The following is a 284,551-nucleotide window of genomic DNA, read 5'->3' on the forward strand; positions in this document are numbered from 1 at the left end:
GGAACTCCTGCCTGGCAGGGCAGGGGTGAGGGTTGTACTAGAGGACACCCGTGAAGGAGTCAGCTCACCGAACGCCAGCTCTGTCCGTCTGAGGGCCTTGTCTGGAAGCTTCCCCCGGGACGGTCTCTGGGCTGGAAGGGAGCCTGCTGGCTGAAGACTTCCTGTAGGGGCTGGGACACCACACGGCCGAGCCCTCTCTCACAGGCCAAGGGCCCACCAAGGCACCCGGAGGGTGCCAGTGGCTGCCAAAGGTGCCGAGCCAGCAGCATTCCTGGTGAGGTCAGCGCCATGGAATTAGTCAAGCAGGCTCACCCCGAGGGGCTTGTGCTCAGCCAATGACTCACCGCCATGACGGGCCTTGTGGGCAGAGCTGCCAACCTGGGCACGGCCACAAGTGCACCTCATCGCCACAGCACACCTTTTAAGGAGGCACTCGGGCCGGGCCGGGCCTGCCCCGTGGCCTTCCCAGCCCTTCTTCCAACTTAACTGGCCAGAGGGCAGATTCCCACCTGGGTTTGAATTTGGCACTTCCACTTTTGAGACATGACCTTGGGCAAGTCGATTTCTCTGAACTGGTTTTTTCACTCATACTCTGGAAATAACACTTGCCTCACAAGAGAGGAATTAAGTGAGGTAATGTGTGTAGAAAGTGCTTGGCATAAGGTGCCTTTTAAGGAGAGGCAGTGGGGCACAGCAGGAAGAGCCCGGGAGCCCTGGCTTCGCCTCCTGACCCCACCTCTTATTAACTGTGCATTTCTGAGTTACTCAACCTCTACATCAGGTTCCTCATCTGTAAAATGAGCCGACACCACCTGCTTCATCGGCTCACTGCAAGATCCTCCACAGTACGTTTTCTGAGACAATTGGGGCTGGTGAGGGGGGAGCAGGGCCAGGCTGCCTGGCCTTGAATCCAAACCAGCTGCTTATGGACGTGCTGACCTTGGACCAGCTACCTCACCCGAGCTGCTCTCATGAGTAAAATGGGAATGATGATGCCCACGCCAGCCTGTGTGCTGCTGGGGCCGTGAGGGAAGGTGCTGAGAAGTGCCTGGGGCCCAGGTGCCCGCTTTCCTCCTGGCTCTGGGCCTCTGGACAACGCTCACCAGATGAGCTCCTTTCTCTGCCAATGCCTGGGTCTACCCTCCACGTGCCTCCAGCAGAGCTTGGACCTGTGCTCTTTAGGGGCCACAGCCCTCCACCTTGGAGCCAATCCCACTCTCTAGCACTCACATGGGCCCCCCCAGGCAGCCCTTGGAAGACCCCTCGAAGACCCCGAGTAACTCAGGCAGTTCTGATAGGAACAGGGTGAGCTGCAGAGAACACACATACCTTGGACACAGCCTCCCTAGGGCTGGAGGGAAGGGTACCAGGACGGCCCGACTGTTGAGCACCCAAGGCTCCCAGGAAGCTGGCAGCTCAGCCCCAGGAGGGAGGCAGCGGAAGGCTTTTTTACCTCGTGAGCCTGGTTTACCTGGCCTCATCCTCTATGGGCCAAGAAGAGCAGGGAAGAAGGGGTCCCCACGGGGATACAAAGGAAGGAGAGCCGGGCCCCTTCAGGGGCGAGGCCAGGAGCCAGGCAATGTAAAGGAAGGCCCAGGAGGACCAGTTGTAAGGGCCTAGACCTCAGAGCAACATCAGGGCAGCAGAGACCCTGCTGTGCCTTGCGAGGGCACAAGGATGATGGACAGGACCGAGGGGTCCCCAGAACAGTCTTAAGAACAGGAGGGGCTGGTTAAGGTGAAGAGGGTGGTGGAAGAGGCAGAGGAGGAAAGAGGGCCAGCACGCCAGCCCGGGGAAGGGCCATTTTGCTCTCTTAGTCAGACCAGACCCAGTGGACGCTCTCGATGGTGCAAACCCTAGTTTTACGGGTCTGCTGGGCTCAGTTAGGGCTCCTGCTCATTTTACACAGGGCCAGCTACCATGAGGGAAGGCAGTGTTTAAAGCCTTCCAGAATCAAGGCTTGGCAGGGTCCCCCCAGCTCGCCTGCTCTCTGCCCTTGTGCCTGGGAGGATGGGGGAGGGAGGTGGCTTGTGGATGGTGGTTACGGGGTAATTTCAATGATGCCCAGGGTCTGGTCTTCACAGCAGGAGGGAGAAGGGATCATAAAGTTCTCTTTATTACAGACCTACAAAATGAGAGAATTATATATTACTCTCACTTGCTTGGGGTTTTTTTTCTTTTTCTTTTTTACAAAACAGCAGCAGGAAAGAAAAACACAGGAGGCAGATGGGCCAGGCACCAGGGCTCTGATGAGAAGGGCTAAGCTGAGGACCAGGCACTACAGCCTGACGGTCACAGAGCAGGCGGCCTCAGCCACCAGAAAGGGCTGTCCAAGCCTCCTGGGACATGCCAGCGCTAAGGGGAGCAGACAGAAAGAAAGCGGGGGGAAGACAGATATCCCCAAATCGGCAGCAGCATCACTCCCGACAGCCACGCCGGGCAGGCGGTTGGCTCGGAAGCACTCCCAGCTCCCACGCTGGAGGCCTGGGCCCCAGAGCATGGGCTCACAGGGGCCAGGCAGAAGGGGGAGGCGGAAGGGCCACTACGGAAGGGCCACGCTCTATCGGGGCCCCTCCCCAGGACTACTGGGGGCTCAGGCAGGCAAGGGCAGCCGGACACCTCCCTGCTTGTCAGCCGATCAGCTTCTTCAGGAAGGCCTCCAGCTGGTCCTCATCCTTGATGCCCACAAACTTGTCCACCACGTCCCCGTTCTTGATGGCCAGCACAGTGGGCACAGCAGACACCTGGGAGGGGGCAAGGGAGGCAGAGTTGCCGGAAGGAGAACTCTTTTCAACTGCTGTTCCCACACCCTTGTGTGGAGGTTGGTGGCCTGTCCAGGGCAGTGCCTGCCTGAAGCCACAACTGGGGCCAAGGGAAGTGGCCCTTCCGTGGTCCAGAGGGGCTGCAGGGCCCAGGGTTCCCCACTGGAGAAACTGCTTCCATTCTGGGCGCCCAGCGCTCCCTTCCTCCCACAACCACACGACTGACTCACTGGCCCAGTGGTTTGGCTGGAGTGGCAGGAGGGATGAAAATAACCCACACAGCTGCAGGCCAGGGCTGGGGGCAGGGAGGAGCTGAGGGGCTCCGGCGAGGGACCAGGGCACGGGGGAAGAGTCTAAATCCTGGCTTTGTCCCTCACTGGCTGGGAGGCCTCAGCCAGGTCACGGCACCTTTCTGAGCCTTAGGGGCCTCTTCTGTAAAACAGGGATGACAAGGTCCACCTTGAGGGCTTGAGATGGGGCTTAAAGATGTCTATGTGAAGCTGTCGGGGACCAGCTGAGGCTCTGCAGCCAGCCGCGCCCACCCTGCTCCTCCCCGTCGGGTGGTCTCGGCAAGCCACTGCGTTACTCAGTCTCGTGTCCTCAGCGAATAAGGGCTGTCTGAAATGGTGCCTGGGTGTCGAAGCACAGCGCCTGCACAGGGCAAGGCTGCCAGTAAGTGCCAGAGGCCAGCTCTGGGCTCCAGGACACAAGGGGTAGCTATAGAGGAGGCGTCGGCAAAGCCTGGCACAGGCCCCCACGAGCCGCTCTAACTCGCTGCCATGAACTGTTAACCGGATCCAGAGGTTCCCTGACTCACTGGAGCGTGGGGAGGGCGGCTCCACACGCGACCTGTACCTTCACCCATTTATCTGGGGGTTGGAGGCAATGCTCCTCATCTATGAAGCACTTGCTCGAGAGCCCCCAGGGGACCCAGATAAAGCAGGGGGCATGCAGACAAGGCCCACCACCTCCACAGCAGCTCAAACTTTCTACCTAGGCTCCCAGCCTGGCCTCCATGGGCAATGAAAGAACTGTAAACAGAACAAAAACCACAGGCTTCTTTGAAACACGAGTTAACGACAAAGTCACAACAGCGGTTTACGCCACCACACCAGGTCTCCACAGACACGAAGGCTGTCCTGCCTGCAGGTCACGTGCAAACCCCACTTCAGACTTAGAACGTCCCAACTGTGTACGCCTTAGTTTCAGAAGGAAAGAAGCATTCCAGCGCGGCTTCTGGGCGGGCACCAGATCCTCCGGGCCCTGCACCCTAGTCCCAACGGGCACTCTGGGGACACGCTGCAGGGAAGAGGGAAGTCATCCTGGCTCCTGCCTTCAGGCCCCTACGAGGACTACCTGGGGCTGGTGCGGGTGACAGCTGACCAGCATCCCAGAGGGCATGTGCCCAGCAGTCTGTCCGACACTGGGCTGAACGCACATGCATCCTGGGTCCACCACTGGCTCACCAGGTCCTTCTGGACCCAGCGAGGTTGGCGGCACAAAGTATTAATACCAAGAGCCAGTGCAGGCCCCGCCCAGTCTCCAGGATGCTTTCCGCCTAGCCGTGCCTTCATGTATTGTTCTTTTGCACCCTCTTGTGGGCTGTGAAGACAGTTCCCGTGCCTCAAATCTGGCGATCTCAACTGAGACACAAAAGCTCAATATTAGCCGTTCAATTTAGCACTTACTGGATACCATCCTGTCCTGTTTCTTTAAAATAAAAACTTAATGTCATTAAATAAGAAGTGGTCTACTTTTTTTCACATGTATTTCTCTTAGCAGGACTCTAAGCTCACCAAGGCAGGGAGAAACACATGACTTAGTAGTTTTCATTAGGAGCAGTCCCGTCATGAACTCATTTGTGTACATTTCCGCACAGACTTGGACAAGCTGACATCAGGTACACAGCAGGCATGCTGTGAATGTGTCTTCATGACAACCAAGGTCTAGTAGTTACTGAAAAGTCTGAGCTTAAAATGTACACACAGGGTTGCAGAATTGGCTCAATGGATAGAGCATCCACCTACCACATGGGAGGTCCAGGGTTCAAACCCAGGGCCTCCTGACCCACGTGGTGAGCTGGCCCATGCGCAGTGCTGATGCGCGCAAAGAGTGCCATGCCACGCAGGGGTGTCCCCTGTGTAGGTAAGCCCTATGCACAAGGAGTGCGCCCCATGAGGAGAGACACCCAGCGCAAAAAAAAAGTGCAGCCTGCCCATGAATGGCGCCTCCCACACGGAGAGCTGACGCAGCAAGATGACACAACAAAAAGAAACACAGATTCCTGGTGCCACTGACAAGAATACAAGCGGACACAGAAGAACATACAGTGATTGGCCACAGAAAGCAGACAACTGGCGGGGGGGGGGGGGAGGCAGGACGGGGAAGGGGAGAAAAATAAATAAATCTTCAAAAAAAAAAAAAAGTACACATACAGAGCTGGGGCCCGCAGGAAGCTGGATTCTCCAGGGCATTGCCGAGATACTTGGGCTGTGACTATATTGCCCTCATCCCCAAGGAGGATGTGGCTTTGCTGAGCCTGAGTTTGGCTCACAAAATAAGAAGGGGCAAGTGCTTCCACTTCCCTTAAATGGAAGTGCAAAGCTCCTCGGCAAGTTCTTCTTGAATGGCGATAAGCCTAAGAGAGGAATCAGAATTCAGCTACTTTGTCAATTTGGACAGGACCCTGCCTATGTGCATGCACCAAGGGGAACCAAGAGGCTGGAGAAAACGTGCTAAGGTATGCTGCAACTCCACCTGGAGCTGCCCATCCTTGACAAAAGGCAGTGAGAACTCGGGGCAGGTGTGTGCACGAGAGGTCTCTTTCTACCAACCCTTGGCCACCTGCAATGCTTCTGAGCTCAGGGTCACTGCCAAGTCCTCTCCTGTTTTCCCCAGTTTCATCCATTTGTGAACTCTGTTAAGGAACACAGTACCGGGTGCTGCAGGAGATGGCAGCCTCTTCCACAAGTAATTGCAGAACAAAAGCAAAGAAAAAGAATCACTGTCACTGCTGCCACATGCTGGGTGCCCCTTCAGTGCCAGGCTTAACACGAGCATTTGCACCTGCCACTGCATAAATTCTCACTTACAGGTGAAAGACTGGGGCTCAAAGACCAGTGACTATATCAAGTGGCAGAGCTGGGATCTGTCTGACTTTGTTGCCCATGACATCAAATTGTGCTGTGCCTCTGACCAAGAGCAAGGAATTGGAGAAAAAGACTGAGTCCCAGTGGGATGAGTAAGAACATGGAGGGAAGCATTAAAAGGATTTCCCAGGAGCAGATGAGTGGATGTGGCTCAAGTAGTTGAGTGCCCGCCTCCCACATGGGATGTGCCAGGTTTGGTTCCCAGTGCCTCTAAAACAAACAACAAAACAAATGAGCAAACAAATCAAAAAAGCAACTCAGGGGAGCCACTGTGGTTCAGTGGCTAAGTGCAGGCTTCCTGCTTATTAAGTCCTGGGTTCAATCTCCGGCCCCTCAAAAAAAAGGGACTTCATGTTTCAAACGAGGAATGTCAAATGTCTTGTGAAAACTTCGGGCTACAAGAGGGTTCTTGGATCGGCTATTAGTGAAAAAATAAAATGGCTTGCAGTCGTTATTCATCTGTCTTCACTCAGGATGCCCCGTGGAAGGTGGAAGAGAGAAACTGGCGCCACCCTGTGAGAGCCCCATGCCAAACCAGGAGTCCCCTCACAGGCCTCCGGGCCCTTCCCCCACCCGGTGTGTGTAGCAGCCCTGCTGAATGTGGCAGGTGACAGAGGCTTTAAAAGAACAGCATTTCCCCCAGAAGGCCAGCCTGGGGCTTCAAACTTTTTGTGTCTCAAAGTTTGGTCAGGAGCCACCTGCATCACCATCACCTGGGGGCTTGCAGGAAATGCAGAATCTTGGGCCCTTCCTGGACCTGCTTTCTAACAATCTCCTAGGCCACGTGTATACATTCAGTCTGAAAAGCACTGATTTAGAATATTTTCAAGACAGAGACAAATGGGGATGATTAAAATACTACACATTCCAATGATGCAATATTATGTATTATTTAGAAAAACAATGTAGTAAAAAACCTCACGAGCTGTATTTTAAAAAATAGTACAAAAAATTACTTATACAGTGATATCTGAGGTTAAACAGAAAGTTAAAAACAAAAACATACAAATAGAAGACTCCAGTGAGTGATTTCGAATGGTGAGAGCTGTTGTGTTTAGACGGTGAGTTACAGCTAACTTTCCCCCTTACTGTTACTCGGCTCTATTTTCAAAGGCTTTAAAAAGTACTCACTTTTTCCACAATACGAAAAAGTAAATGCCTAATCACTACAATGCAGAGCAACTTCTCCCAGTTCACCCAGCATTTGGAAAAGGACTGGAGGCCGTGGAGGAAGCGGTCCCAGGAGATACTATGGTGCTCTTAGCTGAAACTTCCTCTGACTTAGAAAAGAACAGGTGTGAAGGAAGGAAGGGGTGGGCTGGAGTCAGGAAGAGCGTCCCAAGCTCTGCAATGACGCCAGCCAGGGCCTGGCCCAACAAGGAGGCTGAGGCCAGGTGGGGGCCCCATGGAAGGTGGCATGTACTCCTGAACCGTGACCAGAGGGAGGAGGGCGAGAAGATTCTCTAAGAGGCGCTCCCTGCCTCACTTCCTGGCTAACCCACAGGACCAAGGTAGGTGGGATGGTCCTGGGAGTCCCCGTCACCTGTGTGACCAATATTGGTAGGAACTGGGTTATTCTTTGTGCCCCTACTAGTTACCGTGGTTCCTGGCACATGGTTGTATCTACTGAAAAATGGCATTTGCTGAGGCTGAAGCCACGGTGTGAGGTCATGCCAGGAGGACGCCTGCCTGTGACTTCCAGGGATGTCCTGGGAGCGCCAGTCCAAAGCTCCTCCTGAAGGCCACACCCCACTCCTGTAGCTGCTGTAAACCCCTGGTGAGTGGGGGACAACCAGGGCAAGGCCAGGGGTGTCTTACCTGAGTGAGCAGTGGGAGGGCTTCTGAGTGAACAGTGACTCACCCCTCCCCTAAGCCCGTGGTAGTGGCCTTGTCACTTGTAATCGTCTTAAGGCAGCTCTGCCTGCCCAGCATGTACTTCTCCTGCTTCTGGTAAGAGCACCCTGATTTTCCTTCCAGTCATCTTCCCTCTCCAGCTCAAGGGGCAGCCAGCCTTTCTCATCCCCTAACCCCTTCCTGCCACTGTGATTGGCTGGAGGATGGGTGTCTTAACTTGAGGTCATCTACTGAGAGTTAGGTCTGGACTTTCAAACGCTGCAGAAAAACAAGGCCTGTCTTACAGCAGGGGTTGCTGATGGGAACTGTCACAGCCACCACTTGGTGAGAGCCTGAGAATGAAGCTAACATAGAGAAGAGCTGTGAGGTGGAAACAGATTCCTGAAGACAAGGCCTGAGCTCCTCAATCCACCTGAAGCATAATGCTGTGGGGACTTTCTGAGCCTGTGAGCTGGGACTGCCTTTCACAGAAATTGCTGGGTTTCCTTGGCTTGTGGCAGACCAAGTCCCGGCTCTTATACCATCTGGCCCTCAGGCTTGGAACCACCTCATAGCCTTGACCCTCTTTAGACCTCTCCATCTCACCGCTGCCAGAAGCCACTTTCCAAAACTCACATGTGGTCACCTCACACCTAGGCTTGAAATCTGACTGGTCCCCACCACCTAAACCAGAGGCTGCGAGGCAATGCTGTTAGTGGCGAGGGCGGGGATGGGGAGCTGGGCTCTGTGTGGCCCTGGCCTCCAGCTGCGTGGCTCCCGGAAGTGGGAAGTGTGCATGGTGTGAAAGCTCATTCTGCCCGGATCCAGGTATCTCAAGGGAACCAGAACCCTGGATTTTCACGTGAAATCTTCTGAGTTTTAAATACTGACACCTGTTTTTTTTTTTTTTAAATACTTTGAGGGTCAAACCAGATATGCCTGCGAGTCAGTCCGGCCCGGAGGGGCCAGGGTGCGACCTCGGCTGCCGAATACCACCACCCTTAGGGCAGCTACCCAAAGCCCAGCTACCCAAAGCCCCGTTCGTGGTTAGGCCGCAGCCTGCTTGCACAGCTGTCTGTCCTCCCACTTCTTGTTCGCCCTTTACTCTGGCATTCCAGCCACAAGGGGCTTCTCCCCTTCTCTAACCACGAGGGTCTCCCAGGCCCAGGTGAGGCCCCCACGCCTCCTGCTATCCCCACTCCTCCCCTCACTCTGCCCAGACAGGGCCCTCCTGATGCCTAAACTGGGCTGAGGGCCGGCTGGGGGCCTCTGCTTCTAACATTCCCTCTGCTAGGCCGCTCTGCCTTTGTTCACAGGTCAGCTTCTAGAGGCCTTCACTGGCCTACAAAGTGAAACCCTCCCACCACCACCCCCAGCACTTGCATCCCATTCCTGACTTATTTTTCCCACAGAACGCGTCATTATCTACAACAGGGGTTAGCAAACTGGCCCACAGGTCAAATCCTGTTGGTTTTTGTAAATAAAACCACACAGGAGCAGCCGCACCCATTCATTTACAAGCGCCCATCCCGATATGGTACTGCAATGGTGGAGGTGAGGAGCTGTAGCAGAGACCAACACCCGCCAAGCCTCACATGCTTATCACCTGATCTTTCAGAGTAAAAGTTTGCCAACCCTTGACCTAAAATGCTAGAACGGAGGCTCTATAGACAGGGATTTCCTCAGTTCTGTTCACTGGTTTCCCTCAGCACCAAGTAACAGTGGCTGCCATGTAAGGGACTCTTAATAAGTATGTGCCAAATGAAAGCACAGACCAACCACGTGAGGCTGTGGCAGGTCTCTATGTGCTGTTCCCTCAGCCCTTCCTTCTGCCCTGCTCAGCTCAGGGGGTCTCTCTCAGGTGAAGCATTCCCTGCCGCTCCTCCCAAGGAATAGTTCCTTCTTCCTGTGCCTTTCCTCTCTCACCCCACGATGAATGTTCCTGTCTACGTGTGTTCTCTCCAGCTAGACCAGGTGCTGCTTGGGGACCAGGAATCCATCTTCTTCTGCTCAGACCCAGGAAGGCCTGGCACACTGTAGGGCACACCAACGACTGCTGGCCAATGAATGAAGGGAAAAAGGAACGCACCAGAGAACTAACTGGTGCTTTGGGCCATACATTCCACTTCCTGAAGCCGGTGAAGAAGAGACAAGTGGCTCAGAAGATGAATGGATTCACATCTGCAAAGTGCTGTGCTCCTGAGAGTGCTAGAAAAACCCACATCAGTCCAAACAGCTGCCCTGTGACTCCGACCCCTCTGCAATCCCCATGACACCCTTGCACCAGCAGCGCCGCGGCAGCCCCGTCAGTCCGTACCTCATACTCGATGGCGAGATCTGTGTGGTCGTCAATATCCACCTTGGCCATCACCACCTTCCCATGCTGTTTGGCCACCATCTTCTCTAACCGTGGCCCCAGGATCTTGCAGGGGCCACACCACCTTGGAAGGGGAAAAAGGAAGCATCCAGTCTATCACAAGGGCGCTCACCACTCAGATCTACTGCTTCCCCAGAACCTTCCAAGCCACATCTTTCTGAGGGAACTCTTGCCCTCATTGGCTTGGTTTATGGTGTTTGAATATTAACCTGTAATGTTGACATGCCAATTGGTGATGCCAGGAGACTCTGCAACTGGGAAATTTTCCTAAAACTCACAGAGATTGTTTTACTTGTCCCAATATATATTAAAGAAATACACTGTCATATAGAGGACTATGGGATCTGACATTGAAAGGTTTGAGGTCTGGGAAGCAGACTTGGCCAAATGGATAGGGCATCTGCCTACCACATGGCAGGTCTGTGGTTCAAACCCCAGGCCTCCTTGACCCGTGTGGAGCTGGCCCATGTGTGGTGCTGATGAGCACAAGGAGTGCCATGCCACGCAGGAGAGCCCCACACGCAAGGAGTGCGCCCCATAAGGAGAGCCGCCCAGCGTTTCGAAAGTGCAGCCTGCCCAGGAATGGCGCCACACACACGGAGAACTGACACAGCAAGATGACGCAACAAAAAGAAACAAAGATTTGGGGTGCCGCTGATAAGGATAGAAGTGGTCACAGAAGAACACACAGCGAATGGACACAGAGGGCAGACAACTGGGGGGGGGGGAAGGGGAGAGAAATAAACAAAAATAAAAGTCTTGGGGAAAAAAAAAGTTTGAGGTCAAAGAGAAGCTCCTCAGTAATCAGCTGAATGTTTTGGAGCCTCAGTGTCCTCACTGGAAAAAGAGAAACTATACACCTCAAAGTTGTTACAAGAGATCAACACAAGCAATGTGGATAAACATGCTCTATGAACTGTAGAGTTACTTCAGATGCCACGTGGTCTTGGAACTAAAGGGAGGGAAATCAGTAGCTACGAGTGTTAACAATGGGCCAGTTACCATGCCGGCACCTTTCTAGCTCTTACTGCACAGAATCCTCAACACTGCAAAGGAAGAAAAAGCATCCTCGTAAAAACTGAGACCCATATAAATTAAGAAACTTGCCCAAGATCACAGAGCTAGTAAGGTGCACAGCTGAGACTGTGACCCAAGGTGGTGCTCCACATTTATGTTCTTTCAGCCCAGAGTACCCTGTGATTCCACAGCTGCTGTGCTATCAGCCTTCACTGCCCTCTACACAGGCAGTCCCTTCCAGTGGTGAGCTCTTTGAGGACAGGCACTTTGCTGTCATCTCTATGTATGTGGCACCAAGGACAAAGCCTGGCACTTACTGAACAAACTTACAGCCTACTTCCTTAATGGAGAAGAAATTGAGCCATCACCCCATGGATCATTTCTTTTTGAAGTCCTTTCTAGAGCACTCACCACATGAGGAGTGTAGCACAGCAATGTCTTCTTCTAATCCCTAGCTGCCAACTACTTTTAAAAAACCCTTTCCATCTAGAAATTTCAATTAATAACTCAAGACTGAAAAGTTCAGTCTGCAAGACCTTATCTCCTATGATAAGTGAAGAAAAAGAGGCACAAGGACATCAAATGGCCTGCCCAAGGCACCATCATGACTCAGAGAAAGAACCGGAAACAGAAAAAGAAATATGTCAGAGATTTGCCCAGAAGGCCTTCCAGCTTCTAACTCAGGCTACACTGGCTCTCCCTAGGGTGTCTCATTCTGAGGAGTTTGTCCAACCTTTTTGTAGGCAGCCATTGAGGCACACTTCAAGGTCTGTAACTGAAAAAAGAAGGCCAGGTGAAAAATCAGAAGGCCACAGGCATGTATTTAACCATCCCTAAAACTCACACAGCACGGAAAAGAAACCTACCCCTGCAAGCTCAGGCACCACTGCAGGGTCACTGAGAACTTTTTGCTAGCTCTTCCCAGTTTTGGTGGCCAGATGTTAAAATAAGATCAACTCTCTGCTGGGCTAGGAACTGGTATACACCAAAGTCCAGATGATGTTCTCGTCCTATTTTTCCTGCTTTGGTCTAGGCTGAAGATGACTGTAAGATATTCACACAATGAGATTCAGAACTCAAATCTGTCCCAGCACTAACTGCGGTGAGCTTTAGGCTGTTTACTAGTCCGTCTCCTATCAGACTGCACACTCCTTGAGAGCAGGGACTACGTCTTACCAGTTCTCGTATGACACACATTAGCATAGTACTGGAAACAGTCATGTACCTGCACAAATGAGACAGTCTTCCGCTGGCCCTTAGTACTCACTGTGCATGGAAATCCACAATCACTGGTGTTTCACTGTTGACAACGCGGTCTTGAAAGTCAGGGCCATCCTGGATGTTAAAGGTCGTTGTACAGACTCTGGTAGTGTATATTGTCCGGGCTGGGTTGGGTGTTGCTGCCTGGCCACCCGGACTGCACTGTGGGGTCTGCAAGGCCCCCGAGGTGAGGGGTGCCCACCGGCCTTGAGGGGGTTTCCTCAAGATGATGGAGGCCAGGAATCTCCTCAGGAGAAGCCGCTGAGCCATCTGTAAGGGGAAGAGTCAGGAAGAACTGGGGCAGACAAAAGGAAGTCAACACAAAGAAAAAGAAAGGGATGTGGGAGTATTGGGAACTCAAGAAGCATGGTGGAAAGCAGATATAAGGAAAAAATGTGTAAGATTTCTGGAGTAGAGGTGAGTGGGGATTGAGAATCAAAGGGAAGACGGAATGACAAAAAAAGAAGGAATGGCAAGCCAGAGGACAGGAAAATTGGATTGACAACCAAAAAGAAATAAGAATACAGGCTGAATTACAATAAAAGGGAGCAAGGTGGAATCGATATTAAAAGAACATGGGCTAAGAGCCAGGTGAGGTGCCTTTCACGTATTATTAATGCTTCCACATCAACTTTGAGAAGTTGCTATAAAGTCGTCCATTTTACAGGTAAGGAATCTGAGGCTCAGAAGCCCTAGCTCGCAGAAGGGCCAGCTCCCCCCGTCCGTGGCTTCCGCCCGCTCGGTCGCCGGCCCGTGTAGAAACGCTCCCGCTGGGCTCCTCAGCCGCGAAAACCACCTCGAGACAACCCCACGGGACTCCTACCTCCCTGCAGTGCACGCGGAGCGCTGCGCAGCCCGGCCCACCCCGCGCGTCAAGGGCACTCCCGCCGTAACTTCCTTAGGACAGAGCCTTTCTAGAGTCACTTCCGGGGATCGGCGACCCGGAGCGCGTCTTCCCGCTCCCTCAGGGACGGCCCGGATTTTCCACCAATGGGGACGGCAAAAGATGGCACAACTAAAGGGCCAAAGCCTTCAGCGTGACTCCGGAAGGGGCAAGAAGACCCTCGTGGGAAGAGGCAGGAAGAGGGGGGCGGGCCTTCGGGGAGAGGAGCCGGAAGAAGCTGGCCGGCTCCCGGGGGGAGGGACAGGAAGAGGCGGGCGGGCCCTCGGGGGAGGAGCCGGAAGGGGCGGGAGGGCCCTCGCGGGGAGGAGCAGGAAGAAGCGGGAGGGCCATCGGGGGCGCGGAGCCGGAAGGGGCGGTCGGTCATGCAGGAGGGACCGGAAGAGGAGGTAGGAGGAGGTGGCTGCATGAGAGGGCGGGTGCTGAAGGAGTAAAGGGCGAGTATTGTACACGCCTGTGGCTTCAGATTTCCACACGCTCTACCTCGGTGCCTGCCGACAACTCCTAGAGGGCTGGGAGTTTCTTTCCCTCCGCTTTACGGAAGAGGAGGCTAAGCTCCTCAAAGGCGTGTTGCACTTTAGGGGGAAAGAGACCCAGACTGGGGGTCAAGAGGCCACTTTGTGGCCCTTATGTGTGACACTCAGCTTTAGGATCTTGTCACTCTGCCCTTCTGTCTTGTTTCCCAGCAGGTGACACGAGGGACTGTACTTGTGCTCCCAGGCACTTCAGGCTTTTCTTTTTAGGGTTATTGGGGAGCTGGGTCGGGCAGGGCACCAAATGGTGGTGACTCTTGGTGGGGATGCTGCCTTTGAGGTCCCAGATAAAGTGTGGTGACCTGTGAACTGCGTGGACCTGGGGCCTTCCTTTCACACCCATTGTATTGTTACGGACAGTAGGGGTCCAGGCACATCTGTGCTGCAGGCTGGTGCCCCAGCCACTTTTTGTCTCTCCTGCTCTCTGTATGGTACATTTTGGCCGCTTAGGACTTCTTACTGTTCTTTGAAGACACTGGGGCCCTTTTCTTCCTCCATGCCTTTCCTTATATGCTTTCTTCTTTCTCCTCCTGGTAGACCACATGCTCGTCCTTTCTTGGCCATCTTAATTGTCACCTCTTATCAGAGCAGAATTAACTGTAGAGTGCTTATCTCTTCCATTACAGTGTGTACTTCTTGAGATTAGGAATTTATGGTTTTTATCCATTTCCATGTGCCCAGAGCCAGCTTTGTACAGTGCCTGGCTCACAGTGGATGCTCAATAGGTGCTCATTAAACTGAGTATCTTTGGGTACCTTGAGGAATGGTTTCTAGTCAGAGAGGTTACATGACTTGTCCAAGGTCAGGAGGCAGGTAAAGCGACAGAGTCCGATGTCACACCTCCATTTCTTACCCTACATTACATCCCCTGGGTTTCATCATTCCACAGTTTGCTGAAATGCTTCTCATCCCTGTACTATGTAGTTGCTGCTCCCTGTAACTGGAAGAACCTTCCCTCTACTCTCTATTTGGGAAAATGATTCCAGATCAGGCATTATCTCTGGAGACTGTGCCTTGAGCCTCTTGAGGGGAAAAATGCCCTCCTCTGGGTTCCTATAGCGCCCTGGGTATCTAGCAATCACTGCACACAATATTCTGTGTTGTTACTGGCTGTTCCTTCATTCCTTACTCCTCACTGTACTGCCAGCTCCCGGAGGGTCCATCTTGGTCTCCATTGCTTACCTCAGGGCTTGGCACATCATACTAGGTCCCGGAGGTTACTTGTTTAATGAACAGAGAACAGAGGTGTAAATTGAGTCTTAGAACTTCAAATCCCATTTGGCCCATCCCATTACTTGGCCCCACTGCCCTCTTCCAAAATCCTTGCCATGTCTTATTCCAGCTCATCTTGGCCACATCATGTTATTGTTTGTCCTCTGTCCAGTTCCACCCCCTCACCTTCCAGTGGGCAGGGTCACAGCCACGCAGGGTCCCCTCTTCTGGGATGTGGTAAGAGAATCCTTGGAATACGTGCACAACCCCTGGCCCCAGAGCCATGTCAGCCTTCCACTCCCTCACAGGCTGGAGACTAGGTGAGGGAGTGGGCAGCCATCGCCTCCCCACCCTGTCTGACCTCTTGCTTTAGCCTCTGCCTCCCTCACTCCTCCTGAGGTCATGCTTCGGTGCAGTTGTTCCTGCTAATGCCAGAGGCCATCTGGCAGGGACACTCCAACCCTGCTCATTTTCATTTCTGCTTCTCTGTGTCCCCGAACGTTCTCTTCCAGAACCACCTATTAATCCTCTTCAGCATTTCCACATCATTTTCCAGAGACCCAATTTCCCAGCTTAACTCACATTCCTAATTTCAAAGGATGACCAGTTCTGTTTATCTCTTGTCCTGTGAGAGACATAGAGAAGAATGAGCTCATGGCAGGCCACAAAGGTCTTCCCTGGCTCTCTGGTGGTGCCCCTGCCACACTTTCCCTCTGCTGCCCACCTGGCTGTCTGGCCTGGGGCTGGCTCAGTCCCAAGGCAGGCCCAGGGCATCGGTGTGAGGGGAAGGGAAAGAAGCCAGGCCTGGCATCTTGGGCTACAGGGAGAGCCTGCAGAGCTACTCCTTACAGATATTTACTTCAGTGCTTTTTCAGACTGTGGGATGGGAGCCACCAGTGGGTCATGAAATCAGTGTAGAGGGTTGCAATAGCCCTTTAAAAAAATAGAAGAAAATGGAAAATATCAGAGTATGTTGCCTGCAATAAGGGTTAAGTATTGTTTTGTGAAACATTTGTTGCAGTTAAGTATATATATCTGTAAGTCAGAGGCTGTGATATAAAATGTGTCTCTTCCCATAGGTCATGGTGAAAGTGTTTGAAAGTTACTGATATACTGAGTAGTTACTAAACACCTGGTACTGTTCTGAGCACTTACCTGTATTAACTCATTTAGTCCTCGTGACTCTATGAGGTTGGTCCTATTACAGCACACAGAGGTTATGTAGTTTATTTATCCAGCGTCACCCCTGTAGTAGGAGGTGGAGTTGGGATAAAAGCTCCCAAGCTGGATGGTGCTATCCCGCTCCTGGGGCATGGGCTTCCTCAGACCCCAGGCAGACAGGATAAAGCTGCTGCGAGGGGGTCTGAGCATTTCATGATTGGAGAGAGGCCCTTTGAGAAAAAAACAGGGAGAAGAGTTGGGGCCACAGTCTGAGATGAGAGTCAGTTTCTCTCCAGGAGATGGTGCTCCTTGGGTATCTTTGTTTTCTAGTTCCACTTGATGGCGATTTTGTGATTTTTTTTTTTTTAATGCTATGGCAGAACAATTAGAACTGTGATTTATATTTCACAATTCTAGGAGCTGGCTTCATGTGATTCACTTTCTGTCATGTTTCCAGCAGTTACACAATGTCCCTTTCACCTGTTTTAGGATTGTAAAATTGGAATGACAAATGAATTTACTAACCATCTTGATTTCCTTCAGCTTCCATTTTATGTAGGGAATTATAAAGAAGAAAGAGAGGGAAGTGGATGTGGCTCCAGCAATTGGGCTCCCTCCTCCATGTGGGAGGCCTAGGGTTCGATTCCTAGGGCCTGCTGGTGAGCTCAAGCTGGCCTTTGCGGCGTGCTGACCTGTGCAGGAGTGCTGGTCCATGCAGGAGTCCTGGCCCGAGTGGAGAGCTGGTGCAGCAAGATGACGCAACAAAAAGAGATGGAGGAGAGATGATAAGAGATGTAGCAGACCAGGGAGCTGAGGTGGTGTAAGAGATTGAGCACCTCTCTCCCACTCTGGAAGGTCCCAGGATCAGTTCCTGGTGCTACCTAAAGAGAAGACAATCAGACACAGAAGAACGCACAGCAAATGGACATAGAGAGCAAACAATGGGGTGGAGGCGGGGAGGGGTGGAATAAATCTTTGAAAAAAAAAAAAAAAAAAGAAGAAACAAGTTAACTGAAGCAGGCAAACATACCAATAATCCTTTGTGGTGCTGATAAAAATCCCTGTCCCAGCCTTGAGGAAGAACTGTAATAAAATTCAAGCTGATACCAGCAAAGTCTACTGATCTTCATCAAATGGCCACAATCTTACATCAACAAAAGGCCAACTTCACCAAAGGCCATAATCTAACATCAGCATCCTGGTTGCTGATTAACAACCTGGGACATCTGCTGGAATCCCACGCCACCTCCATCCTACACTTAGCTAGTCCCCATCATCCTCACCCCCCTCCATTCCCCTCCCTTCCCCAGCTTCCCTTTGTTTCAAGGAGCCATATATGCTACAACTCCAGCTCAACCTTTTGAGCTGAACCCTCTTTTAATGCTGCTCCTGCATTAATGCAACTTTAGCTCAGTAAACTTACTCTGCACCTCTTTTTAAACTTTTATTTTCAGCACAATTGAAGCAGGCTAGTAAAATAGAGAATCAATAAATAGATACGGAACCTGGCAGAGAATCCACATGGACATCAATAACCCCCAAGATGGCTGCAGGAAGACCCTCCCCAAGATTCTGCCATTCAGTACAGGTTTTCCTCCAGATGCCAGGAGAAGCCCCAGATATTCCCCAAGGACTTTATCATTGTACTTGACCAGGGGATTGATGGGTGGGGTAATCAATCAAAATAGTAAACAGCTGGAACTCCTCCGAGGCCTTTAGCAAAGGGGTGGAATAAGTAACAGCTCAAAAAAGCAAGCACAAGGTCCGAACCTGCTCTCTTACCTTTGGACCCCTGTTCTTGCCTTCTGTACCCTGCATTCACCATTTTTCTTCTGCCATGGTGGCCATGTAAATAAAACCCGAACATTTATAATCTATAATGGGGAATTATAGTCTGTAAATCTGCCCACTTTATCACTTTTCAGCCCTTTCCTCTTCAGCTGGGACCCATGGTCTGTTATTTTCTCCCATTTCTCTTCCCTCCCTACCTTAATAAATTATTGGGCTAACTCACTTGACATGCTCTTGAAATTCATTTCTGCAGCTATTCAAGAACCTAGACAAAATCCAGTAACACAATAGTATAATACCATAAGGACTTGGTACAGGAACCAGCAGCAGAACCTGTAACTCAGGGAGGGTGGATCTTGATTGTCAAGGCTGCGGTGTAGGTGGTCATTTGGTCTCTCAATGGCCCTCAATGCAAGGCCAATGTCCCCCCTAGACATATACAGGTGGGGTCCCCAGGGCTGCTGTTGGGGCAAGCTCTCACGTGCTTTTGCCTGGCCAGGGTTGGCCGGCTATGAGGGACTGGAGAAGGGAGGCCAGAATGGACCTTCCCGTATGCCAGATCTCTTTGCATCCCTCACCCTTTGACTGTGTTCTTGTTCCCAGTCTGTGTGAGCTGGAGGCAGCTGCTGGGCAGAGGAACAAGCTCAGGGACCAGAATTGGAACTAGGTCATCACCAGACTCTGCCTCTAACCCACTCCGCCCACTCCGGCCTTGGGCAAGTCCCTCATTCTGGCATTGTGCTTTATCTAACAACTCAGATCAACTCTACCTTTGATATTGTCAATAAGAGTTAAGATGTTCAAAACTCTTAGGAAAAGGTACCTTTTAGTGTAAATATGAGGTCGGGCAGATCACAGGCTCAAGCTGGGAAGGCAGGCCTCTGCCTCTGGTGTGCTGACCTTACTTTGTGGAGCCCTGGTGGGTGAAAGCAATGGACCCTGAGGACTAGATTTGAATCCTGGCTCTGCCCCTTACAAGCGTTGTGGTGTAAGCCTTCCAAGCTTGATTTCCTCACCTGTAAAATGGGGCTGGCAGTATGTACTGTGCACACTGGTTACAGAGGAGCAAGGCTGAGGCTCAGAGGGGTTAGGTGACTCACCCAGGGCGCACAGCTGGGTAGAGGCGAAGGCAGCCTCCCCTGCACATCCAAGGACCACAAGTCCCGTGATTTCCCTACTGACCTGCAAGGATGAGGTGGGGCTGAGGCTGGGGATAAGGATTTTTGTCTTAGTTTGTTAAAGTGTCACTGGCAAAATTTACAGTGAGGTCCAGTGAACTGAAAGGAAAGGTTTCTAGGAGTTCTTGGTTGAGAGTGAGGAGGGGGATCTGCTAGCTGAGCCTGGGGACACTGCTCAGCATCCATGCATGTTTAAACATCATGAGGCATTACTGGGACTCTAATGGAAGACAGGACTTTGGGCCTTGTGGGAAAGAGGTGAAAGTACCTGCAGCCCAGTTCTGCATCCTCAGTACTGTGTTTTTTTTAGAAGGGAACTGAATTCTGTTCTTATCTCAGTGGATGATCTGTTTTAATCTTAGCCAAGCAAATCCTGACACCTTCATTAGTGCATCTGTGAACTGGGGGTAATCAACATGCCTAAAACTTCTGGGCAATTTTCAGAGTTAGAAAAATTGTTAAGTGAAAGATTCTTAGAAAAGTGTATATTATTTGAATTATCCTTAAGTCATAAATGTGATATAAGCATTTTTATCAAGGTATAACTTACATATAGTAAAGTACACAATTCTTTTGTTTTTAAGTAAGAACTTTACTGAGATATAATTCACCTACCATACAAATAGCTCTTTTAAAGTGTACAATTCAGTGGGTTTAGGTATATTCACAGAGTTGCACAACCATTACCACAATTAATTTTAGGACATTTTCATCATTCCAGAAAGTAATCATGTATACCTTTTAACCATCGTTCCCTAATTTTCCCCGCTCCAGCCCCTGGAAATCACCAATATACTTTGTCTCTATGGATTGACCTATTCTGGGCATTTCATATCAATGAATTTATATAATAGGTGGCCTTTAGTGTCTGACATGTTTTCCAGGTCCGTCCATGTTGTAGCATGTACTAGTCTTTCATTTTTATGGCCAATAATTTTCCATTGTATGGCTATACCACATTTTGTTAATCCATTCATCAGTTGATGGACATTTTGGCTGTTTCCACCTTTTGGCTATTGTGAATATTGCTGCTCTGAATGAACATATGGTTTCATTTCTCTTGGGTATATACTTAGGAGTGGAATTGCTGGGTTATGTACTAACTATATGTTTAACCTTTTGAGGAACTGCAGACTGTTTTCCAAAGTGGCCACAGCACGCTGCATTCCTGGCAGCAGTATGTGACCATTACAGTCTCTCCACATCCTCAGCAACACTTATCTGACCTTGTGATTATAACTATCCTAGTTGGTGTATGCGTAGTTCTTAAATGTACAGCTGGGTGCATTTTCACATAAGTACACCCATATGCCTGCCACCCGGCTCAGGATGGTTAGGCTTATAATGGTTCCAGAGACTACAAGCCTCCTTTGTGCTCATTTCCAGCCACGCCCCTTCCTTCCTTACCAGAGGCAACCACTATTTTGATTTCTAATGTCATACATAAGTTTTGCCTGTCTTGAATTTTGTATAAATGGAACCATAAAGTATGCACTCTTTTGTGCTAGACTTCTTTTGCTTGAAATTTCATCTGGGGAAGTGGATTTGGCTCAACTGATAGAGTAGGTCCACGGTTCAAACCCAGGACCTCCTGGCCCACGTGGTGAGCTGGCCTAAGTGCAGTGCTGATGAGCGCAAGGAGTGCCATGCCACTCAGGTATCCCCCGCATAGGGGAACCCCACACGCAAGGAGTGCCTGTAAGGAGAGCCACCCTGTGTGAAAAAAGTGCAGCCTGCCCAGGAGCTGATGCAGCAAGATGAAGCAACTAAAAGAGACACAGATTGCCAGTGCTCCTGACAAGAATACAAGCGGACACAGAAAAACACACAGTGAATGGGCACAGAGAGCAGGCAACTGGGGGCGGGGAAGGAAGAGAAATAAAAAAATAATCTTTTTAAAAAAAAATTTCATCTGTGAGAGTCATCCATGTTCTTTCATGTAGCAAGAATTTGTTCTTTTTTATTGCTGTGTAGTATTCACTTAAATGAATATACCAGAATTTATCCATTCTACTATTGACAGGCAATAAGAGTGTTTCTTATCATTTATTTAACAAAGAGCATTTATTGAGTGTCTCTTTTGTGCCTGACATGGTTATAAAGCAGAATAGTTTGTCCCTGCCCTAAAGGACCAGGCTCTCAGTGTCAGGCAAATGGAGTGATTCTGCATGAGGGAAGCGCATGGCTCTGTGTGGCTTAGAGGAGTGGTAGGGAGCATCAGGTAGACTTCCTCTGAGCCCATGGTTTGAGGTTCAAATCCCAGCGCTGTTTATTTGCTGTATGACTTTGCACAAATGATAGCAGTCTTCTAGGGCTATTGTGAGGGATTAAATGGGATCATGCAAGCAAAGTGCTCACACAGTTCAGGGCTCACAGTGCTCTTAGATTTCAATCTTTTCAGATTTATCAGATCTTGTGTTATGGCTCAGCATATGGTCTGTCTTTGTGAATGTCCCATGTGCCCTCGAAAAGAATATCTATTCTATAATTGTTGGGTAGTGTGCTCAATAAATGTCAAGTAGATCAAGGTGGTTGATATTGTTTAGATTCTCTATGTCTTTACTGACTTTTTTTCCCCTAGCTCTTCTGTCATATATAGAGAGATGGATGTTAAAATAAACTGTATTTTTGAATTTACCTTTTTTTCCCCCTGTAAATCTGTCAATTTTTGCTTCATGTGGTTTTTTTATAAGTAAATAAATAACTTTATTTATGATATTTCAGATTTCATAAATGCCAAATATATAGCAAACCAAAGTCCTATAAATTTCAGCTGAGGCACAACCACTGATCAAGGCCCTTTGAAAAATCAAAGATGTTAAAGTGTCAGGGGAAAGAAGTTTTACTCTCTCAATAGAAAATTTAGTAAATGAACTTACTTCCCTGATCCTTAAGATTCACATTGAGAAAGCTTAACTGTCTTTTAAGGGCATCCCCAATCAACTAGTTCCATCAATCAACCCATAGTTAGAAAAATAAACTCCATAATTAAAAAACAAAACAAAACAAACTGAATGCTCTTCATACCCAGAATGTTATAAAACTTTGACATGAAAAACCTCGGCAGTCTTGGGTGTCAGTCTATCCATCAGCCTGTCTATCAAGTTCATCTGAACAGCCTCTACGCACCATGATATAGTTAAAAACTACATGCTAACATCCTTTTATTCCCTGTGGCAGTTGGAATCCTAAACTCTAAATACCATAGTAAATGCCAATAGTGAAGAGCAGCCTTCTTTATTGGCGAGAAGTGTAGATGTTGGAAGTCTTCAAATTATTTGTAGTAGTTCAGTTAGACAAGACAGATAATGAATTCACAGAAATTAGAAAATGGTTTAACTTGAAAAGAATTCTTGTGGCTGGTGTAAAATTTCATCACTGTCCAGGGATGGTAATACAAGAGAGGTGCAGATGGAAACAGATTCTGTCACATGCATCTTCCACAGTGAAACCATTCTCTTGATGTTTGGAAAAGCTTAACAGGTTTGGAATGAACAGGTTTTCACAGAACACAGAATTCCTACTACATCAGGCAGTAGTTCTCAAACCTTTGCTCATAAATTGTGAAGCATTTACAAATGGAATTATCTGGATGGTGGCCCTTTAATGTCTTTTTACATGTGGCTTGTTGAATAGATCTCTTTGAAAATTGAGCTGACTCCACGTTCATTTTCAGTGTTAATCCTGACTTGAAGAGGAATAGTTTGGGGGCTTTGACAGACATTGACTGTTTCTTTTGACGGTAGAACTGATATATCATTTTCTTATAGTAGCATATATTAATTCAACAGAAGAAATAAAAAAACAATGACTGCCTCCTTAAAGAAAAATCCATCTTTTTTTTCAACATTCTCCCACCCTGAGGATGGCGCCCTCATCTGTCTGCTTGTTGTTTCTGCTCGCAGTTTGCCCTTGTTATGTCTGCTTGTTGTCTACACTGTGTCGCTTGCTGTGTATGCTCATCTTCTTTAGGAGGCACTGGGAACTGAACTCAGGACCTCCCATGTGGGGGGCAGGCACCCAACCACTTGTGCTACATGCACTCCCTTCTCATTGTGTCAGCTCATTGCATCTATTCATTGCATCAGCTCATTGCATTTGCTCAACTTCTTTAGGAGGCACTGGGAACCAAACCCGGGTACCCAACTGCTTGAGCCACATCCACTCCCCAATCCATCATTCTTGATGTTTTTACAGCAATATAGTTAACCACAGTGTGCTCACAATAAAATGTGAAAAAAAAGAAAGAAAAGCTTTTTTTTTTCAGTGTTTGTCCTCTATTTCCAGACTACCTCAGCCATGATGAGGTTGACCTGTCAGCATCTCAAAGAATCTGTGAAAAATGGAATTTTCCTTGAATACCAAAAGAGTTGGGGATACAAAGTAGAAATCTACAGCATGGGTTATCAAGAACTGACTTGTGATTCCTTGTCATTTCTTGTTTTGAATGGAAAATAAAAGGATAAGTGCAGATCTGGTGGCTGAAAGAAAAACAGCCTTTGGATAAAGAGAAAACTGGTTTTATGGAGAGTCTAATTGTAAGACCTGACTTGTCATCAGGCTTCAACACTATCTCTAAAGCACAGAATCTCTGTGTCTGATTGGTTTATTTACCTCCTAGGGAGACAAAAACAACTGAAAACTTTTTTAAGCCAAAAAAATAGGGAGAAATATGTTAGAAAAGATAGCACAGAAAAACCGTGGCTTCAGCTCAACTTGACCTTGTCACAGAATCCATCACTCGCAGTCTTCAATTAATCCTGCTGGTCAGGCTAATTATCAGGACAATCAACTTCTGCCTCCCTCTTCCTTATGCCAGATCAGGGTGTGGCAGTGGTGGTTGTCAAGAGTCCCTGGAGATGTCCCCTCAATGGAAAGCATACAGTAGAATAGGATGGTACAGATACCAATAACACTGTCCAGGAGTGAGTCTTGCTGCTTCCTAAGGTTGATCCGCTGTATCAGGCTGCTCACAGCAGGGAAACGATTGGCCAAAGTATTCATTTTGCTCTGAATTGACTTCAACATTCCTCTCTGTGAAGTCTTATTTTCTTTCGTTGCCATAGCTATGCTTATTGCTTCCTCTAGCAGACGATCTGAGTTTTGAAGGCGGTCATGTTCTTTCAAAAACCGTTCAGTTTTTCTGTGGTTTACTCCAGACCCACTTTTATATGATCCAATATACTTTTGTGCTGATCCTGTAAGAGTATTGCCGTAAAGTTCGCTTTTTTGCTTTATGGAATTTATGTGTATGACCCTGCCAAGTCTCTCTGCCATTGTAGAGTATGCGTCAGTGCTGCATTCAAGAAAGGGGGCACCTGCACTGTTGCTCTATTCTGCCATTTTGTCATTTACTCCCATAAGTCTTGCCAAAAACTGTTCAATCTCAATCGCAATTGTTTCAAACATGCTGTCTTGGCTTGATTCATTTAAAAGGGTTGTTGTATCAGAACTGTAACTGACATGTCTTCCATCTTGAGCACCACGGAGACTGTAAATTTTACATCGTTTACTGAAGGAAACCAGGTTCAGGTCAAGTTCATTTTCCAGTTCTGGAGCCTGTTTCCTGAGATCTGCCAGGTCAGGGGGTGCTGCCTATTAGGCCAGCCTCCAGTTTGGTCTCCTCACCCCAGGACCAACGCCTCTCCTGGCTCTTACCAGGCAAGCACCGCCTCTCAACCCACCACTCAGGAGGCCTGGCTCTCTCTGTGGCCTCCAGGTGGATCCCTCCTCACTCAGTCTTGTTAGAAAGAAAGCTACACCTGTAAGAGAGCAAAAGCTCACCTGACTGTGGAGGAGAAAATAATGTTATTAACCATCTTGCAAGAACGGGTACAGCAACCTGGATAAATTGGCCGATCCCCAAACAACAAGAAACACTGACACTTATACCCTAAACCTAACACGCAGGTCCCTCCCCTGTTCCCCACTGACGGGGTACTTCAGGGGTTACAGCCTATCCAAGAGGTCTAAATGACCAGTTCCCGCTCTGAGTCGCTGCTCCCAAGTTCCCTACATTTGGGCGGGCTGTGCAGGCTCTGCGGGGCTTTCACGCCACGTGCTGCGCTTCAAATTCCCGGCCGCTTTCTCTGTAGGCCCCTCCCTCGCCTCCCACTATCGGCCGCCCTCGCTTTGACCCCGCCCTCGCTTCTCACCATTGACCCCCCCCTTGCTTTGACCCCGCCCTCGCTTTGACCCCGCCCTCACTTCTCACCATTGACCCCCCTTGCCTTGGCCCCGCCCTCGCTTTGACCCCGCCCTCGCTTTGACCCCACCCTCACTTCTCACCATTGACCCCCCTTGCCTTGGCCCCGCCCTCGCTTTGACCCCGCCCTCGCTTTGACCCCGCCCTCGCTTCTCACCATTGACCCCCCTTGCCTTGGCCCCGCCCTCGCTTTGACCCCGCCCTCGCTTTGACCCCGCCCTCACTTCTCACCATTGACCCCCCTTGCCTTGGCCCCGCCCTCGCTTTGACCCCGCCCTCGCTTTGACCCCGCCCTCACTTCTCACCATTGACCCCCCCCTTGCCTTGGCCCCGCCCTCGCTTTGGAACAACTTTTCAAACTCTTGGCGCCAAAGCCGCTAGAACCCCTTTCCCTTCTCTGTCCAACTACTGAGGTGGCTCTGGCTTCCCCTTTACGTGAAAATCAAAGTTAACACTTTCCTTACAGTCTCTCTGCCCCTTAGCAGCACCCACCCAGTGGCCCAGCCCTCAATCCCCACTTCCTGTGTTTTGCCACTCTAATTTTAGGCTCCTACACATTTATGATTGTTATGTCTTCCTGAGGCATTGACCCTTAAGTTATGAAATGTCTGTTGTATCTCAGGTTGTGTTTTTTGTCTTGAAGTCTACTTTACTTATAGAGCCACTTCAACTGTCTTACGATTACTGTTCACCTGGTATACCTTTTTCCATCCTTTTATTATTAGTCTATCTATGTTGTCTTAGTTTCTTGTCTGCTTTGACAAAAAACACATGTTGGTTTAACAATAGGAATTTATCAGCTCACAGTTTCAGGCTGGAAGGCTTGCTTCCTTCTGGAGTTTGGAGAATTCTGTCTGGCCAGCAATCCTTGGGTTTCTTGGCTTTTCCATCACGTGATTATGTTCTTTCCTTTCTCCTTCAGGTTCCTCCCACTGACTTCCAGCTTCTGGCTCCTCCTCACGGCTTCTCTTCATAAGTCCTCTTGTAATAGGTTTAAGACCTGTCCTGATTCAGTTGGCCAAACCTTTAATAAATAACATCTGGAAGGTCTTATTTACAGTGGGTTCACACATAACAGGAATGTTGGTGAAGATTAAGAGCATTTTTTCCTGGGGTATATCACTCAATCTGCCACATGTGCTATATATGAAATGCATCTCTTGTAGACAGCATATAATAGGATTTTGCTTTTTAATACATTTGATAGTCTCTGTCTTTTAAGAGGCATGTCCATTTACAATTCACTTAGTTATTGTTATGTTTGGATTTAGCTGTACTATTTTACTATTTGTTTTATGTTTGTCCCATGTGTTTTTTGTTCTTCTGTTATTCCCTTCTAGCCTTCCTTTGAGTTAACTGATTTTTTTTTAAGAATTCAATTTTAATTTATCTATTGGTTTTTAGCTATACCTCTTTGCATACTTTTTTAGGGGAAGCTTTAATATACAACCTTAACTTTCCACAGTCAACTTGGAGTTAATATTGTACACATAAAATGTAAGAAATTTGTAGCTCTATAGGTCCATTTACCAACCTTTCTTATCTTTTATGCCATGTTGCTTTATGTTCTATATCTACAGGTTAAAAATTCTACAATATAATGTTGATTTTTTGCTTTACACTGTCACATATTTATTTAAAGAAACTAAGAGGAAAACACAATCTTTAATATTTCCCCACATATTTGCCCTTTCTGGTATTCTTCACTTCTTCTTGAAGAGATTCAAGTTTTCATCTGGTATCATTTCCCTTTAGTCCGAGAATTTACTTTAGCATTTCTTATCATTCATGTTTGGTGGAAATCAATTCTCTTCATTTTAGTTTACCTGAAAATGTCTTTATTTTGCTTTCATTCTTCTGGATATAGAATTCTGGGTTAATAGTTTTTGATAGTAATTTATCAAGTTTGGGACAATTCAGGACACTATTCAAAATCTTTTCTGTTTCATTATCTCTCTTTTCTCCTTCTGGAACTCCAATTACACATATATCAGACCTTTGTGTATTGTCCCACAGATCTCCAAGGCTCTTTGATTTCCCCATCTGTTTCTCTGTGCTCTTCAGATTGAGTAATTTTTATTGATCTGTCTTCAGATTCATTTGATTCTTTCTTCTGTCATCTCCAATATGCTGTTAAGCCCATCCAGTGATTTTTTAACTTCAGATATTATATTTTTTCAGTTCTAGGCTTTCCATTTGGTTCTTTTGAATAGTTTCTATTTCTCTATTGAGATTTTCTATTTATTTACTCATATGAGCATACTTTCCTTTGTGTCCTTATTTTTTTAAGTTTACCCCCTCTTGTGAGATGGCTCCCTCATCTGTCTGCTCATTGTCTCTGCTCATTATGTCCTCTTGTCTTCTTTAGGAAACACTGGGAACTGAACCCAGGACCTCACGTGCAGGAGGCTAGTTCCCAACCACTTGAGCCACATTGCTCCCTGCTTATTGTGCCTGTTCATTGTGTCTGCTCATTGGTCAGCTTGCCTTCTTTAGGAGGCACCAGGAACCAAACTGGGGATCTCCCCTGTGGGAGGTGGGTGCCCAACTGCTTGAGCCACATCTGCTCCCCCTTTATGTCCTTAGACATATTAAAATAATAGCTGCTTTAAGATCATTGTCTGCTATTTCTAGCATCTGGGTTAACTCCATGTCAGGTTACATTAATGATATTTCTCCTGAGGATGGGTCATATTTCCTGTCTCTTCATATGTCTAATAATTCTGAATTATATCTTGGGCTTTGTGATTGATACATTGCACATACTCTGGATTCTATATATTCCTCTGAAGAGTGTTGGCTTTTTTGTTTTGGTAGACAATTAATTTGGATAAATTCAAACTCTGAACTGCCTAATTTGTAGTGTTTAGCAGCTGAACCCTGTTAATTTTATCAGCTTTAGTTGAAACTACCTGAACACATGGATAGTCCAGAGGTCTGCCAGAGATTTGTACAGAGTTTATATGCAGAATTTGGGGCTTCTTCTCTATGGTTCACTGTTTTTGAGAATTTTCTTTCAGTTTCCAGCTCTTTTTTTTTTTAATAATTTTTAAAAATTTATTTATTATTTATTTATTTATTTATTTCTCTCCCCTCCCCCGCCCCGGTTATCTGTTCTCTGTGTCTATTTGCCACTTTCCAGCTCTTGAACTCTTTCCTCTAGCTATTCAAGCTAACAAGGTTGTGGGTTTCTATCAAGTTTTAGCTGCTCTATGTGGAACCACCTGGGGTCTGTCCTCAGGTGAGAAGCTTTTTGAGAAATGGAAAACTGACACCATGCCATTTCCTTGTTCAAAGTGTCACCTTCCCTCTAGTGTCTGCCTACTTCTTTTAGTTGCTCTTCTTTAGATAAACACACACAAATCTTAGCCATAGTTGCTATCTGTGAGGGCATGTCCTTTACTTTTCCTTCCTGTTCACTCACGTGCACATGTCCTCTGTTATCTCTACTTTATCTTCCCAGAATCTCACAACTCTTAAAGCACAAGGTTGGTTCTTTCTTGGAACTTGAACGGTTTTTGTGTTTGAAGAACAGTGCCTTTTCTTTGTTGATAGCTTTTCCCAGGCTTCCCGGATAGACCCAGGTGGAAAGCAGCCTTCCCGGTGGGCTTTGGGACGTAGACCCAAGCCGCCAGGGGATGGGCTAAGATAGGAAGGAACAGCTGTTTTGGGGATTACGGGTCTTTTAGTAGAAGATGTCAACAGTTGTCTTAGTGGACCAGCTACTTGCTGCAGAGATCATCACGTGCATTATCCTCAAAAGAACTTACGATTGGCTTCTAAGGAGCATGTTGTGCCGCTCTTCTAGAGTTCAAGGCTTGATCTGACTGTTCTCATCATCCTCCATGAAAACTTATTGTTGGCCTACTAGCCAGGCCTCTGCAAGGCAGAGGGCCCACCAAGAGCAAAAAGAGACTTTTTTTTTTCTTTGAGACATAGTACTGTGCTATAAAAATATCCAGCCTTTGTAGTTGGTGAAAGTCCTAACTTTACCACATTTCAGGCTGACGATCTTTGGGTTGGTTACTTAACCTTTCTAAGCCTTGCCTTTTTAAATGTATAATGGGTGTAAAATTTAAATCTTATACAATTATGAACCTTAATTATGTGAATGTGAGGATATGTGTGTGACCATATCACTAAATGGAAGTTTCATAACAGATTACCTAAGTAACAGATTACCTAACTAGAAGTGACTTAAATATTAGAGATTTATTTTCTTACAGAGCAAGAAGTCTGAAGGCAGGTAGTTTGAGGGTGATGAGATCAGAGTTGAGTGATCTTAGGGCTCTGGGCAGTTTTCCTGTTATTTTTTTTGCTTTCTCTCCACCTCCAAGGTCAGGATGTCGGCCATGGCTACTAGCATCAAGTCCTCCTGGGAAGAGTGGATTTCTCCTCCACACTGAGCTACACCTGCCCCCCTATCCTGTCTGTTTTAATCAGGCAGGACAATACTTCCCAGAATCTCCTTATTTTTATATGGCCAGAACTGGGCAACATGGCCATTTCCAAACCCTCAGCAGACATGGGGGGATGGATTCTATCAGTTGGGGTTCATCCCTAAAGGGGGTCTGCCTTCCCTGAGCTCCTCCTGCCACACACACACTGAACAAAGTCAGGAAGCTGCTGGCGAGGACGAAGAGGGAGCATGACCACTGAGGAGGCAGCTGCTGTTATATTAGGTAGGAATGCTGGACAGTTATAGGAAATAGTAGATAAATTGCACCTTCTAGATAAGATGAGTGGTTCAGACACTAAGTGATAGGGAGGCCAGAAGACAGGAAAGCCAGTGGTAGGACCTTACGGAAAGGTTGCCTGGCAGAGACTTTTCCTGCACAGTAACAGAATTTTTAGGTGAGCACAAGCTTACCTTATGCTTCCCAGCCTCCTCCTTTACAGTTTTATTTGGTCATTTAATTAAGATGTGGGAATGGGAGTAATTTGTTCAATTTACAGGCTGTTTCCTTAAAGTAGGTTAAGTCAGCAAAGTTTTTCTTTATAGGGCCAGATATTCAATATTTGTGGGCCTTTTGATCTCTGTTACAGTTATTCAGTTCTGCTGTTGCAGTGCAAAAGCAAACATAGACAATACATAAATGAATAGGTCTGCCTGAGTTCTGATAAGTTTTATCTTCAAATCAGGTGGGTGGCCAGATTTGGCCCTCGGGGGGTAGTTTACCAAACTCTTCTTTATTTTTATTTATTTACTTATTTTTTAAGATTTATTTTTATTTATTTATCCCCACCCCCCCTTGTTTGCAGTCACTGTCTGCTCTATGTGTCCATTTGCTGTGTGCTCTCTGTGTCTGCTCATCTTCTCTTTAGGAGGTACCAGGAACCGAACCTGGGACCTCCCAGGTGGAAGTGAGGTGCTCAATCACTTGAGCGACCTCAGCTCCCTGGTTTGTTGTGTCTCTCATTGTCTTTCCTCTTTGCGTCTCTTTTGTTGCATCATCTTATTGTGTCAGCTTGTTGTGCTTGCCTGCCGCACTAGCTCACCTTCTCTGGGAGGCAGTGGAAACCGAACCCGGGACCTCCCATGTGGTAGGCGGAAGCCCATTCGCTTGAGCCACACCTGCTTCCCAACCGACCTCTTCTTTAAAGGGTTGGAGGATACCATCCCTTTGCCGCTAGCTGGGATGTGGATGTGCTGTCTGGAACTGGAATAACTATTTTGGCTGACAAGGTATAAGTCACGTGTTGAAATCAGCAGGGCAACAAGGTAGGAGTTTGAGTCCTGACACTGTGGAGCCATCAGACCCACTCTGGACTGACTGCTCACAGTCTGTTAAGTGGGAGAGGGATAAATGTGTATCTTGTATGTTACTAATATTTTGGGTCTTGTAATGGCTTAACTATCTCCTTTCATAGACTCTAAAAGGTCGTCAAATATAAGTTGCACCATTATTTTATTTATCATTAAGAAAGAAAAACTGCTGTGCCAGTTATTGAGCCATTGTTTCTCAGCTCCAAATCCCCTCTTCTAGATTCTCCTTCGTGATGCCAGGACTAGGAATCTGCAAACTACATTTCTTTGCCCGCTGGTGCTCAGTCAGTTTCTGCCACAGGGGGTCATTCGAGGGACACCGGAAGGCAGGAGGAGGGAGAAGGGGGGACTTGCTCCTTCCTTTTTGCTTCTGGGTCTTAGCTATCCCCCAGAAATGGTCCTCATCCAGGCAGCAGCAGTTGGTTCCAGCCTCAAGCTTTTTCCAAGATCTTGGCCCCAGATTCAGTGTCCTCCCTCTAGAGGTACCAAGTCGCACCTTCTCCTTGGAGGACTGGATCCCATCTACGCAGGGCCCCTCCTTCAAGCGTGGAGGTTCTGAATAATCCCGCCCTCTTCCCTTTGGTCCCCCAGCCCTAGGGGTGAGGTTGAATTTTGCAGTTACTCTAAGTTATCTCAGTGTCCCCTTTTGTTCTCTTCACTTCTCCAAATTCTGTATAACAAATTCCTTATATTAAACATCACTTGTGGCTTCTGTTTTCCTGACCAAACTTGACTGATAAAACTGCCAATTGTTACACTCTGGCACAATTTTTCTTATCACTTATGCGTTCTTGTATGCTTATCAAAAGAGCCCTTTTAGGTTTATTTAGACAAATTTTCATATGTATTCCTTTCACATAGTTAAAAAAGAAAACACAAGTGAAATAAGTTTGATAAAATATTTCTTCAAATTTCACAATCCAGTGAATTCCAATTCAGAATCCAGCTCTTTTGAATCAATCCTGGGAGTGAACCCAGGACTGAACCCAGGACCTTGTACATGGGAAGCAGGTGCTCAACCAACTGAGCTCCCCCCCGCTCCCCAATGAATCACTTTTTGATTCAAGAACATCAATTTCCAACCCCATCCACCCCTGCAAATACCAGCCTCGGTACCATCAAGAGGGCTGGTAATGCAATATTTCTCTAAGAGATGTTCCATGATTGAGTCTAGTTTTCTTCCACAAGTTATCGATAACTCCTCTGAAAGTTTTGATGTTAGCATTTTCTTCACCTTACCAAAAGTTTTTTTTTTTTTTGGCAATAACTGGGACTAATTTTCCTCCCTCAACTGGTTCCTAAAAGGGTTATTTACTGAAATGTTAAAGAAGCGTGGCTGTCTAGTTGTGCCTGTAGAAATAACATCTACGTCATAATCGCCACCTGGCCAACAGGGATTGTTCAGTGTCTTGTACGATGCATCTTAATTTCACAGATGATAAAAGTGCTCATAATCCATGAACTCCAGTAACATACACGGAACAGAGGGGCGCTGACCAGGGCGTGACTTTTTTGTATTTCCTCAGCATTTTGTACTTCCTTTATCCTGAGGAATTATTGTTTAGAGGATAAGGATTCTGATTTTAGCTTCCAGATGGCCAAAAAAGACAATTTACTTTTTGTCAGTAGATTGAATTATGACCCCCAATTTAGACTTGCTCTTAATCTACACCCCGTGGGTGTGAACTCATTGTAAGTAGCATCTCTTAAAAATATTAATTTAAATTAAGATGTGGTACAAAGGAATGAAGTTGGGTCTTAATCCAGGTTACTGGAGGGCTTATAAAGAGAAAGAACCTGGAATCCAGAGAAGGCCACAGAGAGAAGCCAGAAATCTGCGGAAGCCTGGGGAAAAGAAAGGAGAGGATATTGCCATGGGATGGGAAAGTCAAGGACCCTGGTGGCTGCCGGTCAGGCAGCACCAGGACACTACCGATCCTGGGAGGAAGCAGATGCCCTCCAGCTTCCGAAGCTGTGAGCTAATAAATGCTTGTTATTTAAGCAGAACCCACTGTGTGGGATTTGTGCTAGCAGCCCAGGCAAACCCACTGTCTTCCCAGCCTGATGCCTGAACCTAGTAAGCATACATCAGATATCTGTTGAGTGAAAGAAAACATAAAGGAATAAAGTGAGGGCAGTTTCAGCTTTGGTGGTATGTAGAGAGAAGCTTCCAACCCTGCCCCCACCAGTGGTCCCCCCCTGAAGACTTGTATATGTCAGGACTCCTCTGTGGTCAATGTCAGAAACAGCTCAAACCAGCTCATGAAAGGAGACTTATTCGCTCACGTAATCTGGCCCATTCAGAGGTACAGTTGGCTTAGGACCAGTGGGATGCAGGGGTTCAAGTAATAATTAAGAGCTCTGTGGAGCTTTCCTTTGCTTGCTCTGTTTTCTTCAACCATGACGGTTTCATTTTTGATGTGGTGGGAAAGCTGGCCACTGCCAGTCCCAAGAAGATAAGCTTTGAGTTCACTATCTAAGAGCAGGAAAGTCTTCCTTGCCAGTGTTCATTTATCAGGTCTCAGGAAAGACTCTGATTGGCTCTGCTTGGGCCACATGTCCAGTTCAGGCTCAGTCACTGATTGGTCAGCCTGCACTATGTGCCTCCCCCTGTGCTGGGTGGCCCCCATAGAATGGGAGGAAGTCAAATGGGTTCTCCAAAGGAAGGCATGCAGGTCACAAAACATGCATGTAATACAGGTTTTTTTTTTTTTTTTTTAATACTTTCTTTTTCTTTTTTAAAAATCTATTTCTCTCCCCTTCCCCGCCCTCTCTGTGTCTGCTCTCTGTGTCCATTTGCTGTGTGTTCTGTGTCTGCTTGTATTCTTGGCAGCAGCACTGGGAATCTGTGTCTCTTTTTTGGTTGTGTCATCTTGTTGTGTCAGCTTTCCGTGTGTGCGGTGCCACTCCTGGGCAGGCTGCACTTTTTTTGCGCTGGGTGGCTCTCCTTCCGGGGCGCACTCCTTGCGCATGGGGCTCCCCTATGTGGGGGACACCCCTGTATGGCATGACACTCCTTGCGCGCATCAGCTCTGTGCGTGGGTCATTTCATTACATGGGTCAGGTGGCCCTGGGTTTGAACCTTGGACCTCCATGTGGTAGGTGGACGCTCTTATCTGTTGAGCCAAATCTGCTTCCCAATACAGGGCTCTTATATTCAAGTCCAATCTTTCACTTTGCCACATTACTTCCTGATCAGTTGGTCTCTGGCAAAGTTGGGAAGATTTTGATGTTGGTTCTGGGTCCTTTGATCAATAAAAGTTGTGCTGGGCCAATTTGGTTTTGCCAAAGTGAAAAGTTCCTTTTAAGTGCAGAGCACTTGAGGTGAGATTCTGGTTCCTCCTGTGGACTCATGCACACCTGTGATAGCTAGCAGGCAGGTATTTGTGGCTCTGCTGAGGGGCAGAAAGACATCAACTTCTGAGTTTCTACTTGTTTTCAGACAACCACATACTTTATACCAACTGAGTCTTTAGACACTCTTTGCTTAACATGCTGGTGCTTCTCTGTCTTCCCCTTTCCTTTTTAATTTATCCCTCAGTGTAGGCACACCAAATGGTGCAATACCATAGCTGTATTTTACTTAAAGTTCCTTGTTGGGTGGGGACTAAGATTATCTTTGTAATACGTTTCATTATGAATAATTGCTGATGCAGATAGTAAACCTCTTACCAGCTCACCTGCACTCCAGCCACCTTTATATTTTGCTTTGTGGTACTTGTTCCTGCTGTCTATTGCTGTACAACAAATGATCCCAAAACTTGCCAGCTACTTAGAACAATTACAATCACTTGTTATGCTCACAATGAAATCTGGGCAGGCATTGGCAGGGATGCTTGTCTTTGCTCCACATGCTGTCAACTAGGGCTAGAGGAACCACTTCCAGAATGGCCCACTCACAGGGCTGGCAAGTTGGTGCTGGCTTTCAGCTGGAAGCTCAGTCAGGTGCCTCAACTCTTCTCCACACGGACTGTTCTATGGGCTTCTTCCCGGTATGGTGGCTGAGTCCCAAGAGTGAGTGTTCTACGAGTAGTGGAAGTTGCCAGGCTCTTAGGGCCTGTGCCCAGAAACTGGCAAAACATCACTTCTGCCATGTGTGTATGTGTATGTGTGTATTTTTAGTCAAGACTTTAAAATCAAGCTTTGATTATGTATTTATTTAGGTATATCCCATCTTATTGCAAAAAGGTATTGTGGTCACTTACAAAAAATACCTAAAATAAAATACAATAGAATAAAAATAAAGAGATCAGAGTAAAGGTAACAGAAGAATGTTAAAATAAAGCCAGAATCCAGTAGGAGACTCAGGGTAACTGTTAAAAATGATCTCAAATTTGACCTTGCACTTCCCAGCAGTCAAAGCACAAGAAGAAAACACAAATAGTTACAAGATTCCTGACAACAGTTAGTTTGGGGCTTTGGTGTGAAAACAGACTTTCAAATCTTGATTCTACTACGTTAGATATGTGAGTCTGAGCAGGTTGCTTACACTTTCTGAACTTGAGGTTCATCACCTGTAATGAGGAAAAGTAATGCTGACCTTGTGGCTTCCCATGTGTCTGAGTAATAAAGTATGTAAAGGTGCTTTCTAGCTCTAGCAGGTTGCTGCTCGGGCACTTTGTTGCCCCATGTCCTCACCAAGCTGCATATCCTTTGCTCTAAAGGTGAGTTAACATCCCCACTGCAGGTGTAAGAGGTGGAGCTGGTTTCAAATGCAGGCTCCCCTGCTCCTGTCCAGTGCTGTGTTCTGTTTCCAATGCTAGTGGCAGCCACAGAGGAAGGGTGGTTTGGCACACACTGGCTTTCAGGAGCCCTCAAATCACTCCCAGGAATGACCACTGGCTTCACCTGTAGTGCTGCCCTGCAAGGCAGCTCTCCTTCCTTTCCTCCCCAGAAAAAGCAGATTAAACTTAGGGCCTGGAAATCTCCAGGGAGGACTCAAAGGCGAGCATCTTCATGTATCACCTTGTTGAGAAACACCAAAGATGGCTTCCTTTGCCTTGACAATGGAGGTCAGTAGAGAAACACTGGCCCTTCTCAGTCCAGCCCCTTCCTAGTTTGAAGTACCTACTGTCAAGTGTAATAAAGCCGAGAGGTGGGTTAAAACAATGGGACTAAGGTTTCCTTTAGAGCTCTCAAGCTTGCAGTTGTAGACTGGCTCTAGTCCCCCTGCAACAAAATCCCTTCCCTGCCTCCCAGCACCACCAGGAGGAAATCCAGTTGTCTTAGAATTCTTCCCTGTTAATTTATACTTGACTTTGTTCCAAACATGATTGGAGACGTCATTCTTTGGTTTGACATTGAGGACTCTTTATAAGCTGGTCCCACTTCCTTCCTGAGTCTCCTTTCTGGATAATTTACTGCCATATTTTTTTTGATCAAAACAGTCCCAGAACCCACCTTAACTCAAAGGGAGGGGACATAGATCCTGCAGTAGTCAGCCAAAGGGGTTGATGCAAAGTACCAGAAATCTTGTTGGCTTTTATAAAGGGTATTTATTTGGGGTAAATGCTTACAGTTACATGGCCCTAAAGAGTCCAACTCAAGGTTATTTCCTTACCAAACTCTGTTACCACGTGTTGAAACAAGATGGTGGGTGATGGCTGCAAGGGTTCAGCCTTCCTCTTCCCTCTTAAGGCTCCGGGAGTCCAGCTTCTTCTGCTCTCAGTTGTTGGCTGGCACAGGGCTTGTCTCTTTTCCTGGGGCTCATTTCTTTCCGGGCTCAGCTGCTCTGTTCTCCTCACAAGATCAGCTGTAAACTATCAGGCGAATGGCTCAACCCTCTTCCTGGGGCCTCTGCCACATCTATGGAGCTGTCTCCCTTCCTCTGTGTATCTCCTTGATTGAGTGTCCATTTATATAGCACACAAAGGGAGCAGGGACTCAGACTGAGTTGCCCTAATGACATGATTGAATCAAAGGCATCTCAGCTGAATCTAATACAATCAAAGGGCATCACACCCAGAGGAAAAGACCAGTTTACAAACATAATCAAATATCTTTTTTGGAATTCATAAATAATATCAAACTGCTACAGACTCCGTGTCTTGCTAGGAGTTGTCACAGAATTTTTGGCCATCTTTAATCCATCACAGTGCCTCATAGTGGATGCTTCTAGGCACCTTTTCTTTCTTTTCCTGATAGACTGACTTATTTAAGACGTAAACATGGCTGGTTTTAAGGGGATCATCTCATACATTTTTAAATTTGCTTTATCTCTAACAACAAGGACAAGTAATAATACACTGAACATTTTGAGATAGTTTATTGCCATTTTCCTCTGTTGGTGAGGCTTTTCAGCATCTATTCTGCCCCTTGCCCCACCCCCAATGGTTCCCTCCTCTGTTGCTCGCTGTTTTTGCTCATTGTTTTGCACTCGTTATTTGCTCATTGTCTGCTTGTTGTCTTTTTTTTCTTTTTCTTTAGGAGGCACTGGGAACCAAACCTGGGACTGCCCATGTGGGAGGCAGGCATTCAACTGCTTGAGCCACATCCACTCCCTGCTCATTTGCTTTTGCTCATTGTTTGTCTTCTTTAGGAGGCATCAGGAACTGAACCCGGGACCTCCCATGTGGATGGCGGACTCCCAACTGCTTGAGCCACATTTGCTCCCCATCTAATTAATTTCTAATGATTCAGACTGCTTGGGGGGACTGGTCTGAGATGTAGCATCTCAAAAAGAAGGATAAAAACAGGTGACACATTGGAAAGATTTTGTAATGAGCACTGTTTGGGCTTTCTCCAGAAGAGCAGGCAAATCTTATTTACGCAGAATTGAGAAAGGAGCAAGACAGGATATCCTGTTGTTCCTTACTTCCCTACTTAAATACATCTGTTGTATGCTATTTTTTTTCAGGGTTGATGGATTGGTCATGTGATGCACTTGGATTAAATACTTGGGCTGAAGCGTCTCATATATTGGCCCGTCAGCTTCACTTTGTAGCAAATTTACATTCTGTCTGGGACGCCAGATTGAATTAAATGTTTTAAAGCCTGCAATCTGATGAAAACTTTTCCCCCGTCAGCATTTTTACCATATTTAAAAAATAAGTATCTTCAGGGTAACGATGCAGCCTATGGCTTCATTTTCTAGGGAAGAATCCAACTTGGCTTTGGGGAATGTTATTGTAATTGGTCAGAGAACGCAGGCTCCTGAGGCTGCAGTCTGGGGGCTGCTGATACTCCAGACTCCAGGGCTTCCCTCTTCCCTTCTGGGATCCTGCCCTGCTTGTGTCAGGAACATCTGGTTTGAAGGGCAGATTAACACTCTTCTCCAGGGCTCATTTTGTGTAATCAGCATTTCATTTCAACAACTTCTCTGTCCCCCTGTGGGAAGCACACATTTTCTAGGTTTGAGAATTGTTTAGTCTCAATTTCTTGCCACTCAGGGTTTACATGAAGGAAACCCAAAGGGAAGGTGATGAGGACATGGCTGTTTTTGTTGTTTTTTAAAAAGATTTATTATTAAAAAAAACTTATCCCCCCTTCTTGGTGGTTCTCTTGTCTGTCTGCTCATTGTTCGCTAACCTCCAGGACGCACTGAGAACTGAATCTGGGAACTCCCACATGGGAGGCAAATGCCCAACGGCCTGAGCCACATCCGCTCCCCGCGGGCTGTGGCATCTGCTCATTTAGGCTTCTGCACACGTGGCGGGGTGGGGTGTCTAGGTCTTGTTGCGGTAGGGTGCGGCATCTGCTTGTCTTCTTTAGGAGGCATCAGGATCGAACCCGGGAACTCCCATGTGGTAGGCGGGTGTCTGAGTGGTTGAGCCACATCTGCCTCCCAGATGGCTGTTTTTTGTTTTCAAAGAGAGAAAGAGTTTGCACAAGCAAAGTAGTCCAGTAGCCTCGTGGCCCCAAAAACTACCTCCTGGAACTGCATTAATTTTGATATTTTATAGCATAGAATGTTAATGAATAATTAGGGGTGGAGTAGGCACAGATTCCTGCCTTAATAAACATTGAGGGAAGTGCACATGGCTCAACTGATAGAGCGTCTGTCTACTATATGGAGGGTCCAGGGTTCAATCCCCAGGGTGTCCTGATCTGTGTGGTGGCTGGCCCATGCGTAGTGCTGCAGCACACAAGAAGTGTCATGCCACACAGGGGCATGCCCGCATAGGGGTGCCCCACACACAAGGAGTGCACCCTGCAAGGGGAGCCACCCGTGTGAAAAAAGCGCAGCCTACCCAGGAGTAACACCGTACATGCAGAGAGCTGACGCAGCAAGATGACGCAACAAAAAAGAGACAGTTTTCCAGTGCTGCAGGATAATGCAAAAGATTCATTTGGAATTAATTTTGAAGGGTAGTATGAAATAAAGGTCTAAAGTGAGATTTATTTTCCTCCAAATTAATAACCAGTTAGTTCAACATTATTGCATGGTCTTACACATGTAATTCCTTTTAAAATCACTTCCTTCTTACTCATAATAGGGTCTGTTTTGGCCTATTGTTTTACTGATTTGTCTATTTTGCACCAGTAACTTTATAAAATTACAATGTGGATTCTTGAAGTCAGTTCTCAGCTAGAAGGGGAACCTGGTCCAGCTGGAAATGATGAGATCTGCCAAGATTTGACAAAAAAAGGAACTGATGCAATAAAGTAGAAAACTGAATTCATACACTGTTGCAGGAGGATGGCAGACACATCCCCAAAGCTGGCATGCCTAAAGCAATGGGTGCTGGAAGCTAAGCTTTTACAAAGGGGAGGAGGGGAGCAAGATTGCTAGAAGAATACAATAGCTAGATAGGAAATCCAGCAAATGCAGCAGTGATCTCCAGAGGGAAAAAAGTAGTTCTGTGGTCGAAAGGATATTCCTTTCAAAAGGAATATCAGGAAAGCCATCTCTAATCAGCTGAGCAAGAATGAAATCATGTCTTATTAAAAACAAATAAGGCTGGCTGACATTTTGATTGAGTTAACGATTTGGCAGATGAGGGGAAAAGCAGCAGATGTCACATATTTAGGCATCAATAAAGTATTTGTCCCAGCATTTTGAGCTTTTATTGGAACAAAGGGCTCAGCCAGCCTTCAGTAATTGGGCAGGGAGATGGGTTTAACAGGATTTGGTATTATGGGTACAATCCTAATTAAAAGATTGATTTAGAATAAAAAGACTTTGGAAAAGAGATGGCAGACTGATGGGTTTACCCAATTTTGGTTGATCTGTAATCGGTATGAACTACTGTGAGTCCAACATCCTGGCATGAGAGAGAAACCTCTGAATGAGAAGTTCCAGCCCTGTGCAAACAATCACAAATATTGTCATGGGGTAAACAATTTCTCCCTGACTGGGTTCCACTGTTATCGCTCTGCAGGGACTGGGAGAGGCACCAGCCAGACAGACAGTGGGGGTCTGGAACTGAGCCAAGAGGGGCAGAGGAGCCCATGTTCCCAGGAAAGGGCACTGATCCAGACAGCCAATGGCCCTTTAATGCTGGATGGACACAGGAAGAACCAGTCAGAACCAGTGAGGAAACAGTCAACTATGGCCCTAGGCTTTGAAAAAACCAATGGTTCACTTGGAAATGGGTCTAAAGTGTCTGAAGGGAGAGTAAGAAGTGAGCCTACTCCTTGTGGGAACAGCTACAGGAGCTGGGAGCTAAATTCATCACTGTCGCCATAAAAAGCATTTCCCAATGCCTCCTTGCATTGGTAAGCTGGGCACGTGCAGACAGCAGTGTGAATCGCTGCTGAAAGAAGAGAGCGTGACAACAGCTTCACGAAACCTGGATAGGCAGCTCAGAGGCTGTTCCCAGGACTAGGACAGAAGAGGAAAACACACGCTGAAGATGAGTCGTGGACTAGAAGGTTAGAGCTCTGGATTCTTCAGGGCAAAAATCTGATTAGAAAAATGGCTTTGCAGGGAGCTGCCCTGTCTCCATAGCCTGCCAGGCCAGTATCAATAGAAGCCTGGCTGGCACCCATGGGTGCAGCGAAATCCACGTCCTGCCCAAGACGGGTTTGCCAGGCCTTAGAACCGGCCGGCCAGGGCTACCAGCTGGGCCACCTGCGGGTTCTGTAACCTCTCTCGGCTGGTGTCTTCGTGAGTGGACTGAGACAATGCTCCCACCTCCCCTGTAAGGTTGGAGAGGCTACTGGAGCTGTGTTTTTAAAGTGCCTGACACCCTGGTGGAGCTCAAACCCCTATGCAGATGAGGAAACCCTGTGAAATGCCCCCTGGGTGGAGCGAGGCCTCCCTGAGGAGTAGACGAGGAAGGAAAGGGCAGGTGGGCACTTGGGGGGCAGACTGAGGCCAGCCTGGAGCTCGGCAGCTCGCACCACGCAGGGGACGCCCTGCCCCTGACTCCGCCTCCCTGGTGCCCACAGGACTAGGACGGGAGGAGAGCAGCCACCGCTCCACCGCCTTTCGGTCCTTGCCTGCCCTCTGCGGTGCTGTGGTGCAGCCACTCCGATGGGCTGAGGGGGCTTCAGCCATCACATGTTGGTGGGAGCACAAGGCGGTGCAAAGAGAGGACCCTGGCTGTGGACCTGCGTAGGACAAGCCTGTGGCAGCCCACCGCCCAGGAGGGGACAGTCAGAGCTCCTCCTTCTGGCTGTCGAGGGTCTGGTCTAGAGGTGGGGGGTGGCCGCCAGGCTGCCGGCTGCTGTCCTTTGGTCGCCTGCCCGTGGTGGTATAGTCCCGTAGGAGCCCACTCTCCACTCCATGCTGCCAAAGGCTCTTGGTAGCCACAAGTCCCTGCATTCTCAGGTACCCCTGCTGGCAAAAGGGCGGCAGCTTCCGGTGTGTCAGAGTGAACAGGAAACAGGATTCTACACAAAAGCCAAAGAGGTAGAGGAGTCAGTGGGGCTGGCAGGTGGGAGGGGTGCAGGAGGAGGAGGTGCCGGTGTCCCGGGGCCTCAGCAGAGTCATGCCCAGTTCCCTTCAGCCTTGAGCCTGGGAGCTGGTATTTTTCGGGCATCTCCAATCTGACCTGAGTAGCCGTGGAGCTCGCCCCTCCCCAGAGCTCTGAGATGAGGAGGCTGCCTTGACATTCTGGAAGAACAAGGCTCCAAAACAAAGCCAACCACGGAAAAGATTCGGCTCCCAGAGCTCAGGGCCCAGAGCGACGTCCTGCTTGGAGGCAGCCCAGGGTGGGGGGAGCTCAGCCACACGTGAACAGACCCTCAGCCTTCTCTTCTGGAAGCTGTCCTTGGTGTGGCTGGAAGTTGGGTGGGTGCTGTCCCACCAGGAGCCCAGAGAGCTGCCTGCAAGGATTTATTCCCTCAACAATCTCTGAGTGTGTCCTGTACAGAAAGCATTGTGGAGGCGGGAGCTGGGGTAGCTCAGTGGTTGAGTGCCAGCTTCCCATTTACAAGGTCCCAGGTTCAATCCCTGGCCCTGGCACCTTACAAAAAGAGAAAAAACAGGCCACACAGTGTCAGAAAGCACTGTGGGGAAGAGAAAAACAAAACAGATGAATCTTCATCTCTGCCACAGCAGGAAGCTGGTGCCTGATGTCAAGTGTGATCCATCACGAAACAATTATAGGTACTTATTATTTAGTTATGTGAAGGTAACCATTAGAAGAAATAATCGAAAGAAGTAGAAGTCCTTGCGTCTAGGAAAGGGGAATGGAGGTGGGAAAGAGAAGAAAAGAGTCTTTTAACCAAGTACTATAGGACCTGATTAAAATAAAATAGGAAAGATGACACATCCATGAGTTCAGTCTCCTGAAAGATTCAGAGGAAGGATGGGATGGGGGAAGGAGCAGAGAAGGGGTGTATCTGAACACTGAGCTGAGTCCTTTTGGAACTCTGGGCAAGGTTTTGTACTTCTCTGAGCTCCTGTATCTAAATCTCAACTAAAAATGGCATACTACAAAGGGGAAGCATACGTGGAAAACTAGGGTGGGTGAACAGGCTTTGTAGACTGTAAGGTGCCACACAAATCTTATTTCCTACTTTATTTCTGACCCGCAGCACAGAGACCCCCCCCAGCACCACAGGTCATGACAATGTTTGCTAAACAGAGGAGAAAGAAGATGTGGGAGGGGGACAGCAGAAGGGCAGCCAGGCTGCCTTTTGGCCAGCATCCCCTTCTGACATCACCACTTCTGCAGCAGCCAGGGGAGCAGAGAGGCCCAGCAGAATTGGGGCCAGAAGTAGCAGCTGCATATTAGCTACGGGAGCAGAGGTGAAGCCCAGCACCCTGCCAGCTGGTCTTCTGTTGGGAGGTTTCTTCCCAGTTTGAGGCAGTGACCCTTATTGGTCAATCATGCAGTGTCGAAGAAGTGGGAGCCACGAGGTTAAAGGGCCTGGGGAGGCACACTAATTGAACTCTTAACTTGGGATGAGAATACCTTTACTCCCTAACATGCACTGGCATTTTTGTGTACTTCTGGAACCTCAAGAAATAGGCAGGAATTTTGTAGTTGAGGATTCTAGACCTAGAACATGGAGTTTCATGTGTTAGTACATGATCAGGGTCAATAGTCTGCAGAATGCTAGCACTTCAAAGTTTCTTAGCTCTAGTTCAATGAATTTAATGTGTCTGAGCACCTACCTATTACACATTTAGATTATTACTTTAAACTACTGTTTTAAGCCCTCTCTACCCCCTACCCCGCCCCCCCCCCCCCAATATATATTTATACTTTATTTCAAAGTGAACTGAAGATGTTGCCTGGAGTTGAAACAAGGACACTTGCTCTATGACTTGTAGGTCAGGGACAGTCTTAACCTGCTTTGATATGAATACAGCTCAATATATGACAGACGTTCAAGAGATGTTTGCTGAACAAGAACAAAGAGAATGAATATACTATGCATTCTGGGGTTAAACAAAAACAAAATTGGCTTGCCTCAATCAGTCCCCATGGTGGATCATTTGGCTTCTTTCCCCAGGTTCCTCTTTGGGTTTAGCTCTCAATCTATCTTCCAGTTCACTAATTTTCTCTTCATCTCTAATAGGCCACTAAAGTTTTACATTGAGTTTCTAATTAACGTTTTCATTTCAGAAGTTCTATTTAGATGATCTTCAAAACTTCTCAATTTTGGTGGTCTCTACTCCATCATATTTCAAAAATCTTAAAAAAATTTTTTTTTAACATCTATCAAAGCATACTTTATATTCCACATCTGTTCATTCTAAAATCGGCAGTTTTTGTAGGTTTGATCCTATTGTTTCTGCTGACTCTCCCTCACGGTGGTTTACTTCCTTAAGTGCTAAGTGATTTGTAACTGGGAGTACATGTTCTTTGGAACTTTATCTCTGGGCATTGAGGCCAAATTTTAAAGTGTACTTCTCCAGAGAAGATTTGCATTTTCTTTACAGTAGTGAAAAGGTACTGAGGATTCACAGTAGCGTGAATTTTGGCCCCAACGCACACGAGTGGGGGCCCAGTGATTGGAAATTTCAGGTGAGATCTTTTCCCCTCACTCCAATCAGAGCCAAAGCCAAGATAAGCATACTCCCTCTGGAGTATTTTTTGCCTCCTACTTTACCCACTGAGATCCAAGCTTTACTTGAGGGTCCCTAAACAGAATGTCCCCCACTTCAGCTACACCTCATCCCCAGTGCGAGTCAGTGAATACCAAAGCTCTGTGCTCCTGATGATTAACAAATATTCCATGTCCAGCAGTGGGTCTGTGCTTCCTTATAGGGTCTGGCCTCTGGGGAATTCCCTTATTTTCCTGCCAGTTCTTTGAAAAAGGTGTTTTTAGGTGTGCTGCACTAAAAGGGTTTTCTGTGATCACCTAGTCCACCATATATCAGAAAGAATTCTTGGGTTTGGATTTTTAGATGTGGGTTCTGAAATTCCAAAGGGCATGGATCTGGTTTTTACTTAACTTCTATGTCAGTCCCTTTGTCCTTCTGGGAGCTTAAGTTACCTGCATAGAAGCTTCGCAAATCGGTGTCCAAACAGTTTTCCAGGAAGCGCCTCAGAGGCAGAATGTGTCCAACTGGGGCAGTCCAGTCTGTCAGGAAGTCTTCCACAATGTGATGGATGGCCGTGGGCCAAGGCAGGGGCCAGTCTGCAGGGCGAAATCTCACCTCCTGCTCTGTACGGAGAAGAGGGAGCCAAGTCAGAGCCAAGAGCCTGGGCTACCCATCCTGAAGCTAGCACAGTGGCAGCTGCTGCCCATCCCAAATGCTTCCCTTATTCCATCATACCTGGCTTTCCTGACAACCCTTTGCAGGGCCCCCTGGATGGCCTGTTCCGTAGCCATCTTCAGATATGTGGGAGGAGGACAGGGAAGAGGAACAAATTTGTCGTTTGTGGTCTCTAAGAGCAGAACTAAGACTAATAACCAGAACTTGATGTTTTTCTAAGACTCAGACTCTCAAGGACTCAGGATCTATTAGGGCTGTTATAAAACTGGTCTTTCTTTGAGTAGATTCAGAGGAGCTGCAATGCAATGGGTCTTAAAGGTCGCCTTGTCCAGCTTCCCCTCAGTATGGAATCCATTCCTGGTGTCCCCATGAGATGGCTGGGAAACTCAACTCTAGGAGGCAACCCATTCCCCTGTTGGGTGGCTTTCACCTTAGCTGCTCCTTTTATTGAGAATAAACCTGCTTCCCTGTCTATTCTACCTGTAGTTACTAGCTTTGCCCTTTGGATGACCATATATACGTAGATGGCCTCTTCCAGTGATGGCCCTTAACTGCGAAGCAGGAGTCACATTCCCTGGCTTGTTCATTTATTTATTGGTAGTTACTTGGTGTCAGGCACTGTGCTGGTGTTCTGTGTATGTCCTTTCACTTATCCTGATACACTACCACAAAGAAGGTGGTATCATTAGCCCCATTTTACAGCTGAGGAAGCTGAAGCTGAGAGGTTAATGGTTCAAGGTCACACAGGGAGGAATGGGCAGAACTGGGATTTTTGCCCAGACTTTTCTGTCCTCTTAATTGCTACGTTCCTATGATAACCAGCGCTAATTCCTTTCCCTTTTGCTTGAAATGGTCCATCTTCAGATTCCTCTCTCCTTCTCCCCGGGGCAGCCCCCTCTGGATGCACCTACAGCATGGCGATGTCCCTCTCACTCTGGTGCTTGGAGCAGATCACGACACCCCAGGTGTGGTCTGCCCAGGTCATGGTATGTTCCAGAATCTGAGAACATTCCTTATTAATAATCTCTGACCTTATGCCCGCATCTGGTCTCTGTGTATTGTCCCCCAGTGGTTCCCCTTCTGTCAGCTGAAAGTGTTCATGGTGACAGCTCTGTTGACAGGGGGAGGGACTCTGCTCACCGGTGGGGAGGTGTCTGTAGTAGTAGATGACAGGATGGAGGAAATTGGACTGCCAGGCGTCTTCCGTGTGCCCCACGGACCGCTCATAAAAGAAGACGTCCTTGTCAGGCCCAGAGAAATTCTTGCCATACTCCATGTTGATGACGAAGAGCCCGTGCCTGGCCTGCCTTCCTGTGAGGGTCTCCAGCTGGGCCAGCATCTGCATGGGGAACTCCTCCAGGTACTCAAACGCTGTGGCATTCCTGGGATGACGGCCACAAGGGTGGGAAGACCCTTATTACTGCAGCAGAGGTGAGGTTCGTGTGTGTGTGTATCTCCCTCCCAGAAGCTTCAACCCAACATGTCCAAAGACTGTGAACAGCCCACCCCCCCCTTACTGTCACTGTTCCAGCTGCACCGTGGGTCACGAGGGATGGAGTCCAGAAGCCTTTGTGTGCCCTGAAACGGGTATCTGGAGAGAGTTCCAGGTTGAGAGGACAGTAAGGGGGATGCCCTGAGTGCCTTCTTGTGGTACAGGAAGAGGAAGGAGCCAGTGTGGGTGGAGTGGAAGGAACCAGGGGGAAAGGGGCGGCAGAGGGGCTGGGGAAAGTGGGTGCAGCCAGGCCATGGAGGGCTCCGGGGCTATGATGGGGACTTGGGATTTCACTGGAGAGGACTGAGCAGAGATGAGGTGAGTGTCACGCGTCTTCTAAAAGGCTCACTCTGGCTACTGTGTTGAGACTAGAGCACGGGGCCACGGTCAGGGCAGACAGGCCCACTAGGAAAGATGCTGGTGATCCAGACCAACGCGGCAGTGGTGGGGCTGGCGAGAAGTGGTCGGGTCCTAGATACCACTGGAGGAGGAGCTCACAGGGTGGACTGATGGTTTGAATGTCAGGTGTCAGACAGAGCAGTCAAGGATGACATGAGGTCTTCCTGCTGACCCTGGCTGACTCTCCCAAGTGCCCCTGAACTGGTGCGCTGGTTCACCTCCTGGCTTTGGGTCAGGCTGTTCCCTTGCACCTCAGAGTTCTGCCACCTGTCCTTTGAGTACCCGCCCAGCCCTCCACCTCCTGCCCTCTGGCCTCCCTGCTCTGTACTTCTTCTCAGGAACTGTTCCCTGTGATCTGCCACTCATCACTTGACTGATAAGGAGCCCACATGGTCCTGGCCTGGGGGACTCTCAGAGCTGCTGTTTCTGCTCAGCTGCTTGGTGCCCAAGGCTTTAGACACTTGGGCTTGACTCCTTCCTACAGTCCTGCAAGATGGGCACTTTGTCCCCATGCCACAGATGGGGCAAGAAGGGCTCAGAGAGGTTAACTTGCCCAAGGCCACCCAGCTAGCAAGCACTAAAGCTGGACTGACATTTAGGTCTGGCTGTTGGCTGCAGAGCGTGTGGTGTTGATGTCACTGATTTTGACCCGGGCTGGATCTGTCTCCCCATGGGCTTCACCTCGAGGGCAGGGTGTATGGGTGAAGCTGAGCTAGGGGAGAGTGAGGGTGGGGACGGGTTACTCACTCCTTCAACAGGACGATGTCGGCCAGCACACTGAACATCTGGTAGAGCCCGGAAGCCTCGTTCACGCGCCGGATGATGGCACCGGTCAGCTGTGTGATGGGGCGCTCGGTGGAGGGCCAGGGGACCCTGTGGTGGCGATGCTCCAGCAGCCGGTGAACAGCACGCACTGAAACGGCCAGAGGGAGGCAGGGCACGCTGTGCTGAGATTTTATCTTTTGTCACCCATCATGATGCACAAGAATCATGATGCACAAGATCAAGAATTTGATGCACAGTTCCCATCAAATTCTTTGGGCCCAATATGCACTGGCACACTCAGTGCCAAATGTGTAGGAGATGAGAAAGTGGGAGGGAGAGACAGACGATGCCTTTAGGGCAGCAGTAAGCAAACAATTTCTGGAAAAGGCAAGATAGTAAATTTTTTTGGCTTTCAAGCCAGACAGTCTGTTGCCACGACCCAACTCTGCCTTTGTGGCATGAGAGCAGCTGCAGACCATGCATAAATGGGCAAGGCTGGATTGGGTCCGCGGGCCATCCCCCCCATCACCTCACACAGGACACGTCAAAACCCAACACAGAGCAGCAGGACAGATGCTGTATGGGTTCTCTTGTATGAGATACTTAGCATAAGCAAATTTGTAGAGATAGAAAGCAGAATTAGAGGTTACCAGGGGCTGGGGGAAGAGGGAAATGGGAAGTTATTGCCTAATAGGTGCAGAAGTGATAAAAAAAGATTCTGGACATTGATAGTGGTGAAAGTTACACAGTTGTCAATGTATTTAATGTTGCAGAATTGTACACTTAACAATGGTTAAAATGATTTTCATATTGGGCATATTTTACCACAATAAAAATAAATACAAAAAAACAAACACAGAAGCCTTCCTCTGAAAGCGGTCCCCTTCTCACAGCCTGTTTCTATCAAAGACTCCTATATGGAAAACCTGATTGCTCCTTCTCTTTCACAGCCTAAATCCAATCTGTCCCCAAGTTCCATTTTAAGATGCTCTGTAGATTTACATAAGGACAGAAAATCGACTGCTCTCGGAAACAACAGGGAGGCGGCGCCTTGCTGTCTACCTGGTGCCGCTGCGTGTGGCTGTGGAGCTGGTAACCATGCACAGGTGCCTGCTGGGGGGCTGCGGAGCTGGCGGCACCCGCCCACATCCTTCCTGCCAAACTGCGCCCTGGCGTGGGGCTGAGTGCCCAGAGGGAAGGGCATAGAAGCACCCCCAGGCTGCAGGGACTCTGCAAGTGTTTGACAGCTTTTGAATCCCAGCCACGTGAATGTGGCCCTTCGAGAAAATTAAATGGGAAAAAAATTACATTTTAAAAAGTACACTCATTAAACAATACCTAAGAAAATATGAGATTATCTGATAACTGAGTGAGGCCTTATTTCAGAGCTTGAAAACAATGAAAGAAATTATAACGGAAAAGTTTGAGAGATCTGATCACATAAAGCTTCTGCGTGGGCTATGGAAAAATAGAGATTGAGAGGTGAGAAGAACTTCCTTGTTAGTCTGCTTTTTGCTTATTATTATTATAGAAATAGTGAAAATGCTCTGATAATGACTGAAGTGATGAATGTACAACTATGTGATTATATCAAATACCACTGACTGTACACTTTTGATGAACTGTAGCTTTATTAATATGTATCAATAAAATTGATTTGTTAAAAACTTCTGCATGGAAAAAACATAAAAAGACTAATCATTAACAGATGAATAGATAAACAAAATGTGGTATAAACACACAACAGATATCATTCAGATGTCAAAAGGAATGGTGTGCTGATATATGCTCTAACATGGATGAATCTTAAAAACATTATGCTGGTGAAATAAGTTAGAAACAGAAGGACAAATATTGTATGAATCTAGTCTATGAAATACCTAGAATAAACAAATTCACAGGGAGAGAAAGCAGATTAGAGGTTACCAGGGTTTATGTGCTTGTGTGGGGGGCGGGGGAAATGGGCAGCTATTGCTTAAAGGGTGAAGAGTTTCTGTTTTGGTAATGGACGGTGCTGATGGCAGCACAACAAATGCAACACCACTGAACTGTACACTTAACAATGGTTAAAATGGCAAATTTTATGTTATATATATGTATATATGCTTGTGTTATTTACCACAATAAAAATAATTTGTCGAATAATATGTAAATGTAGAGATATGATTATATATGAAGAATAAAAGACAAACCCGCCCTTTTGTCTCGGTGGCCGACATGCCATCCAGATTGAGAAAGACCAGGGGGAAGCGGACTTGGCCCAGTGGTTAGGACGTCCGCCTACCACATGGGAGGTCCAGGGTTCAAACCCTGGGCCTCCTTGACCCGTGTGGAGCTGGCCCATGTGCAGTGCTGATGCACGCAAGGAGTGCCCCCCGCCACACAGGGGTGTCCCCCCTGTAGGGGAGCCCCACGGGCAAGGAGTGCGCCCCGTAAGGACAGCCGCCCAGCGCGAAAGAAAGTGCAGCTTTCCCAGGAATGGCGCCACACACACGGAGATGACGCAACCAAAAAAAAAAAAGATTCCCGTGCCACTGACAACAACAGAAGCGGACAAAGAAGACGCAGCAAATAGACACAGAGAACAGACAACAACTGGGGCGGGGCGGGGGGGAAGGGGAGAGAAATAAATAAAATAAAATAAATAAATAAATAAAAAATAAAAAAATAATAAAAAACACTTCAAAAAAAAAGAAAGACCCAGAAACTCCGGAGCGACGTGAGCCATGGCCACAGCTGTATCAGCGAACACCAGAAGCGTCCAGGAGGCCCAGGTGATGCTGGTGGCATGCATCACCACAGGATCAATTTGGACAAATATCACCCAGATTATTTCCGGAGGGTTGGTATGAGACAATACCACTTGAACAGGAATCAGAGCTTCTGTCCAACTGTGAACCTCGATAAACTGTGGACCTTGGTCAGTGAGCGGACACGGGTAAATGCTGCCAAAAACAAGACTGGAGCTGCTCCCATCATTGATGTGGTGTGACTGGGTTACTGGGGAAGGGAAAGCTTCCAAAACAGCCTGTCATCGTGAAGGCCAATTCTTCAGCAGAAGAGCTGAGGAGATGAAGGGTGTGGGGGGAGCCTGTGCTGGTGGCTTGAAGCCGCACGGAGGGGGCTCATTCATGCTAACACGCTTTTGCCCTGTGGTCTGAGTGTAGACTCGTCAGCACCTCCACGTCCCCACCTGTGCAGCTAATGCCCAGCGTGCTCAGCACCAGGAATCCACCACGACCAAGCTCTAGGACAAAGAATGTGGCGGTCTTAGCCAATTAGCAAATTGGAGTCTCGTTTTCATCTATAAGGATGGTAACCTGTTAATTTTAGTTGAACACCTGTTTGCATTGTTTACAGTGGGCGGGGCGGGCAATGAACCCTTACCTGTTCCAATCTCACCTCTATCTACCGAGCGGCAGAGTCGAGGCAGTTCTCTAGGGCTAAGTTCCTGATCCTAAGGGTTTCTTCTTGGGTCCCTTATTTTGGACCAAACTTTTAAAATTTTAACCAGAATGTAGAATTAATAGTGGTTGTTTTTTTTTAATCTAGTGGAGAAAATTGGGAAATTCTGAAGGCCAGAAACAGAGTCAGGTTTTCTAGGGTTTATGTCTTCCTCTTGAAGCTAAACGGTGATAATAACCAGTGCTTGTATGCAGATAAGACCCTTAGAGACCTCGGTGTAAATTATTTGCTACAGCTTTTACAGTTCCTGAATTTTAGACTTGACCCAAAATAAAGTCGCCTAAAACCCTGAAAAAAAAGACAAACGCAAGCTAGAGGAAATACTTTGCAACAAACATGGCAGAACATTTAAAGTTCTTTATATATCAAGAATTCTTCCCAAATTAATCAGTCAAACAGAAAAATCTCATAACACAACGGACGAGTCACATGAAAGGAAAACCAGCTGGCTGCTCATCACAGGAGATGTTCAGCCTCATTGGTGAAGTCGCTTTCTGGAGGAAACACTGGGTAAGCTGAGTTTTGCAAAAGGTTTAGGAATTATGCAGAGTTTGGGAAGGGTGCCCTGGAGGAAGCATATGCGAAGTAATACGATCTTGAGAGAGCTCGACACCCTATGCCAAGCAGGGTTTGTGTGGAGAAAAGATGAGGGACAGGCTGACCAGGTGAGTGGGCTGGCCAGGAGAGGCTCTCAGTGCCTGGCTGAGGAGGTGGGGCTCCCCAAGAGGAATCGGGGGACAAGGGAGAGCAGCAAGCAGAGGGAGGGCGTGAGCTCTTATTTAATTGTGATATATATATATATATATATATATATATACTTACAGCAAATCGATTTTATTGATACATATTAACAAAGCATAGAATTCATCCAAAGTGTACAGTCAGTGGTATTTGGTATAATCATATAACTGTGCATTCATCCCCTCCATCATCGTTAGAGCATTTTCATTATTTCAATAAGAAAGGGCATGAGCTTTTGTCTAAAGAAAGGTGGTTTTGGCTGGTACTTTGGGGACTGTGTGGGAAGCCAGAGAGAACAGGGGCAGGAAAACCAGTGAGGGGGGATGAAGAGACGGCTGCGCAGGTGAAAGCTGGGCGGGGATGGTCAAAAAGTGACTTAGGAGGGGGAATGGACAGGGCTTCCAGCACCCTCCCTTCCACTGTAGGCAGTCAGCATCACCCATCTTTCTCTCAGCTTTTGTTGTTTGACCCGGCTTGACTGTTTTCTACCTGTTCCCTTGGGACCTGTTTCTCAGCCGGACATCGTGGAACTCAAAGGTCTGGGCTTCTGTGATTGTCCACACCGTCCTCTCCTGAAGAGGCTTCCCAGCTGCTCAGGCCACAGCACTCTGCCTGGGCACTCAGTGTCACTCCCATTTGCCAGAAGCCAGGTGGGACAGCCCAGTGGTTAGTGCTCAGCTTTAGGGAGAGACAGATGTGGCTTCACATTCTACCTCTGCCATCACTAGCTGGGTGACTTAGGGCACATGGCTTAACTTCTCAGGGTCCCAGTTTCCTCATCTGTAAAATGGAAGTGAAATAACAGGTTCTACCTCACAGGGCTGTTGTGAGGGTTAATTATGTCCTCTGGGGGAAAGAACAGGGACCGAAGGAGACGGGAGAGATGGGGAAGTACCTGCCAGGACAGTAGGTAAAAGGAGGGTGACATCCATGGGAATAATGAAGAGGCACGGCGAGGAGGGTTTCTTTTTGGGGAGACACAGCTGAGTCAATAGACTTGCCATTCCACTATATATATATATAAAAAAAGGCAGTTTGCAAATTTGCAAATAGGCTCTCCCCCATTCCCTTCTCCGACAACATGCATGGGGTATAAAATAGGTTGTCTGGAAATCAACAAGTGGAAAGAGAGTAAAATGCAACAGCTCGTGGTAAGGGGGTGGGAGGCAGCAGATCAAATCCAGAAATGTCAGGGTGAAGGACTCTTGTGGTTTTTGTGGCAAAATTAACCGGCCCATGGAACACCCGCCATGCAGTAAAGTACCCGTTCGACAGTCTAAGTAGTGGTCCAAAGTACCCCTCGTTTGCAGAGGCTGTGAGCGTGCAAGGGGAACCTTCCATTTTCACCAAAGGCAGGCTTGGATTTAGGGGATTGGGCATCTGATTTCCAGGGCTGGCTTAAAAGAGTTTGTGTGTGGTACCACTACTGCCACCAGACTGCCATTCTCAAGCAAGACCCAGCAGTGTCACAAAACTGAATATCACAATGCTCCTTCCAATCTGCACCAAGGAAGCTGAGGCACAGAGTCTCTCACACAGAAACAAGTCATGAATGTAATTCTGTAATGCCTGCATTTTTTATATATATTTTACTTTTTAGAGTTAAAAAAAAAAATTCAGGTTTTTTTTAAGAGAGAGCTAGAAAAAAAGACTGGAAAAGACCAAGCAAATTATTAACAGTGGCTATCTCTGAGTGATGTGATTACAGGAACTTTTATTCTCTTCTTTGCATTATTTTCTATTTTTCAAAGTTTCTACAATGAGCACATAATTACTTTTTATGACCCAGTAGGGGAAGATGTTAAAAAAATATTAACATTGAATGTCTGGGTGGGAGAACATGGGGATGACTTCCCCCCCCTCCCTGTATCTTCCAGATGCCGTTATCAGCCATCAGTTTTTTAGGACTGCATCCTCTAGGGTAGAGGCAGCCTGTTATCTAAGTGAGTTTCCGTGTCCTCCTTCCCAAAGGATGAATGTCAGGAAAGAGAACACCTAACATTTACGGAATCTCTCCTTGCATACACCCTTTTCAGAGAGGGTATGCGTCTGCTGTCTATGGGAGAAGAGAAAACCTTTGTAGAAGGTATCTTCCAAGAGAAAGCCTGTGACAGCGAGGAAATTGCCAGAACTCTGAGCCTCAGCTGCTTCTTCCTACCCATCTCACAGGACACTGGCAGGACTGAGGGGTCGGGTGTGTGCCAAGGGCCTGGACCCCTGGAGAGACGACTTCTCTCTCCCTCTAGTAGAAGGGTTTTCTGTTCATGGTTATTTTTAAAAATCACAAAGTTGCATTTCTGTTTGGAGATTATTCTTATGCAATAAATGGAGCTATTTTTAAAAGATATTTTAATATTTTAGTGGCAAATATTCTCAACTTAGTAGACACTTATACCCTCAGGACCTAGAGTTTTGTAGAACTGATATGATCCAATTACAATTTTGTAATGAAATTCGATGGCACTAAAAGAGTCTGTGTGCCTGACGCTTTACGAGCTGCAGAGTGCTCAGCTACACCTTAGGTAGTTCTCCCAAGAGCGAACAAGGGAGCGTTCACCTGGTTTGCATCTCTGACATCTGGGGTGGACACTGGAGGCTTAGAGAGGTTACGGGGCTTCAGCTCTATGACCACCCAGGTGGGGCAGGAGCCCACGATCGCATTCTTCAAGCTCGGCATTCTCGCCAACACGTGGTGCTTAGGCGCTAGGTAAGGGCGTAAGCAGAGAACGGCTGGGCTCACCTGTGTATCGGAACCCGTGGATGAAGCCCCCAGCAGACTTCCGGTAGTCCACGGAGTGGCTGGCGGTTCCCAAGATGAAGAGGCCCCGGCTTCCTTTGGACTCATAGCTGGCTTTGATCAATGGGTACTTCTTGCTGAACACACCCCCGGAGGAGAGTCTGAGGGAACTGTGAAAGGAAAGGAGTGTGAAAAAGAAGTGCCAAGCCTGGGGCCCCAGGAGGGTATAAGGATCTCCATTTACCAGATGAAGTAACTGAGGCTTAGGTTAAGGACTTGGCAGGTGGTAACAGAGCGAGGATTCAAACTCAGAAGAAAAGTGAGAGAGCAGCTGGATTCTTTGACATGGAGCCTCATCATTCACCACGAGCCTCATTAGGCGCTGCCTCCAAATGCAAGTACAAATCATCATTACAGCAGCTAATACTTCTTTATAAAAAAGATTTATTTTTATTTATTTATTACTGCCCCCCTCCCCGCCGTTGTTTGCGGTCACTGTCTGCTCTCTGCGTCCATTCGCTGTGTGCTGTGTCTGCTCATCTTCTCTTTAGGAAGCACCAGGACCCAAACCTGGGACCTCACATGTGGGAGAGAGGTGCTCAATCGCCTGAGCTCCCTGCTTTGTTGTGTCTCTTACTGTCTTTCTTCTATGTGTCTTTTTGTTGTGTCATCTTGTTGTGACAGCTCGCTGTGCCTGCCCATCATGTCAGCTTGCCTTCTCCAGGAGGCACCAGGAACCGAACCTGGGACCTCCCATGTGGTAAGTGGGAGCTCAATTGCTTGAGCCACATCTGCTTCCCTCACTTTTTTTTTAAGGGGATAGAACCTGGGGCCACATATATGGAAAGCAGGCGCTCAAACCACTGAGCTACAGCCACTTCCCAATACCTTTTTTTTTTTAAGTACAGTTCCATTTGTGTTTTTTTTTTTTAGAACTTCATTTTTCCCCAGTACCTTCTTGAGTATATTGTATATGCCAGGCCTTTTCCTGCATCAATCCTCACATTAACCCTATGAGAAAGAAACAGCCACCCCAATTTTAGAGACAGATATCGGGCTCAGCAAGCTTGAGTAACTTTCCTACACTTACACAGTGGGTAAGAAGAGCATCTCAGGCCCACTGCAGTCTGCTCCCTCTGCCACTAGGCCTTTGAGCAAACCTGGCTCCTTATTCCGTTTGAGCTTGCTTTCCCATCTCCCACGGTGGAGTCACTGCACAGACGAGGACCTGCTGCTGTTGCCACTGCGTGGTTGGAGCAGATGGGCCACCTGGGACCCACTGTGGACAGAAAGCTCACATCTTGGGAGGGAAGGCAGGCAGCTGACTTGTGGGTCAGCCACAAACACCCTGTCACTGGCCTGCTGGACGTTGATTCAGTCCCCCAGGGGGAGGTTGGAAGGGGCGATCTGCCCCCCCCCCTTTGGACTCACCTGTTGAAGATGGAGAAGTCAAAATTCCAGCCCAGGCAGCGGATGACCCGGTCGTAGGCCACGCGCATGGCAAAGTTGTCACTGTCGTCCTGGGGGAGGGGGATGGACTCGGCACTCTGGTTGGTTTCTTCAAGGAAGAACTTCAGGGTGATGTGAAACTTGCCCTCGCGGTCCCTGATGAGGGCCAGATCTGTCAGGTCGGACTCGAGCAGCCCGTCCAGGGACTTCAGCTGGTAGGTGTCCAGAAGGCCATTGTTGATGGCCCTGGGTGCAAGAAGAATGCAAGGAGCCCCGGTAAGGAGAGGTGGGCAGACGAACAGACACTGCCCTGCAGGGCCTTGGGCCCTGCTATCCTGTCTCTGTGCATCCCTGGGTACCAATGGACAGCACTGTGACCAAACTTAGCATCCTTCCAGGGCCCAGAGCCCCGCGGGATCTGCCTCTCCCTTTCCTGCTCAGTCCTCGCTCACCGCACTAACGCTGCTCTCCAATTCTGCAAATCCTCAAGTGCCCCCTTCTCATGTCTGAAGGTCTCTGCCTGGCCCCAGCTCTGCACCCTTGCCTGCGGATCTGCAGACCTCAGCCTCAGGGTCACTCCCCCAGGGAAGCTTTCCCGCCATGCCACCCTCTGCACATACTTTTAGGTTTTGCCCTTTATGCAACCCAATCACATCTTGCACTTCTCTTTTATAGTTCTTATCCTACTTGAAGCTATTTAATTCCTGGTTTAATATTTGTGACTGATGACTAATTTTTTTTTTTTATGAAGGGTATTTATTTGGGGTAGGAGCTTACAGACACCAGGCCAGAAAGTGTAGGTTATCCCTCACGAAAGTCTATTTTCATGAGTTGGCACAAGATGGCTGCGAACGGCGAGGGTTCAGGCTTCCTGGGTTCCAGGGTCTTGTTTCTCTCTGGGCTCAGGGTTCCTCTCTTCCTAGGGACTGATGACTAATTAATCAAGTGAGTGAGAGTCCTGAAAACCTACTAGCCAAGAGAAACTTTCTTGGCCTTCATCCCTCCCTCCCTCCCTCCCTCCGTCCTCTTTTCCTCCCTCCCTTCATAGCTTCTTATTCTTCAATGTTTCATGAGCCCCTTCCTTGCGCCTAACCGAGTGCTGGGCATTCCAAGGTGAATAAAGGCAAATAAGACACAGCCTTTGTCCCCAGGGGCCCCCACCTTGCAGAGGGAGGCAGACAAGTACAGAAAGAAGTCTGGAAGGGAGACTCAGAGGAAGGAGTGGGGGGTCCAGCCGGGGTCAGGAGAGGCTTGGCGAGGAGGTGCTTGCACATTTTGGGCTGATAGGACGGGAGACAAAAGCAGGCTGGTAGCACACCTGAGGTCACCTACGTAGTGGGTGGCCCAGGCCAGCCGGACTCGGGAGCGGCTCAGCATGTGGACGAAGTTGGTGACCCCTAAGATGTTCTCCGCCGTCTCAAAGGCCGAATTCCCGCGGCCCAGGATCAGCACGTTCTGACCCACGAAGTCCTCGGGGTCCACGGACACAGACTCGTAGCCCTCCGCGTACTGGGAGCCAGGGAAGTCGACCAGGTTGGGGACTGACAAGCCAGTGGCTACTAGAAGGACACTGCAGGTGGGGGACAGAGGAAAGGTGACTTAGCCTCTCAGCCACAAGAGTGCTCGGTGAACATCGCTCACCTAGCTTGCCTGCCTCATGCAGACAGCTGGCTCCTGAAAGAAAACAGAACGTTTGTTTGTTCACTTGTTTGTTCATTTGTTCATTTGTCTGTCCATCCATCCATCCACAGATCTATCCCAGGAGGTGAGACTTCGCTTTGCCCTTCTCCAAGCTCACAGTCCAGTGGACTTACTTTCTCTGGACTATATTGCAATTCCACCAAAACAAAGGAATTACTTTTATTCTCTGATGCTGTGAGAAATAAAATAATTCACCAATTTTGCATACAGCAGTCAGGGCAAGTATCACTTTCAGTTATGAAAATGAAGCTCGATGTTCTCCTCCCCTTTCTGACTTCCTGGCAGATTCAGCTATTTGTTGAGCAGTAATTCTGTACTGGGCCTTGTACTAAGTTCCATTTCCTCTCCTTTTATTAGAGAAGTTGTGGGTTTACAGAACAATCATGCCTAAAATACAGGCTCCCTATTATTAAAACTTGCACTGGTGTAGTACATTTGTTACAAATGATGACAGCACGTTTTTATAACCAGTCTCTTAACTAGAGGTTCACTGATTGTGTAGTGCAGTTCCACGGTTAAAAATTTTTAAAATTCTATTACCATATATACAACCTAACATTTCCCCTTTTAGCCGTGTTCAGATATCTTTTTTAGTGTTGTTGCTTTTGTTCACCATGTTGTGCTACCATCACCATCATCCATTACCAAAACACTTCTGTCATTCCTAATAGGAACCCTGTATACTTTAAGAAGTAACTCCCTATTCTCCATCCCCACCCTGTCCCCTGGTAACTCATATTCTAGCTTCTGAATCTATGAGTTTGCTTATTCTAATTGCTGTGTATCAGTGAGTTCATACAATATTTATCCTTTTGTATCTGGCTTATTTCATTCAACATGATGTCTTCAAGGTTCATTATCATTCTACCAGAACTACAGTCCTTTTTATGGTTGAATAATATTCCATTGTGTGTATATACCACATTTTGTTTAGCCAGTCATCAGGTGTCAGACATTTGGGTTGCTCCCATCTTTCGGCAATTATGAATTATGCTGCTATGAAGACTGGTGTGCAAATATCTGTTTGAGTCCCTGCTTTCAATTCTTTTGGGTATATGCTTAGTAGTGGGATTGCGGGCTCATGTGGTAGTTCTGGATCTAACTTTCTGAGGAACCCACTGTCTTCCACAGTGGCTGCACTATTTTACACTGCTACCAGCAATGAATGAGTATTCCTATTTCTCTGCATCCTCTTTAATACTTGTTTTTTTTTTAATTAATATGTACCTTTTTAAAAAAAAATTTATTGAAGTATATCATTCATACATGAAGATACATAATAAGTATATAGTAAAAGCTGTGAACTTACAAAACAAAGATGCATAACATCTTACAGGGCTCCCGTAAATCATCTCACCACAAATACGTTGCACTATTGTGAACCATTTGTAAAAAATTATGAAAGAGAACTGTCAAAATATCACTACTAACTACAGTCCATATCTTACATTTGGTGTATTTTTCCTCTGACCCACCTCTGTTTTTTTTTAATAGCAGGTATTCTAGGGGCTGTGAAATGGTATCTTATTGTGATTTTGATTTGTATTTCCCTGGTGGCTAATGATGTTGAGTATCTTTTCATGTGCTTTCTGGCCACGTATATATACATTTTTTGAGAGATGTCTGTTCAAGTCTTTTGTCCATTTTTCATTTGGGTTGATTGTCTTTTTGCTGTTAAGTTGAAGGGATTGCTTTATATATTCTGCATATTAAACCCTTACCAGATACGTGGTTTCCAAATATTTTCTCCCCGTTGTGCAGGATATTGTTTTACTTTCATGATAAAGTTCTTTGAGGCACAAAAGTTTTAAATTTGATTAGATCCCATTCATCTATTTTTCCTTTGTTGCTTGTGCTGTGGGTGCAAAGTCTAAGAAAACACTGCCTAACACAAGGTCCTGAAGAAGCTTCCCTGTTTTCTTCTAGGAGTTTGATAGTTCTGGCTCTTACGTTTAGGTTTTTGATCCATGCACTAAATGCCTTTGCTGTATCATCTTACTTCATCCTCAGAGCCACCCTGAATTAGTGTTATCTGGCCTGTTTTATAGACGAGGGTCCATGGGCTCGAAGATCCCAAGAGCAGCAGAACCAGAATCTGAACACACATCTGCCTGATTCAAAGTCCTGCTCTGTCTTTTAAAACCAGATTAAAACTGGATGGGGGCAGCTGGAGAACTGGATCCTGCTGGCCTGAGAAGAATGGCTTGACCATAGAGTGGTCTACAAAATGGAACTGTATGGCTTTTAGGGGGGCTTGCTTTCTGACCCTCACCTAGGCTGCTCCTACCCGTGACTCCTCCACACTCCAGCACAGCTGCCTGAAACACAGGACACCAGTCAGCACAGCTCTTCTTCCCAGGGCCGAAGCAGGCACGGAGGAAGGCTGGGCCTCTGGGAAAAGGCCTGAGACCATGAGCTTGGACTGAGCCCCTGCCTGGAGCCAGGAACTCGGCTAGCTGCCAGGAAGGGAGAGGCATTCTGGTGCACTGGGAAAGACACAGGCTTTGAGTGGAGAAAATATGAGATGAAATTGCAGCTCTCCCACTTTTTTAAAAATTTTTTATTCATTTTTTAAAAAAATATTACATTCAAAAAATATGAAGTCCCATTCAACCCCACCGCCCCCACCCCCCCACTCCCCCCACAGCAACACTCTCTCCCGTCATCATGACACATCCATTGCACCTGGTAAGTACATCTCTCTCTCCCACTTCTTAGCGGGTGACATAGTACAAGTGACTCGGCTTCTCTGAGCCTCATCAGCTCTTCACTTGTGAAATGGGATAAGGAAACCTCCCCCTCTTCCATGTGAAGATTAAAAAGTGTGGCAAAGTACTTAACTTGGAGTTTGGGGTTGTCTCCACAACATTAAACTCTCCCCCAGCCCAAAGAAAGCTAAAATGGGATGCTGGCAGCGCTACCTCTTGGGCCTCCCACCCTGGTTCAGTTCTGAAATTCCAGAGCCTGCCTAATGCTTGGCGCACATTTTCCTCAGCATTTCCCACGACACATTTTGGGGAATATACCGGTTCCAGGAGTGTCTCTACAAAAAGGGCTTTGTGGCCACACACGCTTAGACAATGCTGAATGCTTTACCCAACGCTGACTCATCACAGGGAAGACGAAGGTAGTAAGGAATGTGGCTTATCCTGGAGGATCTGTATTTCCCAAACATCCTTGACCACAAAACCTTTTTTAGGACACGCTGGGAAAGGATGGCTGAACTGAACCTCCCTGCCCTGAATTTCGGTTGTAGCAAGGAGTGGCGGAAATGCCCCCTTTTTGACCCCACCCTCGTACCTGCCAACCAAGGGGGCCGAGCTTCTGGGGAAGGCCTGGCTTCTGCTTTGCTCTGGGACGCGGGTCCTTACCTGCACCGATATGCCTGACCGTCGTGGTCTGTCAGGATGAAGTAATGGCCATTCCAGGCCTGCCGATCCTTGGTCAGGGTGACGTGGGCGATGGTCGTGTTGTACAGCACCCGGAGCCCCAGCCGGCCCGCGAAGTCGCCCAGGTAGCGCACCATGTCGCCGGCGTCAGGGAAGTAGGCGCGGGAGTAATGTCGGAAGAGCAGCCGGGCGTCGTGGCTGAGCAGGGAGTTCCAGTCGTGGCGGAGGTTGAACTCGGCGTTGGCCTTGCCCGTGTACCGCTTGTTGATGCTGATGAGCTTGCGGTGCCGCGGGAAGCGCGCGAAGAAGCTGCCCGGGCGCGCCGCGCGCTCGAACACCGCGTAGTCCCTCCCGGCCCGCTGCAGGAAGTAGGCCATCTGCAGGCCGGCGGGGCCCGCGCCCACCACGCAGTAGTCCCGGGACGGGGGTGCGGGGGCCTTGGCGGGGCGCAGGAAGAGGGCCGGGTGCAGGGCGAGGGTCAGGAGCAGCCCCGGGGGGCCCCAGAGCAGGGCCGCGGCGGAGAGGCCCATCGAGCCGCAGACCAGAGGGGTGAGGCCTCGGATCATGGGGGGACCTCTCTCCCTTTCTCAGCGAGGAAGAGGCCCAGGAAGAGGCAGCCTCGCCGGAGGTCAAGCACTGATGTGGGGCCAGAACTCCTGGCTCTCTGGGCAAATGTGCCCCAACTCCATCTTTTTAAGCGCGGATCCGGGGCTCCCCGCCAAGGGTCCTAAACCCCTCCAGCTCCGTCTCCTTCAGGGCCTCCTATACCAGGGGCATCAGCCACCTTCCAATTGCCATGGTAACCCCCAGGGTGCTTGGATCCTGGGGAAGAGAAGGGTGTACCCCCAGTATTTCCATAATTTGAGGGGTGTCCAACACCTTCTTGGGGCTGTCCCCAGGCTAGAATAGAGCCTTACGAAAGCAATTCCTTGGCCACGCCCCACTGCTCAGCTAGAAGGAGGGGCCTGCACGGGCCCCGCCCCCTGCCAGGTTCTGGGCGCCCCTCCCTCTTCGGCCACGTGACAGAGCTGTCCGGCACACCTGCCGCCGCGCTGCGCGAGGCCGCCCTCCTGCCCGCGCGCGCTCTCCCGGAGCGGCGGCCGGCGCTTGCGCTGTGCCTACTCCCGCGGCTTCCGCCTCCCCTGCCCGCGGCTCCACTGCTCTGCAGAGAGTTCGGAGCTCCCAGCCGCTCCAGAGGCAGTCCGCAGTTGACTGAGGTGGGGCTGCGCTGGGCTCGCCTGCGCGCCGTGGCGGCGGACCCGCCCCTCCCGCTTCGGCCAATGGCGGGGGGCGAGGTCACGTGCGTGGCGCGCGGCACGCCGGGAGGGACGGTCTGGAGGTCCTGGGCTCTAGGCTCCCACGAGAGAGATGCGCACGTGTTAAGAACGCTTATATATGGGGGTGGCAGAGTGCGGCGTGGAGATAGAGCGCACATGGGGATGTTGGAGGGGCTAAAAGGCAAATCTGGGATGGGTCACGGGACTCTTGCTTTTAAACTATGCTTCTCCACTTGTGAGGGATTCAGTTGATGAGTGTTGGAGATAATCCCAGTTTTACAGAAACTTTGGGTGAAGAGCCACAGAGAAGACCGTTGTTTGGTGCAATAAATCAGCTTATTTTTTTGCTAATTAACATACACGACTCATTTGATCTTCCATCAACCAGGAGAATTGGGCAAAGAATTCTGTGTCCAACACTGAACAGCAGATTGGCCATACCAGAGGATTAGGGAAGTAATTTATTTAAGATCACCCAGTTAAGAAATGGAGCCTGGAATTAATCCTTTTTATTTACTTCAACTGATGAGCTCTTGCCAAAAAGATTTTTATTCATTCACAGATCATGTTTTAGGTGCTTGGTAATGTCATCAAAGTAGTCAATGGTAGGCCAGTATAAAGACACTTAAATATAAATCCACTGCTAGTGCACAGCAAGTATGGTGGAAAGTTAGAGGCCAGAGGATGGGAGCAGGGAGATTGTGTTAACTGGGTGAATAAGGCTGGTTTTCCAAGAGGTGGAAGGTGGCCCCCCTGTGAGATTTACATGGGCAGAATAAAGTGCATTTATATATGGAACCTTCAAAGAATATGGAAAGAATTAAAATTTCCAGTTTTACCTGTCTGGTTCATGTTATTAAAGCCTTCCCACATATTTTAGGCCTAAGTATTCTAGTAGGGAAAGCCATATATCTTTTTTTCCAAAGTCTGTATGAATATCAGAGAGGTCAAGAAAGCAGCTGTGATCAGTGTCTTCCCCAGTACCTGGAATACAAGGAGGTGTGGCACAGTTAACTTCCCAACTCTTATATTGCCCTTTTTCTCAATTATAAACTGCAGGCTACATTCAACTGGCAAATGCCTGAGAGTCAGGAAATCCTAAAATCAGTGAAACTATCTGACCTTTCCCGCCTTGCAAACATCTGCTTCTTTGATAGTAATCAAAGCATTCTGTAGAAGTCACATGTATCCCTGTGTGCCTTGATAAAACATTTAAAACTATGTACCTTTAATATTGAGCAACCATTATTAAAAAAGACCCACCAAGTTCTTCGGTAGATTATCAGTAGGCATGGGTGATGGAGCTTGGAAAATGCCATCTCTCCTGCTGCTGAGGATGAGAACCCCACAAAAGACCCCTAAATAAATGCTCATGACTCGCCAAGCTGGACTTGTCCATGCTGTTCTTTGGTCCGACATATCCCTCAGTTCGGCAGGAAGCTGTTTTACACAGCTACTTGATATCCTCAGGACAGAAGGCCTTGGGTAAGGGCAGAATAAGCACTGGAACCAGACAGGCTGAGGCAAAATACCTCACTAAATAGAATTTCTCATCTGTAAGATAGGCGAGTGTACTTAGTAGTTGTGAAGATATGAGAGAGTGGGTACTAGCAAGTAATTAAGCATCTAAGTAATTGCTGCCGTCATTTGGTGAGTAGTGGAGAATTAGACAGTACTGGTAAGGTCCTTTAGACTAGGTTGAGCCTGGATTATAGGTGCAGGATGCTATTGGTTTTTGAATACAGGACTGTTTTCAGCAGTCAACTTGGTGGGCCCATGTGGGATGGATAAAAGGGATAAAACAGGTGAAGGCTCTGAACCTGATGAAAAATGTTGTTAGAGGAAAGCCTGAAACTAGCTTGTACCTGCCCATTTATTCCAATTAATCCAGCTAGATTGAAATATGGGTTTGCAGGAGGCAGCTTGGTGAAGACTGAAACCCTGCAGTACTTGCCATACCCAAGTTTTGTTTTGTAACATTCCATCTACATGGAAAATTCATGAAGCACTTTAATGCTTAAGGAGTCCAGCTCCTGGCCACGATCTGATGTGTCTTTTTCAGGCCTGACCAATGGCAGTTACAAAGGCTTTACCTGACAGGCCTCATGTGGAAAAGCTGCCCTCCCCACACCAGACTCATGCTGTTGGTGTGCTGGTCTCTGAAGGGAGTTGCAGTCAAGACTCAGGCCTCTGTAGCCAGTCTTACCCATATCTGCCTTCCTAATCTAAGACCTTCCCCTGAAACCTCTAGATTTCCTTCTGTGAGGGGGCAGTGGAAGGGGAGACAAACTGCAGTAGCCTTTTGTTCTGGGCACCCTTGGCAGTGACTCGACCTCATGCATGGTCCTTCTGACCCTCATTCCATGGGGGAAAATGGAACAGGGGGAGCTGATGCTTTTTCTCTAGGATAGCCTCTTGCTTATAGAATAGCAGGATGTGACTAAGGCTTCAGTTACTTCCATTTTGGCTTATTTCAACCAGCTATGTATGACACCTGGCTTAGCTCAGCTCCTGACAACACTCTACTTTGCCAATTACAGGCATATCTCATTTATTGTGCTTCATGGATACCTGAAGGTCTGTGGCAATCCTGTATCAAGCAAGTCTATCTGCCATTTTTTTCAACAGCATGCACTCATTTTATGTCTCTGCCACATTTTAATGTAAGGTTTGTACATTGTTTTTTAAGACATAATGCTATTTAGCACACTTAATTAGACAGTCTAGTGTAAATGTAACTTTTATATGCATTGGGAAACCAAAAAATTCATGTGACTTGCTTTGTGATGGTCTAGAATTGAACCTGTGGTGTCTCTGAGGTATGCTTGCACTTTTTTTTTTTGTCTTTTTTATTTTTTAAAAGATAAATAGATCACACAAAATGTTACATTAAAAAACATAAGAGACATAAAAGGTTCCCATATACCCCCCCCCCCACATGCCTGTACTTGTCCAATCAACTTTTGCTTGCTTTCTGGGCTCATTTATTTTGATTAACATTGTAACCTTGGGAAGTTAATGTAGCTCAGTGGTTGAGTGCCAGCCTCCCACATAGAGGTCCCAGGTTCAATCCCTGGCCCCCAGTACCTTAAAAAAAAAAACCAAACTGAGGGAAGCAGACTTGACCCAGTGGTTAGGGCGTCCGTCTACCACATGGGAGGTCCACAGTTCAAACCCTGGGCCTCCTTGGCCCGTGTGGAGCTGGCTCATGTGCAGTGCTGATGCACGCAAGGAGTGCCATGCCATGCACGAGTGTTCCCCGCACAGGGGAGCTGCACATGCAAGGAATGTGCTCCATAAGGAGAGCTGCCCAGCGTGAAAGAAAGTGCAGCCTGCCCAAGAATGGCGCCACACACACACAGCTGACACAACAAGATGACGCAACCAAAAGAAACACATTCCCGTGCCGCTGACAACAGAAATGGACAAAGACGACGCAGCAAATAGACAGAATAGACAATTGGGGCAGGGAAGGGAAGAGAAATAAATAAATAAATAAATCTTAAAACAAAACACAAGACAAAACAAGACAAAACAAAAAAACCCCAAACTGTAACCTTATTGGGGAGCAGATGTAGCTCAAGTGGTCGAGCACCCACTTCCCGTGTACAAAGTCCCGGGTTCGATCCCTGGTACCTTCTAAAAACAAAAAACCAACGAAAAAACCAACTCTTACTGGGGAATGGATGTACCTCAGTGGTTGAATGCCTGCTTCCCATGAATGAGGTTCTGGGTTCAATCCTTGGTACCTCTTTGGAAAAAAAAAATTGTAACCTTGGGTGCTACTCAGAAGCTAAGCCTCAGAGTCCTCCCTGGTGTAATGACCTTATGTCTATCTGTGTGAGTTCTTTCTGCCAGGTGAGTTCTTTTTAGAAAGCTTAGTATAGCACCTGGCAGGGTAAATACTTCAAAGAGTTAAAATACTCTCCACTTATTAAAAAATCCACACATTCTAAACATCTATCACAGCTCTAATTTTATGACACATTGACTTGATTCTGCCACCAGCCCAAGCCAAGCTTGAAATCGATTTGCAGGCCATTATCACCATCTCTCAGTGGAACATCTGTCACAATCTTCTGAAGCAATCTCCTTCATGAGCTGCAACCCACCTTAACCTGCAAAGACTGCTGCTCCATCTTTTGCTAGCATTTGTGCCCCGTGTTCCTTTTAGACAGGATGCTTCTAAGGGCAGCAGCTGGGTCTTGCCCATGGTCAGCAGACACTCATGCCTGTGGAACAGACTCCTGGGGATTTCGCAAGGAACCAACAATTGACAATGCTGCCCATGAAAGGATAATTTCAAGGGGTTCCAAGAATAAAAAAATAAAGTGCTGACTCCTAACAGGAACGTAAACCCAATAATGCTTTAAAGCAAACAATGGAACCCACATTATGAACTCCAGATAGAAACTGCTGTATCTCACCCTCTCCCTCCCAAGGGCTACTTGGTGGAGGAGGAAGGACAGTCCAGTCATTAATGCAGATAATGAGGTAAAGAGGCTAAACAGACTTTGACTTTATTTTTGCTTGGCAAAAGCCAGGCAAACATTCCCTTAGACGTCAAATTCGGTGGAATTACAAGCTCCGGTTTCATGTCACCATCTGGTTTAAGCTTCTTCCTCTGAAAAAGAGAAAAAATGTCTGAGAAATGAGCCATGTCATGGAAGCAATGCTCACTCGCCCCTCTGAACCTCTGGTAAGCTGCACTCAGAAGCTTAGCCTTGCAGATCCTCTAGGGCTAACAGATTTCCCCCTCAGTCACCAGATGGAGAAGTAGGCAAGCACTTTAAACCAGTTACCCATGTAACTAACCTGGAGTGGATCTGTCTTTCTACAGGGACTTTGGCTGCTTTTTTCCAGTTGCTTCGTGCTCACTCTAGCAACATCTCTAAAGGACTATTTTCTTCCTTGGTGCCCGTGGGACCTAAAGCCTGGTGAAGCTCTTCCAGGGCCACAGTGAAAGCTACTCCAAACCCAAGTTGCAGGGAACTCAGTTTCAAGACTTCATTCAGAAAGAGGCTAGCTACAAACCTTCTTCCTCCTCTTCCTCCTCCTCCTCCTCATCATCCTCATCAGAGCTGAAGGTGCCATCGGGTAGACTGTAGACGCGGATAACCTGCTTGTTGGGGTCCTTAAGGATGAGGTACTTGCCCTCCTCCAGCTTCATGCAGATGTCGATGACGCAGCGCAGGATGCCCCAAGCGTTCTCCACACTCAGGTTGATTTGGCTGGCAAACTCATTGGGCTTGAACTGCTGGGTACCTAGGATCACGTGACGCGAAGAGTCCTTCACGTGGTACCGGGACACATACCTAGTTGGGGAAAAGAGACATTGGTGGTGGGGGCAGGCCAACAAAGAGACAGGCATACCTAGGGTCAAATGTCAATTAAATGGTGACACCTGGTCCATGGCTTTTTTCCAAGGGAAAAGGCTGACAAGGCAAGTCTTCACCTCCCACCCATTAACCCCTCCTTTCAGAACTTCTGGACAGGAAGCCTCACCCAAGCTTGAGGTACTCAGATCCGGCTAGCAAAGCACAGCAGGTCCAACGGGCCAACTTATAGCTGTTGTTCTTCAGCTCAGTGGCAATGACGGCACCTCTCTGAGAGTCCAGCTTCTGACGCCAGTCAACGCCATTACAGTGCTGCAGAAGGAAAGCTGGTCAGAGGAGCAAAGGCAGGCTCCCGGTCCTGGTACTCAAGGGTCTGGGACTACTTCCGGCAGAGAAGGAACCCCCCAGCCTGCTTAACTAGAAGGTGAGTGCATATGTACGTGAATCAGAGGTAAGACTTATTTAATACACACGGAGGAAGGGCCTACTAGTTACAAGATGCCAGGATGGATTCAAAGGAAAGGCACAGTCCCTTCCCTTGCACAGCCTGCTGCACAGCAGGTACTCAATAAAATGGCAATTCCTCCCTTCTAAGAGCTTCCCCAGGCAGGGACACAAAGTTAAAGGCCTGCAGAGAAGGAGCTCAGAGTCTGACATTATTGAGATACAGATAGAGCAGAAAGGGACCTCAGAGATCCTCTTCTCCCATCGCATTTACACAGATGGGAACTTGGACCAGAGGGAGGTGACTGAGTGAATATGGCAGAGGCTCCCAAACTTTCTCAGTTCACGGCAACCCTAGGCCAAAAGAAATGTCCAAGAGTTCCTTTTATTAAGTAGTTATGTCCAAGCAACTCCACAGTAGTATTCCAACAGATGTAAAATACCAGGCAGCACAGTTGTGAGTTTGCTGTGGTATGTGAAGAACCCTTCCACCAGAGTGCAAAGACAAAATGCACCTGACAGCAAAAGAGAAGAGTGCAAAGGAGTCAGAAATGTCTGAAGCCCTGAGTTTAGATGAGCAAAAAAAAAGAGAAAGTTAATGGATAGTGAAGCTGGAGGCAATGACAGAAATGACATTGGAAGGTAAAGGTATTCTAGCAGAAAAAGGATGGGAGGTGAGCCACAGTAGGAGAGTTTAGGGGTCATTTTGATAGAGCTGAAAGCTTAGGCTTCTTATTCTAGCTGTAGAAAAACTTATAACATTGATAGGAAGATAGTGGTCACCAGAGGTTCTGAGGGGAGGAAGAGGGAAGAATAGGGGCATTTTTGAGACCGTGGAATCATACTGCATGATATTGCAATGATGGATACAATCCTTTATACATTTTTTCAAGATCTATAAAATTGGTGCAAAATGTAAAACATAATGTCAAGGGAAGCAGATGTGGCTCAAGTAAAAGAGCTTCTGCCTACCATATGGGAAGACCTGGGTTTGGCCTCCTGGTGAAAAAAAAAAAGAAGAGAAAGTGTGTCCACATGGCAAGCCAGTGTCCACGCCAGTGCCCGTGTGGTGAGCCAGTGCCCTGTGCAAGTGAGTCACGCAGCAAGATGATGACACATCAAGAGAGAGACAAGGGGGAGTCAAGGTGAAGCGCAGCAAAAACCAGGAACTGACAGGGAACCTCTTTCCCCATCAGAGGTCCCCAGGACTGAATCCTGGTGAATCCTAGAGGAGAGAAAATGAGAAGACAACACAGACAGCAAAAACAGCAGTACAGGAGGAGAGGAAGGGGGGAAATAAATAAATCTTTTTAAAACAAAAAACATAACGTCAACTATAGACCATGCTTAGTAGCAATGTTTCAACATGTGTTCATCAACTGTGACAAATGTACATACTAATGAAAGATGCTGTTAATGGGGAAAAAAAGTGTGAGAGGGGAAGGGAGTGAGGTCTATAGGAATCCCCTATATTTTTGATGAAACATTTATGTAATCGAAAGCTCTATTAAAAATAAAGAAAAAACGAAACAAAAAGCAAACTGTTCTGTTCTCTGCTGACCTCCTCTTGAGAAAGGGTAGAAACTGTGAATATAAGGAGACACCACTCCCATGACTGTGCTACCTTATATTTCAAAGGGGATTTTGCACATTAAGGTCCCAAATCAGATAACCTTGGGAGACCAGCTGGGTGGGCATGATCTAATCTTACCAGTCTCTTAAATCTGGTGTAGAGGTCGGGGATAGAGAGAGCCTGAGATTCAAGGCAGGAGGAGGATTTGATGTGCTGTTGCTGGCTTGAGGATGGAGAAGGCCTTGCAGCATGGAATGCAGTGGCCTCTAACAGCTGAGAGCAACCCCTGGCTGTCAGCTGGCAAGGGAGCAGGGACCTGAGCTCACTGCAAGGAACTGAAGCCTGCCAACCACGAGAATGAGCTTCAAGGTAGATTTTCCTCCCATAGCCCCCTGACATGAACTCAGCCCAGCTGACACCTGGATCACAGCCTTGTTATGCCCTGGGCAGAGAACCATGTTGGATTTCTGACCTACAGAACCATGAGTCAATAAATGGGTATTTGTTTTAAGTCACTAAGTTTGTGTTAATTTGTTATGGAGTTAAAGAAAACCAATATATTGAGAAGTGAACTTGGCCCAATGGATAGGGTGTCTGCCTACCACATGGGAGGTCTGTGGTTCAAATCCCGGGCCTCCTTGACCCGCGTGGAGCTGGGCCATGCGCAATGCTGATGTGTGCAAGGAGTGCCGTGCCACACAGGGGTGTCCCCTGCATAGGGGAGCCCCATGCGCAAAGAGTGCACCCCGTAAGGAGAGTCACCCAGCGTGAAAGTGCAGCCTGCCCAAGAATGGCACTGCACACACGGAGAGCTGACACAAGATGATGCAACAAAAAGAAACACAGATTCCTGGTGCTGCTGCTAAGGATGGAAGCGGTCACAGAACAACATGCAGCAAGTGGACACAGAGAGCAGACAACTGGGGGGAGGGTAAGGGGAGAGAAATAAAAAAAAATCAATATAAAGCTGTATAGAAAAGTAGTTATGCCATAAAGAGCTGTGTAGGGGACTGATCCTTAGAGAAAGCTCTGCTAGGGATCAAAAAGGAGGCGAGCCAGCAAAGAAAACACGTGAAAGGGGCCAGAGATATGTGCCAAAGTAGGAGTAATGTAGTAATACTGAGGCAAAGCTACACAGATGCTACAGTGCTGGATGTTATAGGGAGGTCATGGTGGAAAGTCTAAGTAAAGGCCCAGGTCACAGCAAACCTTCCAGTGTACTCTTTGAGCAGCTGATGGGGACTAAGGAGCACCTGCGGAGTGAGACTCAGCATCACTTGATATTAATCCCTGGCCTCTAAAATGGAGTGAGTGGTCCGCTGTCCTACTGCTCTTTACTTACTCAACACAGCGTGGGCCTCAAGGCTTTCCATCCCCATTGAACTCTGGTGGCTGCAGGGAGCCTTCATTCTGTACAGCAGCCTGTACAGCAGCACCCAAAAGTCCGATCACCCACTTCAAATACAGACATGGCACCTAAGCCTGGGTAGTCTCACGAGAATTAAGCCCAACACTCATAAAGCACCGGCATGAGAGAGAATGGAAAGGGAAAGAAAAGCAAAGGAAATGTTTCTTTCGAAGTGTCTCTTAAGAGCCAAATCTGAGCTAGATGTAAAAACTTTTGAATTCAGTAATTGACAAAATTGGAAAAAAGGGTATTGGAAGGTTGAAGAGATGTCAGTGGCTACAGTACATGAAAGAACAGGTCAAAAAGAAGGGCTCCCAGCTGACCCAGATAATAAGGAGAGATCAAAACCAAAAGTCTGCAGAGCAATAGCCAACGGGAGGTTGGAATGGAATGGATAGGGAGAAAGTAAGAAGGCAGGTACTGGGTCCTATGTGCACACGAAGCAGAAGAGTTCTTAAAATTTACTGTTGTCCAACACCCATGCATACATACACTCTCTCTCAGTGAGAAACTAAGTGGAGGAAAAAGCTCAGAAGGCAAAGCAATTCTAGGTAGCTCTATAAGAGAAAAAAATAAATGGCTCACTACAGCCTGACAACATGCACTACAGGAATGTACTGCAGATTTGGTGCCACGAGGAGGGCGATGGAGGAGGCGCCTCACCCTGGAATCCCACTCATTGAGGGTCTTGATGTTGATGAAGGACACTTCTCCGTTGGCTCCAGTCATGACGCCATCGTGTTCACAACGAACAATAAGGTCGATGTCGTCACCAAGCTTCCACCTGCGGTAACTGCAATGAAACTCATTTGGTCACTTATGGTGATACCTTAGACATACCACAAGCAGGATGGGGCTTATGCCCAACCTGGTCACAACACCTGGGGTGCTCGCTGCCAGAAGTGACATACCGGTATGCAACAGAGGCAATCTCATTCTTATCCATGTCATCCTCCACAAATGGGTTTGGGTTGGGGAAGTTGTATCTTTCCTTCCCCTGTAAAAAAAACCCCAAAGGTGTCAAGAGAAGGTCCTAAAGTTGTTGCAAAGTCCAATCAGCCAGACCCAGCACCTCTGCTTACTTACAGTCCTGGCCAGGTCGCTAGTGCCCTTGAGGCGGCTCTGGGCTCACTGCATGTTTTAGGTCTTTTACTCTCTCCGACTGTAAGTGCCCCATCAGTTACAACCAATATAACAGCTACCATTTACTGAGTGTTTGCACATGTAGACTGTGCTTTAGGCATCTCATTTAATTAGCAGCCTTGCTCCTCCTCTGCTTTGTTTTCCTCCATAGCATGCATCATCATCTGACATACCACATTTACTTAGTGTTTACTATCTCTTCCTCTCCACTCTAATGAAGCTCCACAAAGGCAGGAGCTTGGTTTTGTTCTTTGCCATGTCCCCAACACCTAAAATTATTTTATTTATTAAATAAATCATAAAAAGAATCCCAACAATGTGTCTCTGTGAGACAAGTCATGTTCGTATTAGAATATCACAGACAAGAACCACAAAGCTATTAAGTGGTGGATCTTTCAAAGGCAGCTAGTCTGACTTCAAAGCCCAAGTTTATAACCCCTTTGCTCCAGGTAGGGACCCCATCTGTCCTGCTCAATCCCTCTAACCTGGAGGCTAGCAGAGAGCAGCCACTCAGTCAAGAGTAGTCAGTCTAACAAACACCAGTTAATCCCAAAAACCCTCTGGTTCCCTCACCATTCTCAAACACTGCTGTGAGAAGTTGTGGTTAATGTAGGTGGCTTCCATGGCCAGGTTGCGGGGCGAGTTGAAGGAATTGCCTTCATCCTGAGGAGGTTCGTTGGCGGTCTCGCTCACCGTCAGGAGGTCTGCAAAAGCAGGGGCACGGTCACCCACCCATGCAGCAGTCACTGAGCACTTGTGATATGCATGGCTCCGCAGGGAAATGTGGAAGAATGCCACAGACCCACCCTTCAAAGCACTGCCACCTACTAATGTGGGTCTCCCAAGTAGGGGACACAAAGGGGGTGGGGGCTCCTGGATATCTTAACAAGTAGTCTGTAAGCTTGAATTTAAACAAAACGAAACATAACTCTTGTGGGGACGTGTTGATGCTGGTGTGATATATTTATTAAGTAATACACAGTATAGTTTGGAATTAGTAAGGAGTCTGTGGTTTTTATATGACTGGCAAAGGGGTCTGTGGAACAAAAAATATGAAGAACTCCTGCTTTAGATAGTTTTAGACCTTAGATTGCTCAGAAAAGGCTTAGGTATCTTTGCTTCAGAATATAATTACATAGTTTCATTTTCTTTTCAAGATTTATTTTGTTTACTCCTCCCCCATATCATTTTCATTTGCTCTTTTTTTTTTTTTTTTAAGAAAAAATACTTTAGGCAAACAGATACATTCTCAACCTCTCCAAAAATCAGACTTACACATTAAAACCACAATGAACTATTGTTTTTTAGCCACTATACTGGTGAAGATAGAGTATTAATGTCTAATGCTGGAGAGGGTATGGAAAATTAGTTTATCTCACACATGTTGGTGAAATGTAATGTGGTTCAATTTTCTAGAGGGCAATTTATTCATATGAACCAGATTTTAAAAGTTCATACTCTCTTTTTCTCAGCAATTTTCCTTTTGGGAATTTTTCCTATGGGAAAAACATGTCCACACATGTGGACAAAGATGTGTACACTGATATTTAGTGCAGTATTCCTTATAAGAGCAAAAAACTGGAAATGTTTCCAACAATAGGTGATTTTTAAAATATATTATTGTACATTCACTCAATAGTATGAAATCCTATGTAGCCTTTAAAAAGGATGATGCATTATACATATTGACATGGGAAAATAGAGTGTACTGAAGTGGGATAAAGTAGGTTACAAAACATTGTATGTTATGATTTTATTTATGTACATATATGTTTATATATCATTCTTTTTTAAGTGATTTGGTTTTCATTTATGGCTAAAAAAAAAAAAAAAGGCATCAATCAAAAGAAAAATGTTAACTAAATAAAGCAGTTGGTATGGAAAGATGGCAGAAGCCAGGGAAGTGGCATTCACCGGAAAGCATAGGATTAGGGTGCTAAAGGAAATCAGAAAAGTTGATACCTCAAGGAGCTTTTGTAGTGACAGTTCCTTCTCCATGTCTAAGAGGGGACAGGGAGGGATTTGGCCATTGTCATCAATGACTGTGGGGAAGACACCATTCTCTTTCCACCTGTTTTCTCATACCGGGGACCTGCCTGGAACTAACACAAATGCCCAACCCCTGAGTAGTGTGCTCCAGACATGCTGCTCACCAAAGTCAGAGTTGTCCCTCTTGTCAAAGAAAAGCTTGGACCCAACTCTCTGGACGACGATATCCCAGGAGTACACTGAGCGGGTACAGCTCATCAGTGTGGCCAGAATGGCATCAGTGGCAAACACATTGCCCTGAGTTTTTGCCAGCTAAAAAGAGGACAAAAGAGAGACAGATTTGAGGACAAGAAATACTGACCAACTCTAGGTCTAACCGTACATTCACAGAAAGGGACAGGACTCCTCTGCCTGCCACGTAAATCCTTAGGAATAAGGAGCCCTTTGACAGACACTCCTCCCCTAGTTGCAAAGGGTCTCGAGCACATTTACCTGTACAAGAGCTTCTGTCGGCAGTTTCTGCCCTGGGCTGCAGTTGGACTGCAGCTCATCTAGTACTCACTGTATTCTGGGAAAGCACTTCAAAATGCTTTCAACCTCATCCCAATGGCATGTGGTAAGTACATTTACTCTGCTTTATAGATGAGGAAATTAAGGCTCCAGAGAGGTGAAGCCAAGCCAGGGAGGAACTAAATAGGTCAGAACTGAGATTTGAGTCTAGCTTTGCTCAACCAAATTTAAGATCTAGCCAGCCAAGTGCCTTTCTTTTCATCTGACTTAATAAGTCGGATTCAGAGGAATCTTATCAAGAGGGGTTTCCAAGACCCAAAACATGCATATATATTCCCATGTCCTCAGCTATAGAAGATGACAGCATTCTAAAATGGTGGGAGAGGAGTGGAAGGAGGTGGGCACCTTTCGGATGACGGGGTCGTCTGTGGTGGTGACAGTGTGGAAGATACGCTTGATGCTCCGCAGCGACTTCTCGTTCCTCGTGGTTATACGGTCAAAGGCTTTATCGTAGTATTCGAGGGCCCCACAACACTCGCTGAGGGGAAAACATGTACGGCATGCAGAGTCAAGGGAAAGAAGACCTACTTCAGAGCAAGAACTTTGTTTTTTTTTTCCTAACTCTTTTTTTTTTTTTAAGATTTATTTATTTAATTCCCCTCCCTTCCCCCGTTGTCTGTTCTCTGTGTCTATTTGCTGCGTCTTGTTTCTTTGTCCGCTTCTGTTGTCGTCAGTGGCACGGGAAGTGTGTGCGGCACCATTCCTGGGCAGGCTGCACTTGCTTTCACGCTGGGCGGCTCTCCTTACGGGCGCACTCCTTGCGTGTGGGGCTCCCCTACGCGGGGGACACCCTTGCGTGGCACAGCACTCCTGCGTGCATCAGCACTGCGCATGGGCCAGCTCCACACGGGTCAAGGAGGCCCGGGGTTTGAACTGCGGACCTCCCATGTGGTAGACGGACGCCCTAACCACTGGGCCAAGTCCATTTTCCGCAAGAACTTTGTTCTGACACACAATCATGAAGCGTGGGAGTGGGTGGGCCCTCAGAGGCCGAGATCTAACTCGATGGTTCTCAACCCAGCTGTATGGCAGAAGCTGGGTTGGAAGTGAGGAAGCTTTTAAAATGGGAATGCTTGGGCTCCAAGCATTTTTAAAATTAAAGCTCCCTAGGTACATCTAATGTGCAGCCTCAGTCCAAAACTGAGTCCAAAACCATTCACCCAGTCTAATGTTTACTTCACTTTTTATGTTTTCACCTAAGGAATAAGATGTTGTATACAGCAGTCTAATGTATAAGAGATGAAAATACAGTTTCTCTGACTAGAAGTGAGGAGGATAAACTCTCGGTGCTTTCTCATTGCCCTGCACCCTTAGCTCCTGACATGGCTTCACAGAGCAGTGTAAACACAACTGATCCAGCTTGACCTTTCCATTTTAAAGACAGGAGACCAGGGCCAGGACAGGGAGACGTGAGTTAGGAGGTACCCCAGTGGGCTGCCTTCTGGTCTGGGGCTCTTGCTCCCCACTAAGTTATTACTACACAGTTGCCCTTTAAGGTAAGGAGCTATTCAAAACAGTCAGGAAAATCTATTTCTCCTGAAGAATTGCTATGCTTCTCTTTCTGCTAAAAGAGTTATGTATCTTTTTTTCTTTTTAAGAGTTATGTATCTTAATCTTCTTTCTCTTTTGCTCAGGAAGTTGGGAAGTTGAAAGAAACCTGAAGTTTAATATTAGCAAACTTTTTTCCTGCCTTTTTCCCTTGAGTAAGTGACTTCAGATCTCTTTTAGAAAACTAGGGCTTAAGAAAATGTTCCTAACTGGTTCACACACATAGGGATATGTGTGGAAGGCAATTAAAGGTGTCACTTACATGTCCTGTGGCTCTGATACTTCTAAGTAGCGCATCTTCATTAACTGAGGAAAATCCATTTCCTCCTTTACCTCCCAGTCACTACGAACTTCAACTGAAGAGTCTCGGGGCTTCTGCAGCAGAAAACCATTGGAGGGGGAAATGCATTCAGACCATTACTATGTGCTGGCTGTTCTAGAAGGCAGAGAGTCCCTGATTCTTAGGGATCAAGAGCTCAAAAATAAATGGAGTTCCATTCCTAAGTATATACCCAAGGGATAAGAAAGCATATGTCCATACAAAAACTGCATGCAAATATTTGTAGCAGCATTAGTCATATTGGCCCAAAAGTAGAAAATCCAAATGTCCATCAACTGATGAAGGGATAAATACAATGTGGTATACAATGGAATAGTATTTGGTAATAAAAAGAACTGTTTCTGACACATGCTACAACATGAATGAACTTTGAAAACACAAAAGACCATACATACTACATGACCCATTCATAGGAAATGTCCAGAACAGGCAAATCCATAGAGACAGAAAGTAAAGCAGTGGTTTCCTAGGGCTGGCAGGAGGTGGTGGTGGTGAGTGCAAAAGGATACTGGGTTTCTTTTTGGAGTGATGAAAATGCCTGGAAATTACTGTCGTGGTAACTATACAACTTTGTGAATATACTAAAACTGTACATTTTAATTAGGCAAATTGTTTGGGATAAACAACAAAACAATTATAAAAACAAGCAAATGGAAATCTTAGAATTCTGATTTGGACATACTACCTGTGATTTTTGGTCCCATTTTTGTCGCACTCCAAATTGCTTCTGGAATTTCTTCTGCAGTCGTATGCGATCTCTGGAAAGACAGGAAAATTATACTCTCAGCAAATGTCTAAAATCAGTGGCTTCTTCAAAAGGCAGAAGCTGCCAATATCTTCAGATAACTTTCAAAGGCATCAGTGTTTTCCCTGCTGAAAAATAGTCTTAGTAGAAGGAACAGACCAAGAACGCACACCAGGATGCTAGAAGAGGTCCCCACACCAAAAACTGACCAGATGTATTTTACTCCATCTAGGGTAGTGACTGTCTACTGGGAGCCCCAACCTAGGCAGGGCCACTGCACTACACAACTCCAGGGTACGCACAGGACAGTGTGAATGGAGCCCTCTGGAGGTATGCCACATTAGAACTGTGCCTAGGCAAGCTATAAGGTTTCTTTTTATTAATGTGACTTTGCTTTCCTTCAGTGTTCATGGCCACCAGCAAGCAGTCTCCCACCTATGCTACTTGCCATGGACTGATCCTTGGAGAATCATGCAAAGGCTAAAATGGTGGCTTAAGAAGTTTTAGGAATTTTTTTTTCAATGATGAGGAAGGCAACCATCATTCAGCTTTGGCCCACTAATTCCAAAATACTGCTGGTCCAGGAAGAAAAACTTCAAGTGGAAGGACGAGACTCTCACCTCTCTTTCTGCTTGGCACTCTTAGGTAGGGTCTGCAGGTTGAATTGGAGCATATTCCGCCGATCTTTGTCTCTGCGGAGGTTACGCTGAGAACCAGGAAAAAATATTCATGTTAAAATCTTAGGGATTTGGCTCATGATAGGCAGTGGCTAAAAGGAGGCCTTTAGAATAAGGTTGGGAGGCAAAATCCCAAGTTTCACATTTTACTCTGTGCTTCTACTGTATAGGATCAAGTCTAGGGGTTTTAGTGGTAGAAGTACTGGTTATTAGCTTGGACTTACACTCCCACAACATATTTGCTGTTGAAGTTTTCTGAGTCTTATTATTAAGTGCTGAGTTTGCCTCTTGATGTAATAAGATGTAGTCTGACTGGACCATCTACTCCATAAAGCCTATATACAGCAATTAAGTTAGGCAATAGATATAGATGCACCTTTTAACCAACAGAAACAGATACCTGGCAACATAAACATGCATTCTTAACACAGGGATGGGTATGAGCTCCTAGCTACTGGCTAACAGAAAGCTAAACTATTTAAATGCATCACTGAGCTCAGTCAGTACAAATTTACTTTAGCATAATTTGTCAAGAAAACAGGCTGCAATGATGAACTTGGGACTCACTAGAAGACCTAAGATAACATGCTTCCCTCTCATGAGCATATATAAGTTAGCATATGACAGGCAAGAGGAAAAGCCCCATGATGGGCAGGCTGCTAGCTCCTGGCCTACCTGTGCAAACCGCATCCGATTTCGCTGGTAGGCAGTCTTCTGTGTGCGTGCTGTATCCACCAGTTGGAAACTAGTTTCATCCTCCTCGTGGAAATAAGCATACTGACTTCCACCACCAAACTGAGAGGAGTACTTATCTGGAGACAGAGGTGAGCGATTTGTAATCACTATAACCTACAAGCTTCATGAAATCTTACTCTTCAAAATGTGGTCTCAGGATCTGTAGCAATGGCTGGTAGTTTGTTAGAAATGCAGATTCACAGCTCCTACCCCAGACCTACTGAATGGGAGCCTGTATTTTAATAAGAGTGCGAGGTGATATATGTGCACACTCAAGTCTGAAAAGCTCCAGTCTAAAGAATTTCTAAGTCAAGATAGACTGAGATGCCCAACATCTCAAGCTAAGCCCATTTCATTCTTTGCCTTATTCTGTAAGAATCTGAGTTAAGATTCTTTAGTGTTACAGGTGGTTAAATAAATATGGGGCAGATAAAACACCATTCCCATCATCTGCTGCCCAAGGAAGACATGTCTAATGTATCACAATATATTTCCTTGCCTACCTCAGCTGCAGATCATCTTAACCTAGTGCCCCAGGAAACCACTTCCACCTATCTCAATTGGCACAGAGAAAAAAACCCTACCTACCAGATCTGAATTTTAAAACAATGATCCTGGGGTCTGCTATTGGGGCTTCAGAGGTTCAGTAAATCTCAAACAATTGAATGCAAAAGGGGAATGTGTTTGACAGATTTTTAAAAGGGTCTAGAAAGCTTTCAGATGGAGGTGACTAGATAATGAAAACTGTCACCATACCCTGATTCTGGCAGTTTAAGAATACTTACTTGTATACCTCTTATCTTGGTATGTGGCACCTGTCCAGTCTGCAACCTATTAAGAGCAACAAGGAAAGACAGAGAACACACAGATCAACCAGTCATGTTTCTTGTGACCCAGAAACCCCTGAAGTGAAAGGACACAGTGTGATTAGAGTATCAGAAGAACTGGCTCACAATGCCTTTGTAAGTACCCTTAGAAAGGGTACTTATTACTCTCAAAGGTTATAACCTTTCTCAGCTGGTTATCACTATAAGGAATGCAGGAGTTAAGCTTTTAAGAGAACAAAATTCAAACAGGAACTCCTGGAGAGAAATACCCACAGCTTAAAAGATGCACAGACTGATGGCAGGCCAGTACCTTTCCTAGCCGATCTCCTTTGCTGAATGGCTGGTATGGCATATCCCGAAACTGCTCGGGAACTGCACAGGGACCCCAGCCTGAGGGGTTGTCCTGGATCACAGGGGTCATGAACTTCGCCATCTTCTAAAACTAAAGAGTACAGATAATATGAGTTGCTACATGAAGGAAGGTCCCAAAATATAAAAAGCCCCCCATTTGAGGTCAACCAGAACAGAAATGATAAAATTTAAAAAGCAACACACAAAACAGAATCCTCAACTGTTGAACTATTACTAACTTGTGTTTTCTTGTAAATAATACTGTGAATACTTAAAACTCGGAAGACTGCTAGCCCAACTGATTAACTGTAACATCTTTGAAATGAGGCTGTACCTCATATTTGATGGTATGTCAGAGCTTAACTTTCTTAGTGTTACATAAAACAATGATACTCCTTAAAATTGATTGTGTCTCAGATTTGATGAAATATGATAACCTTTTTTCAAGTACAATAACCACATTCTGGTTCTTAGAAATACCTTCACCATGACATAGAATACTTCACTTCCCCAAGCCTTAGTATCTTCATCGAAAAAATACATAGAATCTGTGTTTAACCTGTATCACGGGACCACTGTGAAAAGTCATATTAGTTATCACATATGAAAATATTTCTTTATAAAATGCTTTGTCATTACTATTTAGGCTTGCAAAAACACATTTATGTACAGACTGCTGAGGAAATAAGAATCCTTAAGTATATCCTCAAGTTTAACTTTCCTCTCTTGTTCATCTAATTTTCTTTCAATGCAATTCCTGTGTGTGAAGCAAGTGGAAACAGCCAGGTTTTAGAAGACCTGCCAGAAGAAAAACAAAAACGAAGAAAAAGGTATGCCAGAAGCCTGAAGTTACCATAAACTTTAGGCCCAAAGTGGCCATACATCAAATATTCACAAATATTATGGATACTAGGCATTGTTCTTAGTGCTTACCATACATTGATTCATTAAATCCTCCCAAGGATCCTATGAGGTAGGGGACAGTGTGATCCCCACTTTCCAGATAAGAAAACTGAGGCACAGAAGTTAGGAAATTGCCTAAAGTCACATTATTTGATGAGGAATTTGGAATTTGAACCTAGACAGTCTCCTGGAGTCCATACTCTAGATGATGATGATAATAACGCTATAGCTCCTCTCAGGAGATCAAAAACCAGGGGATCTAGGGCAGATGTTTGCCTGACAGTTCCCATTAAAAGCCTGTGCATTTATCATTCATTGTTTAACTCTCTGAAAACACTCAAAGCTGAGTTCCCAGAGGAAAATTCATCACACAAAAATATTTCCTGGAAGCTGAAGAGCAATTAAAGACACAGATGTACTGAAATTGGCAAACTCTCCTCATGGCCCCAAGATGGGGAGACTGAGGTTTCCTACACACTTGGGTGATACCAACAGCAGATGAACCTGGAAGCTTCATCCTCCTACTCTGAACTGAAGTTATATTATAGTAAGAGGACAAAATTGAAGGGATGACAGACTCAACAATTCACATCCAGTAAATATTTCCTGAGTTCCTGCTATGTGTCAGACATCATACTAGATATTTTATCACCATTAATCCCCTTCTGATTTTAGAGACAAAAAGGAGCTCAGCCAAAATCAAGCAGTTGTTCGGTCCATCATTTCAAAGCACATTTGATTTCCAGGGCTGTCTGTGGCAAGTCCAGCATTCTTTCCACTATATTATAGCTGGAAAGCAGCCTAAAAAAACCTGGAGTTTTCAGACCATACTTAAACGCACAACTATGTCTCAAAATACACTGTCTAGTCTTTTAATCTAGTTATTTTGTCAGAAGCTAAGGAAGGAAACATCCCCAATGCTAGACATGTATTTCTCCAGGGAATGGGAGGAAGTCCCCTGGCTTCAGCCTTTGCGAAATAGTGAGTAGAATGGAACCAGTAGGGACAATCGAGCCGTTCCAATAAATCGATTAAGACAGCTGTACTGGCCCCAGCAGCAGGATGGGGAAGCATCAACAGGGCGGTCAGAACAGTGAGAGTGCCCTGTGGCTGGGAGGCTACCGTATTGTGTAGATTACCGCGGCCATCACAGATCTTACGAAAAAGGGACTTCAAATTAGAGGAACTCCTGCATCGTATCCTCCCTTTTCACAAAAAAAAGAACGGAAACCTATGAACGGTGAGATCCTCGGGGCAGGGGCCGATCACCGTTCAGCTTGGCACCTCCAATATTTCACTCAGCAACTCCGGAAGCCTCCGGCCCTGAGACCCAACTCAGTTGGGTGACAACCAAATTCACCCAACTCGAGGCCGCTCAGTAGAGCCCAGAGCCACGGACCTCACCCACAGGACCGGGCCCCGCACCCCGCAGTGTGCCGGACGCCGGGCTCCTGAAGGAGGATCCCTGCTCCACCCAGCTGAGGGACAGTGGCGGCAGGAGGGAACGTAAGGAAGATCTCTTCCAGGAGGTCCCCGAAGGCCGAACCCAGCCTGAGACGGCTCCGGAGGCCCACAGGTCCCCACAGAACACGCCGCTCACCTACAAAGGCCTCGGCCGGCCCGGATGGCGGCAGATGGACCGGGCGGGAGACCGCGCTACCGGCAGCTCTTTCAGCAGCCGGGAAAAGAGAGAAGATGCGCGCGCAGCGGCTGGAACCGTAAACACGACCGGCGCTGTCGTAAATTGCTCTCCATCTACCTCTGGATTCGACGGAAGAAGGCACGAGTCGTAAAGCTCATGTAGCCTCGGAAGTTCGTCACTGGTTTTCGCGAGGTGGCCGCGTGAGTGTACGAGGCGTCCGGACGCAGGAGGGGTGGTTACCCTTACGTCAGATGGCATCCGGCGACTCCCAGAGAGGGCGCTCAGGATGGGAAGTTCGCGGGGGAGTGTTCGAAGCCAGGGGCGGCGAGCGGATGACAGTGCTTAACCGGCCTCCTCCACCCGCTTTAGCCAACTGTTTATCACAGCAAGGGGGAGGAGCGAGAGGCTTAGGTTTATTATTAATAAATTAATTAGCCTCCCATTTAACAGCTGAGGACACTGAGACCTGGAGGCGTGAGAAGAGCTGCGTGGTTCAGATTGGTAGTTTAGGATGGATGACAAGGTTCAAACCCAACTTCCACAGTTCTTCAACTTTATTGTACGGCAAAGATTTCTGGAACGCTTTTTAAAAAAAAAAAAAGCAGACTTTGGGTTTCACTTTCATAGATTGTTATTCAAGTAGTCTAAGCAGGAATCCACGAACCTGCAGTTCAATTGGCTACTGTGAATCTGAAGTGGGGGCCTCAGGAACCACTTTACTGGACAACAGTGTTGTCCCCTCTGCAACTCCCGGCCTAAGGATATTCTCCTGGAGTCTTGGGGAATTTCAAAGCATTGATCAGAAAGAAGCTGGGCATGATTTTATTCAACCACCAGATTCTTTTCTACCTTGCCCCCTTGAATTCCTGATCATACAGACGGAGAGACTGCCCTTGATGCGAAAATATGTTATTGGACAGGTCTGTGTGACCTTCACTTCTCTGGGCCTCAGTTTCCTTATACGTAAATTGAGGCTAGTAATAAGAGGATGCTGTGAGGAAAAAATAAAGGATGTATGTCAAAGTACTTAGTAATTCCACTAGCCAAGTGGGGATTCCTAAATCTTACTCATCTGTGAAATGAGAATGGTAATAGCAGTACCTATCTCTGTAAGTTCTCTCTCAGTTTCTTTTCTTCTAGTTTTCTTAATTTTTGTTGATGGCACCTAGTGAATGGCATTTAGGGCAAAACTTTGTAGTTGTCATTGGTAGCTCCTTTTCTCACTACATTTAGTCTTTCACTAAGTCCTCTTTATTATACTTTCAAAATGTATCTTAAATCCTACCACTTTTAAACTATGACCTCTAGCCTTCACACTTGGACACCCAGCCACCACGGTCTTTTTTTTTTTTTTTTTTTTTTTGAGGTTCTAGGACTGGGGATTGGACTGGGGACCTTGTATGCAAGAGGCTGAACCACATTGGCTCCCTTGAGCCACATCGGCTCCCCTGAGTTAGCTCCCTCATCTGTTTGCTCATTTGTTTTGCTTGCTGTTTGCTCATTGTTTTGCTTGCTTTTTGGTCATTGTTTGATGTTGTTTGTTTTCTTTAGGAAGCATCAGGGACCAAACCAGGACCTGCTGGGTTCAATTGCCTGAGCCACATCTGCTCCCACCATGGTCTTTTTTTTTTTTTAAAGATTTATTTATTTCCTCCCCCCCCACCCCCCGTTGTCTTCTTCTGTGTCTGCTTGTCTTCTCTTTAGGCGGCACGGGGAACCAATCCTGGGACCTTCCGGAGTGGGAGAGAGGTGCTCAGTCTCTTGAGCCACCTCAGCTCCCTGGTCCACTGTGTCTCTTATTGTCTCTCCTCTGTGTCTCTTTTTGTTACATCATCTTGCTACAATAGTTCTCTGCTTGGGCCAGCTTGCCACGTGGGCCAGCACTCCACGACATGGGCCAGCTCTCTGCGTGGTCCACCTTGCCACGTGGACCAGCTTACCTTAACCAGGAGGCCCCAGGAATAAACCCTGGACTTCCCATATGGTAGATGGGAGCCCAGTCTCTTGAGTGACATCCGCTTCCCACCGTGGTCTTTTTGTACCTTGAGCACTTGCATTTCCTTCTGCCTAGCGCACTCTTCCCCTACATCTGCCCTTCGTTGGCTTGGTTCCTTCATCCATGGCTCTGCTCCAGTGTTACCTCCTCAAAGAGGTCTTTTCCTAATATCCTTCCTAAAATAGCTACTTTTCCCTCCATCCCTCCTCCTCCTCTGCTTTGTTTTCTTCATAGTTCTCATCACTGTGTGATATATTTGTTTCCTTGTTTAGGATCTGTCTTCCCTTTAGAGTGTAAGTTTCTAAAGGTGGGAGCTTTGTCTTTCCTAGAACAGTACCTGATAATACATATTTGTTGAATTGATTTTTGAATGAAATGGATAGGGGTTTTGTGACAATTAGATGAGAAAATGCATTTAGCACATTACCCTAGGCACATAAATAAGTATTCAATAAATAGTATATCATTAATATCATTAGTAAATTGTAATATGCTCTAAAATATAAGAGCAAGTGTACTTTTGCTGAATTGCTTGGAAGCATTTCTTTTCTTTTTTTGCTCTGGGCCCACAGGCCATCTGCTGCAGCCCCCCTCTGTGACTCGTCCAGAGTTTAATCATCTTCCCTATATTTTGGTCCAGATGTCCCTGCCCACCCCTGATGGAGGAGGATTTGGAGTATCCTGTCTCATTCTCAGTAGTGGGTCCCTGGGCTTGGGTGGGAGATCTTGCCTCTGTTCTCCCTCCCCATTGACACCCCTCCTGCCACTCTTTCTGCCTGTCCTAGTGTCCATTCTCCAGATGGCAGGCAGATGACCCTCCTTTATACTGAATCAGAGCATGCCTCATCTCCCCCACTCCTCTGCCCTTAGAACCCTTTAGTGGTTTATGGTTACTCTGAGGGTGAAACACCAAATGCCATTTCATGGCCCACAAGGCCTAAATGATCCTTCTTCCTTCCTCTGCCAGCTCATCTTACTCTCTCCCCTTTGTTCACTATGCTTCAGACACACCCACGCCCATTCCTGCCTTCTCATCTGCTTTTCTCTGGGGCCTGGTATACCTTTCCCCTAGATCTAGGCCTGTGTCCTCATCAAACAGTCTTGCCCACCCCTGTGAACTGCCAACTTACACAGAGCTTGTCATGTGCCTGGTACTAGACCCAGGACTGGTGTTAACTCTAGTCCTCACCATAGTCCTGTGAGGTGAAGCATTTTATTCTCCCCATTTTACAGATGAGGAATGTGAAAGCACAGCGAGGTCACATCACATGCTGCAGGTCAAATAGAGTACATAGCAAAGCTGGGGTTTCAAACTTGGGAGGTGCCCTGCTCTGGTGTCTTCTCATATCCCACTACTGCTTTGTAATATTTGTTTATTTGCTTTACTTATTTGTCTCCTCATTAGAACGTGAGGCTCATGAGAGCAGGGGTGTTTCGTGTCTTCTTCACTATGGTATCCCCAGCTCCTGGAATCGTACTTACTACAGGTAGATGCTCGGGAAATATTTGTTGGGTGCATGAGTGTCCTCCCTGTGACCATGGCACTTGGCAGAGCCCTCCACTTGTTCTGTGGAGGTCTTGTTCTATTACTAGGTTTCCCCTAGATCCTGCCCCCATCCGCAGCCCTTGGCTCCTCCAGCAGGGGGCTGCGTTATTTGGGGACAAGGCCCCAGGGCCCAGCACAGCACCTGGCACAGGGTGAGCAACCAGGAGATGTTTAATCAATCAGGGCCTTCAAATACAGCTTCTAGAGACTGTAAAATAAAAAAACTCAACATTTTTGCCAGAGAAGTATAGGTTTTGGGGCAGGTGCCCCTTTCTCAAAAGGAGCTTTCATGGCATCTTTCCGGTTTGGAGAAGTACAAACCTTGTCCTTTTCTAGGCAATGTATTAACTACCATTTCATTATTGCTAATAGTGGCTAATCTTAGCACAGCGGTTTATAAGTGATAAATAATTTCATTTGTGCCCTCATGACAATATTTTAATACCAATTTTGCAGATGATAAAATGAGGCTCAGAGGCAAGGTCTCTAACCTGAGGTCACACAGCTAGTGGAGGCAGAGCTGGGATTTCATTTATTTGTTCATTTAGCAAACGTTTCTGGAGCAGCTGCTCTGTGCCAGATACAGCTCTGGGTGTGGAGGATGCAGTAGGGTGCCAAACGGGAGGAGCCTGCTCTGTGGAGGGTACCTTTTAATGGGCAAAGGTAAAAAATGGGCAAGTGGACGAAGAGACAGGAAGTGGGTGAAGCTGCTACAACAGGGCTGTGTTTTAGAGGGTGATTTGGGCGCAGCACAGTTATGGGTTGAATTGTATCCCTCTTCTGAGGAGGGAAGGATGCATTCTTTGTTGTTGGGACTGGAAGGGAGCCTCTTGGCCATGGGTCCAGCATTCACTGCAGGTGGGTAGCTCCTTGTCCTCCCTCTCTGGCTGGTTGACATCACCTCTGCTTGGATGGGCCTAGTGCAGGGGAGCTCACTACACTGCCAGTGCTGCTGTGCCTCCTTTGGACTTCTTTTTGGTAAACCTTCACAGTTCCTTCATCTATTTCTTGGTGTTACCCTGAGTCTCACTTGGTTCACTACTAGAATTGCATCAGAATTCTAACGAAATGGCTCTCTCTAGAATCGCTCTTCTCCCCTCCACTGGGGCCAGGAACAACAGTCATCAGGGCTGCCCCATTCCCTGCTCTCTTCTCACCCTCCTCTCTGGGGCCCTTCCAGCCCCCTCCTCCACACCTCTCCTGCACACGAACAAGTTCTCTGTCTACCCTCTTTGCTCCTATTTGAGCAACCTCATCCTCTTGGAGCCTGTTCCTGGCCAGGCACATGCCGTTCTCCTGACCTGGTGTCTCGGGCATCTTGGAAATGGGGTCCTTCTTCCCAGGCCCACATTTCTTTCAGTGCCTGGGTCTTGCCCTTCCTTCCTCCTCAGGGCCTTCTGACAAGTCACAAGTCATCCTCTGCCAGGAGGGTACCTTCCTCCCCTTTGACCAGCTCTTGGCCACCTCCTCAGGGCCACCTTCCTGCCTGCCCCACACCAGATCCCTGGCGCCTCCCCTACCTAACCCTCACAGCCACGGTCCTGAAATGAGTACTTGTGCACTTATTAGAGTCCTATCAGTGCACTCCATTGTCCTGTGCACCCCGCAGGGGCAGGAAAGGTGCCCAATTAATATTTGTCGACTCAATCAGTGAGTACAAGAATCTAAATTAATGTGAAGTAGTTCATTCAACTGGCTTTACCAAATACAATGATTTGTTTGCAGTAGGACTCTGTGGATATGGTAATCAAGAAAGTGAGATTTACCACACTAATGAAGAAAGTTGTCAATGTGCGGGGAGTGGGGTATATGGGAACCTCTTATATTTTTTTAATGTAATGTTTTGTGTGATCCCTATATCTTAAAAAAAAAGAATATATATAAAAAAAGTGAGATTCTTATCTTCAGTGAGCTCATGTAGCTGGGGGAGTGACTGAAAGTTAAAACGAAAAAGAGGACCCTGAGGTGTCTGCCAGGCCCTTGATACGCAACCCCTACTGGTGTGTCTAAAAGCCAGGGGCTCCATTACAGATTTCTGGCCAGCCTTTTGTGCTATCCTGCCCTGTTCCTTCTAGAAAAAACAAATGCTCTTTCTCATGGGGAACTGCAATGGCTTACCAAAGTAAATAACATTTATTGAGTGCTTACTATCTGCCAAGCACTATGTTGTTGCTTTCCGTCATCATTGTCCCCTGGATTCTTTCTAAGAATTCTGTGAGATAGGTGTCAGCCCTCCCATTAATGCGGGGGTGGGGAGGTGAGGTTCAGGGCACTTGGGTACTTGGCTTAGTGAGCAGCAGAGCCACGATCTGAAAGCAATTTTGTGTATTCAGAAGCTCCCACCCCTTACAGTGGATGGTGCAGAGGCCTTTCTCCAGGTTTGCAGGATTCTCCTTTGTCCATCTCTTGCCTCTAATCTCTCTCATTTGCACAGATGCTTTGCATCTTCTCAGTGGCAGCTCCAGAATTTCCCCACCAGAGGGGGTGAGGGGGGCGAGGAGATGAGGAGGGCTTCACCTCAGCAATCTGTTGCACCAGAGGGGGTGTCTGGGGACTGGTCTTGAGAGTGTGTTTATACAACAGGTGTCCTGTTTTCACCAAGGTGGTATGTTTATTGGCGGGAGGCACTACGGAAATTGCCAGGGGGCCGAACCTTCTCCTTAAGCTATCTTTTGGCAAAGCTATTACTGAACACCCAGAGAGAACAGTATTAGAAGGGGAAGGGACAAGAAAACAACCATGGATTTTTTGAGAGTTCTCTCAGCATGAGGCACCTTGTGTATCCCAGTTATTTTAGACTGAGGTGAAGGCTTGTTACCAGGGTCTGAAACGTGCTCTGAGAACCTGGGCAAATGTAGGGTGACTGTATAATTTGCAATCCAAATTGGGTCACTTTAAAAAAATATGATTAAAATAAAAAATGTATATATTTTTATTAGAGAAGTGTGAGCTTACAAAACAATCATGTATAATGTGCAGAATTCCCATATGTAACTCTTCCACCAGCACCTTACATTGTTGTGTAACGTTTGTTACAGATTATGGAAGAACATCATCAGACTATTACCACTAACTATGGTCCATAGTTATCCTTGATATATTTTCCCTTTCATCCCCTGTTATTAACACCATGTATTAGCATTGTACATTTGTTGTAGTTCATGAGTGAACACTGTCATATTTGTACTGTTAACCACAGTCTATCTTCGACCACATGGTTCACTGTGTTACACAGTCCCGTGCCTTGTACAATCTATCCAAAGTATATACTCCTTTTCATCACAGAGTTGTGCAGTCATTGCCTCAGTAAATTTTTGAACATTTTTCTTAGTCCAAAAATAAATCCCTTATCCCCCTTATTATTGAGCCTTAGTGTTGATATAGTACCTTCTTGGCTGTTGATGCATGAACATTATAATATCGTTGTTAACTATAGTCCATAAATTACATTAATTGTATTTTCCCCATGCATCACCATATTCTTCCTACCTCATAATAGTGATGTACATTTGTTCTGGTTCATAGAAGACTGTTCCTGTATTTGTACTGTTAACCACAATCCTCATCCACCTCCGGGTTCACTATATTACTCAGTAACTAGATTATTCTTTAGCTTTCTTTCAATGGAAGTTTATGTCTCTAGACTACCTCTTTCAACCACAACCCCATTTATAAACCAGCCAGGTTAATTATGATAATGAGTTACCATCAACTCTGTCCATTCCCACATTTTACAGTCAAGCTAATTAAAAGTTCTCCATATATTAAGCATTAGTACCTTTTCTCAGCCCTCATCCTATCTCCTAGTAACCTATACTCTAGATTTTTAACTCCATATGTTTCTTCTTTGTATTTAGCTCATATTACTGAGACCATACAATATTTGTCCTTTTGTGTCTGGCTTATTTCACTGAACATCATATTCATCCATATTGTCATATGTATCCCAATTTCATTTCTTCTTACTGTAGCATAGTATTCCATCATAAGTATATACTATGTTTTGTTTATTGATCATTGATTGATGGACCCTTGGTTGTTTCCGTCTTTTGGTAGTTGTGAATAATGCCGCCATGAGTATTGGTGTACAAATGTTTGTTTGCATCACTGTTTTCAGTTCTTTTGGATATATTCCTAGTAGAGGGATTGCCAGATCTTATGGCAGTTCTAGATTTAACTTCCTGAAGAATCACCAAACTGTCTTACGTAGAGGCTTCACCATTCTACATTTCCACCAGCAGTGAAGGAGTGTTCCTATTTTTTACCTCCTCTCCAGCACTTGTTGTTTCCTGTGTTTTATTAATGGCCTCATTAATAATGAGGTGTAAGATGATATCTCATTGTAGTTTTGATTTACATTTCCCTAATAGATTGTGATAGTGAACATTTTTTTCATGTGCTTTTTCTCCATTTGTATTTCCTCTTTGGAGAAAAGTCTTTTGCCCATTTTTAAACTGGATTGCTTGCTTTAAAAAAACACAGTTTATTAAAATATATAATTCATACATGAACATACATAAACAATAAGTGTATATTAAAAGTTATGAATTTACAAAACAAACATGCATAACATCACACTGGGCTCCCATTCATCACTCCACTACAAATACCTTGCATTGTTGGGGAACATTTGTAACAAATTATGAAAGCATCATCAAAGAATTACTACTAACTGTAGTCTGTATCTTTCATTTGATCTATTTTGAGTTAATTTTTGTGTCAAGTGTGAGATAGGGGTCCTTTTTCTTTCTTTTGAATATGAATATCCTGTTCTCCCAGCACCATTTGTTGAACAGACTGTTCAGTCTAAGCTGGCTGTGCTTGACAGTCTTGTCAAAAATAATTTGACTGTAGATGTAGAACTGAAAGATCAGTTCTGTTCCATTGGTCTGTATGTCTATCTTTATGCCAGTACCATACTGTTTTTTTAACCACTGTGGCTAGGTAATATTTAAAATCCAGAGGTGAAACTCCTCCAACTTCATTCTTCCTTTTAAGATGTTCTGGCTATTTTGGGCCCCTTACCCTTCCAAATAAATTTGAATATTGGCTTTTCCATTTCTTTAAAAAAGGTTGTTGGAATTTTTATTGGGATTGCCTTGAATCTATATGCCAGTTTGGGTAGAATTGACATTTTAATGATATTTAGTCTTCCATTCCATCATCATGAAGTGTTCTTGCATTTATTTAGGTCTTCTTTGATTTCTTTTAGCAATGCCTTGTAGTTTTTTTAATACAAATGTTTTAGGTCCTTGGTTAACTTTATTCCTAAAAATTTGATTCTTTCAGTTCCTATTATAAATAGGAATTTTTTTCTGACTTCCTCCTCAGATTGCTTACTACTATTATATAGAAACACTGTGATTTTTGTGTATTAATCTTGTATCCTGCCACTTTGCTGGACTGGTTTAAGCTCTAGTAACTTTGTTGTAGTTTTTTTTTTGGATTTTCTAGGTATAGGATCATATCATCTGTGAATAACTGCAATTTTACTTCTTCCTTTCCAATTTGGATGCCTTTTATTTCTTTTGCTTGCCTGATTGCTCTAGCTAGAACCTCTAGCACTATATTGAACAACAGTGGTGATAGTGGGCATCCTTGTCTGGTTCCTAATCTCAATAGGAAAGCTTTCAGTCTTTCACAGTTGAGTACATTGTTACCTGTGGGTTTTTCGTATATGCCCTTGATCATGCTGAGAAAGTTTCCTTCAATTCCTATCTTTTGGTGTATTTTATGAAGTAAAGATGCTGTATTTTGTCAAATGCCTTTTCTGTGTCAATTGCAATGGTCATCTGATTTTTCTTCTTTGTTATATCAATGTGGCTTATTATCCTGATTGATTTCCTGATGTTGAACCACCCTTGCATACCTGATATAAAACCCACTTGATCATGATAAGTAATTCTTTTAATGTGTTGTTGGATTTGATTAGTGAGTATTCTGTTGAGGATTTATGCATCTGTATTCATTAGGGACATGGGTCTGTAATTTTATTTTTTTTTGTAGTATCTTTATCTGGCTTTTGTATTAGGGTGATATTGACTTTGTAGAATGAGTTTGGTAGTGTTTTTTCCTGTTCCATTTTTTTGGAAAGAATTTGAGTAAGATGGGTATTAAATCTTCTTTTAATGCTTGTAGAATTCACCTGTGAAGTCATCTGGTCCTGGGGTTTTCATTTTGCAGAGTTGTTTGATGACTGTTTTAATATCTTTACTTGTGATTCATTTGTTGAGGTCTTCTATTAATATTTCTTCTAGGGTCAGTGTAGGTTATCACATGTTCCTAGGAATTTTTCAATTTTTATCTACATTTTTATCTAGTTTGTTGGTGTACAGTTTTCATAGTATCCTTTTATGATCTCTTTTATTTCTGTGGATTCCATAGTAATGCCCCCTTTTTCATTTCTGATTTTATTTATTTGCATCTTCTCTTTTTCTGTCTGTCTAGCTAAGCGTATGTTAATCTCAAATAATCAACTTTTGTTAATTCTATTGTTCTTTGTTCTCAATTTCATTTATTTCTGCTCTGATCTTTGTTATTTCATTCCTTCTCCTTGCTTTGGGAATAGTTTGCTGTTCTTTTTCTAGTTCCTCCAGCTGTGTAGTTATATCATTGATTTTAGCCTTTTTATTGTAAGCATTGAGGGCTATACATTTCCCTTTCAGTGCTGCCTTTGCTGCATCCCATTCATCCTGATATATTATGTTCTCATTTTCATTTGTCTCAATGTATTTATTGATTTCTCTTGTGATTTCTTCTTCAACCCACTGATTATTTAAGAGTGTTTTGTTTTGTCTACATGTATTTATGGATTTTCCCTTTTTCTGCCTGTTGTTGATTTCCAGCTTTATTCCATTATGATCAGAGAAAATGCTTCATATAATTTTGATCTTTTAAATTTCTTGAGATCTTTTTGGGGCCTAAAATATGGTTTATCCTGGAGAAAGATCCATGAGCACTTGAGAAGAATGTATATACTGCTGTTTTGGGATGCAATGTTCTGTATATATCTATTAAGTTTAGTTCATTTATCATATTCAAGCTCTCTATTTCTTTAGCCTTTGTCCAGACATTCTCTCTAATGATGAGAGTGGTTTATTGAGGTCTCCAACTATTATTGTAGAGACATCTATCTCTCCCTTCAGTTTTGTCAGTTACATGTTTGTCTCATGTAATTTGAGGCATCCTGGTTAGGTGCATATACATATACATTTATGTTTGTTATATCTTCCTGGTGAAGTGCGCCTTTTATTAATATATAATGTCCTTCCTTGTGACTAATAACAGCTCTGCTTTTAAAGTCCATTTCATCCAATATTAGTATAGTTACTCCGGTTTTTTTGTTTGTTTGTTTGTTTTTTGGTTACATCCATGGGATATATTTTTCCAGGCTTTCACTTTCAATCTGTTTGTATCCTTAGGTCTAAGGTGAGTCTCTTGTGGACAGCATATAGATGGCTCATATTTTCTTATCCATTCTGCCAGTCAGTGTCATTTGATTGGGGAGTTTAATCCATTAACATTCAGTGTCATTATTGTAAAGACAGTTCTTTCTTCATTTATTTTGACCTTTGGGTTGTCTCTCTCATATCTTATTTTCACCACTCTTTTTACACTTTCAGTTACTTTTGCTGATATAATCTTCATTTCTAGACTCTCTTCCAAGCTACTCTCTCATGGTCTTTTCTTTTCAGGCTGTAGCACTCCTTTTAGTGTTTCCTGCAAAGCTGGTCTCTTGGTTACAGACTCTCTCAGTTTCTGTTTATATGTGAATATTCTAAACTTGCCCTCACTTTTGAAAGACCATTTTGCTGGATATAAGATTATTGGCTGGCAGTTTTTCTCTTTCAGTGTCTTAACTATATCATACCACTGCCTTCTTGCCTCCATGGTTTCTAATGAGAAACCAGCACATAATCTTTTTGGGCATCCATTGTATGTGATGAATCACTTTTCTCTGGCTGCTCTCAGGATTCTCTGTTTATTTTTGGCATTTGGCATTCTGATTAGTATGTGTTTTGCAGTAGGTTTATTCAGATTTATTTCGATGGGAGTATGTTGTGCTTCTTGAACACAGATATTTATATACTTCAATAGGGTTGGGAAACTTTCTACCATTATTTCCTCAAATGTTCCTTCCACCCATTTGCTCTTTTTCTTCTCCTTCTGGGATACTCATGACACATATCTTTGCACATCTCTTGCTGTCATTTAGTTCTCTGAGACCCTGTTCAATTTTTCTCATTTTTTTCTTATCTGGTCTTTTTTTTGGGTCTTTATTTGTTTTTTTTTAATGTTACATTAAAAAAATATGAGGTCCCCATATACCCCCCACTCCCCTCACCCCACTCCTCCCCCCATAACAACAACCTCCTCCATCATCATGAGACATTCATTGCATTTGGTGAATACATCTCTGAGCACTGCTGTACCTCATGGTCAGTTGTCCACACCATAGCCCACACTCTCCCACAGTCCACCCAGTGGGCCATGGGAGGACATACAATGTCCAGTAACTGTCCTTGCAGCACCACCCAGCACAACTCCAAGTCCCGAAAATGCCCCCACACCACATCTCTTCCTCCCATTCCCTACTCCTAGCAGCCACCGTGGCCACTTTCTCCACACCAATGCGACATTTTCTTGGATTACTACTAATCACAATTGTTCATGAATAGAATATCAGTAAGTCCTCTCTAATCCATACTCTTTTCCTCCATCCTGTGGACCTTAGAATGGTTGTGTCCACTCCACATCTGTATCAAGAGGGGGCTTAGATTGGATGCTGGGTGCAATTCTCCTGCTTTCGGTTGTAGGCACTCTTGGCTCCCTGGTGTGGTGGTTGACCTTCACCTCCATGTTAGCTGAGTGGGGTAAGTCCAATAAACCAGAGTATAGAAGTTGCAGGTCTGTTGAGGCTCAGGGCCTGGCTATCACATGGTCAGTCCAGAGACTCAGGTCCCCTGAGTACACATTAAACCCCAGCACCAACTACAGTTGCGGTAAAAGTAACAGGAGAGGCTAGTGGACAAAGACTGCATCTGAGTCCAGCTCCATCACACAGAAACACAAACTCCAAAGAAGGGCCAACTGACATGGCACTGAACTCCATCTGCCATGACTATAGAACCTGTGGGTCTCTGTAGCCCTCAGTAGAACCAATACCTGGGGTTGTATCTGCTTTATCTGTCTCTGGGACTCTACTCAGGTGTGCGTAAGAGCAACCCCTCTGATAACTTCCTGGCTCTTTTTGGAGACTCAGAGCCATATAAATTCATTTGTCCTTTCCATTTCCCCCTTTTATTCAGATCAAAAAGCATTTTTAACTCCTGGTATTATATGTAGACTGAGATATTCTGCTGGTCCGAGTTAACCCTTTTATTCAAGGTCATTTTCTAGTTACATCAGCAGCTGGTACTTGTTAGTAATCCCTTGGCGCCAGGAGGCTCATCCCCGGGAGTCATGTCCCATGCTGCGGGGAAGGCAACACATTTACATGCTGAGTTTGGCTTCAAGTCTGGCCACATTTGAGCAACATGAAGGCTCTCAGTTCTTTTTTACATTCACTTTCAGAGGCCCAGTCTTCAAGATCATTGATCTTTTCTTCTGCCTCTTCAAATCTGCGGTTCTATGCTTCTAGTGTATTTTTTTTTAAAGATTTATTTTTCATTTGTTTCTTTTCCCTCCCCCCACATTGTCTGCTCTCTGTGTCCATTCACTGCGTGTTCTGTGTCCAATTTTATTCTTGTCAGCGGCACCAGGAATCTGTGTCTCTTTTTGTTGTGTAATCTTGCCGCATCAGCTCTCTGCATGTGCGGCGCCACTCCTGGGCAGGCTGTGCTTTTTTTCATGCGGGGTGGCTCTCCATGTGGGGCACCCTACATGGGGACACCCCTGCATGGCAGGGCACTCCTTGCGTGCATCAGCACTGCATGTGGGCCAGCTCACCACATGGACCAGGAGGCCCTGAGTTTGAACCCTGGACCTCCCATGTGGCAGGTGGATGCTCTATCAGTTGAACCACATCCACTTCCTTCCAGTGTATTTTTAATTTCAATTATTGTGCCTTTCATTCCCATAAGATCTGCTATTTTTCTATGTATGCTTTCAAATTATTCTTTGAGCTCACCCAGTGTCTTCTTAATATCCTTAATCTTTTTAGTCATCTCATTGAATTTATTATGGAGATTTGTTTGAACATCTATGATTAGCTGTCTCAACTCCTTTATGTCATTTGGAGGCTTAGTTTGTTCCTTTGGCTGGGCCATCTCTTCCTGTTTCTTGGTATAGATTGTAATTTTTTTTGTTGGTGTTTTAGCATCTGATTTACTAGATGTGTTTATTCTGCGCTCATTTCTCTTTTTAGTCTAGAGCTTTCTACTTGATTGGCTTTGTACTATAGCCCTTCTTGATATTTGGTTCAACTTAATTTGGAGCTTTATAGAGACCATGTTTAGCCAATCTGGAATTTTTCAGCTCTTTTCATCTGTTTCTTTCCCTTTTTTACTTCCTGGTTGCAGAGTAGGAGCCAAGGATGCAGTTGGTACTGTAAACCATGGAGGCTGAAGCTGCCCATGTTACCCTGGGAACTGATGAAGCTTCTCCCACTTTTCTCCCCTGCCTGGGGTAGGGATGGAGCCACAGCTGTGTGCAGTAATCCAAGCCATACAGGCCAAGACCATCTGTAGTTGTCTGGAGAGACTGATGAAGCTTCATGCCTCTCCCTCTCCTGCCTTGGTTCGGGATAGAGCTGCAGGTATGGACAGCAGACTAAGCTGTGCTGGTCAAAACTGACTGCAGTTGCCCAGATAGACTGATGAAGCACTGGCTCCCCTCCTCCCTTGCCAGGGGCAGGTATGGAGCCACAGGTGTGTGCAAAAATCTTGTGTGTGTAGGCCAAAAGCAGCTGTAGTTGCCTGGAGAGGCTGAGGGAGCACTACCCCTCCTTCTCCCTATCAGGGGTGGGGATGGAGGCATAGGAGTGCCCAGCAGTCTAGTCTGTGTGGGACAGAGGTGCCTGCAGTTGCACAGAGAGGCTGAGGAAACACTGTCCCTGCCCACCATTCTATTGGAGGCAGGAACGGAGCCACATGTAGTTGCCTGGAGAGGCTGGTGCAGGTCCCCCCAATTTCCTTCCTGCCAGAAGCAGGGCTGGGGCCCAGGCTAGGGCAACATGGGTGGAAAGAAGCTAGTCCCTAACATTGCTATGATTTTCAATCTGCCCCAGTTCCCCTCATGTTGGGGGTGAAGTAAAAATGGAGGCTACTGGAAACTTTATGACCTGAACAGGTTCAAACTTTAGCTGTTCTTAGGATTCAGTCAACTGAATTACTAATCAGTACCTGAAGTCGGTGCCCAATCATCTCATCCTCTCCCATTTTTGGGAAATGGGGCTTCCAATTCCAGCCAGAGAATAGCTCCCAAGGTATCTTTTGTTGCCAGTGGGGAATGGGCACCAGCCTCTATAGCTTGGAATGCTCTACTCATGAATCTACACTGCAGATGGGCAGTCTTCTCCTTCTGTTCTTCCAAGGATGTTACAGGATGCTCTTCTGGTCTCCTGGACCCCCCAAACACATGATTTAGGTAGCTCTGGGTGCTTACTAACTACACTGTAGGACAAGCTGACTCTTGGAGCTCCTAACTCTGCCTGCCATCTTGCCCTACCCACTCTTGACGTGCGATGGCCACCCCTCGGTGGCTTCTGGGTTCCACTCAGCCTGAGGCACCAGGTTCCCCTTTGGCAGACTGGGAAGAGGGTGCACTGTCCCTGGGGAAGCCAGGTTTTATTCTGCCCAAAATGCAGGTAGTGGCACAGATCAGACATAGAAACTGCACCAGGAGAATCCAAATCGGGGCTACTTTTGAGAGAGAAAGGCACTATCAATGATGACCTCAGACAAAAAGTGTTAACTCGGATTGTCCTGTGCAAACTGGGAGGTTTGCTCACTCTAGGCAGAAGGGAGATAAAATTGCTCTCTGTTGTAGCTGTCTCTTGCTGTGCAACAAATCACTTCAAAATTTAGCAGCTTAAAACAATCGTAATCCTTATCATCTCTCTCAGTTTCAGTGGGTCAGGGATATGGAAAGGGCTTAGCTGGGCGGTTTGGGCTTGAGATCTCTCACACAGAGCAGTGGGGGCTGGACAGACACCTCCCCTCCTCGTTTAGTCTCAAGGGTATTTCCCCTTGGGCTTGCTGGGATTTCCTCACAGCATGGCGGCCTCAGCACTGACTTCTTACAAAGAGGCTGAAAATGTCAAGAGCTAACAAGCTGGAAGCTGCTTTGCCTTCTATGACCTTTTATGACCTAGGTTCTGAGGTTACACAGTGTCATCTCCACCTCTTCTGTTGATTACAAGCGAGTCACAAGGGAAGGGTAGATGGTAAAGCACAAAGGTCTAGGAGAGTGTGGGAACAGAGGTGTTGTGGCATCTTTGGAATAAAAAATCTGCTATAGATGTAGACTGGAACTTTTTAGGAGTCACCAATTAGTTGTTGGCAACTGTGTGACTGAGCATTTGGGACATGTCAAATGCCAGTCAAATTTCCTGAGGAAATCTGGCTAGGAGGGGCCCTGGGATGTGATCACTGGTGGTCTCTGGGGAAACCTGATTAGCCACCTTGTATCTTCCTTGGAGAGCATGAATGGAGGAGTTGGCCTGTTGAAGATGTAAGGACAGAGGAGAGCCTCAGTCAGAGGCTGGCATGTCCAGGGAGTGGGCTCTTGGCTGTGCTGGCTGGAGTGTCACCCCTGTGTCCTGGGTGAGGCTGCCCCTCAGGAGCAAGGAGGCCTCAGGCTACCCCAGCTGATCTATACTTATTATTATTTTTAGGCAGTACCAGGGATTGAACCCAGGACCTCATTCATGGAAAGCAGGTATTCAACCCCTGAGCTACACCTGCTCCCCTACTTCTTCTTCTTTTTTTAAAAGAGAGCTTTACCAAGTTTTCTTTTTCTTTTTTTTTTTAAGATTTATTTTTATTTATTTCTCCCCCCACCCCCATTCCCCCCGTCATCTGCTCTCTGTGTCCATTCGCTGTGTGTTCTTCTGTGTCTGCTTGTCTTCTCATTAGGTGGCTCTGGGAACCGATCCTGGGACCTTCTGGAATGGGAGAGGCAATTACTCTCTTGTGCCACCTCAACTCCCTATTCTGCTACACCTTCTTATTTTCTCTCCTCTTTGTCTCTTGTTGCATCATTTTGCTGCGCCAGTTCTCAGCATGGGCCAGCACTCCTGCATGGGGTGACTTTCCTGCACTGCGTGGCATTGCCACACAGGGCAGCAGTCCTGAACAGGGGGCATACCCACATGGGCTGGCACTCTGCATGGGCCAGCTCGCCCTCACCAGGAGGCCCTGGGCATCGAACCTGGACCTCCTATATGGTAGACGGGAGCCCAGTTGGTTGAGCCACATCTGTTTCCTACTCCTACTTCTTAAGACGAACTCCTTTCTCTTGTTCTGACTCCCTCCCACCAAGCAACCCTATGAGGCCACGTGTCCTCATAGAGTTTTTACTCTGACTACAGCCCGTCCTGCTGGTGGTTATATTTCTTGTGCTCTCCATAAATGAACAGACATCTGTGTATTAACCAGTCTTATAAGCTTCCTTAAAGAGTGTCTGTTCCTGCTGTGTGTGGAGATGCACCCAGACTGCTTCACACGGTCACCTTGGGGGGAGCTGTTGGTGTGGCCAGCCCCCTTTCCAGTGCAGCAACCCTGAATCTCCTTGTGTGCATTCTTTAGGACCACCGCAGGGATCATCACCCCTGCTTTGTAGATGAGGAAACTAAGACACAGAGAGGTGGGATGCCGTGCTCAAGGTACCCCAGCTGGTAAGGGTACAATTGGAATGGAAACCCAGGGGTTCCTGAAACCAGAGTGGGCAGTCCCTGTGCACAAATCCAAAATCCAAAAAGCTCTGGAAACCAAAAGCTTTCTTCATGAAGTTGGGGCAAGGGGAACCTGATACTGTTTATTTTATTTTATCCTACTCCTGTGAATATTTATATATTTTGTTGCAGAAAAATGAAAGTGACTTGGGTACTGCCAGTAGACATAACATCCAGTAGACACACTGTAGAACCTTCCTGAAACGCAAAGAATTCTAAGGTCACTCTCCCCATTTCACAGAGGGGGGCTTTGTGAACTGTGGGAGGGTGTTCCGGTAGGAAGGGAAGCCTTTGAGTCACCAGCCCACTCCAGTCTCCCAAGAGTCTTGTCGCCCCAGCAAATTTTAAAAATAGAAACCCAGAAGGATTAAAGCTCCAATGAATGCCCCAAGTCCCTCGGAAGAAAGGGAGTCTTGCTGTACATTCTGATGGTTGGCATTCAAAATTATTTTTTATTTCAGCTGGATGCACACTCACCCATCACAGGACTGGCTCCCAGAATAGAGAGGTACCTGTTGAATCATCCACCCCACTTCCGGCCTCGTGCGGGCATCTCTCCAAGTGCTGAGCCATCCGCTTCTCTGCTGTGGCCTGAGATATATCAGGATTTGCAGCCCTGGTGACAGGAGACAAAATAGATTTCCATTTCCTTCAGAACCACTTAGCTAGTTTAGAGAACGCTTGACTGTTTCAGTGGGATGAGCAATATCTAGGCCTCTCCTTGGCTCCTTCTCTCGGCCCCACATTTCCTTCTCTTGGAAGTTGAGTTTGATGGTCCTGGGGCTGAAGGCAAATGCTGATTTTCACTTGCTCTGGCTGCACTATCATGAGCCCTTAGGTATCCCTCTCTGAACCTCAGCTCCACTTTTGGCTGCAAAGCATTGCTCTTGTCTCTGCATCACATGCCTGACTCCCACCATCCTTCTTAGGATTGGAATCTGTGCCTGATAGGTGCCTGCTTGACAAGGGCAAGCTACTGCAAGGTGATATCGAAGGGGCTGACTTGGGGGGTCTTCTGGGGTAAGATGGTGCCACAAAAATGCAAGTGGATATCTTGCCTGAATTTGAATCCTAGTTTCTCCATGAGCCACACCACTTTGGCTAAGTTGTGGGACCACTTGAGGCTTGGCTTCCTCATCTGTAAAGTGGATGGATTCATAGTATCTAGCACTGAGGGAGGTGGTGAAAATTAAGTCAGAAATGTTTGTAAAGTGCTTAGAGCAGTCCCTGGCATGCATCAAACCCTTAGGTCACAACTTTTGGGATGGTTGCCAGAAGCCCATGGGAACATTGGTTGGGGCAAGATCTTGCAGCATTTCAGAAGCATTTGCTGGTCAGTTGTGAGGAGCCAGGCCCTGGGCTGCTCACTCAGGGGTGTGTGTGTGTGTGTGTGTGTGTGTGTGTGTGTGTGTGTGTGTGTGTGAGAGAGAGAGAGAGAGAGAGAGAGAGAGAGAGAGAGAGAGAGAGAGAGAAAGAGAGAGAGAAAGAGAGAGAGAGAAGTTAGATCCAGCCATGCCCTCAAGTGGCCCAGTGTCTAGTATAGGGAAAGTAGATATATTTTGAGCAGATTTCACATACTCCAGATTTTTGGCTTCTCTTAAAATCTGGCAACACTAGGCTGGCCTCCCACATGATGGTAAGAAGCTGGACCTGAATGAAGACTGCCTCTTTGGGTAGGGGAGCTCTACTTTGCCACAGTCCCCACTACTCCCTATTGCATTATGCCCTCCCTTCTTCATGTTCATGTATGTTCCCTGCCTGGCCCTCTGGGCATTTGAAGATAAACTACCATGCAATGCTGTGAGTACCATGGGAGCACAGGGACGGCTAATAACCCTGCCTTGGGTTGGGTAGTCAGGAAAAGCTTCCCAGGGGGGTGAAGTCACAGCTCCTTCTCCATAAAACCTGCAGATGCTACTGATAACCCTCATCTTTATGGCTCAAGGACATGAACCAAGACACAGGGTCAGAGCTGGTGGGAGCCTCAGAAATCTGCTATAAAGAAACCAAGACTCAGGGAGGCTCAGTGACTGGTCTGAGGTTCTGCAGCCAGTTGATGGCTGAACTGGGACTTGAACAAGGCCTGTCAACCAGAAGCCATTCTGGGCCACCCTACCTCCCCTATCCCTCATTTTCTCGACAATCAGCAGGACTTGTACTGCAGCCTTGGCCTTGAGTTCTGACACAGCAACTTACTTGCAGTGTGACCTTGGGCAAGTTCACTTCATTTCCTTGAGCCTCAGTTTCCTCATCTCTAATGATTCTAACCTGAAAGGAATGCTGAGAGGAGTGCTCTGAGGGTCAAATCATGAGGAAGTGAACAGGCGGACAACTCATAAGTTCTAGAGGACTCTGGATAAGTGAGGGTCATTATGATTATTGAAAAATAGCCACCTTACCCCAACAGATTTTGGCACCATCTGTTATGCAGAGACCTTGAAGGAAGCCTGTTCCCCTCACCTTCCTTTGCCAGCCCCTTGTAGGAATGCTTGTGGCCTTTTGTCAGGATTGGGTCTGGAAGGGGAATGCTTTGGGATTCTCTGCCTTAGGGTGTGCAGAGATCAAGGGCTTCCCTCCTCCAGGAACCTTCAGAATCAAAGGGGTGCTGGGACCAGAGATGGAGAAGAAGCTGAGTTTCCTAGGGAAAAGAAACTTCAATAATTCTTTTTTATTTTTCTTTTCTCCAGACCCCTATCACTCTGCATCCCTTTAAATCACTGCTCATTGGCTGGAACTATTCAGACAGAAGAGCGCTGTGGCTGTTTACCCCTGTTTGGGGGTCTCACTGTCTTGGGTTGAAATCCTGGTTATTCTTCTTATTAGCTAAATGTGACTTTGGGCAAAATTTCAAACTTCTCTAAACCTCAATATCCTCATCTGAAAAAGAAGCTTCTTAAAAGGCGTACCTATTTTATAGGACTTTGTGGGGATTAAATGAGATCATGATTTAAAGGGTATAGCACAGTGGGGAGGTCAGTAAAGACCAGTGCTGTTAATGGAATTAGTAATAATAACCATCTATAGAGTTTGTTCATTGCTGTACCATTGATAAACTAGTACTTTCCTCACCCTACTTGACCTTCATGATAACTCTTTGAGGTGGCCGGTACTGGGATTATAACCTCATTGCACAGATGAGGAAATTGGCGCTCAGAGAGGGTGGCCCTCTGCTCAAGGTCACAAAGCTTCTAAGTGGCAGACCCAAGTTCAAGGCTTCTTAGATGAAGACAGAGCAGCACTTGGCACAGGGTCTGACCTGAACATGTAGGTGGGCTGCAGCCTGGGCACTCCGATTCTCCTGAAGATCCCTTTGTAGGCGAATTATCCAAGAATTGCTTCCAACCCTTTTGCACTTGTTTATATTCTAAACCTGTACCACGTCTAGAAGCGAAGAAATTTCTTATTGTTCCATGGTGTCAGACTGAGTTTTCCTTGCATTTGTCCTAAAACGACCTCTTCAGGCAGCCCCCTCCCCACCTGGTTCCTCAGAGCTGTTTACCAGAAAATCCATCTCTTCTAAATTCTGGCCACTAGAGGGTGCTGCGGCCCAAGTGATGGAAAGTCATGACCCGCTCCTGGACTGAGTTTTCATGCATCGAATTTCAGTGACACCTACTATGTGCCAGCGACTGTGGCTGTTGAGAAGAGGGGTTCGGTTGTTTATTACTTCCACATTAAAATCATAAACAACAACAATAATGTTGGTACAGGGCTTCATAAGTTATTGAGCAATTTGCAGTGATTGGTTCCACCTGCCAAAAAACCCCTGCTGTATTTGATGGGGTGGTTCTCTTCACCCTCATTTGAGGAGGAAGCTGAGGCACAGGGGGGTGATGGTGTTTGTAGGGTGGAACATATCAGGGGCTCTGGGATTCCTGGGAGTAGCCCCAGGCATCTGTGTCCTCCGTGCCTTTGTTGGTCCATGAAGGCAGGGACTGTGCCTATTTGTCTGTCTGTCTCTACTCCTACCACCAGGCCTGGCCAAGGCCTTCAGCAGATGCTGCTGAATATCCTTGTAGACCTCTGCTGCAGGGAGAGGAGAGGAAGGGGGGCTCCCTGCAGGCCACTCAGCCTCCCTGAGGCTGCAGTGCTGAACAGCGCGCCAGCTGCAGCTTCGGGCCAGGCCTGGAAGGCTCTCTGGGTGTACTCAGGCTGAGAGACGCAGCCTCTGGGTTGGAGCTGGGGGAAGATACTGCAAAGAGACGAGGTCACTCCTCTTGCCACGTGGCATTTGCAGGGCATGAGTGACTCAACATAATTTGGCCCTTATTGGTTACCAGGTGGCTGAGTGGTCAGAATTGATTGATTCATCCATCCATCCATCCCACCATCCATCCATCCCTCCATCAACCCATCCATCTATCCAGTCAACAAACATTTCCGGACTGCCTGCTCTACACTAAGCACTAGGGATACAGATATGAAAAACACAGCTCCTATCTATCTGGAGTTCCCAGAGTGGTGGGGAAGACAGCAGGTAGAGAGCTAACAATATAATGTGGCACATGTTGCCTAGAGGTTTGTGCCAAGTGCCATGGAATTGACTAAGTCTACCAAGGGTGGGTGGGAAGGCTATACAGAGGAGGAAACCTTTTGCAAGATCTTGAAGGATGAGATGAATTTGCAGATTACCAGGCAAAGTCAGAGGAAGGAAAGAGTCAGGGGCAGTGGCATGTGTTGAGCAACAGAGGATTCAAAGGGCATGGTGTGTTTGAGGATGGGAAGGGGCAAGAAAGGGAGCCGGGGGCCAGCTGGTGACTGAGAATCATATCCCATAGGTGCCGGGGAATGTTTCAAGACTTAGCCATCATGCCACGAGCTGTGCTACGCTCTGGGATCCACAGCTGGACCAGGTGGTTTGTGCTGTCAAGGGGCTCAGAGTTCCACGAGGAAGATGGACAAAGAAAAGATGACCATCTCTCCCATGGTCTGGGCCCTGACTATTTGCTGTGCGCAGTGGTAAGTGCTCCCTGAGCATCTGTTCATCACTTACCTGATTTATAAGACAGGTACGATGATCACCCCCATTTTATAGACAAGTAAATTGAGGCTGGCAGTGTTTAAGTAGGTTGTCCAAGGTCACAAAACTAGTAATGGTGAAGCTAGGACTTGTAGGTCTGTATGACTTTTCAATGGTCACTTATATTAAAGCAAATTCATTATTTTTATGTAGTTAAGACAAAATACAAAAGGCTCAAAAGGCTCACAGGTGATGTGGGTCTCACCTCCATTCCTATCCCTAGCTGTGTGGACTCTGACCAGCTGTGTTTTCCCTAGAGATGTTCTTTCCAGATACAGCCCAAAAGTGTAAGAAGGTCAAGCACATCCTAACCGTGGGCATGGGCTCTGTGAGGCTGGGAGGTCGTGAGGGTGAGGAGGGTTACCACTCAGCTGTGTTTTGATTAAGGGGAAGAGGGGCTTGAGGAGCTGGGTGGGGGCGGAGGTGGTTGTGGGGCAGGAAGGCCAAGAGATCCCTGTGTGGGTGTGTGATGGTCGAGGGCTGGGCCGTGGGGGCAGGTGGTGGATGGAGACGAGGGGACGGGGACTAGTGCAGCCTGGGGAAAGACCGAGGGGGGTGAGGAGACAGCCGCTGCGGGGCTGCCCCAGCGGGCAAGTGCTTGGCAAGGCTGGCGGTGCGCTGGAGGGAGAGTGGGGCCCGCAGAGTTGGGCCGGACCATCTGATGCCTCATGCTGACTCCCGCAGCAGTTCTGGCCCATCAGCCCACGCTGGTGGAGCTGAGGGAGGCCGGGGGCTCTGGGTTCTGGGAGGGCTGGCCCAAATGCCCAGTGGGGGATTCTGGGCATGTCATTTCCCCCTCCAAGTGCCGGTCAGAGCTTCTCAGAGGTCCTCACCCTTGTTCTTCCCTGTGGAAGGAAAGGCAGGGTTGTGGGGAGATGGAAGGGCTTGAGCGAGGCCCAGGTTGGAACTGGCTGAGGTCTCAGCTCCTTCTCCAGAGGTGGACAGGGCTGCCTTCAACCAGAGTTCATGGTGGGCGGCGTTTTCCCTGGCTGGGTGGGGAACCTGTGCTAGATAAAATATATATGGTATAATATGGTGTAGAGATATTATTTTGCTTGATTTTCACCTCCTCCCTTTTAAAAATTATACAGGGCATATGTCCAGGGTGCATGGTAGTGTTTGGATATACTCATAGTGGCAACAATTAAAAACTACAGCTGGTGGGGTACTGGGTTCCTGGCCGGGGGTGCTCTGTCGTGGTCCCTAGGGGGAGCAGCGGCAGTCCCCCAGGTGCAACAGTAAGGATCAGGAAGGAATGAGGGTCCAACAGTGAGAGCATGATACTAATGACTATGCTTGTGAGCCTATATGCCTGAAATAAGAACAAGGCCTAGAGCAGCACTGTGCCTGGGAATTTCCTCCTGACAGCCTTCATGTTACTCAAATGTGGCCAGTCTCGAAGCCAAACTCAGCATGTAAATGCAATGCCTTCCCCCCAGTGTGGGACATGACACCCGGGGATGAGCCTCCCTGGCACCGAGGGATCACTACCAAGTACCAACTGATGATGCAACTGGAAAATGACCTTGAATTGAAGGTTCAATGCGGATCAGCAGAATATCCCTGTCTACATATAATAGCATGACTTTAAAATGCTGTTTGACCTAATGTAAGGGGGAAATGGAAAGGAGAAATGAGTTTATATGGCTACGAGTCTCTAAGAAAGAGTCTGGAGGCTTTCAGAAGGATTGCCCTTAAGCACAACTGAGCAGAGTCTAAGAGACAGATAAAATAGATACAACCCCAGGTATTGGTTCCTTTGAGGGCTAAAGAGACCCACGGGTTCTATGGTCATGGCAGATGGGGTTCACTGCCATGTCAGATGGCCCTTCTTTGGAGCTGGTGTTTCTGCGTGATGAAACTGGACTCAGATGGGATCTCTTTTCACAAGACTTTCATGCTACTTTACTGGAATTGTAGTTGTTGTTGGGGTTTAAGATATATTTCGGGGATTTGAATCTCTGGATTGACAATATGATAACCAGGCCCTGAGCCTCAACATACTTCAGCTCCTACAATCTGATTTATTGGACTCACCTCACTCAGCTAAGATGAAGTTGAAGAAGGACAACCACCACACCATGGAGCCTAGAGTGCCTACAACTGAAAGCAGGAGGATTGCATCCAGTATCCATGTGGAATCTGAGCCTCCTCTTGACATAGAGGTGCAACGGACACAACCAATCCAAGGTCCACAGAGAAAAGGTGGCATTGGAGTGGGAAAAGTGGACATGGTGGCTGATGGGTATGGGGAATGGCAGGAAGAGATGAGATGTGGAGGCGCCCTTTGGGACTTGGAGTTGCCCTGGATGGTGCTTCAGGGGCAATCACTGGACATTGTAAATCCTCCCAGGGCCCACTGGATGGAATGTGGGAGAGTGTGGGCCATGATGTGGACCATTGACCATGAGGTGCAGAGATGCCCAGAGATGTACTTACCAAATGTAATGGATGTGTCATGATGAAGGGAGTGAGTGTTGCTGGGGGCGGGGGGGGGGGGGGGGGGGGAGTGGTGGGGTGGGGGTGGTGGGGTTGAATGGGACCTCATATTTTTTATAATGTAATATTTTTACAAAATCAATAAAAAAAAACAACCAAAAAAAAAAAAACAACCAAAAACCAGTTTTCAGAGTAATGAGTTGGTTCTTTAAGGTTCTCCAAGCTTTTTGATGTTCAGATGGGCTCTTCTTGGCCCTGTGGGAGCCCCTTCACAGTGGACACTGAGCCTTGTGGTCCAGCCCTAGTGATGACTGGTAACTTCCTCACTTCCTGGAAGAATGACATGTTCTACCTTCATCTTGTTCTTTCCCTGCCCTAGTCCTGAATCAGCTGTTTCTCCAGGGAGCCCTGGTTCCCTTTCATGAGAGATGCTATTCGAAGGCAGCCATCTGGGTATAGGAGGCAGGGGAGGGGTGGAGAGCCCCTGATCTGGGCAGTCTTGTAGCTGGGGTGACCTTGGGAAGGTCCCTCTACCTCCCCTGGGGGTGGTGGTGGTGGATTAGAGGGCCAGTTCAGGTCCTTTCCAGACTCATCTGAGGCCAAGAACAAGATGTGGGAAAACATTCGTGCCATGTACCCATGGGCTTGAATACAGTGGTGGTCCCAGCTCTGCTACTGTGTGCCTGTGTGACTTTAGGCATGTTACTCACCCTCTCTGAGCCTCAGGGTCCTCATCTGTGAGAGGGGGTTGATATCACCTACCTCGCCGGGCATTCATGAGGATGATGTGAGACAGCAAGTGTAGATTTCTGACACGCCTAGCCCTGAAAAGGTACTCAGTAGATATGAATCCCCTTCTTCCTCCTCCTCAGTCATCTGATTTCAGCACCCAGGAGATGAGCACTGGGTTACTGTGTGGTTTAGGAAGGGGGAAGAAAGGGTGGCAGGGAAAAGGAAGAAATTGGGAAATAGAAGGCTAGTGTGTGTGTAGGTGTTAACTCAGAACAGGGAAGGTGATTTTCATCATCAGAGCATCCAACAAGGGAATGCTCTGGTTGCTTGGGAGAGGTCGAGAGCCTCCTGTTGCTGGGGATATGTAAGCAGAGGCTAAGGGATTGTGTGCCAAAGAGATGTATTTGTGAGGACTCCCATGTTGGCCCGGAGGTTGATTTATTCACTTGGCAGGCTTTTGGGGAGGGATGTCCTTGCCCAGCCCTGTGATGGGACAAGGGATGCCAAGGTGAATGGGACACCATCTGTGGCCCCAGGAGTGCCCAGTCTGGGCAATGAGCTGATTTCTGTGGTCCCTTCTACTCTGTGGTTCTGTGCGTTAAAGCGTCCAAGTCTTGGAGGAAGTTGGCGGAGGAATTCCACTGTGCACCCTTTGGTATTGATCCACTGGAGTTGGAGCTGGCTGGGGAGCGGTGGGAGGACGCTGCAGTGTTATTAGTGCGGAGGACATGCTGTAATCTGTCAGTGTCACCCTGGTCGCAGCTGGCCAGGGAACCATCCTGCTGTTAACTCCTCCCTTCCCAGCAGCTGCTTGTATAGAACCCTCCCCGACATCTCTACCTTTCCTTACAGGAGGGAGAAGGTGGGTGTTTACTCTTTTCCTACCTCTGCCCGGCATGAGCCCTCTGCCCCAGTCACACTGATTTATATGCTGTTTCCCAGACACACCTGGGGCTTTCCTATCTCTGTGCTTCAGTTACTAGATTTCCCTCTCACAAATAGTCACCCAGTCTGCTCCTATTCATCTCTCTGTCTATCTGTCTTATCTATCTTACTCTTCAATCATTTATCTATCCATTCTTCCATATATCCACTCTACCATCCAAACATCCACGCATTTTACTATTTATCCACCCATCTATCCACCCATCCATCCTAATATCCAATCATCCAACCATTCATCCATCCAGTCATCCAACTGACATCCATCTATCCATGCAACCATCCATCTATTCATCTAAATATCTTTTCTTCCTTTTTTCCTTCCTTTGTTCCTTCCTTCCTTCCATCTTACCCTAAAATGATTTATTTATCCATTCATCCTTATATCCATTCATTTCTCCATCCATTCAAACATCAATCCATTTTCCATTTATCCAAACATCCATCTTACCATCCACTCACCTATCCATTCATTTTTTCCATCTATTCAGCAACCTATCCAATCATCCAAATAACATCCCATCCATCGAAATATCCTTCTATCCAACCCTCTGTTCATCCATCCTTGCAGTTTTGCAATTCAGTTCAATTCAATTCAATTCAATTCAATTCACCTTTATTCATTTCATAAGATTATTGGGCCCTGTCATAAGCCGAACAAGTGATGGGTCATGTTTCTGCTTTCAAGGAACCCCTGGTCTAGTGGAAGGATTCCCGCCGCCCCCCCCAATCCACTGTGGCCAGCTTTAAGTAGTTCCTCTATTAATCCTTTGCCAGGGCCTTCAGCAGAGGTAAGTGGCTCTAAAGGCCCTCTCTGGAAGAAGCATAGCCTGGTTTTCATGAATTCCATGGGACAGAGCTAAGAAAGGGGAAAGGCTAAAGGTGGGAAGCAGGTGAGAGTGAGCTGAACCAATAGCACAGGGTTTTTGCTCCTGGAGGATGGAGCTTCCTAATCGTCTAGCTGTGAGCACCCTGGCAGAGTCTGAGCGTATTGGGAAGAAAGGTAAAGAGAAGGGGACACAACTATGTGATTATACAAAATACCATTGATTGTACACTTTGGATGGATTTGTGCTTTATTAATATGTATCAATAAAATTGATTTGTTAAAAAAAGAGAAGGGGGCAAGGAGACCACGACTGGGGACGTGGTTTAGTGTGGTCATGAAGTCAGTAGACTATCTGACTTCAAGTTTCAGCTCTCCCAATATTTCTACTGTGTGACCTTGGGCACATGTTTTAATCTCTCTGAGCATCAATTTCCTTATTTATAAAATGAGAATAATGATAGGCTCTATCTCTTAATGCTGCTGTTAGCCTTTATATGTATTGTGCTTAAAATGACGCCTTGCACAAAGAGAGAACTTCATTGATTTAGCTGTGATTATTATTACTCTTCATTGAGTGCCAGGTGCTGTGTTGGGTGCTTTCATATTTAGTGTCTCTTCTAGGCATCCCAGCTGCTAATCCTATGTAGGGATTATTGAACCCATTTTACAGGTGAGAAAATGAAGGCTCATTGTTCATAAGGTGGGATGAGGTGGGTGAGGGGTGGAGCTGGGCTTCAAATACAGACCCTTCTACCTCTACTGCCCATGTTCTTCCATTCCCCTTTTTTGTTGCCTCTCAAGGGGTGAGCTCTCTGAGACAAAGAAATTCACAGTCTTCCATCCTGTTCTTTTGGCCCTTTCTAGTTTCAGTTTTGAGTCATTAATAGATGTTTTCTGTGTGTTTTCTCTCTTCCCTAGCAAGCATGAGATTAAGAAAAACATTTTCTTCCCTGCAGTGACTGAAGGGTTTACTTTGATGATGAAAGGTACAGAATTTATGATATTTCCCTTTTTGCCTTGCTTGCCAGGAAGCTTATACTTGTCATATTGCTTCCTTCCCCTTTTCATGGTTTCAATTTTCTGCATTTAGCAGCCACTTTATTTATGTATCTTTTACTGTACTCTGTTTCTCTCATCAAAAGAGCTGAATTTAGTCAAGGCTGAATTGAATAGAAAAGAGTATGTTGTAACTTAGAAGTAAATAATTCAGGTGAAATTATGACCTTCAGTAAAAGGATATGTCTTATTTAGATTTCTCCCCTAAACAGTGTCTAGCCTGGGTCACGCTCAGTGAATTTTGGAAGGAAAGCTCTCAGTTATATCTGTTTTCAGTGACTCCTCTTGCATTTAGAGTAAAATCCAAAGGCCTACTCCATGAGGACCAATCTTCACCTTCATCTACCTCACCCTGTCCCCTTGCTCACCCTGCACCCCTACTCAGGTGGTCTTTTCAGTCTACTCACAAGCCAAGTTCTTTCCTGCCTCAGGAAAAGAGGCTTTGCACATGCTGTTCCCTCTGCCTAGGGCCCTTCCTCCTTTCCCACCCTCTACCTTTGCCTGGCTCACCCTCCTCAAACTTTCAAATTTCAACTCAAAGTCAGCATCTCAGGAGCCTCCCCTGACTGCTCTACCTAAAGGGGGTTGTAATAACTAGTCTTCAGTGATGGCTCCAAGTTTCTTTCCCCCTCATGCCACTACTCTCATCAAGAGGTAGACTTAATTTCTCTCCCCTTTGAAACTGAGTTGGTCCTGGGGACTTGCTTTGGCTAGAAGAAGGTAATATAGATGATTTGCTGAGCCCTTCAAGGGTAGGCCTTAGGTGACTGGCACTTTCTATTTTTTGATACTTGCAACCCAGCTTCCATGCTGTGAGGAGCCCAAGCCATGTGGAGAGGTCTCAGGAAAGAGAAATGAGGCACTCTGGCCAGTGACCCCAGCCATGTCCCCAGCCCAGAGTCAGCATCAACCACAGCCACATGCATTTGCCATCTTGGTTGTTCCAGCCCAGCTGGGCCCCAGATGAGGGCAGTCCCAGCCAACATCCCGTGGTACAGAAGGACCACCCAACTGAGCTTGCAGAATTATGAGAGATACTAAAATAGTGATGGTTGTTTTAAGCCACTAAATTTTAGATAACCACAAGAGAGGCCAACCTCTGTTATTTCCTAAATCATTGCTCCAATGCATTTACTTCATAGCACTCATGACAATTCATAATTATGCAATTATTTGACCTTAACTTGCTAATTTTCTCTCTTCCCCTTGGAAACACAAGTTGCAGGAGGCAGGGACCATGCTTGCCTTGATCATGGCTGCCCTCAGCAGTAAGCATGGTAAGTGACATATAACAGGAGCTGATGGGCGGAAGAAAGGATGGATGGATGGATAAATGGATAAATGAATTGATAGATGGGTAAATGAATGGATAGATGGATGGATGGATGGAATGGATGGATAAATGGATAAATGAATCAATAGATGGGTAAATGAATGGATGGATGGATGGCAAGCATCAGAGTGGTCCCACAGTGTCCATGAGGACCAGTGAGACTCTTTGTAACTGGAGCCCATGGCAGGGCAGCACCAGGAAGGAAGTGGGTTTAGCCTCAGCTCTCAGGGGCTTTCATGACTCAGAACTGTGCAGCCTTTCCTTACAAGCCCTCTGCAGCCCCCAGCCTTCAAAGACCCTGGAAGGGAGAACTAAATTCTTTCATGTTGCCTTTCTCTACCCTTTGCAGCCCTCTGTTTGAGCAACTGTGAGGTCTGTGTATGTGTTTGTGTGTGTAGATGAGGGGGCAAATTAGGGTGGTGGATAAGAATGAGGACTCTGGAATAGAGACACCTACATTTGTACCCCAGTGCTAGCCACACTCTGAGTATGTCTTGGTGTCATAGCTACATTTATTGAGTGTTCTCCTACACAGAAAGTTCTCCATAAGTGTGAGGCCATATTACTGTTACTATTTGCCAGGCACCGTTCTAATGCTTTGAATCCATTTCATCTTTAAAACAAGCTTATTAGATAGATACTATTTTTATTATTCCCCCTTTACAGATGAGGAAACTAAGGCCTAGGTAACTTGCCCACGGTTGCACTGCTGGTAGGTGGCTAGCTTCAGATTTTGAACTGTGGAAAGTGGCTCTACCCTCTTAACCTCTGTACCGTTCTGCCTCTTTGAGTGCCTGTCTCCATATCTGTAAAAGGGGGTAGTAATACTTGCTGAACAGGGCTGTGATAATATATGATTAGGAACTTCCTGGCATGTCTTTTTTAAAAAAATTTTATATTTTTTATTATTTATTATTATTCCTTTTTCTGAAAATTTTTTGTATTTTATTTGTTATTTTTAAAAGTATCATATTTCATTTTCTTATTAATAGTATTTGGTTAATTTGTTGACTTTATTTTATTTTTTAATTATCTTTTTTAAAAGTTAATAGATCACACAAAATGTTACATTAAAAAACATAAGAGGCTCCCATAAACCCCGCCCCACCCCCACCTCCGTCATTTTTAAAAAAATTGTATTTCTTTGAAGATACATAGATCACAAAAAATGTTACATTAAAAAATATAAGACGTTCCCATATCCCCCCCCATCAACAACCTCTTTCATCATTGAGGCACATCCATTGCATTTGGTGAATACATTTTGCTGCACTGCTGTACCACATGGATGATAGTTTACATTGTAGTTTACACTCTCCTCCAGTCCATTCAGTGGGTTTATGGCAGTATATATAATGTCCAGCATCATTTAGGACAACTCCAAGTCCCGAAAATGCCCCCACATCACACCTCTTCTTCCCTCTTCCTGCCCTCAGCAACTACCGTGGCCACTTTCTCCACATCAATGCTACAATTTCTTCCATTACTAGTCACAATAGTTCTACAGTAGAGTATCAGTAAGTCCCTCTAATCCATATTTTATTCCTCCATCCTGTGGACCCTGGGATGATGATGTCCACTCCACCTCTATATCGAAAGGGAGCTTAGATCCCACATGGATGATGGATGCAATTCTCCTGCTTGCAGCTGTAGGGTCTCTTGGTTCCCTGGTGTGGTGGTTGACCATCTTCACCTCCCTGTTACCTGACCTGGTACATCCAATGAACCAGAGAGTAGGAGTTGCAACTTTGCTGAGGCTCAGGGCCTAGCTGGCAAATGGACAGTCCAGAGATTCAAGTCTCCTGAGTATATATATCAGCCCTAGCGCCATCCACAGGTTCAGTAAAAGTGACAGAAGAGGCATGTGTAGAAAGGTTGCATCTGAGTCCAACTCCATCACACTCAGGAACACAAATTCCAAAGTAGGGCCCACTGACATGGCACTGGACTCCAGTGCCATCTAACATGACCAAAGACGTTCAGTAAATCCCAGTAAATTCACTGTAGCATGACAGATAAAGAGGGGCCTGATGAGGGAAGACTTTGAAAGTTTTACTGTGAGGACACTGGGGAGCCACTGAAGGTTTTGGAGTCAGGGAGTGACATGAAGAAACTGAATGTAGCTCAGGTCCTACATTCCCTCCCTGCCCCCAGCTAACTCCATCTTGCCTGATGTTGGTGCCTGAGTTTCATGCCCCTATGTCTTATCTCCTGTGAGAACGTGAGCTGTCTCAGGGCTGGGATGGGTGAGCCCAGGCTCCTTCTCCCCCTCATGACCAGCGTTCTTGGCTTTGCTGGTCTTGCCTCAAAGGGCTGCCTCAGGGAGCCTGTCCATGGCTTTTTCTTCTCTGCTTCTAGCAGGAGCTGTTGAGAGGTGCCTGGGCTTATTCCCCTTGGAGTCCTCTCCAGGGCAGAGCAGTGTGGGTGCGGCAAGAACGCGCCACTGGTAACCCTGTGGGAGAGGCGGAGGGGGAGAAAATACGGGGACGCTTGCTAGATAAGGGCACTCCTGGGGACGGCAGTGGCTGACCTCGTGCCCTGTCCTTGGTCCAGACAGGTTTTGATGTGTGTGTGCACACACGTGCGCCTGTGCGCATTCCTGGTCTACCCGTGTCCCTTTCTCTGCCGCAGTGTACCGGCCTATGTGCTTGCCTGTTTGTGCTCTGAGGACCGGGGACTCCGTCCACAGGGAAGTACACGCGGTGGACAGGCACATCCTCGGTTCATGCGAAACCTCTGCTGCCACAGTGCCCTGTGCCGGCTTGCCCCCCTCTCGGCGCCTTTGGGGTGACATCATCACATTTCTTAGCAATTCTTTGTTTACCTGTCCGTGTCTTGGTCTTTACTGGGAGCTTCCTGTCTTTGTCACCTCTGTACCTTGGGACAGAGAGGGCAGGGTCAATAAATGCTGGCCGACAGAATATGTTTGTGTGAGCTCATCTAGTCACAGACGTGTGTGTCCATGTGCTCACGCGTACCTAGGAGTGTCTGTGTGGACAGGTACATGTGCACCTGTGGGGGTGTGGATGTGTCTCTCTGAGGGGTACGTGAGTGAACCTATATGAACACACCCTATGTAGCTCTTTATTTTTTCAAAAAAGCCCTGACTCAAGGCACCTGCCGATTTCGGTGGTGTAAATGCTCTTTCCACAGCAGATGGCATCATCCAACAGGGGGTGGGGAAGGGGCATGCTCCACTGGCTGGCGTGAACCCGAGGGGCTGGCCCCAGCGCAGCTCCGCCTGTGACAGCTGTGACGGGAGTCGGGTCTGCAAGCTGGCCCCGGGCCTCCTTCCCGAGGCTGTGCGCCAGGGAGCCGGCCGGGGTTGGCTCCCAGCCAGCGCTCCAGCCCGTGGCTCCGACAAACTGATGTTCCTTGTTAGGCAGGTCTAGACACTGAGACAGCCGCCCCCCACCCCCACGCGTAGAGGTTTTGGATTTGGCGAGGTCAGCACGACTGTGAGGAGGAAACTCTGAGCCTGGAGCATGCACAGAGGAAGGAGAGAGAAGGCTTCAAACTCCCATCGGAGGGTGTGGCTGGGGTGGCGGAGGAAATCTGGGGGCACAGCCCTCATGTCTGCTTGAAGCCAGTTTACCGTGCGGATCTGGGCAGGTTGCTTGCCCTTCCTGGCCTCCGTGCCTCTTTTCCCTGCAGGGTCAGGACGACTGAGCTCCACTGCTCCTTATCTGGCCTCTAGGAGTCAGAGTCCTTAGCCAGGCCCTGAGAGCTGACTCTCAAAAGTCCGAGAGAGGAAGTGCCACCCTTAGATGCGGCACTGCGCTTGGCCCTGGGGCTCAGGGGACCTTGCTTCGGGCAATGCCCCTTCCCAGGGCGGGAGGGGGGCCCAGGTCCAGGGCATGAGCTCCTCCTGAACCTCCCCCACTTCTAGACCGCACACTGGCACCCAGGACACTAGCATTCCTGCCCCAAGGGTCCCCAGCTGCTTCCAGGGCCTGTGTCTTGAGGGTGGATGGTTCTCTGGGGTGGCAAGGGGTGGCCGTTTTGAGTGGTTGTAGCTGGCATGTGGGCTTGCACCCCACTTGTGGGATAGGCCCCTCGTGTGCAGGGTAGAGCTGGAGGTGGAAAGGGAGGGGCGGCCGGCTGGGAGCTGGGAGCTAGGGTCACTTGCGGGCACAAAATTCAGAGGCAGTTGAGAATTCTAAATTTGAACTTAGTGTTTTAGATCGTTACCAAGATAGATTTGCCAGGACTGGAGAGTTGAACCTGTTTTTCAATTGGCCGCTTTGATTCCTTGCTGTTGAATAGTTGAGGAGTGGTGTGTCAGCCTCTACCTGTCCTCTTGCCCTGGCCCCCACGTGAGGGGCGAGCCTGGAGGGAGAGATGGCTCAGGTCTGTGGGGGCCTGTCTTGGCCGTGTGGCCTCAGGGCACTTGAGCCAGCTGAGCAGAGGGTGCTAACACTGGCGGCCTTGGGGCCTCAGGGAGTAGGCAGCCTTTGCTCTGAGGGGTGCGGATGGCTCAGGTTTCACCTGCATGCCACCTCCGTTCACCTGAGCCCCAGGAGAGCTGTGCAGTGACCACGGCTCCCGTCCCTCCCCATTTTAGACAGTGTCTGCTCTTCCAAAAACACCGCTCTGCAGCGTGCATAAAGATGCCCTGATCTGTGTCAGGTCTGGGGCCATGGCATCTGGGACCCTCCCGGACTCCCACTGCTGCATGCTATCAAGACTGCTTCTACGGTGACTTGGCTTCTGAGGTCACCCTTCAGTCTCTTCAAGTGAAAATTTGAAAGTAACTAGGCCAGTGAGTCCCAAACATTTTAATTAATGAGCCCTCAATGCTTTTTTTTTTGGTGTGTGATGATAGATGTCAGTTGGGCGGAATGAAGCTCTTGTCCTTTTTTCAGAGCAATGTATCATAATGTTTCCGTCTTAACAAGCTTGGGCCAGCTTTCCTTCTCCTTTGTCCTGTTTGTCGTGGCATAAGTTGTGAGTTTATACTGACCTCCTGGGTCAAGGATAATAAATTCAGTCGGGGTGGTGATGGGAAGGCAGGTACAGGAAGGGGTAAGAAGGAGGAGAGGAAGATGCATTTGACAATTTGTCCATAGATGAGTACCTTTTTTTTGTTTACTTTTAGAATCTTTATGTGATTTTGAAATACCTTCATTTCTCTCATCCTATTTTGAATGACAATCTTTTTATAAAAATTAGAATGAATGAAATTAAACTCATCTAATGCCTCCTGAGAGGCGTTTACAGCCTTCCTTCCAGTAGCTGACCTGGCAGATGGACTGGACTGGGGCTGGGCGCTGGGGGCCCAGTCCTTTGGCTGCCTTCCAGAGGAGCCTCTCCGGTGTCACATCCTCTTGCGGGCATCCCACCTGCCCTTTCCCATCTCTTCAAGTGAAGACTGTCCCAGGAGCTCCTGCTAGCCCCTCCACACCCTTCTCCCAATCCATGGTCTCCTGTAAGAAGCCCCCTGTGCAGGGAGCTGAGCATACTGGCAGGGCCCATTCTAGGCTGTGTACTTGCAGGGGAAAAAGGGAAGACCTGGAGCGTGATTGGTATTGAGGGGCACTCTGCCTGGGTCCTACAAATGAGCGGGCTGATGGGTTCTGAAGGAGGAAGCTCCAGGAGATCGCGCCCACTGTCTTCTATTATCTGGGGGGCCGTTGTGCTGAAAAGGGATGAGTTTCATTCAGTGTTGCTGGAGCATGAAGGAGGAGGTGGACCGCAGTTCAGTGTGCGGAGGGGGCTTCTACCAGTGAGTGCGCCCAGCAGCGGCTGGGACTGCTGATGGAGGGGGTGAGCCCCTTGCCGCTGGAGGTGTGTAAGGATCAGTAAAGGATATTTAAGAGGGGCTCATGACCTGGGGAGCGGGGACACTCTGCTACATGGTTTCTAAGCCTTCCCCACCCCCAGCTCTGAGAATCGGTGACTTTAGGATTGTTTTAAATGTGATGTCATGAGTTGGGGAAACAAAGAAATCCACCAAAGTGAGGACCAAGCTATAAAAAAAAATCTTTATTTCATGTACCAGGATTTTTTTTTTTCAGTTTTCTGCTTTTTAAAATTTTTTTTCTGTTAACAGTCTGAAAAAAAAAGGACCCACCAAGAAAATAAAATGGATTGGTTTCTTGAACTGGTTTGAGCTGGACATGAGCAATCGTCCACTCTGGGACGCACCCTTGCAGTCCCGGTCCTGCCTCCTTGCCTCCGAGCCCCCAGCCCTTTCTCGGTCATGCTGGCGCTCACCCCACACCCAGTGGCCTTCTGCAGCAGACCCAAGGCTCGGGCCTCACAGCCTGCAAAGAAGAGCCAGTTGTCACCCTAGACGCTCTGCCAGAACTCAGGGTGGGGGCCAGTTTTCTTGGAACAGTGCCTGCTTGTTTGGTATTTTCTTGGGGCCTCTCCCTTCTCTCTAATCCTTGAGCCATTCAGGTTTGGAATCTGGAGGGTTGGTGGGCAAGGTTGGGGAGGGCGGGAAGGGGAGATGGTGGTTTCTGCCCTGACAGAAAAACCGCGGTTGCCACAGCCCTTGAACTTGCCCCTCCGCTCGGCCCTGGGGCCCTTGGCCTTCCCCAGCCCCTCTGGACTGGACTGGCAGATGTTCTGCCTGTGGCTCAAGCAGACTTGCAGGGTTCCAGCTGCCACTGACCTGGGGCAACTAACTTTCCTTTCCCAGACAAAGGATGGGACAGGGCCACTGGGGATGGGCAGGGCCGCCAGGGATGAACAGGCCCAGAAAGCCTTGCCAGCTGCTCCCTGAAACTCTCCAGAGAGCTCAACTTGAGTAGCCTCAGGCCAGGCCAGCGTAAGAAAGAGGCAAACCCAGAGAGTCACGCTGATGGAGTCAGCAGAGGTGACCTCGGTGGGAGGCTCACAGACTGGTCCGATGTTTCTAGTTGGGGAAGCTGCTGGATTTCTCTCAGCCTGAACTGGCTCCTGTCACTCAGGGAAAGAAACACGGTTGCCCCCCGACTTTAGTCTGTGGTGTTAAGTTTACCTTTTGGGGTTTGTCCTCACCCTGGGACTGAACTTTGCTAAACACTCTCCATCCCTTCAGCCTTAACCCCTCCCAGCAAACCTCGGGGGATCCCCTCTTCCTCTGATCCCCAGGGACAGTGGGGAACACCTCGCGAGTGCTGTCTTCTCTCCTGGACATGCCCTTTGTCTCTCCGATAGGGTTATGGCATTAAAGAAAGAGGGGACGAAATGAAGGGCGGCTTTTCCCTCTTTGAACGTTTGCTCACGTGTGTGTATTTTTGCTTTGACACTGGATGTGGGGTTGGGGAGCACAGTGAGGAGGCGTGTGGGATGTATGTGCAAGTGTGTGCGTGTGCGTGCCCGTGCATGCGTGTGTGACAGGCTGATGACTTGGGACTGTTCTCAGGGGACAGGGGCGGCCGGGCAGGTGCTTTGGTCGTCCCTGGCATCTTTCTCTGGTGAGATGGCAAATCTTAAGTCATAGACAGAACAAGAATGCAGCTCATTTGGGTCAAGCCACGTGTTTGCACAGGGGGAAACTAAGGCCCAAAGCCGCTACCCAGCAGAGGAATCTGGAGTCCAGGGCCCTGCCCGTGCACACGGTGTGGCAGGAGGGCATGAGGAAGTGTAGAGGCCAGTGTGGAGCTGCTGCCGTAGTCGTCCTCCCTGGCTGTGGAGAGCGCGGGTCAGTTTTCTTGGAACCGCACTCCAGCTGTATGGGACGGAAGGCTTAGACTATGAGAGGAGCCCTGTGAGGGCCTTTAGCATTGGGCTTAGAGGGCTGTGTGTGAGTGTGTGAGGTGTGTGCTTGTATGTATGTGAGGTGTGTGGCTGTGTGTGTGTGTAAGAGTGTGTGTGTGGGTGGGGCGTGCGGTCTCCTTCAGATACACCTGATTCTTGGTTGTGATTCTCTCGAACCCTTTAGCAGCACCTTCCTTGTAGAAGGAAGAGATATGTCCCTCTTAGAATTCCCTGCAGCTGGCTGGGGCCTTTCTCTCCTTCCTGCTTTAGGCCCAGCTCTCATCTCTCACAACTTTTTTTTTTAAATGGATTTGTATATTTTTCTGTTTCCTCTTTACAAGTTCCCTGCTAAATGTTAAGACACCCACCCCACCCCATTTTTTTTTTGTTTTCACAGTTTAAAGCTGGAAAAGAATTAAAAGAAAAATACTATCTGATTTTCTTGCAAGTAAATCCACTTATATATTTACATTTATTTATAATCTGTGGTTTTTTTATTAAAAAAAAAATCACCACGTGTTTTTCCTTTTTCTTTTGTAAAAAGAAACCTTTTTGCAGTGTCATTGTTGGACTTACTGGGCCCCAAGAGGGCGCCGGTGAGTCCAAGGACCCCCAAAGGGTCAGTGACTTCCCCTTCCCAGGGGGCCTGGGGGCCTTGAGTCTGGGGGTCTACCATTGCCCCAGGGTCACCGGGTGGCCCTGAGGGGAGGGGTGAGGCGGGAGAGCTGCTTTATATCACCTGGGGGGATATAAAGGCATCTCCTGACCCCAAGGACAGGAGCTTGGGGACAGTGATTCCAAGAGGCTCTCCGTGCGGGTTCCGGGGGTTTCCGGGCGTCGCGGTGAGCCACCAGCAGCAGCCATCCCTTCCCTTCCCTCGAGGCCTAGGAAGCCATCACAGTGGATTAAGGACCTTTAAGGACAGGGGCTGAGGGCTGGGCAAGTCCCCGCGCGGTCCCTCCAGGCACCTGCAGACGGCAGGGAGGAAGGCCTTGTGGGAGGCCTGGAGGCCTGCAGGTGCCCCTCGTGCTGGGAGGAGCCCTTCTGTCACCACTCGGCATGCCCAGCCATCCTGGGGCACCCGGCCAGGGCCGCTCCAGGGACCTGGCAGTGACCAAGAGGCTCGCCCGACCCAGGACTCCTGAGTCTCCACCGCGCCCCCCCACTCCCCCAGGGAGGCAGAGCCCGCTCGGGGTTACAGGGAACTGAACTGAGAAGTACTTCTCCCCACTTTAAAACACCAAACAAAACAAGAGCAACGTAAAACCCTGACAGATACAAAGAGCATCCCCCTTCCTTTTGGCTCCTTCTCATTTTTTGCTTCAATGTTATCTCTGCTCCCTTTTATCTTTTCATTTAAATTGTTTTTGTTTTAATGTTAAAATAATGGTACATGGGAAATCATGCATTTTCTTTTAGATTTATTTTCTATTTTAAATTTTTTATCCCTCTCACTGTTTTTAAAAGTTTGTTTTCCTGCCCTCATTTATGTTTTTCACACTTCCTGTTGTTGTTTTGCTTCTTTGTTCCTCTTATGTTTTGTTCTTTTTTTTTTTTAATTTACTTGTTATGTTTTTCTCTTTTTTTGTTTTTTTTTGCTTTGGGAAGGTTCCCCTGCGGATGGTTTGGTAGGCCCCCACTCCCCGCCCCGCTGCGGGCCGCGCCCCTCCTCCCGCCCCTGGCGCCCCCGCACCCTGGCCGAGGCCCCGCATCTGCGGGGCCCCCCAGCGGGCTTCACACGGGGGTGGTCCGGCGGTTGGCTGTGTTGGTGTGGAGCGAGTCCTTGCTCTCCTTCTGGATACAGTTGTGGACTTGGAGGAAGCTGTTATCCCTGTCGGAGTTGTAGGTGGCGGTGGGCGTGGGGGCGGCCTTCAGGGGGTCCCTGCTGAGCGTGTACATGGAGATCTCCGTGGATGGCAGGGGGTTGAAGCCCTTGAGGCCCGCGGGGGACGCGTCCCTGGAGTGCGAGGGCTCCGTGGAGCGCGAGCTGGAGCGGCTGCGGCGCTGGTAGCGGTAGCGGTAGCTGGGGATGCGGGTGATCGCCGAGGCCTGGAGGTAGTCCGTGGCGCGGGCCGTGGCCCGCAGCTGTTTGTGCCGGTCGATGAACATGTGCACGGCCAGCACGCCGACCATCTCGGCGATGATGAAGGACAGGGCGCCGAAGTAGAAGGACCAGCCGTATGAGTAGCTGTTCTTTTTGGAGTCGCTCTTGGAGGGGTCTCCGGCATTGGCAGAGATGTACACTATGATGCCGATGATGTTACTCAGCCCTGCGGACACGGGTGGGCACGGGCGGGGCGGAGGCAGAGCAGGGCCCGTTAGTGTCTAGAGGGTGCCAGGCCCGGGCAGGGTTAAAGCACAGGGGCAGCAGGGGCCCCTCCCTCCCCAGCATGTTGGTGGCCAGGGGACTGGCCGGTGCAGCGTGACACTGCCAGGCATCCCCTTGAATACTTTATTATTCCCTTTGGAGAGAGTCACAAAAGGAAGGGCACATGGAGACGGACATGGAAAGAGGGGAGAGAAGAAAGAGGCAGCCCACAAGGCGTGCTGCGGTCGTCATGGCTGTTGAGTATTAGCCTTCACTCCTGCCTTTCCTGTGCTATGGATGAGGAAACGGAGGCAGAGAGGGTGAGGAAGCTGCTCAGGGCCACACAGGGATTTGAACTTGGTGTAGCAGAGGGGTGAGAATGGCTTCCTGAGCCAGAGTGCCTGGGCTAGAGCCTGGCTCTGCCACCTGATAGCTGTGTATGGCCTTTGGCAAGTTAACTTGACCTTAATCAGTGTTCCCAGATCTGTAAAAAGGGGGTAATGACAGGACTTATTCCTTTAGGGCCATGGAAGGGATTCAGTGAGCTCAGTCTTACAAAAGCTCTTCTGCAACGCTAGTCGTTCTTATAAAATGGTGCATGTGGTTTTTGTGGCATCTGAAGCAAGCATGCTCCATCTCATAATGGGGCTCAGAAATCTGGCTTCATGTGCTGGCTGGGTGGGTCAGTGGGGCAAACTCTCCCTTGGGATGGGGCCAGGCCCAAACAGGGGTTCGGGGAATGGTGAGGCCACTTGACCACGTCCCCCTCTCCAGACTCCTCATAGGTCCACTTGTACCCAGAGGGGAGAGGGCAGGTGGGGGGAGATCCAGTACTCCAAGAGGGACCCAGGGCTTTGACCCTTTCCTAAGCAGTGGGGGGGGGGGGGGATGGACCACTGGGCCAGGGGACGGGGCCCGGGGGTGTTCCTGGAGGGCTTGGTGGGGGGCCTGGGCCTTGCTATGGGCAGGAGCCCCAGTGTGACCTTCCTTGCAGACACACCCTGGAAGGCCTGGAGATTCCTCTCTTCCCTCGCCTCTCTCTGCTGGGTCCTTCCAGCCACTGAGCACCCCAAACCCAGCCTCTGCCCCCTGGAGGGCCCTGACTCCCACCTGTCGGCCCAGTGGCCATTACCTGCAGACACGAAGAAGATGCCGGCACTCAGGATGATGTTGTGCCGGGTCTTGTAGAACTCACTGGCTGCGATGCACAGTCCACCCATGAAAAGCAGAATCACACTCAGGATGGGGAAGATACTGGAGGCCCTCACAGCCCCTGCGGAACACGGAGAGGCAGAGAGAAAACAGCATGGCCATGAGCCTGAGGGACGTGGGAGGGAGGGAGGGGGCAGCCCAGAGGAGGGGTGTATGGGTACAGCCCTGAGGCAAGAGTGCTCAGCTGTGCTGGGCGGGGGGCGGGGGGGGGGGACCTGGGTAGGGAGAACAAGCAAGCCACTGCTCAGCTCACAGCCCTGCAGTGGCTCCCCACTGCTTGCAGGACCAAACTCAAGCATCTCATCCCTGCATAGAGGACCTGGGGGGCTTGGCCTCTGCCCTCCTGCCAGCCTCATGCCTCCTGGTCCCCATGTCTCCCTCTCGCCAGGTCAGAATAAACTTTCCATGATATTGGCCATGTCTTTTCATTCCTCTGACTTTTGACATACTGAGTGTTTACTGCTCTACTTCACTCAGTGAACTTCTATTCACCCATCAAAACCCAGTACAAAGTCCCCTCTGCCATGGAGCCTTCCCTGACTTCCCTAGGCAAAGTTATTAGCGCTCTCTTCTGGGCTTTGGGGCCTTGGGGCACACTGAGAGGCAATGTGGTGTAGTGGGGGAGTGGAACCACATGACTTAAATTTGAGTCTGGCTCTCATGTCTATTAGCTGTGTAAGTTTGGGTAAGTTATTTCACCTCCCTGTGCCTCAGTTTCCACAGCTGTAAGATGGGGGATGGTAATAGTGCCTGCCTTATAGGATTGTTGTGACATTAAATGAGTTGACTACAATAATGCACTTAGATAGGTTTCTGGGACAAATAGTAAAATTCGATAAATGATAGTTATAAATACCTACTTATAAGTAGGCTCTGCTGCAAGTGGGGGCCAATGGGAGCAAAAACGGGGTTTTATTTTTCCCTCTCCTCATTCTCTCTGTTCCCAGTACCTAGTTCAGTGCCCAGGACATAGTAGGTCTCCAATATGAGCTCACCAAGTGACTTAATGTGGCGAGGTCGTTCAGAAAGAGGAAGAAGCAGACACATTGGAGAGAAAAGGGCAAGTACAAAAAACAGTAAAATACAAAATCCTCAGGATGAGGTAAGAAGGAAGGTCTGACAAGAGGGCAGGAGAAGAAAATAATATTTTATGAAAAGTGAGAAATCGCTGGAGGGGGAGGGCTGGCAGGTCCCGTGTGTGGCAGGCCAGGAGGAAAGGGGGGCCACTGAGCCGAGTGCCGAGGGAAGGCTGCGGGGGCTGGGGCTAGGGGGAGCACCGCAGGAATGGGGTCGGGAACAGTCTTTGGAAAGTTAGCCGAGTATCCTTTTCTCTCCAATTTCGAATAGGCAGCGAGTGCCCTCAAGCCTTTCCTCCCTGTCCTGGGCGATGTGGGCTGGGCAGACAGCAGTGCTGTCTCCAGGCTGGTGTAGAGGAGAAGGGTGCTTTCTTTAACTGCTTTGCGTGCTTCACGGCCTCTCAGGAAGGGGAGCCCTGTTAGCCAGAGGATAACAGGCTTGGGCAGTAAAGGCCCGAGAACAGAGCCTCCTCCTCCCTGCCCCTGCCCCTTTTGGAGCAGAGCCTCTTCCTCTCTAGAGAGGAAACTTCTCTAAAGACTTTCTGGCAGTAGAGTGGGCTGAATCATGGCCCCTCCCACTTCCTGTCCACCCAGAGCCTCAGACTGCCAGGATTTGGAAATAGAGTCTTGGCAGATGTAATTAAGGTAAAGGTCTAGGTGAGATCATCCTGGACTAGCTCGGGCCGAAATCCAGAGCCTTTTCTTATAAGGGACCGAAAAGGACACATGGAGACACGGTAAGAAGGCCACGGGAAGATGGAGGCGGCTTTGGGAGGGGTGCTGCTGTGAGCCAGGGAATGCCGGGAGCCTCTAGAAGCTGGACGAGGCAAGGAAGGCCCTTCCCCTAGAGTTTTTGGAGGAACCGTGCCCCTGCTGACACCTTGATTTGAGATTTCTGCTCCCCGGAACCACAAGAGAATAAATTTTTGTTGTTTTAAGTCATCAAGTTTATGGCAAATTTGTTACAGTGCCCTAGGAAATGAATATAGGCAGTTTTCTATGCTATGTGTTGTGTAAAAACCCTTCCTCTGTTTCCCCCAAGAATCCTCAGTAAAGTCTACACTGCTGATTAATGTCGTTGCACAAGGGGATTATATTACGGGAATGTGGGTCAAAACTGAGCTGCACATACAGAAGCAGGAGCCAGAGGAGGAGGGGCCGGAGGCAGCTGGAGAGAGCAACAAGCGCTCCATCTCAGACCTCTTCTTCCACCCCAACGGGGCTGCGCCTTCCCTGCAAACCATTTCCTAAGAGAAGGCAACGTATCCCAGCCTTGTCCCTCTGGTCCAAGCACACCAGCCCGTGCCCACGCACACACAAAGCAGCTCTAATTCTCTTTTTATACGCACATGAAGATGGTGAGAGCTTATTGAAGACCCAGGAGAAGGGACGTAACATTCATTAAGCACCCACTCGGTGTCGGGTGTTGAGTGGGTGCCGAACATACATTATATAATTTAATCTTCATAGCAGCCCCGCAGGGTGTGTTTTTTGCCCCAATTTGCAGACAAGAAAACCGAGGTTCAGAAGAGGTGAGATAACTTGCCCAAGGCAGCTGCCCAGATGAGGAAGGGCTCTGGCCGGCTTCCTCCAAGCAAACGGGCTCTTCCTGGCCACAGCATGCCTGCACCTGGGAGGCCCAGTCCATACTGCCGCTCCCTGGTAAGCCCTCAGAGCAGGTGGTCTCCTGGGGGCCCAGGGGGTGATGCTTCCAGTTCCGTCCCAGTGGGGGAGCCCCGATGCCCAGGCTTAGTCTTCCTGCCAGCAGAAGGGAGTGCTGGGTGTAGAGGGAACTTGGATGCTGTGCCTGTGTTTGCATGTCTGTATGCACATATGTGTATTGCAAGAATGCATGTGTGTATGTGTGTGCATTTATCTGTGTGTGTGTGTGTGTGTGCAAGGAGAGCCCAGGCGTGTGCGAAGAGGATGGAGGACGACAGGAGTGAGAGGTCTGCTGTGTTGCAGCCAGCAAAGAGCAACATGGAGGACACAGAATGGCTATAGAAGGTACCGAAGCAGCTTGTGATATGCTCTAAATAATGGCACCAGCGGGGTATACAGACATGCCTCTTCAACCCAGCAGAGCCAACCCAAATATCAGCCTCCCTCAGAAGAGGTCTCTTGGCCCAGAGAGAGGGCGACGGGTGGAGGAGGGGGGAGCCGTAATTGTAGCAACATGCCCAGGAAGGCTGGACTTCGCAGGGTCCAGACCCAGGCTGGGAAGGAAGCTGGTCTAAGAGCAAGCAGAGTCCTGTGTTCAGACGTCTCGCCATGGAGGTCTCTCTGGCTGGGCAATGCTGGGTCTCAGGTAGACCGGGGAGTTTGGAGTTAGTTATGCCAGAGTTAACCCTGGCTCTGTCAGTCACTAACTGTGTGACTTTGGACAAAGGTCTTTACCTCTAAGCCTCAGTTTCCCCATCCTATGAAATGGGAATAGTGCTAATATCCAATTCAAAAGGAAAACAGTAAGGCCTCACTGCTCAAAGACCACAGTGTGGGCCTCATGGGGGGGCGGGGGGCAGGGGAGATTGGGGGGGGGGACGACTTGTTAGAAATCCGTACCCTCAGGCCCATCCCAGACCTACCGATTCAGAATCTCCATTTGAATAAGACCCCGAGTGGATCTGTACATAATAAAATTTGAGCAGCGCTGTTGTAAGGATTGGATAATATCCGTATGGTTCCTAGTTAGAAGACGTTCAGTACAAGGTAACAACTGTCATTATTTCTGATGTCCCTCCCCCTTCAATGAAGACAACTTAATTGTCTTAATTGACCACTGAGCCTGGTCTTAGTGCTGAAACCTATCACGAGGAGCAGGAACCATCTGATGTATCCACCATGGGTTCATTGAGTAAATGTTTGCTGCTTTCTCTGATTAAGCACATGGAACTATGTTATACCTATATGCACTTATGGAGCTCCTCCAGTATGCCAGGCCCTATTCTAAGCATCTTGCATGGATTGACCTTTTTTATCCTCATACCAACCCCATGAAGCCTTGGTCTTGGCTTCAAGAAGCTTACAAATATATAGAGCACACATCAGCAACTTTTTCTGTAAAGGGGCAGATGGTAAGTATTTTTGGTTTTGCAGGCCATGTGGTCTTGGATGCAACAACTCAACTCTGCCGCTGCAGCAGGGAAGCAGTCACAGACCCTATGTAAACGGTAAGCATAGTCGTGTCCCAATAAAGCTATTTACAAAAACTGGCAATGGGTTGCGTTTGGCCCATTGACTGTAGTTTGGCCATACATGGCCTAGAGATTCACACACTGTGTTGGGAACAGGCCTCACAGAGTGGAGAGGAAGGAACTCTGTCTAGTGTGGGAGGTGTTGGCTGAACAAATGTGAACTGGGTGCCGCCATAGCTTCAGGTTCTGGGTTGGGCCTGGGAGACAGGATGCAAAAAACAGGCCTGGTCCATGTCTTTCTAGAACTTAAGTTCTCATGTCATCAGATAATAATATGAATAATAACGTTTCTAGTTACCAGCCAGAACAAAGAGCTGTGAAAGTAAGATACCCATGTGGCCCAATGAGAGCAGGTCACAGGCTAGTGTCACACATAGATGGCTAATGTCCGCTGATTGCTCAGTATATGCTGGGTGCCATGCCAAGCACTGTACACATATTAACTCATCAGTTCTTATTAGAACCCTATGAAGTAAGCACTTTAATTATGCCCATTATTCAGAGGCCAGAAATGAGGCACAGACAGGATGTCATTTGTCCAAAGTCACCTGGTGGGGAGATGGAGGAGCTGGGTTTGACACTAGGGCCTGTGTATCTAACTACTGCACCTCCTGTTTTTAGGTCCCACACTTCCCTGCCTCTCAGCAGCATCCCACCTCGTGTGGGGACCAGGCTGAGGGGTGAGGTTTGGGCTGACATCTGATGGATAAAGCAACGTTCCCTAGGCAGAATAGAGGCAGAGGCATGGAGAGCACAGAATGAACAGCGGCCAGAGGTATCACAGCTTGACCAGGGGATTGAAAGAAGGGCTGGGAAGCAGACTTGGCCCAGTGGTTAGGGCGTCCGTCTACCACATGGGAGGTCCGCGGTTCAAACCTCGGGCCTCCTTGACCCGTGTGGAGCTGGACCACGCTCAGTGCTGATGCGCGCAAGGAGTGCCGTGCCACGCAGGGATGTTCCCCGTGTGGGGGAGCCCCACGCACAAGGAGTATGCACTGTAAGGAGAGCCACCCAGCGCGAAAAGAAAGTTCAGCCTGCCCAGGAATGGCGCTGCACACATGGAGAGCTGACGCGGCAAGATGACGCAACAAAAAGAGACACAGATTCCCATGCTGCTGACAACAACAGAAGCGGACGAAAGAAGAACATGCAGCAAAGGGACACAGAGAACAGACAACTGGGGTGGCGGGGTGGGGAGGGAAGGGAGAGAAATAAATAAAAAATAAATCTTAAAAAAAAAAATAGAAAGAAGGGCTGGATCTAAAAGAGCTGATGGAGGAGTTCGGGGAACCCTAAGTGAGAAGAGGCAGCCAGGGGCCAGGCTGTGCAGGGCCACCTGGGGCCAATGGGTAGTGCTAAAGAGCTTACCTTTCTCCTAAGAGCAATGGGAAACATGAAAGGGCTTGAAGCAGCAGGGTGCTGTGATCTGAATTGCATCTTAAGAGGCAAATGGACTGGAGGGGCCGAGCGTAGCCAGGGCGAAGCAGTGAGAAGGTTCCTGTAGCTGATGAGACAGCAGATGATGGTGGCTTGGAACAGGGTGGGTACAAAAGGAATGGAAAGAGACCTGAGGCTTGGGAAGCCCCAAAATTTAACGCCTAGTTTGAGAAGACCTTGGGCAAATCACTTTGCTTCCCTTGACCTCCTTCATTCACTTCCTGGTGTGCAAAATGGAAATGGAATCCATAGCTCAGTCTACCTTAAAGGCTTGCAATAATCAGACAGGAAGAAGAAAGTGGAAGCTTTTGAAATGGCAGAGTATTGTTCAACTCTGAGGAATTTATTATCTTCCATGCTGGTGATGGAAATGAAGAGTCTTCTAAGGGCCCAGGAGCGAGTTACAGCTTGCTGAGGTGGTCAGGGAAGACCTTCTGGAGGGGGTGCCTACAAGGTAAGCTCCCGACCAACCCTTCTCTTCTCCAGGGTCTGGTCCCCCCGTGGGCCTAGAACCTGTGGGTGTCCTGCTGGGAAGCCGCTCTTCACCCTGGGCAGTAGGAGAACGGGCAGGCCGGGGGCCCTACTCTTCTTGGTCTGATAGAGGAGGTGGGTGGGGCATGGGGTGGGTGGGCAGGAGGCCTAAGCCTGGTCCTCAGCCTTGCCTGGCTCTCCTTGGGGCCTCAGCTTGAGCCTCAGATCCACGCTTTCACGAGAATGGGCTTGACGACTTCTAAGGTCCTGTCCATTTTTGATGGACCTCTCCCCAGTGTCCGCAGCCAGGCCCGGCCACCATCTCGCCCCTCCCCTGCTGTGGTGTGCCTTTAATCAAAGCGGTCGTCATGAGCCAGTGGATTGCGGGCGCAGTGCTAAGCTCTCTGTGTATGTTATCCCACTTGGGATCTGAGCCATTCTGTTGGGATAGAATCGCAGATGTGCTCGGCTGGGAGGAGCTCCTGGTCTCTTGGGCATCTCTCCCTCTTTCACGCTGTGCTTGATGGTGCAGCCCACGACTGTGAAAAAGGGGTGGGCTGCAAAACATGCAGGTGTGAGTGTGAGTATGAGTGTGGTGTGTGAGAGATAGAGAGAGGATGGGGAGGGGGGAAGGGAGGAGAGGAGAGAGAGGGAAAAAGAGAGGATGGGAGAGGGGGAAGGGAGGAGAGGAGGAGAGGAGAGAGAGGGAAAGAGAGAGGATGGGAGAGGGGGAAGGGAGGAGAGGAGGAGAGGAGAGAGAGGGAAAGAGAGAGGACAGGAAAGGGGGAAGGGAGGAGAGGAGGAGAGGAGAGAGGGAAAGAGAGAGGACAGGGAGGGGGAAGGGAGGAGAGGAAGAGAGGAGTGAGAGGCAGAGAGAGAGAGGATGGGGAGGGGGGAAAGGAGGAGAGGAGGAGAGGAGAGAGGGAAAGAGAGAGGACAGGGAGGGGGAAGGGAGGAGAGGAGGAGAGGAGTGAGAGGCAGAGAGAGAGAGGATGGGGAGGGGGGAAAGGAGGAGAGGAGGAGAGGAGAGAGGGAAAGAGAGAGGACAGGGAGGGGGAAGGGAGGAGAGGAGGAGAGGAGTGAGAGGCAGAGAGAGAGGATGGGGAGGGGGGAAGGGAGGAGAGGAAGAGAGAAGAGAGAGGGAAAGAGAGAGAGAGGCAGAGAGAGGATGGGGGAAGAGGGGAACAGAGGAGAGGAGGAGAGGGGAGAGAGAGGCAGATAGAGAGGACGGGGGAGGGGGAAGGAAGGAGAGGAGGAGAGGAGAGGGAAAGAGGCAAGAGAGAGATAGAGGATGGGGGAAGGGAGAAGGGAGGAGAGGAAGAGAAGAGAGAGGCAGAGATGAGAGAAGAAGAGAGGAGAGAGGAGAGACAGCAAGAAAGAAGGACAGAGAGAAAGGAGGAGGAGGAGGAGGGGACAGTGATGACAGGGGAAAGGAGAGAGGAGAGCAGAGCATCCTGTGCCTCAGTTTCCTCCCTTGTGAGATGATCAGTGCACCTGGTTGACAGCGTCGCTATGAGGGGGCACTGATTAGCCACATTGTAAACAACTGGACCCGTGTCTGGCACCACGGCTGCCCGTCGAGCAGAGCACGGTGCCGCTGCCTCCTGGGGGTTCGGGGAAGTGCTGGTTGTGACTCTTTAGCAGGCTGTGAAACCAGGGTGGTGCTGCTCCCAGCGCTCCGACGAGCGAGATGGAAGAGAACAGCCAGGCCGACCCGTTGGCGTGCGCTAGGGGTGGGCACGGTTTTGCGAAACTCTCGAAACTCTCGTTTGGGTTGCCGGATGGGAGCGGGCCACCACGGCAGCTCAGGAGGTTTCCTAACTGGAGGGGGCGGCCACGGCACGTGAGCCCACGATTACCCTGGGAAGGGCTCTCAGAACCTCCGTCCAGAACAATTTTACTGGAAGCGGCTGAAGGGCTGGGGTGCCAGCCAGGGCCACGCTGACCCGATAGCTTTCCGGGGTGCAGGCGGTGTCCCGGGAAGTGTACTGGGTTAGGCGCAGGCATCCCCCCGTCTGGGCCCCAGTAAAATGGGAGGGCGGGGCTGCACGTCTAAGGGTAGCTTTGCAGGAGCTGGGATGGCACGTCGTTGCGTCTCCTAACGCTTTGGCCAGGTTGAAGGGGTGGACGAGGCCTGGTGGGCATCCCTCCTACTCTTCCTGCAGGTGGCTGGGGAGCCCCAACAAAGCGCTACCCTGACCCTTGTCTCCTGGTATCCTCAGAGCCCCCTCAGGAAAACCGGTAGTCATCGGGGGCTCCAGGAGCAGTAACCTGCCCTGGCTGCAGGGCCCCTGCCTGCCGGCAGCACGCTTGAATCCAGACCCTTTCACTCCAAGACCCAGCTCCGACCTTGACGCTTGGCCTCTCCACACCTCCCGGGCTTAGGAAACGCCCTGGTGCCTGGTGGAGTGGACAGGGGTGGGGCTGGGGAAGGGGGCAGGGGGTGTTCTCCAAGGCTGGGCAGGGCAGCTGGGGCTCAGCTGGAGACCTGGGGGAAAGATGAAGGGACCAGGGCCCTAAAGAGGGCCGCACCTCGTCGACTCACTCAACAAACACTCCTGGACCTTACTCTGGGGCAATCCGTGGGCTGGGCGGGGCTGGGGGTGGGAAGGCGCGGGGAGGATGTTCTGTTTGCAGCTACTTCCCTTGGTGTCTGGAGGGGTGAAGAATCCATAGCAGAAATAACAAAATGGCCCTTAAACAGAGTCCCCAGCTCCCCGCGCCGGCCTCCGCCTTCGTGCCTGGCCTCAGGGAGGGGCAGTTGGTGCGGCTCACCCCTCTTCCCAGCCAGGACCCCTAGACATCTGTGACTCCCCCTTCTCTTATCTCCCCCACCATCGGACTGTCAGTCAGTCCTGCTGCTCTACTTCCTAATCCATGGAGACTCTGACCCCTTCTCAACCTCCTGCTCCGCTCCCACGCTGGTCCAGGGACTCACATTTCTAGCCCGGGTTACTGCAGTCATCCCCTAACTGGACCCCCTGCTCCTGCCCAGACCCCTACCGGAAGCTCTCCAGCAGAAGCCAGAGGGGCCCTGTTAGGATGCATGGCCAATGGAGCCTCTCCCCACTGAGTCCCGGCCTCACCTCCCTGCGAGCTCCCATGGCTTAGGCAGGTAGTGCCTGTTCCTGAGCAGGCTGGCCTCCGAGCCTTTGCACAGCCTGTTCCGTCTGCCTGGAATGCTCTTCCAAGCATAGCTGCATGACTCGACTCGCTGTACCACCTCCTTCAGGCCTCTGCACAAATGTGACCTCACGGAGCCTTTTCTGACCACCCTGTTGAGAAGCTAAGCCATCTTCTCAGCACTCCTGCTCTCCCTTCCCTGCTTAATCTTCATCCTTTCAACTTGTTGCTGTGTAACATACGATGCAACAGTAGGCAACGGTAATGTTAATAGCTAAGGCCTGCCGAATGCTTGCTATGCTTGGGCGTGGTGGAAAGAGCTATTCTATACTAACTCACTCAATCTCATTTCAACACTAGGAAGATAACAGTGAGCATCCTTCCCATTACCAGGAGGTCCAGGGAGGGTAATGGGAAAGTGGCAGAGACAGATTTGAAGCCAGACAGTGTGAGCCAAAGTTGGCCATTGGGTTCTCCTACCTCGTGCCGATGCCATGTTCGAAAAGTTTGTCTCCCAAATAATCCTCATCTGGATCCTGCCTGCCTCAACAGCTTTCTACCTTGCTATAGGTATCCACTCCTGGCTCTCATCTTCCCCAGGGAACTCTCCTGCTGCCTATTCTTGCTCTCAGTGGCCAGTGAATCTTTGTGAAGGTGTCAACTCCTAGCTCAAGTGTGATCGAGGTGGCCTCTTGTGGGGGGCGGGGCAGGGGATGGTAGGCTGTGCGCAGGGTGTTCCCTGCATTCCACTTCTGCTCACTTATGGCTCTGGAAGGAGCGTGTGCTTAGTGAGCAAATTGGTGAGGCCCGATGTGGCAACTCCACTGTGCGTGTGTGCGTGTGTGCATGTGTGCGTGTGTGCGTGTGTGCGTGTGTGCGGTCTGTGGGCTCCAGCTTCTTCCCCAAGTACAGCTGCAACCTTGTGCCCTTCCACTCCCAGCTCCAGCTCTGAATGTGGAGTGGGCTCGACCCTGCCCTGTAGTCCTGGACTACTAGTGGCCACAATACAGTGGATTTGGGCATCTGGCACACAGTAGGTGCTTAATAAATGGCTATAGATGGGAACTAAATACCGCTTGAACCTTCTTCCCTGACTCCAAGTCACACTGGGACAACTAGGAAATACTGACTCCCATCTCCTGGACACAACACACACACACAACACACACGGAGGCCCATGTACACACGGACACATGCAAACTCACAGGCACACATTCATGTAGACAGACAGACGCACAGACGCTCAGGTACTGACAGACAGAGAGCACAACCCAGACTCATGCTGCCGTGCACAGACAGACGGGCGCATGGACACACACCGACATTCACACGAAGTCACAGCCCGGTCACCGCCTCCTCCGATCTTCACATGCTCCCCACACTTTGGCAATGAGGGATGAGAATGCGGAGGCCGCCACAGCAGACGCAGCCGATGGGCCCACTGCGCTGGCTGGGAAAAACAGTTCTGGTCACCGTTTACTACCAGGTAAGCCAGTGATGGCGGGGAGGGCGAGGTCCATCCCAGCCACACCTTCATAGTACCCAGTGTTGGGAGGCCCAAGGGGTGACCAGGGGCTCCTCTAGCTGTTCTCCTCCGTCACTAGGGGCCCCAGGAGCCTATGATTCAGGAGAAGCTGTGGGACTCCTCACATGCTCATGGGCATTTAGGAGTAAGAGTATCCATCCATCCATCATCCATCCATCCGTCTGTCCCATAAGATATTTACTGGGTGCCTTCCCTTTTCCAGGCCCTCCAAGAGGTGCTGGCAGTGCTTGAAGCTTGACCTGCTGGCTTGAGAGCAGGTGAGTGCCACCCCAGGGAGCTAGAAACTCCCGTCCAGCCATGCCCTTCCAGCCCTCTCTCTCCTGCCTCTGCTCTAGATGTTGAACCCAGCTGGTGTGCCCAGGGTGGCTGCTGCCCTTCAGCCTCCACATCATCTGGGCCTCTCCCTGGGCCCTTAGCCCCTCTCTTGGTACCTGCCCCCTTGGCCATCACGTTGAGTCCCATGGCTTTAACTTCATCCACGTGCTGACAACTGGCAAACTCATACTCCACCAGGACCCAGGACCTTGCCTGGAATTCCAGACTCCCGTCCCCAACTGAGACTTGACACCCCCGCCCCCCCCCCCGGGAGTTCCAGTGGCTTCTTTAACTTAACATGGCTGGCATAGAGCTTTGAACCCTGCCCGAATCCCAACCTGCTCCTCCCATGGCCACAAACCTTGGAGTTATGCTTGACTCCTTCCTTTCTCTCCAAATCTACAGGTCCCTTTCGGAAAATCCCATGGCCGTCCTTTTGAAATGTATTTAGGGTCTGACCCCTGCCCACCCCTTCCCTGCTGCCACCTTGGTCCGAGCCACCATCATCTCTTATCTGGATTATTGCAGCAGGCTCCTGCCAGTTCTGCCTGCTTCTCCTCTCCTATTGAAGTCTACTATCAACACAGCAACACCACGTCCTGCTGAAATGTCCGTGAGCTGGCGCCACTCCTCTGCTCAAACCCTCCGTAGCTTCCTTCCTCATTCAGAGCAAACACCAAAGTCCTCACTGTAACCTGTGGGATCCTCAGGCCCCTCTGCACTCAGTCTTCTCCGGCTCCCATCTGCTCACTCCTCTCTTGTCCTTGTGGCCTGCATCCTCTTCCTCAAATGCTCCAGGCACACTCCTGCCTCAGGGCCTTTGCACTTGCTGTTTCCTCTCCCTGGAACTCTCATCCCCCAGATTTGCACCTGGCTCATTCTATCACCTCCTTCAGGTCTTTGCAAACTTTCCAGTGAGGATTTTATTGAGGACACTACCACTCTGGTATTCCTATCCTCTTTCCTCCTTCCTTTTTCTCCATCTTATTTACTGCAGTTTGGTATACTATGTAATTAGCTTATTAATTTCCCTTATTGTGGATTGCAAAGGCCATGAGGGCTGGGTCTTTGTTTTGCCCACTGCTGTATCCTTAGTGCCTAGAAGAGAGCCTGGCATAGAGCAGGCGCTCCATACGGCTTTGAGGAATGTGTGAATTGCTCACACTGGCAAGTGAAGGAAGAAGCCGCACTTACTTCACGGGTGCTGAGACTCACAGGCGGCTTGCGGAGCCCAGGATGTGTGTTCCTGGTGTGCCCAGTCTTGGCCCAGTTATTTTGTGCAGCCCCTCCTAGATCAGGGAGCTTGGGCTCAGGAACACCCCAGAGGCGGGAGGCGGGGAAGGGTGGGGACAAGGGACAGTCTGTGCCCCGCCCAGCTCACACCTCTGCTTTTTTGGGAGGTAATGTGGAAGCCACTTGGGGATGTAAAAACTGGCCTCAGCTTCCGGAGTAGATGCTCCATGTCAGGTTCTTCAGGATGGTGTGCTCTGGGGAGGCTGAAGAAAGACCTTGCTGCCCCTTGCCTCTCCTCCCCAGCTCCCCAAAACCCACAGCACCATCTACAGTCACAGAATCTGACATGCTGGGGAGGGGTGAGGGGAATCACCCTACCCTGAAGGCCATGTCTGCTAAGAAGCCTTCCCTGGCCACTCTGGGTGAGGACGGCAGTGTCCCTTCTTCCCTTCTCCCCGGCCTGCCTCATCTGCACCTGAGCCCTGGGCACCGTGGCAAGTATTTTAGGTTTGCTTACCTCACTTCCTTGAGTATTGCCTGCCTCCTTTCATTTGAGGAGGGGTTTGGTCTGGTCACACCTGTATCTCCAGCTTCAGAATAGTAGGTGCTCAGTAAACGTGTGTAGACTAAATGAAAGAATGAATGAGGCTTATACTTTTTAGATTTTGAGTATGATCTCCTTCCAAGTGGCCTTTCAACGTGGTATCAGACGCACACAGTAGGGGCAGTGGGGTGGCCTGTAGGGGGGGCAGGCATCTCTGCCTCTCTTTCATTCTCACGTTGATACTATTTGGTAATATGAATTTCCCCGTTTAACAGACTGAGAGACTGGGGCTCAGAGAGGTGGAATGACAGGCACGAGGGGCCGAGCTGATGTCTGAACCCAGGTCCGCTGCCACCAAAAGAATTCATACCCACCGGGCAGCTCAGACCTCTCCTGCCCTCCCAAGTGCCCATGGCGTTTGCCCCAAAGGCTCAAAGAAAAGGCATTTAGAGCATTTCTCAGGAGCTGTGGCACTCCTGGTAAGGCCTGCTGTCCTGCTTACATGCTTCAGGCCTCTCTTCATTCTAGAAGGGGGCCCGCTCCATGCCAGGCTCCGTGCTGGGCCCTGGGGAGAAAGTATTAGTTCAGAATAGATCCTGCCCTCAAGGTGGGCAGAATCTGGTGGCCTATGTCCCTGACCTTGGGAATGCAGGCGCTCCAGCTGCCTTTCTGGAGCCCACCTTGTTACTCCCGGCTATCCTTCCATGGCTGGCTGACCCTGCAAGGTCACAGCTAGAGATGCCCGGGCTGGGCAGACAGGACCCTCGTCTCTCTCTTTGCTGAGCCCCCTACCACCCTCTTGTGTCCACCCTCCAGGGACCTCCATCCCTCTTTGCAGTCTTCTGTTGTCCTCTGGAAACCTGATGCCAGAGCCTCTATCAGCAGTACCCTGCCCCACTGCACCCCCAGTCACCTGGCCACCTTCTGCTCCTGTCCCTGCTGCCTCCCAAGCAGCTCCTGCCTTCAGGAGTAGCTGCAGCTAGCACTCTGGTCCAAGCGCCAGCACCCCGCCTCCATTCTTACCCTCTTATGATCCAAACTGGCCAGGTGCTCTTTCCCATCCTTCCTTGAGAGAAGCCTTCTTGACCGCCTTGTCTAAGCAACACCCCTCCCTGCCCTTTGCCCTGCTCTGCAATCCCTCTTCAACCTGTTCCCTTGCTTTGATTTGCATAGCACTGTCTGAAACTTGTGCATTTGCTCATTACTGGTTCCCTCTTCTGGACTGGAGACCTCAGGAAGGCACCCATTTCGTTTTGCTCACTCCTGGGTACCTAGAACAGTGCCTGGCACAGAGTGAGTGCTTAGTAAATACCTGATGAATGAGTGAAGGAAGGAATGAATGAATCCATTTGGAGTCAAAGTCTCATCTCAGGTGGCACCACATCTATGGAGCCCTCCTTGAATGGCCTGCTCGGGTCTGCAGTGGGCGCCAGGCTCCCTCAGCACCTGCACTTCCTTCCATCCCTGCCTGCCACTTAAACACTGGGCTCAGCTTCCAGGCAAGGGTGAGGCCGCAGGGTCAGGGGCTGCATGGTCCCCTCGCATGGCCTCCCATGTGGCTGTGTAAGTCAAACTTTGACAGATCTGAACGCCAAGCCAATGCTGCGCCCACCTCCCTGGGCCGTGGCTCCCTAGCTCTGGCCGCCCGCCTGCCTACACTGTTTGGTATGGCACTTGACCTTGATTTCCTTGAGTGCTCACCTAGTCACCCACCCAGTCACTTACTTGCTCAGCTAAGAAAGCTTTCTTGGGCACTGACTTGGAGCCAGGTCTTGTGCTGGGTGCTGGGATGTGGAAACGAGAGGGTCAGAGCATCACCTCAAGCAGTTCGTGGTCGTGTGGGGATGCAGCCAAGAGCAGTAAGTGCTGAGACAGGGATATGCACAGGGGAGGCCCCGGCCTGCGAGGGGCTTCTGAGTCGGAAGGAGATGTGGGGGGAGGGGAGTGGGCGCAGGGAATCCTTCGGGGGGATTCCTGGGCTCTTAGCTTCTCTTGCCCACAAGGTCACAAGCTTAAAAGAGAATAATGGGAATTCATGCCTTCCATCTTTAAAAAAAGATGCTGCCTAGTCCAGAGCTAGCAAATTACAAATCAGGTGTCAGCAAACTGTGCCAAGTCCAGTCAACCACCAGTGCTAAATCACGTGGGCTTGGAGCTGGCCACGCCTCCTGGTGTGTACTGGTTGCCTTCATGCTCCAGTGGCAGAGGAGTTGGACCCAGACCATGTGACTCACCAAGTCCAAAATATTTACTATCTGGCCCATTACAGAAAAAAGTTTTCCAATCTCTGTTACAGGTACTCAAAACGTTCTTGTTGGATTAAGTCAACTCAAATTAGACCCTCAGAATCCTGCACTGCAAGTGTAAGTTTAAGTCTTTTGTCCAGGGACACCAAAATGAACTATACACTTCTAGCTCTTCTTTCCTTAAAAATAAGGAAGTTGAACATAGAATAGGTTGGCTTAGACGCTGAAGAATCTTGTGTCTTTCCTTTATTTGATAAGCAGCAATTATCAAGCACCTACTATATTCCAGGAGCTGTGCTAGGTAGGAGAAGAAATTCCTGTCCCGTGGAGCTTACTGCCTCCCAAGTGGTTACACCATTGCTGTCCTCTTCCAGGTAAGAGCTGTGCCCCAGAAGGCAGGTTCCCTTCCACCCTAATATCCAGGTCTCTCCTCTGCCATGACATGTCTCCCTGTTTCTCTGTCTCACACATCCATCTTGGCCTCCCCAGCACTGAGCACGGGGGCTGGCATACAGAAGGCGCTCAAACCACATTTAAGTCCCACCATGTTCCTACGACCTCGCGAGCAGCCTTGGTGAGCACCCCAGAGAGGGTAACTGGCCATGACAACCTAATGGCCCTTTAGGAATTCCATTTGAGAGCAGCTTCTTGAGGGAATTCATGAAAGGAAAGGATGAGCACTGTAAGGTACTTTTCCCCCTTTTAAAAAATCTATAAATTGCATCGTGTTCTTCTTTTCTCTCTCTTCCCAGCTGCCTGGCAGACTTCATGTTCTCTGGGCTTTTCAATGAAACCCAGATTCCGGGCTGACCTGAGAGCTGGGTTTGATGTGAGGAGTAATTATTGAAAGAGACAGGAGTGAGCCATATAATAAAATGCCTCCTGCATTTTTCAGAAAATTGATCCAAGGATGATGTTCTGCCATGGGAGAGGGAGTGAGGCCTCATCCTGGCCTCCCTGTGGCTCAGGAGGGCACCTGGGAGCAGAAGTGGGGGACAGTCCCGGGTGGAGAGCAAAGCTCTTTTGGAAGAGCCGACCTGAGAGCCTGGCAGAGCCCGCCACCACTCTTGCTCTGGGAAGCTTTGCCGTCCCAGGAGTCAAGGACTCTCAGCCCTTCTCCTGGAAATCCCTTTCTCCAGGGAATTGGTTGCCTTGTTAGTTTTTGCTGATTCTTGAGAAATTTCTTTTAGACCTCAAAATGCTTTCTCTTGATAATAATATGTCTCAGGTGGATTTAAGATTGTGGCAGTGACATCAGGATTTAACTTTGACTTGACTTGTGGGGAAGAAAAAATCTCATTTTGTTTTTGTCAGTAGATGTTCCAATCTGGCACTGCCAGATAGGTTTCTTCATTCAGTTATTCAAGAAATATTTATCGAGCTCTTATTATGTGTTGGGCCCTGGGCTGGAGATATAATGGTGAATGAGATAGGCAGAGTCCCTGCCCTAGCAGAGCTGATAGGATGGCAAGGGGGATGGTTGTTCCAATGGACAAGGTTGCTACAGCATGGTGAAGGTGCTATGCTCTGGCAACCCACAGAGGAGAAAGGGAGGGCTTCCCTGAGGAGGGGATGTTTCAGCTGAGACCTGGGGATGAGTGGGAGTATGCCAGACAAAGAGGGAAGGGAAGGGTGTTACAGGCAGAGGGAACAGTGTGTATGCAGGTTTTGCCTCCAGAAAGGTGGAAAGGAGAGAGGGTCAGCTTTTCCTGCCCTCTGTTGTTATAGGGACATCTAGATAGGCCTGGTCTTGGGCGCTCCAAAGACTAGATAAAAAATTGCATGCACTCACGGAGGAAATATTCTGCTGTGTCAGCTTCGTAATCTGCATCCTCTGGGAAGTGATCGATTTGCTTGCACAGACCTTTGAAGTTCCCTGAAAAACAAGGGGAGAAGGAGTGCATGAGACACCAGAGTTTCCAGGGGCTCAGAACCCACCTGCCTCTTCCTGACTTCTTGCTCTTCTGAAGCTCCCTCAGCCCTCTCCCCCTGCCCCGGAAGGAAGGTATCGCTTTGTCTGTTTGGACATCTGCCTGGTGAATCAAAACACATACACCCACGGTGCTGCAGAGAGGATCTAAGGCCTAGGACTTCAAAACCCTGTCTTCTATCTCTGAACCGAGGCTTCTGAGGATTAGCTGAGGCTTGGCAAGCAGCGGAAGTTTGAATCTGTACTGGAGACTGCCACAGAGAAGGCTGATGAACCTGTCTCTGTGCCCCAGCCCAGCTGGGGGTCACCTGGCATTTTGCATGTGAAAAAATGGCAGATTGCTTTCCAAAGAAGGCAGAACCCAGCCTGATGCTGGAAAACTTTCCCACAGCCCTTTAGAGCTTGCAAAGCACTTCCCTATCTGCAGCCCCCAGCAACTCTGAAATTTCCCCTGGGTTGAGCCCCTGCTGGCTGCTGGGCTCTCTGCCAGGTTCTTGAAGAAACTGCAGCTCATTTTAACTCTCTCATAGGCCTGTGAGAGGAGTATGATCATCTCCGTTTTACAGGTGAAGAAACTGAGACTCGAGCTAACAAATCTGAATGAGTACTTGTGGCCAGGAAGTGATGGAATCTGGGCTCAATCTGGGCCTTTGATTCTAAATATTTCCTTGGTAATTGCAGAGAGGGTGAGAACCAATACAGGTTCAACTTCTAACACAATGTCAAAGCAGGCATTAACCAATATCCAGTAGTGAGTGGATGAACTGTTGAATGCAACCTTCACTAAAGCTGATGACTAGAATAGAATTTATAATTACTAGAGTGTCAGCTTCATGATGGTAGAGACTTTTTATCTGTTTCATTCATCTCCTATAAAGTAGGAGTGGGTTTTATTATGTATTGTAGGTAGTATTTAGGAATTTAAAGGCATTATTACATAGATCTGTATATATTATATATACCCATATAATATATACACCTGAACTGTATATGCCATACAGATGTACTTACACAAAATATATAAATATAAGCACTTTAAACTATTATACACTTTATGTTAGAGAAAATGGCTGTCCCCCTACTTCACACATGGCCTGTCTCTGTACCAAATTCACCTCCTTTCCTTACTTCTTTAAGAAAACCCATTCCCTAGGGGGTTTGGGACTTGTGGTAATTTTCCTGAAGCTTTGCGGGGTCCTGAAAGCACAGGTTCATTCAGAACCATGCCAGTGGGCAGGTGTCTAAGTGTTTTGGGCACTCCCTCTTTCTGGTCACCCTCGTCCCCTCTGTTGGACCACCTCTCCCCTCTGCATTCATGAATTTTGGTGCATGAATTTTGGTGAGAAGTCTCGTCCTCCCTTCAGTAGCTTATCAAAGCATTTCCCCCAACCCCATACACTTCTTTCCTGAGAAGAATCTTTGCACTAGCTGCTAAGAGGATAAAAAATTCTCCCTAGTGATACAATTCCAAATCAGTGTATTTGCAAAGCAGTTTGATTTTCTTTCCGTTCAATCTGACAAATATTCGTCAGTGCAAATTCGGTGCCAGGTGTCTTTCTAAGGAATTTGCATGGGGGGTAAGGAGCAGAGAGCAGTATTGACGTGACCTGGGGCTCCTAACAGACCAGGACAGAGTTCTACCAGAGCCCAGGGCTCCTGCAGGGGGCATCCATGTCTCTTCTTGGGCGCCCTGCTTCATCCAGGTGGGCCTCCTCCACACCACACCTGCTTCCCTGCAGCCTGGCAGCTCCTTGGGCACCAAAGCCTGGGCCTTGCTCACCCTTGCATCATTAGCTCCTCCCTTTCTGCCTGGCACAGAAGAGGGGGCTATGGGAGCCAGCGGTTCAGACGGCTCCTCTGAGGTCCAAACCTGGGTATCCCCTTGCCTACAGGATGCCTTCTCGTCGATGTCGGGTCCAAATCAGAACTCGTGCTCTCTCCCGAAAAGCCGGTCCCCTGGAGGCATTGCCTCCCTCAGCGAAGGCCACCCCACTGCTCTCTCATGCAGGCCTGAGCCCTGTGGTCATTGCTGATGCCTCCTCCTCCTCCCTGCAGATTCCATCCATCACTAAGTCCTGTTCCTAGTAGCAACTCTGTAGCTCTCAGACCCACCCATTTCTCTCCATTTCCAGCCGCCACCTGCCGCCAGGCCATCATCCCTGCTTCCCTGGGTGACTTAGGCAGCCTCCTCCTGGTCGTTTTGCACCCACTCTTATCCCTCTCAACAGAGCAGCCAGAGTGATCCTTTGCAAATGCAAATTCTTAAGAGGGCCTGGCCCAGACCTCTACCTCTGGCCTCTTCCCCCATCCACCTCCTCCCTCTCTGTGTACCCATCACCACAGGCCTCTTTCCTGCCATGCTCCCTCCTACCATCGGGCCTTTGCCCATACTGCGCTCTCTGCCTGAGCCCCCACTGCCTCCTTTGTTGTCTCCGCCCCCCAACCTTGCTTGTGGGGTGCTACCACCATGCTGGCTGCTCTGTGTGCATATTGTAGGGTGGGGGATGTTAGGGCATGTGTCGCAGTGGTGGGAATGTTCCAGTAGAGAAGGAAGAATTGATGACCAGGAGAAAGAGAGGAGTAATGAGGAGCATTGTGAGAGGGGCTGGGGGCTAGGTCACTAGTGAAGGGGGCCTGAGATGGAGCATCCGCTGCACTGGGAGGGCAGGCAGCACCTGCGGGTGCGCGTGCAGAGGGTGGTTAGACCTGGCAGGGGGAGCCTGTGGCACTTCTCTTCTGCTTGCTTTTCTTGATGAAATGGGAACAGGATCATCACCTGAGGGCGAGGAAGGGGAAGAAGGGCTGGAGACTTGAGGGAAGAAGGGGAGTGAAATTGTTCTCTGGAGAGTGCAGGGGGAATAGACCAGACTTGAGACATGAAGAACGCATGAGGTTCATGGTCGTGGATGTAAGATGAGACCTTTGACCATGGCTCTAAGATCTTCCTTGGCCACATAGGGTGCAGGTGGAGAGCTGGCTTCAGCCAGGATGGGGTTAATGAGATGAGAGGGAGGGAGGGAGAGAAAGGGAGAGAGAGAGAGAGAGAGGGAGGGAGAGAAAGAGAGAGAGATGATTATGAAGATGAACCACGTACTCTAAACTGGGCAAAGAGGGAAATGAGGACCTGCAGGGTGTGAGGCGGTGAGCAGGTGCTGGGGTCACTATATTGAAAGCACTGTCGGAGCCAGGGGCTCACGGGGGTGAGCTGGACAGGTGGGACATGGTGGTCAGAGAGCGGGATACGGAAGATTGAGATTGTGGAGGGGTTATTGGCCACACCGAGGTCAAGGTCATGACCATGTTGCTTGGAGGTAGGGAGACTATTCAAAGTATTTAGCAATCAGAAAGGGTGAACAAATAATCTGTAAGAAAAAAGGAAAATGTTCACATCCTTTTCTGTAAAAATCAAGTCTCTATTATGAAACTGCTTACCAAGATGAAGTGCAAATGATTCATCAACTTATTCTAACAAGCTGCAAACCACTGGCTGCTTTTTAGAAAGTGTTGGTGTGATGTTTTGACAGGGAGGCTGTCTGGGCCATGACTGGACATAGGGAACCACATGAGATGCTTCCAACACTCCCCCTAAGGGTCATTTTTGTCTCAGTGAATGCGGAGCCTTTTCCTGTCTTGCCCAGCACTGCAATTGGAGGACCTCTTGGTTCTCAGCAGCCCCAGAAGGCTGGGGGAGGGGATGGGAGTGGGGAGGGAGAAGGAGGCGAGGAGATGGGCAGAAGCCCCAGAGAGGGTGCACTTGTCGGCAGGGGGGAGCATGGCCAGGGGGGAGCACGGCCGGGGCCTGCCTCTCAGGGCCGGTGGGCCGGCTCTGCGTCTTCTGCTGGTCCCTGGCCCACCCCCCGCAGAGCCAGAGGAGCCCAGGCCTGGCCCGGAAGCTTGTGGGGCTGCGGGGCCGAGGCACAGGGCTCTCCCTCTTGCGCAGCCCCGTCCTCGAGGAGCAGGGAGAAGAGACAGGAGACTCCCATTTCTCTGCCCATGCAACCCCGGAGCCAGCCCTGCCCCCGGCCCTCTTGCTTGAAGTCAACGGGACTGATAGGGATAAAAGTATTTCAGAATTTACCAACCAGCCAGGCAGGACTGGTACATGCTGGCTGAGCTCAGGGAGGGGTCAAGGCCAGGTACTGGAAGGACTGTTTGTCTTCTTGTGAGGCCCCCCGGGACGACCACAGGAGCAGCCCTGTAGGAAAGGTGGCGAGCCAGTGCCCAGCTCCTCAGAGGATGAGGGGGCCGACCCCGGAGTCGGTGGGTGACAGTGAGCAGGAGGGAGTTGAGGGGAGCGTGGCGCAGCATGCATTTCACAGAGGCAGGCAGTTTAGGGAGGAGGAAAGGGAAATGTTCTGGAAACAGCAGTGAGGAGCAGGGAGGCTCTTACCCAAGGATGTGGTTCATAAAATACCCCTGTGGGAGGGGGTGCAGGGTGGTCCTTCCCCTCAGTGCAAGAAGGGAAGGGGGGAATAGATGGAGGGATTTGCTGACATTGGGACAAATTCTGGAGGGCCCAGAGGAAGGATTTCTGAGTGGTGGTGGAGGAAGGGAGATTTTGGGTCACTAGGGCATTTGAGGAGCATGAGGGCCAGGTGACTTGTAATGAGGAGTGGCCGAGGTTAACGGGAGGCTGGGCCTGCTGGGATCGGTCCCTGTGGTCCCTGAGGCTGAAGGTGTCAGTGAGGCTGAGGGTCAGTTGAGGCTTACGGGGTCCCTGGGAGCACTTGGAGCCCTGTGGGCCCTGGGTCAGTCCACTGATGGTGGTGCTGAGGCTCATGAAGGGGCGGCGGAGCGAGCAGCACTCAGCCTGTCTGTGGAATTTAAAGGATGTCGAACAGCCACGTTGACAGACAAATGCTTTGGTCAGTAAAGAGTGGTGGTAATCTTGTTTTCCTGGTGCCCAGTTGGGCAGACCTCCACTGTACCTCTTTATTCTAGTTGGTGGTAGTCCTGCCCAGGGATTGGAGCCACCTTCAGGCATAGCTGGGTCCAGGTGCTCATTCATCTGGGTCTCTCTCCATCTCCCACTTTGGCTTTCCTCTCTGCTGGCTTCTTTCTCTGGCAGGTTCTCTCCCCACAGTACAGACTAAGGGCTTGCTAAGAGTCCAGCACTGGGGTAGTGAAGGCAAATCTAACCTGATCCCTGCCTTTCACGGGTTCACAGTTGAACCAGAAAAGAATGGAGTTGACTAGGATGTGAGCCTTATGCACTGGATCACGGGGACATACCAGGCCTTATGGGAACACAGTTGTTCAGCTAACATGCGGGTAGCACTGACTGCATGCCATGCTGTGTGCAGCGTGCTGGGGACATGGAAGAAAGTGCACTGTTTCTGTCCTCAGGAAACTCACAGTCTATGGTGGGAGACAGAAAACAGATCTGCAGTGTAGCTGGATATTGTTGGGGCAGAGGAAAGCAGAGTGTGTTTGGGAGCACACAGAAGGGACACCTGTCCTAGGTGTGTGAGTGTGTGGGTGTTAACACGGGAGGGGACAGATGGTTCTGTCTCAGGCAACCAGGAGAGCTGGGGTGGAGAGGAAGGCTGAAGGCAGTGGCGGCTCGCCCTGGCTCCCAGGAGCTGACCACTAGCAGCTCTTAACGCAGGGGAGCGTGTGAGACCAGCCACGGTGGGGGTGTTTGCCCCACAGGGACACAAGTCAGGGTTTCCCCCTCCACTCCCATCCTGAGAGCCACATACTGTGGAACCTTTACCCGCACACCCCTAGGTGAAAAGCAGTCCTGGGTGAGGGGTCAGCTGATGCAAGGACGTGACATCCTTGTGGGACTGGAGATTCACAGAGAGTCTGGGTGGGTGAGGGTGAGGGCAGGAGAGGACAAGAGAGGGGGGAGGGGGCCGGATCCCACTGGGGCCTGTGGTCCAGGCTGCCCCGAGGAGGGGGTGTCTTCCTGCCCACTCTCCCCACAGGCATTGGCTCTGAGCTTTTGGGTGGATGGAGAGGAGTCTCCCCCACCATGAACTTTAAAGGATTATTCAGCCAAGGGCCCCAGATTGTGAAATCTACCCCCGACCCAGAACCTGCACAGGAAATCTCTACTGAACCCCCGCTCCTTCCCAGAAGGGCAGCGGTGCCCCCGCCGCTCCCTGCCGGCCGACCCCGAAGCTGAGTGACTTCAGGCCAAGCTCAGGCGGAAAAGCCAAGGGCTGTGCCTTAGGCTGCTGCAGCTCTGCCTCCAGGAATTTTCTGTTTCAGACGGGAAATTTCGGCTCGCCGGTATTAAGTAGTTTAAAAGGAGGTTTCATCAGTTTTGTAAAAAGCACATTAATATCTCACACCACCAACTGCTGCCTCGTTTCCCTGAGATACAATAAGCTCCTCATAAACCTGGTCATTAGGGGCTGAACAGACGCTGTTTTATTTTCCACATATTCATGAGTTGCTGAAAGAGCAGCCCCGGAGCCTGAGCGGCCAGGGCTGAGCGGCCAGGGCTGGAGCGGCCTGGGGAGGAGGCTGCCTAAGTAATTTTTTAAGTGAAGCAAATGACGGGTTTGGTGGGAGCCACTTTCTCTGTGTTCTAAACGTTTTCTGCTTGGGGCTTTTTGCTTTCCTGGCAGGGTGCTCCCTGACGGTAGGGATTTGGGAGCCTGGGGTGAGTGAGGGCTGGATTCGTTCCAGCTGGAGCCCAGGCCGTGGCAGAGCAGGTGCCGGGCCCTTTGAAGACACTAGCCCATGAGTTCATGTGTTCATTCTTTCATTCGTTCATTCATTCGTTCCTTCATTCATGGATCCTTTGGAGTGAGTGGTAGGTCCTGTGTAGGCTCTGGGTCAGGGGTAGAAATCCGTTCTCTGAGTCTGCCTGTTCTGTTTTCCCTGAGCTCTGCCCTCTCAGAAGCCCTGTGCATTCAGGGCCTGGACCCCAGCGCTGGGCACTTGCTCCCACCATCTTCTGGTTGGATCCTGAAATGATTCTCTTGAAAGATTTACTCAGAAGCGAATGTGGCTCAAGCAATTGGGCTCCTGTCTACCATATAGGAGGTCCAGGTTCAATGCCCAGGGCCTCTCGGGGAAGGCAAGCTGGCCCATGTGGTGAGCTGGCCCACACAGAGTGCTGGCCTGTGCAGAGTGCTGGCCTGCGCCGAGTGCTGCCACGAGCAGGAGGGCTGGCCCGCGCAGGAGTCCTGGCCTGTGCGGAGAGCTGGCGCAGCAAGCTCCTTTTTGCAACAAAAGGAGACACAGAGGAGAGATTATAAGAGACTCAGCAGACCAGGTTGCTGAGGTGGCACAAGAGAATGATGGGCTCTTTCCCACTCCAGAAGGTCCCAGAATGAGTTCCTGGAGCTGCCTAATGAGAATTCAAGCAGACACAGAAGAACAGGCAGTGAATGGACACAGAGAGCAGACAATGGGGGGAGGGAGGGGAAATAAATAAATCTTTTAAAAAAGATTTATTTATTTATTTTACCCCCCACCTGCAGCCCATGTCCATTTGCTGTGGGTTCTTCTGTGGCCGCTTGTCTTCTCTTTACGCAGCACTGGGAACCAATCCTGGCACCTTCCTGAGCCACTTCAGCTCCCTCTGAAATGATTCCCGTCTCTGCAGCAATTTCTTTACACATGATACAGGGAAAGAGATTGGGTTCTGGACCCAGAAAGATCTGCCTCTGCCAGCTATTATTACCTGTGCAGCCTTGAGCAAGACATGTGACCTCTCTGGGCCGCCGGGTCATGAGCTGTAAGATGGGGACATTGATCCCTGCCCCAGCAGGGGCAATTCGGAGCACTCAGCCCTGGAAGCAAAGGCTCCTAGCCAGGTCCCCGACCCTGAGCAGGCCCTCCTTTAAATGATGCCTTCTCGGGGTGTTTCTTGAGTGCCCTCAGCTGGAAAGACTCTTTTCCTCTGCTGTGCTCCTCGTGCTTCCAGGCTCTAGTGGGCATAGCCTCACCTGGGCATCATGAGGACCAGGCTCAGTTCAGCGGGTCAGGGATGGGCCTGAGGGTCTGCCTTTCTAACAAGTGTCCAGGGAATGCCACTGCTGCAGGTGGCCAGAGCGCACTCCGGGTAGGGAGGCCGTAGACACTTGGTGTCTGTTTTGATCAGATGCTGTGGTCTGCTATCATGGTTAGGGAGCTGCACATCTGTAAGCAATTCAAGGGCAGAATTTCTTCCAGAGAGTTCTCTGAACGCACCATATTTCCCTTGAACTCTAGGATGCTCCCATTCTTTCTACACTTTTTTTTAAGGAGGTACCTGGGATTGAACCCAGGACCTCATATGGGTGAGGCAAGTGCTCAGCCGCTGAGCTACATCCTCTCTGCTCTTCACATTTTTTATTGTCTTTTTTTTTTAAAAGATACATAGATGACACAAAATGTTACATTAAAAAATATGAGGTTCCCATATACCCTATTCCCTGCCCCCCCACTCCTCCCACAACTTCTTTCATCAGTGTGGCACATTCATTGCATTTAATGAATACATTTTGGAGCACTGCTACACCACATGGATTATAGTTTACATTGTAGTTTATCTTCATGTTTTAATACTTGTGAAATTGGGATGTGTCTTACAATCAATGGGTTCTTTTCTGCAGTGTGCTTCTTTTCTCCTGAAAAGTCATTATTACATTGATTGTGTGTCTTATAATTAATGTTAACAGGTACCTGAGAAATGTTTATTGAATGAACAAATGAATGAAGCAGTGCATGCACGTGTACAGGTGTGTGTATGTATGTGTGTACATGTGCACACGTGTGTGGGCAGGAAGTGTACTACACATTTCTTTTCTCTAAAACAGATGGGGCTTCATGCCAAGTGTTGGAATCCTGCAGGAGGATGTACCAGGAACTTTGGCACCTCTCATATTTTTTGATAAGATCAAAATAGGTGCATACCCTGTACCCTAGTTATTAATATTTCTCCTAGAAATATGCTATTGAGAAACCCTTACATGTATGACCAAGGAAACGTGTGAGGATGTTCATAGCAGCAAAAAACTGGGAACAACCTACAGGTCTATTGTCAGAAGAGTGGACAATACCTTGTAGTATGTTAATATAATGGGATATCATACAGCACTGGAGGTGAATGGATTGTAACTACCCATGCCAACGCCGATGGATTCCACAAATGTGATATTGAACAAAAAAATCAGGTGCAGAAAAATCATATGGTATGATTCCATTTTCACAAAGTTAAAACCGTGTCAAATAGACTAGGGATTGTCTAGGAATCTATGTGTCTGTGGTAAAACCATAAAGTAAGCAAGGGAAGGATAAAGCACAAAATTACCTGTGGTATCGGGCAGGGCACATACTTGCTTTGACGTACTGTGGCTGTTCTATTATTTAACCTGGTGGTAGGGGCATCGGTGCTCACTTTACTGTTATTTTTTTATACCTTGCTGTGGCAGAGCCTGCTGGTAGTTTCCTAATACCCTCCCTGTTCTCTCCTTCTTTCCAAGTTTTGCCTGGGATATAGGCTTTTGTTCCCAGCCTCCCTTGTGGCTAGGAGTGGCCATAAGACTCAGTTCTGACCAATGGGATACAAGTGTAAGGATGTGAGGATCATCTAAGAAGTGTCCTTCCAGGGCTGGGGTGTGCCCTGTGCAGCGCTTCCTTCACATGGAATACGGAGCGCCCGCCGCCATCCTGGATCATGAAGTGGCCTTGAGAATGGAATACCGCATGGTGGTGGAAGATGATGGAGGGCACGTGGGCTGTGCCTCTGTGGAGCGTCACAAGAGCCCTGAACATCTCATCTCCAGAGTTTTGCAATGAGAGAGAAATAAACTTCTATCTTTTAAATTTAATTTAAAAAAAGCTTGTAACCAAACCTAACCTTACATAACCACATGTTAAAATAGTCTTTATGTATGTATTTAATATTAAACACATTTCCAAGAAGGCAATTTGTTGGGCCTTCAGTGGTTGGCGTATTGTAGGTGCTCACTAAATATCCCTGGACTAATTGAATGAATGGATATATTAAAAGTTGTCTCCATGCTTCTCGCAACCCCTCTTTTGAGGACTGTTGAGCACCTTTACTGCTGTGCAGGGCTGGCTGTTGCTGTGAATAAGGAGGGGTCGTTTCTGAGAATGACCGTGGGAGGTGGGTTAAATCAGCTTTTGATTAAGGGGGCCAGGAAAGGGGGCTAAGATGGTGGGTTTGACCTCAGTGCTTAGAGATCATGGAGGGATCCCAGAGACAGTGGTGAGGGCCCCTGCCTGGGGGCTGGGCTGGGGGTGGGAGCTCTGGGGAGGGGTGTCAGCCTGGCTGACTTGAATGTGGCCTTGTCCTCACTGGTTGGCGGATGGATATGGACCTGACCTTGCCAGGGCTGAGAACTTGGAAGACTTCAAGAAACACGTCATGGACTCACAGCTCTGTCCCTAGGGATAGAGCTGACTCTGAAGCAGGTCCAAACCGAAATGAGTGCACATGCAGGGCAGCTTTCACAGTTCCTGGGAAAACCTCAGACCCAATTCACACTCCAATGTGATTGAAAGTCTGTTCCTGATGAGGTCGTGGGACTCTGGACGGGTAAGTAGCCAACCTAGAATGTAATCCCTGAAGCAAGTCTGTAGGTCTGGCATCGTCATAGGCCAGGAAGGAGTGTTGGCTTAACCTTCCCAAAATATCAATTCATTGCCACTCTTACTACTAGAGAGGCACTGAAGCTCAGCAGTGAGCTTCACTGTCTGGTGGTTGGCAACCTGGAGTCATATTAGGAAAGTCACTGAACCTCTCTGAGCCTCAGTCTCCTCATCTGTAAGTGGGGAGACAAAAAGATCTAACTCATGGGGTTGTGGCTAGAATTGCATAAAACACTACACGGAGAGGGGTTAGTTCAGGGCCTGGCACCTGTAGGTGCTTGAGATGTGGTAGGCATCACTGCCCACTGCAGGGTCGGTCCCATCTGGGGGCTTGCGTGGCTCATCCACAGTTCCTGCCCTCAAGAAGGTGACTGCAATCTGACATACTATGTCAAGAGTGCTACCCTAGATGTGTAGATCCTAGGAAACAGGACTGTTGAAAGGACTCTGCCAACCCCAGAGCCCTAGGATTAGGTGAATAATGACTAAATCCTGCAGTGCATCAGCAGCTAGAAGTTCACCTTAAGAGACCTGGCGGTGTGGGGGCAAGCTCGCTGTGCCCCTCAGCAAGAGAGCTTGAGTTCGGGCTTTCTTCCTGCCATTTATTAACCATGTGACCTTGGACAAGACACTTACTTTCCAGCTCTTTCATTCGTTTGGTATTTCAGCCAGTCCTCCAGGCTTCGCTGAGGGCCTGCTGGGGTTGTCGTTGAGCTGGGCGCGGGGCCGGGGGGAGGAGCTACACAGAAGGAGTTCCTGCTCCGAGAACAAATAATCAACTTCCACAACCCAGAGTGAAAACTGCGGCGACAACAACAACGATGGCTGGTGTTGTGGAGAAGCTGTCATGAGCCAGGCACGGGGCTAAATGCTTTCCACTTCAACCCCTAAAAACCTTTTGAGGCTGGTGTAATTGTTTTCTTCACTTGAAAGATGAGAAAACTGAGACACAGTGAGGTGGGTGATGGATCGAAGGATTCACTGCTAGTGAGAGTGAGGGAGCTGGGCGTGGCCCCCAGGCTGTGGACTTCCAGGTAACCACTAAACTACCCAGGCACAGCAGAACACGAGGTGTGGGGGTGGGTGGGAGGGGTCATGGGTGGTGGTGGGGTTGTCAGGAAGGCTTCCTGGAGGAGGCCCCGTCTCAGCTGAGCCATGAGGACAAGTTGGAGTTGGTAGATGAAAGGGATGGAGCGGAGGTGCTAGGAAGAAGAGCAAGGCCGACCAGGAGGAGGTCGGGGTCCCGAGGCCAAGGGAGTCTGTGTGCAAGACGGAAACCAGCTGGCAATGAGTGTGTGCGTGCGTGCGCGGGCGCATGTGTGAGAAAGCTGTTGGGAGGGGTAGCAGCAGCGATCGGGTTGTTCAGGGTCTAGGAAGCCATTTAAAGCAGGAGCTAGGGGCAAAGCAGAGCTCCCGAGGGTGTGCTAAGCCAGAGGCTGGTGTGACCAGATCTGTGGCCCAGGATGACCACTTTAGTGGGGGAATGGGCTGGGAGGGGCCAACCCAGAACCCATGGGTCCAACTAGGTCTCCATAGTCTCTTGCCGGGACAAGAGTGAGAGATGGAGAAAGGAGTGGGATCAGTGGGGGTGGAGAGGGTGGATGGATGTGAGATGGACTGAGTTATCTGTGAAGTGGGGACAAGGAGACCAGTCCTGCTTCCCTGGGGGTGTGATCGAATAGACGAGATGAAGGGTAGGAAAGCCACTGGGGAGACTACAGAAGCCTGCGCAGAGCTACAGGCTGATCAGTGCAGGTGCGCCTGAGTGAATGGCGCCGGGTTAGAAACAAAGCTGCCTCCGTAACCGCGCTTTCCCCTCCCTGGACTACTCGCTGCTCTACAATTTACTAATTGTGTGACCTTGGGCAAGTCACTTCCCCTCCTCCAAGGCTCAGTCTTCTCCTTTGTAAAATGGGGGCAGGATTGTTGTAAAAATGAATGAGATAATGTGCAAAAGTTCTGGCACCCCACCTCCAAGAGCAAAACATTTCCATCATTCCAAATTAAAAAAAAGTGCTGGCACAAAATAGAAGTACACTATGTGCTAGGGAAATACAAATCCCTACAGGGATAGCATCTCTCCCATTCCATGTGCACAAAGACTGCGTGGCCCGACAGCCAGGCCAGTGTTCTGTGGACTGCGCCATCCGAGGGACACTCCTTCCTGCTAGCATTTCATAAAAGTCTCCACTTTTGGCCCAGATTCCTCCATGCGGCTTTTCCTGCTTTTTAGAATCCATCTTAATTTTCTGTCTACCGATTTTCCTCTCCTTGGTTCGATTTCACCCGCTTGGGCACGCTCAGTTTCCTGGCAGAGAACCAGGCCACAGTGGTCACCGGCGCCCACACCACAAACCCACGAGGGCGGAAAGGACTCACGCCGTGAGGAGCCACAGGCCTGTGGGTGCCCATCGAACCGCACCCCAGTTCCCAAGCCAAAGACACTGTCCTGCCCAGAATCTCCAGGACTGCCATTGCCTGCGGGGTGAAGGGCAGACCTTCCCGGCTGTTCCAGTCTGGCCCAAAGCTTCCTGTCGTATCTGCCCTGGCTCCCTGCTTTCATAAAAGCATTTGCCCATTTCCTGGATCCCATCTTTGCCCAAGCTTTCCCTGCCAGCTGAAGCAAGCTCTCCCCTCCTCTCCACCTAAAACAATGTCCGTTTAACTCCAGAGGGTGGAGCCAGGGGTCACGGGTGGGAGGTGTGGCACAGCCGGGCCTCGGGTGAGGTGTGGAGGGTGCAAGATTGGAGGAGGCCCCCCTGAGGGTCGGGAGTGAAGCGAGGCCTCCAGCAGTCTTGCACCGGCTTGCGGTCGTAGCCTCCTGGCCCGCCCTGACCAATGGCTTGGAACACCAGGAGCTGTTCTAGTCCGGGGCCTAGAACCTGAAATCCTGCCAGCAGGGCCGCTCCCTGAAGGCTCTGGGGAAGGATTCTTCCTTATTCTTCCAGCTTCTGGAGGCTTCGGGCAATCCTTGGCATTCCATGATGCGCATCACTCCGCTCTCTGCCTCCCCCACGGCCTCCTTCCCTGTGCAGATCTGTCTCGGGGTGTCCTCTCCTTCTTGTAAGGACACCAGGGATTGGGTCTGGGGCCCACCGTAATCCACTGTGGCCTCATCTTAGCCTGTATCTTAATGACATCTGTCCAGCCCCCATTTCAAATGAGGTCACATTCACAGTGGCTGGAGTTAGGGCTTGAACAGATCTCTTGGGGGTGGGGGGCAATTCAACCCATTACCCTGCCCTGGCTGGGGTCCTGTGTAGGGCGGCACATAGGTTGGTACCCAGTATGTGTCGTGCCTCCCCAGGTAGTGAGCTGCCTGCCCTTGGAGGTGCCACGTGGAATCTGCCCCTTAGGGTGCTGAAGAGGGAATTTCTGTCCTGGCTGGGAGGAGGAGTAGATGGCTTCTAGTGTCCTTCCAACCACAAGAAGTCTCCCTGGATCCTCAGCCCAGATCCTCCTCTCCCTCCATTCAATTCTGCTATTACCTTCCAGTTCACTCACCTGGCAGTTAACAACAGGCTGCCTTGTGACAGCTCTAATATTGCTGTCTTGTCTTATTGTTTCAGTTTTCATGAGTTTATGTCCCATTTTCCTAGTAGAATTCCATCTCCCTTGAGGACAGGCATTGAACTGTAGACTTTCTGGTCTCTCTCTCAGGGGGTTTGGGAGACTCTACAACTTATTAAAAGTCCTCTCTGTGCCAGTACTTTGTATATCAGCGATTTAATGACCATACTAACCCCATGGGTAGAGCCTCTTCATGAGCCCAGTCTGCAGATGAGGAACTGGAGGCTCAGAGGGCTTGCTCTGTGTTAGCTATCACTATTGCTAGAGATTTGGGATGGATGCTAGCAGAACACCTGGGTGTGTGGCCTGGGGAAAGTTGCTTAACCTCTTTGAACCCCAGTTTCCTTTCTGTAAAATGGAATGACAGTCTTACGTCTAGTTTATTAGAGCTCTTAGAACAGGGCCTGGAATGCGTTTTCAGTACGCATTGGCTATTATTATTACCACAGCTGCTATCAAAAGTGTGGCAGACCTTGTCACATCTAGAAAAAGAATGATCAGAATGCAAGGCTTAGTGTTTCCAGGTGCTAAGAAGATCTGGACTGGCCATCCAGAGAGAAGAAAGGCCACTGGCCTTCAGTATTGCTCCTTTCTCCAGGAGAACACTGGTTTGGAAACCATTCATATTAGTGGAAACATGAGGTTTTTATGAGTTTAATGGTAGGAATCTGTCCCCTAAACGTGATCACTTTGGGGGAAAGGACAGAGAGTTCTTGAAACTCCACAACTGAGGGCAAGACATTGGCATTAATGATTGATTAATGAATTAATTAAAAACAATTTGGCAGTCTTCTCTGTGCCAGGCGCCTCGCTAGGGAAGCAGATAAGGACGAGCAGGCAAAAATCTTGGCTCTGGGGGGAGGGGCAGTTGCGTAAACCGAGGACCAAAGTGTGGTGTGATAACGCGGGACAGAGAGCCTGTCCTGAAGCCCTGCCTGTGTCAGAGAGGAGCCCGGGACAGCCAAACCACCTTCACCTTTCCCCTGCAGTCCCTGGGAGGAAAGGGATTCTTGGGGGATGAGGAGCATCTCAGAGAGAAGTTACAGCTGATCCAGACAGCTCAGAGTGCAAAAATGAGGAGAGAGACTGAGTTGGGGGCACCCATCATTGCGGGCATGTGCAAGAGCCGGAGGGAAGCTCTTGGGGGCGCCGCCAAGGCCTCTGCCATCTCGCCGGGGGAGAGTGGGTGCTAGAAAGACGCACCGTGCAGGAGCCTCTGCCCACAGTTGGCTGCTAAGAGCAACGCTTTCCTTGCTGTTGGGAAGGCAAACTGTTTGCATTTCTGTCATTTCAAACAATGTGGTGTTGTGACACTCTGGAATCTGGAGATAAATGTTTAATAAGAGGATTCAATTTGATATGATGTCGGAACTTAATTAGATCCACAAGGCTCAGAGGACTCGGTGGGCCCTTCAGCTGGAAGCTCTTCAAGGGGCTTGCGTGCCGGGATGTCCAGCTCTGCCAAGGGGCTGTGGGGGCAGGTATGGCACATCGCAACCTTGAGACCTGGCCGCTGCAGATTCTGGCTCACGGCCACTGTTTTTGGCAGTTCTGGTGGAGGTGATGGAGGGTCCTGGCCAGTTCTGGTGGAGGTGATAGAGGAAGCTGGCCAGTTTCCAGATTGGAAATCTGCCTTTGCTAGGATTGGGGCTGAGGCATGTGGGCGTGGGATGACGCAAAGGAACCTGTCCTCCCTGTGGCTCAACTGCATGACCCCAGTCGGGTGAGGACTCATCAGAAGAAGCCAGGCTTGGGTAGGGAAACTGTCTTTAAGCTCACTTGGCCCTGAGCCCAGGAGCACTGAAGGTCAAGGCTGCTGGAATCCCAGCCCGGGCTGACATTCTGCAGGTTCATTTCGATACAGCCACACAGGTTGCCAAATAAGGGTTGGTAAAATGCCTGCTCTCCAAACACCCCAAGTGCCCCATCCCCCCATTACCTTGATCTCCCCAGGGGTCTCGCCCCAACTAAAGGGTTGAAGGCTGGCAAGCAGGGTGCCCCCAGGCGTGGGTCCAGCACCATGGACAGCACCTGTGCGGCCTAGCAACGGCCTGAGGCCTCAGCAGATGTGAAATATGTTAACTATCACTCCAACTCACGGCTGTAAAAATGACAGCAGTCTGGGCAGTCAGGAGTATAGACCTAGGAGCTTGAACTTCAGAGTCAGATCCCCTGAGTTCAAGAGCCTCCGCGTGGCCCGCTGAGAGCTGTGCTAATTCTCAGAGCCTCATCTGTAAACAGGGTTAATGGCACCTACATCGAAATGTGGCTGTGAGGGTCAAAGCATAAATAATGTGGGCGGTTCCCAGGTGTATTGGGTAGCACTTTAGACTTGGCTGCCAGCAATCCGTTCCGTCACAGTGAGACGCTTTTAACGGTGTAGAATATAGTGTTATGTTGTCTGGAGGTAGGCTGTCTGGATTCAAATCTCAGCCCTGCTGCTAACTAGCCACCGCCTTGGGCAAGAAATATCACCTCTTAGAGTCCTCAGCCGAAAAATGAGATAAGGAATATTGTGGTAGACTGAACCACGAGCTCAGCCACGACATGCTTTTAACCTTGATGCCTGGTCCTGTGGGTGTGAACTCATTTGTAAATAGGCCCCTTGCCATGTGTTATTAGCAAAGGTGCGGCCCAGGTGAATCAGGGTGGGTCGTGAACAGAATTACTGGAGTCCTTTAGAAGCAGGAGAAATTTGTATGCGGTGAGTCAGAGAACGCTGCAGGAAGAAGCCAGAAGTCAGCGGAAACCAGAGGAGAAACACGGAAGGAAAGCAAGGACGTGGTTATGTGAGAGGAGCCAGAGCTGCTAGCCAAGGAGCTGCAAGGATTGCCGCAAGCCATCACCAGGATGCTGCAGGCGTCGGGGGAAAGCGTGGCCTTGTGGTGTCTTGATCTGGGATTGCTGGCCTCTAAAACTGTGCGCCAATCAATTCTTGTTGTTTAGGCTGACCTGTTGTGTGCTATTTGTCATAGCAGCATGGCAAACTGGGACAAGTACTTACTTTACTGGGTTTTTGGAAGGATAAACAAACTGACAATTGTAAAGGACTTAGAAGAGTACCTGGCACATGGTAGGGATTGGATAAATATTAACCATTACTATAGTATTATGTAAAGTACCTGGTGCATAGTTGGTGCTTAATAAATAGTAGCAACCACAACCACTTAGAGTGATCTTCTGCTCCTCCTGTGTCCCTGGGAGCCTTGCCAGCATCCTTGTCCCTCATTGCTTCTAGCACCCAGTGTTTTTAGTCCCCACAAACCTCATCACTTGTTTGGGCGGAGAGGGCCCCTCCTGGTGCTACTTCTCCCTCATCCCTCCTGACTGGCCAGCACCTGCCTCGTTATTTAGTGAACCAGATCCTCCATCATGAGCATCAACATACGCCCAAAGAATGCTCTCCCTGGGTCTCCTCGATCCTCATTTCCTCAAATGTACCATCTCCACCACACTCCAGGTCCTGCCACCACTTAGAGGCACTTGGGACATTTAAAATCAGCGAATGAACAAGAGAATTGCCAAAAGCATGGGAGAGGATGCTTTTTACCAGTGTGTAACCGACTGCAGGCATCTCATCAGTTAGACTTGCCTTCTCCCATGAATACTGCGATGTCCAAAGCTGCTCTACTGGGTGCCAGCCCTGGGAGATGCCAGTAGGGGCTACATCGTAAAAGGGTCCCATCATCAAATAAGTTTGGGAAATGCTGGACTAAATGAAGTTAAATGGGTTTCCTTGCGGCAAGTCTTTCCAGAACCTTTAAAAGGCCAATTGTATTAAGATCAAATGTGAAAATAGAGCACAGAGCCTTTCCAAAAAGTCCTTTCACTAGAGACTGTGTGTGTGTGTGTGTGTGTGAGTGAATGCAGGTATCACATCTCACGGGGCTGGATTCTTTGGCTCCTCTTGGGAAAACAGTACATTAAATGAATCTTGGATTTCACACCTGTACTTTCACAAGAGCAGAGGGTTAATGATAATGTAGGGTGCAAAGGATTCCAATACCTTTCTTCTTCTTCCTTGAGTGTTAGCGCAGGAGGCGTTTCTACACATCTAGCGATTCCCTACAACCTGCCCTGCCCCCTGTGCCCTCCGCCCTGGGTGTCGGACCCCACAGCCACCTGGTTTTCTTCCCACTTATTTTCAGGATCTTTGCAAACTCCTCTTCCTCTATTTTGTAAGTTGGATGTTCTTGGGACTCTTTCCTTGGCCCCTTCTCTTTTCACCCTCTCTCTATACCTTGGAGAATCCTATCTCATGGCTTCAATTTTCATCGTTGTACTAATGACCCACAAATCTTTATCTCCAACCCAGACCTGTCTGTTTACCTTTGACTTCCTGGGTGAACCCCCGGGAATATCCCACAAAAGTCTAAACCTCAGTCTGGACATACCGTCTATTTCTCCCAAATTCCTTCTTCCCCCATGGGCTTCTGGTTTCTCAGGCCATACACCAGGGAGTCATCCTTGATTCCTGCCTCTCCCCATCTTGACCCCCCACCTGATCACCAATTCTTTGATGTGTCCTGACTCGTCTGGGATACCACCGACCTGGAGGAACCACCCTTCAACCCCCTGTCCCATCTCACATACCTCCAATCCACTGTCTACCCTTCATCCACTGTAATTTTCAAAAGGTGAACTCTGCTCAGCCTCTCCCTGGCTCAAAGACCTTCAGTGTCTCCCCATTCCTACAGGATGAGGTCCAAACTCGTCGACAGGCCTGCAGGCGCCACCACAGTCTGACTCCTGCTTAGCTCTCTTCCTCAGATGCCGCGTCTCTCTTCAGACGCTTCACTCCAACCCTCCTGATCTGCCCAAAGCCCCATGACCCACGTGCTTGCGTTCACTCCTGACTGCTTTCACGGGCTGTGCTTTCTGCCTGAACTTCCCCACGTCCCCACACCTCCTCTCTCCCCTCCTTGTGGGTAGCTCCTATGATGCTCTGGCTCTGAGGTTACACATAATTCCCCCTAGAAAGCCCTCGTTGAAGACGGTCGCCCACATTACCCACCAAGGCCAGGCTGGGTGCTTCCCACAGCCCTCCACACTCCCACACGCCACTGAAGCAGCCTCTTGGCCTCTCCTCGCCCCGCTCCTCTGCCGGACAGCAACACTCTTGAAAAACGGGAGTGGCTTTGTTGCTTACCCTATCCTTAGGCACCGGGGACCTGGCTCCAGGTCCGCCCCGGCACCACCTCAGCCCCATCAGCATCTCCACCGGACAGTGGGCAAGACGTGGAACTAGACTGCCGTCATCAGCTTTGCTGGGTTTAGGATAGAGAGCGAAAGGCTTGTGGAGGGAAGAGATGGCAATTATTGACTAAATCGAGGTTTGGGGATTTTCTGTGGTTTGCAATGATCCATTTGCCCACTGCCAGTGGTAATCTGGACTTGGTGGCCCTGATGTATAGCCTGGACCTGTTGTACAAGAGGGTGGAGGCTTTGGACTCTGGAGGCAGAACAAGTTTCTCTTTCTCCAGCTTCTTTTGTACGTTCTGTCATTTCCTGAGCAGTGAGCAGAGCCTTCTCTCATGGGGCGCTGTGACTCGGTTTACTTCCCTGAGAGTGCACGCCTTTGGAGAAGGGACTGTGGGCGCTTTGTTCACAGTGCCTTGGACCACATCAGGTGTTTGGTAAACACCTGTGGAATGAATGCACCGAATAAAGGTATTTGCAGCCATAAGCCCACCATACCATGTAAGACCCCAGCTGATTGGTTAGGAGGGAAAGTGTATGCACAAGGTTTGTCATGAATGACTTGAGTCTCACACAGAACCCAGTGAGCAAATCGCACACTTTGCTACCCAGTGTATATATTTTATGTGTCTCATTTGTCCCACACCCCAGGCCCTACCTGATCCAGCCTGTGATGACTGCTACTGTCAACTGCCACTCCCTCCTCTCATTCTACTCCAGCCACACTGGCTTCCTAGTCATTCTTTCAGCACACCAAGTGCTCCCCTCACCTCAGGGCCTTTAGCATGTGGCCCCCCTACCTGGGATACTCCTCTTCAAATCCACATGGCACCTCCCACACTTCTTTCAGATCTCTGATAAAAAAAATCATCTATCATTCTCCCTTAACTGCCTTGATTTTTAAAAATTGCTTACCACTAGCTGACATTTGATCATATCTGTTATTACTTTATGTGTTTTCTCTTTTCTCTCCCATTAGAATGGAAGCTCCATGAGGGCAGGGCCTTTGCTTTGTTCATTGTCACAGCCCCAGTGTTTAAAACAGTTCCTGGGGAAGTGAACGTGGCTCAACGGATGGAGCGTCCGCCTACCACATGGGAGGTTCAGGGTTCAAACCCAGGGCCCCCTGACCCGTGTGGTGAGCTGGCCCACGCACGGTGCTGATGTGTGCAAGGAGTGCCATGCCACGCAGGGGTGTCCCCCATGTAGGGGAACCCCATGAGCAAGGAGTGCGCCCCATAAGGAGAGCTGCCCCATGCAAAAAAAAACGTGCAGCCTGCCAGGAGTGGTGCTGCACACATGGAGAGCTGATACGGCAAGATGACGCAACAAAAAGAGACACAGATTCCCGGTGCTGCTGACAAAAAATGCAAGTGGACACTGAAGAACACACAGCAAATGGACACAGAGAGCAGACAATGGGGTGGGGCGGGGAGGGAGAGAAAAAAAAATCTTTAAAAAACCAAACAAAACAGTTCCTGGGATGTGCAGGTGCACATGGAATAGTCGGAGAATGCATGAAGGACTCTTGTGCAAATGCTGTCTGATTTAGCCTTCTGCTTTCTAAGGAAATAATGGCATCATCAATGTCAGTTGGCTACTCACTGACATGCTGCATTTTAAGGTGAGAAAGTGCGTTCCTGTTCGCGCTCTCATCTACTCCTCGCAACTGCCTCTCTGTATGTGGAAGCTTTAGCCTCCACACATCAAACCCAGGGGTCAGGGAAATAAGGCATTTGCCTACGAGAGGCCCCAACCCAGAAACTCATGTCATCTGACTCCAAATCAGGTGTCCCTCCAACCACAATGTCCTTGAATTACTTAACCTCTTCTTGCTTTGGTTTCCTCATCAGGTATAAGAAAGGTATTTGCCTGATAGGATTGTGGTAAAGGTCAAATGAGTTAATCTGGTTAGGTGTTTAGAAAAGTGCCTGGCACATGCTAAGAACACTGTAAATATTAGTTATTACTGAGTCATTTTGATATTGATTATTCTTGAAATCCATCCCTTAATAGAATTCTACCCTTGCATCTCTGATGCAATTTCCTTACAATTGTATTGTGGGTAAGACATATTAGATATCTGTCTTCGGCTATTGAACATTATCCTGGAAGCTGTGCCACACAGTCCAGGGTCTTATGATTCACTGGAATTAATTGTCTGCAATTGTTCATGTATATAAGTAATATGTCTTCCCCAACTAGAATGTAAGGCCCTGGAGATTAGAGTGGGTATTTCTAACAGAGATGGGGTGGAGCTGTATTGTTTTCCCTTTCTCGTTTAGATCTGCAATCTGTCAGGAAGGGCATGAGGTAGGGGTTGAGATATATTCCTGCTCCCTACATGGACATCCTTATCCCTGGCATATAATAGATGCTCAATAAAATCTCTCTCTCTCCCCTCTCCTTAAATTCAAAAGGCAATATGGTGTGCATGTGAGGGCAGATATGGGATTTGGAATTGGACAGACAAAAGATTGAAATCTGACTTTTTACTTCCCTGTTTACCTTCTCTGAGCCTGTTTGCTCACCTGTGGAATGGGATAATAGCTGCTGCTTTTGAAGATCCCGGGAGGGTTAACTGAGATAATTTATGTTGCGCACCTGCCACATTCTAGGGGTTGGTAGGTCTGTTAGCAGCTGAAATGTAAAGGCCCTGCTATGCTTCAGCTGCCCTCCAAGAGCATAAGCACGAGGGCCTCACAGGGTTTACCCTGCCATAGCAGCTGATCAGCACACACGTGCCGAATGACCATCTCTGATTTTATGTGGCTGAACGCCATCTTTGGCGTGGGAGGCAGTAGGGGGAAGGGGCAGGTAACGAATTCGGAAGTGTGTGCTGGTGACACCTGGTGGCTTTTGGATGGGGTCCGGCTCATTGCCAGCTTCTCCATGGTGACTTTGCTCCCTTGAGTCTTGGTGGGACTGCTGTCTCCTTTCTTCCCAAAGAGGAGCCTGCTGCCATATGGCCCCTTCTTCAGCTGGACTGGAACCTGGTGAAACCCAGAGGAAAGCAGCCAAGTGGGCCGCGAGGGCCCCTCGGAGCCACCTGCTCCTCTGCAGAGGCTGCCCGAGCTGCTGCCAGCCTCGCTCGCTGTCCCGACACAAGCGGCCGGCTTGCCCCTTCCTGGGGAGATGGGGTGGTGTCTGCCTGCGCAGAGCCTCTGGACCTCTCTGCCTTCGCCCTGGCCATGGGGGTGTGCCTGCCCCTAGTCCTGGTAAACCAGAAAGAAGGAAACCGACCCGATCAGGCAAGAGTTGTGGCCGAGACTGGCTGTAGGCTGCTCTCCGAGGCCCATCCTTCACTTTGCAAGGAAGGAGGGAAGCAGCAGAACGGCCTGCAGATGGGGACACAACCTAGAGCAAAGGGTAGGAAATTAACTTTTAACAAGGGCCTACCAGGTGCCTGGCACTTGTCATAAAAGATCTTTTCAATTCTCACAGCCAACTTGCCAAGCAAAACTGTCATTCTCTTTTCGGATGAGGAAACTGGGACCAGAGAAGTTCAGGCATTGCCCAAGATGTGTGCCCAACAGATATGTGGCAGAGCTGGGGTTTGAACTCTGCCAGGCCTTCAATTCTATGCCCAGTCCACTCCTCTGTGTTTCTCAAACTTGAGTAGTGTAGGGGTGTAATAAATGAACATACAGAATTCTCTTGGCTCTCTAGGGTGACAGATTTTTAAAAATTCTGATCTTTAAAATGTTAAAACATAATACTAGGTACGAACTTCTTATACTTACAGCTCTCTTACGATTGCAAAATATACGCAAAATTACCAAGGGAAAACAGAGCTGTAATTCTAATAGATTTCAAGTTGATGGCATTGATTTAACGCAATGGACAATGTTCTGCTGAAATGGACTCTCCTTTGAGTTCACTATACCTCAGCCAATAGGTACCAACTGATGACTCTATTTGTCTACCAATTTTTTTTTCCAGGTTGAATGGTTTCAAACCCCTCAGACATAAAGACTACTACGATGCCCTTTGACATCAGATGACAGAAGCCCACTATCCACTGTGACAATAAAGCAGGACATTTCCTGCCCTCTGGTGTTGTTTTGTGATGTAAAACCAAAGCCTCAATTCATCCGATGGTTTAAGAAATGAAAGCCTGATTCTATGATCTGAACTTTCCATTGCCACAGACCACAAGAGAGAAGTTTTATCTTCGTAACCAGTCAAAGATTTCCCACTTGAGGGCGGATTGCTGTCTCTTGGAAATCGCACTAATGGCAGTTGGATGGTTCTATCAACCTGCTAAAGTTAAATGCTGTCACTTGGGGTCCTTGCTTTGTGCAAACACAAAGCAAACTCTAGTATTGGAATGGTACAGCCGAGCTGGGTTGGAAGGTGCCTCTACAGATCCCGATAAGCCAGTTATGCTTAAGTGGATTTTAAAAGATTATCATCAGCTAGAAAACACATACAAGCGTGTGCACACACACGCAGTGCCTGGAGCACGGGTCTGGAAGGACTTCTCCAGGAAATCCTCTCCTGCCTTCTGTGGCTTCGCTTAGATTAGGACAGGGCAGACAGGCAAAGACAAGTAATTGGACACTCGCTTTTCCGTGCAAAGCCTCCAAATCTGTTTGCAGAGGGAAAGTGGCTCAGAGACGCATTCCTTGACTGATGTGAGAACTTAAGCAGGGGGTCCTCTGGGAGGCAACTGAATGACTTTCAAACAAGTGATAGCAAAACGCATGCTCTGGAGTGAGGTTTAGTGTGGAGAAAAATGTCTTCACCTGGATGCATTTGGAGAAAACAGATTGTTTTTTTTCCCTTTGCCTTTGAATCAATAATTGCCACATGGAAGCTCTCTTCCAATCCCATCTGTCCGTTCATTTGTTTCATGATGGAGAATTTTGAGTGAGGCTCCCCCGGTTCGAATCCCAGCAACACCTCTAGCTGGCTGTGTGGCCCTGGGCATGCCACTTAACCTCTTTGTACCTCTTTTTGCTCATCTGCAAAACGGTCCTGGTGATGGGGAGAGATGCATACGTAGTAAACTCTCAGCACGGGGTCTTGCACCTGACCAGCGCCCAGCCAGGGCAAGGCCACATCTGCGTTAGCCACTGACTCATCTCCAGCACCTGTCTGAAGGCTGGTAGGAGCTCACAAAGGAACGAACAGGGACCATCTGGGTGCCACCTCCTCTGGGAAATACCCCTTTTCCTGAAGCGCAGAGTGGAGCCGCCTTCGTCAAACCTGCTCCTGGTCGGAGGGCTTTGCCCACCAGTCCAAGCCTCTCTTCTCTGGCCACGTATTTTGTCTTTGGGAATCTTACTATGCTATGATATGGGGGCAATTTGAGTGCCAAGATGAGTTTTGTTTTTGCCTTAAGCTTGGTGCTTGGATGAATGGATGACTAATAGTAATTATCTAATATGTATTGAGCTTATTCTTGAACTTGATAAGGGAGAAGTCAGGAGAACAGAATGAATTCCACCCTTAAATGCCCACAGGTGCTTTTTATTTTTAATGTAAAGATTAAATACAGAGAAAGTGCACATTCTGGTCCTTCATTTTCTGCTCTGGGCTTCCACTCCACCATGTGCTTGTGGGTACTTTGATACGTACCCCCACCCGTGCCCTCTCCCTGCCCCCTGTGGCATGATCACATATGTCTTCCGTAACAGTGTCTCATTCATCCTGACATCACAACATTGAAAAGGCACTGGCAGATAATAGGTGCTCAGTAAATATTTCTCGAATGGAGCGGAATTAAAAAGAGAAGCCATTTGAACTTGCACTTGGGGAATTGTTGCTGTTCCATTGGGGAATGCAACAGAGCTCCCCGGGATGGGAGCTCTGCACTCCCTCAGTTGTCATGTGTAAATCTACCCACTCTTGTCAATACCCAACGAATATCTGAACATATCTATATACCCTATATGCATGCCCTGGAGAACTCCCTCCCAACCCTGTGTCCCCACCCACGGCACCCCACACCAGTGCTCCTCCACTGCCATAGTTGAACCCCTCTGTGATCCAAACCTTCTTCAAAATGAAGCCTAATATATGGCAAATTCAATTAGTAGTAAAATGAAATAGTAATAACAAGTTAAAGATTAGAAATAGAATACATAATAATTTAGAAATACTAAAATAACCCTAGGTAGAGGTTCTCCTGAGGGCTACAGAGACACTCAGTTCCTATGGTCCTGGCAGATGGTTCCAGAGTTCAGTGCCTTGCCAGTGGGCTGTACTTTGGAATTTGTGCTCCTGAGTGTGATGGAATTGGACTCAGATGTGACCTCTCTACACATGCCACTTCTGTCACTTTTACTGAACCTGTGGTTGGCACTGGGGTTGGTGTATGCTCAGGAGACTTGAATCTCTGGATTGTCCATGTGCCAGCTGGGCCCTGAGCCCCAGATGTGTTGCAGCACCTACTCTCCAGTTCCTTGGACTTACCCAGGTCGGCTAACAGGGAAGTGAGGATGGTCAACCACCACACCACGGAACCAAGTGAGTCTACATCTACAAGCGGGAGAATCCCATCCACCAGCCGCGTGGGATCTAGACCTCCTCTCAACTGAGAGATGGAGTGGGCATCACCATCCCAGGGTCCTCAGGAAGGAGGAATAAAACATGGATTAGGGTGGACTTACTGATACTCTACTATAGAATTATTGTGACTCTAGCAATGGAAGAAACTGTATCATAGATGTGGAGACAGTGGCCATGGGATTGCTGAGGGCAGCGAGAAGGAAGAAGAGGTGTGGAACTTAGAGTTGTCCACAATGATATTGCAGGGACAGATGCAGGACATTATATATCCTGCCATAACCCACCGAATGGACTGGGAGAGAGTGTCAACTACAATGTAAACTGTAAGCCATGCTGTGTAGCAGTGCTCCAAAACGTACTTATCAAATGCAATGCAGTGCCACACTGACAAAAGAGGATGTTGATGTGGGAGGAGTGTGGGAGGTGGGGAATGGGGTTTATGGGAACCTCTTATTTTTTAATGTAACATTTTGTGTGATTGACATAGCTTGAAAAAAAAAGACAATAAAAAAAAAGCCATCTGAGATAATCTTGCAGGTTTGCGGCCAAGTTGCCCTGCTTTCTCCCTTCTGTGAAGTCCGTGCTTGGTTCGTGCATTCGTCAATGACAACAGCAATTAACCAGCACCTAACGTTTCCTGTACTCGTGATCTGCCTCTCTGTGTACTCATTTCATCCTCCCGGCGCTGTTACAAAGTACAGGCCACTGTCACTCCTCGCTGACCAACAAGGAACCTGAAAGCAGCTTGCCCAAACCCCTCTGCTGGAGAGGGGTGGACAGGGTCCAGACACCTGAGCCCCTGCTCCGCGCTGGGCGCTTGCTAGGCACGGGCAGTACTCGAAGGCGGGAGTCCTCAAGCGTTAGTGTGTGCTGGGGTCCCTGGAGGGCTTGTGACAGCACAGCTGGCCGGGTCCCACCTCCAGAGTGTCTGACTCGGTGGGGCTGGGCTGGAGCCCATTTCTAACGAGATCCCAGGGGGTGCTGCTGGCCCGGGAACTGCCCTTTGCCCTAAATCACCACTGGGGTAAGCCTTCCTTCCTGGCCCCGAAAACAAGAGTTCAGCAATGTACGCAGGCACGGGCCATCTGTGGGTGGGGCCGGGGGCCCAAGGAAATGCCCAGCGAGAGCAGAAATTCTTCCCCAGGACACCAGGGGGAGGGAATACCAAGTCTCAGGCACCTACTATGCGCCGGCCTGCCCCAGCACCCCAGGATTAAACAGGCACGACACGGTGTCTTCTGCACTCAATCTGCAGCCATCTGGAGGCCGCGCTTTGGGGGAAGGTTTTGAAGTCTTAGGAGGCAGCCTAGCATTCAGCAGGCACACGCGGGGCCAGCCTGCCTCAGAAATGCCACAGCTCTGCCCCTTCTCTGGGATGGCATCTCGGGAAGTAACTTCCTTGCCCTGTGCTGAGTTTCCCCTCCTGGGAGATGGGATAACGGGATATACACCTTAGAGCGTTCGCCGTGAGGGTGGATTGAGTTAGAACCAGCGGCGCCTGCCCAAGGCTTTGCCGTGACCGACTTTGTTGTTAATTAATACAGAGGCAGACTGCAGGAGAGTGAGGTCCCAGCCACTGAAAGGGAAATGACTTAAAATCTGATGCCGATGATGCCGGCCGTCATACAAACTGCTGCCAGGACCACTCCCTGGGGTGTCTGTGTGCCCTTCATGGTATCAGAGGCTCTACATAGAATCCTCCAAATCATCCCAGTCATTGCCCCCACTGAGAGGTCAGCAGGGCTGTGTGACCTTGGGCATTGCCTGGCCTCTCTGGGCTGCCAGGAGGTGGCTGGTGCTCTCTAAGGGCAGCTTCTTTCTGCTCGCAGCCTCTGGGCTGTGCCGCTCCTACCTGGTGTAGCATCAGCTCCCACAGCCTCAGAGAACCCCCAGAAGGCAGAGCTCCTCACCCTTGAGCTTCAGGTGTTAAGAGAGCAGGCCCCTGGGACGGGTGATGTGGATTCTAGACACCTCAAGAATCCCTCCAAACCCTACAGCCCCTGCAGGCGCGGGGCGTCTGCGTGGACGCGGGTGGGGGCGGGCACAGCCGGGAGCCAGGCCGAGGGTTCTCCCGGGGCCTTCCCAGCCCACTCCCACGGTGAGCCCTGGTGACAAACCTGAGCGGCAGATGCACCGAGTCCCTTCTACGGGCGAGAAAACTGGCCCAGAGGGGTCAGGCAGCTTACCCAGCCCGAGGGGCAGAGCCGGGACTCGAACCCCGGGCTGGTCGCCACCCGTCAAGCCCAAGCCGGGGACCCACACTGTCTCCTCGTCTGCCTCCCTCTTGCCTCTGATGCCCCCTCACCCCCGCATCCTGCTGCCCCAGGGAAGGCTGGTGACCCCTCCAAGTAACGGGGCAGCCGTACCAGCCCGACACCAGGGATGCGCCTTGCCTAGGACCCAGGGACCAGGGAGCCCTGGGCTCCCTCCGGTTCTGACGTTCTTTGAGACGAGGGTCCTAAAACGTGCCAAGCGGGGATCTCTGCAGCTCGGGGAAGCTTTTCCCTGTCCTCACCTAGGGCTGAGGCGCATCTCAAAAGTTAAAAGGTGGACCTTTGTGTAGAGGAATGCGCACCGGAGACAGAGTCTGAAAACTTGTCCTGGCTCTCCCACTTTTCGGTGTGACCTTGGGCAAGTTGCACCCCCTCTCTGGGCTTCATGGGCCTTATCTGGTAGACGAGGTGTCCGAGGAGATGCTCCTTCTTGGAGCTACACTGGGGAGAGGGCGCCGCGCCTCCGAGCCGCTGGCGAGCGCGCCCACACCCCCGGGGGGCAGCGGGGTCCTCTGGGGTGAAGCCCATCAGCTCCTCTGAAATCCTGCTCGGGAGATTCTGCGGATGGAGCGATGCTCCCGAGCATCAAGGAGGCTGCTCCGTTCTGCCAAATACAACTTATTACAAAAAGATAATCACCCACAATAGCAGCTAATCTGGGTTTTTAAAAAGAAACGTATGTTATGTTTTGTCTGGCTTGATAAAAGAGCTCGGCTTTGGGGAAAAGAGTGTTTATCTTTAACGGCCGTTTAAAAAAAAAGTCCTTTTTAGCAAAACCTTCCGAAAGTAATTTGGCTATATGGGCTTTTCTACCTCTAGTCATTTTCTCGGAAAAAAGCAAAAATTGGAAACAAGTGCTGCTCAGTCACAAGCCATGTTGCTTGGGAATTTAAAGGCACAGGCACACACAATTTAGCGGATTGCACGTGCTGCCTTAAAACCGGGTCCTCTGTTTCCCCTGGCACCTTTAAAAGTGGGGTCCATTGAGGACTCCCTTGGAACGTCACGTTGAATCCTGCTTCCAGGGCTGACGTGCCAGCTTCCGCAGGAGTCACTCGACAGCTCGGCCCAAGCTTGCTCACTCTGGGAAAGGATGACAGCACCCACCTACTTCACCCTGTCTCTTGTTTCTTTCTTTTCTTCTTTTTAAAAGAACATTTTTAAAGAGTCATCTGAGGCATACAACTCTTTTCCCATTTCTATCCCCTTCTCCTTTCTCTCTTCCTCTTCCTCTCCCCTCCTCATTCTCTCTTACTTTAAAAAAAAAATTAAAAGTATTAAAAAAAATGTTTGTGTCTTTTTAATGGTATGAAATGTGGGAGTAGAGACCCTCAGGGCTGTTGTTGGTGTGTTTCCATTTTTAATCAACGAAGACAATGTTTGTGAAATCGCTTTGTGAATTTCAATGCCAAGGCAAACCCATAAGTCCAAACAATCAGGAAGAGCTTTCTAGAGTTGAGTAAGAAGTTGGTTCCTGTCCGTTTGCTGTTTTGCTTTTGAAACCAGATCCCCAGCTGTTTGCCAGTGTTCCTGGCTCGAACATTAAAAGGTAGCCCTTTATAGCAGAACAGTCCCCGCTGACGAAGCGTTTTGAACTTAGTTGGGACATCTTGGCCCTGGCCTTGGCCGGAGGAAGAACTGACAGGTTTAGGATAAAATTAAGGCCCTGAAGATGGTCAGTGAGCAAATGGGGACAACCATGTATTTGGTGCAAGCTTTTTCCAAAGATGATCTACTCATGGTGCAGCCCTCCAAACTGGGGAGCCTTATTCTCGTCATTCGTGTAAGGACACTGAAGTCCCCACAGGGGAAGCCATTTGGCCAGGGCCACACAGCTAGGAAGTGACACAGCCCTTCTGACGTCCAAGCCTGCTGCCATCAAAGCTTGTCTCCTTTCTGCTGAGCAATGTTGCCTCCTGGCATCAGGCTTGGGGTGAGTGTACTGGAGCCAGGTGGGAAGACTTGGGAGGTGGGTGAAAGCTGCCCCCCCCCCCCCCCCCCCCGCCTTCCTGGGACTCAGGAGGGGGTGGGGGTAGAGGTCATGTGCCTGGAGAAGTGGTGGGAGGTGGGAATGGGAAATAGGCTCAGGTGGGAGCCCCTGTGTGTAGAGAGAGGAGGGAGAAAGAGAGAGAGAGGGAATCAGGATAAAGACACAATTAGGTGTTGTTTGTTTTTAAAATGAAAATAGCGTTATGGTTTATTTCTGATTGTAAAAGTAAGGCAGGCTGGTGGTAACATATTAAGGTTGGGCAGAAAGGAATGATAAAGGAAGTGAAAACCGCCTGTAAGTAAGGGATACACTCTAGGGATAACCCAGAGCTGGGCTACGAGTTCTACACCTCAGGCTTAGCTACCTTAAACTCACAGTGGTCTCGCCTATTGGCGAGTTGCCATGGCGACCACCAGACTGCAGTTCATGGGAATAACTCTGATTTTTGAATTTTGGACTCACTTGTCACTTTGCGGTAGTCACCTGATAATTTCTTTGGGTTTATTTGATCTAAAATGGATCCTAAGTTTTCAAAAATGTGAGGGATATGGAAAAAATTTTGGTACGTTAAGCAAAAAAGAGAACATAAAATTGTGTACCTAATATATCTGAATCTTGATATCTATATCTACATTCACAGAAAAAAAGAAAAGAACTTTCAGTATTTCTCCTAAATTGTTATCAATGCTTATTTTTGGGTGATCATAAGTGATTTTAAGAGAAGCAGACATGGCTCAACTGATAGAGTGTCCAACTACCATAAGGAGGGTCGAGGGTTCCATCCCCCGGGCCTCCTTGACCCGTGTGGAGCTAGCCCACGCGCAGTGCTACCGCGTGCAAGGAGTGCCGTGCCACACAGGGGTGTCCCCTGCGTAGGGGAGCCCCACATTCAAGGAGTGAGCCTCGCAAGGAGAGCCACCCTGTGTGAAAAAAAGCGCAGCCCACCCAGGAGTGGCGCCGCACACATGGAGAGCTGATGCAGCAAGATGATGCAACAAAAAAGACGCAGTTTCCCAGGGCCACTGGATAATGCAAGCGGACACAGAAGAACACAGAGTGAATGGACACAGAGAGCAGACAACAGTGGGGCGGGGAGAAATAAAAGTAAATCTTAAAAAAAAGTCATTTAAATTATTTTCTTTATACTTTTCAGTATTTACTAAAGTTTTAATAATGAGCATTTTTGCTTATACAATCAGAGAATAATATACGCTATTATTAAAAAGGATATGTTTGAGGAAGAGATGTTTTTGAAAGGTACATAGTGCCGAGTGTGTGCAGAGACAAAAGGCAGCAGAGAATTAAGCAGTTTCCCATTGGCCTTAATCATCCAGGCTGGATGGATGTTAGAGATGGGGGGTGGGTGGAAGGAACTGGTTTGAGTTTCTGAAAAATCCATTTCCTGCAAATGCCTCAGCTCTGCAGCCTCTCGTCTAAATGGAAACACCTGTTGAAATGAGCAAGGGACAGTTTCTCTCTGTAGAGCCCCGAAGTCCTCTCTTATTTATATTTGGGGTTCTGCTTTCCCAGTGGAAAATAGTGTTTTTACCCATGGACAGCTGCCAGAAACCAAACAGAAGGGACAGATAGGAGAAAATTGCCTGTAATTTAGGCTCCCTGGGTGCATGTCACATAATACATTTCCTCAGCGTGCTGTGTGTTTCTGGCATGGAACTGTCGAGAACTCCCTTGAAAGTTCTGATTCTGCTTGGGTCCACTGTCAGGGGAAGTGTGAATCATGCAGCAACCTCCTGGGTGGAGCGAATAAGCCTCCCCACCTCCTCCTACTGTTCTGTCCTTTAAAAATGAGTGGTAAAGGCAACAGTAAAAACCCCGAATCCTTCTATCTCAGGGGAGAGTGGAGAGATGAGAGAGGGTCTGCTTTATGACACACCTTCCATAAAAAAGATTTACAGGTAAGACATTTTCTCTTCTTTCTAGGTCTTAGATTGAAAGGAATCACTAAACTAAACCCCAGAGAGAGCTTGGTATAAATAAAAAAATCTGACAACTGTCAAAACAGATAGCGACCAATCAGAAATACAATGTCGAGGGAGGCTTCAGATCCAAAATAACTCAGAGAAGTGCTAGGCTGTTACAGTAAGAGGAAGGACTAAAAGGGACATCAGGAAGGAATGTAGGATGCCAAGAAAATCTCAGAGTTGGAGAATGATTGAGTGAAATGGGTACTCTGGGTCCAATTTCATCTTTTAAGGAATAATAAAAGCTTTAAGTATCAGAGAAGAATAAATTCATTCATTCCATAGACAGCCACCAGTGGTCTTCCCTGGGCAGGCACGTGCTGGGCAGTGGAAATGCCGAATGGAAGGATACAACGCCGTTTCCCCAGGGAGCACAGGACATATGGGAGGAGGCAGAGCTAGTGCAGAACGCTGCCCACAGCGATGGAAGTGAATGCTGGGAGTTCCTGGGAGAGACAGGAACTGTATTTGTGTGTGCGTGTGTGTCGGAGATGGTCGTTGGCAGAGCTGAGTTTGAAGGACATGAAAGAATTAGGGAAAAGGAGACAGCTAATAAGAAGGTATAGGGAAGCAGATTTGGCTCAACTGATAGAGCATCCACCTACCATATGGGAGGTCCAGGGTTCAAACCCAGGGCCTCCTGACCTGGGTGGTGAGCTGGCCCACGCGCAGTGCTGATGCACGCAAGGAGTGCCGTGTCACGCAGGGGTGTCCCCTGCATAGGGAAGCCCCACGTGCAAGGAGTGTGCCCCGCAAGGAAGGTCGCCCCATGTGAAAAGAGCGCAGCCTACCGGGAGTGGTGCCGCACACACAGAGAGCTGATGCAGCAAGAAGATGCAACAAAAAGAGATACAGATTCCTGATGCCACTGACAAGAATGCAAGTGAACACAGAAGAACACAGAGCGAATGGACACAGAGCAGACAACGGGGACAAGAGGAGAGAAATAAGTAAAAATAAATAAATCTTGAAAAAAAAAAGAAGGTACATAAACCAGACAAGTAGAATATTCTTCCTTCCCTCCACGCATATGTAGAGCTCCTCCTATGTTCTAGGCCCTGTCCCAAGGCTCACGTGAGCAGGAAAGCCAGGGCGCCTGCCCTCAGAGTGCTTATGCTCTAGCAGAGACAGGCAATGGGAAGGGCTGTCGCTGTCTCCCTACCAGTCTGAAGACAATGACAGAAACAGGGAAACCAGGGACTGACTATTTATGGGAGCAACCTATTTTCTTATTCTGAAGCCAGTTCGAGTTGGATTTTCTCTTACCTGCAGCCCAGCGCATCCAAACTGATACAAGGGGCTGGTGGGACACAAAGGTGGAGGCTGGGGTCTGCGATAGAAAGAGCACTCTAATGCTCACACTCTTCTCAGAAGTCAAAATCAGGAGGCTCGTTTTCCTGTTCAAGTAAGACTTCCTTTTTAGATGAGGAAGGAAGTGGAGTAATGAAAGGAAGGATTTCCTTGAAGGAAAAATGTAAAATAGTGGTGCTGTAGCATGGTGCGGTGGATTATGGAGCTTCTATAATTAAAAATCTAAAGGAGAGATGCTGATCATTAGAATGATTCAGACACTGTTTAAAGAGGAGCTGAATGACCTATTTTCTGAGATTTTTAAAAAGTGGAAATTCATTTCATGTTGGTTGTCCCAGACAACCTCTAAGGGACAAGGACTAGCACAGAGGAGAGAAGATGGGTGCTTTGGGGTCTGGCACCCGTGAAGGCCGAGTCTAGCCCCTTCACCCTTAAATGAGCTGCAGCATCTTGTGGAGCCTCATTTGTGAAATGGAAAGAAAGCTGCCCCCAGGTGGCCTGTGACTTAGTTTGGAGAACTCATAGAAGCGCCTGTAGAGGGTCTGGTAAATAGTAGATGAGACGGGTGGAGAAAGGGCTGTGCTCATCTTTCTTCTCTCCTCCAGTCTCTCTCGGGCCCTTCCATCAAGGTTTCCTTTGCAGCAGCCTCTGCTCCTGATGTGGTGGCCAGTGACCTCTGGTCATCAAATCTGATGGTCAGTTCTCTGACCAGTCAGCGGCCTTGGCTATGCTTGATCACTCCCTCCCTGAATTCCGTCCTTTCTTACCTTGGGGCACCTCGTCTCTTGGTTCTCTTCCTTCCTCTCTGACTGCTGCTTCTCAGTCTCTGCTGAACGGTGGGGTGCCTCAGGACTCAGTCCTCAAATCTCCTCTCTTCCCTAGCTACACTCACCCTGAAGTCCCCTTGTCCCAGTTAAAGTAAAGCCCTGTGTCCTTATCATGGGCCATTAAGTGCTACCCAATCTCTCCTCCTTCTGGACCTTCTCCTCCTGCTCCACCCCAGCTCCTCTGATCTCTTTGCTCTTTCTGGAAATTGCCAAGCACATTCCCTCTTTGGGCCTCTTTACCTATTAGCCCTTCTACCTTGGGTCCCATCATAGCACTTCTTTCAGGTCTTTGCTCAAATGTCATTGTAGCAGAGAGAAGCTACTGAACCACCTTGTATAACCTAACAACTCCCCTAACTCGCCTCTATCTAACCTCTTCTCTTACTTTGTCTTCGTAACATCATCACCACTCAATGCCTTATGTATCTATTTGTGTGTTAGCTCTTTACCCTATCTGAATGTCTGCTCCACGAGGTCAGGCTTTGTTTTGTGCAAGGTTATATGTAGCTCCAGCTTCTATTACAGTGCTTGGCACAAAGTGGGCTCACAATAAGTATTTGTTGAACAAATGCATTCATTAAGGGTAACTGTTAATGTTATCACTAGGGTTATTATTTTTCACAACTTTAAAAGTCTATGGTTTAAGCTTGCAAAGCAAGGCATAGAGCTAATGACCTCCCAAGATCCCTTTCAGTTTTCCAAGTCCAGAATCTGCAACACAGCGGTTGCTCTGTAAATTGCCTACATGGGAACGGATCCAAACAGAATTACTGATGCTCAAGGGCCTCGGGATCACCACACTTCTGGACGTTCCAGACTTCCTAAAAAGCCGTCCTGAGCGATATGGTTAGACAGCCATTTAGACACGTCTGTTTGGGAGGCAGTTTGACCTATGGTGAGAATGTCAAATGAAACAAAAACATTCTGACATTTTAAGAGCTTTAATTTACTCAGGATAAAAGCCATAGCATCTGAATATGTCAAGTGTAAAAGGCACAGACTTTAGAACAGGAATATGTGCCTGCCTAATGTGAGGGCATGTCAGTGAGCTGATTGACTTGTTGAAGGAGTACACCAGTAACATAGCTGGAAGAATCAGAGGACGCATCTGAAAAACACATCTGAAACTTGGTTGAGGATGAATCAGTCACTCTCACTCAAGTTTGAAAGTTGGTTACACAGGAAATTAAGCAATTGCCAAGGTGATTCAGATAGATGCATCTCAGAGGACAGCAGGACAGCTGTCCCCACTGGACAACAACACTCCACTGCTGGACAGAAGGACAGCACACCGATGATGATTGCCAGTCAATAGGATGTGGTGGAAAATGCACGGGATCTGGAGTTACACAGAGTTGGATGTGAATGCAGTACTACCTCTGCAATATATAAGCTTAGTAACATTGGCTAAGTTTCTTAACATTTCTGAGCTTTGGCTTCTACGTTCACATGGCAGAGGCTGCTATGAATCACCCAAACCTGTTTCCCCTGTAGTCGACCACTCATCCAGACGACATTTCTCAGCCTTCCTTGAGACTGAGTTCTGGCCAATGCAATGAGAATGAAGGTGACGAGTGGCACTTCCCCGGCAGAGAACATGGTGACTTCAGAAGGCATGCCCTGAAGATGGTATAGCCCAAGACCGAACCAATGCTTGAAGGAAGGCTGCCTATTTTGGGCTTTCAGTGAGTGAGAAATAAAAAAACTTCTACCACTAAGCTCCTGGAATTTGGGCTTTAATTGGTATATCCTCTTTGCAAAATGGGGATAAAAGTGGGAAGGGTTGAAATAAATTTTGCACAACAACATGTTTTGGGACATGGCAGGGATTTAATAGATAATTAGTTCTTATCCCCTCTTGTTACGTAGTCTACAAGCAGTTACCACACTTAGACCCTGTGCAGGGCTCTTCTAGGCTATGAGGTGAGATCAAGAACTAAGGGGAGGACCATAGTGCAAATGCAATGAACAGCCCTGAATTTTCTATTTGCATGTGGTGAAAGGGGGGAAATGTTAGGTTGCATATATGTTACTGGAATGAAATTTTTAAAAAATCCATGGAACTGCACGACACAAGCAGTGAACTCTAAGTTAAACCATGGATGATAGTAACAGTGAAATTATAAAAATGTGCTTTCATCAGTTGATCTACACATTGATCTACCACATCAGTGAAAGGCGTTAGTAACTGGGTGCTACGTGGGAGCTCTATATTTAATATATGATTGTTCTGTAAACCCATCACTTCTCTAATTGAAAAAAGAAATATAAAACACAGCCCCAGCTTTCAAGTTCTGGGTACTTGTAACAGGGAAGACACTTCAAACCTCATGAGCACATGCCCTGAAGGACATGAAGGGAGTGTTTCCAGGATTAGCTGTTAGAATTCAGAGGAAGAGGGTCCCTTTGGTTGGGCTAGTTAGGGAAGACTTAATAAATCACCCACATATTAGAAGAGAGCAGCTGCATAGGTCACCCCAAATAATGGCCAATCAAAAAAGAATTTCTATGTCATTTTGGGATTCATGATGTATTAATTTTCTTAGCAGATATCCATTGGTAAGCATGTTTGGTATAGGATAGATGGAAAATTAGCCTAGAATATTGAAAGCTATACATCCATAAAATATGCTCGTTCCTGGACCTTTCATAATGTCACAAGATCAAAAAAAACCCAAGCGTCCAATAATGAGAAAAGGCTTAAGTAAATCACTGTACTTCCCTTTGATGTAATGTGTCCCTAGGAAATCCCATAGAAGACTGCAGCTTAAATTACCACCCGTGCCTCAAAGACTCCCACATTTATGATGCTGGCTCTTACTTCTCCAAACTCCACTCCCATTTATCCAGCTGCCTACAGGATGGCTCCACATAGATGTCTCAAAGGCATTTTGAACTCAAACATCCTACCCTGAACTGCTGGCTCACACTCGTTCACCATGCCACCTCACTGCTCTGTCATGGTCTTCAGCGTCTCCTCCCCCCACCATTTGCTTTACGAGTCAAGATTCTGGGAGTTGTCCTTGAGTTTCCCTTTACCTGATCCCCATATCAGGTCCATTAGGTGGTAAATACCTCTTAAGTCCATTTTCTTCCCTTCATCTCTGCCGCCACCCCCTTGGTGGAAGCGGCCATCTTCTTTCCCCCGGACGGCTCGGCTTCCCAGCTGCTCTTCCCGTGTGCAATCCGCCTCCCCTCCAGGCTGCTCTCCACCCTGCATCCAGACTGAGCTCTTCAAGATCAAATCTGATCATTTCAGTCCTGCTGTTCTTCACCCGTAAAACTTTTCAATGACCTTTCCACTGCTTTTAGAATAAAGATCAAAATTCTTAACATGGCCCATTGAATAACTCATTGCCCCAGCCTCGCCTGTCTCGCCACCTTCATCTCCTTCTATTCCTCCCTCCCTCCTTCTCCACAATCCAGACCAGCTGCTCCCTTTGCTTGTAGTGCACTTTCCAAACCTGCTCCTCCCCTCTCCAAATGCACCTTTGCCAGGCTCGCAGCTCACACGCTCCAGATTTCACAGAAGGAAGCTCTTCAGGGATGCCCTCCACCACCCCGGGCCCAGGCAGTTCCCTTTGTTACGTTCTCCCACAGCTTACACATGGACTGGACAAAGGAAAAGGTGGCTCTGGGATGTCCTGGATGGTGAGGACAGGTATTAAACACTTGTCACAGATAATGCAGAGTGGCTCTTCTCCTAAATCAAATGTCAGACCATAAAAGAGTTCTGATGTTGAATTTGGATCAGGACAATCGATTCATGCCAAAAAATATTTATTGCACACCTACTACGTGCCAGACACTGTGCTATTTCCCCTACCCTTGTGGACCTTATCATTTACGGGAAAGTGAGTTCATAAACTTGGGTGTCAGGAAAGCAAATTTGCATCCAAGGAGCTCCCACAAATGTGTTTTATTTCCTTGAGTCAGCCATTAATTCTTCTGGGTCTCGGTTGCAGTAACAGTGCTTTCCTGACTACCCTGCAGTGACCACGCTGCTAAAAACATCGAGGCTTCGAGCCTAGAATGTGATGAAGGAGAGCTCTGAAGGAGAGCGGTTGAAGGTGTGGCATCCCCAAGCCCTTCCTTGGTTCCTCCAGAGGACTCATGCTATTAAACCAGAGGGCAGAGCACGGCCGGGCTGGTGAGGACGCAGTGGTTAAGGCTCAGGGCGTTAGCATCGTAATCGGTCTGGCCTTGAGGGGGGCAGCATCTGCTGTGTAAGGCTCTGCTGCCAGGGACCTCCCGGCTGGCCAGGACCTCCTGTCACGGGAGAGAGCCTGGTGGCCTTAAGGCTGCACTTGAAACTTGCTCAGCAGTGTCTGTCAGGTGTTGCAAAGCCCTCATTAGGGCTAAGAAATGGATTTGTGTCCAGGGCTTCTCGGGACAACAGTGGGGACATGTGCAAGGGGCGCTGTGCCCGAGGGTGCTGGGTTCTGGTAACCGAGTCCCGGCACTGAGGTCACGAGTGGCTGCAGGCAGTGACAAGCATGAGTGGCGTGAGGTTGGCAGGCTGTTGCAATGCCTTCTAGCAAGGCCATTCTGCATTTTTTACGTTGGCACGGAGCATATGGGAATTGATTTTTTCTTTAAAAGTGTTTCCTGAGAGGCAGGGTCAGGAGGTAGCTCCAAGGTCAGACTACCTGCGTCTGGAGGTGGGGGTCTGTTGTCCCATTTAGTGACAACTTTCCTGGGAGGCCAATTCTCTTATCTCATGTTCCAGATGAGGAAACCGAGGCTCCAAGAGGTTGGGTGACCTGCCTAAAACCACAGAACCATGGAGAGCGATCCTGAGTTAGAATGTCATCTCATCCAAAGTCCACTCTGTCTTTACGATATGTGGATCCTTTGTGGATATGACCCAGTTACGTCAGTGTCGTCTTCTGTGATCAGTGTGTCCCACCCCCCCCCAGAGATCATGAATCCATCTGCTTCTCCTCCCAGCCCCCGGCCCCCATCTGCTCCGAGTGGCCCCCGTCAAAGGACGGCAGTGGCCCCGTAACTGGTCTCTCTGCGTCCTTCGTGCTGCCTTTTCTGCTTCCCACTGCCCGTGTAGTGGGAACAGATCCAAGTGTGTCACTTCCCGGCTTCATACCCTGCAGAGGTTTCCCATCGCCATTGGGCTAGAATCCAGATTTTAAAATGAGGCCCACAAGGCCCTACCCCTCGGCCCTGCCTCTGTCCCTGGCGCTGTATCCTCCCACCTCCCCCGACTCTTTTCTCCCTTTACACGAGCCTTCTCTTATTTTCTGGAAGGTTCTTGTGCCCTTAGCCCTGCTTTGGGGCCTTTACGTGTTCCTTCTGCTGGGATCACTTTTCCCTCATTTTTTGCCGGGATGATTCCTACTTAAGCTTAAAAATCTCTTCCTCTGAGAGTGTTCCTGGAGCTCCCTGACTATACTTGGCTCTCGCAGTATCTCGCACTTTCCCCTCATCCCTCTTTCGTAATTTGCAAATGCCTTTTTCGTTCGTGACAGTACGGGCTGCATGCTTGTCTTGGTCTTTCTCCCTCCCTGTTTTATGAGCTCCTTCAGGCAGGGGCTGGGCTGATTCTGCTCCCCGCGATATCCCCAGTGTCTCACATACTGCCTGGCGCTCAGAGGCTAGCCAGTAAATACTTTTTTATTTGTCAAATGAATAAACGGTTCTCAAGAACTGTTGGCATTGCCTCTGACAAGGTAAGTACATGTGAGTATACTTTATAGACGTCAGTTCATTGCATTTCAGTTTTCCTCCTCTTATTTATCAAGTCGACATTTCCATCAATATTTACTAAGTACCAACTGGATGCTGAGGATGCAAAAGAGAAGGAGGGAAAGTGCCAGCTCTCCAGGAGCTCAGTCAGGGGTGGGGTGGGGGCATATCAGGGAGCACATGAGGACACAAGCCTGCGCTTCCGAGCCCGCTGCCCTGGGTTCAAGTCCCTGGTCCTCCAGTTACTCCGCTGGGTGACCTTGGGCAAGTCACTTCACTTCTCTGGGCTCTGGGCATCTAAATGATATAATGGAAATGATGATACACATCTTGCAGGGCTTTTATGAAGCCAAATGGAATGAGCTATAGCATGTAAAAGCAAAGCTCAATAAAGAGAAGACTACGTTGCTATGCTTATTATTGTTTCTCAAATGGAGCATTAAGTCAAGTTAGGTCAGTTCTACTTTGGGAGGACTGGGGCAAGGTTAGCGAAACTCTTATGAATGAGGAAGTGCCCTTGAGGCAAAGTGGATAAGGAGTGGGAGGCTTTGGGGTGGAGGAAAGGGTAAGCGAAAAGACGGAGTTATGGGGGCCCCGAGACAGTGATGCCTTGAGAATTTGCATGCTCCCGTTTCTCTCTCTCCTTTTAGGGGCACACACCACCCTCTCTTCTCAGAATAGCACAGGTTTCTTTTGCAAATCCTCTGCCCTGTCCGTTCCTCGCTCCCGGTCTGTCTCAGTGCCTGTCCTTGTGTTCCCCATATAACCTTGTGCCTCTGATGGCTACCTCAGGACAGTGGAGCCTCAGGGTCCTTATCTGGAAAATGGCAGTTGCAGTAGTTGCTTCTTCATGGGGCTGTCCTGAGGAACAGTTGCAAAGCATATGGGAAGCATTCAGAGCACCTCTGGGTCCTCGGTCAAAGCCTGAGAAGTGTTTACTATTACTATTTTCTCGTGGTGGAACCCTTCCAAAGCAGGGCCTAGAGTGAGATTACCTGGACCAGGAAAATGCCCAGCCTCCAAAAAAATCCTCCTTCCTGCTTCCTGAGAAGCAAACATCCTTCCCCAAGGAACAGTGCCTTTTGTCACGCAGTCCCAGCAGCAGAGTGAAAAGGACTCCGTTTGGCTGCTCGTTAGCCAGGGGGCCGTGGGGAGTGGCCGCCCTTCCCGCGCCGGTGGTTCCCGCTGCAGAGTGGGGACTGAACGCCCACCCCAAGGCGACGGGCTGGCCGTTGCACCTCACCTCGGTTTGCTCCTGCCCGGACAGCCGGCGTCGCGTGCCTCGACGATGGGCTGTCTCCTAACAGACCTTTTTGACTCCATTTTTCTTCCCGAACCGGCTGTCCTCACTCAGCCTCAGAAAACCTGACTCAACGAACGCCACACTTTTGCCCCGAACCTTCCAATGGCTTCCGATGTCCCTCAGAGTAAATTCCAGAGGCCTCATCTGAACCAACACACCCTTCAGTGCCCAGCGCCCACTTCCTCTTTGTGCCCTCTCCTGCATTTCTCCCCCTCATTCATTCTTCTCTCCCTTGCCTCCTTCTTGGGACGCACCAAACACCCTCAGGGCCTGTGCATCTGCAGTTCCCTCAACCTGGACGTTTCCTCCCAGGTATCAACACGGCCGGTTCCCTCCTTTCCTTTGGGGATCTGTTCACCTGTCACCTCCTGAGTGGCCTTTCGTGGCCACCCTGTCGTACCGAGCATTCCTTTTCTGTGGATGCTTATCCCGTACCCTACTTTATTTTTCTGCGTAGCACTTATCACCGCCAGACCAACGCATCTGCACCTGCCTGCGCATGACGGTAGAATCCACGAGAGGAGGAGCCTTGTCTTTTCCCTTTAATCTCTGCTGTGTCTCCAGCACCTGGAGCAGTGCCTCGTTCAGTGTAGATATTTCTTGAATGAACGAGCAAAGTAGGCTTAACGACAGCAGGGGTTAACGATATTTGTGAAAGCGTGCCTGGTGCATTGTCGGTGAATGTGAATTTTTAATTCTCTCATTATCAAACTAGAGAGTGATTTTAAAAGCAAACACCTTTGGGAGGAGCAGCAAGTTGATTTAACTTCACCCTGGATTCCTGTAAAAGGGCAGGCTCAGTTGGGCAAAGGAAGACAAGCGAGGGGCCCTGCAGACAAACTTCACTGGCTAAGCCCTGGTGCCTCCGGCCAGCCCTGTTGATATCTGTGTGTACGCCGAGTCTCCAGGCGATTGAGTTGCATTATCTGTTTCATTCTAATAACATGAACAGAATTCAGATGTGGCATCTGATGATGCCTTGTTGATTGAACAATTTCAGGACTGCCTGGCACACTGCAGCAAATTATTGTCAACTCGAGGGCCGCCTTGCCTTCACCAAGTGCTGATTGTTTCTGCGGAAAATCCCGGTCATTTACAGTTTATGTCTCAAAAATGAATTTTTATTTCATTGGCTCCATCTTTAGAATGATCAGAAATGCGTGTTGATGCCCAGGGAGACTTCAGATGCAAGATTCTTAGGACAAGACCAGAGCTGGAAGATTTCCTTTAGGGGAAGAAAGAAAAGCATTCCCTGCTTTGTTGGAGCTGCTGTGTGTATGATTCCTGCTGAGAGAGGAGAGAGTGGGCTGGAATCCTTCCAAAAATTGGAAAGAAGCTTCCAACTTGGGAGGGTGTTAAGATCCTGAGACCAAGGCTGACAGACCGAGGGGAGACAGGAGAGACGAGAGAAACGTGTGAGCATCTTTTCAAGCTCTTACTACTTTCTTAAAATCAAATGCCTGGAAATTGGATGCACCCAGCAGTTCGCCAGTGCTGGCGCTTCGAAAGCACTCACCCGACGTACGTTGCGCTGGAGTTGAATTTAGCTGGTGAAGGTTAGTTGCCTGGGCTCTCGATGGAGATTAGCTCAAGTCTCTTTTCTCTGTCTCCCACTGCGTTCAGCCTGCCTAATAATCAGTCACAAATACCCAGCATTGCTGAAGCCTTGCCTGTGTCACAGGGAAGGCTCCCACCCTTCCCAGGGGAATCTCCCCATGAGAGTCCCCGCACAGCCCCGCCCACACACTGGGTCTCTGAGTCAGAGGGCATGTTTTGGCTGCGGCTGATTTTTAGCACTGTTGTTTCCATCTCATTCGTAAAATCCGCTTAGCTTTTTAGGGAAGGGGCTCTTGTCAGCTGAGATCTCAAGACTAGTTATCCCGATCATGAGGAATTGTCCTGATCAGCATCCTACTCTGCTTCCTCATCTTCTGTCCTTAGACAACAGGGGAAAGACGAACTGCACTGCAAGGAGCGTCAGCACCAAAATGTCCCCTGCAGCTCGTCTGCCTGGCAAGGGCTTGTGGCATCATGGATAATTAGTGAAGTGGTAGCAGCCAGCTAGCCCAGCATCAGTGCAGAGCTACTGGCTTAGGGACTGTGGTAAATACAAGTAAAGAGATTACTTCGAGCATCAGTTATGGACAGATGTGATAAGAATGGGAGTCCCATGGCATCTGCAAAGCAGACGGTGTGGTCAGAAAGTAGAAAGGAATTGGCAAAGGAAGACTCTTCTCTCTCCCGCTCTCTCCCTATCACTCATCTATCTACCTTTTTAGCTCTTTATACAATAGATATTTCTTATGCCTTGTTATTGTCCTAGTTCCTTGGGATAAAGCAACAAGAAATATAGACAAAAATCTTTGCTCATTGGAGCTGGTATTCCAGTGATCTACTAGCTATGTATCCTGTGCAGTGACCTAAAAGAACACAAGATTATAAACTCACAAAAAGAATAAGAATCAACAATATGCCATTCAGAAGGGGAGGTCAAGACTAGAGGAGAAGAACAGAGCACTGATGGGCAGGCCAGGGGACCCTATAGAGTTGGCTCTGTGGTCAGAGGCATCCTGACAGCCGAAGCAGAGAGGGGAAATATATCGGTGACAAGAATCTCATTGTTCAGAACGGGACATCAATTCTTTTCCTCTCTTTATTTTCATAATAAAATTTGTTGTTTACTCATATTATTTTTATTTAAGTCATAGAACAACTCCATGACTCAATTACCATTATTAGCCCCATTTTACAGATTGTAAAATTGGTGCTTAAAAAGTTAAGTATCTTGCCCAAGGTCGCACGAGAAAGTGGCAGAGCTGAGATGAATTTTCGGGCAGTCTGAACGCAGAGCCTGCACTCTTAACCACTATTCTGCACTGCCTCTCTTACAGGGCAAGCTGAACAGTACAACTTTGGCCCCTGGAAGGCTTAATTGCCCTGGAAGATAGTCTCCTGTCAGGGATCTGAGAGAGAAAAGAAGAAAAGTGAGGCACATCTACATGTGGTGGGCAAACTGGATATTATGTGTGAAACTCTTCAGCATTTAGGCCAAGGACATCTCAGTAGCCGAAGCCTGGGAAAACCCGAGCTGTTAGATTCCAGGCTTGAAGAAATGACCTGGGCTAAATGTGCCTGACAATCCTAAACCCATCTGCTGCTGTCATAAAGGCACAATCTTAGCAAAGAAAGGAGTGAAAAAAAAACCCTGATGCTTGGCTCCTGCTTGATCTCAGGCTTACCCCTTTATAATGGAGCCTCATTAGGTCTCCAAGAGTCACTGCACTGGCAGGGAGAGTGGGTGGACAGACGCTCTCCAAGGTGCTGAAGGAAGTGGCATTGGTTTATCTTCTTTTCAGATAGGCTTCTTGCCTCTTGAGCAAAGAAACACTCAGTGTTTTATTTAGCAGGCTGAAAAAAGATGACCTGCAGGACCAAGCTGAGGACATGTGCTAATTTGTAAACATTCAAGTTCATTAAAGGAGGTAGCGTAGAGTAAAGGAATGTGAAGCCAGAGTATGTTGGCTCAGTTACTCACTAGTTGAGTCACCTTGGGCAAGTAGCTTAAACCTTCTATGCCTCAGTTTCCATACATGTAAAGTGGAGATAATGATAATAATAATAGGTAGCAGTAACAATGAAAGTAATAATGACTCCAGAGAGTTATGTGAGGTTCAAATGAATTACTAAGGGCTTATAAACAGTGCTTTGCAAATAATAAGTGCTACATATGTGTTTGTTTAAAAAATTGGTTACATTCCTTAAGGGAAATTTGCTTGGAAACGGGGTCATCTCTAGGCTGATGAACCTGGCACAGTTACTGCATGCCATGGGGCAAATCTAACCTCGGGGGATGCAGTGATGGCAGATGACATAGAAAACAGAATCTTGCTCTCATTCCTCTCTATCATGTTTACATGACACGACAGAAAGCCTGCACCAAATACAATTTTCTGTTGCATCTCAGAATTCTAAGTCCTTTGATAATTTTCTAAAATGTCGAATTCTGTTTGCCACACAGTTTTAAAACAACAGCTGTTCATCTGCCCCAGAGGTGACAGCAAGTCAGTGTTGGGGGTTGTTCAGTGCATACCCACATCTCTAACGCCCCTCACAGGAATGTTAGGGGGTCTAATTAATTACTGTTTACAAAGCAGTGAGAAATCCTCAAGTGAAAGTTGCTATAGAAATGCAAGTTGCTGTATTGTTATTACAGGTGCTTGCAGCTGGTTTCAAAGCCTACTTATTGGGCAGGTAAGGTGGGAGAATGTATATTTTTTCCTTGATAGCAATGGATAATGCTTTGTAAGTTGGTTCACTTTATGAACTCTTGTATCTCTAGAGCTACAGGTATCTTGTCACAGGAAATGTACCTAAAGGGTTTTGTTTTTACTTTGTTCCCTGCTCCTCACTCAACTCCTACTTTCACAGTGTAAAAAGCTGTGATTGTGAAAAGAACCACTATGAGAAGCAACCATGTACGTCCAAACTTCCAAAGCCTAACACATTCTTCTATATGAAATTTCCTGCCTAGAGCCAGATTTAGGGGGAAGATGGAAATTTCCTCACATAATGTATGGTAAACTTTCATCAACTTTAAGTTGAAATCAAAGTTGGAAGCAGAGATAAAAGACGGTAGAGTCAGATGTGAACTCCAACAATTAAAATTGTGTGCTCCCCCTGCCCCCATAAAAGCTATCAAAAATCTTGGCTTGTCTTGAGTTTGTCAAATTTGGTGTGAAATAACAAACAGCAAGCCCACATCTGCAAAATATCTGTCCATGGTCCCATATGCATTTCCCTCTTCTACACTATTTTGTCTCTCCGTATTTATAGATGTGATTGATGACTATTGGATGGAATTTACTTCCTTTCCTTTCCTGTATGTATTCCTTAATTCACCTTTGAGATGACGGCCTCAATCCTGGTTTACTGAAAAAAAAAAAAGCTCACTGAAATAAAATTTAGTACTCAAGGACCTTGTTTGTGATCTGTTCAAGTGACGATGAAATCGGAATCAGATAAGAATGCCATTATTGCTACTATCAGCTTCTCCTCAGTCAGGTTTATCTATAGCCCCACAAAATTGTTTTGAAATCAGTTATATCTGTTTTTTAAAAATCCCATAAAATCCAAGAGGTCTCTTTTAGTCTATAAAATGGAGCAAGTAATAACCTCTTTTATATGAATCAAATGTAAGACACGTGCATGGGATAATGGCCGTTTTCTTACTCCCCAGCAAGCTCTCTGAGCTCCGGTCACACCACACACCTCCTAGATTTTCTAGTTTTATGCCCTTGTCCTCAGTCTGGGGTTCTCATCAACTCTTCCCACCCCTTTTTACCCTCTCCCCACCCTCTCCCCTTCCCAGCTGCAGACATTAAACTTTTTCTCTGGGCTCCCCTAGTATCTTGTATGTTATAAGATTTCTCCCATAATACTAAAAAAGAAAAGAAAGGAATGAGCCGGGTGTTCCTTCATAAGGATAGGGATCCTTATTTTCCTATTTTCTTATAGCTCTTGGTATCATGTGCTATCGTGGGGGCGGGAAATGATACTATTGATTCGAACCATCCAGTTACTGTCAGCTCACAACAGCTCTGGATGGTTTTTATTCATAGTGGATTAGCCACATTGCAAATGATCAATAAGTCAAATGATTCTGGCATGTCTTGATTTTAAGTTCTTACGAATGCTGTCACTTACTTAAGTGCATTCAGTCCTATCGATTTACCTCTCAAATCCTTCTACTTCTCTCCCTCTCTACTCACCAACCTATACAGGCCACTCTCACCTCTCATCTGGACTGCTGTAGCGGCTTCCTCAAAGGTCTGCCCTCAATCATTCTTGCTCCTTCTCATCTCTTTTTCTACCCTGTAGCCACAGGGGTCATTTAAAATGCAAGTCTGATCACATCAGTCCCCTGTTTCTCAGTGGCTCTCATTGTTGAAGGATAAAAACAAAAATCCTTCTTGGTTTCACCTCCCAATCTCTTTGCTCTGGCCATTCTGCCTTTCTTCCTGGTTGTTAATTATCTAAAACCAGCCTGCTGCCTCAGGGCCTTTGCACACGTTGTTACCTCTGTCCAGAACACTCTTCCCTTCCACCTAATTCCTGTGTCATCCCTTAGTGCCCAGCTCAGACATCCTTTCTGCTCTGCTGGTTAAATCCTCAGTTACACAATCTTCTAACTCTCTGTACTTTTCCTTCACAGCACTTAGCACAGTTTGTAATTGTGTATGTGTGTTTAAGCCCCGTGAGAGCAGACACTTAGCCTGTTGTTAGCTTCCTGCTTTGAAACCAGAATATAAGCTCCCCAGTAGGGGTTTAACAAATATTGTTGGATGAATGAATGAATGGGTGACTCAGGGATAAACTCTTTGTCTAACAAAGCAGGAAGCAGAAGAGAAATCTTTATGCTCAAACATCTATTTTACAGCCACAGGGAAGGCGTCCATCAGCCAGTTCACAGCATTGCCCATCTTGACTACCAGCGAATCCTCTGCATCAACCTGGGAAATGATGCAATTTTCCCCCAGTATAAACTCAGCCCATTATAAAATGATTTCATCAAGTTGTGGCAAGTCTCCAAGAGACCCATAATGAAATGCAAATAAAAAATTTAAAAGAGCATATAATTTCCAAATCAAGTAACAGAAAAAGATAATACTGTATGCTAATGAATCTTTATCACTGAGATAAATAATCCAGAATTCATGTGAGGTGGGATGTCCTAAAGATCCATTGCTCTTGGTAGCGAGAGATAAATGATCCTCCCTCACTGACTTCCTGCTGACATTTCCAGCTTGTCCTGCCACTCACCCTCCAGACCTTCTATTCCTGCATGGCCTTACTCAGAGTGCCCCGCACGCGTCCACACTGCACACATGTGACTCCCTCTGCCTGGGATGAGGTACTGTCCTCCCCCCTTTGCCCTGCCACTTCCAGGACTCCCAGGTAGACAGCCATTCACCATTGCTCTGCCCACGGAGCACTTCAGCCTCTGACATTTCCTCAGCTGACTGAAATTCTCATTTTCCCTTCTCCACCTCAGTGAAGTCCCTGCCATGCCCTCCATCTGCTTGAGGCAGGACCCTGGACTCATCTCTACCTTCTTCCTTCATCAATACCTGTTCTGTCTCGTCCATCGGCAAGTTTTGTCCTATCTCAGACTCCGAATCTGCCCACTTCTCTCTAACGTCATTGTCACCATCCCAGTTTTATCGCTCTTCCTCACCCACCTGGACAACGGCAAAGCCCCGCCCTCCCAACGAGCCCTCTCCCCTCCCCCTTTCTCATCCATTCTTCCCTCAGCGGCCACGGAATCTTCTGACAGTATATTAGATCAGACTCAAAACTCTTCAGTGATTTCCCGTTTCACCAAGAAAAAAGATTCCACCCCCCCCCTTCTGTGCCTTGGACTTAGCTCTTGCCTTTTTCAGTTTAATATTGTCCCCACCTCAGGGATCCCCAACTCGGCATGTCCTTGGCCAAGCTCCTGCTCTCGCCTCAGCCTGATGTGCTCCTCCTGCCCCTCAGGAAATGGCAGCTCCCTCCTTCCAGTCAGTCAGGCCAGGGAACCTGGGGTCAGCCTTGACTCCTTTCTCTCTCACATCCTATTTCCAAGCAAACATCAGAATGTGTCCTAGTCTGGCCACTTCTCACGGTTTCTCCTGTGACCACACTGTTCAAGCCATGGTCAACTCCTGCCTGGGCAATCCAGTAGCCTCCTAACTTGGCTTTGTGCTTCTGTCCTTGCCCTTTCCCCATCACCACCCACCCCCTTCATTCAATTCTCTGGTTCACCTTCTGGAATAACGGTGATAACACATCGGTCAGGGCAGATCCTTCCTCTGGCTCCAGGCTCACTCAGAGTCAAAGTTAAAGTCCTCGCAGTGGACTATAAGGTTCCTCTTTAATCTTACCTTACACTTTCCTCTTCCTTGCTTGTCCCATTATAGACACACTGGCCTCCTTGCTGTTCCTCAATGCAGCAGGCATGCTCCTGCCATAGGATCTTTGCACTGGCTGTTTCCTGCCACCTGGGCCACCCTTCCCTAGATAATTACATGGCTTGCTCCCTCACCTACTTCAGGGATTTATTCAAAAGCTACCTTCTAGAGACCCAAGAAGTGAGAGTTGGGGTGGACCCACATCCTGGGGAGGACCAATGCAGTCAAATAGAGAGAACTGTATCTCTCGTTAGAAAGGATGGCTCCCAGGGCATTAGGGCAGTTGAGAAAGTCAGGCCCTGAAGACTGCTGCAAGTATCTCTGGACATGGCTTCTTGGGAAATGCAGATTGGCTGGCGTTGTGGGCCCCAAGGGGAGGGGAAAATGGATGTGGAATGGATGGAACCAAGGTAAATATGGGGGCAAGAGAGGAGTTTTGTGAGAGTACACGAGGATGAATATAAAACATGTAATATTACACCAAAAACATATAGGGGATGACAGACTAATAATGTAAACCATAAGGCAAAACATAGGATAACTAAAAAATTTAGAAAACTGTACAACCTAAAGTATGGACCACATAGTAAGCACAGATGTCACCTTGTTTGAAAGCTATTGTTTCGGAATCTGTACATCAGTTTCAGGAAATATGATATGAATAAGTTAAAAGATTATCGCTGTGGAAGGGAAAAGGTTTTATGGTGGATCTGGGGAAGTACTGTATATTCTATATATGAATTTCGGTGATCTAAGACTCTTGTGAAGCTGACATTATGTTGGGATCTACTTTACAGGAAGTTTTGGATCACAGAGTGGTTCAACAATGGCAGTGGAGGAATACTGATATAGGATGTTATTGACAGGATATATATGGTTGACAGGGAGTTATACAGGGCATATGCCCAGGGTATATGGTAATGTCTAGATATACTCATAGTGGAAACAATTAAAAACAACAGCTGGGGGGGTACTGGGCTCCTGGCCGGGGGGTCACTGTCGTGGGCCCTGGGGGAGCAGCGGCAGTCCCCCAGGTGCAATGGCAAGAACCAGCAAGGAAGGAGGGCCCAACAGTGGGCTCCTGATACTAATGGCTATGCTTTTGAGCCTATACACCTGCAATAAGAACAAGGCCTAGAGTAGCACTGTGCCTGGGAGTTTCCTCCTGACAGCCTTCATGTTGCTCAAATATGGCCACTCTCACAGCCAAACTCAGCATGTAAATGCAGTGCATTCCCCCCAGCGTGGGACATGACACCCGGGGATGAGCCTCTCTGGCACCGAGGGATCACTACCACATACCAGCTGAAGATGCAACTAGAAAAGGACCTTGAATTAAAGGTTCAATACGGATCAGCAGAATATCCCTGTCTACATATAATAACATGACTTCAAAATGCTGTTTGACCTAATGTAAGGGGGAAATGGAAAGGAGAAATGAGATTATAAGGCTATGAGTCTCTAAAAAAGAGTCTGGAGGTTGTCAGAAGGAATGCCCTTATGCACAACTGAGCAGAGTCTCAGAGACAGATAAAGTAGATACAACCCCAGGTATTGGTTCTTTTGAGGGCTAAAGAGACCCACGGGTTCTATGGTCATGGCAGATGGGGTTCACTGCCATGGCAGATGGCCCTTCTTTGGAGCTGGTGTTTCTGTGTGATGGAATTGGACTCAGAGGGGATCTCTTTTCACAAGACTTGCATGCTACTTTATTGGAATTGTAGTTGGTGCTGGGGTTTAAGATATATTTAGGGGATTTGAATCTCTGGACTGATAATATGACACCCAGGCCCAGAGCCTCAACAGACTTCAGCTCCTACACTTTGATTTATTGGACTTACCCCACTCAGCTAACATGGAGTTGAAGAAAGTCAACCACCACACCATGGAGCCTAGAGTGTCTACAACTGAAAGCAGGAGGAGTGCATCCAGAATCCATGTGGAATCTAAGCCCCCACTTGACATAGATGTGCAATGGACACAACCAATCCAATGTCCACAGAGAAAATGTGGAATGGGTGTGGGAACGGTAGCCATGGTGGCTGCTGGGTTTGGGGAATGGGAGGAAGAGATGAGATGTGGAGGCGTTTTTGGGACGTGGAGTTTTCCTGGGTGGTGCTTCACGGACAATTACGGGACATTGTAGATCCCCCCAGGGCCCACTGGATGGAACGTGGGAGAGTGTGGGCTATGATGTGGACCATTGACTATGGGGTGCAGTGATGCTCAGAGATGTACTTACCGGGTGCAATGGATGTGTCACGATGATGGGAGAGAGTGTTGCTGTGGGGGGAGTGGGGGGTGGGGGCGGTGGGGTTGAATGGGACCTCATATTTTTTTAATGTAATTTTAAAAAATAAATAAATAATTAAAAAAAAAAAAGCTACCTTCTTACTAAGGCCTTTCCTGTCTGCCCTATATAAAGTTGCAGCCTCCTCTCTCCAGAAACACTCTAACCCACTTCCCTGATTCATTTTTCACCTTGGCGCTAGTCTCTTTGCAACACACAGGGCCAGCTTCATAGGCATGTGGCATGTGCAGTCACATGAGACCCTGCGCTTGGTTGAATGCTCTGCTGTTGCTGTCTTGAAATCATTAATGTCTTTTGAGCAAGGTGGCCTGCAGTTTCATTTTGCACTGGGTCCCACAGATTAAGTCTCTGATCCTAGCAACATGCTCCTTTAGGGCAGGGATACCCATCCCTTCTGTCCTTCATGTAACCTGGGTACCTAGAATAGGCCCTACCATGTGGTAGAAGCTCAATAAATATTTGCTGAATAAACAAGTTCATCCAGTTAAACTAGCCAGTAACATGGGAGTCATCCTTGACACGTCTCAGCCTCTCCTGCACCTCCACATTCAAGTCCCATATATTTTGTTTCTTAAATGTTTTGAATCTGTCCACTTCTCTCCATTTTCTCTGCACCACTCTCAGCCAAGCTGCCTGGATGCCCTCTGGGGCCTCCTAACTAGTCTCTTAACCAGTCTTGTAGTTCACTTCCTAACTGGTCTCCAAGCATCCCCAAATGCTCCGTCAGTCTATTCCCCATATTTATCACTTTCTACCCATTGAGGTCAGGGTGAAGGTCAAAGTCCTTTGCATGGCCCTGCCCAAGCCGGCTGGCCTCTGCCCCCTTCTTCTGCCACATCCTGCCCGCTTTGTCTTCAGTGCAGCCTTGCTGAAAGTCTCTGGACTCCGTAAACACACTGTGTTCCTCCCACCACAGGGCCTTTGCTTGAGCTGTCTCCTTGCCCAGAACACCCTTCACGCCCTCCAACCCCTGCTCACCCTCAGATCCTAGCCCCTTTCCTGACCCCCTGAACAAATCTTCCCATCATTTGTTTTCCTGGCAATCCCACGTGCCTCTTTTCTGTAAGCCTTATAGTAGCGATAGTATGTTTATTGGTTCCTTCTTTGATTGATGTCTCTTTTGCCCCCAGAAATGCAAGATCCCAAGGGCAGGGACCACATCTCTGAAAGCTTTCCATCCCTGCTGCAGCCAAGCGCAGAACAGGGCCCAGGAAAGGCGCTTGGTGAGTGAATGTGTGGTAGATGCCCTGCCGAGCAATTAATTTAGGATGGGTCTTCACTTCATCATTATTTTCACACCTCAGCCCAAGGAAGCAGAAAAGCAGGGCCAAAATGCAAAGTTGCCAGGTATCGGAAGACAGCCCCCATGCTGGAGGGCCTGAGCTGTGTGCTCTGGCAGAGATATTTTGTTTGGCACGCTCAGAGTTGGCCCACTTTTTTTTTTTTTTTTTTTTTTAATTTGGATGAGTTGCTAGTGTTAAAAAAAAAATTGGGAGGTTTCACATAAAAATTTGAATATTTGGCTTCTTTGGAAAAAAATCGAAAGATCCAGCAGTGTTGGGCCTGCAGTGCGTCAGTCGGCTGGAGCTGACCTGGGGCAGCCTTTTGGGGCTTGTGTGCTTTGGTTGCCCACAGTGTCCACCTGGGGTGCATCCTCCATTTAGGCCGCCTTCCCAGGCTCTCTGGGCATTGAAGGCTGGGCCGCTCTGTCCAGCTAGGCTCTTGGTGGAAAGAGAGCTAGACCACCCAGGATCGGAAGGGCCCTGAGGTTGGGTGAGGTCAAGGAGCGCCAACCTGGTGAGGTCAGTGCTGTCTGCAGACTCTGAAGGCTCTGGGCACTGCGGGGTTCCCTGACCTTGGACTCCAGCCTGGGCTTGTCCACATGTCAACCTTTAGGACCAGGAGGGTGTGGACACGGAGATGACCTGACAACCCCAGGCCCTTTCTTGCAGGTTCTTGATGGTATAAGACTCAGGAATTCATACACAATGCTGTGGGCTGAACTGAGTCCCCCCAAAAAAATCTGTCCCTCATAACTGAATATGACCTTATTTGGAAAGAAGTTCTTTGCACATCATCAAGTTAAGATGAGGTCATATACATACACTTTTTCGGGGGGCCCTAAGCCAATAGGACTGGTGTTCTTACAAGAAGAGAAGAGAGGTAGACTCCCAGGCACAGAGAGAAGGCCATGTGAAGACAGGACACGCAGGGGCAGGAGGCCACGTGCAGATGGGGCAGAGATTGGAGTGGTGCTGTCACGAGCCAGGGAGTGCCTGGGCCAGCAGCAGCTGGCAGAGGCCAGGAAGGTTCTTCCCTAGACTCCTCACGGGAACAGAGTCCTGCTAAAACCTTGACTTTGGGCTGCGGGTCTCCAGAAATGCGAGAGAGTAAATGTCCCTTGTTTTAAGTCACTCAGGTTGTGGTACTTTGTTAGGGCAGCCTAGGAAAGGACTACACATGATAATAGGGAGAGAAAGAGGCTTCTTGAAAACATGAGAGCAGTTACATAGTTTTTTGGCTACCATGACAAGATGTGTGTGTGTGTGGGAGGGTGGGGGCGGGGGGAGGATACTTTCAGAGAAAGACTTAATGTATTTTAGACCAAAATAATGTAATGCAGCTCTCTTACAGGCAAGGGTTGCTGACCAACTTTGTACCTGCCTCGAAAGAATGATGTGTCCCATATTCTCAAACAGAATCAACCTTTCTCTCTTTTTGAGGCACATTCTTTGTTCCTTCTTCAATCCGTTTGTACTAATCATCGAATTTGGGCATGTTTTCTTCTCCATTTCCTGCTTTCTTCTTGTAGTTTTAAAATCCACTCTTACAGCTATTATGACACTGGTCATTGTTACACCTATGTGGAAAGATCGTGCAAAAGCCATGTCCTTCCAACATCAATTGTTCAAAAGCCAGATGTACTGGTCCTTTAAGAAGCGCTGAATTCACTTCTGTCTTATAAAAATGTTTGTGTGATGCAGACTTGTCACTTGTGAGAGGGTGGGCAGATTGTCAGAGTGATCTTCATCTACAAGAATTTCAAAAGGATCTACTAGAGCTTCAGATTCTTGTATTTTCCTCCCCTTGGGCAATCTAGTCACCATGAGTGGGATCCCAGGGCTCTTAAGCACATGTGTTAGGACACGTTTCTGCTCTAACCCATCCTAACTTCGTTTTTTGCCAAACCAGTATCTTAATCTTTGTGGTGCAGAATCAGGCAAAGCATTGAGAGAGGCAGAGGGACAGAAAGAAAGCGGGAAGCCCAAGACCATCTCAACTGTGGGGCTGTGACTGGGGAGGGAGGACAACACAATGTGGGAGCCGGAGAGCTTTGATGCTTGGTGGAAGAAGCTCTAGAGGTGAGAAATATTTCTGTGGGTTAGGAATCGTGTTCGCTTTACTGTTCTTCTAGAATCACCAGTGGATATTGGAATTCTTTTAAAATAATTTTTTTGGATGACCTGGGTTCTTAATATGTGGTGCTTTGGAGTTTAGCTTACCGGCTTATGGCAGAAGAATCCCTGCAAGGAGAACATCAACTATTCTGCCTGAGGTCTTGGTCAAGTAATCAAAGCCAAGATCAAGGGCACCTCCTTGTGCAAAGGCGTCTCTTCTTCCTTCCGCAGTTAGCTAGCTTCTTGCTGTCCCCACACCAGTTTGTTCACAGTTCTATTCTAGTACTCGTCCCTCTATATAGCAATTTGTCATTTTATGTATTTGTTTCCCTTCCTACATCATAAGGACCTTGAAAATAGGAACCAACTCTGTTTTATCCTTCTTTCTACTTTCATCCCATAGCCATGGCCAGAGCCCCTGGCACGTACTAGGCACTCAGTAAATGTTTCTTGAATGAATATGAATGAAGCTACCAACGGATGCAATTTATTTACGACTTTCCGATCTCTTTACATAGGCTTGTATCAAACGCTACTGAAGAATTTCAGTCAGTGTAGTTTGATCTAAGTTAGGTAATGAATGCTCCTGGGAAATGATGTTGGGTCCTTGTAGTTACCATTCATACAAACGGCAAATTTGCAGATAATACTGAGTTGGCTTCCAAACTTGGAATCATCCTGACTCCTGTCTTTCTCTCATAGCCCACATCTGATCCATAGCAAATCCTGTTGGCTTTACCTTCAAAACATATCCCGAATCCCACTTCTTCCCAGCCCTGTTCCACCAGCCTCCAGCCCAAGCTACGTCCTCACTCATCTAGGCAGTTGCGATAGCCTCCTGGCTGGTGCCCCTGTTTCTACCCTACCCTGGTCCCCTACAGCCTCTTCTTCCCTCGCCAGCCAGGTCATGACCCTCCTCCACTCAAAGCTCTCCAACAGCTCCCATCGCACTTGGTTCAAAAACCAAAGTCCTCATGAACGAGTCATGTATTCATTTTTAAAAAAAGCTAAAGTCCTTTCAATCTGGCCCTGGCTACCTCCCTGACCTCACCCTGTCCCGGTGGCCCTGGCCCCCTTGCACTCTCAAACATGTGGCGCCCACACCTGTTTCTTCTGCCTCTCGCCCTTGCCCCCCAGTGTCTGCACTGCTCTTCCTTCACTTCCGCTAGGTTCTTCCCAGTGAGGCCTTCCAAGGCCTCTCCACTTAAAATTGCGACTCCTCTGACCCCTCCTCTGCTTAATTTTTCTCTGTAGTGCTTTTCTCCATCTGACCTATATTTTGCTTTTGCATTTTGTTATTGTCTGCCTGTCTCCAGCAGAACGAGGGCTCCTTGTGTAGGCGAGGACTTTGTATGCCCTGTTCACTACTGAATCCCAGTACCAGGGACAGCACCTGGCACGCGGAAGTGCTCTGAAACGATGTGAGGAATAGTAACGAGAGCTCTCGCGGGCAGTGCCTGGGTTTCTGATATTCGCTGGGGTCATGCTGAGCTCATTGTAAGCATGTGTGAAATGTCTGTGGCTTAATTGGTGAGGATTCATGTTTAATTCTTGCCTTTCTGCCATCTCCAGGAGACAGCGAGAGGCTCCGGGCATGGGATGGCATGTAAGTAAAAGCAAACCCAGGCATCCCGTGGGGGAGACAGGGCTTCTGTTCAGCGGTGGTTGGAAGCCCAGGGGGTTATGCTTTGTGGCTGGACTTGGGAGTGTATATAAGGCAAACTCAAAGGAAAAGAGTGGCCAGGCCCCAGAAGACCCATGCAGCACACGTGCCAAGGATGGAGGCGCTGGGACTGGGCTGAGGAAGGCTCTGGATGCCTTGGCAGAGAAGGGCTGTGAAGGGTTCTCCGGAAACCAGGATGGAGGACGGTGGGTCTGGACTTGCCTGCACTTGGGTGACTTTTCCCCTGACTCGAGGGAGCTTATTTTAATAAAATGTGTTTCCTAGATTGATTGGGGATGGACACTGGATTCACTACTCTGTACCTGTGATGTGCATTTTTTTTTGCCTGTACAGAGTTTTCATTTTTATAAATCTTAAAACATTTATTTACCAGACACAATAAGATTGGCCTGAGAATGGACAGTGAGGTAGTGAGGAAGGGCACGAGGACAGCTCCCTGGCCTCAGGTTGTCCTGAGCTTTGGGTGCCTTCTAGCAGGACCCAGTGAGTGGGAGCTTCTGGTTCCTTCTGCAAGCAGGCACAGAGCGCTCTGGGGCCCCAGGAAATCAGGCAGGAGGCGAAATCCTCCCGTGGTTCTGGTACTTGGGGGCAAAGAGCAATCCTGGTCCTCTTCCAAGCTGCCCGAAGGCCCATGAGACCATGGACTGTGCATAGGTTTTGTGCCTGGGGGATGGCCCTATGCAGCTGCCATTTCTGGAAGATTGTCTGGCACGTCCCTCAAGGGTTGTCCTATAAAAATAGTCTCTTACAAAGCATGGCAGCATGCATTAGTGCAGTTGGCAGGTTCCACGGGAATCCTTAAGTCCAGTGAAAACCTATGAACGAAGACCTGACGAAGCCCAGGAGCACATGAAAAATAGCCTGTGAACTTGAGTGTGGGGAAGATGGCTTTGAACTGTGCAAGTACCCAAAGTCCAGAGCTCTTTGTCCCTTCCTATTAACCCAAAGTGCTGTGCCCCCTGCAAAGGACAAGAGAGAGGCGGGCACCATTGGAAAAACTATCCAAGGCGTTACAGACCCTGGGGTCAGCAAGACGAATGGAAAGGAGCGCTCACGACCTGCCGGGCACCTCACGTACAAACTACCTTAAAAAAACCCTCTTAAATTGGTTATTACCATTCCCGATTTATGGATGAGGAAAACGAAGCTCAGAGGTGAGGTCATTTACATTTAAGTGTTGGGCTGGGATTCAGACTGAAGCCCGCCTGCCCGGCTGTCTCTGCCCCAAGTCCCTCTTTCCTTGCACACATGTAATACGCATCCAGTGGTTACAGGGTGCCCCGGCGCTAACGTCCTGGGGTGATCAGAGCAGAAGAGTTCCTGCCCCCTGGAGCTTTCCATCTCTTGGGGAATGTGGACAGTGAACAAAGTAACAAACAAACAAAAAAAATCAGATCGTGATAGACTAGAAATGCGACGGGGAAAGAGCGTGCGTGTGGGGCGTGGGATCGCCGTAGGTTGGGTGGTCAGTGATGGTCTTTCTGCAGAGGCCAAGGACAGGACGGAGCCCAGCTTGAGAAGGGCTGCGGGAACAGGGGCTGTGTCCCGAGCTGGGGAAGGCAGGGACGCCAGGAAGGAACGATGACGCTGCGAGGCCGGGCTTGTGCGTCCCAGGAGCGGAGAGAACCCGCAGGCTGGAGGGCAGTGAGTGAGCGGAGCGAGAGCCCCGGGGATGCTTCTCCAAAGCAGCTGCGCTTTCCCCTCGAGCATGTGGTTTCTCCAGAGGGGCCTTCGAGGCGGCAGAGGAAATGCCACTTCCCACGGTGGGTAGGAAACCGAAAGCACTTGGAAATGCAAGAGACGCGTGGGCTGGAAATCCCAACAGCTTCCCACTGGGTGTAGACACAGACCCGCTGAGAGAGGCCCGATGCGTGAAGGCAACGCGGAAGGGCGGGCGCTCTGGCCTCTCCGGGGCAAAACCCGTCTTCCCTCAGTGTAGACCCTGCCCCTGCCCCGGGCCGAAAAGAGGGGAGACGGAGCCATGAAGAGTAGGGGCGCGTGGGGAGAGGAGGCTGGCCCTGCACGGCAGGCGCGATGCGGAGAGGAGAGGGAGGAGGCGGTCAGTGCCAGCAGCGCCTCTCCACGCGGGCCTCCCTGTCGCCGTCTCACAAATGGGGATGCAGAGAGGTGGGGGAACTAGCCCGGGACCCCTCTGCCGGTGAAGAGTCCCGTGTGTTCCTGAGCCCACACCCTGGGAACCGGGTAGAGGAGCACAGAGTGTCTGGACTAGGGAAGGAGGGGGCCAAAGACACAGGCCCCGGGGGAGGTCCTGGAGGAGGCGGGTGATGGCAGGGCCGGGATGGGGAGGGGAGAAAGGGCAGCAGGTGGAACTTGGGTGGACTGGGATGCACTGTGCCTTTGGCATCAGACAGACTTGGGCTCAAATCCCAGCTGTGCCAACTGCTCTAATCTGCAACTGGATGGAACCCCTGGAATAGCCCATCTCCACGCCGCCGCTCGCCGCGCTGTCCAGAGCCCGGCCCGCCCCCCCAGCCTGCTGCCCCATGGCTCTCCTTGCCTCTGGCTGCCTGAGTAAGCTGTCCCCCAGAAGAGGCTGACTCATTCCCCTTGGCTCCCCGCCACCGGAGCTGCAGGGAGGACAGTGGCCCAGTGGCCTGGTACCTCCCAGCTGGGTCTCCCTGCCCAGCCTCCTCTGGGGACATGCGGGAACAATCCCGCCACCGCTCTAACTCCGCTCCCCGCAGAAGCCTCCGCCTCCAGGTCCACTGTCTTCCCCCAGCACAGACATGTCCACTCTACTGTAGGCAGGGGGATGTGACTGTGCCTCTGCCCTTCCCTGGGCTGGGAGCTCTTGCAGGGCAGGGACGTGCCTGAGTCATCTCCTGTCCCCAGTGCCTGTGACAGGACCTAGCACCACGCAGGGACTGCTCAGCAAATATTTGCTGAACTCCTTTCCTAACCGAGCAGGAAACTCCCTGTCCTTGCCCGGGGACTGTCCCCGGTGGAAACAGAAGCCCGTGACCCTGGCTTCTAGGAGCTGCACTCCCCCCGCCACAGCTGCCCCCGGGTGCAAGGTGCATGGGCCTCTGCCACAGTTCGGTGTTGTTTTCCTTCCCAGGCTTTTGTTGGCTGGTTTGATTCCAGCCCATTCTCACTTTCTGTCTTGGAAAATCACAAGGAAACTCCACGCTGCTCCTGGAATTCTTGCCAATGTGATTCAGGCGGGTCTGAGCACATGGCCCTGAGCTCCCGCACAGCGCAGTGGCTGCTTTTGGCTCGGTGGCCTCCTGCCTTCCGCCAGCCAGGGCCCCCACTTTGCGCCAAGAGGGGCACAGCAAGTGTGCCCGGGACCCCACCCTGGCTGGCTCGCCTGGTTCTCACCCCCAGGGTTGGGGGGTGCAGGTCGTGACATCAACACAGAGGTGGGGTTGTCCAGTGGAGACAACGTGGACACGCGCAGGGCCTCCAGGTCAGCACTCACACCTCGCTGGCCTATGTCCTCCTAAACGGTGGCCTCTTTTCAGTTGCTTACTAGCTCTGTGACTCGGGGTAAAGGAATTACTCTCTCCGTGCCTCAGTTTCCTCGTCTGGAAAATGGAGATGAGACAAACACAAGATCCCCAGGAGGATTACACGTGCCCGGCACGCTGGCCTGTACACTGAGGCGCACGGTCACGGCGGCGGCTGTGCCCGATGCCCTGTGGCGCCGATCTTGCATGTTCTCTGAGCTCAGGGCTTTGCTGGGCAGCCTGCTCCTAGGTCACAAGCCCCATGACTGTGGAGCCAGTTATCTCCATGCTCTGACTCTCTGACTCAAACAGGAGTGCTGTTTGAGAGCAGCCTTGGGTTAAGTCTCCCCTCCCTTTCCTCCAAGCTCAAGAAATGGAACGGCAAGTGGAGGCACACTACTGGCTTAGGATGGCACCCGACAGTCCCCCCATGCAGGTGGGCGAGCACATTCAAATGCTGGATTCTTGGGAGCACATTTTAGATGGAAACAGTCTCCCTCATTACTTGGGGATTATAAGGAGGGAAAAGCGCGGCGTTGGCGCCCCACCTCTGCCGCTTTCTAGCTGAGCACACTAGGACAAATCATTGAGCTTCTCTCATGCACAGGCCCTCTTCTGGGAATGGGGTTGACACTGGCACCTGCTCAATGGAATCATGAGGATTTAAGGAGGTATTGAAAGTAAGGGGTGCAGCATGGAGCTTGCAGAGAGGCTTAGGGTGTGAAGTCTGAAAGAGAGCTCTGCTCCTGAGAGGAGGTACCTCGAGTGAGCCCGTCATTCTCAACTCTTCAGTGTTTTGTGATGAGCCATGAAAAATAGACATGTTTTTGTAGCCAGGTCCACTGCAACTCACCAAATGAAAGGGGCACCGAGACTGATGGTCCCTCAGCTCTGTGGTACCTGGTCCAGAACTTGTCCTGGAGCAAAACCTCTCAGATTGGAAATTGGAGAGGACAGTGGCAAAACGGGTCTGGCAGATGGACTGGTCAGATTTGACTGGTGTTTCTATCCTCACTCCTTATGGGAGCTCAAGCAACTTCCTCAACTTTTCTGAGCCTCAGTTTCTTTACCTGGAAATGGGGATAACGTCTGTCTTGCAGATATTTTGGGGATGAGAGGGAATTAAGAACAGCTTCCTTTTCCTAAGAACCAGGTACAATTCCCAGCAACCTTGCAAAGTGGTTACAGATATTATACCCTCATTTGACCAATGGGTAAACCGAGGCACCGGGAGGTTAGCAACTTGCCCAGGGTCACTCATTCATCTTATTTCCTGACCAGGTGCCTGTCCCCTTCTCTCCTCTCCCACCTGCCCACCCGCTGGGATCATTAGTGAATCCCACACATTTCCTGAGCTTGCCGGGCTGTTTTGCTCCTCTACCCCTTTGGACCCTCTCTGCCTGGAAGATCTCCCTCCTTATCTCTGCCTGGCTCATTTGCGGGTGTCCTTCAAGGCTCAGCTCTGATGTCACCATCCCTAGAGGGTGGTGTTCCCTTAGGGGGGGCTCGCCTGGGCCCAAGCTCGCACCAACTGCTCTGGACAGTAGTAATCATGGATGGAATTCATCCAGCACTTCCTGTCTCCTGGGCATTGGGTAATGCCCTTTACACATGCTCTCACTTGGTTCTTCCTACAATTCTCCAACGTAGATGCTATTTTCTCCATTCTTGGTGGAGGAGCCAGGATCTGAACTCAGATAAGTCCAACTCCAAAGCTCTTTAGCCCTCCACGGGGCATCTGGTTATGCATTTCTTTCAGTTATCTCTTGAACTAGACCTGGGCCCAGGGCCACAGAGGGATTCAAACAATCAATGATATATGATCCTGAGCACCCAAGACGTGATGGTAGTTAAAAAAGATGGGCCTCGGTACCTCAGGTTCTCATCCTCCCCCATGATCCAAGGCAAGTTCTCATCAGGGACAGAAGCCTCTGAGCACAGACCTTGCCTGACTCCTTTCAACGAGGGGCAGGAGGAAGTGTCGTGGCGTTGATGAGTAGCAGCATTTCCTCTTCGTATGTGATAACTTACAGAGTTCTGCTCTGTACGAAACAAGTCTACCGTGGGATCACTGAGTTGAAAGTTCTTTGGTGTACGTCAAGGGGAGCTTATAGAAAAGAGACAACCTAGCCCCCCAGACTCAGGGACTTGGATTTCTGATTGCACGTATCAGCAAGAACAGGAAGGACAAAGTGATGTTAAAGTTAGAGCATCCAGGCAGCCGCAGTCTTTTTTGGGGGGTTTTATTTTGTGTTTTTCTTTCAGAGCAACACCCTATAATATTGTAAAGGGCAGACAGAAGGATAGAAAAACAGCTCTTTCCCTTTGACATGGCGGAGATCACAGGCGCTCGAGAGGCCTTTAATCTTTATTAATGCACCCCGAGGGGGCCTCTCCCGCAAGCTGTGGGCACCAGCCAGCCACAGGGCTTGCCTGGCTTGCCGTGCTCAGTGTCCCTGGGAGCCTCGGAGGGCTGCCTGGTACTGTCCGCGGGCTAGCAGGACCCCGTCACGGGGACCCGCTGTGCCCTGGGCGAGAACAAGGCAGTCCTAACCCAGCTCCCCTCCGCCGGGGGCGGGAAGACAAGGGCATTCAGGACACAGGCCCCAGTCACATGGGCCCTTTCTAAGCAGGGGGCATGGATGCCCAGAAGTGGCTCAGAAGGAAGCAGGCTGTGGGTGCAGGACACACACAAATCATGCCTGAGAGGGTCACCCCTGGCTACGGCAAGGAGCATCAAGCCACCTGCGCCCTCATTTCCATACTCACAGCTCTCCCTCATGGTTTGCTCAGTGCCTCTTCCCACCCCTCTTTCCCCATTGCCAGGCGGTGCATGAGGGTGGCCCCACAGTCTGGAACTTGATCCCAAACAGATCTATTTCCACAGATTTAGTGAATCAGGAATCCCAAGGTAGATTCATGGAGAGTGCAACACGTTTGAAAAGGTTTTCGAGCCGAGAAAGTTGCAGGGTCAGACACACACATACACCCCCCCCCCCCAGAGACTGAGAAATGGAGAGGCGTGCACTGACACTCCCGCACGCATGCGTTCTTTCTTGCTAACCTACTTGGTGCTGCTTGGGTCCCCTGGGGACCCTGCGTGGAGAAGGCTGCCACCTACTTGCTCTTTACCCTTTCTCATGGGAGAGCCAGGCTATAATGCAGAGGGGGTACGCCGCCCGCCCCCATTTCCAGGCACGCGAGCGAGGTCAGGTAATCGGTCAAGGTTGCCGGCAAGGACAGGATGGGGACCTAGACCCCAGGCCCGTCCTTCGCTGCTCAGTACTCCCCACTGCCCCGCAGAGGCTGCGCCGAGCGCGACGGCGTCAGCGGGAGGAAGCAGCCCGCAGAAGGGGGCTCAAATAAGGCGCTGCTTAATTCGATTATGTCTGCTAGACTGCGATGTCATGAAACGGCATTTCCTATAAGCATCATCTCCTAGTGTTTACAGAACAAGAAGGCAAAATTAGGATGGGCGTTTCCAGGGGAAAAGTGTGGGTTTGAGCGTGGAATGTGAAGAGACCCAGCCGGAATCGATACCTGGTTTTACAATGCAGCTCTGCCTGGGGGATGCTTGGTGGTCTGGGAGAATGGGACCCCACGAAAGGCCAGGCTGGCCCCTGGAGGGGGCTGGTGAGGGCAGCAGGTCCCGCTGGAAGGAAATCAGGAAGGGAGGGGAGAGGCTGAGGGGAGGGGGCTGGCTAAAGGGAAGGTGGGAGATGGTGAAGACTTGTGCCACCCAGTTTATTTAAACAGCTCCTCCGTCCTGTCTCCAGCTTACCCTCTCAGGGCTCATCTATCACGTGCAGCCACAGTGATTTTTCTAGTAACTGTATAGCCTGGTGGTTTGATGCTCTAGTCACCATATAGTAACCTGGAGCCAAGCTGCCTGGGTGTGAAACCTGGCTCTGTCCCTGCTTCTGCTGTGTGACCCTGGGGAGGTTACATGACCATCCTGGGCTCCTATTTCTTCATCTCTAAGTGAGGACTGAATGAGCCCATGAGGATGAAGCACTTAGAACAGTGCCTGGCACTTAGCAAATGCTCAATTAACCAGTACTGTCATCATGATTTTAAATCTGCCCACCCCAGTCCTCTTTTAAAAACCTGTGAGTGGAGCCCCTCTGTTGTATTCAGAGGAAAGCCACACGTTGCGGCCTGGCATTTGAAGCCTTTTGCCATCTGGCCTCTGCTGGCCCTTCTAGTTTTCTACACCACGAGTCCCCTGCTCGACCCCTGCCGGCAGCCCTGACACCTGGCTCCCCGTGGCCCCTGCCCCCTGGGCCTCGGCCCAGGCCGGAGAGCTGCTCCTGACCCGCGATTTGTCAAGTCAGCAAATGCCCAGGGGTGCGGGCATGGGAAGTCTTTGAAAGGCAGTTTACATTCTTTCCTGGTTAAAAACCCTGCAGGACAAATCGCTAGGCCAGGCACTGCTACAGTTTGCCTTCACGTTGCCTCTGGAGCAGGGAGGTAGAAAGCCAGGGTTTGCGTTTCCCGGAGAAATTAGGTCACTGGGTGTTGTTAAGTGTGCCTAACAGAGCTATGCTAATCAGCTCTCTTCTGGCCTAAATATCTGGTAATTATCTTGGTTTTTTGCTTTGCCAGGCTGGGCTTCCTAAAACAGTTCACCTGCGCGAAACTTCTGGGCTCGAGAGCTTCAAGGATAAAGTTAACCCCCCAAGCAGCGAGTGCACCGAGGGCTCACCACGTGCCAAGAGCTGTTCTGAGCCCTTCACTGCTTGGACTCTTGGGCTCTCACCGATTCACGATTCACGAGGCAGGTGATGCTGTCACAGCTTCTGGGGCCAAGTTCCAGGGCCTGTGCTCGGCCTCGCGGCCCCTCTCCCTCCTCCCTGCCCGCTGTCAGTCCTTGTCCTGCTCCCTCGAGAAGGCACTCTTGCTTCTCTCTGAGCCATCCCCTGCCCCAGCAGACCCGCTTGCCTCGTGCCTGTAACCCCCAGGTATCTGCAAAGGCGCAGCTGAGCCTCCGCAGAAACTTCTCTTTGAACTCCCCTTGTACTCAGGGCCCAAGCCACTCGCTTTGTTCCTGCTTGGCTGTCGAGCGGTTGTGTGTGTGTGTGGGCGTGATTGTGTTTGTGTGATTGCTTGCTTTCCCTATTTAGATGATATGCTTACTCAAGTGCAGGCATCAAGCCTCTCTCTCAGCTTCTACAGATTAGAGACTAATTGTAAGATTCTCCCTACAAACTCGATTCGTTGAAAAAAATCAACAGCAAACACCTACTATGTGCTGGATACTGCGACTGGCTCCGGCGTGCGAGACTAGACCTTGCTGACTGTTGATTGAGGGGCAAATGTGATAAGCAAATTAAGGAAAACTGATAAATTAGGGTCAGTTAATCTGTTGAAACCCAAAGGCCTACAATTTCCAACTTTTGACTAACACATGAAATGATGCTGTCAATTATAAATAAAATTAAATATAAAATGTAAATAAAGTTACATAGTTTAGTGTCTTCTGACTAGTTTGTTTGGAGGGATCTATTTATTTATTTTTAAAAAATTATTTATTTATTTATTTTTTTAAATTACATTATGAAAAATATGAGGTCCCATTCAACCCCACCGCCCCCGCCCCCCACTCCCCCCACAGCAACACTCTCTCCCATCATCATGACACATCCATTGCACCTGATAAGTTCATCTCTGAGCATCACTGCACCCCATAGTCAATGGTCCACATCATAGCCCAGACTCTCTCACGTTCCATCCAGTGGGCCCTGGGGGGATCTACAGTGTCCTGTAATTGTCCGTGAAGCACTATCCAGGACAACTCCACGTCCCGAAAATGCCTCCACATCTCATCTCTTCCCCCCGTTCCCCACACCCAGCAGCCACCATGGCTACCGTTAAGAGGGATCTATTTATAAGCTCATGTATTTATAACCTGACCATCTTACTGCGCTGTTAAGAAAACAATCATTATAATAGCCTAATAATTTATGTTTGTAGTGGCATTTATTTAGGATGTGTTTAACACGTCCAGAACACCCACTCAAGGTTGACCTCATCATCTCAGTTCTCTGGAGGGGAAACCGAGGCTCAGAGGGTATAAGTCATTATAAGCCCAGACTCATTCAGATAGGGCGGGGCAGCTAGGATTCCCGGCCAGCTTCAAAGTCCGCACTCTCTCCTACATTCGTTTCCAACTCCCTACTTCTGAAGTTCTAAAATTATAGAGAAAGACAGAAATGTTTTGACCTTGTGGTAATATGTTTTCTATAAGGTCAGAAATGAATAACTGAAAATTAATCTGACAATCTCCAAGCAAGCTGAAAAATACCCCCCTGCACTGTCCTTGGACTTGACCTCCGTAATTGTTTCATTTATTGACAGCTGATTGGTTTAAATAATTCATACCCTTTCGTGAGGGCTATTGCTTTCAAATTGACATTTGCTCGAAGAGAGCTGTGACTGACGGCGAGGACAGGTGGAAATGTTCCACCGCTGCACGCAGAGGGGCTCAGGACCGACTTCTCGTGGTGCGTCCTAAGCGGGTCAAGGTCACGCTCGGCTATTCTGAACATATGTGCGTTCCCAGCGTTCCTGTCCACCCAGGGAGAGAGAGAGGCCCCTGCTCTAAGCGACGCGTCTGGCCCGTGGCTCTGTGCTCCGAGAGTCTGCGTGCCGCCCCACGCCCCCCATCCTCGAGGGCAAAGTGGCCCTCTTCTCTCTAGCCCCAAGGGGGCTCAAATCTTCTGACTTTAAAGGAGAACTCCGTTTAAACTCCATTTTCTCCCAGAGCCTTGCCCAAGGAAGAAACTTCAGCGAGGGGGCAAAGTTGTCAACCTTTTTGGAGAGAAGAGAACTGGGGCATATTCCAGGGGATAAGAGGTGGGAGATTGGAAGAGGGCATGTGGGGGATAAGGCAGTGGTAACCCCAGCAAAAGGCAATGAGGAGCGGACGGAGCAGATTCTCAGGAAGTGTAAAAGCGTGTCCTGGGACCCCAGGTAAGAGGGATGAGGCAAACAGAGACCCCGGAGGGCTTGGGTGGTGAGATTTACACATGCTGGGAGCGGCGGGAAGGTGGGAGGTGGGGTGGGGTGGGTGAGCCTGGGCAGCCGCCGGTGAGGAGGTTTTCGCCACCAGGCCGCCTTCAGCAAGGCTTTCTGCAGATAGCAGCTGCTCTAATGAGCTGGGGCCCCTGCTGTCAGACTCCCCCAGCTTATGCTGGAGGAAGGGGGTCTCCCTGCTTAGCCCTGGAGCACTTGCAGCGTCTTCCAGTTCTCAGGTCTCGGGGCAGCCTCCTATCCTTGGCTCCCAGCGAGCTCCTCCCCACCACCACCTGTTGCTGTGCTTCCTTTCAGGCCTGGGCGCTCCACCCACGCCCCCCCACCCCAAGCCCTCCTGAACCGACCTCGCCTTTGAACCAGATGCCCAGGCGAGGCGTGAGCACACGGAAGGTGGAGAAGCAGGCCTGAGGACCGCGAGCTCCGTGGGCTCGGGGCCGCGCCCCTCGCCGGCGGCTGCATGCCCACGCACAGGACCCGGCACACCACGGGACCTTACAGGACAGGTGCTGAAGGCGCGACCGCAGGAATCTCTGCAACAAAGACAACGGGGGCGGCGGTGGGGCTCCAGGGGGTAACGACAGAGGGGAAGGCTGCAAGGAAGGCTCCGAACGCCAGTCATGTTAAACTGTTGGTGAAACCTTTACGTAGCCAGTAGACTGCCTAAGGAAAAAACCCGAAACATCTAGCAGAACACACGCATTGATCTCACTTGCAAATTCTTTTTCCATGGAGGGACCATTCCAGGGGAAAGAACCATCAGAAAGACCCCTGAAGAGCAGGGTGGGCCGATGGAGGGGTAGGCGAGGAGAGAGAAGAGGAGGAGGTTTGTGCCACGTGGGCTGGGGAGAAAGACTGTGACAGCTGGGGCCGCCCTTCTGCCACCTGTTGCCGAAAGAGCCAGGGTCAGTGCGCTGGGGAGAAGCGCTTTGACCTCTTTATCCAGAGGAGCCGGCCTCGATGCAAAGCCCGTGTGTGGGCAGAGCGCTTTGCAGTTTACGGAGCACTTGCGCTTTCACCTGCGTCGTCTCGATTTGTCACTTCCTGGAAGTGAAAACACACAGGCTGGCGGGAGAGGTGGCGGTGTGTGGCTGGAGTGGGGAGGTGCCCACAGTGGGCGGGGGGCGGGAGAACTGGTCCCGGGGTCCTGTGTCACTCATTCGCTATTGCACTTGACTGCCCGTGGGGAATGGGGGCAACTGGTGGCCTCCCCTCCCCCACAGTCAAGGGAGAAGCAGGCCTGGCGGTGCCCTTGCCTGGCCAGGCCGGCCTTGGCGGGTGAGGAGACCGCCCGTCTGGGCACTGCTGGGCAGCCAGCAACGTCAGGCTGATGTTGGGCCTGGCCTACGGAGCCGTGTGGTGAGCTCGGCCCTGGGCTGCCGCCTCGGAGCGGGGGCCTGGAGAACGCGACGTCACCTCTCCCAGCACCCACTTGCTACGCCTGGAGCGGGCAGAAGCTCACGTAATTCTCACTGATTCTTAAACCAAGCTTGTGGTCGGGACTCTTTTTACGCCTGTTTTACAGATGAGGAACCAAGGCCTGCTGCGCGCCACTGAGAGCTGCAGTTTGAGCCTCAAGACCATGCTCTTAGGACCGTGCATTCTGCAGGGAAGAGGAGGGAGAGGCTCAACGTGCAGACTCCGAGAGTTGGGCCTCAGCTCTCCGCTAACTGACTGTGTGGCCTTGAGCAGTCTCCCTGAGCCTCAGGTTCCTCATCTGTAAAACAAATTGAACTAAGTTAAGGTCTAGTATATGTGTATATGTCTTGAAGGGCTGTTGAGAGGGTTAAAATGAGATAATACAAGCAAGGCCTTCAGAACAGTGCCTGGCATATAGTAGGTGCTCATTAAATCAGGCCTGGTATTCTTCATTTGCTTGCTGGGGGGATTAAAGAAGACAACATTTGAGGCAGGTGATCCACAAATAGCAGCCTCTGCTCTGCTCTGTGTCCTTCCTGACCCAACAGCTAAACTCTGGTCAGACTCCAAAGCCCAGCGGGAGTGGATTCCATCCCGCCATCCTCATACTCATAGACACACTCTGCCTTTTAGGTCAAAATTTTTTAAAGATCTAGGAGTCGCTCAAGATGGCGAGTCCCATTATAGGGATAACCCTGGGGACCATGTCCCATCAAACAAGCATCAAGCCTGCTGGGCTGCGTTCCGTTCCCAAGGCCACGTGGCCAGGCAAAGGCTCGTGCCTCTCTCCAGCCCCCGGCCTGCCGCCTTGCCATCCTGCATCCTGCTCCCACCCCTTCCCGCTATCTGGAGGGAGACTTGTGTGCTGGTCATATATGAGGAAGTGAAAGAAGGAGGAAGAGAGAGGTGGGTTTTAACATTGCATTATTCCTGCTACAAGAGCAAATGCGCAGCAATGCTAACGAGACAGCAGCAGCCCCTGCTCTGACGGGCTCGGTAATGAATGCCTTATCCACTTTCTCGTACTTAGTCCCCATAACAGCACTGGGAGGTGGCATGGCCACCATCCCACATCTACAGGAGGCACAGAGAGAGGAAGTGGCTTTGCATCCCCGTGGCTGGTGGGTGCAGGATGCGACCAGGTGCAGCTGGCCCACGTGATGCCAAAGCCCATCGGGCGGTTCCATCCCGACCCTCGTGGAGCCCATCTCTTGGGAAGTGCCTCCACAGACTATTTGCTGCCCTGATGTGAGGTTTCCCCGACAGATTTGATTTTTCCCTCCCTGTGGCTGTAACCACACACCAGCGGTCTGGGCTTTGACCTTTCTTTAATTATTCCAGTCTTGGCAGTCCCTCCGATTGGAGCCTTCTCTGGTGGGGGCAGGAGCAGTCTTTTTAGGAGAGCAGGGTTTGCCACCTGTAACCAATGCACATTGCTACTGCTTTTGGTGCACCTATTATGTGCCAGGCATGTATCCTAATTCAGGATCTCATGTAAGCTGCAACATGGCACATTTTGCAAATGAGAAACTTAAGGCTCAGAAAGGCTAAACGGCTAGCCTGAGGCCACTCGGCTGAAGAGTCATGGGACTGGACTCAAAGCTAGCGTGGTCTGATGTCAAAGCCAGCCCTCGTCTCTGAGCCTCCCTGCCTCCTGCAACCCCTGGTAATCTCTTTAGTAAACAATAATAGCATACCAGCGTGTGTGTGGTACTTTACAGTTCGCTATTCAAACTCTTCCAATTCATGGAATCGCCCAGGGAACACACAGGCGCTGGAGCGTCTACACTGCCTTCCTCCTGGGGCCGCTTTGAGGTTTGACTTCAGGTGATGCGCAGGAAGGGGCTTTGCAAGCTGGGGCTTGCTAGCGCAATGTTAGATTTCACCTGCATTTTACGGAGGAGGGGACGGGGGCTCAGAAAGGTTAAGAACCTTCACCAAAGTCACACGCTCAGAAGGCAGGAGGCAGACGGTCTCGGCCCGGGGCTCTGCGTCCACACCCTCTCCCGTGTCCTGTACCCTGCGGCCTGGGAACCTCTGCTGGGTCAAGCGCAAGGTGCACCCTGGAAAATGGCAGGGACCTCATTTCTCCGACTGCCTGATGGAGGACTCTTCTCTCGGCTTCTAACATCAAGTGTGTGTGTGCGTGTGTGCGTGTGTTTTAAAAAATCTTTTGTCAGCACCAAATTCATCTTGAAATTGCAGTGAGAATAATACTTCAGTGTCCTCTTTACTCTCTTTGGTTCGAACAATCTCACAGTATCAAACAGCCTCCGCTTCAGAGGGAAAATAATAATGAATGACTTAAAATAACTCCGCTGGAGAAAATGAAGGTTTGATTTGAATTGCAGAGGGAACGACTCCTTTATAGTCCCTCTCTCTCCTCATTTCCTGGCGTAGGTTTTCAGACTCTGCAAGCTCCTTCTACATTCAAAGATTCCAGGAGTCAAGAAAAAGAGAGTCAAATTATTTAACTAAAAGCTATTTGTCAGCTATCTATCCCTGTGATTCCAACGATCACCTGAAGAATAGGAGGCTTTGATGTTTCGTGCTCTCCTTTCCTCTCCAAAGAGCCTTGAGCGTTCTCCAGTGCGCGGGGAGTGATGAGCTTTCCCTGCCATTACTGCCTTAACGGGGGGCTCAGAGTGCTCCGTACCCCACAGCACCCCATTACAAACTCGCGTCAACCACTGGGAGCCATGTCAAGAGGAGGGGCTCCTCAGTGGAAGCCGAAATGCAGATTAAACTGATGCAGCCTCATCGTAGAGCCATTATAACTCCGTAGATAGGTCCAAAGAGGGGATGGCAGGCCATGAGGATGGCACGCTTCAAGAGACACCCCACTTAACCCACGTGGGTACAGATGAAGCCAAAATTACCCGAGAAATCAATGTCAGCATGCGTTGACCCCGTGGCGCTATTCAGTTGCAATAAAATTTTGTGAATTTAATAAATTCTCTCTGTAGAGGGTCACAGCAGATAAAGTTGTGAATTCCACATTCTGTGTATGCTTTGAGAATAGGTCTAATCAAACAAGTAGCCCATAGGAGTTCAGCTGACTAATAAAAGTCTGTTTCTTTAAAGTATAATTTTAAGTATTGCTGGAGACTGCCTGCTCCATGATGGCGTGGAGCTGGAGAAAGCCAGTTTGGAGGCTGCTAAAATGAACTTATTACTCAGCTTTTATTTACAAAATGCATTTTGAGGCTCCAAGTGGCCGTCCAGTCATGGCAGAGGTGGGAAAGAAGAGAGAATTGGTGTTGGATTTGTGGCTACACTGAAACCCCAAGGGAGAGTGGCTGCTTACCAGGTTTCAGCCCAGGAAAAATGAAGCCACGTAAAGTGATTGAATTGTTACCTCCCCTGGTGTCGATTTGGATTGGCTTGTGGAATGCTGCAGAATAGATTATCCCGTCTTGGTTGAGATTTATGACAGGCAATTTTTTGGGTGGGAGTAGGAAAGCCTTCTTTTTTTTTTTTTTTTAAAGATTTATTTTCATTTATTTCTCTCCCCGTCCCCCCTGCCCTGCCCCAGTTGTCTGTTCTCGGTGTCCATTTGCTATGTGTTTGTCTGTGTCCGCTTGTATCCTTGTCAGTGGCACAGGGAATCAGTGTCTCTTTTGTTGTTGTTGTTGCATCATCTTGCTGTATCAGCTCTCTTTGTGTGCAGCGCCATTCCTGGGCAGGCTGCACTTTCTTTCACGCTGGGCAGCTCTCCTTATGGGGTACACTCCTTACACATGGGGCTCCACTATGCAGGGGACACCCCTGCGTCGCAGGGCACTCCTTGCGCGCATCAGCACTGTGCACGGGCCAGCTCCACCTGGGTCAAGGAGGCCTGGGGTTTGAACCGCGGACCTCCCATGTGGTAGACGGACGCCCTAACCACTGGGCCAAGTCCACTTCCTGGAAAGCCTCCTTTTAAGTCTCGTGAGGAGAGCCAGTACGTTGGTGGACTTGTAAGGGAATGCCTAACTCAGCAGCTCAAGGTTCAACCGTGTGGAGGGAAGCTGCCTCCTCGCGCCTCCTCTCTGGCCTTAGAGTCTCAGCCCGCTCTCCGCGCCACCGTCTACTACCCTCTTTCCACACACATTCACATTTGACCCAATTCCCCCTTCTATCCAAAGACTCGACCCAATTCTCGAGTCTTCTCCCCCACAGTTCTGACCCAATTCTCTCACCATTTCCGCAAAGACGTGACCCAGTTTGGCTCCATCCTTCCCCCTGCACAGGGGATAACGTCCCCCTCCCCCTTCCCACACTTTGGATCTGACCTGATTCCCACCCCCCCACCCCCACACCACTCCCCCATTTCCCTGCCACGGGGCCTGAGCCAGAACTTTTCTCCCTGAAACCACCACCACCCCTGTCGCCAACGACACTGGAAACACAGCTTCGCTTCTGCACGGTGACCTTTTCTCTCCCCTACGTACATTCACAGGGGTTCGACCAGATTTTCTCACTTCCCAAGCTTGTCTTGGGTCGTCGATCTCGGCACACACCCTTCTTTCTCCCAAGGACGCGCAGTTTGTGTCCTTGCTGGAATGCCAAGCCCTCTGACACAGCCAACATTCCCAATTAAAGTTCGCAGCAAACTCAGAGCAAGCAATTACTGCGGCACCTGGCATGGCCAGAGGACACTGCACAGCTGCCCAGGCCTTCATCTGATATTCGGTTATAAGGTTATTTTAAAGAAATAATTTTGTTGGCAGTGTCTCTGTTGGCATTTTGAATCCCCTTTTTTCTTTTTTTAAATGACATGTGATGAGCTGTGGTGGGCCGACAGTCAGGGGCTCGAGCCCTTTACGTGACAATGTGGAAAAGAGCAAGTGTGCTGGGCATGGAGTTCAAGCCTCGCTGTGCGAGGACGACTCCTTAAGAGGTTCCAGGCGATTGCTCTCCACGGACTCGGCGGTCTCGGTTGCTACTTAATTAAAAAAAATAAATATGTTTCAATTATCACAAATGATTTTTATTTATCCACTAGGAGCCAGACTCCAATCATTTGTGTATTTTATACACAAATGTATTTTATAAATGCTGCTATCCAGTTTTCAGGTGACAAAGGCATTGGGTGCTATCAATTTTTAGGACTGGTTTAGGTGAAAACCTCGGGGGAGGGTGGCGGGTTGAGAGAAGAGTGAGGGCACTTTTGTAGCAAGGCCCTAGTTTCCGTGACTGTCCCTGTGTCCCTCTTTAACTGTCCGGTTATGTGTGAAGGAGAAACAGAGGCTTCCCCTCTCTCTGAACTCAGCTCTTTTTGGAATGCTGTGTTTTCAGATTCAAGTAGATGCTCCTCGAATTTACACCGTTTGCCCATGACCATCCTCCTAGCAAAAAGGAAACACTACATTTTATGCTTTGTGGTCTGAATAAAGAAGGGGCGGGACAGTCTGGGTGAAACTAGGATGAGAAGTAGCTGTTTTGGAAAAGTCAGCTCATGAACAGAGTTTTTCTTCCAAAATGAGGTAATGCAAGTTAAAGGGCTTTGGATCCTGTGAAGTGTTGCTCCCATGTTAGTTATTGTGCTGACAACGCCCAGGAACGTGACTTCATCGCCAGCCGCGCACCAGCACTTACATTACCTCACCGCCACGTGCATCCCAACCCCACCTTCACCACCACCCACATCACCACCACTAACGCCACTGCTGCCTTCATCACCACTGTCTTGACCATGACCTTCATCCCAGTCATTACCACCATCACTGTCACTGCCACCACCACCTTCAGCACCATGGCCCTCATCACAACCACCATTGCCGCTCCTGTCATCACCACCACCTTTGTCACCATCCCACCACTTCATTACCTCCATCACCCTCATCACATGACCTGTATTACCACGACTACCACCACCTTCATCACCTCCTCCACCACCTTCATTACCTCCTCTGCCACCACCTTCCTCACATGACCTGTATTACCATCTCTAGTACCACCACTACCACCACCTTCCTCACCTCCTCTACCACCACCACCTTCATCACCTCCTCCACTACCACCTTCATCACCTCCTCTACCACCTTCATCACCTCCTCTACCACCACCACCTTTATCACCTCCTCCACTACCACCTTCATCACCTCCTCTACCACCACCACCTTCATCACCTCCTCTACCACCACCTTCATCACCTCCTCTACCACCACCACCTTCATCACCTCCTCTACCACCACCTTCATCACCTCCTCTACCACCACCTTCATCACCTCCTCTACCACCACCACCTTCATCACCTCCTCTATCACCACCACCTTCATCACCTCCTCTGCCATCACCACCTTCATTATCTCCTCTGCCACCACTTTCATCTCCTCCACCACCGCCGCCTTCAATACCTCCTCCACCACCATCTTAGTCACTTCCAGCACCACCACATCTAAACAACTCTGATTCTGACCTTCTTTTTATTCTGCGGTCTACCTCCTTATAAATTTACCCTTGACAACAAGTAAGAATGGAAAATAGGACAGTGATTTCCTATTTTTATTATCTTATTTTAAGAAATTCAATCTTTTTTCTTCAGGAGTAAATCTGAAATTAAAGATTTATGTATATCTGTATTTTTTGCTAGTTTTCTTTCTGCTTTTGGCTAGTTTTCTGTGTCCTTCATCCCTTCATTTTCATTGGTCTGGGGCTTAGGGTCTACAGGATCCATGCAGCACCTTAGAGTATAGAGGATGCTTCCAGATGCTCTCCGACAGCACACCATCAGTGCTCAGCAAGGGAGAGAGACCAGGCCCTTCCTATTTGGAAAAATGTTGAGAAGAGCAACCGGATTGTTTTAACTTTTTGTAGGAAGAGAAGTGCACTTCTTCATTCAGAGCTCAACGCTTTTAAAAAGAAGGCGGCAGGAGGTAAATACGAACCTTCAGTCCACACCTGGAGCTTTAGCACAATGGCTCGCACAGCGTCAACATCTAGTTCGTGCTCATTAAGTCAAACTGGATTGGCGGCTTTGGGCAGGAAAGGAATTCAGCTACCTGCTGGGCAGCCACCTTTCTTCTAAATCTCTTCTGGGTCACATACCTAAGTGCTCCCTTTTGTCTTCTGCTTTATCTTTTATTAAAATTGGTGACACTGATGCTGAAGTAAAATTAATCATTCAAGTGTCAAGCCTAAGGTTTAAATCATGACCCTACTACCTGAAGAAAAGCATTCAACTTCTTTTTGCCTCAACTTTCTCATCTGTGCAGTGGGGATCACTAGCCACACAAGGCTGCTGTGGGAATTGAATGAAATGGGGTCTCCCGGCGGCTCCCGGGGTGTTCAGCCCGCGGCAGGTGCCCACACGGCACGCGTGTTTCCTGTGGCACGTCACTCGCGCTTCTCTCTAGGGATCCACTTGTGGCACAGCCAGAGGGTGCCCGGGCTGCCACGGACAGAGCCCGCGTGTGAAGGGCCAGACTCTCCTGGACCTTCGGCCTGCCTCGCCAGCCCTCAGCTCCGAGGAGAACCTGACCGCTGAATTAGACGACTGGACGCGGCTGCCCAGGAGGCAGAATGCCCGTGGGAATTTGCGGCCCCCTCGCTTTCCGCAGGAACCCCACGATAGTTCATCTCCAGGGATGGGGTGGCTCCCGCTGCTTGGCTGATGGTCAGGGGGGAAGGGGCAGGGCTCTAAGCCTCGTGCTGGGGTGGGGCAAGCAGGCGTTTTGGCCTCGTCCTGAGCCCAACTCCCACCTCTGCCCACGTGAGCAAGTTACTGAACTTCTCAGCACCTCAGTTTCCTCACACACAAAATGGGGATCCTAAAACAGATTTTACATGGTTGTGATGAGGATAAAACAAAAATGTGTAGTGCAAAGTAGGGTGCTCAGTAGATGCTTTTTTTCTTTTCCTTCTGTCATCTCATCCTTTTTGAAGACTTCCTTTTCTCTCATGCCCCCTTCTTTCCAGCTTTCCAGACTTTGAGAAATGCTGCCTGCTCCAGGCAGGCCTGTAGGCAACCTGAGGTCCTCAGGCCGGCAGAGACTAAAAAATCCAGTAAGTGATAAATGCTTGCTTGCATAAAGAAGACCAGCACAACAACGATTTGCGATCATTATTAAATTGTGAGATCAAATAATAATTTGATTAATAACAATAATAAAGCCCAAATAATAATCATCGCTTTGAAGTCAGTGGACAGTTCTACCCTCTAATTTGTTTGGAAATACTGCCCCAGCTTATTACTGATGCCCAATAACGCTGTTATTAAAAAGAAGACCTCCAAACTGACAAATTCTAATAATAGTGATAAATCTTCGGCATTGAGGGCTCTCACTTTGTTTAATTGAAGGGAAGCTATGGAAGTGTTTTCCCTCATTAAAAAAAAAATCTCCCTTTTTTTCTCAGGCCATCTGTCTGGCTATTAAAATCCCATCAGCTTCATTGTGAGAACGCTTACTTCCCCCACGCCTGCCATCCCAACGGGGGCTCTTCGGAGCCAGCTAACTCCCGACAGCTCAGGTCCCTCGGAAGGGAAAGCACGGAGCCCCGGGCGCCTCCCGGTGTCGCCCACCTCTCCTTCCCGGCCTCCCTGCACCCTCTGCAGAGCCCGGCTCCACCTGTGGTCGAGGTCCCGGCCCTCTCCTAGTACCAGGAAGTGGTTTATCTCCTTCGTAAAGTGTCGACTCGCTGGATGGTTCCGGCAATGCCCGGGCCTCTTCTCAGCGGTCTAGGCTCTAACAAGACAGTGCTGGATCTTCAGAGTCAGTGCCCGCAGGTGGCGGGTCCAGGGCTTTCCTGATAGACGGGGGCACAGGGTGAAGCGGGCGAGTCAGGCCGAGCGCAGGGCGGGCAGCCCCCGCAGGCCTCTGCTGGCCCCGGCCCCCCGGATTCCGCACGTCCGGACCGTCCCCGCGGCTGGTGGGCGATGGTGTCCCAAGCCCTCCCTCCGCCACCCCGGACCCTTTCTGTGGCCACAGCTCCGGGAGGCGGTCCTCCCTGGTGCTCCAGCCTTGCCTTCCCGCCGTCCTCCAGGCTCGGGGCTTCCAAGCAAGCTCCTCTGCACACGAAGGACGAACCCCTCCGTGTGCCAGAGACCCCAGCGCCGGGGCAGACGTCCCGCCGCCCCTGAGAAGCGGAGGGGCAAGAGCTAATTCCTCTCGCTCTGGAGGAGTCTTGGAGGCAGCATCCCCTGAAGACCCTGCAGGAGACAAAGGGGAAACGTCCCGCTCGGGCAAGGGAACAGCAGCGGGGCAGAGGCCCTGCTCCCCCTCCTGGGCACCCCGTCCTCTCCGGATGGAAGGGCGGGTGTGGGTTTCACAAGACCCCAGAAAGGCTCTGGGAGGCCTCGCGCCTCTGGGAGTGGGCGCTGAGCTGCTTGGCACCGTCCGTCCCAGCTCCTCTCTCCTAGGGAAGGAGCCGACGAGCACAGGCTGGAGGGACGCCAGCCTCTCCCTCGCCAGCAGACCCGGCGCCTGGTGCGTCTGTCAGGACGGTGTTCTCGCAAAGTGCCCGGGGACCCCTGCGGTTCCTGATGTACATTTAGGTAGCGTGGGGATGAGCGTCGGAAACAAATTTACGCTGAGTATTTTTAATTGGTGTTAAAAACATAACTAGCCCGTTCAATCAGTGATTCCTTGGATGGTATTTCTTCCAAGAGGCTAAACCCGCGAGTCAATGTAAAGAGAAACGTCTGGTTAGTGCCACTATAGGTGGTGTCCGGATAAAATAATGAGTCTGGTTTGCAGATGACTGAAGAGTGGGAAATCTCAGTTTAAAGCGGCACCAACCATCCTTTGAGCACCTACTCTATGTGCAAGTCCTGGACACAGATGATTTTCATTTTCCAAACGCACTGTTGATGAGCATTCTTCTTGTTTTTGGTGGCAGACGGGAAACAGAGGTTCCGAGGGACTAAGCCACTGGCCTGAGGTTGCAGAACTAGTCGGAATTCAAATCCAGGCCTGCCCAGGCCAAACCGGGCTCCTTCTCCTGGATCGTGCTGCCCAGATCGGGGAGACACCGGGCAGGACGTGCTCGGGTTCTGGGGAAATCTGCTGCTCCCAGGCTGCTCTGCGGGCGGTCCTGGGGTCAGAAGCTCTGGCCACAGGCTTCGCAGCTTCCCCTCGTTGGCCGACCCCCGCCTGGTGCGTCTCTGCGCCCCCTGGACCCCAGCGAGTTCTCCTTCAGCAGTTTTTTGGGGGGCAGGAGAGGTGTCTGTCCCTGCCTGGGAGCCGGTAGGCCCCGCCGCGCATTCCATGGCTGCCCTTGGCTATGACCAACCTTCGTGGGCCCTTTGGGCTACAGTTCATCTGCTCAGGGACGAGGCGGCCCCTGCACCCAGGCACCTTCCACCTCCCAGGAGGCCCCTGCCCGCCCCCTCGTGCTCTGTCCCCCCCTTCATGCTGAGCCCCTGCCTCCCGCTGTTCTCACCTTGGCCCCTGCTCTCCCCACCTCCTCTCCCCTGAACCACTCTTTCCCTCGCACCCCACCCCTCAGCCCTTATCCGCGTCCTCACAGACCCTCAGGCCCCGCTCTCCTGCTCTGCTGGGAGCTCAGCCCCGGGAGAGGGATCCCCGCTGGCTCGGCACCTGCTCCTTCCCGGGGCCGCCAAGACTCAAACCCCGTGCCCCGCGCTTCCGCCCCCGCCTTCCAGGCTTTCTTCCTCCTTCCATTAAAACCTTTTGCGGGAGCCCCTCGGCCTAGGCCCTGCCTTGGCTCCCGCCCTGCCTGCTGGTTGCCCATGCCCTGTCCATTGATGGGGTCCGGTCAGGGCCAGGCGGTGGAGACGACGCATGTCCCATCCTGCCCCGCCTCGAGGGCCTTACGCCGGGTTGAGGACATAAAGACTCCAAGGGACGGGTCCGAGAACGCCGACGGGCCTCTGCTCACGCGAGCCGGCGGGGGCGGCCCACACGCCGGCTGCAGGGCTGCGGCTCTGGGGCCAGGGGGGGAGGGCGCGCGGGGCCGGCCCACGCCCAGCCCTGCGCCACGGCCGAGCGGCCAGCCTGCCCGGGGGGAAGCCTGCCTCCAAGCCCGTGTCCCCCTGTCCTGGAGCAGATCGGAGCGGGGAGGACACCGGTTGGGGGCTCTCTGTGGCCGGATCCCTCCGCCCTTTCCGGTGGAAGGGTACTGGGATGCAAGGACTTTGTGGGACAGCCACAGCAGCTGGCGCTCAGCCAAGGTCCTGAGCAGCGACGAAGATGGGGTGAAGGAGACAGGAAACGCCGCAGCGCCGTGGGCGGCCCCCGAGGTGGGGATTTTGTCCCCCTAGGAAAGGCGGGGGGCGTCAGGGCGTGGGGAAGCCCCTCCCTCCAGGCCCCCAGCGCTCGCCCAGCTCCTGCGAGGTGCAGGCCGGTGCTGAGGGCTGGACCAGGGGCAGGACGCAGGGGCCAGACCCAGCCTTGCCCTTGGCCAGCTCTGTGGCCCTTTCCTCTCTGAGCCTCAAGTTCCTCAGCAATGAGGTGAGGGTTAGGACTAGATGAGATCTGCGGAGACACTGCCAGCTGTCTTCCCTCTTTCCTTCTCCTCTAGCAATAGAATCCCTAAATTTTTGCTGGGCATGTGGCCACCTGGAATAAAGATCATATTTCCCAGACTTCCTTATGGTTAAATGTGGTCATGTAACAAACTTCTGCCCAACGAGACTAAAGCAAAAGTGTTGTGATACCGCCCAGAAAACTTCCTTAAAATCCTGGTGACAGGGGCCCTAAGCCTTTGCCTCTTTGTGCCATCCTCCACGTCAGTGCCTGGAATGTGAAGACAGTGGCTGGAACTCCGGCAGCCCTATTAAACCATGAGGTTAGAGGCCACAGTGTAGGGAGCTTGTAGGAGCCTGTATCACTAACCAGTGTGTGGCGCCTGATACTTCATCCCTCCAGATTCATTTCCTTTAGAGAGAATAAACTTTCTGTCTTAGTTAAGCTACTGCTACTTTTTCTCTTACTTGTATATCAACCTTCTGATATAAGCTCTAAAATTCCTTCAAGGTGTACAATACTGAGGTTGGGATCTTAGGTGAATTCTTTAAGCACTTGCTCCCTGTTATGGGCAGAATAACGCTCTCCCCCGATGTCCACATACTAGTCCCTGGAGAATGTTACATGGCACGGCACGGGGGAGTTAAGGATGCACATGAGCAGACCTGGCCATGGGGAAAATATTGGGGATTATCCCGGTGAGTCCTGGTCAGTGGAAGCAGCCGCAGAGGACTGGAGCGTGAGACAACTCGAGCCGACGCTGCTGGCTTTGAAGACGGAGGAAGGGGACAGGAGCCAAAGGGTGCCGGCGGGTCCACCCCTCGTGCCCCGGAAAGACCACAGCCCACTGACACCCAGTCGCAGCCCAGCGAGACCCATTTTGGGTTTCGGACCCCCAACACGCTCAGAGGGCAAATGCACTGTTTCCAGCCATGATCTGTGGGGACTTGTTCCAGCAGCTCTAGGAAATGAATACACCCTGTGTCTCCTCATTGGCCAAAGGAAGGGCCTGGTGGCATCCAGGCCAGAGTGCTATGTGGCTGCACCAAGGGGACACCTGTGGGGTCCTCAGGGCGGGGCCCGGCACAAAGGAGGCCCTCCCTCAGCAGCGGCTCGTCCCCCTCTTCTACCTCTAGTCACAGTGTACAGCACACGGAAGAGCAGCTGAGACCTGCGGCTGTGACGTGCTCCAGACCAAACCACTGGCTGTGCCAGACTCGTGAAATCTGGGTAAATGTTTACTCTGTGCCTGGGAGCAATTGCCCCCTCATTTTGGAGGCAGGGAAATGGAGGCTCGGTCTGGCAGTGGCAGAGGGAGGATTTGAATTCACATTCACCAGAATCCATATTCACCGGAGTTCATTGACACCCTGTGCCAAAGCTCGTTTCTGAAAGTGTGGTCCTCAGACCTGTGGCATCAGCCTCATCTGGGAGCTAGAAATGCAGAGTCTCAGGCCCCACCAGGTCCCCAGGAGCAGCATTTCGACAAGATCCCCAGGTGACTTGCGTGTGTGTTGGCGTCTGCACAGCGGGGCTCAGGACCAAGTGCTCTGTAGCCCCTCCACCTCACCCCTTTTGCAGGCAACCCCAGGAGAGTTCATTTCCTTCATCTGCTTTGGGCCTTTCTCTTCTGTTCTACTTGGCAAACTCCTATTCATCCTCCAGAGCCCACTGGAGAGGGCACTTCCTTTAGGACCCCTTCCCTGGCCTCTCAAATAGAGTTGCTCTTTTCTCCGGCCCTTGTACCTGCATTTATCAGTGCCCTGAACTTGCTGCTCATGACCCAGGTTTGTGCCTATCTCTTCTTTGAGGCCTTGATCTCCTTCAGAACAGGGCCACATCTTTATCATCCCATGGACGTTTGCTAAGCATCTATGTGTCAGGCACTGACCTTGGCCTTGGGGCTACGGCAGTAAACAAAACCGACAACGACCCTGGTTTCGCAGAGTTCATATTCTGGTTGGAAAGGAAACAATACATACTACAAACTACTTCTGGGCAATCGCTGGGCGATTTTTTCCTATCCAGAAAACTCCTAAACTTTCCTTCTTCCCTACAAAGTCTTCCAAGGGAAAAATCAGAGGCAGACCCTCCCTCCCGGCTCTCCGGCTGCACCCCTCCCCTCCTACATGCCGAGGCTCTCCCTAACCAGCACTGACCACGGGGACTGTCTCCCTGGAGCCTGGCATTTAGTTATTGAATAAAACACACTCTGTGGGCAGTACAAAGGGAGGCACCCCCAAACTGGGGTCAAGGTTGGCAAATGTCAGCTCTGAAAGAGAAGCTGTGAGGGTGGCACAAGAAGGGTGACAGCAGCCCACTTTAAAAGGAGCAACTTCCCTAGAGATACTTGGCGAGGGAGAGCGGATGAGGCTGGTGGGCCACCAAACCTTATCGCAAGGTCTGTTCTGTGACCTTGGCTATTGATGCTTTCGTTTCCGCATGCTTGGCTTCATTCACTCTCATTCAGTAAGCTGCGACACCCTGCCTGTGCCCGGGTGGCTTTGTTTCCCTTTATAGCTGTGGGAAGACAAAGACCACGTCTCTACTTTGTCGTGGTGTAAAGGAGGGTTTGCAAACTCAGGCGCCTATGGAGGCTAGCTAGTAGCCACCGAAGGAGTGAGCGAGCCTGGTGAGACACTGGGGAGTGGTGGGGACTTCGGTGCACTGCACACACCTGCCTCATCTGAAGAAGCATCTGCTGCCCTGCTCCTGCTGATTGTGGCCAAGCAGGAATGGGGTCTCATGGTTACAAAACCTCTGATGTTTTAAAGGAAGCCCTTTAAAATATGTGGACTTTTACGAGGAAGTTCCCAATTTGGGGAACAACTCACTTGCAGGCGACCGTTTGCAACGGCTGTTGTCCTAAACAGTAAGCTCGCTCCTGGCGCAGAGCAGGAGCTGCCTATGCACCAGGCAGTGTGCCGAGCACTTTAGGGGGGCTTCTTATCAGACTCCACATTATCAGACTTCACAGCCAACTCCTGCGGCGCGTACAATTATTTCTCCATTTTAGACGGGAGAAAATGGACTTAGAGGGGTTAAATTCCTTGTCCAAGGTCAAAAAGCTGGTGAGCAATGGGGCTGGCATTTGAACCTAGGTCATTTCATGCAACAGGTGATTGGGGCGCCAGGCCTGGGTAGAACATAAGGCATGCTTTGATCGAGATGGTGCTGGGTGGTATTGGGGATTAAACGAGCAGCACAATCTCAGATGCAAAGCCTTGTTCTACATCTTTTACTACATTCATTCATTCATTCATTCTTTCTTTCTTTCTTTCATTCAGTAACCTACTATATGCCAGGCCCTCGGCTAGGCCCTGGGGACACAGGTATGAAATCGCTGTGTCAGGCCTTAAGGCACCATCCTCTCCCTGCTAATTTCTCCCGCACAGCCTGTCTTAGGGGAGGGCACTTGCGGCCTTTATGTGCCACAGGTGACAGCCCCGGGCCCTGCGGAGGGTCTGGGGTCGGTTCCCCTGGCTCTCCTGCCCCTGCCTGGGCCTGGGCAGCAGTCGCCTGGGCTGAGTCCCTGCTCCGTCCTCTTCTCCCCGCCCTCTACTTCCTCCAGCTTCCTGAGCCGTCTTTCTACAATGCAAAACGGACCATCTCATTTCTTTCTCAGAATTCTCCTTGGCCTCTTTGCACAACCTTTCTGCCTGCCCCTTGGTGATGCGGGCTCCTTACAGCAGCCTTCCCTCATGCCACCCCACCCTGCCCCCCACGGCCCCCCAGCAGTGGCAAACCTCGGTGGTCCCCTTAGCACCCCTTGAGCTCTCACCCTCTTGCTGGAACAACCTCTCCTCCTCCGGGTGCGTTTGCCTGCGGCCCTGTGTCTCCCCGAGAGCACAAGCTCCTTGAGGGCAGGGACTGTGCTCTTTTTACCTCTGTAAACCTGGAGCCTAGGGCGGTACCTGGCATGTAGTAGTTACTTCATGAATTTTGTTGATGAGTGGATGAGGGAGCACATCATCCGGAGGTGGAGGCAGAAAGGGAGCAGTCACCGAGGACACTGGCGGACGCTGGGAGGGAGGCAGGCAGAGGTGCGCTGGGAGGACACAGGTGGGCGCCCAGCTCAGGTGGGAGCAGGCAGGAGGAGAGGGAGGTGTTGGAGGAGGCGACACCTTAGCCGAGTCCTGAAGATAAGCAGGATGTGGCTGGGAAACAGCCTTTGGGGGGCGGGGAGGGTATTTGCATTTCTCGCCCCCTGCAAACAGCAAGGAGAGTGATGCCCTTGCCTATTGGGGCACCCCCCCATTTCAAAGCAAGGAAAAATGCGGCCGCCCTTCCAATTTATCCGAGTCTGCCCTGGGTAAGGAGCACATCCTAATTCTACCTTGCACAGGAGTAAAATTTCTGTTCAGCGATTTCTGTTGAGCCTTGCCTTGAATTCCTCAAAGAAAGTTATTTATAGATTTGGGGGCCAAGGGAAAATCTTAGAAATAATTAGTGTAATAGAAGGCTGCACACAGGTTTTTGGGTTGGGCAACAGTCTTGCACTGGAATCCTAGCATTGTCATTTACTGTGTGACCTTGGGCAAGTTACTTAGCTTCTCTGAGTCTCTTAAGATGGAGATGATGGGAGTCATGGGATAGGCCTTCAGAATTATGAAGATTAAATAAGAGCATATATGTACACCAATGTTCATAGCAGCATTGTTCACCATCGCCAAAAGTTGGAATCAATCCAAAAGTCCATCAACAGATGAGTGGATCAATAAAATGTGGTATATACACACAATGGAATACTACTCAGCTGTAAGAACCAATACACTACAATCGCACATGATAACATGGATGAACCTTGAGAATCTTATGTTAAGTGAAGCAACCCAGGCATTGAAGGACAAATACTATATGACCTCAATGATATGAAATAAGTTAACTGCCTCAGAGAGCTAGAGTCTGGAAAAGTGGCTTACTGGAAATCGGGGGGTGGAGGAAGGATGTGAGTTAATGTCTGTAGGGGTGGAATCTGTGATGAGCTGGGGGTAAGTATGAGCACAAAGAAGGGACAAAATGGGGGCAAGGGGTTACCTTCGGGTGGGGTTTTCTGGGTTTGAGGGGGGCTGGGGATGGGAAGAGGGGTAATATGGTCCTAGAAATAGGTGGGAGGGAGGGACAACATACAAACATGGGAGAGTGCCAGAAGTTCGTTGAGAACTAAATGTTGAGTAAAACGTATCAAAGTATAAATAGGAGGGTCACCTGGTTAGGACGCTCAGGGGGTATGGTCTGATGCGGGACGGACTCTGGAGGGAATAGCTGAAGGCTCATTTTGCCAAGGTGGGTTCTACCATTGGGTGGGGTGGACCCATATCCTGGGGAAGACTAATGCCGTCGAATAGAGAGAACTGTATCTCTCGTGAGAAAGGACGGCTCCCAGGGCATTAGATTGGCAGGCGTTGTGGGCCCTAAGGGGAGGGGAAAATGGACGTGCAATGGATAGAACAAAGGTAAATAAGGGGGCAAAAGAGGAGTTATGTGAGAGTACACGAGGATGAATATAAAACAGCTAATATTACACCAAAAACATATAGGGGACGACAGACTAATAATGAAAACCATAAGACAAAACATAGGATAACTAAAAAATTTAGAAAACTGTACAGCCTAAAATATGGACCACATAGTAAGCAGAAATGTCACCTTGTTTGAAAACTATAGTGTTGGAATCTGTACATCAGTTTCAGGAAATATGATATGAATAAGTTAAAAGATTATTGCTGTGCAAGGGAAAAGGTTTTATGGTGGATCTGGGGAAATACTGTATATTGTATATATGAATTTCGGTGATCTAAGACTCTTCTGAAGCTGACATTATGTTGGGATTCACTTTACGGGAAGTTTTGGATCACAGAGTGGTTCAACAATGGCAGCGGAGGAATACTGATATGGGATATTATTGACAGGATATATATGGTTGACAGGGAGTTATACAGGGCATATGCCCAGGGTATATGGTAATGTCTATATATACTCATAGTGGAAACAATTAAAAACAACAGCTGGGGGGGGTACTGGGCTCCTGGCCGGGGGGTCACTGTTGTGGGCCCTGGGAGAGCAGCGGCAATCCTCCAGGTGCAACGGCAAGAACCAGGAAGGAAGGAGGGCCCAACAGTGGGCTCTTGATACTAATGGCTACACTTTTGAGCCTATGCACCTGCAATAAGGACAAGGCCTAGAGTAGCATTGTGCCTGGGGGTTTCCTCCTGACAGCCTTCATGTTACTCAAAGGTGGCCACTCTCACAGCCAAACTCAGCGTGTAGATGTGATGCATTCCCCCCAGCGTGGGACACGACACCCGGGGATGAGCCTCCCTGGCACCGAGGGATCACTACCACATAACAGCTGAAGAAGCAACTAGAAAATGACCTTGAATTAAAGATTCAATGCGGAACAGCAGAATATACCTGTCTACATATAATAACATGACTTCGGGAAGCGTTTGACCCAATGTAAGGGGGAAATGGAAAGGAGAAATGAGATTATAAGGCTGTGAGTCTCTAAAAAAGAGTCTGGAGGTTGTCAGAAGGAATACCCCTATGTACAACTGAACAGAGTCTAAGAGACAGATAAGGTAGATACAACCCCAGGTATTGGTTCTTTTGAGGGATAAAGAGACCCACGGGTTCTATGGTCATGGCAGAAGGGGTTCACTGCCATGACAGATGGCCCTTCTTTGGAGCTGGTGTTTCTGCGTGATGGAAATGGACTCAGAGGGGATCTCTTTTCACAAGACTTGCATGCTACTTTATTGGAATTGTAGTTGGTGCTGAGTTTAAGATATATGTAGGGGATTTGAATCTCTGGACTGATAATATGACACCCAGGCCCAGAGCCTCAACAGACTTCAGCTCCTACACTTTGACTTATTGGACTTACTCCACTCAGCTAACATGGAGTTGAAGAAGGTCAACCACCACAACATGGAGCCTAGAGTGTCTACAACTAGAAGCGGGAAGAGTGCATCCAGTACCCATGTGCAATCTAAGCCCTCACTTGACATAGGTGTGCAATGGACACAACCAATCCAATGTCCACAGAGGAAATGTGAAATGGGTGTGGGAACGGTAGCCATGGGGGCTGCTGGGTGTGGGGAACGGGAGGAAGAGATGAGATGTGGAGGCGTTTTCGGGACTGGAGTTGTCCTGGATAGTGCTTCACGGACAATTACGGGACACTGTAGATCCCCCCAGGGCCCACTGGATGGAACGTGAGAGAGTCTGGGCTATGATGTGGACCATTGACTATGGGGTGCAGTGATGCTCAGAGATGAACTTACCAGGTGCAATGGATGTATCACGATGATGGGAGAGAGTGTTGCTGTGGGGGAGTGGGGGGCGGGGGCGGTGGGGTTGAATGGGACCTCATATATATTTTTTTAATGTAATTAAAAAATAATAATAATAAATAAATATTTAAAAAAAAAAAAAGGAGGGTTCTGGTCCTAATACCCACTGATTTTTCAGAATCATGTCTTTTATAATCTCTGGCAATATTGTCAATAATACAGTTCAATAAAGGAAAGCCAAAGGAAAAAAATAAATAAATAAATAAGAGCAAACTTCTGGAAAGTGTCTAGAACGGTGCTTAGCACAGAGGAAGCACTCAACATGTGATTAGCTATTATTACTATTATTATTATCACTGTAGCTATTAGTAGTTTAAATGGGGCCAGAAGAGTTATTTTCAGGGTTACTGTTTCTAAAATATGGGGTGGAGGAAAAGTGGGGAGGAGAGTTCTTGACCTTAGGAAATATGCAGAAAAGAGAAAGGATAAGACAGAGGTCCAGGTGGGGGAAAACCCACATGACAGAAAACAGCAAATGAGACTTTCAGCAGAACAGGGGAGACGGGAGAGCAACGGGGCAGAGCTGGCCAGGGCCGCGGTAGCCGGTCAGGAGTGAGCTCCGTCTGATGGCAAGGCCGGAAGAAGGCCGTCGCCTGGCTTGTTTAAATTGCGTGGTGGGTGGGGGAGCAAGGAAAGGTGCTGGTTCCCTGTACAGTGAGGCTTCAGTGAACATGCACCTGGTATCTTGTACTTAATCCTTGTTATTCTCGTTAGCAGCTGGAAGACTACCCAGGGTCAAGGAAGTTCAGGGAAGAGTGAATAAATACAGTATCAATAAGGAAAACGGGTGGCGGCTCTCCAGAGGCAAACCCAGGGCTGCTAAGTCAGTGCTTCGGGGCCAGGCGGTCACTAAGAGAAAAGGCCGGCACGGCCCAGCAGCAAGCAGGCCCAGCAACGGCTCCTGACTTCCGGAAGCTTGCTGCAAAGCTGTGGCCCGGGAGGCACCCCAGGGCGCCCCCAAGGTTGTGGGGTGCAGGAGAAACATCTGCCTGTTCTCGAGGGTTTTTCAGAACCTCAGCCTAAGAGAAAGGAGGGCCAAGCGGCTGCTTGAGGTTTTTGCTTCAAAGCAGGTCTCCCTGCCTTGACGGGAGCTCCTTGAGGGCAGGCACCATTTCTTCATTCATTCCTTCAGCACATAGCTCCTGAGCACCTGCTCTGGACCAGGCACTAGACTAGGCCTGTGGGTCACGGCAGGGGACAAGGGTCCCTGGCCTCCCGGGGCTGATGGCCTTCTAGGGTGATCACAGATTACAAATATGTAAATGCTGAAAAAAATTTTCAAGTGAAGGTTAGAGAAGGCAATGAAGGGAAGAGTTTTGGGGGGGCTCTTTCAGACCGGCTGGTCAGGGAGGCTCCTCAGTTAGGGGACGTTTGAGCGGAGACCTCCTGCCTCTTTGTAACCCCAGGGCTTCACTAAGGGCTTGTCACTCTGAACTGGTGAGGGGAATGAGAAGAAAAGGGGGTCTGGCTGTGCCTCTACTGCAATCACTGAGCACCTTTTCCCCGCCCCCGTGCGCACCGCAGTTCTGGGCCTCCTTTCTCTTTCATGGGGAAATACAAACCGCCCTGCCAGCCATTCTGTCTCTTTGGGATCTGGACTCCGCTGCCCTCCCTCACCCGGCATCACCCCGCCCTTCCTTCTGTCTTCCAGGCCCACTGACCCCTGGCCTGCCCTCGTGGGCCTCCGTGTTTCCAGCTCCTTCTGGAGGAGGTGCTCTTTTTCTCCTTGGCTCCCACTCCTGGGCGTCTGTCCCTCAGTCTTCCCTGGCTTCCCTCTCCCGGTCTCTGTGCTTCCAGAGGCCCCTGGGCTGTGCGGCCATCCCCACCTGTGCCCTGGGCTGTGTGACACCTCCACCTGTGCCCTGGGCTGTGTGACACCCCCACCTGTGCCCTGGGCTGTGTGACACCCCCACCTGTCCCCTGGGTCATGTGGTCATTCCCACCTGTGCCCAGCTGTGCGGCCATCCCCACCTGTGCCCTGGGCTGTGTGACACCCCCACCTGTGCCCTGGGCTGTGTGACATCCCCACCTGTGCCCTGGGCTGTGCGGCCATCCCCACCTGTGCCCTGGGCTGTGTGACACCCCCACCTGTGCCCTAGGCTGTGCGGCCATCCCCACCTGTGCCCTGGGCTGTGTGACACCCCCACCTGTGCCTGGGCTGTGTGACACCCCCACCTGTGCCTGGGCTGTGTGACACCCCCACCTGTGCCCTGGGCTGTGCGGCCATCCCCACCTGTGCCTTGGCTGTGTGACATCCCCACCTGTGCCCTGGGCTGTGTGACATCCCCACCTGTGCCCTGGGCTGTGTGACACCCCCACCTGTGCCCTGGGCTGTGCGGCCATCCCCACCTGTGCCCTGGGCTGTGTGACACCCCCACCTGTGCCCTGGGCTGTGTGACATCCCCACCTGTGCCCTGGGCTGTGCGGCCATCCCCACCTGTGCCTTGGCTGTGTGACATCCCCACCTGTGCCCTGGGCTGTGTGACACCCCCACCTGTGCCCTGGGCTGTGCGGCCATCCCCACCTGTGCCTTGGCTGTGTGACATCCCCACCTGTGCCCTGGGCTGTGTGACATCCCCACCTGTGCCCTGGGCTGTGTGACATCCCCACCTGTGCCCTGGGCTGTGCGGCCATCCCCACCTGTGCCCTGGGCTGTGTGACACCCCCACCTGTGCCTTGGCTGTGTGGTCATTCCCACCTGTGCCCTGGGCTGTGTGACACCCCCACCTGTGCCCTGGGCTGTGTGACATCCCCACCTGTGCCCTGGGCTGTGTGACATCCCCACCTGTGCCCTGGGCTGTGCGGCCATCCCCACCTGTGCCTTGGCTGTGTGACACCCCCACCTGTCCCTGGGCTGTGTGACACCCCCACCTGTGCTCTGAGCTGTGTGACACCCCCACCTGTGCCCTGGGCTGTGTGACACCCCCACCTGTCCCTGGGCTGTGTGACACCCCCACCTGTGCTCTGAGCTGTGCGGCCACCCCCCATCTGTCTCCTGGAGCGTCTTCTCTGCCTCGAGCTTGTGGAGGGCAGAGGCTGAGCCTTTTAACTGGAGCCGAGTCTTACACGGGGCCTGGCCATTGTTGAACTAAGCCTGGCCGCCCAGCTCCCTCGTCTAGAAAGTTGCTGGCCTGACCGCATCCTTCGCCCTGAGCGGCTGCGCGAGCCTGGGACAGGCCCCAGCCGCTGGCCGCAGAACCCCTCGGGCCCTCTCAGCACCTGGCTGCGGCCCTCCCTGCCAGCAGCATAGCTTACGGTCTTCCTTTGATTTGAAGGCACCTATTTTAAGTTTCAAGGTTTCTGGAATTAGAGTATGTTTTACAATTGACGTGGGCACAGTGTTTGTTTCCTCCTCTCCTGAAAGATGCTTTTAAAGGGATTGTTCATTTTCACAACCGACAGTGTCTTGGAACTGATGGAAGGTGGAACGAGAAGAGTAAATAAGCTCTAATATTCCCAGGAGACAGGCGGGGCTGTGGCGCTCACCGGCAACGCCACCCAGAAGACACGCACTTCTTGGCTTTGGGGGATACGGTCGTCATCCCTCCACCCTCATTCCTATTTTCAAAAAGTCTAGGGTAAAAGCTAAATCCCTTTCAGCTTCTAGCTCAAATCCTTGATGATCCTGCTTGTAAAAGAGGCCAGGAATCTCTGAGCCCGTGGGAGGGTAATAAGGAGAGGTGGCGACGGGCTGCAGGGCTCTATCAAGTCTTGGGTGGAATGAAATTGTCTTAGGAGGTGCTTTCCCTCTGGGGTCGAGGGGTCCTAAATATCCCAGCAGGCCCTTGAGGCTCGGCACAGGGGCCTGTTCGCCACCGTCTCCCCGTATGCAGCTAGGGTCGGCATCCGTCGTCAGGATACCCACTTAGTAATTTTTGAATTGAGTTGATTGGAATGAATCAATCTATTTCCTTCTTTCTCTGCACTAAGTTTTGGCGCCAAATAGACCACTACCTTCAGACCAGGTCAGAAGCAGAAGGGCCAGACTGAAGAAGAGAAGGAAACAGCTGCCCTAATCCTCACGAAACACTTAGGGGCAGGCATGGCCATCGCCATTAAATAGATGGTGAGGATGTGGCACAGACATTGAATTAACTGGTCCCAGGTGACACAGCTTATAAGCAAGAAGATAGAAGACTTAGAGCGAAACTCTTTGACGAGATGGACACGGCCTGGCCCCTGCAGGGGCGCTACCCCCGCCCCACCCTCACCCAGCACCCTCCTTTCCCCACATAAGCCCTCTGCTGCAGTTCTCCAGCCACCCCGGTCTGCTCCCACCACTTGTCTCACTCCCTTCCTTGTGCTTCTCTGCACTTGCTGCCCTTGACCCTGGAATGTTCCTTCTTCTCCTCACTCAGTTAACTCCTACTCATCCTTCAGACCTCTATCCACATCTCACCCCCTCAGGGAAGCCCTCCCTGATTCCGTCCCATCCCAAAGCCATCAACTCCTTTGTCCTTGCCAGAGGTAAGACTCTTTGAAGGAGGGTCTGTCTTTCCCACAAGACTCCCTGCCCTCAGGGACCCTGAAGGATGCTGCTTTCCATTATGCTCCCAGCCCCCTGATTTAACCAATAAAATGAAGGAGTGGAAAAAAAATGGCCTGATGCGTGGCTGGGAACTAACCGGGAACCTTAAATTGATAAGGGTTTTTAGCTAAAACACTCATATTTGAGGCTAAAAGGAGCCATTGAGTTTTGATAAATTAAAAAATCTCTTCCGTCATCTCTCTGAGTATGTTTTCTCTCCCTCCCTGACCCGAAAGAGAACATTCCTGCCAAGCTCTGCCCAAGGCCTCTGTGACAGATGTGCTGAGAGGATGAGGAAGCAGGAAACACAGCTGGGCTCTGCTTAGACCCCGGTGCTTCCTTTCCGAGCACTTCCTTTTTCATTCTTTCTTTATTCTTGTGTCTTGTGTTGAACCTCATCCGCCCCCTTTCTTTCTTTTTTTCCCCTTTCCTCTCTGAGCTCACTAGTTTTTGGAATGCCAAAGAAAAATGATGCTCTTGCTCCCACTGCTCACTGTGTATAATTTATAGAACGATCCTCTGAGATAGGAAGGGCCCACCGTTTCGCTTGCTCATTATTCATCAGCAAGGCAGGCTGCACCGTCACAGTTGCTGGGGATACAGCCATGGGCAGGACACAGAGCACTCCCTGCCCTCATGAAGCTGACAATATCATGATGGGACCCCAGGCAAGAAACACAGTGAGTGAATGATATAGTGCGCTGAGAGGTGCTAAGCACGCTGCCAAAATTAAAACACGGTGAGGCGGCTGCGTGAGGGGTACAGGTGGCAGTGGGAGAGATTGATGGCAATTTCAAATAAAACGGTCAGAGGAGAGATGGTGAGAGATGTCCATTCATCTGATCCTTAAACTACCAACCACCCTGTGAGGAGGCTACTACATTGTTTTTTACAGCAAAGGAAACCAAGGCTCAGAGAGGTTAATTAACTTGCCCCAAGTCACACAGCTGGTAAGGCTGTAGTGCTTGACATGAATCCAGGTCTGTATAGCTGCGAAATTCTTTGAGCTTCACAAAGCTTCATCTGAAAATTTCTTTGAGTTATAGGGGACAGGAATTTGGTCTTCTCTGAACATTGCTTGAAAACATAAAGTCAACAGATAGTTTACTTGAGGACATTTCCAAACTGAAAGGGCAGAATAAAGAGACAGCTGGGGGTGTGGTCCGAAGTTCAGTATTGGAAATTGGGTGTCATGCCTCGTCAACCTTGGCTCCTCAGCTCATGGGAGGGAAGTGTTAAGGGCAGAGCTGCTGCCACTCCACAGAGCTTGAGACAGCTAGGAACGAGTGACCTGGGGGGTGGGGGGGCTGGATGGGTCGGAGCCCAGGTTTCCTGACCTGCTCAGGCTGTGCTCAATGGGGGAAGTGGGAACGGTGCCAGTATAAGGTCCAGTCCCAGCAGTGAAACTGAGCGAAAGGCCAGGGTCTGTGCGTAGAGCCCTCTAGAGGTTTTTTGGGGGGTGCACAGGGCAGGGTGAGTCACATGAGGCCTGGATTCAAGTTCTGGCTCTGCCACTCCAGCCCCATGCCCTTGGCATGTCGTCTCACTTCCATGCACCTCATCTCCTCACCTGTGAAGCAGAAGTGATGGCTGGAAGTGTGGTGTGAATGGGCTGGATAACAAGGGGAAAGTGGGGAGAGAAGGGGTAGGCAGGCTGGACCTGGCTCTATGGAAAACGATGGGAATCCAAGAGCTGGGGGGAAAGTTTCAGGGTGCTGGGAACTGGATGGAGAGGTTTGGTAAAGAGTTGAGTGTCCTGGGAGAGGTGAGTGGAGCTCAGTCCATACCACCTGCGCTCTGCTCCAAGGTGTCTGTTCTGGTGAATGTGAACATCAAACTGAACTTCAGTATTCTTTAAAAGCAGGAAAGGCAAGAAAATCAATTGGTTATTTTTTCTTCCCCATAGAGGTTGTGTATGCTGATTTTTCTTTACCTTTCCTTGAGTAATTTGTCTTCATTTTAGCCAATTAGGAGCTGTGCAACCCCAGTGATTGACTCCTCTTTGAATTCTCTTATTTTATAATAACGGATTTCATGACTCATTATTTTCAAAAAGAAGTTCCAGGAAGAACAAACAAATCATCCTGACTTCCTTACCGCCTTCTCTGTCTCCCTCCCCCTCTTTCTTTTTCTCTTCTGATTACTTGATTGTCATGTGTCATTAAGATGATTATATGCATCTCGATAATTTTAAGTAACTCCAGACCAATCCACTAACAGATATTTCTTATGTACCTTCTGTATGCAAGGTGCCTAGAGAAAGCCAGATTATCTTGGGAATCGTGGAGCCATATGTACATCGGTGTGTCCATCCGCTAGTAACGGCTCCGCTCGTCTTAAAGGCAAGCATGTCTGGGAAAGGCTTCTGCCTTTCCTCAAATGAAAAAAAAGATACATATGTTCCTTTGCCAGGACGAAAGAGCCGCGACTGGACAGAGCACGAAGCACTCTGCCCCCTCACAGGCAACGCCAGCGCTCTGCAATTATGAACTTGGAAAAGAGAATTTGGGAAAACTGAGACACTTGCTCAAAGGCAGCAAGGATGGCTGGCAGAGCCCCTGCGAACTCACAGAATGCGGAGGGGAAGACAGGAGAGGCCGTTGCTGGAAGAGGGGCTTGGAAATTCAGCGAAGGGAATTGAGCGGCCTGGCCGGAGAGAAAGCTCTCCCCTCTGCTCCAGGCAGGGCTGCCCTCTCCCAAAGACGGGGGGTGGGGTGGGGGGGGTGGGGGGGTGAGGGGAGAGAGAGAGCGCACCCCACCCGAGGCTGGCTCCTCTGCAGGGCTGGAAACCCTCTGGGGGAAGCGGGCACCAGGGCAGAGGGGACGAAGGCACAGGAGAGAACGAACACGAGAGAATTCCTTGCTGCCCCTGAGGAGAGGGATTCCTTTTGGTGACAACAGAGGTTAATACCCTGAGCGAGCCACCTCGAGGCCCAGAGACGCCTCGCTGGGAACAAGCAGTTTCACTGCCCTGTTGCAGATTTTATTGAGCTCTTCCCTGAAAGGACCAACTCAGCTCTCCTTTTGGAAGCTCTTAACGCAGCTTTCCTGAAAAGTTGAAGAACTCCTATCACTCTCCACCTCCTTGCGTCCAAGTGCAGACTGCCCTCTGCCCCCACCCCAAAGCCCACTAAAGAGTGCCGCCTGCCAGGGATTTCCAGCGCACGCACAGACACTGCTGGTATTTACTCTGCAGAGGGAAGAAATATAGGCTGCGGCTTCCTCTTGATCCCGCTCCCCTTTCCCCTGTGTCTGCCCCTAACAGGTGGTCATGTCCTTTCTAATCCTTCAGCAGACTAATTCATTTCAAAAGCAGCCATAGAAGCAAAGAAACCTTTCTGATTCTTCTTTTCATAGTGAGACAAAAAGCCCTAACGAAAACCAGAGACAAAAGTGATCAGAAGAAGACAGAGTTGCTCATCATCTGGAGTCATTAGCAGCACCCCAGGGAGAAGATTTAAACTCTATTCACGATTTCTCGGATATGGGCAGAAAACACAAATGAAGAAGTGATGGGCCAGGGTGGGGTGGGGTGGGGGTGGATCTCTTTGGAAGTCCAAGTTCTCACGGAAAACCAAGCTTGGGGGAAACTGAAGCAGTGACAATTTGATTTGTGCAAAGGCCGACTCTATTTTATATGCTCACAAAAGCCAACATACAAGCACCCCCTGAGAACCGTGTGCCCCAACCTTCCGAAATAAGTGCACTTAGAACCTTTGGAAAGAAGTGCCATCTTTGGAAATAAGTGGCTTAAAAGCTCCAAACCACTTCCTGAGTGGCCAATGTCCAGCTTCCGGAGGTTGTCCTGGGCCTGCAGAGGCCCATATTTGCAGAGACTCTGAAATTTAACAGCTTGACTGGCCTGCGGCCCCGAGCCCCAGGCTTCCTGTCGGCCTGGGCTACAAGTGGCAAGGGAGTGGGGACCCGGATCTAGGCTGGTCTAGCCCTTATCTCACTGCCTGGGGCTGGTGAGGGCGTGCTGGGAAGGGGGTCCTCCCAAGCCCAAGTCTCCTGTGTGCCTCGCAAACCCTTTGGAAGTGTTGCAATATTCGAATCCTTTGACAGGTGATGCAGGGAAAGAGAGGGTGTGTGGCTTGGAGAGAAAGTTAAAGGGGGTGGGCAGTACGTTTGGGGATGTGGGCACCAAAGAGAATTTTAATGAAAATTCTTAGACCATTTAATGCACTAGTTATCCAAAGCTACCTCTAGTCTTCTTGCCTTTGGGAAATTGAAATTGGGGAATTGAAAATACCACAGTCTTAAGAATTTGCAAATAAAACCCCGATAAGAGTATCTTTCTACCAACTCCCCAATATCTGGGCATATTTCCCCTCAAATAATGTCCTGTCTTTCTTCTGATCTCTTGGCTAACGATTCTCCATCCATCTAATGAAAATCTAAGGGAGGCAAATTGCTACGATGATCACTTCCCTAAAGCAGCTCTCATTCACTTGGCTTTTCTTCTCTTTTGGACGAAAGTCTGTCATAAATGTTTAATTAAATGGAAGTCTTTCCACTGTTAATGACTAGCTGCATGAAAGGCTCTTCATTTTTTGAAGGAGGGGTGTGTGTGCGTGTGTTTAAAAGAGTTCCTATTAATTTCCTGATATTGATTCTCTGGCTGGAAAAGAGCATATAGTATTCAGCATAGGACTTCTCTGCAGAGTATGTTAAAGGCAGCGGTTTGGATTGAGAAAGGGCACCAAATGCAGTATGCGTCAAATAGACCATCGCTCAATGAAGTCACTTAGCTATTCAAAACATGTTCAGCCATCACTCAACCGTTTGCACCAAGAATGTGGGGGGGGGGGGGGTGGAGGCGCACGGAATCTGTGCTCTTTCTCAGACACAACCATTTTCCAAAGAGCGGCTTTTGCTCCGTTTGGTTTAGACCCGCGAGCCAGATCAGTTCCTCCCTCTCCCATCCCTTTCCCTCTCTTCTCCCCCATCGCCTGGTCTGAACTCCCTGCATCACCATCCCATGTTGAGCTTCACAAACAGTCCTGCAGTCCCTGCTTCCCAACGCCGCCTCAAACGGCCTCCGGTATTGGTTCATACCAGGAGCACAATACAGAAGCATTTCTTTCCACCCAGAGACATGTGTCTCTCTCTGTGCACGTCTTCTCTGCGTGGCTATAGCTTGTACATATACATATCCGTTCAAAGGCAGTCCCTCATATTAAAGTCTGTTGCTAAATGCAGGCTGTATGACCAGCACGAGTTTTTGTTTTTTTCTTTCCTGTGCTTGTTAATGTGCCTCAGAAGCACATGCCTTCATCCGTGCCCCGCCGGCCCAGCTTGCACACCCGGCAGCCCCCTTTGCCTACACCACACGCACACGCACACAGCCTTCCAAAATAAAGGCAAAGCGCTGACACCCCCGCCCCTCTGCTCTGCCATTCCCCCCTTCAACCTCCCCATGCCCTCGCCTCCCTCCCTCCCTGCCTGCCTGCACAATGTCTGATTCTCCAGCTGGCTGCAATGCTGACTCTACTTGCTTCTGGATAACAGACATGTCACTCTGTGTGGAAGTGAATGCTTCTCAGCCTAACCTGCAAGTGAATTGCTGTTTATTAGAACTTAGACTTGTTTCCGGTGAGAGACATATGTATTTTTAGACTTTGTACACGTTAAAACACACACATTCACACACGCAGCCAGTCGCCTCGAACGATATGTGTGGCTCACAGACATTACGAAATGCTCTTGAACTCAGCTTAAGATCCTGGAAAAATTAGGATTTACCAAATAAGGATTCTTGGAAATAACAGATTTTTTAAAAAAGAGAGATTTGCAGATGATGATGTGTCTGAGACTTTTGGGGACTGAGGGGAAGAGGAGGGGGCCAGGAAGAGTATTTTCAAATTCTTCATTACAAAAAGAAGAGCAGTGTCGAGAGAAGCAATTCTTTTCCCCTCTCATAGATGGTAACGCTAAACCAAATGGCAAATCCTAATGATTCCGAAGGAGCCAGAGCACATTTGACTTTAACGACAATCTCTTGTTGTTTTCATCATAGCATAGATTATTCCAATGAAGAGGTTTAGGGAAAGGAGGGTGGTGGAGGCGAGAGAGTAGAGCATGGTTTTTGCTTATTGATTTTCTTTCCTCTGAAACTAACCCAACCAAAACCTTGATCTGTGGTGGAGGAATAAAGTAAGAAAATGGTGGCAGGCAAAGGGGACTTATTTGGAGGAGGGTGGGGAGGGGGAGTGAAGAGGGGAGGGGGTGGGGTGGGAAGGGGGAGGAGATGGGGCATCAAATACCTTCTAGGCAGCAGGTTCTCCATAATCCAGAATGGGTCATAACTTCCTCGTTCTTTTTGCTGGTTTCATTCTCACTGACACTTTTGGTCTTGCAAACCCCTCTGGAGTAGAGCCAATAGTCAGTCCCCACAGCTATGGTCATCAGGCTGAAGGCAGCGAAAGCACCAACGGTGGTTAAAAGCATTTGAACACCTCGATCAAAGAGCCCCATAATTCTTCATTATATAAACACCCAACCGACTTCTGGTTCTCAGGAGAGTGTGTGTGAGGGGGCTAGTACTAAAGCAAAAAATAAAAATAATTTCCACTACTAATATAATGGATATATGTGTGAATAGAGAATATGGAGAGATATTCCAAAAAGGGAAGTAAGAAAGCTCACGGAAAAGAGTGTAAATTATAAAGATCACACGGGAAGAGAGGCTTGCCTTTTGAGATCAGAAACTGTTCCAGTTGCAGTGATTTTTTTTTAAAAAAAGGGAAAAAAATAAAATAAAAAGACACCCCCCCACCCCCCCAGGTGAAATGCCTTAATCTCTTTTCCTAAAATTCTGGTCTCCGGTTTCCATATGTGATAGCTAATTTGGAGATGGCTTCCACAGTGAACCCGGGAACAGCCGCATTCTCAACACAATCGGGACCTAGACAGTTAGAGACTGGGAGAGCCGGGATGCAACCTTCCGTCTTCGTTCTGGGCTCTGCGGCCTGCGCCATGAAAACCCTTCGCTTCCCCAGTTCTCTTCCTTGGGGGTCCCGGGCGCTTTCCTTTCAGACCAGACTTCCCAGTATTCTGTAAGCCCTTGATCTCAGCTGAACAGGCGCGGGGGTCTCGCCTTCCATGGTTTTGCCCCGGCAGCGGCAGCGGCGGCAGCAGCGGGGCTGGCAGGCGCGGCGGCGGCGGCAGGAAGAGCAGCGGCGGCGGTTATTGTTGGTGGCAGGGAGAGTGTTGGCGAAGGGGGGAGGGAGGGGGTTTCTCCCGGAGAATCGAGGCGGGCTTCCCTCCCCCTATCTGCAAAGCTCCTGGAAACAAGGGATCCGGCGTCTTGCTGCAGGATGGGCCTCCCGCCTGCCCCCCCACTCCCTGCCGGCTCGGCCCCCGGCGGAGGCGCTCCCACCTACTGCATTACCGGCTGGTGCTGAAGTGGACAGCTCCCTGCGCCGCCCGCTCCGCGCGCTCCCAGGCTCGCAGGGCGGCCCGCCAGGCGGGGGGCGCGGGCCAGAGTCCTCCCACCCCCCGGGGACAGCAGGGCCAGGGCGGAGCGGGGACTGCCTTTCCTCTTTTTACCCCTCTCCCAAACGCTGAAATGAGCGCTCTTCTGGGCTCCCGGAGCTTAGAGGAAGGCGTAACTAGGGATATTTCTCTCTCTCTCTCTCCACCACCCCCCCCCCCCTTGTTTCTTCCAGCTCTGCCTCCTTCTCATTCCATCTCTACGTGCCCAGATCTTCAAATACAACCCTCCTATCACAAACAGACGGGCACCAAACTTCGACCAGCCGTTTCCCAGCCTGGAAGGTGGTGAAAATATAACCTGGATGGGTAATTACAAACATGGTCTCTATCTGTTTTTTAAAATAACCATTTTTCACTTTGCCGTGTGTGGGGTGTTTGTTTTATTTTATTAGCATGTTAGATGCATCTCCTTTCTGTTTTCCCCTCTCATCTCTTTGTCTATCTCTGGCTAACAGGGGTGTGCATCTCACTGTCTGTAGTTTTCCATGAAATTCCAAATCTTGATCCTATAAGCAGACATTTTGGAAAGATTATTCATGGAAAAGGGTATAAAAGGGTGACTGGGGCTTTGGCAATGATTTTTAACTCAAGGATAAAAATGTTTCCAGAGGAAGTGGGTGAAATGTGAATCCTTCTAAGTTTCTTATGCCTCGTCCATAAACTGGATTGGAAGAGATAAAAATCTCCATCCTATGAACATCAAAACACACCATAACCCTCTCCTCTTCTCAGCAGAATCATTTTCCTGGGTTAATTAAAGTGTCACCTCTTGTTTCTATATGTGCAACTTTCCCTTAATGTGACTCCTGAAAAAAAGAAGCACATTAAATTCTTGCTGCTACTGATTACATTTGTCTTTGATCAGTTTCATAGTTAAATGAGTGAGAGCACATGAAGCACAGTGTGGGTGAACTGTTTTTAATTTTTTTTTCTTTTCTCTTTTGGGGTAGAGAGGGGTATGAGTCTGTTGGGTAAGTTGAGAGGCTAGAGATGTTTCAATTTCATAAATCAATTATTGCATCCTTTATTCTCCACCCCCCCTTATTGTCTTGAGATCATGTGCTTGACATTTTCTCAGTGATCTGGTGATTATCAAGGAGTAGATAAAAGATAACTGAGTTAAAACAGACTTTCTTTGGTATAAAGCCCATTGCCTCACTTCTTGCCCTCAGCTCAGAGTTGGTTTACTGGTATAAGTTGGTGCATTCTTTTGGCATAGCAAAAACGACCTGTTTCTCTACCCTGCATAAAACTTCCCTGCTACCAGCGTCTGTTCCCTTCTCGGAAGAGAGAGACTCCTATGATGGGTGATTGTTGTGCTTCTGGCACACTGGGGAGGCTCATGAAGTTCAGAGAGCAGAACCAGGGTTCAGCAACCTCTGCTTAGGAGACCTGTAGGATACAGCAAGAGCTCTGTTTGCAGACTGAGGATTTCTGCACTTTGGTTTTTTTGTCCTGTAAGGACAGGGATGAGAATTGGGATGGGGGTTGGTGGGTGCTGATCCTCTGATCTTACCCAGCAGAACCTAGCAAGTTCAGGCAGTGGTTCAGGTGGCTGGTTTTTGTGGCTCTTATTCCTGAGGGGAAAGTAAGGGGCAGGCATAGAGGCCTCTTGGGTAGAGTCACATGAGCCTGAGAGGCTTGACTGCCCTCCCCCTTCTTCCTGGCATCTTGGTTACTGTGACCCTTCCTATCAGCCTGGAGATAGAGACCTCCTTCACAGGCCCTCACCTCCTCCAGACGAACCCCTGTATCTTTTGCTCAAGCAGAATCAGCAACAGAGACTTGGACGCTTCTGTTTGTCCACAGAAGCTGGTATTATCTTAGTCACTGACAGTGGCTATGGCTTTAGCAGCATTTGATTAATCTTCTGGCCAGATAATCACTGAGAAAAGGAAAGCCTGCCAGCATGGAGAGAACAGGGACTTCTGGAGACAGAAGAGCCTGGAGGCACAGCCTGGCTCTGTCACTGGGAAACTGCATGACTGAACGAGTTGGCTTTCTTGATCCTTAGTTTTCACCATCTGTAAAATGGGCACATTGTTATCTGCCTCTCCTCTCTGAAGTTATTCCTGGCCATACCCTGCTGTGCTCTCTATCATCACATTTGTAGCACTTTTTGTGCACCTCATCTCCGTCGCTGACCTGCAAGCTCTTTGAGGTCAACGGCCTTGTCTTGTTCACCATTATATCTTTTGGACCTAGTGCAGGGCTTGGTAGATAGTAGATGCCTGATAAACCAAAACTGAATGATTATAGTGAGGATTAAATGGTATAATATAGATGAAGTGCCCAACATTCAATAAATGTGAGTTTTCTTCCGTTTCTCCTCTCTGCTTTTACATCCAGATTGCTCTCCAGCTCCTTCTTTCATCTAACTAATATGCCACTGCCCTCCCACTTCCCAGCCTAACCCCACTCCTTAGATCTCTTCTGTAGACCAGGAAAGGGTACCTGGGAAGAGGTGGCTTGCTGCAAGCACCATTGAGGTAGTTCAGATCCACCAGGCACACACAGTTAGTACCTGCTGAATGGATGTGCTTAGGGGAGCCACTTTGTGCGCCTGCAGTTGGTTACATGGAAAGAGCTTAGAGGAAATTAGCTGAAATGCCACAGACCTATTTTGAGCTCCTTCTTTGATGGAGTGGAAATAACATGGGATTTGAGCACAGCAGACCTGGCCTTGAAGCATAAGGCTGCCATTTCCTCATTGTTTGACCTTGGGCAGTCACTTAACCTCTCTGCCTCCTCATGTGTCAAGGGGACCACGGATGTGAGCCTTATAGAGTGGTTGTCGGCATCACAAGTTGAGATCAATGGCAACAGCAAACTTTCATTGGGCACTTGCTACGTGCCAGGCACTGATCTAAGCTGACTCCTACAGCAATTCAATGATGGAGATACCTTCAATTATTCCCATCTTACAGATGAGGAAACCAAGTCACATACTGCTTTAAGTATTTGGCTGTATTAGTCAACCAAAGGGGTGCTGATGCAAAATACTGGAAATTGGTTGGTTTTCATAAAGGGTATTTATTTGGGGTAGGAGCTTACAGATACCAGACCTTAAGTCATCAGTTCCTTCCCTCACCAAAGTCTATTTAGAGGAAGATGGCTGCCAACGTCTGTGAGGGCTCAGGCTTCCTGGGTTCCTATATTCCTGGGGCTTGCTCTTCTCTGGGTTCAAGGTTCCTTTCTTCCTAGGCTGGCTTCTGTTTTCTCTGGGAGCTTACTTCCCAGGGCCCCAGCTTAAGACTTCAGCATCAAACTCCAACATCAAAACTCCAATATCAGAAACCCTCAACTCTGTTCTTTGCCATGCCTTTTATCTTAACAACGCCTTAACAACGTGGCCCACTTAAAGCCCTAATCGTAACACAATCAGGCCCAGGTACATATCGGATTACAAACATAATCTAATATCTATTTTTGGAATTCATAACCATATCAAACTGCTACACTGGCCTAAAGTTGCCCAGTCAGTGATTGGCAGAGCTTGGAGTCAGGTCCAGCAGCCTGACTTGAGAGTCTGCTCTTGATCATTGTGCCTTGACCCAAGGGATGAGCTTTCTGAGTGCAGGGTATTACACTGAGGCTATTTACTTCTCATCCAAAGATTTGGCAAACATTTGAGGAGTAAATTCTAGGTGCTAGGGATTTCCATACAGATTCCCTTACTTAACCTTCCACAACCCTACAAACGTGTATTAATATGTTTTCCTATAGGTGAATAAATGGAGGCTCAAAGAGGTCATATATCAGGTCCCAAGGTCATGCATCAAGTAAATAGAATAGCAGAGATTTGAACATTTTTCACTGCTTCAAGTACTACTAGTTTGAAGTCCCATAGTTTATTCATTTCTTCATTTATTTGTTCAACAAATGAGCTTCTACTATGCAAGAGATCCAATCTAATTTCTGTGGCTATTGAGCAGGACAGACATGGTCCCTGCCTCCAAAAACCTGCAGACAAGCAGGAGGAGCAAAAACGGTAAGGAAGAGTCACACCGAGGTGAAGAGATCATTATATGAGTTATGCCATGGGCTGTGGAGCAAGGACACCCAACCCAACCTCAGGGATGAGGGACATTCTCCTTGAGCACATGATGTTCAACCTGATATGCAAGAATGAGAGAAAGTTCACTAGGTCAAGATGGGCAGGGGAGCCAAGGAGAGGAAGAGCATCCAGACTTAGGGGACAGCACGCCCAGTGTTTCAGCAGTGTGCCTACAGGAGAAAAGATGATGGACTGGTTTTAGGGGAAAATGCTAGGTATGGCTGGTTTAAAGACAACAATGAGAAGTATTATAGATTAGGATCCTGGAGGCCATGGGAAGGAGACTGGAAACATGGAGCATGGGATGTGAGAAACGAAACTGGAGGTAGGAAAACAGTGAGCCTGCTGTTGCTAAACTCCAAGCTAGAGACCATGGTGGCCACAATGAGAACAGTGGCAATGGAAAATGAAAAAAGTGGAGGGATTTGGGGGTATATGCTGGAGGAAATTGTTGAATACTGGTGTTCTATTACTGAGACTGACAGTGCTGAGGATGGAACAGGAGTATGTGTGAAAGTACGGGAAATCAAAATTTCTGCTTTGGTAGTGTACCTAATTTTGCTACGGTCTACTGACTCTTCACTTCCACCTGCCCCCCTCTTTTCTCAGGATCTTAACTCAATTAGGAATGTAAGTAATTCATGCAATTACATTCTAGCCCCACTAGGATGTCAGCCTCACGAAGGCAGGGATTTGTGGCTGATTTGTTCATATTTGGAGATCCTGCACTTAGAATAGTACCTAGCACATAGTAGGTGCTCAATCAGTGTGGGGAGGAAGGCAAGTAGACAGCTAATGCCACTCAGAGGGACCCACTCTGGGGGAGAGTCCCTACTATGTGCTCCCACGGCCCCCACACTTCTCTCGTGGCCCTCTTCTCTGTGTCTTGGAATTGCTGTTTGAGCATCTGGGCTTGCCCAGCACATAATAGGTCCATAATATGCATTTGATGAGTGAATGAACAAATGAATGAATGAATGAAGAAATGTATTGAAGTCCAGGGAAGGGAGCGTTTCTTTTTGTCTCAGAGTGTCTCAGAAGGCTTCACTTTGGTGACCCTCAAGAGTCAGGAGAAGAGGTCACAGGTGGCCAGGAGGAGGGGAGGGCATTCCAGGCAGAGCAACGGCACTGAGAATGCACAGAGGCATGAACCTGCCCGAGGACCCTTGAGGGGGTGGGAGGTGAAGATGGGTGTTGGGATGGATAGGAAGGCTGGGGCCGGATCCTGAGGGACGGCTGTGCTGGGGCTGCAGGTCATCCACCGGCATCCCTGTCCTTGTGGTCCTCACCTGGGCAGGAGGCAGGAGGCAGGAGGCAGGAGGCAGGAGGCAGGAGGCAGGAGGCAGGAGGCAGGAAGAGAATGGGCGGTGGAGTCAGCTGGGCCTGGCTGGAGCTGTGCTGCGCCCTCTCCGTGTGGCTGGAGGCTGAGTCGCCTGCCCTGCACCCCAGCTTTCTGTAAATGGGCCAACAGGTTGTTCTGACGTGAGGTATTTGACTTGCTCTTCCTTTTCTTGAAATGCTTTGCTCCCTGAAGCCTGGGTCCTGGGCTCATCCTTCAGGTCTTAGCTCCAACATCACCTCCAGAGGGGCCGCGGCCGGTCAGTCCAAAACAGCGACCCCGTAGACGGCAGCTGGCTTTGTCTTGTCCTAGTGCTGGATGCAAACTGACATTCTCTTGTTTATTTTCTGAAAGCTCTCCCCACCCACCTGCCTCCCCCAAGATGTCAGACCTAATCTGCTTTGTTCACTGCCTGGGAAAGTGCCTCATGCGAAAGTGCCTGGGATTTGTGGGTGTTCAGTGAACTTTTTTAATACAACAATGAGGTTAAGGTCGGTGGGGATGAAACAAGGGAAACCTTGTTAATGAGAATTTGGGAATAGTAGGAGCTCAGGAAACACCAGTTCCCTTGAAAGGGGTGGTTGGGGCTTTGTCATTGCAAAGCAGGTCTCTGGAAGCCCTTGACTATTGGAAAGGTGGGTCTAGGGAAAGGTGAGGGTGGGAGGAGGACCAGGAGCGTGCAGAGTGTGCTTGGTCGCCCAGGTCAGCCCTGGGGAGGCCGGCACTGTCCCGGCCAGCTCCTCCTGCCCTGTTCCTCCTGGGCCAGCTTCGCTCTTTCGATTTCATAGTGGCCTGCCTCGGACACCCTGAAGACTCCCGCTCGGAGAGCTGTTTAGTCCCACGCTGGGTCATCCTCTGAAGAGAGACGCAAATGGGGCTGGGGGGAAAGGGAATGCCGGCAGACGTGGCCGGTTTCACTCCTTGCAGGGCTGGCAGCTGCTGGGAAGCCCGAGGGAGCCCCAAAGGGGTGCTTCCAAGGGGGCTGGGACCGAGGGCAGGGCCGGCTCATGTGACCGGGGGCACGTGTTGGGAGAGCGGTTAGTTCGGAGCCTGGAAAGCACTGGAAGCCGATAGCCCATGGGTAGAGGTGTCCACGACAAGAACTTCCCTTTCCCACGCAGGACCCTGCCTGCGGGCCTACCCATGCTCCCGGTCAAAGCTCCTGATTACCCGAGGCTCTGCCCCGTGGCCTGGTGTAGGATTTCACCAGGAACTCAGCTACGGCAAAGAAAATCGTGATGGAAAATGAATAACAAATCATAGAGTTATAAATAAAATACAGTACAAAGGATACCTAAAGACACAGGAAAAGAAAGCCAAAGGACAGGCGGGGCAGGGAACAAGGGGCTGTTTTCAGTGACTCGGGGGAGAAGGAACCCAAGAGGGGTAGAGGGAGTGAGACGCTTGGGGAGCGAGTTGGGAAGGGACCAGGGGTGGCTCCCCGGTGGCTGAGGTGAGTGGGACCCCGTGTCCCCCCTGCCCCTGCTGCTCCTGGGCATCGTGGACCTGCGCCCACCTGCTCCGAGAGCGCTGATAGCCCCCCCAACACCGCCCACCTTTACCTGCCTCGCTTCTCTCCTTAGCCCTGGCAGCACCCCTCACCTCCCTGTGTTTATTTTCTTACTTTTAGCATAAGGGCCGGGAGGGGCTTGGCTGTGCTACTCTAACACTCCCTACATCTCACACGATGTCTAGCAGAGAGGAGGTGCTCAATAAATAAGTGTCGGCGGAATGGCAATCCCTGGGTCCCAAGGGAGAGAGTGGAAGAGGAGAGAAGATACGGCAAGAGTGGAAGGTCCCAGAAGCACTTGGCTTGGGCTCTGCACAGGGCAGCCGACAGTGTCTCCTGAGGGAGCTGCTGGAAGCCTTTGAGAGGAACCGGGAGGATTTCAGAGGTTCCTGACAAAGTGGAACCCGGAGAGGGGACAAGTAGGAAAGGAAAGGGAGGCGACTCCTTGTCACGGGGATTTCAGGCCGAGCGAGGGGCAGGCGGCGGCTGAGATGCGCCTGAAGACGTGCCGGCTGCAGAGCTGACACCAGGGGAGCAGGTCCCAGTTCTGACGCCTCCTGGCAGCGCGGCCTCACATAAGCGACTGGACATCCTCCAGTCTCAGCGTCTCTGTCTAGAAAATGGGGCAGGTCGCCCGCCTCAAGGGGCTGTTTTGATAATTAAATAAAATAATGTAGAAAAAGTACTTGCAGAGCCTGCTCCACAGTAAGCCCTAAATAAATATTAGCTGCATGTTGAGCTTCTATTGGGTGTTATGTGCTTTGAATGAAATACCAAGAGGAGAAAGACGTGGTCCCTGCTCAGAAGCAATCACAGTCGAGTGGAGAGAGACGTGCAACTGGAGCTCAATCTCATGTGGAAAGAGGGTGAGGGTGGAGGGAGGCACTCAGGGCTCCACGGAGAGTGCAGGGAGTGCTGCCTGGGTGTTCCCAGAGTTGGTGACAGCTCAGCTGGGTCTTAAAGGATAACTGGGAGACAAGGAGGCAAAAAAAGCCAAGGGAGAGAGAACGGTGGGTCTGAAGATAGGAGAGGTGGGACATTCACTCAGTGAAAGTTCGTTGAGCACCTACTACGTGCAAGGAACCTCAGCAAACATGCCTGGCGCCATCCCTGCCTCCAGGAACATTCCTGGGAGATGATGCTTACTAACGGATTCTGCAACTGATTGTTGGGTGGCAATCGTGGTAAGTGTGGGGTACATCTGTGGAAGCCATAAGTAATTCTATTTTACCAAAGTGCTAGGAGGGGGTGGCTGAGATGAGACTGGGAAGGGAGATAGGGCCAGCTCAGCAAGGGCCTTAGATCGAAGCCTACTGAGTGCTAAGCTCTGTGCAATGGATTCAAAGATGAACAAAACCAAGTCAGTTCCCATAATGATGCAAGAGTGCAGAGTAACCAAGGGCAGTCCAGGGGGAGAGAGGAGCACAGCACGGCGAGAACCAAGCAGGGAAGACTTCATGGAGGAGGTGACCTTTGCGTCTTCCTCTCACTGAGTAGCAACACCAGAGCCCACAGTCCTGGTCCTGCCTCTCGGGAGTGGGGTGTCCGTACCCTGCAACTTAAAGGGGCACTGGTCACTCCAAGGGTGGCTCAATAGCGAAGAGTTCCTAGCATGGCCAAGCTCCTTTTCTAGGCCCTGGATGCAAACGAAGGAGAGGTTGGCATTATATTGAGACCTAGACTCAAAGACCAGTAGATGGGGAGGGCCAACAGGCTTTTCCCTTCCTAGGGGGCGGTAGGACCAGGAGCTGTACAGATCCCGGCTGCACCCCTACCTTACCAGCTGAGCTCCGTGACGTTGGGGCAGGGCAACTCAGTCCTCTGTGCTTCTGTTTGCTCCTCTGTAAAATGGGCATAACGGCGGCTTTCGGGAATGACGGTCGTCGTGAGGACTGAGTGGGGGGCTTGCCCTGGTGAATTGTCGTGACGAGTGACTTGTTATCATGTTCTGCCAAGCGTGCCACCAATTCTGTAACTGTGGCTGGCCTGGCTCCTTGCAGAAATGGTCCAACCCCCGAAGGTGCTCCATGGCGGAGGTGGGGGTGGCGGGCGGATAGCCAGGTGCTGAGCCCCGCCGAGGCCCGGCCCAGCGCTGCGTCCTGCTCCGGCCAGGCCCGGTGAGGGCCCGGCTGCACAGGGAGGACAAGGGCCTTCTCCTGACTCCCGACGGGCTTTTCGGGGTGTCAAGGTCCTCTCTCCCCACACGACCTCCTCTTCAACCACCCACAGGCGCTGGCATCCCCCACCGGTGTCGGTCGGGGTCCCCTGTAGGTGCACAGGCACTTGAACCAGCCTGCTGTCTGGGCGGAGCTTCCCCCCACCTGTCTCCTGCAGAAGGGCCCCAAAGGAAGGGGAGGCTGCCGCGAGCCCCGCCCCTGGCTCCCCCTCCCCTCCTCACCCTACGCCTCGCCTCCTTGCTTCATCCTCTTCCCCATAAGCCTTGAGTTCTGAGGGGCGGGACCTTGTCCCTCTGTTCCCCACAGTGCCCATGCCTCTTGTGCAGGGTTAGGCACAGAATAGATCCTCAGGACGTGTTTGTTGACAAATGGGGAGGGGTGGGAGTAGGGTTGAAGGGGAGAGAAGAGAAGAAAGTGACAATAGCCACTTATATTTAATGGCAGATGAAGTCCTGTTGCTTTCCAGCTACTTTGATGTTTGCTGAGCACAGGCTGTGTGACCGGCATGTTTGCACCGTATAAACTCATTTAATCCCCAAAGCCTCCAGGGAAATTCCAGTATGTCCCCATTTTACAGATGGGGAGCCTGAGGCACAGAGAGGCTAAGCTATCTGGGTGAGGCCACGCAGTGAAGAAGCCACAGAGTTGAGATTCCAGCTCTGAGGTTCTCACACAGTAAAGCCTCGTATTTATGAAACTGCCATCCACAAGTAGGACACTTTCTCCTTTATCGCTACAAAAACCTTGGGGAAACTGAGACTCAGGAGATGAAGAAGCCAAGCCCAACCACCCGCCAAGGGCAGAGCCATGATTTGTGTGCAGCTCTGCCTGTCTGCAAGGTCCCCAGAGTGGGAAGAGTTTCTACTCTCCAAGTAGGAACCTACTGAGCCTTCACCTCCTCCCAGCCCCAGGCTGGGGCGGCGGGGCTCCCACATGCGGATCATATTTAGGGGGTGCAGGCCAAATGGAACGGAGTAGTGGAAAGAACACAGGGTCTGGAGTCAGAAGACTGAGCCGGAGTTCCATTGGCCTTGGAGAAGGTGCTTTCCCCTCTCTGAGCCTCAGTTTCTTCATCTGGGAAGTGGGAAAAGAATGACTCTTTCAGGATGTGGGGATCAAGTCCCATCAAGCACTTGGCACTGAATGGCACAGACAGAGCGCAATAAAGGTGGGAGATGCTAGCCTTTCCCTGCTCAGGGCTCGTGGAGACACCGCTTGTGAGAGCTGACCAGGCTCCTTCCGGCTCATTCATCTTCCAGTTCATTCATCTTCTCAGCCGCCTTCGCCCAGCTCCCTTCCCCACATGCACACGTCCAGCTCCGGTGACACTCCCCTTTGTCTTCTGAGCAAGCCCAGCTCTTTCGTGCTATTCATTCTCCCACATCTCACTTTGTCTTTATTCCTAGATACACGGATAGATAATTTGCAAAAGGGTGTAAATGGGATAATGTCATAGGTGCCAGGGCTTTTTCAGTCTTTTTTGCTTATATCCCTCCTCCCGACACACTCATCGCTCTCCCACCCTCTCCATACTCATTCAACAATCTTTGCTTTTCTGCCTGTTCATGCAAATAATAGTCACATGGGAACATACATGTGCATGCACACATATGGGGAGCTGGGTCATTGTTTTACAGTATGGGCTTATTTGAGGCACTCTTGCAAATCTTGCTTTACTCATTCAAACAACAGTCATGGGAATCTGTCCAAGTTAACTGGTGTAGCTAATTTATTTATTCTTTTAATGGTGGCATAATATTTCATAGTGAGTTAGTACTATAATTCCTTCATCTGGTCTTCTGTTGGTGGACATTCCCTTTATTTCCTGTTTTGTTTTGTCTTTGCCACTATAAAAAAGGCTGCAATAAACAACCTTCCAACTGGAGCTTTTATTTCAATGAAATAGTTTCCCAGGAGTGGGATTGCTCAATTGAAGGATATATGTATTTTTAAATTTTAGTCAATGCTGCCAGATTGCTTTCCAGAGATGCGGTAACAATTCACATTTTCTCCAATGATTCATGAGTCCACTATTTTCCTGCATCCACTCCAGCAATAGGTGTTAGTATTATTTTTATTTTTATTTTTGCCATTCTGACAGGGACAAAATGAAATCTCATTGTTACCTTAATTTCAACTTCCTGAACAAATAGTGACTTTGTGCATTTTTTGGGTGTGTTTGTTGACCATTTGGATTTATGTCTGGGTCTTGTGTATTCCTATCCTTTACCCAATTCTAATCCTCTTCACTAATTTCTTACCAGTTTGTGAGGGCTCTTTACATGTTATAGATATTAACCTTTTGTTTGGCATCTGTGTTGTAAATAGTTTTATTCTCAAATCTCTTGTTTTTATATTGACTCTGTGTATAATATGTTGCCACAAAAGTAATTTTTATGTAGTAAATAAAAATATACTTTCTTTTAAAATATCTTTCTTGTTTTTTTCCCCCTTATACTACCCTTGTCATCTTCTAGATTAGCTTCCAAGATATTTATTATTTTAGGTTTTTACTGTTAATTCTTCAATTCAGCTTGAGTTTATGGGTATGAAGTGAGATGGGATTTCACCTTTCTCACAAAAGATAACCGGTTGTGTGAGCTTCATTAAACATCTATGTCTTTTCCAACGAGTTGAAATGCCATCTCTGCCACATATTAAACAATCGTGTACACTTGGATCTAGTTCTGATCTCCCCGTTCGCTTCCACTGATCTACGTATTGCTTCTTTACCACCGGCACTTTGATTTGACTGTAGGGGCCTTAATATGTTCTGAGCTCTAGAGGCCACACCCTTCCCCATTATCCCTCTCTTTCATGTGGTTTGTTTATTCCTGGGTCTTCATGCTTCTGCGTGACCACAGAGATTATGGTCAATGGCGTCCTCGTCACTGCTGGACGCTCAGTGCCTACCATGAGGTCGAGCATTAAGCTGAGAAGAAGGAGATATTTGTTGAATGGTGTTCTACTCTTCTCCCTCTCCAATGCCTCCTGTCTATCCCCAGGACTGTTAAAGGTGTTAAATAGTATTCAAACCAAAAGTGGTTAACATGAAACTGTGTGTAGAGTAGATGAGTCCGAGTGAATAGAGAAAGCTTCAGACACATTGAATCTCTAGGGGGTTGCGGTATGAGGCCCTTGGAAAGAGATAAGCCATTCATTTATTCAACACCTATTTATTGAACACCTACTATATTATTCTAGGGTCTGGGTTAGAGGGGTGGGCAAGGTAGACAAAATTTCCAATTTTTAAAAAATGTTCCTATGGTGGTGTCTTAATTGTTGTTCAGTGTGGTAATGATCTTGTGGTTTTATTGGCAAGAGAGAGTCCCTAAAATTATATGAAGCCTGGAATTTGTTTCTAAATAAACCAGGGTTGGGGGAAATGGATGGAAGTATAGATGAAACAGATGGGCCATGAGTTGATAATTTTTGAAGCTCAGCGATGGGTTAATAAGGTTTTATTATGGTCTTCTCTCTACTTTTGCATATGCACACAAAACTTACTGTGTGCCAGGCATTGTTCTAATTACATTATATCCATGAATTCTTCAAATCCACACAGAAGCCCTATCAGGTGGGTGTCATTATCCCCCTCTTAAAGTGGTAAAAAGTATGCCCCGCAAGATTCAGGAACTTGCCCAAGGTCCAATTAGGAAGTGGCAGAGCTGGAATTCGAGCCAGGCTGTCACTATCAGGCTCCACTGCCCTGCTTGCAAACTCCCTGTCCTTCTGCCTTTTCCATCTTCTGCTCATTCCGATGAGCCTGTAACTGGAGCTGGACCTAAGGCAGAGTGTTCCAAATCATAGGAAGGGCTATGAAGGAGAGAAAGTGTGCTCATGGGAGACGGTGGGGCTGAGGAAGAAGGGGGTGGGGTACCCAGGGAAGGCCCAGCCGAGGATGTCGCATGAGGATCTGGGAAAGCTGTTCCAGGCAGGACTGGAAGTGCCAAGGTCAGCGGGTCCTTCCTTCTAGGGAACACAGTGGGTGAAGACAGGAGCTGTGTGGGAAAAGTGGAGGGACCAGCTCTCACCGCAGACCCTGGTAAGGCGATTATAGGCGCAAAGAGAGGGAACCAAGACATCGCTGTGAGATCATCATGATTTATTGGATTTATAAGTTCAATAATCATTTAAATACATTTTCCTACATTTTGTGGTGCTAAATTCATCTATAACAGAGGAATAATTGAATTCTGAAGCCAAATTAACTGCTCTGTGCCTTCTCGCAAAGTCACCCGTTTATGATTTTTCTCCCCACAACTTGATTCAATTTTTCCGCTCTTGCCACACTTTTTCCAGTTCCTACACACTTATTTTTGGTGGTTATACCCTTATTATCTTATTATTAGTCCCTAACCAGGGATAATTTACTTTTCCAATTGATCTATGCTGCGTAGAAAATGCCAAACCAAGTGGAAGCACACAGGCTGGTTAGTGAGCTCTGAGCAGCAGTGTAGACAGATAACTGTGTGTGCAGTAGGCTGGGGGCCCGGTGCTCATGAACTCTCCTTAGTTGAAATCACTTGTGGTCCAACAGACCAAATGTCAGATGGGGCCACAGGATGCAGGCTGCGGTGCCTGCTTGCACCAAACTTGTGACATGTGTGCTTAACATTGTATACAGTTGCTGCCAGTTTGCATTTGTTCTAAGTAAGTATCTGACAATGTCAAGTTCAACCTATTCTGTAGATAAACTATCACCAAGCACAATGTATCCCTTGAAAAAGCAGGTGGCAATACATGTAGATTTATAGTGTAGTATTCACACAAACCACACTTAACTTGGGTAAAGTGGTGTAGTGACTTGGAACTATGTACCCCAGGAAAACATGCTCTTAAACGTGATCGTTGGGAGGTGGATGTGGCTCAAGCAATTGGGCTCCTGTCTAGGAGTTCGATCCCCAGGGCCTCCTGGTGAAGGTGAGCTGGCTCGTGTGGTGAGCTGATGCAGCAAAATGACGCAACAAAAAGAGACACAGAGGAGAGACAATAAGAGACACAGCAGATCAGGGAGCTGAGGTGGCACAAGAGAATGAACGCCTCTCTCCCACTCCAGAAGGTGCCAGGAGTGGTTCCTGAGCCGCCTATGAGAATATAAGCAGACACAGAAGAACATACAGTGACAGAGAGCAGACAATGGAGGGAGGGGGAGAAATAAAAATAACAACAACAAAAATCCTTGATCCATTCCTGGGGGTGTGAACACTTGCAAGTAGGACCTTTGGTGAGGCTATTTCAGGTAAGGTATGACCTCCCCTGAATCAGGACAGGCCTTGATTCTATTACCGAAGGCTTCATCGGGGAGCCACAGAGGGAGAGAAAGCCACAGGAAGATACTGGAAGGAAATGCTGGAAGGAAATGGAACCCAGAGAAGCCGGGAGAGGCTGCCATGCGCATCGCCATGTGACAGAAAAGCCAAGTACCCAGGATCCCTGGCAGCCAGCCCGGAACGCCGCAGTCTTTGGGAAGGACGTGTCCCCTTGCTGACATCTAGGTTTTGGACCTCTCCTAGCCTCAAAACTGTGAGCCAATACATTTTCATTGTTTAATCAAACCCACTGTATGGTATTTGTTTTAGCAGCAACTAGTGGGAATTTTTTGTGGGAGCTAAGACACACTTCTGTCCTTTCGACTCAAGCCTGGAGAGTGTTAACTGGAGGTGAGAGAAGTTTGAGGCATGGACAGTTGTTTGGTTCATGTTGTGGTAGAACTACTGAAGCTGCAATACGGAAGAGAAGAGGATGAGAAAAGGAAAAGCTTTAAAATAAAACTTTTTCTTTGGGTAAGAGGAAGCCACTAAAAAGGCAGATTTATTCATGAATGAGTCTTCCTGGCCTTTCCTTTCCTGCTGTCCACGAATGGAGTTTGGCTGATCCCTGACTAGTTTTGGGTGGTCTTGGGTATGCAGAATCAAGAAGAAAGGTGGGAAGGAGGACGAGAAGTTCTCCATTGAGAGCCCAGGAGGGATTTTTTTAGGTTGTTGGAGGAACTTGTAGGGATGATGAGAAAAGCAGATGGGAATGGAAAGGTGAATTTTAATAAATGGTGGTGCAGATTGTGTGCCTGTTACAGTGTTTGTAAAACTTAACTAAGGCACTTGAGTTAGAGTTCTCTGGTGACTGGTTGTGATTCTTTGGCTGTTCTACCTCACTGTAGCCTGGACCACGCGGGCCACACCTTCAACATGCGGCAAAGGAGCTGGATGCCACCCCTTCCCTGAAATAACCTCTGACCAGCTGGCAGATTGGCCAAGGATTTGGTGAAAGGACATGTCAAACTACATAATTCAGACATCAGAATTTGTCTTTTGGCTGTAGGTGTTAGGTAAAAGAAGCCAGAAGAAATAACTAGCGCTAGATAAAGAGTCAAGGTACCTACATATCTGTCTTTGCTTCCCTAGATGATCCCTCCCTTCATTCAACAGAGCATTGACTGAGCAGCTTCTCTGCGCCGGGCCTGAGCTAGGTGTTGGGCATGTGTGAGAGACAAGTGCCTGTGTCAGCTCGGACAGGTTATGGAGCCCAGTTGTTTGGCCAAGCAAGCACCTGGTAGTCCATAGATAGACCTAAATCATTAGTCAGTGGGTTACGTCTATGGCTTATTACACCTGCAATTGACAAGGGAGATTGCCTCCAGCAGTGAGGGAGGTCTCCTCATACAGTCAGTTAGAGGGCTTGGCGGAGGGACTGAGGATTTCAGCAGTCAGAAGGAAGAATTTCTGCCTCTTTTTCAGCCAGCCAGCTTCTCCCGGGTAATACAATTTCACTTTCATTGTAGTTTCGCGCTTGCAGCCTGCCCTGTGGAATTCAGAATTTCCAGTCTCCAGGGTCACTTGAGACAATTCCTACAGTAAATATCTTAATATATATGTGTGTGTGTTTACATCTATGTATATATATAAGTAATATAATAACTCGCTTAGAAGAGTTATATGTTAAGTTGGTTCTGCTTCTCTGGAGAACCCTGACTAATAATACTGTATGTAAAGATCAATGATTCACTTTTCAGTGGGTCTCAATCAAGGGTACATATGTATGGTTGGGGAAAAAAATGTGATGAATTTCCCTATTGTCGACATTAAGAATGTTTCCATTTTTTCATGATTATAAATAATGTGAACATCTTAGGGCATAAAATGGTTTCTGGGTTTTGCCTTAGGGTATATTTCTAGGAAGGAAAATCACAGTGATTTTGAGGGAGGAGTAAGCTGGCAGGCTTTGCCATGTGACTTTGGCCACATCATTGGCCCTTCTGGGTTTCCATTTCCTTTGTCTCCTAGAACTTGGGCCCCAGGAGCTAGGCCCAGCTCTCACGCCCAAACCTCCAACGGCATCCTCAAATTATGCCCGGTACAGGAGCTAGAGAGATCGGGATGCCCACTGGCTCAGGAAATTACTCCTTATTGCCCTTTCATCTTGAGCAAGTCGCATCCCTCTTCTCTGCCTTGATTACCCTATTGGCCGGCAAGGATGCTAAAAGAGGACTGGGGGTGCTGTGAAGTGAGGTTTCATTCTTTCAATGGAAGACGTGCCCCAGCATAGAAGGCCGCCATCCCTCTCCCTGGGGGGCAGACTCTCCCCTTTTCTTCCTCTCCCATCCCCTTGACCCATTGTCTCCTCCTCAGAGGGCTGGTAAGGACACATCCTACCATGGCATCTTCCCAGAGAGTGGCCACTAACTCAAAAGGGGGCCACCAGCTGTTAACTACCACTGGTGCCAGCCCGGCTGTGCCCAGGACTCCTCTCCAAGGAGCCTGTACCCTAGAGGCTGTGCCCGTCTCTGGGAATAGTCCTGCAGTGCTAATGGGTAAAGCCCTTTTATTTATTTATTTATTTATTTTAATTTTTCTCCCCTTCCCCCCGACCCCAGTTGTCTGCTCTCTGTGTCCATTCGCTATGTGTTCTTCTGTGACCACTTCTATCCTTAGCAGTGGCACCGGGAATCTGTGTTTCTTTTTAATGTGTCATCTTGTTGTGTCAGCTCTCTGTGTGTGCAGTACCATTCCTGGGCAGGCTGCACTTTCTTCGCGCTGGGCGGCTCTCCTTACAGGGCACACTCCTTGCGTGTGGGGCTCCCCTATGCGGGGACACCCCTGCGTGGCACAGCATTCCTCGTGTGCATCAGCACTGCACGTGGGCCAGCTCACCACACGGGTCAGGAGGCCCTGGGTTTGAACCTTGGACTTCCCATGTGGTAGGTGGACGCCCTACCCACTGGGCCAAATCCGCTCCTCATAAAGCCCTTTCTTTCACTCCCTTCTTGGGATTTTCCCAACCTGTTCAGAATCTGGCCTGGAGATGCTATCTATCTTCTGTCAACTTTGAATGTGAACCGAAGAGTTATTTACTTTTTTTTTGGTTTGTTTTGTGAATGAGCTTTTGGAACTTGTTCTTCAAGATTCCCAACCCCTTCCCCATGTTTGCCAGCTCCGGAACTGGAATGCTTGGGTCCCGAAACTTGACTGTCCTTGCCTATGTGAACACATCTGAACTACTAAATCTCACATAGGTATAAATTGGGGATTTATGGTAGTACCTTTTGTCTTAGTCAGTTATTGCCAGGTAACAAAACCGTAAAACTTAGTGCCATTCAACAAGCACTGTTTCCTTCCTCATGCATCTGTGGGTTTTGGCTTTGCTTTGGCTTATCTCTGCTGGGCTTCCTAGTTGGCCCTGGGTTGTGGATAAAACCATTTTCTCCACTTGTCTTTCATGTACTTGGGACCACAGCTCTGTGGGGCATGTTCTCATGGCAAAGACAGGAGCATGAGTGGGCAAGGCCATCCATGCGAGCACATGCAAGCCCCCTGCTGAGTCACATCCACATCCCATTGGCCTAAGCTAGTCAATGGGGCAGGGAAATACACTCCCTCCATAGTGGGAGAGGACCGAATCTGTATTGAACAACAATCCAAGCAATTACATTACTTTACAGTTTGTGGTGAAGGTCAAAGTTCTTCTAACAGTGCTTGGCACATAGTAAGTGCTCAATAAATGATAGTCATCAGTAGTAGTAATATTAATACTAGTAGCAATATTATATTGACATTTGTCATAGTGTACGTATACCTCAGGTACTCTTCTCAAAATACATACAGTCGCACTATAGTGTAAATAACTGATAAGATTGTATCACACAATCCTCAAAATATTCATCTTTAACGACAGTCATTTAAGCCAAAGTGGTGAAGGCCTAAGGATGGAGTTTTGAGAATCAGTAAAATCTAAGTGGCTAAGAAAGAGGGTTCTGGAGTTAGTAAAATCTGAGTCAAAATTCCAGCTCTGCTACTTTCCTGTTGTGTGAGGATGGGCCCGTGACTCATGCTCTCAGAGCCTTTGTCTGACCTTGAGAAGATCATGTTAGTTCGCCTGTTTTAAAGTGCCTGGCACATAGTAAGTGCCCAATAAATGCCCATGGAGTCAGGGCAGAGAGTCCTGAATAGCCGGTCAATGGCTACTCTGTCCCTCGTTCTACCCAACACGCATCCACTAAGGGTCTACTGTGCGCCAGGCACCTGCCACAGAGCCACGAGTTAGCCTCAACTCCATCATCCTTTCCCCGTGTTCACTTTCCTCATGGTAAGTGAACATTAGTTCCAGTGGCTATTAATAGAGCTATCGAAATTAAAAGCCAAATGATGACATGAGGGTTCTGTGGCAAATCAAGTTTGGGAACCCACATTACACAGTGCTCAGCAGATTCTGCGGCTGCGGGTCTCAGAGCCTGGCCTCTGCTCGGGTGTCTTGAGGCCAGCCAAGGGAGGGTTGAGGCACGCAGGACTCCAGCCTTCTGTGACCACAGAGCCCTTTATATGGAAGCATCTAGCTAGGGCTGTGTCCCGGTGACCTGGCCTTGGGAAATGGGGTTGTGGTTCTCTGACGTCGCCAGAGAGCGCATCTGCCCCTGGGTCCCTGCAGCCCCTTCTACCCTTCTACCGCTGGACCTGCCGCCCGCCTTGCTGACTGCTGTAGCCATCCACCTGGCTCCAGCCCACCCGGCATTGGGAAGAGGACAGAGCTTTCCAAATCTCATGTCCTGCGCTTGAGCCACATGCTGCCTCCCAATCATGATGCGGTTTCCTTTACCTGGGGGTCGCCCTTCTCCTCAGCCACGACCTGCTCCTCCTGTCCTGGAGGCCAACTGCTGGCCTGGTCTGGGATTTTCTGGATCCTTTTGTCTCCACTATGTCCCTCTCTTGTACCTAAGCATGCAGCCTGCTGCCCGAGAGCTTCCCGCTGTCTCCTTGCTTCATGTAGGCATTTTAACGGCGGTATTGTCATACAATCCACTGCCATACAATTCACCCATTTAAAGTGGTTTTCAATGGTTTTTAGTATCTTCACAGAGCTGTGCAACCAGCACCAGTCAATTTTGGAACATTTTCTTTTATTTTTTATTTATTTTTTATTTTTTTTATTTTTTTAATGGTTTACATATGGTTTATTTTTTTTTTCTTTTTCCACCCCCCAGTTTTCCCTATTAACATTTTTTTAAAATATTTATTTATTATTATTATTTTTTAATTACATTAAAAAAAATATATGAGGTCCCATTCAACCCCACCGCCCCCGCCCCCCACTCCCCCCACAGCAACACTCTCTCCCATCATCGTGATACATCCATTGCACCTGGTAATTTCATCTCTGAGCATCACTGCACCCCATAGTCAATGGTCCACATCATAGCCCAGACTCTCTCACGTTCCATCCAGTGGGCCCTGGGGGGATCTACAGTGTCCCGTAATTGTCCGTGAAGCACTATCCAGGACAACTCCACGTCCCGAAAACGCCTCCACATCTCATCTCTTCCTCCCGTTCCCCACACCCAGCAGCCCCCATGGCTACCGTTCCCACACCCATTCCACATTTTCTCTGTGGACATTGGATTGGTTGTGTCCATTGCACACCTATGTCAAGTGAGGGCTTAGATTGCACATGGGTACTGGATGCACTCTTCCCGCTTCTAGTTGTAGACACTCTAGGCTCCATGTTGTGGTGGTTGACCTTCTTCAACTCCATGTTAGCTGAGTGGAGTAAGTCCAATAAGTCAAAGTGTAGGAGCTGAAGTCTGTTGAGGCTCTGGGCCTGGGTGTCATATTATCAGTCCAGAGATTCAAATCCCCTACATATATCTTAAACTCAGCACCAACTACAATTCCAATAAAGTAGCATGCAAGTCTTGTGAAAAGAGATCCCCTCTGAGTCCATTTCCATCACGCAGAAACACCAGCTCCAAAGAAGGGCCATCTGTCATGGCAGTGAACCCCTTCTGCCATGACCATAGAACCCGTGGGTCTCTTTATCCCTCAAAAGAACCAATACCTGGGGTTGTATCTACCTTATCTGTCTCTTAGACTCTGTTCAGTTGTACATAGGGGTATTCCTTCTGACAACCTCCAGACTCTTTTTTAGAGACTCACAGCCTTATAATCTCATTTCTCCTTTCCATTTCCCCCTTACATTAGGTCAAACCGCTTCCCGAAGTCATGTTATTATATGTAGACAGGTATATTCTGCTGTTCCGCATTGAATCTTTAATTCAAGGTCATTTTCTAGTTGCTTCTTCAGCTGGTATGTGGTAGTGATCCCTCGGTGCCAGGGAGGCTCATCCCCGGGTGTCGTGTCCCACGCTGGGGGGAATGCATCACATCTACATGCTGAGTTTGGCTGTGAGAGTGGCCACATTTGAGTAACATGAAGGCTGTCAGGAGGAAACCCCCAGGCACAATGCTACTCTAGGCCTTGTTCTTATTGCAGGTGCATAGGCTCAAAAGTGTAGCCATTAGTATCAAGAGCCCACTGTTGGGCCCTCCTTCCTTCCTGGTTCTTGCCGTTGCACCTGGAGGATTGCCGCTGCTCTCCCAGGGCCCACAACAGTGACCCCCCGGCCAGGAGCCCAGTACCCCCCCAGCTGTTGTTTTTAATTGTTTCCACTATGAGTATATATAGACATTACCATATACCCTGGGCATATGCCCTGTATAACTCCCTGTCAACCATATATATCCTGTCAATAACATCCCATATCAGTATTCCTCCGCTACCATTGTTGAACCGCTCTGTGATCCAAAACTTCCCGTAAAGTGAATCCCAACATAATGTCAGCTTCAGAAGAGTCTTAGATCACCAAAATTCATATATACAATATACAGTATTTCCCCAGATCCACCATAAAACCTTTTCCCTTCCACAGCAATAATCTTTTAACTTATTCATATCATATTTCCTGAAACTGATGTACAGATTCCGAAACTATAGTTTTCAAACAAGGTAACATTTGTGCTTACTATGTGGTCCATACTTTAGGTTGTACAGTTTTCTAAATTTTTTAGTTATCCTATGTTTTGTCTTATGGTTTTCATTATTAGTCTGTCGTCCCCTATATGTTTTTGGTGTAATATTAGCTGTTTTATATTCATCCTCGTGTACTCTCACATAACTCCTCTTTTGCCCCCTTATTTACCTTTGTTCTATCCATTGCACGCCCATTTTCCCCTCCCCTTAGGGCCCACAACGCCTGCCAATCTAATGCCCTGGGAGCCGTCCTTTCTCACGAGAGATACAATTCTCTCTATTCGACGGCATTAGTCTTCCCCAGGATATGGGTCCACCCCACCCAATGGTAGAACCCACCTTGGCAAAATGAGCCTTCAGCTATTCCCTCCGGAGTCCGTCCTGCATCAGACCATACCCCCTGAGCGTCCTAACCAGATGACCCTCCTATTTATACTTTGATACGTTTTACTCAACATTTAGTTCTCAACGAACTTCTGGCACTCTCCCATGTTTATATGTTGCCCCTCCCTCCCACCTATTTCTTGGACCATATTACCCCTCTTCCCATCCCCAGCCCCCCTCAAACCCAGAAAACCCCACCCGAAGGTATCCCCTTGCCCCCATTTTGTCCCTTCTTTGTGCTCATACTTACCCCCAGCTCATCACAGATTCCACCCCTACAGACATTAACTCACATCCTTCCTCCACCCCCCGATTTCCAGTAAGCCACTTTTCCAGACTCTAGCTCTCTGAGGCAGTTAACTTATTTCATATCATTGAGGTCATATAGTATTTGTCCTTCAATGCCTGGGTTGCTTCACTTAACATAAGATTCTCAAGGTTCATCCATGTTATCACGTGCGATTGTAGTGTATTGGTTCTTACAGCTGAGTAGTATTCCATTGTGTGTATATACCACATTTTATTGATCCACTCATCTGTTGATGGACTTTTGGATTGATTCCAACTTTTGGCGATGGTGAACAATGCTGCTATGAACATTGGTGTACATATATCGGTTTGTGTCCTTGTTTTCAGATCTGATGGGTATATACCCAGCAGTGGTATTGCTGGGTCATATGGCAAATCAATGGATAATTTTTTGAGAAACCGCCAAACTGTCCTCCAGAATGGTTGGATCCTTCTGCATTCCCACCAGCAATGGATGAGTGTTCCCCTTTCTTCACATCCTCTCCAGCATTTGTATTCTACTGTTTTTTTCATGGCTGCCAATCTTATGGGAGTAAGATGGTATCTCATTGTAGTTTTGATTTGCATTTCCCTGATTGCTAGAGATTTGGAGCATTTTTTCATGTGCTTTCTAGCCATTTGTATTTCTTCTTTGGAGAAGTGTCTGTTTAAATCTTTTTCCCATTTTTTAAATGGGTTGTTTATCTTTTTGTTTTCGAGATCTATGAGTTCTTTATATATGCAAGTTATAAGTCTCTTATCAGATATATGGTTGCCAAATATTTTCTCCCATTGTGTGGGTTCCCTTTTTACTTTCTTGACAAACTCCTTTGAGGTGCAGAAGGCTTTAATTTTGAGGTAGTCCCATTTATCTATTTGTTCTTTTGCTGCTCGTGCTTTTGGTGTGATATTCATGAAGCCATTTCCTATTACAAGGTCCTGTAGATGTTTCCCTACACTGCTTTCTAAGGTCTTTATGGTCTTGGCTCTTATATTTAGGTCTTTGATCCATCTAGAGTTGATCTTTGTATAAGGTGTGAGATGGTAATCCTCTTTCATTCTTCTACATATGGCTATCCAGTTCTCCAGGCACCATTTGTTGAATAGGCCATTCTCTCCCAGTTGAGAGGGTTTGGTGGCTTTATCGAATATTATATGGCTATATACATGAGGTTCTATATCTGAACTTTCAATTCGATTCCATTGGTCTGTGTGTCTCTTCTTATGCCAGTACCATGCTGTTTTCACTACTGTAGCTTTGTAGTATGTTTTGAAGTCAGGAAGTGTGATTCCTCCTATTTCGTTTTTCTTTTTCAATATGTCTTTGGCTATTTGGGGCCTCTTTCTGTTCCAAATAAATTTCATAGTTAGTTTTTCTAGTTCCTTAAAGAAGGCTGTGTTGATTTTTATTGGGATTGCATTGAATGTGTAGATCAGTTTTGGTAGGATAGACATCTTAATAATATTCAGTCTTCCTATCCATGAACAGGGAGTATTCTTCCATTTATTTAGGTCTTGTTTGATTTCCTTGAACAATCTTGTATAGTTCTCGATGTATAAGTTTTTTACCTCTTTAGTTAAATTTATTCCTAAGTATTTGATTTTTTTATTTACTATTGTGAATGGTATTTGTTTCTTGATTTCCTCCTGATCTTGCTCATTATTGGTGTACAGAAATGCTACTGATTTTTGCGCATTGATCTTATAACCTGCGACTTTACTAAACTCATTTATGAGTTCTAGGAGCTTTGTTGACGATCTCTCAGGGTTTTCTATATATAGGATCATGTCATCTGCAAATAATGAAATTTTGACTTCTTCCCTTCCAATTTGAATGCCTTTTATATCTGGTTCTTGTCTCAGTGCTCGAGCAAGTACTTCCAAGACAATGTTAAATAGGAGTGGAGACAATGGGCATCCTTGTCTTGTTCCTGAGTTTAGAGGGAAGGATTTCAGGATTTCGCCATTATAAACAATGTTGGCTTTAGGTTTTTCATATATACTCTTTATCATGTTCAAAAAGTTTCCTTGTATTCCGATCTTTTGGAGTGTTTTTATCAGGAAGGGGTGCTGTATTTTGTCAAATGCCTTTTCTGCATCTATAGATATAATCATGTGGTTTTTTTCTCTCAATCTGTTTATATGGTGTATTACATTGATTGATTTTCTTATGTTGAACCATCCTTGCATACCTGGAATAAATCCCACTTGGTCATGGCGTATAATTTGTTTAACGTGTTGTTGAATACGATTAGCAAGTATTTTGTTAAGTATTTTTGCGTCTAGGTTCATTAGAGAAATTGGTCTGTAATTTTCCTTTCTTGTGGTGTCTTTGTTTGGCTTTGGTACTAGGGTAATGTTGGCATCATAGAAGGAATTAGGCAGTGTTCCTTCTGTTTCGATTTTTTGGAATAGTTTCAACAGGATTGGTGTTAGTTCTTTCCGGAATGTTTTGTAGAATTCACCTGTGAAGCCATCTGGCCCTGGGCTCTTCTTAGTTGGGAGATTTTTAATGACTGATTCTATCTCTTTGCTTGTGATTGGTTTGTTAAGATCATCAATTTCTTCTTTCGTCAGTATGGGCTGCTTATGTATTTCTAGGAATTTGTCCATTTCCTCTAAATTGTCATTTTTGTTGGAATATAGTTTTTCAAAGTATCCTCTTATGATAGTCTTTATTTCTGCGGGGTCAGTGGTGATATCACCTTTCTCATTTCTTATTTTGTCTATTTGCATCTTTTCTCTTTTTTTCTTTGTTAGTCTCGCTAAAGGTTTGTCAATTTTGTTGATCTTCTCAAAAAACCAGCTCTTGGTCTTGTTTATTTTTTCAAGTGCTTTCTTATTTTCTATTTCATTTAGTTCTGCTCTTATCTTTGTTATTTCCTTCCTTCTTCTTCCTGTTGGGTTACTTTGTTGTTGTTTTTCTAATTCCTTCAAATGTGCAGTTAATTCTTCAATTTCTGCTCTTTCTTCTTTTTTGATATATGAATTTATGGCTATAAATTTCCCTCTCAGTACCGCTTTTGCTGCATCCCATAAATTTTGGTATGTTGTGTTATCATTATCATTTGTTTCAAGGTAGTCATTGATTTCTTTTGAGATTTCCTCTTTGACCCACTGTTTTTCTAAGAGTGTGCTGTTTAATTTCCAAATTGTCGTGTGAAGTCTGGGTCTCTGTCCCTTGCAAATTTCCAGCTTCACTCCACTGTGGTCAGAGATATTGTTTTGTATGATTTCGATCTTTCTGAATTCATTAAGCCTTTCTTTGTGGCCTAGCATATGGTCAATCTTGGAGAATGTTCCATGTGCGCTTGAGAAAAATGTGTATCCTGCTGTGTTTGGGTGTAATGATCTATATATGTCTATTAGATCCAGCTCTTCTAATATACTGTTCAAATGTTTTGTTTCTTTAGTGATTCTCTTTTGAGATGTTCTGTCCAGAGTTGATAGTGGTGTATTAAAATCCCCCACTATAATTGTAGATGCATCTATTCTTTCACTTAGTTTTTCCAGTGTTTGCCTCACATATTTAGAGGCGCCCTTGTTAGGAGCATAAATATTTATGATTGTTCAATCTTCTTGACAAATTGTCCCTTTCACTAAAATATAGTATCCTTCTTTGTCTCTCACAATTGTTTCGCATTTAAAGTGTATTTTGTCTGATATTAATATAGCTACTCCTGCCTTTTTTTGGTTGTTGTTTGCTTGTATGATTGTTTTCCAGCCATTCACTTTCAACCTCCATGAGTCTCTGGGTCAAACTGTGTCTCTTGTAGGCAGCATATAGATGGGTCGTATTTCCTTATAAAGTGTCCCAGTCTGAATCTTTTGATAGGTGAGTTTAGTCCATTGACATTCAGTGTTATTACGTTTAGAGAGTTATTTATGGTAGCCATATTTTGGTTGGATTTGTGTTTGTTATATTTTGTTTGTATTATTTTATTTTCCCCTTCTATTTTTGTCTTTCTTGTTGCTTTTACACTCTCCTCCATCTCTGACTGTCCTGTTTTTTCCTTTCTTCCTGCAGAATTCCCTTAAGAATTTCTTGAAGGGGAGGTTTCTTGTTGATATACTCTTTCAGTTTCTGTTTATCTGTGAATATTTTGAACTCTCCATCATTTTTGAATGCTAGTTTAGCTGGATAGAGTATTCTTGGTTGGAGATTTTTTTCCTTTAGTACCTTGACTATATCATACCACTGCCTTCTTGCCTCCATCGTTTCAGATGAGAAATCAGCACTTAATCTTATGGAGTTTCCCTTGTATGTGATGGTTTTCTTTTCTCTTGCTGCTTTTAGAATTTTTTCTTTGTCTTGAGCATTGGATAATTTGACAAGTATATGTCTTGGGGTGGGCCTGTTGGGGTTTATGACCAGTGGAGTGCGCTGTGCTTCTTGGATATGTACATCTGTCTCTTTCAGTAGATTTGGGAAGTTTTCATTCATTATTTCCTGCAACACTCCTTCTGACCCCTTTCCCTTCTCTTCTCCTTCTGGAATGCCTATAATACGTATGTTTGAGCGTTTTGCGTTATCATTCAGGTCCCTAAGTCCTATCTGGATTTTTTCTACCTTTTTATTGACCACTTCTACTATCTGTTTGATTTCCAATGCACTGTCTTCCACATCACTAATTCTCTGCTCTGCCTCTTCTAGTCTGCTGATATTTGCTGCAAGTGTATTTTTGATTTCTTGAATTGTGGTGTTCATTTCCATCATATCTGTTATTTTTTTGCGCATGTCTGCAATTTCCCCTCCAAGTGTTGTCTTCACGCTGTTAACCTCTTTCATTACTTCATCAAATTTGTTGGTGATAAATGATCTGAGATCTTTCATTGCTTGTGCGAAGTCCTGCCCCCCTTCCTGATTGGATTCAGCCATGTTTTCCTAATTACTGGTTTGGTTTGTAGATTTTTGTTGCTGTCTTGTCAACATTTTTTCTTGACGGGTTTAATCAGTTCCTTAGCTTCTTTGTCTAGTCTTGGAGATTAATTAGCTGTTGTTTTTGCGTAAGTGTTATATCTTCTCTTTGTCACTTTGTTCTTCTTATTCCAATTTCTTATTGCTAGTTAAGCTCACTTTAAAGGAAAGTATTAGTGCTGGGGAAAGGCAATTGTGTAAGGAAGGAAAAAGTGTGAAGTAGTATTGGTGATATATGTTTACAAAGCAACAATATGAGTTTGGGAGGATGGAGGTTAGATCATGTAAATTGTGTAGAGTTATAGTAGTAGGAAAGTACCTATAATGAGGTAGACGACTGAATATGGGAGGAATGTGGTACGTACTAAGAGGCTATTGTTTTCGTGAGAGAGGGAAAGAGAAAAGAAAGGTAATAGTTTCAGGGACGAATACCAGATGGAAAACTAAACAAAGGTATTAGAAATTAAGAGTTAGACACTTTGTGGATCAAAGAAAGGGAGATGGAATATAGGAGAGATAGCAGATGGTGGAGGATATCAAGTTGTAGGGGAAAGGGGATAGTGTAGATATGCTAAATCTATTCACAGAGAAATGAGGCAGTGGAGGGTCGAGGAAACCCAGCAAATGTGAGGTATTTCCTGTAGGACCTATTGTATTGTTAAGGTAAAATAGTATAAGAAGAATATTGGGGACAAGAAAGAGAGGATTGAAAAAAAAAAAAAGAACAACAAGAACAACAACAAAAAAAAAAAATAAAAAATTAAAAAAAAAAAAAAAAAAAAACAAGAAACAGAAACCCCGCCGCCAGGCTCGGCTGGGCTCAGCTGGGCTCCGGTCCCCCGCCCGCCGCCCGCCGCGGCTCGGCTGGGCTCGGCTGAGCTCGGCTTTCCCGCCCGCCGCCCGGCGCGGCGTGGCTGGGCTCGGCCCCCCCGCCCGCTGCGGCTCAGCCGGGCTCAGCTGGACTCGGCTTCTCCGCCCACCGCCCGCCGCCGCGGCGCAGCGCGGCTCGGCTCTCCCGCCCGCCGCCCGCCGCGGCACGGCTAGGCTCGGCTGGGCTTGTCTCCTTCGCCCACCGCCCGCCGCGGCACAGCGCGGCTCGGCTCTCCCGCCCGCCACCCGCCGCGGTGCTAGCTGCCTCGGCTCCACCTACCCAAGGAGGGAGTCCTCCACACGTAGCTGGGATCTCCGTGTATATTTCACAGATGGATCCTCTCTGTTACCTTCCCTCCAAATCGATGTCCAGACACCTCCGGACCAGGAAAAATCCCGAAACAGCCAGTCCCAAAGAGTCTCCGACGCCTCCCAGCCAATTCCCCCCAGGAGCTAGTAACCGGGAAGTTCACTCAGCCGCCATCTTGCCTCCCCCTCCTGAAAAGTCCCAAATTATATCTTATAGACCAGTCCTTTCCGTTACCTTCCCACCAAATCGATGTCCAGACACTTCCTGCCCTGAAAAAATCCTGAAAAAGCCTCGTCCCGGAGAACCTCCAGCGGTGCCCAGCTGCTTCTTCCCAGGAGAGACGGCAAGGCAAGCTCACTCAGCCACCATCTTGCCGGAAGTCCCCTCTTTTTTTTTTTAAAGATTTATTTCTCCCCCCTACCCTTGTCGTCTGCTCTCGGAGTCCTTTCACTGTGCGTTCTTCTGTGTCTGCTTGTCTTCTCCTTAGGCGACCCTGGGAACCAATCTTGGGACTTTTTGGAGTGGGAGAGAAGCGCTCCATCTCTTGTGCCACCTCAGCTCCCTGCGTCTTGTATTGTCTCTCCTCTTTGGCTCTTTTTGCTGCACCATCTTGCTGTGCCATCTCTCTGCACGGGCCAGCACTCCACGTGGGCTTGCTCGCCTTCACCAAGAGGCCCCAGGAATCAAACCCTGGACCTCCTATATGGTAGACGGGAGCCCAATCACTGAGCCACATCTGCTTTCCAAGAACATTTTCATCACCACATGAGGAAACCCTGTACCGTGGGTCCTAGGTCACCTCTCATCTTCTTTCTGTCTCTATAGAGTTCCCTCTTCTGGCTTTCATATAAGCGGACTCCTCTGTGACCTGCTTCCTTCAACGAGCAGAACATTTCCAAGGTTCATCCATGTTGTAGTCTGAATCTGTACTTGATCCTTTCTACGGCTGAATAATATTCCACCATGTGGACAGACCACATCTTGCTTATCTGTTTGTCCATTGATGGACGTTTAGTTTTTCTACCTTTAGGCTCTTGTGATAGTGCTGCTGTAAACATCCTTGTCTAAGTTCCTGTGTGGACATACGTTTTCATTTCTCTTGGGTATAGATGTAGGAGCAGAGTCCTACAGACACTCTGTTTAATCGTTTGAGGAACCGCCAGACTGTTTCCCAAAGCGCCTGCACCCTCACACGGACCCTCCAGCAGCGTCAGAGGGCTCTGATTGCCCACGTCCTCCCCTTACATTCTCCTGGTGGGGATTGCAGGGAGCCAGGGGGAAGTTCCCGGGCTCTGCGGTCAGCCTGCTGGGCTCTAAATCCTGAGTGTCCATGGGCGTGTGGGAGTGGCGTAAAGCGGTGTGCGACCCACGGGTCCCAGCAGGGCAGGGGCCAGCTTCTGGAACTGGAGAACCCGCCTGGAGAGAGGAGCTCTGCTGTGGTGCCTGCGTGGGGCTTGGGAAACCCTGCTGCCGCTGTTCAGGGAGCTAATGGTGAAATTGGAAACGCAAGGGCCCCAGGGGTGGGGGTGGGGAGGGAGGGACAGACCAGCTTTGACTCACAGGCAGGGCGAGTGAATGCGGAGCCGCAGACCTGCAGAGCTGAGGGCACGCCTGAGCCGCTGGGGCTCCTTTGAGCCAAGTCCCTCCCCGGAAGGCAAGGTCACTCCAGTGGCTAGTGGAGACCGAGCCTGCCCTTCGGGCGTCCGGAAGCCAGGGGCAGAGGAGGTGAGGGAGCATTCCCAGGCTCGGGGCAGACAGATCTGGGCTCAAGTCCCAGTGCCAGCATCCGGAGCAGCCCTCTGAGCTCATCTGTAAAGGGCAGTGGCAGTGCTGATTACGCCGGGGCTCTGCAGAGCAGGATCTGTGAAGCTGCTAGGAGTCAGGCACAAAATAAGTGCTCACAAAATAAAAACACCTGGTAGCTTTCTTCATTGGGGGGAAGGGGATGGGAGGAGAGGGCAGCTCCTGTCTCTTCAGAAGATGGGGCTAAAAGCTCTCAGTTGCCTCTCAGTTGATCCTTAATGAGTTTTTCAATTTCGACAGTATCAGGTCTAACTTTAGATGCAGGCAAGTAGCTAGAGTCATGAAAATGTTTCTAAAGGAAATAACTCTCATGTCTAGGGGCTGTCACGTGCTGCTTGCACATGCTGCCTCTTCATACGGACTTGCTGAGTTGGGTGCTATGCTCCTCGTGCAGGGGAGGACTCAGGGCTCAGAGAGGGAGAGTGATTTGTTCCAGGTCACACAGCTAGCACATGGTAGAGCTGGGTTCCCAATTCAGATCCCCTGCCTCCCAATCCCAGCTCCCTCCAATACTCCATTTTAATTTGGAAAGAAATGGAAACACTTGGGAAAAGGGGAGGAACAAAATCAGAGTGTCTGCCTTAAGGCCGGTGTTAATAATAGGGGGGTGCATGGGAACTCTGCCTTTTCTGATGTCCTATAGACCTCCAACTTCTTTAATAAAAAATTAAAAGTCTAAGAAGGGGAGCTGCGGTCACCCCTCAGGCTGAAGTGTGGTTTGCTGGCCTGGCGGGGGAGCGGCCGCGGCAGGCCAAGCCGCTGCCCCCATAATAGGGTGGCTGGTCGGACTCACTGCCACCCCTGAAGGGAGCTCGGCATGGGCGCAGAGTGCCCTCGGGTCTCCCCTTCTCAGCAGCCATGCTTCCGCGGCCGCCCCTCCTCCCAGATGGCGCCACACGATGCCTGTGGGGCGGCACCCTTCTTCTTCTTTCTCCCTGCGCAGGGGCAGGGCAGAAAATTCCAGTCTGCCCTTTTCCCTCCCCCCCCCCCCCCCCCACAGCAGCAACAGCCAGGCGTGGGCGGGAAACTCAAGTCTGCCCTCCACCCCAGCAACAGCAGCCACCAATCACTAAACCCTGCCCCTTCCCCCAGCAACAGCGACAGCCAATCCCTAACCACCACCCCTCCCCCATCCAGTACCGCCCACTGACCTTTCGCCGGCAACCAATCAGAACAGGGCGTGGCTTCGACCAATCAGCCTTCCCCAGCCCCTATAAAACTGTTGCCTCTCCCTCAATAAAGTGGACTTGCGTGTTTACCTTGTCTCCGCGGTAGTTTTTCTGCTGTGTGCCCTCCAGTCCTGAGAGCCCCCGACAAGGGCCTGGCCTCCCTTGTCCCCAGTTCGTCGCCTGCTTCTCCGGGCGACCCCCTCGTCGCCGGCTTTGCCGGGCGACCCCGTCAGCCGAACCGCGCAACCCCTGTGAGACCGACCCCTCGTCTGCTGCCCGACCGACCCCTCGTCCCAAGTGGGACCGACCCCTCGTCCCAAGCGGGACAGATCCCTCGTCCTGAGCTGGACCGACCCCTCGTCCGCAGCCAGACCCCACCTCTACCGACCGAGCAAGCCGCCGCAGGGAGCGTGATTGTACCTCGAACAGCTTCAGAATTTTCACTCGGCCCATTAGACTGGTACACTCACTTCACGATAAAAGCAAGTAGGCTGCAGCGAGAAAGCCTCCAACTCACCCATTTTTCAGTTTACGCTTCAGATTACCAAACTAAGAGCGGCTTCCTCTGTGTCTGGGAGAGTGCCAAGAGAGCTTTCCAACCTGAAACCCGGCAATGATAATAATTCACGGGCCTGTTTGCATGGAGAGCTTCAGCTTGTGCGGTAAACAGGAAAAGGTTAAATTCCAATGTATTTTCTTCTAATAACTGCTCGGTGTCTGTTGCCGGGTAGCTGGTTTCCTTCAGAACAGCTCAGGCCCATTCCATAACTTTCCAATCATTCTCAGTTACCAAGGGGAACAATCTTCCTCTGGTTATTAAGACTCAATGCTGTTCATTTAAAAACGTCAATCTCCCGTTAAACTCGAGACCCCCCTCTGGGGTGGGGAGCGGGTGTGCTCGTGTGTGTCCTGGTGGAGGGGCTGTGCCCACCTGGGCTGCTCGGACCTGCTGCCCCCTCCTCTGACAGCCCTGAGTTGGAGGCAGCCAGTCTGCCACCGCCCCCTGCCTTGGTCTTGCCTGCATGTCTCACCCACAGCGCTGTGGCTCGCGCGGCGCGGCAGGTGCCCCACGGCAGGCTCCCTGGGGAGGAGTGTTTGTTGGAGGAGCTTGGGAGACACAGCTCAGGCTCGACCTCTCCCTCCTCCTCTCACACCCCTTTCTCCATGCATGCCGAGAATGTCACAAGCCTCGCGGCCCTGGGTGCAAGGCAGGTCCAAAGGCTCAGCCCCGTCAGAGGAGAGATGCTCACCGCCCCTGGGCCCGGCCGGGGGGAGGCTGGTGATCAGGGCACCCCGGTCTTGTGGCTCGACACCAACTCTGCGTCCTGCATGCCCCCTGCCCTCGCCAGGCTGTCACATTTCCCACTGGCCGGCAGGGGGCTCTTGCCCACAGTGCACCTTTGCAGCCCCCGCAGGGGCATGGGCAGGAAAACCTCCTGGGCCTTCAGGACCTCACGTTACACCCAGTCCCAGGCACTGAGCACCTCGACTCTGCTGCAGGGACAGGCGCTTTATAAATGTCATCTCACTGAGGCTTTTAGAAACCCTCCCAGTAGGTTTTATCTTCACTGTACAGGTGAGGAAACCAAGGCACAGAAAGGAAAAAGGACGTGCCCAAGATCACATGGTGAGCAGTGGCAGGCGTAAGCTTAGGAGTGATGCGCACTGGTTGCTTTCCAGTCACCTAGGATTGATTCCTCTTTCTTCTGGTCACAGCACTCTGGTTTCTTTGGGGGCAATGAACTCTTCCCCACTGGGTACCGTATGGGGGCCACCATCAGTGAGGTGCTCTGCCCTCCTCCGTCAGACAAGTAGCCCACATTCAACTTATCAGAGCCTCTATCCTGGACTTGAAATCCAGAACAGAGAGATACAATGACCAACTTCTCCCCACAAAAAGAAACAGACAAACATTAAGAAACAATTGGAGGAAAGCAGATGTGGCTCAAGCAGTTGGGCACCTGCCTACCACACGGGAGGTCCTGGGTTCTGTTCCCAGTGCCTCCTAAAGAAGATGAGCTAGACAGCGAGCTGATGCAATGGGCTGGCACAGAGAGCTGATGCAATGTGATGATGACACAACAAGATGATGCAATGAGGAGACACAACAAGATGATGCAATGAGGAGACACAACAAGAGACATAATAACAAGGGAGAAGATGTGGCTTAAGCAATTGGGTACCTCCGTCCCACATGGGAGATCTCAGGTTTTTCTCCCCGTGCCTTCTAAAAAGAAGACGAAGAAACACAGAGAGCACCCAACGAACAGACGCAGAGAGCAGACAGTGAGCGCAAACAAGGGGGGGAGGGGGGGAGGGAGAAATAAATAAATCTTAAAAACAAAACAAAACAGTCGGAGCACATTCATTTCAATAGTCTGATGAGGCTGCCGAGTAGCTCAGAGTACCCAGATTCTGCAGTGGCTGTAGCCGCTGGCCTTTTCCAGAGCCTGGTTCTGCAGCTCTCCCACCCACCCAGGGGATTAACCAACATCCTTCCAAGCGATCCCCCTCCCCTCCCATGTTCTTTGCTCTGGTCAGCCGTAGCTGGTTTCCAGGGTTTGCAATCAAATCACCCTGTCTGTCGCCCGAAGCCTGGGGTGAGAAGGGTCCTGCGCTTTGCCCGATGCATGCCCTCCTCGATTCTTCATGCATCGGTGCCTTCCGGCATGTAAAGCACTGAGAACAGGGCCTGGCACAGGCTGGCACCCAGCCATCGTCCCTTGTCACTACGGTTGCAGTTCTCCTCCAGGGATCCGCTTCGCCCCAGGTCCAGCCAGCGGCATAGCCTATCCAGGGTGACCATTGGGACCATCCTGAGCGCCTGCTATGTGCCAGGTCCCTTCATGAGAGTAAGGACAACTCGAACAGTAAAAGCCTCAGCAACAAACGGCATGCTTATCCTTCCCAGCACCCTTCCGGGGAGGCTTAAGCCCATATTACGGTCTGGTAGGTTGAGGCTGAGGGACGCCAGGTACTGGAGTTCCACTGGACATCTCTCCATCAACAATGACTGGTTTGTTCCTCCTGATTTACTTCAAGGCAAACTTACAAAGTGTTGGATTCTTCCCGATTCAGCACCGTGTGATCTATGGGAGAAGCACACAGTCTCTCGCGAGTATGGGTCTTGCGGCTTGTGACAGAACCTAGGCTGTATTATACGGAAGGGCCATCACCGCCTCCCTGGGCCATGCCTGCATCCTCGGGGACAAATGGAGTCATCCTCACGAACGCCACCTCCACGCTGGCAGCGCCCACATCTCTACCTCCTGTGCAACCCTCTCCCGCACCCCCAGCATCGCGTCTTCCACGGCCTCCTCGGCCCCTCCCTTGGAAGTCTGCTGCACGCCTCGAACGCCCCCGGCTGGACCCTCAGGCTCCCCACCTGGGAGTGCTCCTCTGCAGCTTCTAGCGGCTCAGCTCCTGGCATCTCCTTCCCGTGCTCCGCCGAAAGCCCTGGAGGCCCCCTTGTCTCCTCTCTCCTTCTCTCACCCCGCCTGGAATCCGCTGGGAAGCCCTGTACCCAGAACCCGCTGCCGCTCTCCCTCTCCTGCCCCGCTGCCCCCTGGTCCCAGCCCTGTCCTCTGGTCTGGATTGCCGCACAGCTTCCTACTTGGTCAGCTCCTACCCGCCCCGCCTCAACGCCTTCCCGCAGCAGCTGGGACGGTCCTTTGAAGCCATGAGCCCGGCCGCGTCATGTCTCTGCTCAAACCTGGGTTGTGCCTTCCTTTTTCACTCAAGGTCAAAGCCAACGGTTCACGGCAGCCTCCAGGCACCCCCCGACCTCCCAGCCCTCTGCTCAGGCAGCTCGGCCCCCTGGGCACCCTGCTTGCCCCCACCAAGCTCGCTCAGGCCTGAGGGGCCTTCCCCGCCTGCTCCCTCTCTCCCGGGCTATGCACGTGCTCCCCCCTCACCCCCTCGAGTCTCCGCTCGGGCGGCTCCTTCCCTGACCACACGGAGATCGCATCACCCACACCCCAAACTCCTGGCCCCTCGCCCTGTCCTGCTTCTTCTTTGCTTCATGGCAAGTATCACTTTCCAAAATCCTACACGATTTATGTAAAGAGAGTTTGTCTGCCTCCCAATCCTAGCGGGTCAGGTGGGGCTCTTGGCCTCTTTTGTCCACCCAGGTGCCAGAAGCTTCTGGCACACAGTGGGCATGCTGGGAATGAATCTCCAGTAGGTCCCCCTCAACCTCAAATTGGTCCCCGATATTGGGGCCAGGAGAGCACCAGCTCATTCACCTGTACAGGTGTTGTTAAACACTCCAGGGAAAGAATGATCCTGTAGGGTGGGTTGCTGACCTGGCCCTGCCTCTCTTTCCAGGATCACCTCATTCTGCTCTTTAGGCTCCACCAAAGCCAAGACCCTTGGCAGATCCTGCTCTGTCCCACCTCAGGGCCTTTGCACATGCTGTGCCTCTTGTCACCCGGTGGACTCCTGAGTGTCGTTCAGGGCCTGGTCAGTGGTGTCTCTTCCTCGGGCCCTCTCTGATGTGCCCGCTTTCTTCAGCCCTCCTTCCTCCCTCTGGGTGACTTCTGTAGCCTGTACAGGCTTTGCCTGCCTGGGTCCCACGGCCTTGCCAGGGCTCATCTCCACGATGGTGGAGCCATCAGCCCCCGAGCTCCTTGAGGGCAGGGGTTGTGCTCTTGCTGGTGCCCTGGGGCCAGTGATAGAGCAAATCATCACCAGCCAGGCTAGAACGAAGACCCCTAAAACCCTTTCCGGGTCTCTGGCTGGCTGGGAATGAACAGTATCTTATTACCTGATCATTTAATTATCCTCTAATTTCAAATCGGACTTGACTCAGTCTAAGATGAGAGAGGTACAGATATGGCAAAAACAAAACAACCCACAATGCTGCCTCTTGAACGCCTCGCTCTCCTACTACCAGCTCCTCCTCACGCGGGTATGAGCGCCCGCGTCTCCACAGCTCTACGCCCCTTTCCAGGGCGGCAGGAGCCCCCTCCGCCAGGCTCCCCACACCTGTCTAATCTCTGGGCCGCGTCCTCGATAGGAGACATCTTACTCCTGCCCCACGCCTCCACCCAGACTGCTCTTAGGCAGGGAAGAGCTCTTTCCTCCATACAGGGGCGGCCCGAGCCCTGGGGAGCCCTGGGCATTCACACCCTGCCCGTCCCCACCCCCAGCTCCCGGCGGCTCGCGTGACCCAGTGCCGCTCCACCGCACTGGCTCTGGGTCTCTGGCCAGCAGGAAAGGCCTTGCTGCCCAGGACACCCGCCCTGGCCCTCTGCTCGGCCTCCGTGTTCCCTGAGCACGTCTCTGTTCCTAGCACGGTGGTTCCTGCAGGACTAGTTAGCATCCTTCTGGAAGGTGCAGCCTCACAGACAGGCCATTCAGCAGATCAGCCCGGGGGGCCTCGGCCGGGCGCCCTGAATCCGGCAGGCGATGGGCTGAGCGAGAGAAGACATGGGCCGGGCCCTCTGCCCTCTTTCTGTGGGCCGGATTGCCAGCTCTTGGCCGCGCCTACCAGCAAGGCAGGCTGGGAAGCGTAGGGTCGCTGCCAGGACAGGCGGAGCCTGCTCCGTGCCACCCACAGGTACCAACCCCCGCTTCTGCATCTCCTGCTCAGAGTCCTCTCCCGGGCCTGGGAGCCACACGTCCAGGTGCTCCCTGGACGCGTCCCGCGGGCCTGAGGCTGCGCTCGCCCCACCTGGCTCCCTCTTCTGCCGACCCCATCGCCTGGAAGACCCCCCCTTCCTTCACACCACAGCCAGATGTTCCCAACACCCCAGTCTTCCACTCTCCCCCCCAAATAACCTTCTCACTGCCGCTCTGCTCCAGCCCCCTGCCCTGCTTAGCAGGCTGCCAGCGTTCCCCTCCTGCCCCGCTGCAACAGCCCCCACCTGCCCACCGGCCACTGCCCCCAACGTGGTCACACACACCCAGAAGGAGCTTTTTATTTTTTAAAGATTTATTTTTTAAATTTATTTCTCTCCCCTTCCCTGCCCTCCCACCCCCCAGCTGTCTGCTCTCTGCGTCCATTCGCTGTGTGTTCTTCTGTGTCTGCTTATATTCTTGTCAGTGGCACCGGGGAACTGCGTCTCTTTTTGTTGTGTCATCTTGCTGCGTCAGCTCTCCGTGTGTGCGGTGCCACTCCTGGGCAGGCTGCACTTCTTTCGTGCTGGGTGGCTCTCCTTACGGGGCGTACTCCTTGCGTGCGGGGCTCCCCTACAGGGGATACCCCTGCGTGGCACGGCACTCCCTGCGTGCATCAGCACTGCGCATGGGTCAGCTCCACATGGGTCAGGAGACCCGGGGTTTGAACCGTGGACTTTCCATATGGTAGGCGGATGCCCTATCAGTTGGGCCATAAAGCACAGATCTGATTACATTACTCCCCGGCTTAACAACAAAGTCCCAGCGCCTCGTCCCCACACCCTCCCCCCTCTTCTGGTGCCAACCCTGGGGGAATTAGCACCAGGCGGCCTCATCTCTGAGCCCTCCATTGGCTCTGCCCTGGCCTGAAACCCTGTGGTGCCCCTCTCCTGCCCAGCGCGGGCCGGGTAGCAGGCAGCAGGTGGCGTGGCTCTTCCCCTCCAGGCCCCCCGGGATGGCCCCTCCCGCTGCATCCCTGGGCCCACCCTCCGCCGTCCTCCCACAGCACTCCGATTGCACCTGCCCGTGCTGTTGCTTTGTCTTGTCCGGTCAATGGCAATCTCTGAAGGCAGCGTCTTCACTCAAGGAATGCTTTTCTAAATGAAAGAATGAAACGCATGTGATGCAGAAAGGAAAGGGTTAAACAGTTACCTCTGGAAATCTACAATAAATGTCTGTGATTAAGGAGGCCACCCCCCCCCCGCCCCTCGTGTGTGCGTGCCCGTGTATGTGTGCGTGTGCGTGTGCGCCTGCACTTGACCTTGCCCTGTGCTCCCATTGGACAGGGCAGGGTGGAGGGGTGTGGGGTGGAGGGCAGGGAGAGCCGGGGGCTCTGAGTCCTCGACCCAGCCGTGCACTTGGGGAAAGTCACCCTGGGTGCTGAGCATCACGCCACCCCTCGGGACTCTGTCGTGAGGCTTCCTGAAAACACAGGTTCACCGCGAGGCTCGCCGCACAGTCTCGCGCTTCTTGGGCCTCGAAAGACCTGCCTGCTGGTTGAGTCCAGGAGTTGGGGTGTGGTTGGAAGGAGACGGAGTCAGGAGCCCTCGCCAGCCACGGTCTCGGGGTGGCCTTCCTTCTGCGGACCGCTCAGCCCTGCGACTGTGTCTCTTCTCTTGACTTGTGGCCAGAGCGTGGGAATGTGCCCGGAGATCTGGCTCAGCCCCCCGGCTGCTCCCGGGGCCTGGGCTGGGGGTGCGGAGCGGCTGGCGGTCAGCGCATGGCGGTGGGCGGATGTCACCAACTCTCTCTTTTTTTTTAATTTAAAGTTAATAGATCACAAAGAATGTTACATTAAAAAACATAAAAAAACAAAAAACATAAGAGGTTCCCATATAACCCCCCCCTCACCTCCCACCACATCATTTTTGTAAATTGTATTGTTTTTGAAGATATATACATTACCAAAACAATGTTCCATTAAAAAATACAAGAGGTTCCCGTATACCTCCCATCCCCCCCACCCCGCTCCTCCCACACCAGCAACCTCCCTCATCCTATGTCATCGACTCTTGAAGCCAGACAGGCTGGGCCCTTGGTCTTCTTCAAAGGAAAAGAGGGCTGACATTGATTGAGCACCTACTGTGTGCCAGCTCCTCCCTCTCCTAATTGCTTTCCGTCCATGAGCATTTAATTCTCACAGTTGCCCTGGAAGGGAGGAGCAGGTCATCACCTCCATTTCCCAGATTAAGAAACCAAGACTCAGGGAGCCAAAGGCTTAGAAAATTCCAGTAAAAGCACAGTGGGAAGGGGGATGCCCGAAGAGCGCATATTTCAAACGCGCAATGACTTATTCTTAAACTCTCACTTGTGCCCCATCTTTAACTGTCCTAGGACCATACGGCAGAAAGGAAATAGGAATGGCCTGGCAATTGGAACACCTGGACTCACAATCCAGAGTCTGTCACTTACCGCATGAGTCATGTTGTACAAGCCATTTTAACCTCTTGAAGACTGTTTCCTCATCTGTCAAATGGGCACAATCCTGCTGATTGCCCTGGGCGCTGAGATCATGCAAATGACAGGGCTTTGCAAACTGCAACGGCCTGAGGATTTTCTTTGTTTAAACTGCCGTCATCTGCTGCTTAGGCGTGCCTGAGGGGTTGTTTCCTGTCCGATGCTGTGCCTCTTCAGCCTCTTCACCGCACAGTGTCTGGAGGAATTTTTTGAAACAGAAATCAGACCATGTCACTTGCTCACCTAAAACCTTCAGATGGGTTCACGAACATTCCTGTCTCTCAGGCTGCCTCTACCCTCTGCCTTCGCCCGCTCTCTTCAGCCCCTGTTGCCTTTCAGTTCCTCCATCGCGTCAGGCACTTTCCTGCCCCAGGACCTTTGCACAGGCTTTTTCTTCTAAAGTTGTTTGCCTGGGCAACACCGGCTCTCCTTCAGATCACAACAGAAATTTCACTTTCTCAGAGATGCCCTTTTCTGCCTCCTCTACCTAAATCAGGTTCCCTCGGTTTCTCTGTGAGACTGTATCCTTAACCCTGCACAATGCAGGGGTTTCCTGTTGTTTCTTTGGGGTGCCTGGTCCCGCCCTTCCAACCCTACACCAGAGAGCACCCAGGAGAAGGGGAGCCCCCAGTGCCGTTGCTACCCAGTAGTTCTGGAGCTCATTGCATGTCTCCGATCTCATTTTAACCCTCACAACATCTAAGCTTCGATTTCTTCATTTGTAAAACGGGAGTAACTGGCCTTCCCTACACGGTTGGAAGATTAAATGTGAGAAGGTATGGAAGTGAAGATATTTTTCAAAATGCCATTCTTTCCCCATTTAACAAATTTCCTTGATCCCTCTGTGGGCAATATTTTCCCCATTTTGCAGTGGAGGACACTGTGGGCCGAGAAGTCAAGCAGCTTGCCTGAGAACGCAGTGGCAGAGCTGGGAGCAGGGTGAGGTTCCCTGAATTGCGTTTCCCCATCTGCCAGTGTCCTGGGAGCAGTCCCGAGCCCCTCTCTGATGAAGTGCCCCCCGAGAAGGCCTCAGGCGGGCACAGGAGGGACCCCTCCCTGTCCTGGGGGCCCCCTGGTTCCAGAAGGGCAGCCCACACATCTCCCCCTCTCGCCTCTCCAGGTCCCCTCTGCGTAGCCTCCCGGAGCCGGCGCCGCGGCCATCTCTCGGCAGAACTGGGACCCAGATGACGAGGCCCTCCTCTCCCCAGGACCACTGGGACACTGCGCGGCAGCTGACCTATATTAATTGCAAGTGCTATTTGCCGTCTTGGTCCCCTCCCACCCAGCACGCCACCCCGCCCTGCACAGACGCCTCGATCCGTCCAAGGACGTTGTAAAAATAAAATGATCACCACCTGCCCCTCCGGGACCCTCAGCTCTACAGTTTGTCCTGCTCAGAGGCTGACAGGATCCACAACCCAGTTTGAGGCAGAGAAGCAGATGAGAAGGAGGAGCAGATGCAGGGAGGAGTGCGGGGAGGGGAAGAGAGGGAAGCAGATTCTCAAGAATCTGAAGGAGTGGGGGTGGATGAGATGAGACGGGTGAGGGAGAAAGATGCAGGGAAGAGAGAGGGCCCAAAAAGGGGAGGGAAGAAAAATGAGCAAAAGAGACCCCGGGGAGTTAACCGGTAGAGACTAAAATTCAAAAAGGACAAATGAAAGCCTTACAAGGAACAATAAACAGAAACAGAGAAGAAAAGAGAGACCTGGAAGAAAATTGGCGAAAGGGAAAGAACGGGGTAAAGGGGACAAAATAAAGAAAAAGCACCTGAAAAAGACCACCCGACCATTGGGTTGAGCTATTTGTTGAAAAGAGAAACAGAGAAAGTAAAATAATACAAGAATATACCAAGTCTAAAGGTTGGAGAGTCGGGCAAGAAGGACAGGTTGGAAAGACAGAAAGCCAGCTCAGATAGCCCAGGGGCAGCTGGGCGAACCCGGGCAGGGAATGGTGCTGCCTCTGAAAGCTGAGAGGTATTTTAGCCCAGACCTGGCTGTTTGGCAGGCAGCTTCTTCCCCAGACTTCACCCCTGCCCTGCCCTGCCCTGCCTGCCCTGCCCTGGAGTCATCAGTCCAGGGAAGCTGTTGCTGGCTGGTCAAGAGCTAACTGCCCTCAGAGGCCCAGGCCAAACCTGTTGATTCCCGAGATACTGGGTTTAGTCTCCAAATGTGCATTAAAAAACTCAGTACACTCAGAAGAGCAGTCTTTCCCGCTTTCCTGCCTTCATTTATTCACTATTCGACAACAATTTATTGAGTAACTTCTATGAGCCAAGACTCGTCAGCAACTATGTCCCCAACTATGAGAGAGAATAGTAAGTGGTTGCTGTTTTACCTCCCATTAAGTTTGGGGTGGCTTGTTACACAGCAATAGATAACTGATACACCTGGGGCTGGAGAGGAGAATAAGAGCAAAAGAGATGGAGGGAGGCAAAGATGAGAGGAAGGAAGAAAAGGGAGGACTCTATGTGCCATACGGTCAGGGCTTTTGTCTGTCTTGTGTGCTGATGAGGCCAGGCGGGTTGAAGAGGAGGAGACAGGGCAATGGACTTGGCCCAGTGGTTAGGGCGTCCGTCTACCACATGGGAGGTCCACGGTTCAAGCCCCGGGCCTCCTTAGCCCGTGTGGAGCTGGCCCATGTGCAGTGCTGATGCGCGCAAGGAGTGCCCTGCCACGCAGGGGTGTCCCCCGTGTAGGGGAGCCCCACGCACAAGAAGTGCGCCCGTAAGGAGAGCCGCCCAGTGTGAAAGAAAGTGCAGTCTGCCCAGGAATGGCGCCGCCCACACTTCCCATGCCGCTGACGACAACAGAAGCGGACAAAGAAACAAGACGCAGCAAATAGACACAGAGAACAGACAACCGGGGGAGGGGGGGAATTAAATAAATAAATAAATCTTTAAAAAAAAAAAAAAAGAAGAGGAGGAGACAGTCCCTGCCTCTCCTTGGGGGAGTGGCAAGGTCACACTGCAAGAAGAGGCTGTGGGAGCATCTTTGGGAAATAGAATCTGCCAGTTTGCCCTCTGGCTATAGAGACTCACTAGGATTCACACCCCTCCCTCCACATACAAAATACAGTCATTCCTGCCCCCCACAAGACCTCCCTGTATGGCATCCTCTCCAGGGGAACTAGTCATCATAAATCAGGTGCAGGTGTGGGTACGACCCCCCAGGCGGAGCGCTCGAGTGCCACTCCCTCAAAAGGCAGATCTGTGAACTAAAGAAACAAGTTACCCGCCCCAGACACATCTGACACACGGTGGTGACACACGCCTGGGATAGCCACCATGGATGCTCCCACGCCACACAGGAAGCAGGACGCACACTGCGGCCACTGGTCTACAGCCATTCTGAAGGCCTTGACCAGTCCTGCTCCTGGGAATGAGTCTCCATGGCTCTTGGCTCCCCGTTCTGGGCTCCCGGGTTTCCCCTCTGAGCCATCCTTGTATTTCCACAAGAAATAAGCAGTGTCAGCCGCTGCTGAGTAATTTTTCTTAGCCTGATTCCTGCCCATAGAGCTTTGACAGTAGAAAAGTCTCTCTCTTCATCTGAGGCTCTCTCTGTCCCTTCCATTCAAAGCCCAGACAATGCCTTTAAAAGTTTTGTGGATTTCCTATGTGTCAATTTATAATTTATTCCATCAGACAAAAGCCACACCTGCCAGTCTCTTTGAGATAAGCTCCTTCTTACTGAGAGGGGGTTTTGCTCCTGGCAAGCCTGCTGTGGGGTGAAGCTCCTGAGTCTTAGGAGTTCTGTTGATCAATAGAAGGGATCTTCTAGATTTGCAATTACAATCCTTAGCAAGCCCTTGTTTATTGAAAAGGGTGTGTGAAGCACCGCTTTAAATCTTTCTGAGGTCTTAACAAAAGGCTCTACAGTTATGTTTGTGGTTCAGCTTTAAACCATTTCCCTGGTAGCAGCGCTGGCTTTGCTCTTCGCTTCAAAGACATTGCTTGACTTGAGGATTGTCATGAGGAGAGACTACAAATGAGAAAAATTTCAAACCCAGAAAGTCCTGGGTCCTGTATATTTAATAGTTTGTTCTTTAGCTTCTCCTATTGTCAGAATTGGGATTTTTTTTTCCTTCTTTATTATTTTTAAAATGTTACATTAAAAAAATATGGGATCCCCATATACCCCCTACCCCCTCACCCCACTCCTCCCACATCAACGACCTCTTTCATCATCGTGGCGCATTCTTGCATTTGGTGAACACATTTTGGAGCACTGCTGCCCCACATGGATAGCGGTCTACACTGTAGTTGACACTCTGGACTGTCTGTCCTCCAAGCCTCCGAGTCTCGCCGAGGGACCTTGTTGACTTTCTGCTCAGTGGAGGAAGCAGGGATTTCATCAAGTCCTGAAACAAGGGCAAGAGCCAGGCAGGTGGAGACGGGAGGGCATGCCAGGCAGGGGACGCCACAGGATGAAGGTAAGAAATGGAGGGAAATGCACGGCGTTCAGGGACGGCATGGCCGTCAAGGCCACGGGGCATTTCTGTCTCTCCCGTCCCTGGCTTATTCTCCATGCAGCCAGCTCCTACTGCCCAATTCCTTGTCACCTGTTTTTATGTCCCTTTTGTAGCACAAGCCCTCCTCTGCTGTCCCCACTACATCCCGCTCTTGCCTCGGTTGACTTGCCGGGGGCCCATCCTCCCTAAGAATGCCCGTCCCCTCCTTGCCCACCCGGAGAGGGCCATCCTTATCTGTCAAGGCCCAAGATAACCGTCAGCCCCCCGTGAAGTCTTCCCTATTACTCAGCATGTGCTAACTGTTGTAAAAACAAAATGGACCTGCTGTGTCCTCGGGGAGCTGGCAGTCCAGCAGGAGACACTGGCCAGGAGCAAAGCAGCACACTGAGGTGTGCACACCAGTGCAAAGGGACACCCCTGATTAAATGCTGTGACAGAAAGGGGCAGAACAGGTGCCATGACATGGCTGTTGAGAAGCTCTGCGCTCGTCCAGGGGCTCTGGGAGCTTTGCCTGGGACGTGGTGCTTGGGCTGCCACCCAGAGCATTGGCAGACACCACCCGGGTGCAGGGAGAATGGGCCGAGAAGAGTGAGGCAGGTGGAGGCTCAGCCGGGGTGAAGGCTGTGGTGGGAGGGGCTTGGC

The 284,551-nt window shown here is 49.2% G+C and overlaps 4 protein-coding genes, 1 long non-coding RNA gene and 1 pseudogene across 10 annotated transcripts; 1 reads left to right on the top strand and 5 right to left on the bottom strand.

Annotated features, from left to right (window-relative positions):
- Positions 1-2,098: 2,098 nt before the first annotated feature.
- Positions 2,099-13,525, bottom strand: TXN2 (thioredoxin 2). Its single transcript, XM_058308748.2, has 4 exons — positions 13,222-13,525; positions 12,406-12,668; positions 10,062-10,185; positions 2,099-2,744 (listed from the first exon to the last, which is right to left on the bottom strand). The coding sequence occupies exons 2-4, from the start codon at positions 12,666-12,668 to the stop codon at positions 2,631-2,633; spliced, it is 501 nt and encodes a 166-aa protein (XP_058164731.1). The 5' UTR covers positions 13,222-13,525; the 3' UTR covers positions 2,099-2,630.
- Positions 13,526-16,960: 3,435 nt separating this feature from the next.
- Positions 16,961-62,598, bottom strand: FOXRED2 (FAD dependent oxidoreductase domain containing 2). 2 transcript variants are annotated; one of them, XM_058308749.2, is made up of 8 exons: positions 61,326-62,557; positions 57,572-57,823; positions 56,236-56,499; positions 54,808-54,974; positions 47,844-48,009; positions 46,346-46,587; positions 44,983-45,153; positions 16,961-17,086 (listed from the first exon to the last, which is right to left on the bottom strand). In XM_058308749.2, the coding sequence occupies exons 1-8, from the start codon at positions 61,907-61,909 to the stop codon at positions 17,070-17,072; spliced, it is 1,863 nt and encodes a 620-aa protein (XP_058164732.1). In that variant the 5' UTR covers positions 61,910-62,557; the 3' UTR covers positions 16,961-17,069. The 2 variants fall into 2 exon arrangements, with proteins under 2 accessions (XP_058164732.1, XP_004456447.2); XM_004456390.5 differs by lacking the exon at positions 16,961-17,086 and adding an exon at positions 39,411-41,922 and having other exon boundaries at positions 61,326-62,598.
- On the bottom strand, positions 24,042-25,222 carry LOC101424139 (Golgi SNAP receptor complex member 1 pseudogene; annotated as a pseudogene).
- A 4,517-nt stretch (positions 62,599-67,115) lies between the features above and the next one.
- Positions 67,116-82,941, bottom strand: EIF3D (eukaryotic translation initiation factor 3 subunit D). Its single transcript, XM_058308750.2, has 15 exons — positions 82,810-82,941; positions 80,266-80,397; positions 79,914-79,959; positions 79,069-79,205; positions 78,337-78,422; positions 77,657-77,729; positions 76,894-77,006; positions 75,429-75,561; positions 74,678-74,825; positions 73,098-73,228; positions 72,293-72,378; positions 72,045-72,174; positions 68,126-68,268; positions 67,655-67,935; positions 67,116-67,244 (listed from the first exon to the last, which is right to left on the bottom strand). The coding sequence occupies exons 2-15, from the start codon at positions 80,386-80,388 to the stop codon at positions 67,231-67,233; spliced, it is 1,644 nt and encodes a 547-aa protein (XP_058164733.1). The 5' UTR covers positions 80,389-80,397; positions 82,810-82,941; the 3' UTR covers positions 67,116-67,230.
- Positions 82,942-82,967: 26 nt separating this feature from the next.
- On the top strand, positions 82,968-150,916 carry LOC105745932 (uncharacterized). 5 transcript variants are annotated; one of them, XR_011650314.1, is made up of 10 exons: positions 82,996-83,771; positions 86,253-86,334; positions 105,066-105,246; positions 128,020-128,093; positions 128,739-130,008; positions 134,897-134,951; positions 135,415-137,265; positions 139,083-139,149; positions 139,294-139,406; positions 150,388-150,916. It is a non-coding gene; the product is annotated as an uncharacterized lncRNA (long non-coding RNA). The 5 variants fall into 5 exon arrangements; XR_011650313.1 differs by having other exon boundaries at positions 82,987-83,051; positions 139,083-139,406; XR_011650311.1 differs by lacking the exon at positions 86,253-86,334 and having other exon boundaries at positions 82,968-83,051; positions 139,083-139,406.
- On the bottom strand, positions 118,609-240,323 carry CACNG2 (calcium voltage-gated channel auxiliary subunit gamma 2). Its single transcript, XM_004456387.4, has 4 exons — positions 239,014-240,323; positions 140,825-140,908; positions 123,768-123,908; positions 118,609-122,597 (listed from the first exon to the last, which is right to left on the bottom strand). Exons 1-4 carry the CDS (start codon positions 239,222-239,224, stop codon positions 122,062-122,064), a joined length of 972 nt encoding a protein of 323 aa, XP_004456444.1. The 5' UTR covers positions 239,225-240,323; the 3' UTR covers positions 118,609-122,061.
- Positions 240,324-284,551: the final 44,228 nt, after the last annotated feature.

Source organism: Dasypus novemcinctus, chromosome 12 (assembly GCF_030445035.2).
Source record: "Dasypus novemcinctus isolate mDasNov1 chromosome 12, mDasNov1.1.hap2, whole genome shotgun sequence".
Lineage (NCBI taxonomy): Eukaryota > Metazoa > Chordata > Mammalia > Cingulata > Dasypodidae > Dasypus > Dasypus novemcinctus.

What these genes read in the sequence shown, in the direction of transcription:
- EIF3D (XM_058308750.2), bottom strand. Translation starts at nt 80,388, where the DNA reads ATGGCGAAGTTCATGACCCCTGTGATCCAGGACAACCCCTCAGGCTGG. An exon ending in ACGACCCCGTCATCCGAAAG is followed by an intron (nt 74,826 to 75,428) that starts GTGCCCACCTCC and finishes TCCTCTTTTTAG; the next exon opens with CTGGCAAAAACTCAGGGCAA. An exon ending in CACAGCAGTGTTTGAGAATG is followed by an intron (nt 72,379 to 73,097) that starts GTGAGGGAACCA and finishes TTTTTTTTACAG; the next exon opens with GGGAAGGAAAGATACAACTT.
- CACNG2 (XM_004456387.4), bottom strand. Translation starts at nt 239,224, where the DNA reads ATGGGGCTCTTTGATCGAGGTGTTCAAATGCTTTTAACCACCGTTGGT. An exon ending in CACAGCAGAATATTTCCTCC is followed by an intron (nt 123,909 to 140,824) that starts GTGAGTGCATGC and finishes CGTGTTCCGCAG; the next exon opens with GGGCTGTGAGGGCCTCCAGT. An exon ending in CATCTTCTTCGTGTCTGCAG is followed by an intron (nt 122,598 to 123,767) that starts GTAATGGCCACT and finishes CCGTGTCCGCAG; the next exon opens with GGCTGAGTAACATCATCGGC.
- TXN2 (XM_058308748.2), bottom strand. Translation starts at nt 12,668, where the DNA reads ATGGCTCAGCGGCTTCTCCTGAGGAGATTCCTGGCCTCCATCATCTTG. An exon ending in ATTGTGGATTTCCATGCACA is followed by an intron (nt 10,186 to 12,405) that starts GTGAGTACTAAG and finishes TCCCCTTCCAAG; the next exon opens with GTGGTGTGGCCCCTGCAAGA. An exon ending in ATCTCGCCATCGAGTATGAG is followed by an intron (nt 2,745 to 10,061) that starts GTACGGACTGAC and finishes GCCCCCTCCCAG; the next exon opens with GTGTCTGCTGTGCCCACTGT.
- FOXRED2 (XM_004456390.5), bottom strand. Translation starts at nt 61,909, where the DNA reads ATGATCCGAGGCCTCACCCCTCTGGTCTGCGGCTCGATGGGCCTCTCC. An exon ending in CCACGGGTTCCGATACACAG is followed by an intron (nt 48,010 to 54,807) that starts GTGAGCCCAGCC and finishes TGGCCGTTTCAG; the next exon opens with TGCGTGCTGTTCACCGGCTG. An exon ending in TTTGCGAAGCTTCTATGCAG is followed by an intron (nt 41,923 to 44,982) that starts GTAACTTAAGCT and finishes GCTTTTGTGTAG; the next exon opens with AATCCTGTTTCCTGTTCACT.